Below are 288,358 nucleotides of genomic sequence, written 5' to 3' on the forward strand. Positions count from 1 at the left end.
CTCCCAAATACTGAGATCACAGGCGTGCATCACTGTTCTCACTGAGGCTGTGTTCTTTTACCTCTCTCTGGTAATGCATAGAAATGTGACTTACACCATGAAGAGTTTCACAAGTCCTAAACTCCTGATCAGGGACCCATCAGGGAAATTCTTCTGTCCCAAAACTCCTTTGGTTTCCTCCCTTCATGTATACTAACAACCAGTTGTTTTCTCTTCTTACTAACCAAATAACTCCAGGATGGGCTCACTGGGTAATTCTCTCACTACAATAAGAATTGGATGAAAGCAGTTAAGCCTAGGACAGCAGGTGGTCCTGCAGCAAAGCTTCATACATGTTGATGGTGTCCCAATATCCCTGTTTTGACACAGAACAGTAGAGTAAATCTTGCCATGTGGTTTTCCAAACTTTTTCTCGAGTAGTCAGCCAATCATCTTCAAGTATCTCAGCCCAGACATTTTGTTTTTGTCTTTGTGACACTGAAGTTTGAGCCCAAGGGTATTCTACCACTGAATTATACCTTATCCTGTTTATTTATTTATTGTTTATTTACTTATTTTTTATATATTATTTATTTTTTGGTTCTGGACATTGAATCCTGGTACCCCAGGTATTCAACCTCAAGGCTATATCTCCAGCCCTACTGTGTTTTTGATTTTGAAACAGGGTATACTACATTGCAGAGGATCTCACTAAGTTATTACGACTGGCCTTGAATGTGCAATCCTTTCACCTCAGCCTTCCAAGAATTGGAATTATAGGCCTTTGCCACTGCGCCCAGCTCCTTTATATTTTGCAACGAGGTCTTACTAAGTTACCATGCATTGCAAGCATCAGAGCGGTGACCGTTTTGTCTCAGCCTCTGGAGTTCTGAGATTATAAGTGTGCGCTACTATGTCCATTTCAACTCAGGTTCTTGATACCTACTTTATTCAAGTTTTACAGTCTCTTTCCTGAACTGCTGTCCTTTGCATCACAACAAAACAATTCATCTCTCCTACTGTACTGACATCCTGATGTGACGTGCCTCATACCCCTGTTTGTCATTCCCTTAGATGGTGCATACATCTTCTAATAAGTCATTAATGAGCTCGTATTTGTTTATTTTTATTTTTACAGTACTTAGGATTGAACCCAGGGGCATTCTATCTCCGAGCTACAACCCTAGCCCTATTTTTTATTCTTTATTTTGAAACAGGGTCTCACTAAGTTGTGGAAGGTGTCCAGTAAGTAGCTGAGGCTGTCCACAAACCACAATCCTCCTGTCTCAGCTTCCCAAGTACTATGATTAAAAGAGTGCACCAGCATGCCTAGCATTAATGAGTTTTTAATAGCAAAAAAAAAAAAACAGAAAGAAAATGTATCACCTAGTGAAAGCATCTTGAAAAAAGAGAACACACTATGTTTTGGGCTTGAAAATTTCCAGAAAGTAGACAGTCTTGAACATATGTTTTTATATAACCGGTGTCACAAAAATGTGCAAAAGCACAACAAATCAATGAATTTACTGCCTGGCTACCTGGAAAGAAACATACTAGTCATATTAAATTTGGCAGACAACCTATTAGCAAAGCTGACCTTAAGCTTATGCACCAAAGTAGAGCAAACAATGTCTCTGTTTTTTGACAGTTGATTGTACCACCATTACCTATTTAGTGCAGGGTCCTGGTCAAACAGGACAAGCATGTACAACAAGCAAAAAGTCCTGCCACATTTGATACCACCAGCAAAAAGGGAGACTGGCAATTATACTTAAGGACTATTTTACTGTCTCATTTGACTGTTCAAGGTAGTACTTGGTGTGCAAAGTGTTGTAATCAATATTGTTCAACTTCTGCTGCTCTGAAATTAACATCTCCACCTGTAGGAAGATGGTGGGCAATTCACTGATCTGAAATTCCAGATCCATTGGCTACTGGTGGTGTACATGGGCCAGAGCCAGATATTGCTTGGCCTTCACATATCTAGCTCATGACCCACAGTTTGAGTAGCAACAGAACTAAGCATCAGTTCTTCCAGGTCCTCTTCCTGGAGCTCCAGGCCTGCTAGTTCAGCCTGCTGCACCATCTTCTCCTTCAGCCTCACCATGTACTGAGTCTCACACACATAGCAGTGGCTGATGGTGCCCTTGTAGCAACTAAGGAAGACAAAGAGCTGGGTATTGCATATTCTGTGTTAGGCCTCCCAGTATTTATAGTCTCTGGTCAGCTCATGCTAGATGGTGCTTAGCTGGGGCTGGATGAGCCTGGCATGGCTGGCAAAGGAGACCTTTATGATGTTCAAATTATTCTTCCCTCTGAACACATTCTCTTCGGTGATGCAGCAGAGCACATCTTTCTGCTTTTTGTCTATCAACTCAGATAACCATTCTAGCTCTGTCAGTGCCAGGAACAGTCAGCCACTTCCTTGAAAACCTTCTCTATATGATTGGTCTCACTTTCCTTGAAAGCAGGCTTGTTAAAGACCAAGGTGTCATTCAACTCAAAAGGGTTTCTTTCTTGGCTTACATGGTTCTTCAATTACTCCAGTCTGTCCTTCATTTCAGCTCCAACTGCTGACTATATCTCTAGCGGAGGGACTGAGCGCACACGAATCAGTTTTGCTTAGTGGAGTGTAAGGTCATGGACAGCTCAGTTTTGCGTCAGTGGAAGCTATTAAAAATCTCTCCTTCCTGGGCAAGCAAATATTGACAAAGCCAATAGGTTGCTGTATTGTTGATTCAGTATCAGGTGGAAAAATGCACAGGATGGGCTGGATCATTTGCAGAAATAGGCCAGGCATTAACCTAAATCATCAAGAGGTGAGGAAGAGTGCATTTGAGATCTGAGGTGTAGGGACAAATGGTAACAAAGAGAAGGTCTGGAGTCCAAATTATCTCCTAAAGGCTTTTTGGTTCCAGTAAGATATCCCATTGTGTAATGACACAGGAAAGACAGTGAGATTGAAAACTACTTACTGATGAGTCTGGTTTATCTCATTTGAACACTGGTAAGGAAATCACGTAGCGAGTAGCATAGGCCTATCATGTGGCTACCTTTAGGTCCCTGTGTAAGCTGTAGCTAAAGGAAAATAAAATACTTTTATAAATCAAAATTTCAATGCCTCCCACATCAACAGTCTTTTGTTCTGTTTTTATTTTAAAGAGATCTCACACTTTAGTTGTACATGCTGCATGAGCTCAACTCTCTATCCACCACTTACCAGCCATGTCACATAATCTCTTCATGAATCTCTTTCATGATCAGAAAAAATGAGGAAAATAATTGTATTAACTCCATAGAGCTGTGACAAGAATGAAAGACCTAATATGTATAAAATTTTTAAATAATAAAATAAATATTATAATAAATATTTAAATAAAATAAAATATTATTTAAAAATAAAATTTTTAAATAATATCTGACATATAATAAGCATTATAATTTAATTTCTATTAATATTATTTATGCAGAATATCTGCATAGGCACTGGCCAGAGAGGGATGAGACAAAGCTTTCAGTAAATAATAAAGGTGTTCATAACTAGGGCTTTTTGCCATGCTGGGCCAGATCTTGAGGGAGGGAAGGGAAACCAGTTGTAGTAGCTCCTACCTATAATCCCAGTACTTGGGAAGACAAATATTCAAAAGGGTGAGATCTTAGTTTAACGATAGAATTCTCTTGGATCCATTCCCTACTACAATACATACATATATGCACATAAACAGACTAAGAAAATGCATCATTTATTTACTCTCTCTTCCTCCAATATGCCTTTCCTTTCTGTGAGTCTATCTTCCTCCACTAGCTTACAGCACTATTTTGCTATCATTAGATTTGTGGGAACCTGGGGCACAATGCTCCTCCACTCTATGCATCAGCCTGTTCTGCACTCTTGTCTTCCACAGAGCTACAAATTTCCAGAACTGAAGAATCAATAGTGATGATCAATATCAATGGCATCATTTCACAAATGAGGAAACCGATGCCCAGAAGAATGAAGAAACTTGCTCAAAGTTGCACAGCGATTTAATTATTGAAGTAGGACACAAAAATTCAGATCTCTTGACCAAAAGGGCTTTTAATATCCAAACATACACCTCTTTACTCCCTCTCCTTTGTACAAGGAGTGCAGATGAATTCATGCTGATACTGGCTGTATTGTTCCTCTAGATAATCTATAGCCTTTGTTAAGGCATTCTGGAGACAGAATATCATGACTCCAGAGAGCATTTGCCATACTAGATATTCTAGGAGATTACAAGAAAACAAGAATGAAAAGGTTGACCATTTGGTGATTTTTTTTTTTTTTGGTGGTCGTACTGGGGTTCTTGGAAACCCTTCTAGCTCTGGGCTACACGCCCAGAACCTATTTTCTTTTTTAGTTTTATTTGGAAACAGGGTCTCTTAAGCCAGCGAGGCTGGTTTCAAACCTGCGCCATCCTCTTGTCTCCACCTCCCAAGCGTGGGGATTACAAGCCTGCGCCACCACGCCCAGCCCGGCCATTTGGTGATTCTAAAAACACATCACATAGCCAGCCGAACATAGTGGCACATGCATTAGTTTGGTAGTCTGGTTTCCTTTCTTTTAGGTAGATACCCAGGAGTGGTATTGCTGGATGATATGGTAAATTCATTCCCATTCTTCTGAGGATCCTCCATACTGTTTTCAAAAGTGGCTGCACTAATTTGCAATCCCACCAACAATGTAGTAGAGTTTCCACTTCTCCATATACTCATGAGCATTTGTTGATTTTTGTGTTTTGAATGACTGCCATTCTAGTTGGAGTTAGGAATCTCAGGGTAGGTTTGATTTGCATCACTCTGATTGCTAATAATGTTGAGTATTTTTTTCATGCATTTATTGCCATTTTAATTTCTTCCTTCATGACACTTTTGATTTTGAAATTGAAAAAAATTAAGCTGATGCTACTATTCTACCATAAGAACATTTCTTAGAGAGAAACACATGATTCAGAATAATACATTTAGCTGTAAGACAAGATTTCTCAATATTTTCCTTTTAGGTATCCTTAAAGACAGAATAGAATCCACATAGATCTCTTGAAAGTGAGATGAAGTAATCTAAAAACTATACTAAAATAAAATATCTTACAAATTAAAAATTTTATTTATGTGGATTAAACCCAAAGGCATTGTACCTCTGAACAACATCCACAGCCTTTTAAAATTATATTTATTTATTTATTTATTTATTTATTTATTTATTATTAGTGTGCTATAATTATATATCATAGGGAGATTCAGAGTGACAGAAACATACATGCACACAGAACTCATGTGCTTCCTTCCCTCCAGGTCTCCCCCCATTAGATAGTATTATATTGATACAAATAACTTCATGAAAAAAGATTATTTGCATTGTTTCTATCATAAGATTTCCCCTTTTTTCTCCCCATCTTCCTCCTCAAATTTCCTTCCACTACTTTACTAGTGTCTCCATTGATACTAGATGGGGCCCATTTATCTTAAATCCTTTATGTTTTCTGGTATATCTCTAGCTTCCTCATATGAATAAAAACATACAAACATTCACTTTTTGTGACTGGATAATCTCACTTAGCATAATATTCTTGAGTTACATCCATCTTCCTGCAAATGGCATAATTGTGTACTTCTTATGGCTGAGTAAAATTCTATTGAATGTATATACAACAATTTTGTCACCCATTCATCTATTGACAGATACAGGCTGGTTCCATAATTTGGCTATCATGAGTTGTACTGGTATAAACATGAAACTCTGATTTCAATTCCTTTGGGAAATGTGTCTTCATTTCCACTGGGAATATCCCCAAGTATGGTATGGCTGCATCATATAGTGGCTCCATTCACAGTCATTTAAGAAACCTCCATTTTTTTAGTTTTGAAACAAGGTCCTCCTAAGTTACTGAGGCTGGTTTCAAACCTGCAATCCTCTTGTTTTAGCCTCCTGAGTACTAGGATTATGCATATGCATCACCGTACTTGGCTATAAAAATTTTATATCTCAGGTTTTAATTCTTCAAATTCTTGCAGATTTTACCATTTAGTTCATAAAATATTAATATTTATTTTAAAATTTAAAATGCCTTTTTCTTTCTAAATCTTGTGTATTTTTACAAGAAATAGTGCCATGTTTACCAACTTAAGGAGTTGTATAATCTTCTGAAATTCTAAGTTAGTCATTTGGGCACAAAAAGTTTGGTCATGTGGAGGAGCCAGTGGGAAAATACAGCTACTGGTATAAATTGACCATGAGCAAACCGATCCTCTTCGAATTTCACTCACTTTCTCAGCAGCTCTAGTCCAAGTCTAGAGACCTGTGCCCTGCAGGCAGGAAAATGAATGAAACTAGAGAATATTATGCCAAGTAAGATCAGCCAATCTCAGAAGGTCAAGGTTTGTATATTTTCGCTCATATGTGGAAGCTAGAGAGACAGTAGAAAATATGAGGGACTTCAGATCAATGAAGAGAGACCTGTGAAGAAGTGGAAGGGGATGGGGGAGGGAGTTAGGGAAAGAGGGAGCTTGAGGAAGTTAATGGCCCAAATAATACTATGTCAATATGTAGAGATATTGCAACCAGTTTCATTGACATGTAGGAGAGGGAAAAACAGGATGTGGTGCAGAGAGAAACACATCAGGAGCAATGCATGTTTTCATTTTTAGCACATTGAATCTATGATGAAAAATTACGATACACTAAAATAAATAATAAAAAGAACTATAAGACTTCCGGGAAGATGGCGACCGAGAAAAGCGGGGCTTAAGAGCCCCGCTAACAACTAATCTCCATTACCACAAAATCAGAGCCTGTAATAGCCAGAAAACACCATCACCAGAGAAACAAAAAAATCACCAGGCTCCAGAGATAAAGCTGACTGAGAACAGAGCTCAGAGCCACAGAGGAGATACACCGGCCTCACGCCGGAGACCGCGGCAGCAGCGCCATACTGCCGGCGGCAGCGGTGACTTCACCAGACGCCTACAGCAAGCCAAGGTGAGCCACTGTGGAACAGCCAGGCGGGATTTCTCGCCGCAGGTAAAATATAAAGCTCCCAGTGGCTGAGCTCAGCACACGCTGCAGGGATTCAGAGTGGAAATCAAAACCAAGAAGAAATACGCCAGCCTCACGGTCGAGGGCATGGCAGCAGTGCCATATTGCCACCGGTGGCATCAGCAGCGAATTCACTGAATCCAGTACAGCTACATCTGCGTACTCAAGAACAGTGAGTCAAATTGCGTGCCACAGAGGAGAAATCCCAGTACTGTACTCCCTGGGACTTGACCCAGTGGGGGAGGGGCGGTGGCAAAGATATCACACCATAGGAGAACGTGCAACCTGGCACCCCCCACAGTCTAAAGCAGCCTCTCTGGGTCGGAGACTCTGTGATACAACCCAGTAAAGGAGTAGTGGGGTCTGAGATACTACTGATTCGAGATCCAGAACACCTTAAGAGAAGTCATAGTGACCCAAGGGAAGAACCCAGAGAAGGCACAAACTTCCGAAATCATGGGAAAGAGGAATAATACTAGAGCAATCAATGCCTACAACCCCACAACATCAGAACCCGATAAAACAGAAAATCAGAGATTTCTAGAAGATCAAATCAGGAAAATAACTGTAGAAATAATAGAGGTGCTTCGAAAAGAACTCAGAGAGAGCCAAAAAGAGATAAAGGATGCAATTAATGAAGTAAAGGCCTCAATTCAAAGCACAAACAACCGATTAGACCACATGGAGAACAGAATCTCGCTCTTAGAAGATGAGCAATCCAAAAATGAATGCATAGTTTCTAATCTAGAAAAAAATATCCTACAGCAGGAATCTGATATTGAAGAAATATGGGCCCATTTTAAGAGAGCTAACCTAAGAATAATTGGAATAGAGGAGGGAAAAGAAAGTGAAACCAAAGGGATCAACAATCTCTTCAAGGAAGTAATAGCAGAAAAGTTTCCAAACATAGAGCAAGAGGTTGATACACAGGTCCAGGAAACTTATAGAACTCCCTTTAGACAGGATCGGAGAAGAGGATCCCCACGCCACATAATTGTCAAAAAGACCAATGTGGAAGCCAAGCAGAGAATCTTAAAGGCAACAAAAACAAAGGACCAAGTGACATTCAGAGGCAAACCAATTAGAATCACTCCAGACTTCCCAAACCAAGTCATGAGAGCCAGAAGGGCTTGAGTAACATATTCCAAACTCTGAAAGAAAACAACTTCCAGCCAAAAGTTTCCTACCCAGCAAAACTTTCTATCAAATTAGATGGAGAAATAAGAAGTTTCCATGACCAACAGAAACTGAAGGAATTTATGTCTTCAAAACCAGCACTAGAGAAAATACTCAAAGAGATTAACTACAAAGAAGAAATAGGTAACACACACCAGAACCAGAGAAACAAGAGTTTCCATCCAACAGACAACTAAGATTGGTTATCTGTGGAGATTCATTATTTATGTTAGTCTTTTACCTATCTCTAAATGGTATTGTTTGCCTTTATTGTTGTTAATTTTTAGGATTTCTAGTTGGAATATTAATATACCTTCAGATATAGTATTTGGAAATATTTTATCCCATTCTATTAGTAACTGTTAACTCTGTTTACATTGTCCTTGGATATACAATATTTTTTTAGGGAGTTTGTATACTCTTCTGTTGCCTGTGCCATTGAAATCATAACCAAGAAATCACTGCCAATTTCAATGTTGTGAGGTTTTATGACCCAGATTTTCTCCTAAAAGTTTATAGTCTTAAGATTTATATTTAGGTCTTTTATCTATTTTGAGTTAATATTTTTATATGGGATTAGGTAAGGGTCCAACTTTATTCTTTTCCATGTAATTATTATTTTTCAACAATATTTAGTTAAAAGATTATTATTTCCACCACCAAATGTTCGTGGAAACCTTGTCAAAAATAACTTGACAATATAGGGAAGAATTTAGCTCTAGGCTTTTATTTAACTCCAATGGTTTATAGATCTGCCTTTAGAATAGTACTACACTGTTTCAAATATTGTAGCTTTATATGGTTTGAAATCAGAAAATATATATCTTCTAGCTGTGTTCTTTTTCAAGTTCGTTGTGGGTATCTAGAGTCCATATTCCATATTAGGATATATATTTTTTTCTGAAAAATAAATATATAAATATATGATAGTTTCACCTAAAAAATAGAAAAAAAATATTCTCTGGTAAGAAAGAAATTAAAAAGAAATATTGAAATGTTATCTTTAAGTCATCAAAAGCTTGGTATCAGACAAATGAAACTGTTATGTGAGATTATCATTTTTAAGTTTGGATAAATTGCTATAATACTAGATGTCAACCACTAAGCCAAGCATGGGAGGGAGGGATGGGAAGAGAATGGGGTGGGGTTCGGGTAGGGGCTGACTGGGTGATGTGTGCATGTATGTCTACAAAAGTTTGTATCCCACTATGATGTATGAATACAGTGCACCAATAAAAAAATTAAAAAAAATAAAAAGAACTATAAGCTCCATTCTTATACCCACAATGGTGGAGGGTAAAATCTAAGACAGCCTATAGAAAAATGTGTATGTTAAAGTAGGTTCAAATCAAGTTGGCAAATTAAGACAGACATCTCATCCTCGTTCACTAATATGTCACCTTTCTATCTCATATTTAAGATACTGCTAGCCCCTTGTTTTAATCTATGGTACAAATAAGGCCAGATAAATGGCTTAACACAAAATAGATTTGGAAATTGGGGCAACAGTTTGCAGGCCTCCCCTTGCAAATGGGATCATTGTACCCTGAAGAATATGGAACCAATGTCTATGTCAGTGGCAACCTACTCCTTTGAGCCCTCATCCTAGGTGCTTTTTCTGCAGCAAACAAGAGGAGTGTTACTTCTGAACTGGCACCTTGGCTCTGAATTACAGCCAATCTTTGCTAAGGTGTTAGTTACAGTTTAGGGTGTTCTCTTCCCATACAGGTTTTCCAGATAAAATCCAGGGCACCTGGTTAAATTTGAGCTTTGGATAAACAATGGGGCATATTTATACTAAAAATTTATTCATTGTTGATCTCAAGTTCAAAATTAACTGGGTGTTCTCTATTTTGATTTAATGTATGTACCATTATTTCCCCAGAGAGGGGAGCATGTGTTTGTAATTTAACAAGAGCTTCTGGGACAAAGCAGAACAGGACTAGGAGAGTAAAGTGGAGAGGGGAAATAAAGGAGCATAAGGAAAGAAATGGAAGATAATGTTATTTTCATATATGAAGGGTCTAGTACCATTCTTGCTAAAGGAGAAGGAGGGAACAGGATAGGATGCAAAGGGAAATAGAGGGAAATATAGCAACTGGTACCTGCATATATGAATGTATCATTTTGAGTTTCATTGTGGTATATAACTACAATGGACCAATACAAATATTTTTTAAAAGACCAAATTGAATGAATTGTTTTGTACTGGGGATGGAACCGAGGGGCATTCGACCTCAGAGCTATACTACTTCAGCCCTTTTAATTTTTTTTTCTTTTTTGAAACAGGGTCTCAATTGTGAGACCTGGAACATTGCTGAAACTGGGAGACCTGTAACATTGCTGAAACTGGCCTCAAACTTGTGACACTCATGTCCAAGCCTCCGAAGTACTGAGACTACAGGTGTGTGCTACTGCACTCAGCCCAATTAGGTGAATTTCTCATGTGACATTTCAGAAATGGTAATAGGCAGTGAGAAAAACATTTGAGGCAACCTTAACCTACCCAGTGCCTTCTAATGTCATTAGACCATTACTACTACTTTGCTGAACACATGATTTTTACTAGGCTGGTCACTTTGGTTGCCTTAATATATTTGTTGACCACATTAAATACTTCCTTAATTTTTTCTTTCCCTGTGCTCCTTGTAAAGTAGTGATAATAGCAATTTGTTCTTCTTCCTACTTCAAGTAACTATCCTCCTCGTAGGTTTTCTCTGAATTTTTGCAACTAAATTCACAAATCATAATACATCCTTGATGAGGAACATTTTTTCTATTTATTTTTTAGCCAATATTACACAAACATTATGCATATTTGAATGTAATCAGGCTCTCAGGATTGCTCAGCAGAGGTGCTTTGTTTGCCAGAAACTTAAAAAGATAAATGTTTCCTGAGAGATTGCCATGTCTTCATTTATCTTTTAGTCTGCTAGTGAATCACCATTGGAGTCCCCTGAAACTGGCAAGTCCTCTGAGAAAGTGACTCATGATGTTTAGATATAAAAATAAATCAATGAAAATTCTCAAGGAACTACCTGCTTGGGTTTCTCAGTTAACTCCAGGCAATACTGTGAAATTCAATTATTGGTTTGTTCATAGGAAAGTACATTCACAGCTGTAGGGCTCAGCTGTTGGTTGGCCATATGACGTCAATTGAAGACACAGAAAAAAACTGATGGAATGGAAGATGGGCTAACAGGTCCCATCTGCGATTAAAAAGTGCTTCCCTCCTCATTTAAGCCCAAGCGTCTCATGTCCCAAAGGATTAAAGCCATAGTCATAGATAAAAGGTCCCACTTAGAAAACTAATTTTATTGGGCTTCTAAGGCTGAATTTTATTCCTCACATTGGAAACATCTATTATTGTTGCTTTGCCTGAAGGCAAGTTCTAAATAACTGAAGACAGATCCTGAATAGTTTCACCAGAAAGGTTAGTTGAGTTTCAATAACAATATGTAACTGATAAATTATTCTTCTATAGAAGGTAGAAGAATACATCAAAATACACTTATAGACTTCCTTTTTACTATACTATACAGAGGTTGCAAACAGCAAAAATACGTATTTATATTATATAAATGAGAAAACTCTTAAAGAAATACAGCCCTGGAGGAGTGTTTAGGGTAGTGGACTCTTGATTTCAGATACTTGGTGGGGTAGTCTATTTTAGGAAATTTTCTTTTCTTTTCTCTTTTTTAATTTTAATGTGGATCATATTGAAAATGGCATACACTCAGGCTGTGCTTGCTGCCCTCCTCCCCTGGTTCCCCTTCCCCCCTCCTAACAATGAGTATCTAGGTTTGCGACGCTGTATTCATACTTCTACACATATTCAGATGTAAGCTCCTCCATTAATCAACCTCAGCCTTCTTTCTCTCCTACCCTTCCATTCTAGCTTTGCTGAGGCTTCCCCTCCATTATCTGGAGTCCCTCTGGTATCCCTAATACTCCCTAGTTTGGGCATATTAGAGAAAACATATGTCCCTTCTCTTTCTGTGCTTGGCTGATCTCACTTCTGACCATGCAGACCATGCTGGTCTTTGCTACTTATCAAATAACTTTAGGCAAGGTATTTCAGCTTCTCTGGGCTCAGTCATCTCATATGTATAATGAGGATAATAATACCTACCACACCAGGGTTTCTTCAGAGATTAAGATAGACAAATAGAAATGTGTCTAATAGTGCCTGACAGGTAATTATTACTCAATACATCTTATCTATGATTATTTTGACTATTGTTAAGGACAGTTACCTGGACCTTGAAAAAAAGACCAAAAAATACTATTACATTTTTAGGCCAGACGTGGTGGCGCATGCTTATAATCCCTGCGCTTGGGAGGAGACAGGAGGATCACATGGGTTCGAAGCCAGCCTCAGCTGCTTAGTGAGGCTCTCAGCAACTTAGTGAGACCCTGCTTCTAAATAAAATTTAAAATAGATCTGGGAGTGTAGCCCAGAGGTAGAAGGCCTCTGGATTCCATCTCCAGTACCACAAAAAAGACCAAAAAATAATATTACTTTTTAAAGTAACATAGAGCATTTTTAATTAGTTTTAAATGTAACTATGCAATCTTATTCCAGTATTATTTTCCACTGATAGTAAACAATATTACATACATATATATGTAATTATTATATAATGGATGTGTGTGTTTCTCATATCCTTCAAACAATTTTTGCCATCTTGTTTATTCCCTAATTTAGGAGCTGAACATATCTTTGACATGAGATCATACCACATATTTTTATATGAGTTATATTTTAACTTTATTATTTATTTATTTATTTATTTATTTATTTATTGGTGGTACTAGGGTTCCTGGAAGCCCTTCTACCTCCAGGCTACACTCCAAGACCTATTATATATATATATAATATATATATATATATATATATATATATATATATATATATATATATATTTATTTATATATATATATATATATATATATTTTTTTTTTTTTTTTTTTTTATTGTGAAACGGGGTCTCTTAAACCAGCGCGGCTGGCTTCGAACCTGAGCGATCCTCCTGTCTCCTGCGCGATCCTCCTGTCTCCGCCTCCCAAGCGCGGGGATTACAAGCGTGCGCCACCACGCCTGGCTATTTTAACTTTTTAAAAAGTACTCTTTGACAGTATTCTTTCTCCTTGATACTATCTCTACTTAATAACTTCCACTCTCCTGCCATTGCCTGTAAGATAAAGCTCCGAACTCTTTAAGTCACCATTGGGATTTAATATAACTTCCTAGACTAAACTTCTCATACTGCAGTCACACTGCACTACTTGTGGATTCACAAACACACTATATCTTTTTCCCCTTTCTATTCCATTGCTCATGATAGTTCTACTATCTTGAATGCTCTTCCCTATCTCTACTCCCAATTTATTCTTTAAGATCAGCCTCAAAGTTTACAGTTCTTTTCTTCTGAATAAATACCTTCTTCCTTTAAAATCTCCCATATATACAGCAGTTGTTTGTGCCTTTAATATGATACTGGTGGTGAGTAAGCCTCGTATTAAAATAATTTATGTAATTGTTTCCCCCATACTATACCTAAAGCTTCTTCTTCTGAGATGGTATCTTGGTGTGTGTGTGTGTGTGCGTGCGTGCGTGTGTGTGTGTGTGTGTGTGTGTGTGTATTTGGTACTGGAGATTGAACCCAGGGGAGGTCTACCTCTGAATTACATCCCCAGCCCTCTTTATATTTTTTTTTATTTTGAAACAGGATCTCACTAAGTTACTATATGCTGGCCTCAAACCTGTGACCCTCCTGTCTCAATCTCCCAAGCACTGGAAATAGACATGTGCCACCATGCCCAACTATTGTGGATAGTTTTGATCCCTACATAATACTTAACAAAGCATTCTTTTGTAGAACTGGGGATTGTACCTTTTGTTTTTGGTGGAACTGGCCTTCTACCTCTGAGCTACACCCCTAGCCCTATTTTACTTTTTATTTTGAATCAGGGTCTAAGTTGTTGAGGGCCTCAATAAGTTGCCAAGGCTTGCCTCAAACCTTAAATCATCCTGTCTCATATTCCCAAGTACTGGGATTGCAGGTGTGTGCCACCACATCCAGTCTAACACAGTAATTTATTCATGGAAATAGTCAATTTTTGTTCAATCAAAAATAATATTTCTGGTGATTGCTATCTTAAATAGTTATACCTATTTCCCCAAATGGAAGCATGGCTTCTAAATCCTATATAATTAATTATTTTTCTTAAAAATAAGATTATTATACTAAATTAATTTAGTCCTCATTTAAGAAAGTATATTTAAAAGTTTCAGGCAGGCATGGTAGTACATGCCTGTAATCCCAATACTTGGGAGGCTGATTATAGGCATGGTAGTATATGTCTGTAATCCCAATACTTGGGAGGCTAATCAGAGGTTCTAGACCAACCTCATCAAAATAGCGAGGCCCTTTGCAGCCTAGTGAGACCCTGTTTCAAAAAAAATAAATAAGTGAATGAATAAATAAATAAATGTTGAGGGTTTAGCTCAGCCTCCCAAGTAGTGGAATTACAAGCATGCACCACCACGCCTGTCACCAAGGTTATTTCAATTTAAATTCTTTGTCAAGTATATTCTTAAGGATAAATCCCAGCAACCACAAGAAAGTAAGCATAAATTTCACACAAAACTTTCAGGCACATGTACTATGGTTATATATCTGAGGGAGATGGAACAGAGTAAATAGTTTATGCCCAACATTCTATAGATCAGCAGTGATTAAATATACAAATAAGTGATTTCTGAGTCAGCCATAGATAAAGGAAAGGCAGCAGCTAAATGTTTTTAAAGTTTTCTTGCCTGACTTGTTTTTGTAGAAAATGAAGAATGGCTTTTGAAGAAAAAACATGCATGCTGTCATCTAGTAAATATTCCTTTAATCCCCTGCTCTATCAGTACTTCTATGTTTTTTAATAAATGACAGAGTACTGTTGAGTATCAATCAATTGACTTGGTATTATGATATCGTCCCCTAAGACTCCGACCCGCAGGGGCTTAGAGAACGACACAGACACCTCTTCAGCTGAAATATGAATTCTTCTTTAATGGATCCTTAATATGTCTCAATATGTCTCTTCTAATATGTCTGTCACTGCGTACAGCAAGCACAATATATATCAGCATCATAATCCCTCCCTCTATTCCCTACCAACCCCAAGCTTCCACAGCTAGGGCATGCACATTTCTGACTCTCTCATAGGCAGGCTGGTGGCAGCATGAGGCTTTGCGTCACTGATCATTCTGCAGGCACGTAGCATGGCACACTGCGCATGCTCAAGGAGACATCCATCTTGTGAGTCTCATGACTTGGCTGCAAGCCTAGGCGCCATCTTGAGTCCACGCTGGCAACAAGCCTGGGTGCCATCTCGGTCCAGCCGAGTGGGCCCCGACATTATGATAGAGGAAAAAGAAGAGTAAGAGAAAGAGGATGTGGCATTTTGGGTGACAAGCCACTCATTCTACATTACATAGACTAATAAATTTAAATTACTGATTTCAATTGAACTCAGCTTTGAAAAGGAAGGTGTGAAGGACAAGAACTAACTTCAAAACCTGAACATTTTTACCAGGTGTCATTCCTGGTTTTGTGTACAAAAGTAAGAAAATTATCAGACATTTAAAGAAAATTATTTTTTGCAGGTCTGGGGATGGAACCCAGGGACATTCTACCTCCAAGCTACACCCTCAGCCCTATTTTTTATTCTTTATTTTGAAACAGGGTGTCACTAAGTTGCAGAGGGCCTCACTAAGTAGCTGAGGCTGTCCGTGAACAGCGATCCTCCAGTCTCACCCTCCCAAATGCTGGGATTACAAGAGTGTGCCACCACGCCCGGCAAAGGAAATGATTTTATGCAGACAATTAAAATAAATTTAAATCTCATTAATAAAGAACATTCCAAATAAAAAGTAGGAAAACTGAATTTTATATGGATAGGTAGGAAGGCAAGTGGTGAGAAAGAGTAGATGATGAGTCTTTTCTAAAGGATGAAAGTGGTTAATTTTCTAAATATACAAGGGGAGGGGGAAACACTTGGAGAAACTGCTGAATCAATTTCAGGAGCACAGGGCTCAGACAACGTTTAACCATGTCAATGCTCCTTTTTTTGAAGACAAATGAAAATCATTTGGCACTGAACAGCTCACCATTGATCTTGAATTTCCTAAGTAGGGTGAAGCAGCATCTAATAGTCTCTCAATGATGTATATGGGTATTATTCCTTCAAAACTGTTCAAATCATCTATTGAGAGCAAGTGACAAAGGTCAGTTGTCTTAAGGTCCTAAAGCTAAGGCATTGTAAAAAGAATCAGAAACCTAAAATCCACACCAACTTGAGGTAAGTATCTGGAAGGGAGTCAATTTAATCTCTGCCAAACTAGACAGAGTTTGCATATATTCATCAGTTACCTTCATCATTTGCAACAACTCAAAGAACAGTGATATAATCTTATAAACCCAAAGTGTTGTAGTTTCCTGGCTTCCTGACTAAGAGAGTCCCAAACCAACATGATGAAATTCTCTCAAGAAAAAAGATTTTGAGATGAGAGATTAGAGGGGAGTGGGCCAGAAAGCCAACCTTTTCTAACAGATCACAAGTCTCTCTTATTAACAAAGGTCATACAGAGTTCAAGTTGTTTTTCTTTAAAAAGGAACAAAGAAGCTACCTATGTTTTGATTAAATAATTTTAAGCCTTACAACAGTTAATTAGATAGGTTTATCTTTAACGCAAGCTACCACAACAGGAAACCTAGAACTTGTCTTTCTTATGATAAAAAGCATAGCAGAAAGAGAAAGAGCAGGAGCCACTACCTTCAGCAACTCCTTCTGATGGCTTTCCATTAAAGCAGAAAGCCATAGACTAGTAAGCGAATAATTTCTAGTTTCAAATTTGTTTTCCACATTCTCTCTTTTTTTTGTGTGTATGGTACTGGGGAGAGAAGCCAGGGGCATTCGACCTCCAAGCTACACCCACAGCTCTATTTTTTATTCTTTATTTTGAAACAGGGTCGCACTGAGCTGTAAAGGGCCTCACTAAGTAGCTGAAGCTGCCTGCAAACCTGCAATCCTCCTGTCTCAGCCTCCCAAATGCTGGGATTACAAGCATGTGCCACCATGTCTGGCTCTTTTTTGTTTTTAAGTAAAATGATCTCATGAAGGCAGCAAAGACATTTTTTTCTGCTAATGTTTTCTGATGATATTCCTGAGCTTATTGATTAATGCAAGACATATAAGATAAATAAGTATAGCAAATCCTATCAGTCCCCAAATGTGTACATTGAGAATAGAAAACCAAGCTTAATAGTTGATCCAGTGAAGAGATTCTTGAAAATCCTTTAAGACAGTAGTTTGAGTTTGCTGTTGAATCAGAAGTATTTGATTTTTAAAATTCCTAAGCCTAACTAGTGATATCTTGTTGGAGGTTACCTTGAAACACACTGAAAAATGTTGTATTACCTTAAGCCAATCATGTTGAGAATAATTATAGGACAAATGTGTGATATTGATATGATCATGACCCGAATCACATTGTAAACTTTGTCTTTTAACAAGAGCCTGTCATTGCTCTCCTAGCCATTAAGTGCTTCCAATGCATCTAATCAGGGTGCTATTATAGAATCTATGTCTGTCTAATGGATCGTTTCTTGGGTGACATCGGTCATAACTTAATTAACAAAGTTATGACTGTGCACTATAAATGGATTCATCAAGAGAAACTGGAAAAACTTGTTGTTTCTGTAATAATTATTGCAGACACTAGAAAAGCAATTAGAGTAAGTTTAGTCCTAACTTATCTAATTCAATTTTGAGAATTTATAACCCTGAACTTCCTTGCCAGGGACAAGTAAGATTTACATGAAGCCATCCTTGGGAATATATTTAAGTATCCACAAGATATTAATATTAAGCTCTGTGACTTTGAAGTAAAACAAGAGGATAACTATCCATCAGTAATGTTTAAATTCAGATATCATTAGTATTATTTATGGTGTAGTTGGAGCTTAAGACTAACACATAAGGATGAAGAATATACACCATAACAGAGTCACTAAAATTATGGATAAGGATAATAGTGTAATAAACTGAGTGGGAATAATTTTCTATGTGAAATATTTATAAGGAACCAGGGAAATCTTAGTCTTAAAATCTTATAATATCATGAGCAGGGAAGTTAAAGGGGAACAGACTAAAAAAAAACAAAAAAAAAAAACAAAAAAAAAAACCTCCAAGGTCTCATAAAGATCCACTCCTTATTTTCCTCCAAAATGTTTTCTTTTTTATTTTTCTCTTTCCTCCATCTTTTCTTCTCTCTATTTTTTGTGGTGTTGAGGATTGAGCCTAAGACTCTTATGAACATGGAGTGAAGAGACTGGCACTGACCCATACTCCAAATCCCCAGCCTTGGAAAGCCTCTTTCCGGCAGCCAGTAGTTAAGGCCAGTTCTTCCTTGCTCCTCCATCCCAGTTTGCCTCATTAACAAAGTAGGAAAACCAACAGGCAGAAGAGCAAGTTTGAACCAGAGATGTAGAGCTGCATTCACATCTCTTCTAAGCTAGCCTCAATACAAGAAGAAAGAATACCCAGCAAGGGAGTGCAGAAAGCCACAACAGAAATAAGCTCTTCTCCAACAGGGATATTTTACTAATTCTTAAACCCCCTTTTTCTTCTCCTTTCCTCATCTATGTATGTGTGAGAGACTATGTTTTGTTTTGTTTCTTTGTTTGACTCCCACTGCACCTGTTTTCCTATGCCTTGTAATTTTTTTCTATTTTTGTCACTGTATCTACAAATTCTATACTCTACTAGAATATTTCTTTATTTTCAGCATATTTATTTTTATTATTTTTCCTAACTTTATTTAAACTCTTATTGCATTTGATTCTATTTTATACTTTCCCCATTTTTGCTCTCTTCACTCTATCCCCTTCCTATTTACTCACCCTTCACCACTCACTACATCACAGTTTGACCTTTTATATACCAGCTGACTCTTCTAAACTCTCACTGCTGAGGCTGGACCAGATAGATGAACCAGAAAGAAGGACTTCCAGACACTAAGGACAGGCTAATCCCAGCCAACAGACAAAGCCACACAGCACCATACACATAGAAAGATAGAAACTCATGAGGCACAAATTGCACTGTTCCACACTTCACAGACTCCTCCCTATTAGGGAGACAACAAGCAGGTCCATGGTCTTTAACACCTGGAACCTATCAATGCCACTATGGAAGTGGGAAGAGTTTTGTAGTAGCTGCAACCAATGTTGGCAATCTATAGGTAGAACAACAGAGAGGTAATATGGGACACAGAGGTAGCAATGTAGGGTCAAAAATACTCAACAAAAAGCTGTGAATACCCATATGGCTGATACTATTCAGTTTTAAGACATGCCTTGCAATAAATGTTTACCTCCAGAATAGGATATCACAAAAAGAAAGAGACATAGAAAATCCACATAGTGAGAAAGAGTAGGCAAAAGCAACCAAGATACTGCAAACTTATGAAACCTGAAAGCATGACAAAAAAGAATATCAAGGAAACAATGAGCCCTCTAAAACTCATAACAACAGAAATCACCAACTCAGACTTGCAGCAAATGCCAGGAGGAAATTTCCAAATTTTAATAGTAAAAAATGATTCAAGATTTCAGAAGAGAGTTCAAGAAGAGACTGGAAGAAATGAAATACTATATCAACAAAGAAACTGATGTTCTAAACAAGAATCAAAAAGAAGCTCTGAAGATGTGAAGGAAGCAATAAATGAAATCAAAACATCAATATACACCATAAATGGTAGACTAAATCACATGGAAAATAGAGTCTTTACACATGGAAAACCACTCCAAAAATCAAAGCATAGTAGATAATTTAGAAAAATAAAATTGACAACATGGACTGGACATCCAAAAGATTTGAGATAACTTTAAAAGAGCAAACCTAAGAATAAGTGGCATAGAATACAGTCTAGAAGGTGAAAACAAAGGGATCAAAAATATCTTCAGAGAATTTTGCAAACATAGAATTGATACATAGGGACAGAAAATATACAGAACCCCTATTAGACAAGATCAAAGAAAAGGTTCACCATACCACATAATAATCAAATTTACTAATGTAGAATCCAAGGAGAGAATCTTAAGTTCTTTAAGATTCTTAAATTCTTATGACTGAGTGACATTCGGAGGCAAAACAATAAAAGTCACTTCAGACTTTTTAAATAAAGTCATGAAAGCCAGGATGGCCTGGAGCAATGTATCCCAAACCCTAAAAGAAACCAGCAAAGACTCCTCTATCCAAAAAAGATATCTTTCAAATCTGAGAGGGAAACAAAAATCTATGAAAAAAGATGAAAGAATGTATGTCTTCCAAACCAGCACTAAAGAAATTGTTAAGAAATAAATTTCAAAGAAGAAATAAAAAATAAACTTTAGAACCAGATAAAAAAATATTTCCATAAAATGAACATCTAAGCAAAGAAGAAAAATAGTACCTCAAAAAGAAATTAAAGGTCAAAATATGAATTTAAAACCATTACTAAATAATTATACTGAATATCAATGGACTTTACAATTAAAAGATATAAAGTGGCTGGGTGTGGTGGTGCATGCTTGTAATCTCAGTACTTGGGTGGCTGAGACAGGACAACCACAATTTTTTGACCAGCCTCAGCTACTTAGTGAGGCTCTCAGCATCTTAATGAGACCCTGCTGCAAAATAAAGAATAGAAAATAGGGCTGGGGGTGTAGCTCAGAGGTAAAATGCCCCTGGGTTTAATCTCCAGTATAGCAATAAATAAATAAATAAATAAATAAATAAATAAATAAATAAATAAAGTGGCAAAATGGATTAAATATCATAACCCATCTATATGCCATCTTCAAGAAACATACTTTACAGGTAAAAACATTAACAAACAAAAGGTGAAGGGCAAGAAAAAAGGTATTCTATGCTAAGAAAAACAGGGATAGAAACTCTCAGATCAAACAAAATAGACTTCAAACCTAAACTCATCAAAAGACATGAAGCAGGTTATCTGATAAAAGGAAGAATCCAACAAGAGGATATAACAATAGTCAACATTTATGCTCCAAAAATAGGTGAAACAACTTTTATAAAACAAACTCTTCATGATAGTCTCAGGTAGATTCCAACATTAATACTGGAAGACTTCAACACTGCTCTGACATCACTAGACCAATCTTCCAGACAAAGGATCAGCAAAGATGCCTCAGACTTAAAGAACACCATGGAGCAAATGGACCTAGTAGACATATACAGAATATTACATCCAACTATAGATGAATACTCAATATTTTCAGCTTCTCACAGAACTTTCTCCAATATAGAACATATCCTTGGCCAAAGCAAGTACTAGCAAATTAAAAATTGTGATCTTTCAGACCATAAAGGAATGATAGTAGAAATCAACAATAAGAAGACCCAGAAAATTTCTTAAATACATGGAGACTGAATATCACAGAGCTGAATGAGGAATGGGTAATAGAATAAATAAGGGGAGACATAAAAAATAATTCCTAGAAACAAATAAGTACAACATATCAAGAACTCTGGGACACTAGGATACTTTGAAGTCAGGTTTATAAAGAAAATTCATACACTGAGTGCTCAGATAAGAAAAGAAAAATCTACAAATAAATAACCTAATGATATACCTCAAATCCCTTGAAAAGCAGAAACAGTCTTTTCACAAAGCCAGGAGAAGTCAGGAAATCATTAAAATCAGAGCATCAGTCAATGAAGTAGAGAACAAAACAAAACAAAAATACAAAAATAAAAAAGCAAAATCTGGTTTCTGAGAAATATAAACAAGATAGGTTAACGATTGGCCCACCAAAGCAAAAGAGAGAAACAACCCAAATTATGAAAGTAAGAGATAAAACAGATATTACCACAGACCTCATGGAAATCCAGAGGATCATATGAAATTATTTTGAAGAAGTATACTCCAAAAAAATTGAAAACCTAGAAGAAATTGACAAATTTTTAGACACATAGAACCTTCTTAAATTGAATCAAGATGATATAGAAAATTTAAACTGATCAAAAGCAATCAAAGTGTTTGAAATGGCAATAAAGAGAATACCATCAAAAAAGCCCAGATCCAGATGGCTTCCCAGCCAATGTTTATGAAACTATCATAGAAGATATGATCTTAATACTTCTCAATCTATTCTATGAAATAGCAAGAGACAAGATCCTACCAAAACACATTATTTAAGACAACATCACTATTAATACCAAAACTGAATAAAAACAGCTCAAGAAAAAAACTACATATCAATTTGTTTATGAACTTAGATGCAAAAGTTCTAAACAAAGTACTAGCAACACACATTCAAAGCTACATCAAGAAAATTATACACCACAACCAAGTCAAGTTCATCCCAGGGATGCAAGGCTGGTTCAACATATGAAAAACAATTCATGTAATTCACCGCATAAACAGAACTAAGGACAAAAATCACATGATTATTTTACTAGATGCTGAAAAAGCATTTGACAAAATCCAACACCCATTCATGTTAAAAACTCTGCAGATACTCTAAACAGAAGGAACTTACCTCAGTATCATAAAAGCAGTATACAGCGCTGGGCGTGGTGGTGCACGCTTGTAATCCCTGCGCTCGGGAGGCGGAGACAGGAGGACCGCGCAGGTTTGAAGCCAGCCTCTCTGGCTTAAGAGACCCTGTTTCCAAATAAAAAATATAAAATAGGTCTGGGAGTGTAGCCCAGAGGTAGAAGGGTTCCATCTCCAGTACCAAAAAAAAGAAAAAAAAACAGTATACAATAAACCCACAGCCAACATCATATTAAATGGGGAAAATGCAATCAATAATAAATTCTGGCGAGCATGTGGAGAAGTAGGACCTCTAATACATTTTTGGTGGATTGTAAATTAGTGCAATCACTTCAGAAAACAGTATGGAGGATCCTCAGAAGATTGGGAATTAACCTATCATATGACTCAGATATCCTACTTTTGGGAATCTACCCAAAAGAATTGAAGCCAGACCTATGATAGTAATGCATGCATATCTATGTTTATAGGTGCACAATTCATACTTAACAAACTATGGAACCATATAAGATGTCTATCAACAGATGAATGAATTAAATGATATAGTATATACATATAATGGACTTCCACTCAGCCATAAATACAAATAAAATTATTTCATTTGCAGGGAAATGGATGAAACTGGAGAATATTATGCTAAGTGAGATTAGTCAGTCATAAAAAGTGAAAAGTTGGATGTTCCCCCTCATATGTGGAATCTAGTATGAAATTGTGACATAAGCGTGACTCTAGGCAAAAGAGGAGAAACTTTAGTAGAGTGAAGGAGGGGACCCAACTGAAGGATACAGGAAGCGGGACAAAGACTTAAAGAGGGAAACACTGCGATAGGCATGATGTTCATAAGCAAACAGCAAAGCCAATCACTGTGCTGAGCTCAGGAAAGTGTGGAGGGAGAGCTCAGTAAGTACTGTGTGCATGTATGCCTCTATCACACCAATAAAATAAAACAGCTTGTCATTTAAAACAAAATAATTTGTCACATGAAATAAAAGAGATTTAATCCATTTTTAGTTATTATACTTGTATTTAATTTATGAGCACTCCTTTATGTTTTATACCATGTAGACAATAATGAGACCACACACTTGTGTGTACATACATAAACATAGAAAACAACCATAAGTTATTTTAATCAGGTATCTTATTTCCACTGACAGAATACTAAACATATAATGTCAGATTTAAAGTCTTGGATATCAAAATACAACCTATCACAGATGTTTGTGTATGACACATGAATAATAGATTATAAAACAGAGAAAACAACTATGGCAGCCTATAATGCAGTGGATGTCTGGGGTAGAGTCCACCAGTCATGGCTGACACTAAATCAATTAGTCATGTGGCTACTCATTACCATATGAAAGACTCTATATCAGACATTATCACTTTATTTTCAGGGAGAAAAATCTAAATATTTAGAATTTTATCATTTTTCTTTTTCTTTATTTATTTAGTTTACATTAGGACCAAGCCAGGAAATCTACAAAAATTAGTTTTTTCCTTTTGTTGTTTATATATTTAATATATACCATAGGGATAGCACAATTCAAAATGTTAAAGCCTGAGATATACATTTCTCATTATATTTTAAAAGCCATACACTATAATGAGTCGGGGGGGGGATGAGCAAGGAACAGGCTAGGTCCTTCCAATTAAAAGGGGTTAGTTTATGGCTGAATTATATAGCTTTAAGTATTTATTTAGTAAATGCATTTTGGAAGCCATTTTTTGTTATGTTTTAATTCTTTAAATACCTCAGTGGGCAAAGATTTATGTCTTGGATTTTGCCCTTGACCCCTGATAATAGGAAAAAACTGTATTTTTCCAATAATATTAGAAAACTACAGGCTCTGATCTTTTAGAATTTTTCTTAGGGGAGAGATAGATAGATAGCAAAGCCAGTGGAGGTTGAAAAGAAAACTGTTCCACCATGGGCAAGCAGGATCTTGACTCTAGAGGAGCTGGAAGAGGTATTCTGCCCTCTAGTGGGGCAGAAGGGTCAGGCCTCTTGGAAGAAGTGTGAAAAGGCAACTCTATCTAGTCAGGATAGGCATGTCAAGCCCCTTAGAAGGACTACTGAAAGGCAAATCACCTTCTAGTGGCGCTGAGGGCTTGAGTTCTTGAGAAGAATGAGTATAAAAAGGATATGCAACAGCTCTGACTATCCCTCAAGTTATTAGAGAGAAAAGGGTATCTTCTTCCATTGCCTCTGGTGGCAATTTAAAGTTATTCTAACCTTCTCTCCTACTCCTAAAGCTAAGGTTCCTTTATCTGGGAAATGTGGGCAATACTGGGTTACTGTCCTTAAGAGCTAAATAAGTTATTCCTCTTATAGGTGATATTGAATCTCTTAACAGCTATTGTAATGTTTTAGTAAGGATCTGCTGCTCCCTATTCAGACTATTGCCCATAATAGAAAGGCACTCAATAAAATTTCTGCTCATTGGCGACTATTCCAAGTGGGCATTGCTGATCCTTACCAAACTGTTGTTGCATCTTTTAACAATGTTATTCTTTCCCCTTGAAAGAGGTATTCACTCTGATGAAAATCCTAGATATGTTCCTCAGTTCTGATGTGTCCTCAAAAAGGCTGCATTTTGGTGTAGTTTCCCAGGATTGTAACCAGCAGAGAACTGGGCCAACTCAATGAAATTCTCTCAAATACTTTGAGTTGAGAGGTACAAGGGGAGAGGGCAAGAAAGTCAACCTTTTTGAACAAATCTCAGGTCTCCCTTTTATTAACAAAGGTCACAGAGAGTTCAAGTTGTTTTTCTATAAAGGAACAAAAATGTTCCCCATGTTTGTTTTTTTTAATTGGTGCATTGTAATCATATATCACATTGGAGTACAAGACTTGAGAGGAGTGCGACTTCCGGGAAGATGGCGACCGAGAAAAGCGGGACTTAAGAGCCCCGCTAACAACAAATCTCCATTACCACAAAATCAGCGCCTTTCAAAGCCAGAAAACAACATCACCAGAGAAACAAAAAAAATCACCAGGCTCCAGAGAGAAAGTGGACTGAGAACAGAGCCACAGAGGAGATCCTCACGCCCGAGGACGCGGCAGACGCGGCAGCAGTGCCATACTGCCGGCGGCACCAGCGAATTCACGGGACGGCCACAGCAAGCCGAGGGGAGCCGCTGCGGAACAGCCAGGCGGGATTTCTCGGTGCAGAGGACATCTAAAGCTCCCAGTGGCTGAGCTCAGCACACGCTGCAGGGATTCAGAGTGGAAATCAAAACCAAGAAAAAAAAATGCCAGCCCAACAGCCGAGGGCGTAGCAGCGGCGCCATATTGCCACTGGCGGCAGCAGGACCGAATTCACCGAATTCAGTACAGCTACATCTGCGTACTCAAGAACAGTGAGTCAATTTGCGGGCCACAGCGGAGAAATCCCAGTACTGTACTCACTGGGACTTGACCCAGTGGGAGAGGGGCGGTGGCAGTGATATCACACCATAGGAGAACGTCCAACCTGGCACCCCCCACAGTCTAAAGCAGCCTCTATCGACTCTCTGGGTCGGAGACTCTGTGATACAACCCAGTAAAGGAGTAGTGGGGTCTGAGATACTACTGACTCGAGATCCAGAGCACCTTAAGTGAAGTCATAGTGACCCAAGAGAAGAACCCAGAGAAGGCACAAACTTCCGAAATCATGGGAAAGAGGAATAATACTGGAGCAATGAATGCTCACAACCCCACAACATCAGAACCCGATAAAACTGAAAATCAGAGATTTCTAGAAGATCAAATCAGGAAAATAATTGTAGAAATAATAGAGGTGCTTCGAAAAGAACTCAGAGAGAGCCAAAAAGAGATAAAGGATGCAATTAATGAAGTAAAGGCCTCAATTCAAAGCATGAACAACCTGATTAGATCACATGGAGAACAGAATCTTGCTCTTAGAAGATGATCATTCCAAAAATGAATGCATAGTTTCTAATCTAGGAAAAAATATCCGACAGCAGGAATCTGATATTGAAGAAATATGGGCCCATTTTAAGAGAGCTAACCTAAGAATAATTGGAATAGAGGAGGGAAAAGAAAGTGAAACCAAAGGGATCAACAATCTCTTCAAGGAAGTAATAGCAGAAAATTTTCCAGACATAGAGCAAGAGGTCGATACGCAGGTCCAGGAAACGTATAGAACTCCCTTTAGACAGTATCGGAGAAGAGGATCCCCACGCCACATAATTGTCAAAATGACCAATGTGGAAGCCAAGCAGAGAATCTTAAAGGCAACAAAAGCAAAGGGCCAAGTGACATTCAGAGGCAAACCAATTAGAATCACTCCAGACTTCCCAAACCAAGTTATGAGAGCCATAAGGGCTTGGAGTAACATATTCCCAATTTTGAAAGAAAACAACTTCCAGCCAAAAATTTCCTACCCAGCAAAACTTTCTATCAAATTAGATGGAGAAATAAGAAGCTTCCATGACAAACAGAAACTGAAGGAATTTATGTCTTCAAAACCAGCACTAGAGAAAATACTCAAAGAGATTAACTACAAAGAAGAAATAGGTAACACACATCAGAACTAGAGAAACAAGATTTTCCATCCAACAGACAACTAAGATTGGTTATCTGTGGAGATTCATTATTTATGTTAGTCTTTTACCTATCTCTAAAGGGTATTGTTTGCCTTTATTGTTGTTAATTTTTAGGATTTCTAGTTGGAATATTAATATAACTTCAGATATAGCATTTGGAAATATTTTATCCCATTCTATTAGTAACTGTTAACTCTGTTTACATTGTCTTTGGATATACAATATGTTTTTTTTATTTTTTAGGGAGTTTGTATACTCTTCTGTTGCCTGTGCCATTGAAATCATAACCAAGAAATCACTGCCAATTTCAATGTTGTGAGGTTTTATGACCCAGATTTTCTCCTAAAAGTTTATAGTCTTAAGATTTATATTTAGGTCTTTTATCTATTTTGAGTTAATATTTGTATATGGAATTAGGTAAGTGTCCAATTTTACTCTTTTCCATGTAATTATTATTTTTCAACAATATTTAGTTAAAAGATTAGTATTTCTTCCACCAAATGTTCGTGGAAACCTTGTCAAAAATAACTTGACAATATAGGGAAGAATTTAGCTCTAGGCTTTTATTTAACTCCAATGGTTTATATATCTGCCTTTAGAATAGTACTACACTGTTTCAATTATTGTAGCTTTATATGGTTTGAAATCAGAGAATATATATCTTCTGGCTTTGTTCTTTTTCAAGATCGTTGTGGGTACCTAGAGTCCATATTCCATATTAGGATAGATTTTTTTTTCTGAAAAATAAATATATAAATATATGATAGTTTCACCTAAAAATAGATAAATAGATTCTCTGGTAAGAAAGAAAGCAAAAATAAATATTGAAATGTTATCTTTAAGACATCAAAAGCTTGGTATCAGACAAATGAAACTGTTATGTGAGATTATCATTTTTAATTTTTGATAAATTGCTATAATACTAGATGTCAATCACTAAGCCAAGCATGGGAGGGGGGGATAGGGAGAGAACGGGGTGGGGATCGGGTGGGGGCTGACTGGGCAATGTGTGCATGTATGTCTACAAAAGTATGTATCCCACTATGATGTATGAATACAGTGCACCAATTAAAAAATAAAATAAAAATTAAAAAAAAGACTTGAGAGGATATACAAGCACACATCATCCAATTAGCCCTCATCCAGCCCTCGTCCCATTCCCTCTCCCTCCCTCGATCCCATGCTTGTTTGATGATTAACTTTGATACATTTGTTTATGTACCTCCTGCATTTTAAAGAGGCTCCATCCTCCCCTATTCCATACCCTCTGATTGGTCACCTTAGTTGCTTCACTGTAGGGCCCTTTCTATAGCTTGACCTCTTCCTGTTGCCCCTTTCCTCCTAGTTTTTGCTGATTAGGGGAAGCATCTGATTTTTATTTTCTGCAATATTTCTCTGTGCATGCTGCGTTGCAAGTACCGATCCCACACTTGATGGCCCCAGTAGTGGCCTGGCTACGCAGTGGACTGATCCAGACCTCTCTGGCTCAAGCAGCAGCCTTGCCTCATGGGAGGCCCCGATTTTGGTCTCGCTGGCCCTAACACCAGCCTAACCCCTCAGCTGGCTCTGAACCCCGGCCTCGGAGGCCCCAGTAGTGGCCTTGCCTCACGGCAGGCTCCAATGCCAGCCATTGGCCCCAGCACCAGCCTAAGCCCTCAGTAGGCTTTGATCCTGGCCTCAGAGGCCCCAGCACTGGCCTAACCCCTCGACAGGCTCCGATCCCAGCCTCAGAGGCCCCAGTAGCGGCCTTGCCTCCTGTCAGGCTCCGATCTCGGCCTTGCTGGCCCCGGCACCAGCCTAACCCCTCAGCAGGCTCTGATCCCAGCCTCGGAGGCCCCAGCACCAGCCTTGCCTCATGGCAGGCTCCAATGCTGGCATTGGCCTAACTCCTTGGCAGGCTCCGATCCCAGCCTCGGCGGCCCCAGTAATGGCCTTGCCTCATGGCAGGCTCCAATGCCAGCTGCTGGCCCATGTTTTGATTAAAGTATATCAAGCCTTACAACAGTTAATTGTATACTTTTATCTTTAACTCAAGTCTACCACAATAGGAAGCCTAGAACATTATTTTTGTATAATAGAAAGAGGTACAGCAGAAAGAGCAGGAGACACTGCCATCAGTGGTCCCTCCTGATGGTCTTTCATCAAAGCAAGCAGAAAGCTATAGATTAGTAAGCCAATAATTTCTAGGTTCAAAAATTATTTCCAACACAAAGGATGTACAATAATTGATGCATAATTCTCTATTGAAACACATTTTGTTTCTATAGTCACCACCATTTTGATGAAAGATAATCTCACAGAAAGATTATTCACTACCTGAAATGAATCTCTTCTTTTTAATGCACTATAGGATCGATCTCCCCTTCCACTCCCCTCTCCAGCCTAATAAGGCTTGCATCATTGAATTTGACCTAGTTATTCAAATAGGTGCAAGAATAGTAAATTAATATGTAAGACTTCTTAAATTTGTTTTGTTGGAAATTTTCATAAAGTGTCTCAGATTTGAGATTTTTAAATATTTTCAGTTATGATAAATATACATAAGATGAAGTGTTATATTTAATCAGTTTAAGTTCACAATTAAAAAATGTTAAGTACATTCACAACATTGTTAAACCATCACCACTATCCATTTTCATAATTTTCATCATTGCAAACAGGAATTCCATACCATTTAAACAATAACACTTTGTTCTCTCCTCCCTACAGCTCCTAGTAACATTTGTTCTACTTTCTGTCTCTATGAATTGACTATTCCAGGTACTTCAGAAAAATAGGATCCTATAACAATTTATTCTTTGTGTCTTACTTATTTTATGTTGCATATTATTTTCATGGATCTTTCATATTGTAGCATATATTAGAATTTATTATTTTTCTTTGTTTTGTGGTAAAATATACATTAAATAACAGTCATTGTTTAAACATATCATTCAGCCGGGCGTGGTGGCGCACGCTTGTAATCCCCGTGCTTGGGAGGCTGAGACAGGAGGATCACACGTGTTGGAAGCCAGCCTCAGCTACTTAGTGAGGCTCTCAGCAACTTAGTGAGACCCTGTTTCCAAATAAAATATAAAAAAGGTCTGGGAGTATAGCCCAGAGGTAGAAAGCCTCTGGGTTCCACCCCCAGTACCACCAAAAATAAAAATAAATAAAATAAAAATAAACATATCATTCAATGGCATTAAGTATATTCTCAATGTTGTGAAACCATCATTATTATTTATTTCCAGGTCTTTCTCTACAGAAACTCTGTACAAATTAAACTGCACCTTCTCACTTCACTGCCCTCTAGCTCCTGCCAACTTCTATTTCTATTCTACTTTCTGTTCTAAATAGTTGCTAATTCTAGGTATTTTAGATATGTGGAATTATACAATATGTATCATCTTTTGTTGGATATATTTTAATTAGTATTATGTTTTTAAGACTCATCCCTGTGTTGGCATTATAGAATGTCATTCCTTTTTAAGTCTGAATATTATGTATGTATATATATATATATATATATATATATGTATATGTATATATTTTGTGTATACAATATAAATGTTATATATTTTATTATATTAATATATTATATATGTCATATATTATAGCACATTTTGTTTATTTAATCATCCACCATTAGGAATAGTGGTAGCAAATCTTATCTGAAGGGTGCAGGTACTTGTCATATTATGCCATGGCAAGGTCATCTTTTATGATTAGCTGTTCAGAATACAAAAGGGCAGGGGATTTCTGAACTGTTTATACTTTATGGAAGCACAGGGCTCAGATAACATTTGATATTGCTATAAACATACCGTTTATGATTTTTTCTGAAGAGAGAGTAAAAGGGGAGATCAATCCCACAGTGCATTAAAAAAGAAGAGACTCATTCCAGACATGGTGGCACATGCCTGTAATCTAAGGATTTGGGAGGCTGAGAAAGGGGGATTGCAGATTTAAGACCAGCCTCAGCAATTTAGAGAGGCCCTGTTTCAACATAAAAAATTTAAAAACCTGAATTCAATGCCCAGTACGAAAACCCCACAAAGCTATATGCACATCCATAATAAATCTTACTATAATGTAAAATTATAATGAACCAATAAAAGTATAAAAATTAGGTTCACACTGTACATGCTGATGTGTACCTGTAACTCTAGCTACTCAGAAAGGTGAGGCAGAAGGATAGGAAGTTCAAGGCCAGCCTGTGCAACATAGTAAGACTGTGGCTCAAAAAGAAACCTTCAAAAAGAAACTACTAAGCCAGGAGTGGTGGCACTCACTTTTAATCCCAGCACTTGGGAGGCTGAGACAGGAGGATCGCACAAGTTCAAAGCCAGCCTCAGCTACTTAGTGAGGCTCTTAGCACCTTAGTGAGACCCTGTTTTCAAATAAGAATATTAAATAGGTCTGGGACTATAGCTCGAAGGTAGAAGGCCACTGGGTTTCACCCCCAGTACCACACAAAAAAAGAAACTTCTTAAACACCACAGTTTCAGTGAAAGAGATAATGCTAATTCAATTATTCAAATGTGATAGTAACATTTATTTTCCCAGAAACATCCAGAATTACCAGTAAACTGGAGTGACTATAACTTTAATAAAAATGAAATTCAACAGTTATTTATTCACGTCTGCTTAATTTTCTATGGAATCCACTAGTAACTCAATATCCACAAGTAACTCAAGAAAGCACGTGAACCTCATCACTATATTTCCTACAATTAAACCTATTCAGTTATGTTTCCTTAAACAGCCAATACTTCATACAGTCTTAAAGAACATGAATTGCCCCAAAGAAAGTAAAGCCATTTTCATTTGGTTGTAAATTGTCAACTATATCTCTCAGCTCTGTGCACATATTCATACTGTTTTCCTGCCAAATGTCATGCTAATTCAATCTTTTTATATTGTCCAAATATCTGTAGGGTAATTAAGTTTGTTGAACAGAATATAAAAGCTTAAACATTTCCCCTGGTTGGAAGAATTCCCAGGCCATATGACAGGATAATGTGGACATACAAGAAATTAAACAGATGTAATCATAACTCTGACTTGAAATTTTTTACTTTCTTTTTTAAAGAACACTTTTATTTTAATCTCAGACTTGAAACATCCTGAAAACAGATTCTGAATGAATGGAAAACATTTGTTCATATGGTTGCATGTCTTGAAAGATTTTGTGGTTTTTGGTAAGGACAAAAACATTAGAGGAAAAGAACAGGGTGCTTTCACACACAAAAAAGCACCATTCAATAAACAAAAGCCATATGTAGTCTTAGGCATGTCAAACTCTAAGTTTGTGAAATTTCTACCTTCTGCAGTGAGCAGAACAATACACCTACTGTTATGTTTTTGACCTGATCCTTCCTAAATATGACATTACCTTTTACAAAGGGTGAGCTTTCCTAGAGAAAGTTGCTTCACACAGACTTCAGAAGCAGGGTTGAACCTAGAATCTCGAGTCCAGGAGTTCTAACCCAGCTCTGTCTAAAGTTTCTCTATCCTGAGAAACAGGTGTGTTAGCATACACATATAACCCGACTACTCTGGAGGCTGAGGCAGGACCACTTGAACCCAGAAGTTTGAGGACAGCCTAGGCAACATATTGAGACAGTGTCTTAAAAATATAAAATATTTCCCCATCCTTACAGTTCTATGGTTGGTTACCAACTTGATCCAAGCTAAATCTAGAAACAAAGACCATAGGCATAGAAGATTAATATCTTTCATTTTATTAAAAATGTATCTATTGATAGAATCTGAATTTTTATAAAAAGAGTTATAGTCAGGTATGGTGGTTCAGGCCTATACAACCCCAATTTGGGAGGCTAAGACAGAAGGATCACAAGTGCAAAGCCTTAGCAATTTATCAAGACCCTGTCTCAAAATTTTTTAAAAATAGCCAGGAATACAGCTCAGAAGTAGAATGGCCCTGGGTTCAATTACCAGTACAAAAATAATTGGCTTCATATAACATAAAGTCACAGATCACTATAAAACTGCAAAATGAGATTCACTATGTAAGAAATATAATATTTTTTCTTCAAACCAAAAACAATGGCATCTCTATTTTGTATTAGCTTATATTTCATGACATTCTGTTTGGCCTGTCCCTCCAAATTCTAAAACTCTCAGTCCACAACACTGTAAACTATTAAGGCCAAATAGTTAATAGTGCACTGCTTTAGAGTAACTAGTAATGCAGAATTATGAACCCAAACCCTTAGTAATCAGGGTCACAGGGCAGGATGGCATCAGAGATAAAGCTCAAGTAGACTTCCCACTCTGTTTGATTACCAGACTTTCTGTCAGTTGCACACCCTTTTTGCAAAAGTAACTTTGCCTTGCTGAGCAACTCTTGAGTGTTTGTTTCTATCACCAATTCACATTTCCCACAACTATTACAATAAGAGAATATTTAATGATACTTTGCATGAAAGGTCATGGCATTGTTCAATCAAGGAAAAAGGAAATTCATATCCAGTGTGGATCCTGTTGGAGCTCAAAAAGTGATACCTTAAGTGAAGAACTTGGAAGTAGACTCAAAACAAAACTTCTCTCTGATGATCTGCCATCTTTCTGTCTTCTGTTCCACTGTATCCCCACCAACAAGTCACAAAAATTAGAAATTCTCTTTTTCAAGGCAGGTCATAGAAACTAGAATGCCTTTCCCCAAAATCAACCCATAAAGCCTAAAAAAATTAATCTTCCTACAACTTTCTGTCTTGGAGATTGCCATAAGTAGAAATTCTCTGACTTACTTTTTCTGATATTAGATCCCCCTTTTTTTCTTCTGAGGAAGGATACTGGGGATTAAACCCAGGGGACATTCTACCTCTGAGCTATACCCCAAGCCCTATTTTGTTTTTATTTTGTGTCAAAAGGTTAGTGAGTTACTGAGGTTCTCACTAAGTTGCTGAGCCTGTCCTTGAACTTCTGATACTCTTTTCTCAGTCTTCTAAGTACTGGAATTGCAGGCATGAGTCACCATGTGTGGCTTAAGACCCCTATTTAAGAGGTCCTGATCCATAACTGGGAGGAGAATGTAGCATAGACAGGCTATGAAGGATCTAAACAGACAATCGTGTTTAAAAACTGTGTTTTTCCACCTCTGTCATTTACAGCAATATTTTACCCTTAATCCAATGATATTTCTGCACATCTGCCATCCTTCCTCAAACTTTTGTGTAGAAATGAATAATTTACTTTTGGTCTTTGGACATTTTTGAAGCCTCCTATATCACATAAAACTATGATCAAATAGATTTATTGTGTTCTTTTCCTGTTCTCTCTCTCTCTCTCTCTCTCTCTCTCTCTCTCTCTCTCTCTCTCTCTCTCTCTCTCTCTCTCTCTCTCTGTGTGTGTGTGTCCTGGGTATTGAACTCAGGGGCATTTTACCTCTGAGATACACCTCCAATCCATTTTTTATTCTTTATTTGGAAACAGGGTCTCACTAAGTTGTGGAGGGCCTAATTAAGTAACAGGCTGACCATGAACTTGTGATCCTCCTGACTTAGCCTCCCAAGTACTGAGATTACAAACATGCACCCCCACACCTGGCTCTTCACTTGTCTTTTGTTATCGGGAGTATCTGTCATGATCCTTTGTGATGGATGAGAAAGGAATTACCTCCTTTTCTGGCTCAACAATCTTTATCAGGATGTGATACATCTTGCTCAAAGGCAAATATATAATGACCTTATTTAACTTCCATTCCACTCTCATTCCAATTTAACAGAAGAGACAGAATACAAACACGCGCACACACACATACCATATACAAACACATACATACACATGTAAAACTGAGGATTAAACTCAGGGCATCCTACATCCAATCTACACCCCCAGCCCTATTGTTGTGAGCATACAAAATATATGTCAAAAATGTTGTGAGTATATGAAATATATGTCAGGATATAGGTATAGTGTAGGGACAGATGGACTGGCCAGATATGCAAAGAACATGGGGCAAGAAGAAGGATGTAACTGACATGCCCAAGACAAACTAATGGACACACACCCCGGGCACACATCCATAGGATGGGACAACTGGAAAACAATATAAGGGTGAAATAATAGACACACATCCCGGGCATATGTCCATAGGATGAAACAGCTGGAAAAGCAAGATAACAGTCGAAGCAATGGACCTACGTAATCAGTGACATCAAATATGACCTGGCAAATGGCCAGACCGGCAGCTCTGACCCACTGTCTAAGAGGCTGAAAGTTGGCCCAGCCAGGGGCACTCCCCTGGTAGCTGCCAGATGATTCCTCTAGATGACAGTCAGGCTCATCCCTGTCTGACTCCCCAGACCTCAAGCATCTGCACCTCGACCATTGACAACTGCTGTGACAGCGATCCTGAACCTAGGTTACCCAAAGAGACCCGTTTGCCTCAGGTAACCAAATGCTATCTAACCAGTGGCTTAGAGAAGGTTGGGAGTGTTATGAGCATTGTAAAATAAACCAATTATTCATGAAAGGCATTAAGTGTGACCCATCATTCTTGCCAGTGTGTCAATAAGACTCATAACACCTATTTTATTTTTATTTTGAAACAGGGTCTCACTAGGTTGATGAAAGTCTCACTACTTACAGAGGCTGTCCTTGAACCTGTGATCCTCCTGTTTCAGCCTCTTAAGGACTTGGATCATAAGTGTGTACCACACTGCCTGGTTAAAAGAACACTATTTAAGTGAAAGAGTATCCAGATTGTGTATAGAGCTGCATAGCCAGCAAAGATCAGAGCTATTTTCCTGCTTAACAAGGAAAGGAAGAGGTAGGATTTTGCAGGATATAATGAGGAATGCAAATATATTGTGGAAACCTACTGATTAAAAAGCATGTTTAAAGGGAATTCTGAGAAATTAATATCTCAGAGTAAGCTTCAAATTATGTGACAAATTCTAGCACAAAATTTTGAGCAATATAAAATCCAGGGACATGTAAAAGATTTAGGAGGATTAGGGTGGAAAAGGTTTCAGGCTGGAACAATCAGGCATTGTTCTTTCAATTACTCAGGCTTTGGTTCTCACTAGACCCTCAGGGAGCAACTGAAAGTCCGTTTCAAAACTCCACATGGTATCTTTAGAGTCACTATAATTATGCAGCTTTAGTCTTTACTTAATTTAATTTTATTTTGATACTGAGGGTTTAACCCAGGGGCACGCTACCTCAGTGCTATATCCCTAGTCCTTTTTATTTTGTTATTTTGAAATAGGGACTCTCTGGGTTACTGAGAGTCTTGCTAAGTAGCTGAGGATGGTGTTGAACTTGTATGTGTTTCTACTGCCTAAACCCCCCTCCCCAGGACTGGGATTACTGGCATGTGCCACAATACTCAGCCAGTTTTAATCTTTAGTTAGAAAAAAATGCATCTAAGTCTCACTCAGGAGAGTTTTTAAGGCATCTTCTGATTATTTGTTGTTGTGGTTTACATAAAGTCCCAAATTATGGAACACCTTTAAGAAATAGTATTTAGAGATGTTTGGAAGAGCAGTTTCTACCTGATTATATTAGTGTGAAAACCACGATCCCCAGAAAGAGCAAAAACAAGTAACTAGCCCCTGCTCAACCCAGCCCCAATTGCTTCTTTCAGAAATGTTTTCTTAAAAGGCTGATTCCTTGATAGATGTACTCCAGACCCAGGCTCTCTGCATTATGAACGTCCTGATCATCAAAGTTTCCTTACACATTGCTTCTTCCTCTCCCACCAATGCATAATCTGTTCTTGAAAAGTAGCAGAATTACTTTGATAATAACTGCAGTAAACTTGTAGCAAGTGAAGAGCACTCTCTTTCTAGATATATTCCTCCAAGCAAACGACACATATGATCAGACACATATGTCATTTCGTCTTTCCTCTCTTTCACCTCACTGGTCAATTAACTCTACCTATGGCAATTCCATATGAATCCCTCTTAACTACAGTGTAGTGCTTGTCATGGAGTATAAGTTTAATAACTTTAGCTCCCCTTGTCTCCTCTCTATTATATCTTGCTCAGTTTTTTCTTCTCCTTTCTTTCTTTCTTTCTTTCTTTCTTTCTTTCTCTTTCTTTCTTTCTCTCTCTCTCTTTCTTTCTTTCTTTCTTTCTTTCTTTCTTTCTTTCTTTCTTTCTTTCTTTTGTACTTGTGATTGAACCCAGTGGTATTCTACCCCAAAACTATATCTCCACCCTTTTATTTTTTATTTTAAAACAGGGTCTCACTAAATTTTGAAGTTGGCTTTAAACCTGAAATCCTGTCTCTTCCCCACAAGTACTAGGATTACAGAAATACAACCCCATGCCCAGCTTGCCTAGCTATTTTCTTAAGTAAATCTTTCCTTGTCTCTCCTTTCTGATCTTCCACTCATAGGTTATTTAAAAACCTAAATAAGATATCCTTAGTGTAAGATCATTATGAATAATGAATAATGTTTGGAAATAAAATTAGACACTTTGATCTATTCTAAGACATTTGAATGTAACCCAATGGATCCTTATAGAACCTCAATGATAGTATCTTAGACCTCATTTATTCTTTTTAAATTAAATCTTCTTTCCCTCAAGAAACTGAGTTCAAGATAAATAATTTTTATCCTGTGTGTGGTAGTGGGACAGGATAGTTGTTCTTCTGTTCTAATTCATCTGTGTATTCTGGGAGTTTTTGTTTATATTACTTTATTGCTTTCCATAGAATGATACATTATTTCAGGTACTTAATGTGATAAAGTATCAAAGATTTATGAGAAAAATCTCACCATCATTTAGAAAATTATTTTCATAGGTAAATGCATTTCAAAAAATTTCAAAAGCTATCTAAAAGTAGAAAGTACAGTGGGTTAATAAATTCATTGCTATAGCATTCTAAGATTTATCATTGAGAATACAATAATATTAAGCCAAATTAGTCACATTTGCAGTTGTGAACTTACTAATAATTTTCTCTCAATCACTTTATTTCAACCAGAGGCATGCCCTCACAAAAGAATATATGAGGAATGAGCAGTGATAGGCAGTTGCCTAGGAGATGCTAATGCACCAGCTCTCTCATGATCACTGTTACAAATATTTGCTTCCTGTTACAAATTTGTACTACTCTCACAGAGTATGCATTCATAGCCACTAAAAGCAGTTTCCCAGGGAACAGCTTTATCTATTGTATAACTCAAGGCTGAGTGTACACCCACCACTTGCTTATCACTGCCTACTATTAGTTAGAATTTGGGGTCCACTCTACTCTATTTTTGTGGTTCTAGGGATTGAACACAGGTACATTCTAGCTCTGAGATACTCCTTTAGAACTTCTTATTTTTTATTTTTAATTAGAGTATTGCTAATCCAGGTGTGGTAGCACACACTTGTAATCCCAGCATTTGGGAGGCTGAGACTGGAGGATCGTGGTTCGCGGACAGCCTCAGCTACTTAGTGAGGCCCTTTGCAACTCAGTGAGACCCTGTTTCAAAATGAAGTTTAAAAAATAGGGCTGGGGATGTAGCTTGGAGGTGGAATGCCCCTGGCCTCCATCCCCAGTACCAAAAAAAGAGTATTGCTAAATTACCACATTCTTGCCTCAAACATGTAATCCTTCTGCCTCATCCTCCCGAGTACTAGGATTATAGGCATGTGCCAATGTGTCCAGCTCAAACCTCACTCTAAAGTCTGAATTTGACTTACTCTCCCTCAGCATACTGATAGCCTTTTAAGAAGCAAGCATATATCTGTTTGGGAGTTCCATACCAACCTAGACCAGAAATCATAAGAGTTCATCATTCTGGACAGAAGTGGAAGGAATGGAGCCTGGAATCAGAATTGGAAAATTAAGTTGAAAACCAATCAGTATTTTAACATTAAATAACCTGGAATGGAGCCATCCAAATGACACTTGAGAAAGTAAAAGTTAGTTTTGACTGTAAGAGTACACATTTGCTATTAATCTATTGAAATAACAGACAAAAAGAAAGTGAAGTAAAAGTTAACAGGAAGCCCGGCCTGGTGGCGCACGCTTGTAATCCCCGCGCTTGGTAGGCCGAGACAGGAGGATCGCGCAGGTTCGAAGCCAGACGCGCAGGCTGACTTAAGAGACCCTGTTTCCAAATAAAAGATATAAAATAGGTCTGGGAGTGTAGCCCAGAGGTAGAAGGGCTTCCAGGAACCCCAGTACCACCAAAAAAAAAAAGTTAACAGGAAGCTGGATATGGTGGCAGATATCTATAATCCCAGTATTTGGGAGACTGAGACAGGAGGATCACAAATTCGAAGTCAACATGGGCAATTTCCAAGTCAGTTTCAAAACAAAAATAAGCAAGGATTGGTGTGCCAGTCATTGATATACTTCTGCTGCTGGTTGCTTCTGCTCCATTTGCTTTCCTTTTGGAAGGCTAGCATATATAGCTTGACAACTCCTCTGACTGGTTCTTAGATCTGAGCCCTGATAGTTCCTAAGATCTGGACTCTGACTGGGCCCTTCTTCAGTCACTTAAATATGGGTCCTGATTGGTCCATTTTTAATTCTTCTTTGGAATCTCTGATCAGGCTTGACCTAGAAGTCAGTGAGGGCTGCCTGCCTTTCTCTTTATCTAGACTTGCCCCCCTTTTTTACTACCAGGCTCACTAACATATATGAGGAGGTAGAATGAGAGAGTGAGATGGAATGTGGAGGGAAACATGCTACATAGTGTGTACATGTATATTCGTAACACTTTGTATGTTTCTATGTATATTCCCTTTATTACAATTCACCAATAAAAGTATAAAAACAGCCTTGAATTCTATTCAAGGTGCAGAGGTTTAGATAAGGAGTTTCAGGATGTAATATTCCACATCTTTATTACCTTAAGTTTTTTCTCCCCAGGAAACAGAGTCATCAGTAAATTTTGAAGTCCAGACCCTTTAATCACAGTCTTACTTTGCCTATGAAAATGCTGTTTTATTTGAATTTCACATAAACTTTACCTTTTGTTATAATTAGATATATAATGACCCCTTGAAACGCTCATAAATTGGTGTTTAGAGCTGGTGTAATTGAGTCATGAGGGTTGTAATTCCAGCAGTGGGTGAATCTATTTATCTGGCTGGTGGCCTAGGAGTAGGATGTGGCTGGAGAAGGTACATCCCTGGGGCTGCAGCCTTGGGAATAACATATGGCTCCTCCTCCCCTGATTCTTTCTCTCTTGCTTTCAGCCTCCATGATATGAAAGGGAAACCTTGTTTTCTTCCTCTCTCCCTCTCCACTTCCCACTGCTGCCATTCCCTGAGAGTCACAGTTCCAAGCCTCACATTGACTTAACCTCAATATCTCCAAGGAAAACTATGAGCAAATAGATCTTCCTTCCTCTAAGTTACACAGTCAAGTTTTTTTAAAGTTATACCAGTGAAAATGCTGTCTAATATATCCTTCCCTCAAATCCTATAGTGATTCTATTTGTCCCCTTGGTAAAATATTTTCCTGATTCTTGGAACAAAATATCTAAATATGGTTTCCAAATAAAATAAAAAATTTGATATTTGTTACTTTAACTATGAAGTTTACATCATTTTTTCAAAACAAAATGTCTACAAGTGTTGAGTGGGAAATAGGTATAACCATAGTAACTTATATTTTGAGCAATGAAAAATAATAACTACATGAAAAAGAATAAAATTGGGCCCTTACCTAACACCATATACAGATATTAACTCAAAATAAATAAAAGACCTAAATGTAAATCTTAAGACTGTAAAATTTGAGAAGAAAACCAGGGTCATAAAACTTTACAACATTGAAATTGGCAGTGATTTCTTGGATATGATTCCAGAGGCACAGGCAACAAAAGAATAAACTTCATAAAAAAAATAGAAAAATATTGTACATCCAAAGACAATGTAAACAGAATTAAAAGTTACTGATAGAATGGGATAATATATTTCCAAATGCTATATCTGAAGGTATATTAATATTCCAAATAGAAATCTTAAAAATTAGCAACAATAAAAGCAAACAATACAATTTTAGAAATAGGTAAAAGACTACAATAGATAATGAATCTCCAAAGATTTTTATATGACCAATAAACACATGAATATCACTCATCATTATCATAATAAAACTAATTATTAAAGAAATACAAATAAAAACTATAGTGAAATACTACTTCACATTTGTTAGGATGGCTGCTTACATAAATTACCTTGCTCCAGCCCTTTACCTTGAGTTTGTTCCTAGCTTTACTTACAAGGTGTGTTTCTTGTAAGCAGCAGATGGATGGATTCTGGTTTTAAATCCATTTTGACAATTTATGTCTTCTTATTGGGAAATTGAGGCTATTTACATGCAGTGTGATTATTTTTTCTTCCTGTGGGTCTGGGGATGGAACCCAGGGGCATTCGACCTCTGAGCTACACCCCCTGCACTATTTTTTATTCTTTATTTTGAAACCAGGTCTCACTGAGTTGCAGAGGGGCTCACTAAGTAGCTGAGGCTGTCCACAAACTGCATTCCTCCGGTCTGAGCCTCCTGAATGCTGGGATTACAAACATGCGCCACCACACCCAGCTCAGTGTGATTATTGAGAGATAACTTTTAATTCCTAACATGTTAAGATTTTATTTTTGTTTGAAATACTGTTTATTCTTCTTTGCTTAGTTGTCTGCTGGATGGAAAATCTTGTTTCTCTGGTTCTGGTGTGTATTACCTATTTCTCCTTTGTAGTTAATCTCTTTGAGTATTTTATCTAGCGCTGGTTTTGAAGACATAAATTCCTTCAGTTTCTGTTTGTCATGGAAGCTTCTTATTTCCCCATCTAATTTGATAGATAGTTGTGCTGGGTAGAAAATTTTTGGCTGGAAGTTGTTTTCTTTCAGTTTGGAATATGTTACTCCACACCCTTCTGGCTTTCATGACTTGGTTTGGGAAGTCTGGAGTGATTCTAATTCGTTTGCCTCTGAATGTCACTTGGCCCTTTGTTTTTGTTGCCTTTAAGATTCTCTGCTTGGCTTCCACATTGGTCATTTTGAAAATTATGTGGCGTGGGGATCCTCTTCTCCGATCCTGTCTAAAGGGAGTTCTATAAGTTTCCTGGACCTGTGTATCGACCTCTTACTCTATGTTTGGAAAAATTTCTGCTATTATTTCTTTAAAGAGATTATTAATCCCTTTGGTTTCATCTTCTTTCCCTCCTCTGTTCTGATTATTCTTAGGTTAGCTCTCTTAAAATGGGCCCATATTTCTTCAATGTCAGATTCCTGCTGTCTGATTTTTTTCTAAGTTATAAATTATGCATTCATTTTTGGAGTGATCATCTTCTAGGAGTGAGATTCTATTCTCCATGTGGTCTAATGGATTGTTTATAGTTTGAATTGATGCCTTTACTTCAATGATTGCATCCTTTATTTCTTTTAGACTCTCTCTAAATTCTTATCGAAGATCCTGTATTATTTCTACAGTTATCTTCCTGATTTGATCTTCTGGAGATCTCTGAATTTCTGTGTTATCAGGTTCTGATATTATGGGGTTGTGGGCAGTCATTTCTCTATATTTGTTCCTCTTTCAATGATTTCAGAAGTTTGTGCCTTCTCTGGGTTCTTCCCTGGATCACTACGACTTCACTTAGGGTGCTCTGGATCTCAAATCTGTGGTAATCTCATCCGCCACTACTCCTTTACTGGGTTGTATCGTAAAGTCTCATACCCAGGGAGTTAATCGAGGCTGTGCGAGACCATGGGGGTGCCGGGCTGGGTGTTTTCCCCTGGGGAGCTGAGACTAGGGTGTGGTATCTCTGCCACTGTTACTCCTTCACTGGGTTGTACTGCAAAATCTCAAACCCAGGGAGATTGTCAAAGCTGCACAAGTCCCTGGGGGTGCAGTGCTGGGATTTCTCCTGTAGGGGCCGCAATTTCACTCATGGTTATTGTGTGCACTGATCTGGAGCCATCACAGGCGTGGTGAACTCACCACCACTGCTGGCAATATGGCACTGCTGCCACACCCTCAGCTGTGAGGCTGGCATATTTCTTTTCTGGTTTTGAGCTCCGTTCTGAGTCCCTGGAAGGCGTGAGAAGCTTGGCCACTGGGAGCTTTAGAAGTTCTTTGACTGAAAGAACTGCTGAATTACACCCAAATGATCTGCCACTGCTCACTTCAGCTACTTGTTTACCTTTCCTCTCTGGAGCCTGGTGTGTGAGACATGATGGTGCCAGTGTGACTCTGCAATGCAGGCTGGTTTCTTTTCTGGTCTCTGGTTGTTCTTCTAGTCTTCTTTTTCTCTGTCACTGTGTTTACATTTTTTATTTCTCTGCTGATAATGTTTTCTGGTTATGAAAAGCATTAATTTTGTGGCAATAAAGATTGAGTGTTAGCAAGACTCGTAAACGCTGTTTTTCTTGGTTGCCATCTTCCCAGAAGTCCTCGTGTAATAATTCTTAAAGAGTGCATGACAGCAACCACTTCTGTTGTTTGGGAATAGATTAATCCTTTACTCCATTTGGACTGATACTTTAGCATAAATATTTTAGCTAAGGCTTTCACTAGGAAGTCAGTGCCAGAGAACTTGCACCTTCAAGGTCTTCTCCCTGTTGTTACATAATTGCCTAGTTTCCTGTTCTGCCTCTAATACAGTTAAGCAGGTCATGTGTGAGTAGGCAAATACCAGGCAAGGTATCAACTTATCTTACACAATTTGGAACACAAATTCAATTGTGGAGGCATTTTGGATTAACTGTGTCTCGCTAGTAGACAGATTTGCTTCCATCTCTACTTGTACTAGGGATAACCTAAAGTTAGTGCTATTTCACAACTTTTTCTTTTGATTTGAGTAAAATAAACTCTTAAAATATGACCAAACTTTAATTAGAAGAATAATCTATGAGATCATAAATGTAAATGTCATAACTTTATAAATTATTGAGTTTTGTTCAAGGCAAGCAATGCAAAATCATCTCTACCAAAAGATAACATGATGGTCCCTGATTACTGTCTAGGAGACTTAAGCTATTATGGTAAACATATCTTAGGCAAATAACACAGTTGAATAGTTTTTTTCTCCATGTCCTACCTTTACTAAAGGCCCAATTTATATTTGTCATATCAAGTAGAATTGCTTTTTAGTACATTTTAATCATAGCAGGTATCAATTTGTTGTCTTTGGCAAACATTCCAAGATAGACTTAATAAGATAGGCATTCATTCAAATATGTTGTTAAATGTATTGCTTTCTAGAACAATATATTTCTTCCCTCTTTCTCTCTCTCTCTCTCTCTCTCTCTCTCTCTCTCTCTCTCTCTCTGTGTGTGTGTGTGTGTGTGTGTGTGTGTGTGTGTGTGTATGTGTGTGTGTTACTGGGGATTGGACCCAGGGGCATTATACCTCTTAAACCCTTTTTTTAATTTATTTTTTATGTTTGACAAAAATATTTATTGTAAACATGAAGTTTGTGTTCATTTATCCAGCTATATAACAAACTTGAAAGTTATAAATGTATATTACATAGTAAGACAAAGGCTAGATTGAAATAGGTCAGTTATCCTTATATACTTCTTAGAAACTAGCAAATAGACTTCATTATATATACCTTTAGAGAACTCCTGGATTTTTTCTTTTCCCATTTTCTTTTAAGTTGAAAACTGTCTTAAAAATTAACAGTAATTCTATACATTTTGATGTGTCATATAGCTCCAAATGACAATTATGAAGATTAAAAGTATAGGCATTCTTTTTTTTTCTTAAACCCTTTTTAATTTTGAACCTGGTTCTCTCTAAGTTACTGAAGTTACTACATAATGGCCTCGAAGCTATCATTCTCCTGTCTTATCCTCCCAAACACTGACAGACACTGGTATTGTAGGCCTGAACCATTGCACATGATATCTTCTGTTTCTTATTTAGTGATTGTTCTCAGAGAGTAAAAAGGGAATTAAAGGATCTCTCCTTCCCCCCTCCCAAAAAAGGAACAAATATAAATTCAGCAGCTGAGTAGGAAAAGAAGCTTGAAAATCTCTGATGTTCCAGGCGTGGTGGCGCACACTTGTAATCTCAGCATTCAGAGGCTAAGAACGGAGGATCGTGGTTCGCGGACAGCCTCAGCTACTTAGTGAGGCTGTCTGCAACTTAGTGAGACTCTCTTTCAAAATAAAGAATAAAAATAGGGCAGGTGTTGTAGCTCAGAGGTCGAATGCCCCTGGGTTCCATCCCCAGAGCTGCAAAAAAAAAAATCTGTTGTGATGGAAAAGATCAGTAACATTTTTTGTGGTAATACGTATTGAACCCAGAGGCATTCTTCCTCTAAGCTATACCTTCATCCCTTTTTATTTTATTCTATTTTTGGTACTAGAGATTGAATCTAGGGGCATTCTATCTCTAAGCTCTGCTCCCAATACTTTTTTTTATATTGAAACCACGTCTCACTAAGTTGTTGAAGCTGGCTGAGAACCTGCCATCCTCCTGTCTCAGCCTCTTGAATACTAGGATTACAGGTGTATGCCACCATGCCCAGCATTTTTTTAAAACAGGGTCTCACTAGGTGGCTGAGGGGTTTGCTGAGGCTTACCTCAAATCTCTGATCCTCCTGTTTCAATTTCCCAAGCTGGAACCCAGGGGCCATCTATCTCCAGGCTATACCCCCAACCCGATTTTATTTATTTAGACACTGTCTCGCTAAGTTCAGGAGAGTCTCATTACTTGCTTAGACTGTACTCAAACCTGCCATCTTCCTGTCTCAGCCTCCCAAGTACTAGAATTACAGGAATGCACCACCACGCCTGGCTTCCCAAGTACTTTTTTTTTGTGGGTCTGGGGATGGAACCAAGAGGCATTTGACGTCTGAGCTACACCCCTTGGCCAATTTTTTATTCTTATTTTGAAACAGGGTTTCACTAAGTTGCGGAGGGCCTCACTAAGTAGCTGAGGCTGTCTGCGCCAAGTACATTTTTATGTTATGTTCCCTACAGGCCAGAAACCAAGCCATTATTCATACTACTTCATTTTTCAAAGCTTTCATATTCAATAAGCCACCAAGTTCAACTATTTGTACATCTCTGGGTCTATCTACTTTTCCTAAGCCTCAGTGACACTGTTCTAGTACATCAAGTCACTACCTCTGAGCTTGGAGTATGACAACCTCTTGTTTCCCTACCCACCATCTTAATCTCACCTCAGCCTCCACACGATAGTGTATAATCTTGCTAAAATATTATCATGTCCCTGTTGTGCTTAAACAATTAGTCATTATTTACAAGATAATATTAAAATTCTTTGCCCAAGTTCCTTCAAGATCTGGCCTCTGCCTAACATCCAATCTCATCTGTCAGTCACACTACATTATTCTTTCCTAGGTGCCACAGTACAGCAAGGAATATTGAGTTACTTTCAACTTCCCAAACATGTTCTCCTAAACAGAGGCCTTTGAATTTACTCCTCTCTCTATATAATTCCCTTATATGCGGTTTTTGACTAGTTGGGTAAGGTGCTTCCAGAAATCTCACATTAACCTTTAGCCGTATATAACTTGTTGTACTGTATATATATATATATATATATATATATATATATATATATATATATATATATATATATTCTATCTTCTTCATTAGATGTATGCTCCTTGGGGATGGAGTTTGTCTCATCATAGCACTTAAGCATACTAAGTATTCAATAAATGTTAGAAAACACATGGGACAAAGCTAACCTGCAACCTTAGCTTTACTTGTAATATGTCATTGCAAAATGTACCATGAAAGAGAAAAATAAATGTGCAAGCAGCTCGAAGCCATCTGGTCAACTATTAATTACATTTCTGACTTGACAGCATGCTTATGAAGTATATAGTATTCTCAGTCCACTGCTGCTGTCTATTTACCTATAGAGGCTTCAAAAACTTGCATCTTCAGCCGGGTGTTGTGGCGCAAGCTTGAAATGCCCGTGCTTGGGAGGCTGAGACAGGAGGATCGTGCAGGTTCGAAGCCAGCCTCAGCTGGTTTAAGAGACCCTGTTTCCAAATAAAATATAAAATAGGTCTGGGAGTGTAGCCCAGAGGTAGAAGGCCCCTGGGTTCCACCCCCAGTATCACCAAAAACAAAAACAAAAACAGAAAACCTGCATCTTCCAGTGACAAGAATACTAAAGCTTTAGTGCTATGGTACTTTTCAAGCTTTTATCAATACTGGAAAGTATCAGAGTTCAGCAGCTGCTTAAAGAGTCTTGAATAATTTATTTATTTATTATTTATTTATTCATTTAATGGTACTGTGGATTTACCCCAGGGGCATTCTGCCCTCAAGATACACTCTAACCCTTTTAATTTTTTGTTTTGAAACAGGATCTCACTAGGTTCCCTAGCATCTCACTAAGTTGGCAAGGCTGGTCTCTAACCTTTGATCCTTTTATCTCAGCCTCCTATGTACTGGAATTACAGGCATGTGCAACCATGACTGGCTAGATGTTTCAGGTTTTGTTTTTATTTGTTCCTTCTGGTTATAAAATAGAGAGAGGTTATTAAATTAGTGTTACTTAAATTTTATTTATAAAATCAAGCTATTTAATCTTTAATGTTGAATTTTGGGGTATATGTGTGTGTTGGGGAACTGGACATTAAACCCAGAGACATTCTACCTTTCAGCTACACTCCAGCGCTATATTCTTCTTTTTTTTTTTTTTTCTTTCAAATCTGGGGATGGAACCCAGGAACATTAGTCCTCCAAGCTACACCCCCTGTCCTATTTTTTATTCTTTATTTTGAAACAGGGTATCGCTAAGTTGCAGAGGGCCTCACTAAGTAGCTGAGGCTGTCCGAGAACTGCAGTCCTCCTGTCTCAGCCTCCCAAATGCTAGTATTACTTGTATTTCTATTTTATTATTTATTTATTTATTTATTTATTTATTTATTTATTTAGGGATATTAGGGATTGAACCCAGAGCATTCTACCTCTGAGCTGCAACCCCATCCCTATTTTATATTTTATTTTGAAATAATGTCTCATTCAGTTACTGCACACTGGCCTCAAACTTGATATCTTTCTTTCTCAGCGTTCCAAATACTAGGATTACAGGAGTGCGCCCAGTTTTAATACCATTTTATGTGGTATAGCAAGACTATATATCTTAAGAAGGAAGATATCCAGGAGTGGTGTATGGAGCCTATTATCCCAGTTATTCAGGAGGCTGAGACAGGAGGATTGCATATTTGAGAGCATGAGAAGTAACTTAGCAAGACCCTGTTTCAAAATTGAAAATAAAAAGGGATATGGGTATAACTCACAAATAGAGCACTGCAAGGTTAAGTCCCCAAGGGGACACATGTATACAAAAAAAGTGAGAGAAAAGATTAGCAAGGGCATCTAGACCTCCTGTTTCTGCTTTTCAGTCTATTTCTGCTGCTGCCATCTAGTGCTCTGTCAAAACTGTTTGTGTTTGCTTTTGAGCATTAGCACTAATCCCTATATATCTCTAAATAACACTATAGGGAAGGATCTGGGTATTCTGATTTTCCTGTACAATGTCCTTTCTATTTCACCACATTAAGGATAAAAAAGAATACATTAATATCAACTATAGCTTCCATTTGTGATGATCTTTGCAGTTTGCTAATTACTTTCACACACTTGTCATCCCAGAAGAGTGTTCCTAATAGTAGTATTTGATTATCCATCAACTACAAATTCTCAAAGGTAAAATAATCTTAGAATGTCATAGCTGGAAATACTTTTCAAGCACAGCTAGGCCACTGGTTTTTTAACCATGCTATTTCTTTGTTCTGGATGGTTACAAGGAAGTGACTTGAGACTAAGATTAAGGGTTATGGGAACAACTCTAATGTTCATCAGTGGATGAAGGGATAAACAAAAGGTAGTATATACATACGATGGGATATTATTCAACCTTAAAAAAAAAGAAAATTCCAAAAAATGCTACAACTTTTGAATTCTCCTTCTTGAAGCATTCACTGCAAATCTGAGTTGATGAGTTCTCTGTTGTTGTGGGGTTGTAGGAGCTTTGTTTCCTTGCTATTTTTTCTTATATTTCAGTTTTTTTAAGTTTGTATTTTGGTTGCATGTGCCAACTCTCATTCTCTTTCATTCAGTGAAGTTCCTAGAAATAATTGTTCTCCCTTTATAATTTACTCTGTTCTGGAGGTAAATTTTAACCTCATGGTATGTCTTAAAAGTAAATAGTCTCTATGTACAAGTATTTACAACTTTCTATTAAGTATTTATCATCCTACAATACTGTCTCCGAAGTCTATGTCCTGTACCACCCCCATGTTGTTATGTCAGTAGATCACAGACACTGACTTGAAGCTACTCCAGACTCTGCCCATTAATGCCGGGGTTTAGAGGAGTCAACTAGTATCAAAGGGCAAACAATGATGTAAACAAAAATGAAGGTCGAATGGAGATGAAGGGGAAAGAGTGAGAGAGTGTATAGTAGAAAACAGATTTAAGTAGAATAAGAAGTTTGAAAAAGAAAAGAAAAAGCTGGGCGTGATGGTACACGCTTGTAATCCCAGCACTTGGGAGGCTGAGACAGGAGGATTGCACAGGTTCGAAGCCAGCCTCAGCTACTTAGTGAGGCTCTCAGCAACTCAGTGGGACCCTGTTTCCAAATAAAATAGAAAATAGGGGTGGGAGTATATCCAGGGGGTAGAAAGCCTATGGATTCTACCCCCAATACTACCAAAAAAAGAAAAAAGAAAATAAAAAAGATAATAAAGATACTAAAAATAAAAAAGTCTAGTGAACAATATAGAACATATAAAATAGTGATATGGATATGAAATGGAAAAAATACAAGGCGTGGACAGACAGGTATACTGGAAATCAATCAAACAAAATACACACACAAACACACACACACACACACACACACACACAGAAAGAAAAGGCAAAAAAAGAAGAGGAAGGAGCCGCGGCATGGAGCAGAGCAGCATGCCATCTTCCCTTGCAGCACCAGGCCCCAGAGAGGAGGGGGACTCAGAACGGAGCTCAGAGCCACAGAGGAGATACGCCGGCCTCACGCCCGAGGACACAGCAGCAGCATCTTACTGCTGGCAGCAGCGGCAAATTTACTGAACAGCACCAGACCAACGCACTCAACAGCCCACCAGGCTCCAGAGAGGAGTGGCGGACAGTGAGCCAAAGTGAGCCGCTGCGTAACAGCCAAGCGGAATTCGGCAGATTTTTCGGCATACGGAGCGTCTAAAGCTCCCAGGGGCTGGGCTTAGCACACCCTGCAGGGATTCAGGGCGAAGCTCAAAACCAGAGAAGAAATATGCCAGCCTCACAGCCAAGGGCGTGGCAGCAGCGCCATATTGCCACCGGCGGCAGCAGCAGCGAATTCACCGAGTCCACTACAGCTCCATCAGCATACTCAACAACAGTGAGTCAAATTGTGGCCCTAGAGGAGAAATCCCAGTACTGTACTCCCTGGGACTTGACCCAGTGGGGGAGTGGTGGTGGCAGAGATATCACACCATAGGAGAACGCTCAACCTGGCACCTCCCCATGGTTTAAAGCAGCCTCAATTGACTCCCTGGGTCTGAGACTCTGTGATACAACCCAGTAAAGGAGTAGTGGGGACTGAGATACCACAAACTCGAGATCCAGAGCACCTTAAGTGAGGTCGTAGTGACCCAAGGGAAGAACCCAGAGAAGGCACAAAATTCCGAAATCATGGGAAAGAGGAATAACAATGGAGTAATGAATGCCCACAACCCCACAACATTAGATCCTGATAAAACAGAAAATCAGAGATTTCTAGAAGATTAAATCAGGAAAATTACTGTAGAAATAATAGAGGTGCTTCGAAAAGAACTCAGAGAGAGCCAAAAAGAGATAAAGGATGCAATTAATGAAGTAAAGGCCTCAATTCAAAGTACAAACAACCAATTAGACCACATGGAGAATAGAATCTCGCTCTTAGAAGATGAACAATCCAAAAATGAATGCATAGTTTCTAATGTAGAAAAAATTATTCGACAGCAGGAATCTGACATTGAAGAAATATGGACCCATTTTAAGAGAGCTAACCTAAGAATAATTGAAATAGAGGAGGGAAAAGAAGGTGAAACCAAAGGGATCAACAATCTCTTCAAGGAAGTAATAGGAGAAAATTTTCCAAACATAGAGCAAGAGGTCAATACACAGGTCCAGGAAACTAATAGAACTCCCTTTAGACAGGATCGGAGAATAGGATCCCCACGCCACGTAATTGTCAAAATGACCAATGTGGAAGTCAAGCAGAGAATCTTAAAGGCACCAAAAACAAAGGGCCAAGTGACAGTCAGAGGCAAACCAATTAGAATCACTCCAGACTTCCCAAACCAAGTCATGAGAGCCAGGAGGGCTTGGAGTAACATATTCCAAACTGAAAAAAAGCAACTTCCAGCCAAAGATTTCCTACCCAGCAAAACTTTCTATCAAATTAGATCGGGAAATAAAAAGCTTCCATGACAAACAGAAACTGAAGGAATTTATGTCTTCAAAACCAGTGCTACAGAATATACTCAAAGAGATTAATTACAAAGAAGAAATAGGTAACACACACCAGAATCAGAGAAACAAGATTTTCCATCCAACAGACAAATAAGATTAGTTATCTGTGGAGATTCATTATTTATGTTATTTTACCTATCTCTAAATTGTATTATTTGCTTTTATTATTGCTAATTTTTAGGATTTCTAGTTGGAATATTAATATATAGCATTTGGAAGTATTTTATCCCATTCTATCAGTAACTTTTAACTCTGTTTACATTGTCTTTGGATATACAATATTTTTTATTCTTTAGGGATTTTGTTTACCCTTCTGTTGCCTGTGTGTGCCATTGAAATCATATCCAAGAAATCACTGCCAATTTTAATGTTGTGAGGTTTTATGACTCAGATTTTCTTCTAAAAGTTTATAGTCTTAAGATTTATCTATTTTGAGTTAATATTTGTATATGGTGTTAGGTAAGGATCCAATTTTATTCTTTTTCATGTAATTATTATTTTTCAACAATATGTAGTTAAAAGATTATTATTTCCTTCACCAAATGTTCATGGAAACCTTGTCAAAAATAACTTGACAATATATGGAAGAATTTATCTCTAGGCTTTTATTTAACTCCAATTGTTTATATATCTGCCTTTATAACAGTACCACACTGTTTAATTATTATAGCTTTATGTGGTTTGAAATCAGAAAATATACATCTTCTAGCATTGTTCTTTTTCGAGATCATTTTTGGTATCTAGAGTCCATATTCCATATTAGGACAGATTTTTTTCTGAAAAATATATAAATAAATGTATGATAGTTTCACCTAAAAAAAAGAAAAGAAAAAATATTCTCTGGTAAGAAGGACAGCAAAAAGAAATATTGAAATGTTATCTTTAAGTCATCAAAAGCTTGGTATCAGACAAATGAAACTGTTATGTAAAATTATCATTGTTAATTTTGGATAAACTGCTATAATACTAGATGTCAACCACTAAGCCAAGCATGGGAGGGAGGGATGGGGAGGGAACGGGGTGGGGATTGGGTAGGGGCTAACTGGGCGATGTGTGCATGTATGTCTACAAAAGTATTTTTTATCCCATTATGATGTATGAATACAGTGCACTAATAAAAATTATTTTAAAAAAAGAAGAGGAAGAATAAAAGAAATTTTAAGAATTCTCTGAGAGTGAGCAACATTTTTCTGTTGGAGAGGACCAGAATGCTGTTAACTTTGGATAGTCTCTTGCCAGTTTTTTCTTTTTTCTTGGATTGAGGCCTCCCTAAGACATAAATGCTGCTCCTGATTTCTTTCAAGTCTGTGTTTCTCTAACTGCTTGGTTTCCGTGTGTGTGTGTGTGTGTGTGTGTGTGTGTGTGTGTGTGTGTGTGTTTGTGTGTGTGTGTTACTGAGGATTGAACCCAGGCACATTCTACCTTCAAATTAAACACTCAGCCTAATTTTTTTTTTTTTTTTTTTTTTTTTTTTTGGTGGTACAGGGTGGGGGTGGAACCCAGAGGCTTTCTACCTCCGGGCTATACTCCCAGACCTTTTTTATATTTTATTTGGAAACAGGGTCTCACTAAGTTGCTGAGAGCCTCACTAAGTAGCTGAGGCTGGCTTTGAACCTGTGCGAGCCTCCTATCTCAGCTTCCCAAGGGCGGGGATTACAAGTTTGCACCACCACGCCTGGCTGATTTTTTTTATTTTAAAACAGGGTCTGACTAGGTTGATGAGAGTGTCACAACGTTCTCAGGCTGTTTTCACACATGCAATCTTTCTGTGTAAGGCTCCAAAGTACTGGGGTTACAGTCATGTGCCACTACACCTGGATTCCTACTTTGTTAATGAGGCAAAGTAGGTGGAAGAGTAGGAAGGGGCTTGCTGTTATTGCTTCCTGCTTGAGAAAGGTTCTTCTGGGTTTGATGGTATAGCTCAGTGCAGGGCTCCTGCCCAGCATTCACAAGGCCCTTAGGCTCAATCTATCACCACAAAAAAGAGAGAAGGAAAAAGAGAATACGAAAAAAAAGACACAAAAGAGAAAACTTACATACAAAAAAACCTCTCCTGCTTGGCCTCTGCACCTGCTTGGTTGCTTGCAGATATTTCCAGCTATATAATGTAGGTTTCAGCCATTTAACTTAGTAGAGTAGGTTCCTGAGTACATTTTAAGCATTCTCACCCACTTGGAGCACTAGCGCTGTATTAGTACAGGGTTCTCCTCCTCCTCCTCCTCCTCCTCCTCCTCCTCCTCCTCCTCCTCCTCCTCCTTCTCCTTTTCTTCTTCCTCTTCTTCTTCTTCTTCTTCTTCTTCTTCTTCTTCTTCTTCTTCTTCTTCTTCTTCTTCTTCTTCTTCTTCTTCTTCGGATGATCTCCTCCTCCTCCTCCTCCTCCTCCTCCTCCTCGAGGTTCTTTTCTCTCTCTCTCCCTCTCTGCAGAAATCTCTACAGAAATGGTTGTGTTGGTCTGTGACTTCCAATCCTTATGTTTTCCTCAAAATTTTATATGCAGTGTGCAGCCATGGTCTGTGTGTATTCCTGCCCTCTCTTTTTATGTTCACTTTTTAGTTACCAGTGGTGTGGGTCATGCACTCACCTCTGTCACCCAGGTGCGGTTGGTCTAAGGAGGTCAGGAGGGATTGGGTGGTGGTTTGAGGTGCCATATTCTCTCCAGTGTTGCCATGGAGATATGCAATTCTGTGCCTGGTACCCTCAGTGTCCATGAAGTGAATCTCAGGTAACTGAATGTGAGATTTTCCAGTTTCCAGAGTTCTCACTGATAAGGGTACACACTATTGTTCTCATTTTGTGTCTTTACCTGATCAAGGACTTGCTGCCTCTCTTTTCAACCTTAGTGTTTAAAGTGTTCTTGTAAATATTCTTGAGTGTTTCTGGCTTTAGTTCCCAACTCCCACACAGGTAGTCTGGACTGTCGATTTCAGCTCAACTCTGAGTTCCAGAGGTAAGTTAGAAGAAAACTCACCTGGGGTTCTAACTCATTGCCATATTCTTTCTCCTCCCCATGGTTTCAAAATACAAAAACTAAAAAGGACTTGGGGTGTATCTCAGAAGTAGAAGATACCTGAGTTCAATCCCGAGTCTGTCTGTCTGTCTGTCTGTCTGTCTGTCTGTCTGTCTGTCTCTCTCTCTCTCTCTCTCTCTCTCTCTCTCTCTCTCTCTCTCACACACACACACACACACACACCATGTGTCTTTCTCTTTATTTTTTTCCACTGATGTAGACAAAGGCTTGCCAATTTTGTTCTTTTCATATAGCCATCTTTTAATTTCATTAATACTCTATTAGTTTTGTGGTACATATTTTAGCTATTATTTCCTTGTGCTTGCCTTTAATTTTCTCTTCTTTTTTAATTTTTTTAAGCTGAAAGAGTAGGTTATTGATTTGAGAAGTTTCCTTTTAAAGGCAATATTTGCAATTATAAATTTCCCTTTGAGCACCCACTTTTGCTGAACCTATTTTTGTTTAATTTGGATTAATATGTGTATGTTATTATTTCAATTGTGATTTCTTCTTTGATCTGAATGTGTTTAACTTCTACATATTGTAAATTTCCCAGCTTCCCCTACTGTTGGTTTCTAAGTTCATTCCACTGTGATAGGAGAACGCACTTTCTATACTTTTTGGAGGGGGTACTAGGATTAAACTCAGGGCATTCTACCTCTGAGCTACACCCATAGCCCCTTTTTTTTTTACTTTTTTTCTGTAACAGGATCTTGCACAATTGCCAAGGCTGTCCTTGAACTTGCAATCCACCTGTCTTAGCCTCCCAAATACTGAGACTATAAACTTGTGCCACCACTCCTGACCATATAATTTCAATGCTTTAAACTCAAGGCTTGTTTAAATGCCTAGCACACAGTATATTTTCTGGAATATGAAAACTTCTATGCACTTTGGAAGATATTATTCTGTAGTTTGGGAGTAAAGCATTTTAAATATGCTTGTTAGGTCTATTTTGAGTATAATGTTCAGACCTTTCATTTCCCTGTTTTTCTTCCTGGTTATCTTATCCATCACTGAGAGTGATACACTGAGATTCCAAATATTGTTTTTAAACTGCTTTTCCATTATATTCTGCCACTTTTTGCTGCATGTATTGAAACTCCCTTGTTAGGTTCATATGTATTCATAATTTTATCTCCTTGAAAAATTGACCATTCTATTATTAAAAAATAGAACTCTAACTCTGATAAGTTTTTGTCTTTAAGCCCAATTTTGCTTATTTTATCACACTATTTCTATTTTTCTTATGGTTACAGCTTGCAGTGTATGCCTTGTCACTCTTAGACTTTTCATTTATCTGTAGTGTGTGTGTGTGTGTGTGTGTGTGTGTGTGTGTGTGTGTGTGCGTGTGTACATTCCCATGGAAGTGGGGATTGAATTCAAGAGTTTTCTATCTCTGAACTACCTCACCAGCCCTATTTTCTTTTTCAGTACCAGGATGGAACCCAGGGGCTTTCTACCTCCGAGCTGCACCCCCAGCCCTATTTTTTATTTTGAAACAAGGTCTCACTGAGTTGCAAAGAGCCTCACTAAGTAGTAGCTGAGGCAGTCTGTGAACCATGATCCTTCTGTCTCAGCTTCCCAAATGCTGGGATTACAAGCATGAACCATCACACTTGGATCTTATTTTGTTTTTGAAAAAGGGTGTTGCTAAGGTGCTGATGGTCTCACTAAATTGCTGACGCTGGCTTCAAATCTGTGATCCTCCTGTCTTGACCTCTCACCTACTGGGATTACAGGTATACACAACATCCGGCTTTCACTTATTTGTACTTTTGAATCTAAAATATTGCTCATAACCATACAGTTAGCTTTTGGTTTTGAAGATTCTGTAAAAATCTGCTTTTTGATTGAATTAATCCATTTACATTTGATACTATTATTTATATGACTGCTACTTTTTTATATTCTATACCTCATGATTTTGGGGAGGCAGAAACTGGACTTGTAGGTAATACATTGTAGCAATTCTGGGTACTGACATCCCTTACTTAGGCTTGATATTATTTGGTTATTTATGCATTGTGACTAGCTAGATTACTGAAGTCTATTTTCCCATCTGGTTGTTGAGATTAATGTTGCCCCTTAGGGAGGCTAAGTGTAAATCGGGTCATTTGTTAGCAGTGTGACTTTTGACAAGTTTCTTTGCATTCCTATACCTCATTTTCTGCATATGTAAAGTAGGGTTAACAATAATACCTTCCTAATTTGTTTGAGACCTCAAGAAAGAATTATTACCAATTCAATAATTATGACATCACAATGGCACTATTTCCAGAAACAGTCCTTCTATATACTTCCCATTTTAATCTCCTCCAAGAAAAACAAAAACAAAACCCAGGGGCTTTCTTCAAATTTGTTTCCACTGATGTGGAACCAAAGCTGCTGTATTGTAAGGTATTTACATCCAAATACTGAACACTCAAGATTCTCATTCTGCATTAACCCTCCAAACCCCATTCTCCTCACTTCTATAAAATGGATCTTTCCACAGATTTGGAGTCTCGGCCTCTGCCTGCCTCTGTTGGTGGCATATTCCTCTGAGACCAGCAACAAAAACCATGCAGGAGGAATGACAATACCTGACTTTAAACTATACTACAGCCAGGCGTGGTGGCGCACGCTTGTAATCCCCGCGCTTGGGAGGCGGAGACAGGAGGATCGCATAGGTTCAAAGCCAGCCGTGCACACTGGCTTAGGAGACCCTGTTTCCAAATAAAAATGTAAAAATAGGTCTGGGAGTGTAGCCCGGAGGATTCCAGGAACCCCAGTACCACCAAATAATAATTAATAATAATAATAATAATAATAATAATAAAATATAAAAAACTATACTATAAAACCATAGAAATAAGAACAGCATGGTACTGGCACAAAAACAGATACATATACCAATGGAGTAAAATAGAAGACTCAGAAACAAATCTGCACACTTATACCCAGTTGATTTCTACAAAGGAGCCAAAAACATAACACTGGAGAAAAGATCGCCTGTTCAACAAATGGTGTTGGCAAAATTGTTAACCATATACAGAAAAATAAAAGTAAATCCCACTTTCTCACCCTGCACAAGAGTCAATTCAAGATGGATCAAAGACTTGGAAATCAGACCAGAGACCTTGAGGCTCCTTGAAGAGGGCATAGGTCCCACACCGCAACATATAGGCACAGATAAAAACTTTCTGAACAAGATCCCAAAGGCACAAAAACCTAACGGCGGATCAATATGTGGGATTGCATGAAATTGAAGAACTTTTCTACAGCAAAAGAAAAGATCAAGAACCTCAAACAAATATCGAAGTCAACCACTAAGCCTAGCAAGGGAAGGAGGGATGGGGAGGGAATGGGGTGGGAATTGGGTAGGGGTTAAATCGGTGATGTGTACATGTATGTACACACACATTTTTTACCCCAATATGATGTACGAATATAATGCACCAATAAAAAATTTAAAAAAGAACCTCAACGAAGATACAACAGAATAGATTTTTGCCAACTACTCCTCCAATAGAGGACTAATATCTAGAATATACAGAGAACTAAAGAAACTCAGCACTAAAAAAACAAATACGCTAGGTGTGGTGGCACACGCTTGTAATCCCAGCATTTGAAAGGCTGAGATCAGAGGTTCGCGGTTTGAGGACAGCCGCAGCTACTTAGTGAAGCCCTCCGCAACTCAGTGAGACCGATTCAAAATAAAGAATAAAAAATTGGGCAGGGGGTGTAGCTGGGAGGTCAAATGCCTCTGGGTTCCATCCCCAGACCTGCAAAAAAAAAAAGAAAAAGAAAAAAGAAAACAAATAACCCAATTAAAAAAATGGGCAAGTGAATTAAATAGACACTTCACAAAGGAAGAAATTCAAATGGCCAATAAGTGCATGAAATATGCTCAACATCCTTAGCAGAGAGATGTAAATCAAAACTACCTTGAGATTTCACCTAACTCCAACTAGAATGGCAATCATTCAAAACACAAACAACAACAGATGCTGGCGAGAATGTGGACAAGTGGGAACTCTAAGACATTGTTGGTGGGACTGCAAATTAGTGCAACCTCTTTGGAAAACAGTATGGAGAATCCTCAGAAGAATGGGAACAAATCTAACATTTGATCCAGCAATACCACTTCTGGGTATCTACCCAAAAGATAGGAAGCCAAACTACCAAACTAATGCATGTGTATCTATGTTCATAGCTGCACAATTCACTATAGCCAAACTATGGAACCAGCCAAGATGTCCATCAACAGATGAATGGATTACAAAACTGTGGGATATGTGCACAATGGAATTTTACTCAGCCATTAAAAAAAACTCAATTACATCATTTTCAGGGAACTGTGTGGAACTGGAGAACATTAAGCTAAGTGATATTAGTCACAAAAAATAAGAAATCAGATGCTTTCCCTAATATGTGAAAGCTAAGGAGAAATGGGTCATGGGAGGAACTCTTGATAAGAAGATTGTATAGATGAACAAATAAGGCAACCTAACTGAGGGGATGATAGGGGAAAGAGGGAAACTCTCTAAAGCACATGATATACTTTAACAAACATATCAAAGTCTATCACTAAGCCAAACAGGAGAAGGAGGGATGCAGAGGGAATGGGGCGGAAATTGGGTAAGAGCTAATTGGGTGATGTGTGCATATATTTTTCCACCATCTTTTATCCCATTAAGATGTATGACTACAATGAACCAATAAAAATTTAAGTAAATAAATAAAGTGGATCTTAGCAAGATCTTAAAGGCTTCTTTTAGCTTCCCTTTCTCTTCTTACCCCTCACCAAAACAACAGTATATGACTTCAAGTCAGACTACTTCCATGTACAGATACATTGTCAAGTATATAGACCCCAGGGTATATAACGGTATCTAGCCAAAGCAGTAAGAACTCACCTAGATTTCTAGGTTATATTCCCTAAATAAAAAAATAGTGAAGGTATAACCAGGTAGTCAGATCTCTGTCCTTTATTTTGAGGCTTAATCATTAGTGATGTACTAAAAATTACACGGTGAGCCCTGAAAAAAATCAATATACTGTAGTTTCTATTCCATGTTTAATTTTTACAGAAACAGTTCTTGATCAAGGAACTCAATAATCTTTGGCAAATCAACAATTCTGTTCCTTAGCTGAGGCTCAGAATTAGTCTAAAGTATTTAGCAGAGGAGGAAAGGATGCATTGTGAAACATGAATGAGATCGATGTACATGTAATGAGCCAAATGCAACTTCAGCAGACCTAATGGCTTAGCAAAACTCGCTGTAAATACTTGTTCCTTGACCATATAGATCACAAAATTTAAGGCCTTAATTAACTTACTTGGATGTTCCCCTAATAAACATATATATGACAAGAGTTTTATAAAATTCAAATGATCAAGGCTTCAGATTCACATTGCTCTTATCTATAGGCCTACTCAAACTCTTAACAACCACTACCTTTATCCCAGGCTTAATTAGGGAAAAGAGTTCTTAAAATGATTCCAAAGGATTGGTATATGAAAGTGCTTTCTTTTAAAAGTAATCTTGCCATGCACATTTTGAATCTGGGGAAAACTACTTTTATTTATTTTTGTGTACTGAACCCCAGGACATTCTACCTCAAAGCTGCCCCTACTCCAATCTTTTTTATTTTTCACTTTGAAGCAGGTTCTCTATAAGTTTCTAAGACTAGCCTCAAACCTATAATTCTCCTGTCTCAGTCTCCCAAGTACTGGTCTTCCAAGTACAGGTGTGTGCCACTACATCTGGCTAAGGAGAAATTCTTTTAAAATGACGGTGTCATGGCAATAATGAGTAAAATTCAGACATATTTTAATATATATTTTTAAGCCAGTTTTAGCTGTCCATGTTGACACATGTGCCTTTAATGTCAGTACTTAAGAAGCTAAGATAGGAGAAGTGCAAGCTTGACTTCAACCTCAGAAATTGGCGAAACCATCAGCTACTTAGTGAGACTCTGTTTCAAAACAAAATAAAAAGGTTGGGTATAGATTGGAGGTAAAAGAATACCCCTAGTTTCAGTCCCCAATACCAAAAAAATAAAAAAAAAGGACTCTAAGGCAGGTGCTGTCGTGCATGCCTGTAATAACATCAACCTAGGATTTTGAGACAGGAACTAGCCCAGCTAATGAGAACCTGTTTTCAGAATAATATATATATATGCCAGGTGTGGTGGCACACACTTGTAATTCCAGCGTGTGGGAGGCTGAGACAGGATGATCACACAGGTTCAAAGCCAGACTCAACTACTGAGTGAGGCTCTCAGCAACTTAGTGAGACCCTGTTTCCAAATAAAGCACTAAATAGGTCTAGGAGTATAGCCTGGGGCTAGAAAAGCCCCTGGGTTCCATCCTCAGTACCACAAAAAAATCAAAATAAAAAAGTATATGGGAATATAGCCCAGTGTAAGAGATCATGGTTAGCATGCATGAACTCCTGGGTTCAATTCCCAGTACAAAACAAAACAAAACAAAAGACAACAAAAAAGCAAAACCTAGGGTTAAAGTTGGGAATGTTGCTGCATTCTCTGAGAACCATATATGTCTCAGCCCCATTTGAACTCTGATGGAAAAAAACATCTAGGTTCTGCAGTGGCAAGGGAGCATAAAATACAGAAGAAAGTGATAACTGATCCACCCTGTATCCTACAATGTAAAACACACTCATGTAGACTATAAGTAGAATTAGTCTTTACAACGAGAAAATTCCCTTCTTTTCTTGGGTTTACCCTTGTGCAAATTTGTGTTAAGATACACATGTTAAGAGCTGTGTATTTTTCTACTTCCAAACCAATAATCTTTAAAAATTTGAACCTCTATTACCTCCCAAAAGTAGTAAGAGTTTGAAGACTCGCACCAAAAAAAAAAAATACTCTTATTAAATGATTTAAACCAGAAGCAAATGGAAGTGTGATCTTTAGTCATCAATGTATGACTTAGGAGTCTCCATTTCAGAGGAACTGTGAAGGAGGAAAATGGTACCAAACGTCACCCCACTCATTAGATACAAAAGCTAAGACTAGAACCCTGGGAGGTAATAACTCAGACAAAACAAGACATTTATAGTTACTAGCTATATAGCCTTAAGCAAATTACTTAATTTCACTGAAAATGATTTTCCTCATTTTAAAAGTGAAGTTGAATGGTGATTGAGACTATGAGAAGTGAACTTTGCAAACTGTAAAGCTGTTTACAAAATGACAGTGTTTGGCACATAGAAATATGCAGTACATGTTGAATGAAGAATGAACAAATGGATGAATGTAGAAAAAAGATTCAAGTCCTTCAATGGTCACTTCTTATCACTAATATATAAAAAGAATAAGCTATAAATTTCATCTACTAAATTCGTCATTAAGAAAATCACCATATAAAACTAGAGAAAGGATGTGACTAATTAAATGTCTGCTTCAATAATTTTAAGCAAAGTGACAAAAGATTATTATTCTTAATGTGGAAAACTCATGACATTTACCAGTTTTTTTATTTTCAAAGCAACCGAAGAACCAAAAGTTACCACATATGTATTGTTTTCACCTTAATAACTAATTTTCTTTACCATGAGAACTTCTAACAATATTTGAAATAAAAATTAATGACCAACCTCTAAAGCTGAAAGTTTTTGGTAAGCCAACGACTATGAAAATGACAAGGACATGATATTTTCTGTTCCTCAGGGTCAGGAGAGACATAATTAACACTTAAGTTTTTACACACAAGATTGCCTATAGCTTAAAAATTAAAATTTGACATAAGAAAACAATTTAGAAATACCAGCACCTCATAATTAATAATTTAGATGAGTAATTCCTAAGAGTAACAAAATACACCTCTAAAAATAATCTATTGCAGCATTTGGGATACAACTTTCGTTTTAACATCTTGTAAGCTTATTTATGTTTGCAGTACTAGAGATTGAATCCAGGAGCATTCTACCTCCAAACTACACCAACAGTCCTATTTTTTTATTCTTTATTTCATAACAGGGTCTAAGTTGTGGAGGGCCTCATTAAGTAGCTGAGGCTGGCCACGAACCTACAATCCTCCTGTCTCTGTCTCCCAAGAACTAGGATTACAAGTGTGCACCACCACACCCAGTCATAAGTTTACTGAAAAAGCCAAATGAGGACAGAAACACCTTAAGATAGCTTTACTGCCTCAAATTATTTGACTGTACAAAATTGCTAAGGTAAATTAAAATGGTACTATGAAGATTCTAAATAGAATTACAAGACAAAAAGTAACCATAAGAGCCAGACTTGGTGGTCCACGCTTGTAATCTCAGCATTCAGGAGGCGGAGACCAGAGGATCACGGTTGTTAAACACCCTCAGCTACTTAGCGAGGCCTTTTGCAACTCAGTGAGACCTGGTACCGTTAAAAAAAAATCATGAAAACATTACTAAGAACTTGAATAAGCCTCATCAATGAATATTACTAACCTAAATTAAACAATATGAAATGTTTTACTTCTTAGTATATTTACTACAAAACTTATAAAATTGAAGAGAACTATAAAGATGCTGAGCAGGCAAGTTAGCAATTTAAAAATTACAAATGAATGACACTAACATCAGAAAATGTTATGAGTCTTCGCAACCAATTAAATGTTAGTAACTAAAACTTTTGCTAAAATTACTTACTAGATGTTTGCTATCTGCAGGTAAGAATAGTATTAAAGCAATTGTCACAGTTGGCAAAGGAAAAGACACTAAAGTATCAAAATGAAAGAAACAAAGTTTCCCCAAAACTTTGAGGAAAAAATAAACACCATAAAAATGTAATTTTATTTAATATTTGGTCTATCGGTATTACGTAGCATTAAATATCCCTTAAGAGTTTATATGAAAGACATGAGAAAACATATGTAATTATATGGGAAAATATACCACCAAAAATCCCACTTAAAATCAACTCACAAGCTCAATGTATTAGTTTTGATTTATTTTGTGTACTTTCGAAAAGAAACTATCAAAATAGTGGCATATAATTGAGGATAGAGAGCACTTTTTTCTTGACCTTCTCAACTAGGAAAAATAATTGACCTTCTAAATACTGCCATAGTTTTGTCTTTTTCTACTTAAAAAATCTAGGGGTGGTAAGAAAATGTCAAATTCTGCAAACAAATAATTTTAATGTAACACGTTTACATCTTAAAAGAGCTATCTTTAACCAATCAAGCAACTAAACAGAAATACCAACTTATTTCCTCTGAATATTTTCTCTGAGTACTGTGAAAAATTGGACTATTTTCATCTAATGTTAAAAGATAAAGGCAATGCTTCTCAAAATATCTTATTTCTGGATTCTAAACACATACAGTAGAATATGTACAAAAGATGCAGTCCAGTCTTTCACCAGCTTATCTCGAACCTTTTGGAATTCTGGATATTGTGGGGACAATTCTGAGTAGTCTTAGGATGAATGTTGCTGTTAGCATTCAGATTTTGGCCCAGAGTCTGTTTTCTTCCCCCCTGTATTTACATTAAATTAAAGCACCATAGTTAAGCTTTGTTGGCAACTTGACTACAAGTTTTAAAATGCCAGGGATTCATAGCTCAGCCGTTAAACTTGTAAACCATAAATATATTAGAAATATATTTATTTCAAAAAGCTCTAGAAAGCAAAGTTGATTAGTACTTTGCAGGCTGTTATTTAAGGCACCAAACAGCCCACATTTAAAGTGTTAAATAATATTTATTACCTAAAAGTTGTCCAAAGAATATCTACAATGTCTAGGGAGAAAATATTTTCTTTTATAGGAAGCACCCTAGTTTTTCAGATAAAAAATAATAGTAATAAAATATTCTATGACAAAGAAACAAGAAAGGAAAAACCCAAGAGTTACACATTACAATCTCTAAAGCTGGGTAATAGAAAGGTAATTCCATATTTCTTTCTTTTTGTTCATTTATCTGATACATGAGTTAAGGCATAAAGCAGCAAGAGTGCAATTGATTCCAAACAACTTGGAATTTTATTGTAAACATCCCATATAGAATGGCAACAAATTCATCTTTTTTGTCTTTGAAGGTAATCGCTTAATGACTGACAACTGCCAAACAAAACATCTTTGATCAACCAAGTCACTTTAGTTTACCTTTTTTTTTTTTTACTGAATTTTAGTTTAATGGACATTTTGTCCATATACAACATCACATCAACTAAAATCTGAATGATTTTCCATCTTTAAACTTATGGATACTAAGAACATAAAGTACAGTTTTGTTAATACTGTGTAAGGGATTACAAAAGACAAGGATGATAAGTTACAGGACAAAGAAATAAATTACTGATTGCCATCACCACAGTATTGTTAAAGGATTAACATTTGTAGTACTGCCTAATGTGTATTTGGTGACATGTAAAAACACATTTCCCAACTGGGTTTCTAAATATTTTTGTATGTAATTTTAAGTCAATTAACCAATGGCGATTTCAATATTTATCAATAGTTTTATATTTTAGAACATACCTATCATGCTTTTATAAGTCAAAGTTTCATATAGTAGGCTTAATTAAGATGGTATAAGAATAACAAATGAGTATACATATAAATAAACACATCTTAATTCTAAACTGCAGGGCATTTCTACTGTACTTCTTCCATTAATGAATAAGAAATTTCCAGTCTTGTTGAAGTGTGCTAAGTTAGGTGCAGTCTTCATTGCAGAAAACGAGACGAGGATTAAAAGCAAGTGGAATAAGAAAGATAAAAAAGAAAATAATGAAGGATAAGGGTGATAAAAATAAATATCAAGACACCTGAGTGCTATCCATACTCCATAAAATATAGCACCATGAAAAAAATTAAGTTTATGTGGGGTTTTAATAAAAACATGGTAAACTGGATAATTAAGCTTGGTAAAGAAACTGCTAACAGATAGAAAACGAAAAAAACATGAAAATATTTCCCACTGAATTTTAAAACAAGCCTTAAAAGTGATCTTAGAATATTATATTTTCAATGAAAGATTCACAAAACCTCATGCACCACAAAAATGTTAAGAGATGAGACATTTTAAAATGTACTTTAAATGTCAACTTTCCATCCCATTCCCAGAACTAAGCTATTAATTTTGAAAGTCAAAATCTTATTGTAATTGTTTAAAAGGCCGGACGTCAAAGTACACTGAAAATTACAAATAATCTAAGTCACTTTTCTGTGAATTGAAAATTCCAACTTTGAAATAGCAGTTGGCAAATGTGCATACAATGATTCCCAAGATATATAAATGAGTATAAGGTGTTTATCATTACCACAAACATACAAACTTTGAAAAATGCTCAAAAAAGTTTTATCAAAAAGTTAGTGTCATCCGCATCTTTCTCTTTCAGTCATTCTGGCATTGTCTGATGACAATCTATAGGATTAAAACAAAACTAACCCAAAAAATTACCCAAGTGGACTTCAAAATATTGGAAGGCTGAGTTAAGATATTTGAATGTTGTGCAGAATGTTATTTATGAATTTTACTTGGTTTCTTTGCCTCTGGGTTAAACTAAGTGCTATATGAAAGTATTCTAGGACAAGCCTAATCTCTGGGAAAGAAAAACATAAAACAAATGAAAGGGAAAATTAAATTTAAGAAATAGAGGGAAACAAGTACATGACCAAACCTGGATAGGTTACCTAGAAGACATAAAGAAAGGATGATCAAGCAGTAAATGCACAGTCTAAGAGCCATGCAGAGGCAAAAGAATTGATAGACAGTGTCCTCCATATAAAATATTCTCTTTTTTAATGTCTAAGATAAGGTATGTCATGTTGGGGGGGAAAAACCTGCATACATACAAGCGCGCACACACACACATACAAAAACAAATTTAGTCATCAGACTAGTAGGTTAGTTAATGTTTTGGAGAGTATCCTACTGCTGGATGAGATATACACAGCAAGCCATAGAAGAAACACATGATTCAGTTTTCATAAATATATACACATGCTAAGATCTTAAAGCTGGAAATTTAAACAGTATCGGCATTCATGAAAAATATTATAGCTTACTGACTATTCATATCTAGCATAGGATTAGGCTTATACATGTGTATATTCTCATGGACCTAAAACAGTGGGTTTTTTTTTTTAGTAAAATTCTTAGCTCATTTCCTACTTTTATTACTATAGTTAAACCCAGATCTTATTTAGGTTTAAAGGGCCTCTAGAAAATTAAAATGAAAAAAATATTCAACAAGATACAAACGATGACACATTCACAGAAGGTGGTTTTACAAAAAAAGCAATGTATAAATTGGGGCGGAGGGAAGTCCAGATAAAAAAGTAAAAATACTATCTCCCAAACTTTTGTTTTTACACTTATCAAAATAATTTGCATGCAAACAGAAAATCATCTGTTTGTTTTATAATAAATGATAACTATACTCACCTAACATACCCTGGTGACTAACTCTGTAATTCTAATAACTGAAATCATCATTACAGCAAAATGCTGTTCACTAGTATTCTCACATTATTACACTACATATAAAATATGCTTAAAAATTTTAGCCTTATTATTCTAATTACCTAAACCTAGAAAATCTTGACATTTGGGGAATAAATGTGGCATTTTTATTTTTTCAAAATAAATTATAAATAAAGCTCCAGATAGCTATAATCACACAAATAGTAATTCTTCTACATTTCAAGAGATCAGCTCTTCATAGAAGAATGTCAACCAAAAAATTCACACTAAAATGATGTGACACATATTTGGGTATATCTAAGAATTTAAAGAACTATATTACTTTCATTAGGGTAGGCCAAGGTGTTGATTCCAAGAAAACACAGGCAAAATTTAATCTAAATGCCCAAGAGATGTATAACTGAAATAGTACATTTTAGCAATATTCAAATGTAGAGCTTCAAATAAAAACATGGTTTAACTATGGTTAAAAATGGCGACTGAGTTATAATCAGAAATAGTTTTGGTTTAGTGAAAAAGAGGCTAAAACAAAAATAATCAGCTTGACTTACTCTCTAGTAACAGAAGTTAGTGCCATTAACAATTCACAGCAATACTTTCTTAAAGCCTTGAACATTTCTACTGCAAGTGAAAATTGCTTAAAGATGTTTAGTCCAAGAATAACCCCACCCGAACCCTACCAAAAAAGCAAAGTTATGTGTGAACTCCTTCCTCTGCACTTAAAGATTTTCAGATGCACAAAATGGCTGAAATCATGACACAGACATTAGCTTAAGAAATATCCTAGGATAACTAGGTATACATTAAGAAATCTGTTTTATCACACAAGTTTGATGTAAGTGCAATAAATTTGCTGTTACAAAAACAGATCAATCTTATCCCTCTCCCTTCAAAAATTTAAGTATTTAAGAAATGAGCTAATCTGAAATCTCAAATTTGAGGAGTAAAATTGATCTTGGAACTAAAGCTCACCTTATGGAACCATGTGCACTCTACTGCTGTAAACAATACCGTAAGGGTTTTAAAGATTTTATCTATAAAACCATGATCAAAATATCAGTGTGCAGTGCAATGAGGTTCTTTTCTGTAAGCCTAGAACAGAAGAACCCATTGGAATGATAAGAGCAAATCTATTCGAGTTGATTTAAAAAATTAACTAGTCCAAACATTCCAACTCAAAATGTTTCGTTACATTTTAGATTCAAATGAAAATCAGTAACACACAGCTGTTGAATAGTAAATGATAGCATTGATAGATAAGCAGTAGCCCAAGTCTACTTATACAAATATGATCTAAATAAGCCTAAGATCGAGCTTATAATACTTAGGAAAGTTTGTTAATTACAACTATTAATTTGAGAGCCAATACACTGAATTATTAACAACCTCTCAGCTTATAACTTACGAGTATTCATTTCTACCAAGCTTGTTCTATTTCTTTTTAGTAATAGTAACAGCATCTATTTTCTTTAATGTTTCCAGTAGTTATAGTTGATAGAGGTAGCTGAGCTACTATTCAAAGAAGTTATTCTTTGTGAATGAGGATTTTCAAATGTTTAAGTTATTCTTTAAACTACACAAGTTCCGTTAATGCAATAAAATATAACAGGAAAAAAAATGGATGCAAGAAACTTTTGCATTTGGCACCTTGTCTAGATTGATACCTCAAGTATTCTCTTTTTAATAAAGTTAATGCACACATCAGGACACACCACAAAGATTTGCTACATATTTACAAGGCACCAACCCTTTCTCACCTTTAACGTGAATTAAGCAAATCAATGAAAAGCATATCAAGATTCCCCCACCCCCAAAAAACTGCAGTATAAATATATACTTCAGTTCAGTACAATTAAAGTTTGGCCTGGGAAGAGTAAAATAATCCAGATCGTTCTTACAATATAGAAACTGTAAACATTTAATAGCTGCCTTTAGGATTGGTGTATTGTGCAAAAGTTATTATTACTGGGTATAGGAATCAAAATGGCAAAAAAAATCTATATAAAACTCTGTAAGAAGGTGCTATACTTCTTTGATACAAAAGCAAAACAGGGATACTTCCATTGAGATAAAAATGTCATGCTACTCTTAAGAAGCGGAATGCTCCTTTAATGTAGTAAATCTGTAGTGTGTCTGGTGAGAGAGAAAGAGAGAGAGAATGTGCGTGTGTGTGTGTGTGTGTGTGTGTGTGTGTGTGTGTGTATCTGTGTGTGTGTGTATGCGCGCGTGCATGCGCGTGCGCACGTGCATGGGCAGAATTTTTTTAAAATTTAAGGCCTAATGAGTAAGGCTTGTTTGAACAAATGAAGTGTGGAGATCAAAGACCAAAGTCTTGAAACAAATGTATACTGGCATAATGGAAAAGCACCAATGTGAAAGGAAGCAGAAGTCCCCACACAACTTGCTTTGTAGATTTCCTGGTATATTCCCTGCAGTAGAAGGCCATTGAATTTTTAAATTATTCTAACTTTATTAACTGTTAATAATTCCATCCCATGAGATGGCTAACCCTGGCTTTTTCTGTCATTTTACGCACTCTGCCTGATCTGGATGTACCGAGATTCAGAGGATCCTCAGTGGACACAAAATTGTCATTATCAGAATCATCGTTATATAAAACAGTCCTCCTGCCTTGGTTTCTTGTTTTAATTCGAGGCAGTCTACTGAAACGTCCCGAAAACATGGCATCAAATTCATCATCTGCGATACGTGCTCGTTTGGCCCTAGTGGCCCCTCTAGAGGCTCCTCTTCCTCCTCTCCCTCTCCCTCTCCCCCGAGTACCACCCCCACCTCTTCCTCGACCCCCTCGGCCCCTGCCTCCTCTGCCTCTGCCTCCTCTACTCCATCTACCCCATCTTCCCCATCTGCCTCTTCCTCCGGTGCCTCTCATCTTCCAGTTTCTTTTTCCATTGGCATGTTGTTTTCTTAGTTTTCTCTTAGGTCTAGTTTGTATGAATTTGCTATAGTCGTGGTCTCCATCTACGTAATCTTGGTCTGTTCTAGAAGTGGATTCAGAGTCAGAATCAGAACCACAAGTACTTTCTGAACTTAAACTGGATCCTAGCTCTCCACTCTCGGAAGAGGATAAGTGTGATTTCTCTTTTGTTTCTTTTTTTTCTTTCTCTTCTCCTCCCATGCTTTCATCTTCTTCTGATGCACTGAGTAGTTTCCTCTTGATTCCTGCCCGGGGCTCTCTGCCATCGCCATTTGTAAGCGGTCCATCAAGGGAGTGATCTAAATGAAAATGATTTTTGAAAGTTGAGCTTTGGCATTGATAAGGTAATCATTTAAGTTCACAAAAAATACAGTCAGTAAAAATATTTAGTGGCAAAATCATGGAAAGTGTCGTAGTAAGAAAAAATTGTTTAAAATAGAACATGCTAAAAGTTTTGATTTTTAGCTGTCTGCTTTTTGGGGAAGAGGAAGAATATGGAGGTAGACTGAAGGGTAGTGAGGGAATTTGTCAGAATTTTTTTCATTTTGGTACTAGGGATTGAACCCAGAAGTATCCTACCTCTGCGCTATAGCTCCAGCCCTCCTTTATTTTTTCTTTTGAAAGAGGATCTTGCTAGGTTGCTAAGGGTCTAAATTACTGGAGCTGGTCTTGAACCTGCACCCCTTCTGTCCCAGTCTCCCAAGTAAGGGGATTATATCCATGGACCATCATGCCCAGCAACAGAAATTTGTATGTGTGGGGTTTGGTTGTTTGTTTTTATTTTTTTCCCAGTACTGGGGATGGAACCCAGGGGAATTCTACCTCCAAGCTACACTCCCAGCCCTATTTTATTCTTTATTTTCAAACAGGGTCTCACTGAGTTGCAAAGAGCCTTAAGTGGCTAATGCTCTTTACAAACCACAATCCTCCCGTCTCAGCCTCCCAAATGCTAAGATTACAAGTGTGTGCCACCACGTCTGGCTGCAACAGAAGTTTTAAGGTCTGAACTAGGAAAAATTATGCAGGAATGTGAATTAGAAGTTTCATTCAGAGCTGGACGTGGTGGCGCACGCTTGTAATCCCAGCGTTTGGGAGGCTGAAAAGGATCACACAGGTTCGAAGACAGCCTCTCAGCTACTGAGTGAGGCTCTCAGCAACTTAGTGAGACCCTATTTCTAAATAAATTATAAGATAGGGCTGGGAGTGTAGTCCAGAGGTAGAAGGCCTCTGAGTTCCATCCCCAGGACTGCAAAAAACAAAAAAAGAAGTTCCATTCATTCAAGCTGTGTGTAGTGGCACATGCCTGTAATCCTAGCACTTGGGAAGCGGAAAGAAGAAGATCATAGGTTCAAAGACAATCTCAGCAGCTTAGTGAGACCTTGTTTCAAACTAAAAAATAAAATAGATCTGGAGTATAGCTCAAAAGTAGAACACCCCTGGATTCAATCCCCAGTACAGCAAAAAAAAAAAAAAGGTTTAATTCATTCACTTAACAAATATTTACTGATACCTATGATAGGCCATGCATTCAGGCATTGCTAGGAACTTGAAATATGCCGAAGAATGAGACAAAGTTCCTATTCTTCAATTTATATTTTAGTGGGGTCAGTTTAGATAGATAATGAAGTAAATAAATTAAATAATGTAGTGACACATGCTGCTACAAAGAAAAAAGGAAAGAGGGTACAGAAGTGTGAGAGTTTAGGGGGAGTACTTTTGACAAAGAAGGCTTCTTTGTAGAGACATGACTTCTTTTTTGCTGAGCTAAAACCCCAGGGCCTCAAGCATTCTAGGCAAGTGCTCTGACACAGCTATATCTCAGAAAAACACAGGAAAGCAGAAGTGGATAGTGACTGAAAGAAAGATCATTTTCCAACTCAGGCCCATTTTTTTCTTTTCAGAAAAGCGCTGGGCATGGTGGAGCACACTTGTAATCCCTGCGCTTGGGAGGCTGAGACAGGAGCATCGCACAGGTTCGAAGTCAGCCTCAGCTACTTAGTGAGGCTCTCAGCAACTTAGTGAGACCCTGTTTCCAAATAAAATATTAAATAGGTCTGGGAGTATAGCCCAGAGGTAGAAAGCCTCTGAGTTTCACCCCCAGTACCACCAAAAAAAAAAAAAAAGAAAAAAAAGAAAAGCTCACAGAAATATGCACCCTACTTATATACGACTTTAAGAACTTTTTCCTTTGTTATTAATATGGTTTAATATATGAAAAGTACTAAGTTTGTCAAGTCTGCGTCTTATGTGCTTGAGAAAGAATACCTTATTTAATCATTCTTCCTATTAATTTCATCTTATATATTATTTTAAAATATTCAATATGTTTCAAAATAGTTACTGGACAGCTGGGCGTGGTGGTGCATGCTTGTAATCCCACTTGGGAGGCTGAGACAGGAGGATCGTGCAGGTTCGAAGCCAGCCTCAGCTACTTAGTGAGGCTCTCAGCAACTTAGTGAGACCCTGTTTTCAAATAAAATATAAAATGGGTCTGGGAGTATAGCCCAGAAGTAGAAAGCCTCTGGGTTCCACCCCCCAGTACCACCAAAAAAAAAGAAATAGTTACTGGAAATCTATTAATAGCCTATTCCTAGACATGTTTATGAACTCTTACTGACTCAAATTTGACAATATTAAAATTCTTATTAACTGTAAGGATATTCTGAGTGCAGTGGTACATGCCTGTAATCCCAACTACTTGGGAGGCTAAGGCAGAAGGATCTCTAAGTTTAAGGCCATGATGGAAAACTTAGAAAGTTCCTGTATCAATAAATAAATGGGATGGGATGTAGCTCATTGGTAGAACACTTGCCTAGCAAGACTGAAGCTCTGGGATCAATCTCTACTATTGCGCACGCACGTACGTACACACACACACACACACACACACACACACACACACACACACAAAACCTGTGAAGAAATACTTGATTCAACTATTCCAAAATATCAACATTAAATGACTTATCTTCCATCATAATAAATTAAAGAATAAATGGAATAAATTTATTTCCAACCTTGCTTAACTGGCAAAACTCTGTTCCGAAATGATTTTGTTTTGCCTGGGTCATGGCTATTTCCACTTCGGCTATATCCACTGAAGCTTGGTGAAGCAAATGGTCCATCCAGTTCTTCATCCAAAAGGTATAGTGAAAGTCCTTCAGCAGCATCTGAAACTTGCATTTCAAAAGGTTGTAATATTAACATAAATCCCTGTTTTCAGGAAATCCAAACAGGCTGCTTTAAAACCATATCTCAGTTATTTTACTTTCAAATAAAAACCGAGTTGCTCTAAAAAGCATGGCTACTGAGAACAAATGATTTACCATCACTAAACTGTAAAGCACAAGCGGTCAGAAAGCCTTCTCCAAGGAAACCACCTCCAACACATACGGAATCCTCCCATCTTACATTGACGAACATTCTAAATGAGTACTCCGAGATAATAGGAATATTAAAATACAAAACTGTCGCAGATTTTTCAAACCAAGAGATTTAAAAATTTGTTTTTCTAACAAAGAAACCCAATTACATGGTCTAATTTCTCTTCCAAGGCCACACAGCTAGTACGGAAAATTGGGAATAAGATAAAACTTTTCTAAATCTAAATCTATTGCTCTTTTCATTTCGAAGCCATACTGCTTCTTCCATAGCCTTAATATAAGTATTAAATTGAGATATAGAACACAGAAACAAAAGACGTATTTACCAGGAGATGAGAAAGGAGAACTAGTCCTGGCATAAGACACTGAGGTATTCTGGTCATTTTTAGGCTGCATCTTCATTTGTTTTTGTTTTCCTTTTGGACTATAAATAAAATATATAATAATAAGTGAATATATACAAAATGTTTAGAGAACATAAAATGCTGCACCAGTATAATATACCTAGGAGCTCTGCTACTAGATAAGGAACTGCTGCTACTTCTTAGACGTTTTCTGTACCGTGGCCTTCTCCTCTTCTGACTCTGGATTGCTGACTTATATTCAGATATGATATTTTTAATATGATTTTCAAATAAGGCAGATAATCGCAGTGTCATGCTATAGATCTGGAAAAGGAAAATATAGTCTTCTTTTACCAACGATTTTCATTACACAAAATATAAACAGATAAACATGTCTGGAACAATATCAGCATTATCATTTTAGACAAAATATAAGCATTATTTATTGAAAGTTTTTTCTTGAAGGACAAAAATACCATTTTTGCCAAAAAATAAATATTTTAAAGGTAATATATAATGTAGAGCGTAGGAACAAAAGACTCTCAGAAAAGAGGGAAATTGACTTGATATAACATTCTAGAGGAAAATTTATAACATGTACCAAAAACCTTTTTTCATGCACATCCTTTGGCTAGTAATTATACCTTTGGGAGTTTGTCCTAAAGAAAGGAATTGAAGTCAGGCGTGGTGACACACACTAGTAATCCCAGCATTCTGAAGACTGAGACAGGAGGATCGCAGTTGGAGGACAGCCTCAGCTACTTCGTGAGGCCCTTTGCAACTCACTAAGACCCTGTTTCAAAATAAAGAATAAAAAAGAGGGCTGGAGGCATAGATCGAAGGTAGAATGCCCAGGTTCTATCCTCAGCACTGCAAAAAAAAAAAAAAAAAAAAAAAAAAAAAAAAAGAAAGGAAGGAAGGAAGGAAGGAATTGAACACTCTAAATCTCAAAATCATGTTCAAGGATGTTAAAAATGTTAGCTACGGCCATTATTCACAAAAAGTGAAAAACTGGAAAAAAAAAAAAAAAAGATCTCTAGTCCCAGGACTACAGGACACTGGCTAACAAGCATAAACACACAACAGAATAATATTATCAAAAATCTTTTTGAAGAGTAATAACATATAAGTAACCAAAGGCCCTTAAGTATGAAACCTATTGTTTTAAAGACTGTAGAGTATGTTTGTAAATGAGGAAAATGCTGAAAGTAAATACATTAAATATTAACTGGAAATGAAGAGTTGATGGCCTTTACAGGTTATTTTCCTTTTTTGTTTATTTGGGAATATTTCTCTGTATTTCTGAAGGATTCTACAAAGAATGTATGTCATTCTAAGAATCATGATCAAGGGAGGGAAGCAAATATTAAAAAATTATGCCTACAGAAATTAGTAAAAGTTCATTTTCTGTGAAGTAGAAGTGGGCAAATATATACCTACTGTGCCAATCATTTAAATTTTAATCACACAACCAGTGATTCCAAAAGATAGTTATTATTACTACTATTTGTTCTCAAAATATTTTAAGTTCTGAAAAAAACATAAGAAAAATATTAAATGTATCAATTAAGTTATAATTTCCCCATATCATTGACTATTTGCTAAAGTAAGTGAATATAAATATTCAGAGTTGATCCAAATATTTTATGTGAATTGTACATCAAAGTTAATTGTCTTTATATTTATCAAGTCATTTATTGGAAATACTAAAGGATGGCTTTTCTATGAAAGAGATAAGTATTGTTAAGGAGTAAAGAAAAGGTTGATGGACAAAGGAAAAGGTGCTTAATTTCAGAGGTATTATTCTAAATATATCTTTATGTGTGCCTAATAAGCTATAATTCAGAGAAGACACTGAAAATTAATTTATTTAGCAATTTTAAAACTGTTGAGAAAATTGATATGTTTGTACCTGTGTGTGTGTGTGTGTGTGTGTATGTATGTACATATGTTTTTTTCAAAGGCTTAATCAACCCCTATCTAATATTTTTTTCATACCCTTGACTTTTTATTAGAGGTATAAGCTTTGGAGTTGTTGAATATTTGGCGAACATCCTTATAAAATTCCAGAGGACTACCATAGTTTCCAGCCTCCAAAGTTTCTTTCACAGTGCTGAAGTCCATAGGCATGTCTGTAACATCTTGTAATTCCTATGAAGAATAATACGTTATACTTAAATATCCAAACTGCATAACAGTACTAAACAATACAATAGAACTGGGATTTGCATTACTAATGCAATTCACCGCAAAACAAACACTACTTTTCCATCTGCCAACTCCCTTCCCCAGCCCCAAATCATGTTTTAGTGGTTTGTGTAAACAGCAGGGGTCTGTGGGAAAGCCTGAGCACTTATATTTCAGTCAGTAACCATAAGTAACTCTAAAATGATAGAATAAAAAATTCTTCATAGTCACTTGTTTTATCTCTACAGAGTTCAATATGTGGAATTTCACTTCTTGATTAAAGGCTCATGTAGCTTCTAACACTCTGCCAAACTGCTTAATTACAGCTAAAAATGAGATTATTCAAGCATGTTAAATAATTAGCTACGTATTTCCATGAATCCCAGTTGTGAGAACATTCTATGCAAAATGTCATTAGTTAAGAGTCAACGTCAAATTGTTTATGTATTTATATTTTTTAATTTTTATTTTTGTGGTACTGAGCTTTGAACCCAAGGCCTTAATTTTAGGCAAACCGTCTACCACTCAGCCATATAACCAGACCTTTTTAAAAAAATTAATATAAGTTCTTGCTTTATCTAACATCTTCTGCCTCACAGGTTTAGAATTTAGTTTGATTTTGGTTAGGGGAGAAGTATGATTCCATTTAAACTAAGTACTTCAAGTCAAGATTTCCCTAGGGTTGTCGTAAGGAATAATATTTGAAATTTTTAACTCTATGTGCTATAACCCTCAATATAAGTTTTAGATAGAAAAAATGTTAGATCCCTCAACCTTACAATCCTTAAGAAGTAAAATCACATTTCTCTCAAAGAAGAAAGCCAAAGAACCAGAAGGATCCGAGAAAAGGTATTATGAGAAAGACAAAAAATATTTTCCAAAATATTAGAAACCGTAATTGTTTTCAATCTATCATCTTGTTTTCTGAAATCATAATAAACAGGTTATTCTAACAAAGTATGGTTTATGAAACACTAATATTTTCATAGATGAAAAATGCTGAAACTTGTATAATATTACCCGAGCTCAAAAGATACAGCCTGCCTGCTGAAGCCCCAGTGGGAATAATCAGCTGCAATACAGACATAATCATATCGTGTAACTGATGTTTTCTGTTGTGTGCTACAGCAGCCTTAGATCTATACAAACAAGCAAACATCTACATGTATGCTACAAAGAATAATCTTCAGAGTATGTTGATTTAAAAAACAAACAAAATTAAGTGGCCAAACTATTGAGCAAAGGGTTTCAAAAAGCAAACAGCATTAGAAGGAAGTTTTAGAAAATTATAAGCATAGATATTGTAAAAAGTAAAAGTACAGAAACAACAAATACACGATTTTAAGAGACATACAAGCCTACCTCAGAAAGAGATGGATCTTGTCTTTCTGTAGCAACTGACTCTGAGGATTCCCCCTCTTGCTCTTGAGGGCCCTATTAGGTTAAAAAACATATTTTGTTTCTGAACCCCTACAAACTACAAACATCAGGTCTTGCAGTGCACTGATGATTTAAGACACAAAGATTTACAAATAGAAAAAGTACTTGTATTTGGTGACATTTTAAGATAAAGAGATTTTGCATTCGCCATTATCCTCTGCTATGCAAATCACAGGACTAATTTGTTTTACCTAAATCCCCTACAGAGGAAAAAAAAGCAAGAAGCTTTGTTGAACATAATATTGTTTTTAAAATATTCTTTGCGCCGGGCGTGGTGGTGCACGCGTGTATCTCTGCGCTTGGGAGGCGGAGACAGGAGGATTGCACAGGTTCAAAGCCAGCGCACGCTGGCTTAGGAGACCCTGTTTCCAAACAAAAATGTAAAAATATGCCTGTGAGTGTAACCCAGAGGTAGAAGGGCTTCCAGGAACCCTAGTACCACCAAAAAAATAATAATAAATAAAAAATAAAATAAAATATTCTTTGCATATTAAGATTTGTTTATACAAATAAGAATACTGATGGCTACTAAGTTCAGAAGATATTCTGATGCATTCCTAAAATGTTTCTGCAAGCCGGGTGTGGTGACACAGACTCATAATCCCAGCATTTGGGAGGCTAAGACAGGAGGATCGAGATTTGAGGACAGCCTCAGCTACACAGTGAGGCCCTTTGCAACTCAGTATGACCCTGTTTCAAAATAACGAATAAAAAATAGGGCTAGGTGTGTAGCTTGGAGGTAGAATGCCCCTGGGTTCCATTCCCAGTACCACACAAAAATAATCTGCATGTTTTCTCAGAAAAAGTTAAAACAGATTTGCTATGTGACATATAGATATAGGCCTAGGAAAAACATCCCAAATTTAAGATCTCATACTTTTATCTTTGCCTAAAAGTAATTTTGGTACTTTTAGTTATTCCAAGTGACCATACTGATAACATACTGGGGCAGTGACACTGAGATTGAACCCAGGGAGTTCTACCTCTGAGCCTAACCCTTCGTATTTTTTTTTATTTCAAAACAGGATTTTGTTAGGTTGCTTAGAGTCTCACTACATTGCCGAGGCTATCTTGAACCTGCAATCCTCCTTTGCCTGCCTCCCAAGTATCGAGAGTACAGCTATGCGCCACCATGCCCAGTATAAATTAAAGAGGATTGACATATGTCACCGAATAGCTACACTGTATAGCAGTGTATTCCAATTTGGTAAAATGGATTACATATATATCTAAAATCAGAAAGAAATAAAGACAATCTAATTCAAATGTGGCTTACGATTGTATAATTCACGCAATAAATACATAAAAAAGCATCTTGAAAATTAATGACTAACTCTACTCCTAAGTTTTTCAATTTAAAGATAAGGAAGGAAAAAAGGAGGGAGGGGGAAACTGTTCTTAACTAGATGTTAACATAGACACAGACAATTATCACGATGGTAGGTATTTATTTATTTATTTATTTTATTTTTTATTTTTTTTGGTGGTACTGGGGGTGAAACCCAGAGGCTTTCTACCTCTGGGCTACACTCCCAGACCTGTTTTATATTTTATTTGGAAACAGGGTCTCACTAAGTTGCTGAGAGCCTCACCAAGTAGCTGAGGCTGTCTTCGAACCTGCGCAATCCTCCTGTCTCAGCCTCCCAAGCGCGGGGATTACAAGCGTGCGCCACCACGCCCGGCTTGATGGTAGTTATGTAAATAGCTGTGCACTTACTGCGTAAGAGAGAGGATCAGTAGGCTGTCGAAATGGCTCTGAGTCTTCGCGTTCATAAATGAGGCTCAACAGTTCTTTGCATTGTTTTTTCCAAGCATCAGGATTACACTTTAAAGACGGTCTTCTGCCTCGGCACTTGACCTGGAAATGTTGTAAAAGTTATATATCTAAAAGTTCTTCCCTTAGCTTTCCACTTTCTTCCTCATGTATCCCTAATGTTAACTCAATATTTGTACAAGACATAACAGCTGCTGCTATTTACGTTACTCAGCTTAAATTAGACAGTATTCTCCCTAAGAAAATCATAAACAAACAAAAATTAGATACTACATTCATGGGAAAGGTAAGTAATCATGGATTCTGAATGTTTATTTTAAGAGAATCTGAACATCAAAGTATAGAGAAATGGATGCCTTTCCCCTCCAAAATAAATGGATATAATGACTGAATATTTCCTGGTAGTTAAGTTTACTTGACAAAGGCACCATCATTTTCTCAAAATAACATTCAAACTTTTTTTTAGTAAATCCTTTGCGGCAATGATAAATTCTAGTCTTTATCCGTTGATTTCTTTTGTTATGGTTTCCTTCAGTATTTCAAAAGATATTGTGCCTTCTGTAGAACAATTCTATGGCAAATGACCATACAGAGGGAATGTGTATAAAGAAGCTGAAACAAAAGACTTGAGGCTGCTATCTTAATAGAAACTGGCTTAAAAGTTTGCCCCTTGGCTGGTATTTGGGAACGTGGCACTTGAACTATTTCCTAAGTTATAAACGTAGTTTACTGATACTTTATAATTGTAGTATAAATCCTACACAGGGATTTCTTTAGACTCTGCCTGTGTCTTTTCCCATCCAGCTGTGTATTCTTGCTGTACTGCTCAAATAAATCTGTCATGAATATGACTATACACTTAGTTCTTAGAGTCCTTCTAGCAACTCTCCAAATGTATGGTTGGATTTTGGGAACCCAGATACAGGAAGCCTGTAAATATTTCTTGTCAGAAAATCACTTATTTACTCACCCTTCTTCCAGATGAAGTACCAGGACCATCTGAATCTAAGTCAACCATTTCTGTATCCTAAATTCGGAGAGGAGAAATAGAAGATGTTAAGTTATAATTCAAAGTCTTCCAAATTACATGGACATTTACAAGTAAACGGAAAATAGGATTACACTTAATTTTTCCTCACTGCAGCATGCAGCAGAAGAAAGGCTAAAGAAAAATATATTCAGAGAAGAAAAACTAAACAAGGTTGTTCTTCACATTAAAATAGAAGCCGGGCGTTGTGTTGCACGCTTGTAATCCCCACGCTTGGGAGGTGGAGACAGGAGGATCGCGCAGGTTCGAAGCCAGCCTCAGCTGGCTTAAGAGACCCTGTTTCCAAATAAAATATAAAATAGGTCTGGGAGTGTAGCCCGGAGGTAGAAGGCCCCTGGGTTCCATCCCTAGTGCCACAAAAATAAATAAATTAATTAATTAATTAAAATAGAAAATGAGGGAAGAGATGTAGTGACTGTCACAGTAAGGGTTAGTATTTTTTAAAAAACGTTATTATGCATGGCATACTCATTTAATATGATCATGAAATATTCATAATCAATCCTTTGCTATTTCAAGAAATAGATCTCTTTTCTATAGGGAAATATAAATGTACACTAAACCTAAGATTCATTTAAGTATCTTTCTGAGGGATAGTTTTTAATATAAAATATCACTTTTCATTATTAGTCCAGTTTCTTATTTTGGTTTGTGTTCCTATGATAGCCTCTAGTCAAATATGACTTTATATCAAATTAGGGACATAGATGGTTGGGGGAATCAGATCTGTGCCAGTATGCTGAGTGTTAACTCCATTTCATTCAGAGAATATTAGCACGCTTGGCAAATCACATACAAGTCAAGTAGCAAATCCAAGCCCATATAGCTTTTAAGTATTTTAACTACTATGCACAGAAAATATAATTTTCACTGAAATTATCTCCAACTAAATGTTATTTTAATATACTGAGTGATTTGTTTTATTTTTAAAGGCTAGAAAATAAAGTATTGATTTCTCATCACTGAAACCCACTGAGTCACATACAAGGACTGGCCACCAGTCACGGACTAAGCCCAGTAGCACTAAAGTATGTTGGCATATTCTTTTTTTTAAATGGTACTAGGGATGGAACCCAGTGGCATTTTACCTCTGAGCTACACACCCAGCTCTATTTTTTTTTTCAGTACTGGGGATGGAACCCAGGGACATTCTACCTCCAAGCTATACCCCCAGCCCTATTTTTTATTCTCCCATATGAAACGGTCTCACTGAGTTGCAAAGGGCCTCACAAAGTAGCTGAGGCTGGCCTCAAACCATGATCCTCCTTGCCTCAGCCTCCCGAATGCTGGGATTCAAGCATGCGCCACCACACCCAGCTTTATTTTGGTATATCCTATGAGAACTAGTCAAAGAGTTTAATATCTAAAAAGATGCAGATGTCCAGTTAGCTCCCAACACTCTTTTACTGCTCACAGCCAATTACATTTACATGTAAGACTTGCTATTATTCAAATGACAGAAAATGAATTTATTTCTATTCGTCATGTTATTATTCTTACCTCCTCTGCATCAGTACTGTTTAGTTCTTCTGCTTTAACTTTATTATAAGTATCCAGTATATCAGTACAGCTTTGATCCCTAAGAAAAAAGATAAGTCAAAAATTTTCAGTATTTTTTTTAAAAAATCAGAACTTAGTCTCTAGAAGATAAAATTGCTTCTTACCCAATAAATCGGAGTAAGACATCAGTTACAATTTTGGCTGCTTTAACTATAGGACTGTCTGGCTCATTGAAAGTCCGAGCATTATGCTCAATATAGCGCACCTCCCACATTAATGCCGATATTCTCCTACGAAAGAAAAAATACCCTTAGCTTTGGCTGTCGAGGAATTTAAATGATATCCTAGGAATATGCAAAATAGAAAAACTACGCACTTATTCATGATATGACAAAGGAATTCCAATCTATGGGCGCATCTCAATTACGTGTGTAACTCCTATGTGCTAAAAACAGGGATGACAGTTTCAGGATTTAAAACACGGGAGGGAATTTTGAGCCAATACACTGCCCATTAAAACTTGGAAAAGTACTGACCCAGGACATTGCAGGTAAAGAGTGATTTGACAAAAAAAAAAAAAAAAAAAAAAAACCCAAAAATCCAAAGTGGATTTCTTGTGATGCTGAGGGTTGAACCCAGAGCTGTTGTTCCTTTGAGATATACCCCCAGACCTATTTTATTTTTTATTTAACGGGCTCTCACTAAGTTATCACACACAGGTATCAAACTTGTAATCTTCCTGTCTCAGCCTCCTAAGTACTGAAATTATAGATGTGTGTCATCCTGTCCAATGACCAAAGTGTTTTAAGTCTAAATAATGTTTAGTTTTCAGGGAAAGAGCAAGAAGAAAAACTAAACCAGACTGTAGGAAATGACAGATTTTTTATCTAATTATGAATATAACATATATTATTAAATAACATATTAAATTGTAAAAATACATCCAATTCTCAATTATAAGAGGTAGACTAACCAGTCCATGGAATATTGTAGTTAGGGTGAAGTGGACTTCAGTAAGAGACCAAGGACTAACTTAGCTTGGCTCTTTTCCTAAATATCTATATCTGTCTATAAAATTTCAGGGCAGGCGATTAAATCTAATTAAATGCAGCCTAATTCCCCAAAAAGGATTGATTTGTTTATTTATTTATTTGTTGTACGGGGTATGAAACCCAGAGGCATTCTAACTCTGAGCTAAACCCCCAGGCCTATTTTGTTTTTATTTTAAAGCAGGGCCTTGCTGGTTGATGAGAGCTTCACTCCTTGCTGTAGCTGTCCATAAATTTGCAATCCTCCTGTCTCAGTCTCCCAAGTACTAGGATTAAAAGTGTGTGTCACCATGCTCGGCACCAAAGAGAATTTTAAAAGCTGTCTATCTCTGTACCTTTTTTTGTGGTCAAAAAAAAAAGATCAAACCCAGAGCCTTGTGCATACTAGGCAAGGCATACTACCACCAAGCTACATCCTCAGCCCTTTTTATTTACATTTTAATTTTGAAAAAGTCTCCTTCTGTTGCCCAGGCTGTCCTGAAACTTGCAATCCTTTTGCTTCGGTCTCAAGAATAGATAGAATTACAGGCATATTTCACTGCATCTAGATATCTGTAGCATCTTAACTATGATGAATCCATAAGCCACATATTTTGCCTTTAAGAAATTCATTAACTTTAGTTTTTGCTTTACACCCAATTTGTGTGACCCATGTTTTCCTTCTTCTTCCTACTCCCTATTCATCATGCAAGAGTGAGAAGCTATTGAATAAAAGGACATTAGGTAAATTTTGTATAATGGACCTGAGCATCTGTGAGGGTTTGGTACTATCTATCATTTTAGGTATTTATGGAGGATCTTGAAGAATATCCCATGTGGATAAGGTGGGGGAATTTCTATAATCTATACCATTTACAAATGCCTACTCTATTAGTACAAAATATAAATTTTGGACTGAGTTCTTGGGCAACCATTTTATACTTTGTAAACACAGATACTGAAAAGGCAAGCAAGGGCCTTAAAACTATGAGTAAATAAATGATAAAAAAAATAAACCTGTAAAAGCGATTTTCAAGTCTCTGCCTGATGGTATTGAGGTCAGTTGGATAAGCAACTACAGTACAGTACAAGGGGTAGGCACTGAGATCCACTGGAACGGCAAATGGGCTGGCAAAATCTACAAAATTACAAAAATTAAAAAAGGAGTTATAAAGGATGCTACCACTTCATGTTAATAAATGGTTATCCATAAATAAAGAAGAGCAACAGGCAACATTTCAAGAAAACAACTATTCAAATACACAAATATAATGTTTTTCTTTTTATTTGGACATATTATCTATTAATCATGCATGATACACTGGTTCAAACCTGGTAAAACCAAACAAAATTAAAGGAAGACTGGAGTTAAGTTTGGATTTCTATATCTTTCCTGAATGAATGACAGAAACCTCAGGTGCTATATTTTAGAAAATATAACTATTTATGTGGGTATAATACATTACTTGCTCGCTATGTTTACACAAGGAACCCATGCAAAGGAAATAACTAGAGAGGAAAAAATGACTCAAAAAAAGAAAGAGAAATTGACTTGCCTGCCTTCGCTATTATTTTCCAAGGTGGTGAGAACTTTATCATTTATTACTTTAACCAATGCCATGAAAATGTTAATACAAGAACCAGAGTCACTGTGCCTCTTGAATTAAAAGTATACAGTGAGAGACTGCTTGCATAGAATTTAAAATTCTGCTGCTGTTTTTCTAGCTCTCTTCTATCCTCCTAACAGCTTTTCATATTCACCGTACCCAGGGAAAGAAGGTGGTTAATGCCCTGAATAACTCTTTCACATTCCTCATCTCTGGAATGAGCGCCCCACTCTCCTTCTTGGGGTTTGTACAGCAAAGCAGTCAGTTCCTCCTGGGACACAGGAATACCAGCACCAACTTCATCTGGAAAGGCAGCTGGTATAAGATGAAAAATCAGAAATAATTAGGTTCAAAACAAATAGCAATATTGCTATTTTACTTTTACCATAAATACAATTCATCTTAAAAAGCATACTTACTTCCTTCTGGAATTGGCTCCATATCCCAGGGGCTCATCTTTTCTCTCTCATTATTGTCCCAGCTATTGCAAAACAGCAAGATGTATATCAAATTCATAAGTATGTACTTTCATATATTATAATTTGCATGACTTCTTGGGTGTAAAATTTAGAAAAGCAAAGCAGCACTCATTCAAGTTCAATTCTACTTAAGCACAGATAATAATAAACCACTAACAGAGAAAACATAGTTCACCAATATGAAACTTAGAGGACAGAAAGACTACTCTTTTCAGTCTAAAATTTTCATTCTTCCAAACATGCATATAGTCAATATTAAATCAAGGGAAAAATACAAAGATATATTTGCAAAGTATCTTTCACCTAAAAATGGCTTACTAAATGATTTTTTACAATAATAGGGACTGAATTCAGGAACTTTGCATGCTAAGCAAGTATGAAACTGCTCTTCCATTGAACTACATCTAATATCCTTTTTATTTTATTTTGAGACAGGAATTCTCTATGTTGCCCAGGCTGACCTCAAATCTGACATCATCCTGCCTCAGCCTCCCAACTAGCTGGGATTACAGGGACACACCACTGTGTCCAGTTGGAGCATTTCTTAATCTAGTTTATCCAAACAGCTTTAAGTATTATAGTACTTTGAAATTTTTATTATTCTCTTTTGAACTGCCAATAAGGAGACTTTAAAAGTCAGTCCTCCGAAAAAAAAATATTTTATTAGTCTTGAAAGCATCAGTTCATTCCTTAGGACTCACACAACACCAGGATTTCCAGAATAGTTAAAGTAAATATTGTAAGCAAACAGTATTTCAAAACATAATACAGTCATCTATATACAGAATTGATATCATTAAATAAAAGACTAGGTACTAATATTCATTACTCTGCCCCCAAATTAACAATTGCTTTAAACTTTAAATTAATGTTATTGTTGTCCATGAAAAAAGTAGTTTCAATTCTTATCTAAAGTAGAAAATTTTAAAACATAGACAAGGGAGATAGAAATGTCTTCAGTTCTTGCTTTGTTTTAACACAAAGAATGGTCCAAAGATTTATCATCAATTTCCTTCCAATAGGTACTATGATTACTTCCTTGTAAATATTATAAACTAGTAAGTAAGGTAAAAGTTATTGTTCTTGGTAGGGTTTCCTGGAAGTCCAGATAGCACTAAGTATTATATCAGGCATAAAATACCATAACTGTACTTACTGAACACTGTAACACTGGAAAGAACTATCAGGATACTCTGGCTGAAAAGGCTGCTGACTCTCCACAGTCCCAAACCACCAGGCATCATCTATTATACTGCGGAATCTATCACCTATAATGTTAAAAAAATCTTAATATCAGATCTATTACCACTCTAAATTACTGTTTGTTGATACAGAAGCATCAGTGCATCAGCATTATCAGGTGTTTTAATCTGAATTATCCAGATAAATGAATTTTACATTTTACCCTCTTTTAATATTTTGATTTCCAAGTGGTTAAGAAAAAAAAAAAACTTTCTAGCCAGGCGTGGTGGCTCACGCTTGTAATCCCAGCACTTGGGAGGCTGAGACAGGAGGATCGCATGGGTTCGAAGCCAGCCTCAGCTACTTAGTGAGGCTTTCGGCAACTTAGTGAGACCCTGTTTCCAAATAAAATATAAAAAAAGGTCTGGGAGTATAGCCCAGAGGTAGAAAGCTTCTGGGTTTGAGCCCCAGTACCACAAAAGAAACTTTCTAAAATAAATCACATATAACTATATCTTCTTAAAACATGCTACCAAGCTGGGCATGGTGGCTTATTCTTGTAATCCCCGCATTTGGGAGGCTGAGACAGGAGGATCGCAGTTTATGGCTAAGCTCAGTTACTACTTAATGAGGCCCTTTGCAACTCAGTGGGACCCTGTTTCAAAATAAAGAATAAAACAATAGGACTGGGGGTGTAGCTCCAAGGTAAAATGCCCCTGGGTTCCATCCCCGATATCGCAAAAAGAAAATTAAAATGCTACCAAACATAATTTAATTTTAACTTTTAATTTTATTACTGGAGATCATCATTAGGCATACTATGGTATGCATGCTAAAGTAGTTGTTTCTTCTTCTTTCTTTTTGCCTTTAAACATGGCTTGATACAAGCCGAGTACCCCTTTCCTGACATGTTTGAGATCAGAAGTGTTTCCAATTGCAGACCTTTTCAGGTTGTGGAATGTTTGCATGCGTGTTACTGGATGAACATCTCTAATCTACACACCTGAAATGGGAAGCATTCCATGCCTCTCCGAAAGTTTTGCATTAGAAAGATTTCAGATTTTCAGGTTAGAGGATGCTCAAGCAATACTAGTGTTCTGCTTTAAATAGTATGTATTAGGTATCACTATAAGTGCTTTCGATATATTGCACCTCATTTCTTGCTTACATCAACCTTTTGGGGATGTATTAATGTGATCTTCATTTTTTTTTTTTGTGGTGCTGGGGGCGGAACCCAGGGGCTTTCTATCTCCAGGCTACACTCCCAGACCTTTTTTATATTTTTATTTGGAAACAGGGTCTCACTACGTTGCTGAGAGCCTCACTAACTAAGTAGCTGAGGCTGGCTTCGAACCTGAGTGATCCTCCTGTCTCAGCCTCCCAAGTGCAGGGATTACAAGCGCCTGGCTGTGATCTTCATTTTAAAGATAAAGGAAATCAGAGGACTTAAAAATTTGCCCAAAAACAAACAACAATTAGGTGACAGAGCCAGAACTACAAGTCAGACTGAGAGGCCTTATCTTCTGAAAATTATGTATTTGCTATGATTACAAAAGTACTTTTAAAATCCAGGTGTGTAAAAGTAAATGCACAAAATTAATATTAATAGTCCATATATTTAGTACTAATGAGAACAGAACTATAAGAAAAATTCTTCACTTTTATGCTTTTTTCTTCACATTAGTAATATACTTTTTGTTGGACTGGGGATGGAACCCAGGGGCATTCTACCTCTGAACTACACCCCCAGCCCTATTTTTTATTCTTTACTTTGAAACAGGGTCTCACTAAGTTGTGGAGCGCCTCACTACGTAGCTGAGGCTGGCCACAAACCTGTGATCCTCCAGTCTCAGTCTCCCAAGTACCTGGATTACAAGTGTGCGCCACCATGCCCCACTAGCACTGTACTAATTTCTTTTGTGGTACTGGGGATGGAACTCAGGAGCTTTATACCCCCAGGCTATACTCCCAGACCTATTTTACATTTGGAAAACAGGGTCTCATTAAATTGCTGAGAGCCTACGTAGCTGAGGCTGGCTTCGAACCCGAGCAATCCTCTTGTCTCACCCTCCCAAGCGTGGGGATTACAAGCGTGCACCACCACGCCTGGCTATACTATATTTTTTTGTTTTCTTTTTGTTGTGTTTTGTGGCACTGGGGGTGGAACCCAGGGGCTTTTCTTACTCGAGGCTATCCTCCCAGACCTATTTTATACTTTATTTGGAAACAGGGTCTCACTAAGTTGCTGAGAGCCTACTCAGTAACTGAGGCTGGCTTGGAACCTGTGCGATCCTCCTGTCTCAGCCTCCCAAGTGCTGAGATTACAAGCGTGCGCCACCACACCTGGCTAGACTATTTTTTAATTAGAGGAAAGAATGAAAAAAGAGACAGAGGCAAAGGGGAAGAAAAAAGGGAAAATGGGAAGAAAAAAGGCAGGGAGGCAGCAAGGACAGAAACCACAATCAGCAGTTGTATTAAAGAGCCCAACTATGAAAGTATTCCATAGAGCAACTGGCATTTGAGAATTTTCTTTCAGCTCTGTGCACTAGTAGAGTACTAATACAGTAGGCATTTGCAGATGGTATAGGTTATAGAAGTCCCCCCACCTTATCCACATGAGATATTCTCCAAGACCCTCCATAGATACCTGAAATCACAGATAATAGCAAACCCTCACAGTTCTTCAGCATTGGTAAGGGATTAGTTCCACAACTAGCCCCTCGGATATACAAGTCACAGATGCTCAAGTCATTATACAAAATGCTGCAGTATTTGCCTGTAAGTTACTTATACCCTTCTATATACTTCAAATGGTCTCTAGATTACTTATAATAAACAATAAAATGTAAATGCAATGCTATACTATATTGTTCGAGGAATAAGGGGACGAAAAAAACTGCACATGTTTGGTACAGTTGTGCTTTTTTTTGCCAGTTCAATGGGGATGAAATTAAAAAAAAAAAAAAATATATATATATATATATATATATATATATATATATATACATATTTGATCCATGATGGGTTGAATCCAGACTCAGAAGCTACGGATACCGATGATTGTATTTAATGTTTTTTCTATACATAGCTATGATAGAGTTAAATTTATAAGTTATGCAGAGTAAGAGATCTGCAATAAGAACTAATAACAAAGTAGAATTACCATAATATATTGCATTAAATTATGTGAATGCAGTCTCTCTTTCAAGATACCTTTATGTTGTTGTACTGATCCTTCCTGTAATGATGCGAGATGATACAACATTTACATGATAAGTTAATGAGGAAAATAATGCAGACATAATAATATAGCCTTAAGTCACTACTTAAGGTTCACCTGGAAACAAGCACTGTGATACCCAGCAATTGAGACCACACAACTGACACGCAGTTAGTACATCAGGGATATACTGGACAAAGGGATGATTTGAGTCTGGTTGAGATATTGTAGAATTTTATCACATTATCCAGAAGAGCATGCAATTTAAAACATGAATCATTTATTTCTGGAATTTTCTACTTTATATTTTTGGCCACAGTAACCTAGGTAAACAAAACATCAGAAATGAAACTGCCTTTAAGGGGGAACTGCTTCTTATACCATATAATGTACATAAAATCACTTATCTAGAAAACCTAACTAGAAAAAACATAACTAGAAAAAATTTAACTTAATGTTTCTAGTTTGCCAGACAGCTTTGCCTGTTAAATACTAAACTAGCTTCTTTCTGATATATCGGATTCAAAATATGACTTACTCTACTTCAAGCTTAATAGTTATTAAATGCCATTTCTCTACTTACCAATCTGCCAGTTCCTTTCTTTGGCTTCATTATAAAATTGATGTAGCACAAGGAAATCAATGACATCTGGCATGTCATGATACCTATACAGAAAATTAAACACAGGAGAATCAATATAGAGATAGAGCAGGATTTGTTACTTACTAAAAAACCAAGGATATATGCTTAACTTTCAGCTCACAAAGCAGAATTTTGCACAACTCTTGGTGCCTAGATGTGTCTTCACTTAAATTAAATCCCATCTGGTCTGATTTCTTTGAGAGTACTCTGCCTACTGTTGCACTGATTTAATAAGATAAAGATGACAATAAAGGTTTTTTAAACATAATTCATATTAAAGATTTTTAAAGAAGAGTGTGAAGTGATGTTCTCTCATCTCTTGGGATTTTATTTTATTTTTTATTTTTTAACAATTTTTTATTGAACATAAGTAGTATACATTTATACTATATTTGGTGCCCTCTCCCCCCCGCCCCCTTCCCCCCCCCACCAATGGTTGTCCAGATCTCTTGGGATTTTAAATTAAGCTTCCGAAAATAAGCCATTGTGGCTGGGGATGAAGCTCAGTGCTGGAGCACCTTTCAAAGAATGTGTGAGACCCTGGGATCAACCTCCAGCACTGGGGAGAAATAAGTAAAAAACCATTTACTTTTTATTCCTATTATCATTGTTCAAAGAAATAAAAGAAACTAACATGTTGTCAACGTACAATGAGACATTTCCAAAGGTTGGTCTTTAATTCCTCACAACAATGCTGAGGAAAATATTAGCATATTGGCATTTTCATTTTACTAAACTAGAAGGATAAATAACATGCTCACCATTTAGTCCATTCATAGTATATAGTTATTAAATGGAGAAACAAATCGAGAATTAAACTCTGGTCTGTATAAATCCTGTAGTAGTGCTATAGTGATTCCTCTCTAGTTGTACTGTGCAAAATATATAATGGTTATTAAAATACACACACACACACACATACACACACACACATACACACACACAGAGCTACTTACTTAATGGAAAAAGACTCTCCAGTCATTTTGCCTGAAATGGGGTCTAGAAATGCAAGCTTCAAGCAGCATAGTGTAGGTGGCCCAACCTCATATTTGATTCCTACAATCTTAACAAACTCTTGCTCCTATTTATAAAAATACCAATAAATTATTATTTTCCATATAAATAACTATGTAATATTAACAGTATTTTATTGTTACTTGAATCATTTAAGAATTATCTGAAGATTCATCAAATACTACATACTATAACTGAGTGGTACAGGTAATAAAATCTTCCTCTTTATACTTAATATTGTATAGAAGGTTGTAGTTTAGAAGAGGGGTCTAAACCAAGAAAAAGCAGCAAAATTCCCTGAGGAAACTTCAGAATTCATTTTCTCAAACTCTAACAGAATCTAACTCTGTAGGCCTAGGATACAAGCTCAGTCATATATTCTAAAAACAAGCAAGCAAGCAAAAAAAAAAAAAACTCCCCAGGGGATTATTCAGCTCAATCCAGTTAACAATGATTCCCTCTAGCCAGGCGTGGTGGTGCCAGCTTATAATCCCAGCGCTTGGAAGGCTGAGACTGGAGGATCACACAGGTTCGAAGCCAGCCTCAGCTACAGAATGAGGCTCTCAGCAACTTAGTAAGATCCTGTTTCAAAAGAAAGTATAAAATAGGTCTGGAAGTATAGCCCAGAGGTAAAAAAAAAAAAAAAAACCTGGGTTCCACACCCAGTATCATAAAAACAGAAATTATTCCCCTAGGCTGGGCATAGTGGTATACAACTATAATCCCAGTATTTGGAAGTCTGCGACAGGAGGATTGTGGCTTTGAGGCCAGCCTCAGTAATGTAGTAAACTCTCAGCAACTTAGTAGGACTTTGATTCCAAATAAAAAAATAAGCTGGGCGTGGTGGCACACGCTTGTAATCCCTGAGCTTGGGAGGCAGAGACAGGAGGATCACGCAGGTTCGAAGCCAGCTACGCTGGCTTAAGAGACCCTGTTTCCAAATAAAAATATAAAACAGGTCTGGGAGTGTAGCCCGGAGGTAGAAGGGTTTCCAGGAACCCCAGTACCACCAAAAATAAATAAATAAATAAATAAATAAATAAATAAATAAATAAATAAAATAAAAATTAAAAAATGGTCTGGCTGTATAATTCAGAGTTAGAATGCCCCCGCAGTTCAACCCCTAATACTAAAAATATCCCTCACCTAGAATAAATATAAAATGTAAATATATAGATATGTGTGTAAATATATGCATAGTCAAGAAAATGACATTTTTTAAATCCTACAGTATTATGTTACAATAATATTGCATGTTAATTGACTATGAGTCACATTTATGAGATGGCAAAACTGATCCTCATAGGTTCAGTGACTTGCTTTTAAAGTATACAGCAGAGCTGGGGATAAAATTCAGTCCTAATACCAAAACCCAGGTTCTTATGTCAAACAAATGTTGTCTCTTACTATTTCCTAGAATCACAGAGTTAGGATTAGAAATAAGAAACTGTGTGTTTTATTCATTCCCTTCATTCTGAAAAAGAACTAAATTTTTACCTGTTTTAGGATAGTAGCCCTTCCCATCTCCATGGAAACGATTAAAAAACAACTCACCTGATAAGTTATTTAGCACCTTACAAATTTAATAACATTTTTATAAAAATCTTAACTCAATCTTTACTTCAATATATAGATTTATAACCTTCCTGCTAAGCATCCTCACAAGACAATCTCTTTTTTACATAGAAAACCATGGCAAAATTGCCCTTTACTCTAGGGTTCTCCAAGTCAGAAAAATAAGAGAAAATACTACGCATATACCTAGTTATAAGCTATGCTACATATATACCTATGTGTGCATATATTTATTTATGTATGAATGAATGAAGGGATACATATTATTGACAGAAAATCCTTTAACATGGAATAGACATATCTAGTTTAATCAATGTCATGGAGCTATGTAGATATGAAAACCAAAGGGATATCCCTTAAATCAACACAAGTTTCAAAGCATCTTATGATTTATGAAATTTAATATATCCTAATGCTGCCAGAACCTCAAGAGCTTTTGTAATCCATATACTCTGTCAGATTATGTTGAGTGTCCAACCTTCGAATAGCAAGAATCTTCACAATAGGGAACTCTTGCTTTGTTCTAGTTATGGAATGTTATAGAGGATCTAAAGCTTGAAGGAAACTAGGTCAAATCAAGACAAGAGACAGCATGCAAATTTTGGGAAACAGAATATGTAGCCCGGAAGAGTCACTTCTACAAAAGTATCCTGTATCACTTTATTTTGGAATCACAAATAAGAATGAAATATGCATGAAACTGAGAAAAATGTTATGAGTAAAATAACTAAATCCCTAAATGTCTTCAATTCATAGGTTATGAATTTGACAAACTTACCCTGAGATCCATTTTGTTCCATGGCTGTTTCTGTAAATTAACACTGTATATTTTTGATTTCCTTACAGCCCGCACGTAAGCTTCATGTCCCTGCCTAAAATAAATAAGCTAAAGAACAAAATATGAGGCATTAAGTAGTAGCATCCTATTTAACAACACTATACATCCCAAAATATATTTTACAAACACCCTCTTCTTATTACAGAAAAGTTTTAAAATACTTTGTGCGACAAAGGTACCTTTCCCGCATCAAATTCTGTTCATTCGGTACTCAAGTCTACGTAACCACATCACATAAACAAGGCCCACAGCCTTTCCCCTGAGCATCTTCACCAATCCGTTGAAAAAAACTACTCATGACAGATATAAACAAAACTGTTTACATTTTAAAGTATTAGATTTCAAAATGTACTTAGTACATAAATACATCTTCATAATCTACACATTTTGTTTAAGTAGTAAAAATCATAGCCTACTAAATGAGTGTAATTTCAAAACAAATTGAAAGTATTCTATTGCAAAAGCTCATGTCAGAAAAATGACTTCAAATGCCTAGAAAGAAGATAGCGTTTACTATCATATTCTGCATTCAAGGAAAGTTTCCTCAACAGTTGAAAAGTGATGATTGTTACAAATTAATAGAATAAAGAAACATAAAAATACCACCATTTGAACTTTAAAAATATATATTAACATACTCTACCAATCAACATTGTCTAAATTGAAGTGTTTAATAGCTAAATATTAAAACAAAAATGTTTAAGTGTTAGTAAACAAAATAACTGTAGGGGTTAAAAACGTAAAAGTAAGCATGCTATTAAAATAGTCATAAAGCCAGGCAAGGTGGCGCACACTTGTAATCCCAGCATTTGGGAGGCTTAGAGAGGAGGATCACAGGTTTGCAGCCAGCTTCAGCTACTTAATGAGGCCCTTTGCAGCTTAATGAGACCCCATTTTGAAATAAAAATAATAATAAAATAGGGCTGGGAATGTAGCTCAGAAGTAGAATGTCCCTGGGTTCATTCCCCAATATTACAAAAAAGAAAAAAGAAAATAAAAAGTTTTTTTATCATATATTTACTCCTATATTCAACTAATATTGACAGAACAACTGGGTATCAGGTACTAGATGCTGTCACAAAAAAGAAAATCCTTTCCTTTAAGGATATGGATACATACAGATATGTAACTATACTGCAATATAGAAGATATGATGTATTGAGAGAGAAATAATTTAGGTAGAAGGTCTCTTAATGAAAGAAGGGACTGTCAAATGAAAAATAGGAATAAATACCTCATCTAGAAGAAGTTAATATATGCGTAAAAACTTCAAGAATGAGTATTTGAGAACAATCATCTGTGGGTAGGGGTATTCTATGCAAATTAACAAGGACTTGATATTTAGATGAACTAAAAACACTGTTGCAATTGAAGAAATTGGTTATCTAAAAAGGGCATGTATTCCTTTGTGAATTCTTTAAAAATATTCTAATTGATATATTTCATTCTGATGTCCCCATAAGGCAATAAATGTTAAAAAAAATTATTCTGGATATGCCAAAATTGTTTAAAAGTTCTCTGTTCTGTAATGCAACACTAGTCAGACCATGCTTATTAACATAACCAGGTTAACAAGCATTGCTTGAAATCCCAATACCTGTAAGACATACTAACAAAAAGAAACATTATAGTAATATCTAAATAAAAAATGAAAGCAATGCCTTACTCACAGGCTACTTGCTAGCTTTCTCTGGTACAAGTCTCTATAACAGGCAGTAACAGAAATTTATTTTTTCCAGTGAAATTTTTATTAGTACTAAGATTTTAGAATCTACTGCCTTGTGATGATATTATACTCCTATTATTAGCCTAAGACTGTGCAGAAACATTTGCTATTAGTATAGTAACTAACTGTTAGTCAACATATCCGAAGGTACACGAATCAAAGCTATCATAATTGTCAGTGGTACTAGGAATGGAACCCAGGGGCCTTCTACCTCTGGGCTATATCCCCAGACCTAATTTATTTTTTACCTGGAAACAGGGTCTTGCTAAGTTGCCAAGGCTGGCTTTGACCCTATGATTCTCTTGTCTCAGCCCTTCCAAGTACTAACATTACAAGCATGCAGGACCACACCCAGCTCATAATTTCAATAAGAAAATAAAATTTGTCTTCACGAGAAGAGCTTTATCTAATCTTTGACAAATTATAAATACATAGATATTTATTCAATTATAAGCTCGGTAGGAAGTCCTCGGCATAAAATGGACATTGGAGCTGGACGTGGTGGCGCACACTTGTAATCCCAGCATTCAGGAGGCGGAGACCAAAATATCGTGGATTGCAGACAGCCTCAGCCACTTACTGAGGCACTTTGTAACTCAGTGAGACCCTGCTTCAACAATAAAAAGCCAGCTGGGCGTGGTGGTGCATGCTTGTAATCCCCACGCTTGGGAGGCTGAGACAGGAGGATCGCGCAGGTTCAAAGTCAACCTCAGCTAGCTGGCTTAAGAGACCCTGTTTCCAAATAAAATATAAAATAGGTCTGGGAGTGTAGCCCGGAGGTAGGAGGCCCCTGGGTTCCATTCCCAGTACTCCCCCCAATAAATAAAAAGACTAAAAACCAGGGCTAATGGTGTAGCTCAGATGTCCCTGGGTTCCATCCCCAGTACCACAAAAAAAAGAACACTGGCTTCTTCATTGAATAATTCTATCAAGTTGAATAATTTAATAATATTAGGATTTGAATGAGGACCACAAACACCCTTCAGTTCTAAATGGCAGTAAAGATAAAAATCAAGCCAATTATATTAAAGCTAATCAATTTATCTTAAGGATCCTTAAGTATCTAATTTATTGAAGACAATTTGACAGTCTCTATAAAAGATACAAAACAAAAGTAAGATTTGATCAATGTGTGCAAGAACTAAAAAACTGATCAGAGCAGCTAAGAGAGTAGGTCATTATTATAAGAGGATTGAAATCTATGTCTTAAAACAGATTAAAGTTAGTGCTCTTGAGGCACCAAGGAAAACTGGCTTTAACAAGTAACAATTACTTCATCTTGCTGGGCACGATGGTGCACACCTATATTCCTAGGCACTGGGAGGCTGAAGGAGGATTGCTTGAACCCAAGAGTTCAAGATCAGGCTGGACAATACAGCAAGATCCCTGTAGAAAAAGATTACCTCATCTCCCATCTGTGGGACAAATGGGGAACGCCGTGGTATGGTATCCAAGATCCACTGAGGGGCAAACCACTCTTCATTGGGCTCACCTGCCATCGAAACCAGTCCTCCTTTCTAAAATATAAAGACATTTACAGTGTCTATAAATATACATTATGTCTTACAAATACATAAACAGTTTGAAAGCTATAAAATATCCCATGATAAGAAAACCTAAAACGTGTAAATTTTAAACATTTTCCTTTAGCAATTACACATAACTTTTGTACCAACAAAAATCACATTCCTCAATTTTGGCTAAAATATAACTTGACACTATATAACATTTCAAAACTGCAACTTTTATTCTTCATCTTTCCAGAATACCACATGAATTCAAATCATTTTTCCAGTAAGATAGTGACAAAATAACTTTTCCTAATAAAATAGTGATGATCAAGAATATAATTGTTTTTAATGCAACTGGTTGTCAGACATATAGACAATATTTTTTTAAATTTACATTCAAAGTGAAAAGCATTCCCTTTGAAATTAAGGACAGCTTCCTCAGACTGAGAATAAAGAATTGTTTCAACCTCTGAACTTCTTTTCTGAGAGGTAAAGACTGAAAGGCTGCCCAACACTGGCCTGATAGATAGAAAGGAAGCTGAGACTGACAGGTGTTCTGGCTAACTAAATTGCATATGTGCACTTCCTGATTTTGTCCCACCTTCCCCTTGTCTTATAAAGATTCTTTTGCCCTTGAATTCTCAGAATGCAGTGATTTGGAAGAAAAAATATTTTCTTTCGCTTCTTTCAAAACTGGCATTGAATAAACCTCCTTTTCTTTTCTTTTCGCAGGTCTGGGGATGGAACCCAGGGGCATTCGACCTTCAAGCTACACCCCCAGCCCTATTTTTTAATCTTTATTTTGAAACAGGGTCTCACTGAATTGCTGAGGGCCTCACTAAGTAGCTGAGGATGTCTGTGAACCGTGATCCTCCAGTCTCAGCCTCCCAAAGGGTGGGATTATAAGCGTGCGCCACCATGCCAGGCTAAAACCTACTTTTCTGCCAATTTGATTTTTAGGTATTTGTGGAGAGCTGTAGAGCATAGCTTTTAATTTCATGTGATAACAGACCTCCCCCCAGTAACAAAACAACTACTTTGGTTAAGTATTGGTGCCATCTTGGGTGAAATTACAAAGAGGGAAAAATTTGATTTGCAAAAATTTTCTACAGTTCTGTTCACTCTCTGTTGAGGTTCTTGATAGATTGCTTTAGTATACAGCAGCTCTTTGGTTTCATGCAATCCCACATATTGATTTTATGTTTAATTTCTTGTGCCTTTGGGGTCTTGTTGATAATGTTTTGACCTGTGCCTATGTGTCGCAGTGTTGGACCTATGCTCTCTTCAAAGAGCTGTAATGTCTCTGATCTACTTTCCAAGTCTTTGATCCATCTTGAACCGACTCTTGTGCAGAGTGAGAAAGTGGGCTTTATTTCCATTTTTCTATGTATGGTTAAATAATTTTGCCAGTACCATTTGTTGAATAGGCTATTTTTTTCCAGTGTATGTTTTTGGCCCCTTTGTCAAAAATAAATAGGCTATAAGTGTGTGGATTTGTTTATAAGTCTTCTATTCTGTTCCACGGTCTATGTGTCTGTTTTTGTGCTAATACCAAACTTTTTATTACTATGGCTTTGTAGTGTAGTTTAGTCAGAGGAGTAGTATCTAGAATATATAGAGAACTCACGAAAATCACTGCTAAGAAACAAATAATTCAATTAAAAATAGATAAGAGAACTAAATAGACACTTCATGAAAGAAGAAATTCAAATGGCCAATAAATATATGAAAAAAATGCTCAATACCATTAGCAATCAGAGAGATTCAAATCAAAACTACCCTGAGATTTAATCTAACTCCAACTAGAATGGTGAGCATTCAAAACACAAATGACAACAGATACTAGCAAAGATGTGAAGAAGTGGGAACTCTAAGACATTGTTGGTGGGATTGCAAATTAGTGCCACCACTCTGAAAAACAGTATGGAGAATCCTCAAAAGAATGGGAACAAACTTACCATATCCAGCAATACCACTTCCGGGTATCTACCCGAAAGAATAAAAACCAAACTACCAAACTAATGCATGTGTATCTATGTTCATAGCTGCACAATTCACCATAGCCAAACTATGAAACCAGCCAAGATGTTCATCAAGAGATAAATGGATTACAAAATTATGGGATATGTACAAAATGGAATTTTATTAGCCATAAAAATGAACAAAATTATGTCATTGACAGACAAATGGATGGAACTGACGAACATTATGCTAAGTGAGATTAGTCACAAAAAGTAAAAAATCAGATGCTCTCCCTAATATGCAAAGCTAGGGAGAAAATGAGTCACAGGAGGAACTCTAGACAAAGAAGGAGAAACAATAGAAGAGCAAATAAGGTGACCTAACTGAGGGGGACAGGAGGAGGGAAGAGGGAAATTCCCTAATGTATAGGATATACATTAACAAACATATCAAAGTCAATCACTAGCCAAACATGAGAAGGAGGGAGGAGGAGGGAAAGGGTCAGGAACTGGGTAAGGGCTAATTGAGCTATATATGCATATATGCCTCTACCATCTTGTACTCCATTAAGATGTATGACTACAATGCACCAATAAAAATATTTTAAAAACACAAAGGAATGGAAAAAGAGCCCTATACAATGTATTAAACTCTTCCACTCTTCAAGAAAAAATGTATATAGCCGGGTGTAGTGGCGCACGCTTGTAAACCCTGCGCTTGGGAGGCTGAGACAGGAGGATTGCACGGGTTTGAAGCCAGCCTCAGCTACTTAGTGAGGCTTTCAGCAACTTAGTGAGACCCTGTTTCCAAATAAAATATTAAAAAAAAAAGGTCTGGGAGTATAGCCCTGAGGTAGAACCCCTCTGGGTTCCACCCCAAGTACCACCAAAAAAACCAGAAAAATGTATATAAATTTATGATTCCTATCATGACAAGTATAATACTTTATACTATGGTGGCTTATTATTTTAGAACTTTGCAACATTTTAACAAATAACAGCCAATATATAGTGATGAACTCTTCTAGTTAATGATGAACAAACCTTTGATAACAAAAATTTCAAAACCTCCTTGAGCCAGTCGCAGTGGTGCATGCCTGCAACCCCAGTACCTGGGAGGTTGAGACAGGAAGAGTTCATGGACACCCTTAGCAACCTAGTGAGGCCCGTCACAACGTAAGTGAGATCCTGTTTCAAAATAAAAACTAAAATAGGGCTGAGTATGTAGCTCAGAGACAGAATGCCTCTGAGTTCTATCTCCAGTACTACACGCACACACATACACACACACCTTTCATTTTGATGTCAATATGAATTACTCTTATTTTAGTTGGTTTCTCAGGTAGAATATTTTCAGAGAAAAGTGAAATATAACTATTAAATATTCAAGTATCAAAGGCAAAAACAAAACCAAAACAACCTATTCAGATACAAACCTTTTTTCTAGTCTGTTTAGGTTTCTTTTGCCTTTCTTCTACTGACTTCAAATTCTCCTCCTCAGAGCTGCTGCATATTTTCCGTGTTGCCTGTCTGGTTTGTCTTTTTGGAGGTTGCAAATTTATTCCAGCATCTGCTGTCCAATCAGAATATTCACTTGATGAATCACTGTAAATAAATCAAAATTATGAGTACTTAAGTATACAAAGGAATAATTTTGCCTCATAAATGAAATATGTTATTAAATAGCATTTATTAATGAAGTATGCTTGAAAGAGAAAAATGTCAATAGAATTTTGATCACTATCAATGCTTTCAATGAAATGCTTCTTAAAGTATAATGCTGAAAATCCTATATTTAATATTTATATATTTAAAATTGCTATTGAAACCAGAAAATGTTTAAGATTTACCTTTTTCCTAGAAATGATCAAATGAGGTGGTTTAAAACCAAAATATCTACATCTCTCTCTCTCTCTCTCCATATATATATATATATATATATATATATATATATATTTACCAAGATACAGAATCTATATAGTTCAATATATATGTACTGTTTCCAGGATATAGAATCTTGGAAGTAAAAAGGACTATTTTACCTATGAAGGAACTAAAAAGCTCATAGTGACATCAAAAATATATTGAAAGTGCTAGGATAAAACAGTAGGTCCCTAGACTTCCAATCCAGTAGTCTTTCGACTATAAAATACTATTTTAACTCTAGTTTATTAAAATTCCTATAAATCATAATTTTGTATTAAAACTGCGAAATAATTTTCACTAAATCAAAACCACTAAAACTACCTGGAAGAGCTTTCACTTTGCCATTCAACAACAGGATCCTCTACAGAAGCGTCGCTTGTGCCAACTGTTTCATCTTCCTATAACAAACAACCAGCAATTGAGATACATGGGTATCATTAGCTAGCATAGTATTCGTTAGTAAGCTACTACTTGTTTTATAACTTTTTATTCCCCCCACTTTCTAGTTAAAATGTATATAATTATTTTATATATGTGTCTACAATTCATGAATTTTAGTATTGTGTCGCATATAATGTTATTGACATAAAAGAATCCATGAGCCTAGATACAGTTTAAAATATAATGAATGATCATTCGTTTAAGATCAAGTTATACACTGTGAGAGACTTCTCTGAAAAGAATTAGTTTAAGAAATGAATGGCAGGATAATAATGGAGTACCATACATTGTCAATGTATAATTAAAACCTTTTTATGCACTTAAAAAGTAGAGATGTTAAGTGAACAAAAGGATCAGAGAACAGAGGAACAGGTAGAAAAGAACTGCTATCCTCTTGATTCATTACAAGGAAAATAGGTAGGTATGAGACAAATCAACACTCAATAATCTCCATCACTGGTAAAGTCAACAGTAACAGAAAATATGTATAATATGCTGATTACACAGTCAACTAGTTCTGGGACTATTTGACATATTACAACTGTTTGTATTACACTTCTCCTTTCTAAGATGCCCTCTGTCTTTTCTCACTGTTCGAAGCCCAATTTTTGCTGGCATTTATGATATCCTAACCAAGGTAATATGTTATGTATAAATAAGACATTTATTTATTTTTGATACTGGGGATTGAACCCAGGGCATTCTACCTCCAAGCTATATCCCCAGCTCTATTTTTTTATTTTTATTTTTATGATACTGGGATGGAATCTAGGGGCTTCTACCTCGGGGCTACACTCCCAGATATACTTTATATTTTATTTGGAAACCTCACTAAGTAGCTGAAGCTGCCTTCGAACTGGCACGATCCTCCTATCTTAGCCTCCCAAGTACTGGGATTACAAGCGTGCGCCACAGCGTCCAGCTCCCTAGCCCTATTTTTTATTATTTATTTTGAAACAGGGTTTCACTAAGTCACAGAGAGCATCAATAAGTAGCTGAGGCTGGTCACAAAACTGTGATCCTCCTATCTCAGCCTCCCAAGCACTGGGATTACAAGCATGCACTACCACACCCAGCTAAGAGAAGACACTTTTAAAAAGCTTAATAGGATATCCAAGTTTGTGCCTTATGAATGAAAAATATAAGAGAATTACTAAAATAAATTATTACAGTGACCCTTAAAAGTCAGCCCAAATTGATCGTACAAAAAAAGAAACAAAAAATTGTATTGAAGAAGTTAACAGCAGATATCTAACCTCTGAGGAGCTGTCTGAATCTTCCTGTACACCTGAATTTTGGCTTGATGCTTGTGAATTATGCTCTATGTTGGACCGCGTTTGATAAGTATGTTGACGCTTGCGTTGTGTCCTCCTCAAAGATCGCCCACAGCTAGGCTGATAATCATTCTGTTAATGAGGAGAAAAAGAGATTTTGAAAATAGAGAGCTCCGTGAGCACACCAAAGATGAAAATATATAACGTAAACCAATTAGGTAGAAGAGGGGTAAAGGATGAAGATAAACTGCAAAAAAGAAAACAAATATATAACTATAACAATATATTAGGTATGTTTAATGCACTTTCTTCTTATATTTATTACTATCCTATTGTGATCAAATTAAAGACTGTGCTGCAAGAATTTGCCTTTCTAGAATTTACATATGCCATATTATTTACAATTATTACGGGATGAACAAGATATCTATATTATATTTATATAAACATGTATTTCTTTAGTTCTATTTACAAATCTAAGAAAACTTGTTAAAGTACATAATTGGATTCCATTGTTCAAATGCCTAAAATTTGAGAAATTTAAATTCAGCTTTGCCAATTCCCCAATTCCCCACCCCACAGGAAAACACCAGGGAAGTTATTAGAAATAAAAAATTAAAATACAAACTTTAGGGTACTTACACCGATATAAAAGATTCAGTTTACATATGAAAAGTAATATACAATGTATAATTTTATTTTTGGAGCAAAGTGAAAGTACATGTTATATTTAGTCCCTTTTATCACATTGAAACTCCTGCTATTTGTGGACAATGTAAGAGAAAATAATCGAATCATTATAGATAATTCACTTATGGTTATAGGAAGAGCTGGCTGTGTATCCATTCAATAAACAGGTAAACAAAAAAATTTTTTTGTGGTACTGGGGATGAAAACCAGGGATGTTCTAAGAACCCTCCGAGCTCCAGCCCCAGCTCTATTTTTTATTCTTTATTTTGGAACAGCAATTCAGTAAGTTGTGGAGGGCCTTAAGAAGTAGCAGAGGCTGTCCTTGAAACGTGATCCTCTGGTCTCAGCCTCCTGAATGGTGAGATGGCAAGTGTATGCCACCATGCCCAGCAAGATTTAATTTTTAACAAATAAAATATAAAGCTGGGCGTGGTGGCGCAAGCTTGTAATCCCCGCGCTTGGGAGGCTGAGACAGGAGGATCGCGCAGGTTCGAAGCCAGCCTCAGCTACTTAGTGAGGCTCTCAGCAACCTACTGAGACCCTGTTTCCAAATAAAATATAAAATGGGTCTGGGAGTATAGCCCGGGGGTAGAAAGCCTCTGGGTTCCACCCCCAGTACCACACACACAAAAAAAATAATAATAGCCGGGCGTGGTGGCGCACGCTTGTAATCCCCGCGCTTGGGAGGCAGAGACAGGAGGATCGCGCAGGTTCGAAGCTAGCCCCACGCGCTGGCTTAGGAGACCCTGTTTCCAAATAAAAATGCAAAAATAGGTCTGGGAGTGTAGCCCGGAGGTAGAAGGGCTTCCAGGAACCCCAGTACCACCAAAAATAAATAAATAAATAAATAAATAATAATAATAAAATAAAGTTGAAACTATTTTATTGGAGCATTTACAAGTATAAGTCATTATAACTTATAAAACCACACTGCATGGCTATAACCCTAATATGACATTAGGAGTAAACAAGTTTAAAAATCTTATAAATCAACATCAAGGGCCATTTTCTAATATTATACATAAATGTTTCTCACTTTCAATATACACAAAATGCCTACAGACTTAAGTACCTACTCTTTGTCTCAGACAAATCTGATATTCAACATTATCAGTTTAGTAGTAAATAAAAACAGAAATCAAGCTGAGCATGATGGTGCATGTTTGTAATCCCTGCGCTTGGGAGGCGGAAACAGGAGGATCATGTTGTGCAGGTTCGAAGCCAGCCAAGAGACCTTGTTTCCAAATAAAAAAAAATTAAAAAAAAAAAAAAAAAAAAAAAAAAAAAATATATATATATATATATATATATATATATATATATATATATATCTGGGAGTGTAGTTCAGAGGTTGAATGCCCCTGGGTTTCATCCCCAGACCCGCAAAAAAAAAATAGATTTTAGCCTGGTGGGGTGGCACATGCTTGTAATCCCAGTACTTAGGAGGTTGAGACAGATGGATGGCAGGTTCATGGTCAGTCTAGGGTGTTTAGTGAGGCCCTCCACAACTTAGACCCTGTTTTCAAATACAGAATAAAAAACAGGGCTTGAAAAATAAGTTCCCTGTAAGCAGTCATTTATTAAAATATGTCTCTTTATATACAACTTCTAGATTTCAAAGAAATGGTGTCTGCAAAATATTTGCACATAGTATATCTCAACATACTGTAAAACTAAACTTACCCTTTGAGTAGTATAAGATGGCTTTTTCTTCTTTTCAACTGTATAAAGACTGATTTCTATGTCACCTTTTGTGGTTCGACATTCTTCCTGAACTCTAAAAATAAATCAAAGGCTAAAATATCAGGAAATTATCAAAGAGGAAATGAACAGTTTGAAAGTCAGATAGTAAAAATATATTTAACTCTAAAATTTGCCATTTTAATCATTATTAGAAATACTATTTTCAGTGGCTTAAATTACATTTATTATGCTATACAACCATTACCACTATTTTCAATTTTTATTACTACAAAGATAAACTCTGTAATCATTAAGCAACAATACCCCAGGGGATGGGCATATAGCTCAGTGGTAGTGTGCTTGCCTAGCAGGCAGGAGACCAAGTTCAATCCCAAAAAGAAAAAAAAAAAAATCTTCCTATCTTTCCTTTATACCAGTGTCTGACAGTCGCAAATCTAAGAACTGGTCTAATCTAAATATTTTAAGTGAAATCACAAAATATTTGTCCTTTTGTATCTAGCTTCTTGCACTTAGCATGTTCAAAGTTTATTTTTATAGAATAAAGTTTATTTTAAAACTTTTTTATTGGTGCATTGTAGTCATGCATCTTAATGGGGTGCAAGATGGTGGAGGCATACATGCTCACATCACTCATTTAGCCCTGCCCCAATTCCCACCCCAACCCGTCCCTCTCCCTCCTTCTCATGTTTCCCTCTGTGATTGACTTTGATATGTTTATGAATGTTCATTTCCTTTTTAGGACTGAATAACATCCCACGGCATGGATATGCCAAGGTTCACCTGTTCATATTCAGATGAACACTTGAGTCATTTCTACCATTTGATTACTATGGATAACAATGCAATTAAGAGTGGTGTACAAATACCTATTTGAATTCATGCTTTCAATTCTACTTTTAACGCTTGGAGTAAAGAATTATTTCAAATTGCTCTACTACCAGGAGTTAGCACTCAATCCACAAACTGACTAGGTCTCCCTTTTTTTCTTGTTACTTCTCCCTACGTACAGCAGAAAGCAGATGGAATCTGCTCCAATATCCAGCTGATGGCCTTCTCGGAACCATGGTTGAACGAAAGGTCCACATACCATTCACATAGTTAATCACATATGACCTCTTGGCTTTTTTCTCTATTTTTGTTACTTTTAGTTGGTGCACTTTAATTATACCTCATACTGAGGTATAGAGTGTGTATCCCTGATTAATAATACTAAATCCTTAAATCTTAATCTATACTATAAACTCACAGAAAAGAAATCGTGCTTTGGATTTTCTTTTCTTAATCCTGGGAATTGAACCCGGGACATTTTATTTCTTAGCCTCCCAAGTACTGGGGTGGCATTTTCAATATTCCCTGAAGTGTTTAAGCATAATACTGAGGAAACTGAAGATTAATAATTAAATAATTGTGCCCTGGCATAATATAGAAAAACTACTACATGACTCAACTAGATTCAAATAGCTGAATTACTGGGCTAATTTAGCACAATTTACCTACTAAAAGAAAGCTTTAAATGTTTTTTAATGTTACTTTATAGACTCACCTACTAACCCCATTGTTTAGTTCATTGACCACTACTCTCCTGCTCCAGGCCATGAGATCGCGTTCAGTGGCCATCTGGCTCCGAGGCGCATTGTTATGCATCTGTCGAACACCTTCGATTTGACCACTGCGTCGAAGCCCAATATTTGGGGAAGAAGATATGTCCATATTTGGACTTCTCAGAGCTAAAACAGAAATGAAAACAAAATATAACTTTCTGAACAATGCCTTCAGTCTTCCAGATAAGAACTGTAAATACGCCAGGCTGGTGATGCATGCCTGAGACAGGAGGACTGCAGGTTCCAGGACAGCCTCACTAAGCAGTTAAGACTCTCATCCACCTAGCAAAATCTCTTTTTTATTTTATTTTATTTTTTTTTGTGGGTCTGGAGATGGAACCCAGTGGCATTTGACCTCCAAGATATACCCTCTGCCCAATTTTTTATTCCTTATTTTGAAACAGGGTCTCACTGAGTTGCAGAGGGCCTGACGAAGTAGCTGAGGCTGGTCGCGAACCACGATCCTCCCATCTCAGCCTCCAAATGCTGGGATTACAAGCGTGCGCCACCACGCCCGGCTCAAAATCTTGTTTCAACACAAAAATAAAATAGGGCTGGAGGTGGTCCTTGGAGGTAGAATGCCCCTGGGTTCAATCCCCAGTACTGAAAAAAATAAAATGTCATTTATAATATTAAAACATTAAATATTTTTTACGCTTACATTTGAGAGAAGATATGCATGTGAGATCTGTATGCTAAAAACAAAATATTGCTGAGAGAAATGAAGAATTGAGGAGATGGAAAGCTACTTCTTCACATGCTTGGATAATCTCAAATGACATAATGACCCCAGGTTGAAACTAGAAAATTACAGTAATATGTGCATAATAAAAAAAACTTTAGCTGGGCATGGTGGCTCACGCTTGTAATCCCCACGCTTGGGAGGCGGAGACAGGAGGATCGCGCTGGTTCGGAGCCAGCCTCACTGGCTTAAGAGACCCTGTTTCCAAATAAACAATATAAAATAGGTCTGAGAGTATAGCCCAGAGGTAGAAGGGTTTCCAGGAACCCCAGTACCAAAAAAAAAAAAAAAAAAAAAAACTTTAACATTACAAAACTGACATAATAAGTATAAGAAAAAACACTAACAGAACTTTTACTTTTCTTTGGAATTCTACAGAAAGATTCTTGTTAATTGACTTTTCTCATAATTCTCAAATAAAATGCAAACAGAAACAAACATAAGCTTTCCAAATAAAGACTAGAAAAATCAAAGCAATTGAACACTGAAAAGAGAAGTCAGTGGGGACCCTTTCACTAATGGTGTCTCAAATCTATCCATAGAAACCTAGTAATAACGACATCTACATCAGTATTCTAAGTTTAAAATTTTATGTCTTAGAAACAAAGGGTTTAGCTACATGGTATTATCAATCTATTACTTACTGTATTACAGGTTCAGGAAAGCTTATCTAAGTTAGGTGATTCAAAGTGATACAAATGAAAAATATTTATTGTAATTTTATGGAGTAACAAGGAAATCATGAATGAAGCAAAATATCCCACAACTCACCTCAAATTTAATTCATCTTATTCACTTAAGGGTGAACCCAAATGGCATTCTACTGAAAAAAAAATTCTGCAAGCTGGGGTGCATGCTTGTAATCCCAGTACTTGGGAGGCTGAGACAGGAGGATGGCGGAGGTTCGAAGCCAGCCGCGCTGGCTTAAGAGACCCTGTTCCCAAATAAAAATATAAAAATAGGTCTGGGAGTGTAGCCCTGATGTAGAAGGGTTTCCAGGAACCCCAGTACCACAAAAATAAATAAGTTAATTAATTAATTAGACAAGCTGGGCGTGGTGGCGCACACTTGTAATCCCACCATTCGGGAGGCTGAGACCTAGAGGATCGCGGTTCGCGGACAGCCTCAGATACTTAGTGAGGCCCTCTGAAACTCAGTGAGATCCGGTTTCAAAATAAAGAATAAAAAATAGGGCAGGGAGTGTAGCTCAGAGGTCAAATACCCCTGGGTTCAATCCCCAGACCCGCAAAAAAAAATTGCCTACATACCCAAGTATGCATTTTAAAATAAAACTAATTAAAAAGTAAAGTTGGTACAAGAATTATGTACAACTTAGATACATAGGCATATTTCATGTATAGGGAAGGGAAAGACATGATAGGTAAGAATATCCATTTATGATAAAATATACAGTAACTTTTACTGATTAAGATCTAACTATTGGCCGGGCGTGGTGGTGCACACTTATAATCCCCGCGCTTGGGAGGCTGAGACAGGAGGATCACACAGGTTGGAAGCCAGCCTCAGCTACTTAGTGAGGCTCTCAGCAACTTAGTGAGACCCTGTTTCCAAATAAAACATAAAAAAAGGTCTGGGAGTATAGCCCGGAGGTAGAAAGCCTCTGGGTTCCACCCCTAGTACCACAAAAAAAAAAAAAAAGATCTAACTATTGTGAAATCAATTTGTATCTGTATTCTCTAAGAAAAGAGCTTTTTGCCCGTCTAGCACATTTCTGTAAACTGAAAGGGGAGCGTGGTATGCTGTTTCCTTTCAACAAAGGGTCAAATTAGGGGGTAGTGGTCTCTAAACTTACAGTGGTTTGTAAGTTTGAAAACATTTATAGGCTCGTTCACCTACAAAAGCCTGGACTTACTGCAGTGCTTCAATTCTAGAAACAAAAGCAAACACTGCAAATAAACTGAGTTAGGAAATAGTATATTAAAATATAACATTTCCATTTTTCAGGACATGCTAAGTCATTTTAGTCACAAATGAAAATGAGATTATGGCTCCTTGGAATATCTGGTATTACAACGGTAAATTAACAAAAATATTTTGGACTATAAAAATAATATATTTTCATGGGTAATTTTTTGGTATACTAGTTAAAGTATAATATATTCCTTTCATAAATATATAATTACTTACCACCATTAACAGAGTATGATCTATTAACTGGAAAATGTGGAACATCCCCTTCATTAATTAGCCTCAGATCTTGTTCTCTCTGTAACTCCCTGATTATACCATCAAGGATGCTTTCATCTTGGTCATTAGTTTGCTGGCCAATTACTTGTTCTACTACCTCACCATCACCTTAATGAGAACAAAATTATAAAACCAAAAAATTGCTTAAGTTTTAGTAAACATTAAATATATAAGAACATATATAGAGAGACATATATTATATACACATATGTATGTAGGTAGATAGATTAAAATAATTAAAAATAGGACCAACTAAAACCAATGTTTATATCAACAAAATATTTTAGATGTTACTATGAGGACCTAGTAATTATGAAATTAATTCGTCTAAAAATGAATCACTTCCATGGTATGTTCTGAGGTCAAAGTCGGGAATTAAGGGATTTGAGTATGGTTTTAACAAGTTCATTCTGTTACCTAAAATCGTTTATATCTTTCTTTGGTGAAAATCTTCTCCTGAAAAGTCAAAATTGTGCTCTTTCAAATAACATTCTGTCTTTTGATAATACCACAGTGTTTTGATAAGTAGAAAAATTATTTTTATGATACACTGAGATTCAATGTTTTCTTTGAGTGAAACTAAATTTTGTTTCTCTTAAGGACAATATATCCCTACTTTTCATTTTCTTCTAGAGTCAGACTGGGTGGCATCTGATAGAGCAACCATATGATTAAATCTCACAAGAAAGAAAATGTAATAAATTACATTTTGTTCTGATATTTTCAGTTTTATGTCCCACTTAACATGTATATAGTTCCCCATTGATTAATTAATAAAACATCATCAAAGCGACTACTAACACAGATGTAATGCCAGTTCATTGCTCTACAAGTATTTATGAGAATATAATATAATGTGCAGCATTTTCCTCTATGAAGGTCAATCCAAGTCTTAATTCCCTAGTTAAAAAAATTTCATTTTCAAATCAATTAACTCGCTACCCCATACCTAAAGAAAACATACAAGTACCAAACTGAGACATAAATGTATTCTATATGTGAATCAAACAACATAGAAAGTGGAAACATGCCTATATACCTAACATTACCTAAGTTCCTTAGGTAAAAATTATTTTAGTATTTTATTCTGCTATCCTCATATCCTCTTCTACGCCCATTAACTAGGGACTCTAAAACTAAAATATCCATATTATGAACAACGAATTTAACTAATTATATAAGCTTCATACATCAAAGTTAGGACATTTAATCATTACTAGAAATCAATATTATATGAAACAGGGCCATATATATTTTTCTATGAAAGTCAGTCAACGCAGTCAATGCTTGTCCTAAACACAACATATTCAATGTGTTTGTCCTAACCCATTTACCTACGTTCAGTTTAGGTAAACAATGAAAAATTACTCTGGTAAGATAAAAAGTACTATATAACTGAAAATTAATAGAAACAGCAGAAAAACGTAGCTTAGTTCACAGCTTAGTGAGGGCAATACATCATAGAACAGCAAAAAGAGTAACATCTTGCAATATGTTTTGAATTCATCTCTGGAGATAACATACCATTAGCCACATATCCCAGTTGTGGTATAAGTTGTTCATCTTTACAATTTTCCCGACCTGGTACTAGACGTTGAAATTTTGTGGGATGAGGATTTCCATCAACATCCACCAAGAATGGTGGAGGCATGAGGTGAGGCGCTTGCTGGGTTTGTTCGTCTAATACATAGTTATTGGCATCACGGATAAGGGGTCGATAATCCGTATGGAAGAACATTTGATCTGGAATCTTTAATTACAGATTTTTTTAGCATTTAACGTACACAGGGAATTTATAGATTAGAAACATCTTCTTTATTCCTAGACTAGATCACATATTTTTTCTTTTTTGAGTCACACAACACTTGCTTAGGTCTGGGGATGGCACCCAGGGGCGTTCTACCTCCAAGCTACACCCCCTGCCCTACTTTTTATTCTTTATTTTGAAACCGGGTTTCACTGAGTTGCAGAGGGCCTCACTGAGTAGCTGAGGCTGTCTGCGAACCGTGATCCTCTGGCCTCAGCCTCCCGAATGCTGGGATTACAAGCGTGCGCCACCACGTTAGGCAAACACTGGAATTCTCATGTAGTCCTGCACTGACATATTTCCCAAAGTAAAGGTAAAGTATCTAGATGGTAAGTCTTTTCCCTACAAAATCCTATAATCTGTATCCCTTTTTGGCCCGATTTCTCTAACTATGATAGAAAGAAGTAAAGCAACAATCTAGTAGGTAAGTATTTTATTTAGATTATGGAAATAATACAAACCTATAGCTATTTTTACTCAAATGAGGATATATGAAGTATAATATATATGGTGAGCCAGGTAAATATCAATCACATCAATGAAACTCAAATCAGATACAAGTGCTGAGCTGACCTCACTGCTTTTGAGTTCTCTTCCAGCACTTAAAAGGATCTAATCTAGGGAGGCTGAGACTGGAGGATCGCGGTTCTCGGACAGTCTCAGCTACTTAGTGAGGCCCTCTGCAACTTACTGAGACCCTGTTTCAAAATAAAGAATAAAAAATGGGGCGGGAAGTATAGCTGAGGTTGAATGCCCCTGGGTTCCATCTCCAGATCCACAAAAAAAAGAGCAATCTATCCTAAATTCATAGCCAATCAAATATAAAGAATCAAGTTAGCTGGGGTACATCCTCAGCCCCTTTTTTAAAACAGTCTTCCCTAAGTTGCTGAGGGTCTTGCTAAATTGCAGAAGCTAGCCTCAACCCTGCAATCCTCCTATCTCAGCTTCCGAAGAACTGGGATTACAGGCAAGTGGCACCATGCCCAGCTCCCAGAGGATTTTAATAGGATTAATAATTTGTAAAGTAGCCACCCAGAAAAATAAATATGTTCAGTTGCCAACTGTTTGTAATTCATACCCAATTTGTGATAAGCAGAGGATACCCTTGTCTGGTTGGGTTATACCTATTAAACCTGGGTTTAATAGGTATTGTGGTGCATGCTTGTAATCCCCACGCTTGGGAAGCTGAGACAGGAGGATCACGCAGGTTCAAGGCAGCTGAGGCTCTCAGCAACTTGGAGACCCTGTTTCCAAATAAAATATAAAATGGGGCTGGGAGTAGTATTGCCCAAAGGTAGAAGGCCTCTGGGTTCTACCCCCAGTACCACAAAAAAATAGAGATTATATTCTGAGCAAAAGAATTTCCTATTTTATTTATATATTTATTTATTTAATTTATTCATTTTTGTGTGTGGTACTGGGGGGACAAACCCAGTGGCATTATACCTCCAAGCTACACCACCAGGCCTATTATTTTACTCTTTATTTGAAATGGGGTCTCACTAAGTTGCAGAGAACCTCAATAAATAGCTGAGGCTGGCTGCGAACCTGCGATCCTCTTGTCTCAGCCTCCCAAATATTGAGATTATGAATGTGGGACACTACACCCGGCATGCATTTTTATATCTATGTCATCCAGTACCTCAATATAACTCACACTGCCAAGCCTGACTGTGATGTTTAGTCTGGATTTTCAACTTGACTGGATCATGAAGCACCTATGATTATGTGACTTTAGGTATAATGGTGAGATAAATGGCTTATATACTGGAAGACTGAAAGGGAAGTCCTGCCCTGAATGTAGGCAGCATGGTGTTGATAGGTGCAGGACCTGGATGAAAGAATGAGCAAGCCACGTGAATGGAAGTGTGGTTCTTTCTGAAGAATGTGCATCTGCTCTTGCCTAAGATAATGGCTTTCGGCCTCTTCAGATTGGATCCTCACCACTGTTTCTCCAGAAAAGTTTTTGGCCTTTCCATCTTGGACTTGGCCTGAATCAGTGGTCACTCTGATTCTGAGACTCCGGCTCTAGACTGCTAAACCAGCTGCTGGTTCCTCCAGCTCTCCATGTGCAGCTGAAACTTTGTGACTATACTACTTTGGACTATAAGCTGATTTGATAAATTCCCTTTTACCATATATGTATTCTATGACTTCTGTTATTCCAGTGAACCGTGACCAATACCCTGATGTTGTGGCATTAAATCTTTCCCCAAAAAACAACTTTCTTATTTTTCTATCTTGTAACACACAACAACCCATATTAACTGGATGACTCCAAACAAAATTCGTAAATGATACAATGCCAAATTACTGTTGACAAATGCACTAACCTTTTCATAGTATTTACTGCAACCAAAACCAAAAAGCAGCAAATGCCCATGAGAATCTGTACAGGCAAAATGGTTTCCATCTGGTGAAAATTTACAATCAAACACTGCGCCATGGCCTTGGCCTTCAATCTGAAATTCAGAGAAGATTCTTTTAAAGTCATCTTAATAATTCTCAAACAATAGGTATATGATAACTTCTTGCTAAGCCCCTGGATTCTGTGATGCATCAACATTTCAATATAATTTCTGGTTTCAGTAGGCATAGCCCTACTGACATAGTAAAGCGCTGAAAAAAATTAGAATAAATTTGCAATAGATGAAGTTAATCATTACTAACAATGGCATTCCTCATGAAATACTGAGAGGATTTTTTTTTTGGTACTAAGGGTTGAACCCATACGCATTGTATCAAGCTACAACCCAGCCTAATTTTTAATTTATTATTTGGAAATAGAATCTCAGTAGGTTCCTGATAGCCTTGCTAAGTTGCCAAAGGTGGATTTGAACCTGTGATCCTCCTGTCTCAGCCTCCCAAGTACTGGAGTTACAAGCATGGACTACCACACCAGGCGCGGAGGTGATTTTTTAAAACACCTAAATATACCGGGCACAATGGCACATGTTTATAAACCCAGTACTTGGGAGGCTGAGACAGGAGGATCACAAGTTTGTGGTCAGCCTCAGTAACTTAGTGAGGCCATTTGCAACTTACTGAAACCCTGTTTCAAAAAAAAAACAATAAAATATGGCTGAAGCCGGGCGTGGTGGCGCACGCTTGTAATCCCCACGCTTAGGAGGCTGAGACAGGAGGATCAAAGCCAGCCTCAGCTACTTAGTGAGGCTCTCAGCAACGTATTGAGACCCTGCTTCCAAATAAAATATAAAATAGGGCTGGGAGTATAACCCAGAGGTAGAAAGCCTCTGGGTTCAATCCCAAGTACCACCACACACAAAAAAATATATGGCTGAAGGTGTAGCTCAGAGGTAGAATGCCCTGGGTTCCATCCCCAGTACCAGAGTCAGATTCGAGTATCATTGCTACTTCTGTGACTCACATATTAGGGGTACAGATTCAATATTAATCTTTTGGTTATTTTGATTATGTACTAACTCTAAATCTATTATATTTGAGTTTAGATTTGGGGACCAGAATGTAAAAAAAAATACTAACACCAAGACAAAAGAGTGATTCTGAAAGACCTAATTCTCAACTGACCTATTCCCTGGCCTTGAATTATTGTTTGACATCTTTTACCAACTTTAACATAGATGACTACAGGTTCCTTTGCACAAGAGATACTCTATTTGCCAAGTTATCATATAAGAGCGGTCAGTTTTAATCTGACTAAACACAAATTTCTCTTACCATGTTAAAGTAATTCCGAATTTTGGTCCCCCGGTCAAGGTCCCAAATAAATATATTTCCATCATGACCTGCTGAAAGTATGATCCTTTGGTCAAATGGATGTGCTTCCAAAACAAATACTTCATCATCGTGTCCCTGTGAAAAAAATCAGTATTAAAAATGAAAAGCAATACCAAGTATCTTATTTATTTGTGCAAAATGTTTTAGATGTGTTATCAATTTGGTTCACATGAATTAATACATAACAATGTAGTAACATTTACACATGGGCACTGTGTGAACAGTATAGTTCAGAGAGAGTTCCTGAAATGAATAACTGCTCATTTTCATAAAGTTTACAATAGAGAAAAGACCCAGAAAGGTATTTAAGGATATAATTAACATGGCCCTCGAGGTAGAATTTGGATATCTAGGACTTTGGAGAAAAAAATGCCATTGTTCTTTATCCAGCATTCTCTATTACTGGTATTCAAATTGTACTTTAGGAAACCCCATGACACACTTGAAGGACAAAGCATTGTGGTTCTTTCTCTATATCTACTTTATATAAACATTTCATATCAAGACTTGTTAACTGTTGCCTGAGGGCCAAATATGGCTCCAAGACATGTTGCTACACACAGCCTCTAAGCCAATAATTAAAACGACACAAAACAAAAATAAAAATAAAAATAAAAACATGCAAGATGACACTAAATTTGTGAAGTCTACAATATTTACTATCTATCCTCTTAAAAAAGTTTTATCAACAAGCCAGGGGTGGTGGAACACACTTGTAATCCCATTACTTGGGAGGCTGAGACAGGAGCATTATGCTTCTCAGACAACTTCAGCGACTCAGTGAGGTCCTCTACAACTTAGTGAGACCTTGTTTCAAAAAATAAAGAATAAAAAATGAGCCTGAGGTGTATCTCGGAGGTAGAATGTCCCTGGGTTCCATCCCCAGTACCGCATGCACACACGCACACACACACACACACACACACACACACACACACACACACACACAGGTTAGCAACACAAGATTTTGATCATTGTTGATTTTCCTTAGATTTGATTACTGGCTAGAAAGTATATTATTAAGATGAAATGCCCCCCCTCAATTCTTAGAAAAGCATAAAAAAAATCCTAAGGTTTCACTTGACTTGGGAGTATGCCAACAGATTGTATATAAAAAACTTCTTTAAATTATCATATACTGTGAGCCTCAAATGTACATTTTATGCCAAGGGATCTTCCAGCCTCAGCCTCCAAAGTGCTGTGATTATAGGTGTGTACCACTTCACTAAGCTTAAAGAATTTTCCTTTTTGTGGTGCCAGAAATCAAAACTAGGGCCTCACACATACAAGACAAATGCTCTCCTACTGAGCTACACCCTTAGCCTCTGACCACTTTAAGGACTAAAAAAAAAAAATACTTACAGATAAAGTATGAAGAAGCTGTCCCGTGACAGAATTCCAAACTTTCAAAAGGAAATTGTTCACTGCAGTAATAACTGTGGTATCATAACGATCCCAAGCCACCATTGTCACCTTCAGTTTGGTGACTTTATCTTCTCCAGATGGCAAATTATTCCTTCAAAAACAATTAGCACTATTTATACCTTGTAAAGTTTTTCACAAAGGTGCATGCAAAATAGAAAATTAGGACAAAATTTCTCCAGCATACAAATGATTCGATTTTAAAAATCCTCAACAATATCTTTAAGTACTCATGAAATAATAAAACATTTACCTGCATAGGGGTAATATCTATGAGCTTATTCCAGAGAGAAAAATAGAACCAAATGACAAAAATGTAGAGTTTTTTGACAATACGAAAAAGCGAAACTACAAAGAAATATACAAATATCTCAAAAAATAAAACACAAGGTTACGTTGGCTACTGAACAAGATGAAAATGTATAATTGTCATTATTTCCTGTAATATTATTTTTTAAAATAGGCCTCATAAAAAAGCAGTAGGATAGCCGGGCAGTGGTGGCACACGCTTGTAATCCCAGTGCTTGGGAGGCTGAGGCAGGAGGATCGTGCAGGTTCGAAGCCAGCCTCAGCTACTTAGTGAGGCTCTCGGCAACTTAGTGAGACCCTGTTTCCAAATAAAGTGTAAAATAGGTCTGGGAGTGTAGCCCGGAAGTAGAAAGCCTCTGGGGTCCACCCCCAGTAGCACAAAAAAAAAAGTAAGAAAGTAGGAAATTCAGTAATATTTGATTTAATTGTATATGATATTAACAATAGCTGGCTATAATTACAAAGTTTTATATTACAATTTATAAACAGATAATTAATAACAAGGTCATATTCTTCAGAAATGTTGTAATCAACAGTGAAGATGATGAAACAGGATGCCAAATAATAATACATATAATGCTAAGTTAAAATATTCATATGAATTATTATAGAGGTATGCTCAGGAAATTAGAGAAAGTTAAATACGATGGGATTTAATAGTGATAACTCTCCAAGTAGAAGTAGTCAAAGTAGATATAAAAATGACTTATAGAAAACTAAGGCAGAAAATGAGCCCATGGGTATCAGTAGAACACGGAGATCTTAGGATCACAATACACCAGAATTTTGGATAAGTCCGCAAATGTTTCAGTCTGTCAATCAACAGCAAAAGACAATTTGCTTTCAGTTGAATACAAATGCAGACTTCAATCCGTCAATCAGCTTCCGAGTATTTACTAATTTAAAAAGATACTTTATCTTCATTTTCAAATATCATTCAGTGTATAAAATAATACACCATGAGAACCACTGACATCCATTCTTACCCACTCATTTTAGTGGCCATATCTAGCACAATACTCTTCCACTCTTGTTGCTGATATTGCCAAATTCTTGCTGTCCCATCTCTGCTTCCACTAACAAATCGTAAACTAGAAATAAAAGGTTAAAACAGGAATATTACTTTTCTCCAAAAAGGGAATTACTTTTTTTCTGATTATAATAGTATGTTCACATTATACACTATTAGGGGGCATGTAAAATGGTGTGGTCACTTTGCAAAAGAGTTTGGCAGTTTCTCAAATGCTAAATATAAACTTTTTAACCATATAACCCTGTAATCCTACTCAGAGTTATATAGCCAAAAGAAATAAAGATGTTAAGAATGTTAAGCCCACACAAAATTGTAGACAGGAATATTTAGAGAATTTTTTATAATAAATCAAAAAGTAGAAACAATGCAAATATCCATCCATGCAAAAATCCTCAAATAGAATGTGGGATATGCATACAACGTAACGTTATCCAGTAACTAAAAAGAAATCATTATACACATTTCAACAGGGATGAATCATGAATTGACAAAAATTGAAAAATAGATTAATGGTTGCCTAGGGCTGGAGAAAGAGGGATAGGAGGACTGGGGTAGACACCTAAATGGTATGAGCTTTCTTAACTAGTGATAAAAATATTCTAAAATTAACTATAGTCATGATTGTACAACCCTATAAATATACTAGAAACAAATGGATTCTAAGTGTGAATTATACCTCAATAAAGATATGTGAACATCTCAATAAAGATATTAATCAAATATTAATACTGGTTTTTCTTAACTTGATGAAAATGTTCTAAAATTAACTATAGTTATGGCTGCCCAATCCTATGCATGAGTATACTAAAAACAACTGGATTCTATATTTGAATTATAGCTCAATAAAGATATGTAAATTACATCTCAATAACGCTATTAATCAAATATTAAAATTTTGATTTTTCTTAGCTGATGATGAAAATCTTCAAAATTTAGCTATAATTGCACAACCCTATGAATATACTAAAAACAACTGATTCTATATGTGAATTATATGTCAATAAAGATATTAATTAAATATTAATATCTTTATTTTTCATATATATGTATAGCTATAATACCTATTTTACATGTTCCATATGCTATTTAAATTTTTACATATATTATTCTTATATATGTACTGTGCTTATATTTGCGTATTTAAAATAATGCTTTTTTTTTTCAGTACTGGGGTGGAACCCAGGATCATTCTACCACCAAGCCACCACGCCTGGCTAAAATAAGGCTTTGTAAAGTCATCTTTACAGGTAGATACAACCACTTATTTCAGGGAATGCTTTCAGTGGAAGTGAAATGCATCCTGAGATCTGAGTATTTAGGGTTATTTTATTCTTTATAGGTATTGTTATTCGGACTCTACTTTCTCATTTGCACAACGTTTGCCTGGCTTTGATACTGAAATTTTGTTAGTTTTTTTTTGGTGTGTGTCTGTGTGTGGTGCTGAGGACTTAATCCAAGGGCATTCTATTTCTGAGCTACACCCCCAGATCTTTAGCTCCATTTTTTAAATTTGTATACAAGGTCTTGCTAAGTTGCTGAGGGCCTCGCTGAGTTGCTCGGGCTGGCTTTGAACCTGTCTTAGCCTCTCAAATACTGGTATTACAGGTGTGTAGCACCACATCTGATTTTAGACTAGCTTTGTAAAAGCATGTAAAAAATACATATCTAAACCAGGCAAGGTGGCACATGCTTCGAATCCCAGTACTTGGGAGGCTGCAGCAGGAGAATCACGGGTTCAAGGACAGTCTCAGCAAGTCGTGAGACTCTCATCAACCTAATGAGCTCCTGTGTGTCCAAATGCAAATAAACTAGGGCTGGGGGTGTTGCTCAGAGGAAGGATGTCTCTAGATTTAATCCTCAGTGCAACATAAAAACACACATCTCTACACATTTTCTTTCACAGTTATTTTTATTTAGTTTAACTGTACAACATTTGATGTTTATTGGCTATACAAATGATTAAGAGATAATAATGTGTTTTTCTTTCAAGGAAAAAGTAAAGAAAAAGAAATTTAGATTCTCATCTTGAAAAGAAGAGTGACTGTATAAATCCTAAAGTCTAACGCAGCTGAAGATCTTACCATTCTTACCATAGGTATCACTGCATATTCATCCTCATACACTCTTGCATTTAACAAACTTGAACAACTTTGTTTCTGTAATACTCACTGTCCAAAATATATTTAAGAATAACCTACGGTTACCTACATGAAATCCATAGGTATGTACATATCTATATTTTTCATGCTAAGTGCCTAAAATTTTAAATTCACTTGAAGTCAAATTTTAGACCAACGAAGACTATGAACTTTCGAGGATCCGATATTTTAGAGGGTTCACAAATATCTATATACAATTTTTTAAGTTTTTAGACAGAAAAAAATATGTATCACGAGCTGTGGAGACCACAATTAATGAAGATGTTCGGAGATAGCCACAAAGTTTAAAAAGCTAGACAACTCGGGGAAAGCCTTCAGATAAAGCATTAACGTTCAAATGAAGATAAGACTTGACAAGAGAAGAGAAAAGGAAGGAAAAGGGGCGGGGGAAGGAGGAGGGAAAACATGGAGGAAAAGGAAATGAGATAAGCAGAAGATAATATAAGACCCTCCAGTCCCCTTTCCCATCATAGCTGATCACTGGTCTCGGCAGTCTGCTATACAGCATGTGGGCCAGTTTCAAACAGGGTTGAATTGTCTGTATAATGAGGGATGATCTGAGTATTGAAGGGAGGGTGGATAAATGAAGTTCTGGGAAGTTTCCTAAATTGCTGACAAACACTATTGGAAGGCGCTTTGTTTCTTCATAAAAGTTTTTTTTTTTTTCTTTAAGATCTGTGTGACCAGTTTAGCTGTCCTCATCTGTGATTATTGGTTTGCAGAGTTCAGGAAGACCAGGGGAAGGAAGAGGCAGGGAAGACAATTAGCTCTGTAAACAAAGCTTTTGCCTTAAGGATTATGGCCGTAACAGTATGTGGATAATAAATTTTGGAAGTGTTAAGAAAGAAGGTTATAAATGGCATTTCTGGGTAGACATGATGTGAAAAAAAAGTATAAGCAAAGGAATGGATGAGGTAACACACAGCGGTTATGACAGGACAACTTATGTATCAATTAAGCTGAATCTATGGATTCAAATGGGGAACCGGAGATAAGAAAAAATTCCAAGTCTTAAAACAAGTTGTAGAGGGTGTATTCATTTCGAGTCACCTCCCCATGCCAATGGCATGGGGCTATATTTCTATTTTCTGTATTTCTATCTTTTAATAAACTTCTTTAAACCTTAAAAAAAACAAGTTGTAGAAAGCTCTGAATGCCAGGTTAAGTTGCCTGAATTTGATTCCCCAGGCAGGGAAAAAGAGACACTGATGATTTCTGAACAGAAAAACATTGATCTGGCAGAGATGAGAGGTCAAAGAATAGAATTTTTAAACTATGATTGGTAGTAAAAGAAACGAGTAAAGCAAATTTAAAAAAACATTACAAAACAAGTGATCCTGGTTAGCACTGGGATGAGACACCGGAAGGGACGAGCAAGAATGTTATTAAAATCAGACAAGGAGTTTTATATGTGAGTGGACAGAAATACGTTATCTAGACTACGGTAACTGGTCAAACTTCTGTTTACACAAACATGGACTACATAATTACCTGTCTCCATTGTTACAGAATTGAACAGCAACAACTTTATCCTAAGATATAAAAGAATAGGTGTTTGGTTAAAATTAACCTATTCAGGAAATTAATTAAATGCTCCCTCTTCCCCTCAAATTAACATGCAAAACATTATGAAGTCGGATTTTTTTAAAGCCTGAAACAATGTATTAACTAAGAAGAGAGTAATTTGAAACAGACCAGACATAAATAATACTGTTTATAAACCATATCTGATGACTCATACAGTTTATTTTGTTCATTTATTTTATTTTTTGTGGTGCCGAGGACTAAGCACAGGAGCACCTCCGAGCCACACTCCCAGACTAATTTTGTATATTTTGAAATACAGTCTCAATAAGCTGGTGAGGCTGACCTCAAATCTGTTATCCTCCTATCTCAGCTTCCTAAGTCCTGTGTTTATAAGTATGTGCCAACATGCCCAGCTGAGAATAAACCATCCTAAGTAAAAAAGCACCATAATCCTTATAAAAACCACCTTAAAAATAACTAATTTTGTAATAATTGAATGAAACCCACCTCTTCATTGTTTTTAATTCAAAAAGATAATTTCTTATTTCCCCCACAGTTCACTTATTTTACAGTGGATTCACCTAACAAACACTCAGTAGGTCCCATAGCTTTGATACTAATTGAATTTTTATGTACAATAATGATGACAAGGTTAAAGTGTAAGCCAAATCTTACTATTTCCTTTACTTTATTCTTTCATTTAAAAATGTTAAGCCAGGTACAGGGGTGCATGCCTGTAATCCCCGTACTTGGGAGTCAAGATAGGAGGATGGCAGGTTCAAAGCCAAACTCAGCAACTTGGTGAGGCTCTCAGCAACTTGGGACTCTGCTTCCAAATAAAAAGTAAAACAGGGATGGGGGTATAATTCATAGGTAGAATGTCCTTAGGTTCAATCTCCAGCATAACAGAAAATAAAAGCACCTTAAAATATATACATTTTTACAAACCATTCAGTTATTGATCACATTTGGACTTAACTTTTAATAAAAGGCCAATATCAATGTTTTTATTTAATTTTTTTTTATCTTTTAAAATTACTGTTTTCAGCCGGGCGTGGTGGCGCACGCTTGTGATCCCAGCATTTGGGAGGCTAAGATCGGAGGATCGCGGTTCACGGACAGCCTCAGCTACTTAGTGAGGCCCTCCGCAACTCAGTGAGACCCTGTTTCAAAGTAAAGAATAAAAAATAGAGCAGGGGTTATAGCTCGGAGGTCAAATGCCTCTGGGTTCCATCTCCAGACCCACAAAATAAAAATAAAAATAAATAAATAAAATTAAATAAAATTACTGTTTTCAGCCAGGCATGGTAGTGCATGCTTGTAATCCCAGTACCTGGGAGGCTGAGACAGGAGGATTGTAGGTTCAGGGACAACCTCAGCAGGTAGTGAGATTCTCATCAACTTAGGGATACCGTGTTTTCATGTAAGAAATAAAATCAGACTGAGGGTATAGCTCGATGGTAGAATGCCTCTGGCTTCAATCTCTAGTACCACAAAAATAAATGAAGAAAAATTAAAGTCTTCATATTTTTGGAGGTATCCTTAATTTATGCTGTTCTTTAAATTTCACTGTGGTATTTAGCTGATAGATTGTAAACTTTCATTACCAGTAAGAATAATTGGTTTTAGATATTCTGAAAGAACATATATATATATATATATATATATATTTTTTTTTTTTTTTGTTTGTTTGTTTGTTTGTTTGTTTGTTTGGTGGTACTGGGGTTCCTGGAAACCCTTCTACCTCTGGGCTACACTCCCAGACACCTATTTTTTATACTTTTTATTTGGAAACAGGGTCTCCTAAGCCAGCGCGTCTGGCTTTGACCATGCGCGATCCTCCTGTCTCCGCCTCCCAAGCGCGGGGATTACAAGCGTGCGCCCGGCAAGGAAAGAATATATTATTATTAATAAAAGAACCACTGATTCCAACAGGAATTGTTTATTTTTTTTTTAATTTGTATCTGGTCCTCTGAAAATTCCCAAGTCAATTTTTCTTCATTTTATCCCTCAATTCTCTCATATTCATTTATTCTCTCTTCTCCTACCTATCAATAAACCGGATTACACTTGAATATACATTCTCATTGGACAATGACCGCAAGGATATCTTTTGGGCATGCTCGAAAAGCAATGGATTTCTTCCACTTAATGGTCTCAGATGAAAACTTTAAATATTTCCTAAGTTTTCAGTTTCCACAATTTAAAATACATGAAATTAGAAATTAGTGACAGCAAGTTGAGAGTTCATCCAGGTTCAGTACATATCCATAAGGGAGCTGTTCAATTCTGTTTGTACAATAAGAAAAAAAAGCCCCCCAAAATGCCGTTTACAAAGCAAATATGTTTTCTAACTGGGGTCTATTATACTATAAATTTTAGGAACACAATTGATTCTACAAGTCACACACACACACGTGTGTGTGTGTGTGTGTGTGTGTGTGTGTGTGTGTTACTGGGAATTGAAACCAGGGGCATTCTACCTCCCAGATACACCCCCAGTCAAATTTTATTTATGTTGAAACAGGGTTTCACTAATTTGCCAAGGCTAGTCTTGAACCTGTAATCCCAAACCTTCTATCTTGAGCCTGTCTCAGCCTCCCGGGTAGAGATTAAAAGTGTACGCCACCATGCTCATCTACATAAGATCTTTTGGGTACACTACAAATTGAACTCAGACACATTCTACCTCCAAAGCTACACAGCATAGCCTTTGAAACAAGATCTCCTTGTGGTGTTGAAGGTCTTGCTAAGTTACTGAGGCTGGCCTCAAACCTGCAATCCTCCTGTTTCAGCCTGCCAAGTATGGGGTTACAGGCATGTGCCACTGTGCCTGGCGTCACCAAACATTTTTAACCCACCATTCAGAGAAACTATTTATATGTCAGTGTTATACATTAATACTGTCCCAACTGAGGTGTCAACAGTAATAAAAACAACAAATTTAAGACTTGAAAAAGTAAGTCCTTATTTTTCTTGGTAGTACTTCAGATTGAACCAAGAGGCACTCTTCCAGAGCTACACCTTCAACTCTGATTTTATATTTTGAAAAAAGGATCTCACTAAGTTAATGCACTGGCCTTGAACCTGTTATCCTCCTGCCTCGAGTCAAGTTCTGGGGTTTTAGACATGTAACACTACGCTAGGCACAGTTGAATATTACTGCTTACCAAACAGCTTGTATAGTGAGGCCCGGGAGATGTACAGTGAGCTGAAACAGAAATAATTGAAGAAAAATAGAGAAAGAAGAACTGCACGAAAGGTGCAAAGGGATTTAACGAAAAAACAGTAGTTCAAAGTTTCCTACACCTGGCACACATCTGTGATCCCAGTACTTGGGAGGCCGAGACAGGGGGAAATCACAGATTTGAGCATAGCCTCAGCAGGGTAGTGAGACTTGTTTCAAAATAAAATGGGCTGACGGTGGAGCTCAGAGGTAGAATGTCCCTGCATTCAATCTCCAGTACCACAAAAAAAAAGAAAAGAAATGAAAAGTCACAAGGGAGTGGAGATACACAAAGAGATTTAACTGTCAGCCACCAAAGACTTTCATTCAAAGCATATACTTAATTCTCTCTATAAGACTATTACTACTAAGGAGAAAGAGTCCACCCATCTTTGAGGACATTCTAAGAACAACCATACTAAGATCAAGAAGCTAAGTTAAGTAGAAATATTTACCACAATTATTTTATTATTAAAGTATGTAGATCTTAATAAGCAGTTCATATAAATAGTAAGATGGCAAGCTAAAAGGATTTTCATAATTTCTCAATGTAGTGTGTGTGTGTAAAACACTAATATATTAGTCGGGTGTGGTGGCGCACACTTGTAATCCCAGCGCTTGGGAGGCTGAGACAGGAGGATCGCACGGGTTCGAAGCCAGCCTCAGCTACTTAGTGAGGCTCTCGGCAACTTAGTGAGACCCTGTTTCCAAATAAAGTATAAAATAGGTCTGGGAGTATAGTCAGGAGGTAGAAAGCCCCTGGGTTCCAACCCCAATACCACCTAAAAAAAAACACCCACTCATATATTATTTCTTTTTCCGTACACATTCAAATAGAGCTCATCCTAAGTATTAAAATTATAGTACATCCAGAAATTAACACTTCATAACTAAAGCGATATCTTGCCATAAAGGTTTTAGTATCAATCTATATTAAAATAGGGTACAGATCAGAAAAGAAATAATAAAGCCAATTTTCTAGGGGTGTTACAAAACAAAGCAACATATTTAAGATTCTCATTTTTCTCTTACCGTGTGTGCTTCTAATTCAGCAATTTTTTCAGGGATTTCAGAACCCAAATAATATATTCTAATCACATGGTCAGTACTCCCTGTTGTAATGAACATGCCACCTGAAAGAACAAAAAAAAAAAAAATATATATATATATATATATATATATATATATATATATATATATTACCAAGGAGATAGATTTGTTTTGTTTTTGTTTTGTATGGGTATTGGGGATGGAACCCAGAGGCATTGTACCCCCAAGTTATACCCCAACCTGACTTTTATTTCTTACTTTGAAACAGGGCCTCATTAAGTTGCCGAGGCTGACTTCAAAACTGTGAACCTACTGTCTTAGCAAGTACTGGGATTCCAAGCGAGCACCGCCATGCCCAGCTGTACCAAGGAGATTTAGAAACCTCTGATTTAGTCCTTAGTTTTACGCTACTTGTATTTATAAAAAAGCTTTAAGAAACACAGTTGTCTTCTAAACACTAAGAACATACTATTGCCTCAAAGAAAAAGAGAAAAACAAGAAAAAGAGAAAGGCAGGTGTGGTGGCGCACGCTTGTAATCCCAGTATTTGGGAGGCTGAGACAGGAGGATCTGGGTTCGAGGGCAGCCTCAGCTACTTAAGTGAGGCCCTTTGCAACTCAGTGAGACCCTGCTTCAAAATACAGAATAACAAAAAGAGGCTGGGGGTGTCGCTCGGAGGTAAAATGCCCCTGAGTTCCATCCCCAGTACTACAAAATAAATAAATAAATAAATAAAACAAGAGAAATATTTTAGACAGCTATACCATTTACTTAGCAAAACTCATCAATTATTCATTAAATATATGACCACTTAAAGGTCACAGCCTTGAAGAATTAATTTCTTGATATTTTACATAAAAATGCTCCAAGCTATTTATAAGAAGATTTGTATTTATAATTCTCTTTATAGTGGCTATTGTGAGATTAAAACTTAACTACTTCTGGGATGTTGAACTTCTACATATGAATGAAGGACTGGATAGAGGACAATATAAATATTCTTAATCAATATACTTAATGTCAGAGAACTGTACACTTAAAAATGGTTGAAAGTGAAGCCGGGCTAGGTGGCGCACGCTTGTAATCCCCGTGCTTGGGAGGCTGAGACAGGAGGATCGCGCGGGTTCGAAGCCAGCCTCAGCTACTTAGTGAGGCTCTCAGCAATTTAGTGAGACCCTGTTTCCAAATAAGTATAAAATAGGTCTGGGAGTACAGCCCAGAGGTAGAAAAGCCTCTGGGTTCCACCCGCAGTACCACAAAAAAAAAAATGGTTGAAAGTGAATTTTATGCTACATGTATTTTACCACAATAAAAGAAAAAAGTTAACTAGTAAATGATTCTTAGCAATAAAAAAAAAGCCCCGTGCCATAATTATAGTGTATTTATAAAGTCAGGGCAGGATATCTTTGTGTTAAATATGGGAGGGTACTGCCTATTTTTATTATGGATATTTAGGGTGTGGTTGGTTTCCATCAAAAATATGCATTATATAAAAATATATTAAATTCCTTGTTTCTCTTTTCTTTTTTTTTTTTTAATAGGGATGGAACCCAGAGACATTCTACCTCTAAGTTATAACACCAACCTGATTTTTTTTTTTTTTTGGTGGTACTTGGGTTCCTGGAAGCCCTTCTTCCTCTGGGCTACACTCCCAGACCTATTTTTATTTTTGGAAACAGGGTCTCTTACACCAGCACGGCTGGCTTCGAACCTGCGCGATCCCCCTGTCTCCGCCTCCCAAGCGCGGGGATTACAAGCGTGCGCCACCACGCCCGGCCTGATTTCTTATTTTGAAACAGAGTCTCACTAAGTTGAAGAGGGCCTCACTAAGTTGCCAATGCTGGCTTTGAACCTGGATTCTCTTGCCCCACCCTCCCAAGTACCGGGATTACAAACAGGAGCCAACACACCCGGCTCAAAATGTATTAAATTGTTAATAGGGGAAAAATCATTATTACATGTTAATTAAGAGTTCAAAAGGTTCCACCTAGCATAACATGTAGTTTACATTTTTTGAATCTTTCTCTTATCATTCAAACATAAATATCTTTTACAAATGGACCATGTAATATTTCGAATACTCAAAACATTCCATACATACCGGAACTGAAAGAAGAACAAGATATCTGAACTCCAGGTCTGGATCTCTCAGTAAATTTCACTGGACGATCTCTAAAGAGAAAAGTAAGATTTAAAAAAGTTTTATAATGGAAAAGAATATTTTTTGTTGGTGATCAGGTCTCACTATGTCACCCAGGCTTGTATCAAAATCCTAGACCCAAGCAATTCTCCCACCTCATTTTCCATAGTAGCTGGGACTGCAGGTGCTTGCTACTATGTCCAGTTTAATGAGTCAGAATCACAATCCATTTCTGTATAGTGATCAATTTACTATCAATATTATAGAAAAGTAAAGCAAAGTAGCTAATAAGCACTATTCCCCTCATTTAGGTTAAGATTCCATTAAATCTTGCAAATATAATTTATTATATCAGCATTATTATTATAGCTTTACAAAGATATTACAATATAACTTATTAATACCATTATGAAAAGTTCAAAGTCTTCATACCAAGTAAGAAACGAGAGGAATGACACTTCTTACCAAAGTTTTACATATGAATTAGTTTTTCAAAATTGATTTCTTAAATGTCTTATTCTAAAATCTCTAAACATTAATTACAGTAGGTACACATATGTATATACACATGTGCAAACATATGTGAATATATATATATATATATATATATATATATATATATACTTTTAAATACTTGAACTATTAAAGACCGAGGTAATAAATTAAAAAATAAATGCTTGATTTTTCAGAAAATCTCTAAAATTTTCTCAAACTTACCTAAACTTCATTGTTTTTACGTGCCATTGCCAGAAACAGATTGTTCCATCAGCACCAGTAGAAGTGAGGTATCTGGTTGTGCCTTTAGTTGATGGACAAAACTTAAAAAAAGAATCTGATTCAAATACAAAGTTTTCTTGTTCATATTCACTTCTAATACATGTTTTCAAGTGATCAAAACTTTAATAATACAAATTACATAAACTCACTTAAGAATTTCAGTTTCAAGGAATTATTTAAATTTCAATTACTGAATAGTTTAAAATTTTAAAAATCAAAACTGCAAAAGTCAGTAATTTAAAATTATAATTATGGTAACATAAAGTTATGATAAGCCAAACATGAGAAGGAGGGAGAGGAAAGAAAAGGAACAGGAACTGGGTAAGGGCTAATTGGGTGATGTGTGCATGTATGCTTACACCATCTTGTACTCCATTAAGAAGTATGACTACAGTGCTCCAATAAAAAGTTTAAAAAATAAAATAAAATTATGATAAGAAACTTCTGTCTTAATATCTACTTTAAGACCATTTAACATAATACTCTAAAAATAATATTTGTAATAACATTTAATGAAGATAAATTAAACTCATTACTAGTTAGCCATTACAAGTGTGCTAAATACATGTTGCTATAGCAACAACTATGGACTTGTTAGGTTTCTTATAAACAGAGCACCAGAAGTCATCTAAAAACAATGGTTAGGAAATTAATATTTAAGTATTTGGGCTTTAATATTTTACTTTAAAGCCAACTTCAATAAGGTATGATATTAATTTTTTTCCTTTTAAAATGAAAACAATGTTCATGTATACAGAAAAATAGGTCAAATCTATGTTAATATCACTGTGTAAATATACACTAAGAAAAATATACTTAAGTTGTCAGCTCAAAGTACTACTGACTGATAGACCATGTAGGCTTCTCAGGTTTGGACTCTCAATATTTTACATATTCTCAGAACATGTGAATCATAGAGAAGGGAAGAGCCTCAGGGTTCCTGATGCCTAGGAAACAAGAAAAAGCTGAAAAGCAGGCCAGAATCTCTAGGATGCTTATGAGACTTAACATTCTAAATGGAGATAAACAAAAAATTTCTATGGAGATGATTACAGATTAAAATAATCGGATTATAACACATTTTGAACTCACATCAAGAGATAATGATCACTATATATATTAGAAGTCATTTGGTTAGTTCTTTTAATAGCACAGAACCTCTATTTGAATTCATACAAAAACTATGCCTTAATATTATCAACTACTAAGTGATATACACTAAAGAAGTCAAGGCTCGGATCTCATGCCTATACATATTTTCACTCCTTAGGATATCTTCCATTAGAAATCTTAATCCAAAGCCAGTTGTGGTGGCGCATGCTCGTAATCCCAGAATTCAGAGGCTGAGACCAGAGGATCGCGGTTCGCGGACAGCCTCAGCTACTTAGTGAGGCCCTCTGCAACTCAGTGAGACCCAGTTACAAAATAAAGAGGTCGAATGCCCCTGGGTTCCAGCCCCAGCCCTGCAAAAAAAAAAAAAAAAAAAAAAAAAGGAAATCTCAATCCATAGCCAGGCTTGGTGCTGAATGCCTATAATCTCAGTACTTGGGAGACTGCAACAGAAGGATCAGAGGTTCGAGGACAGCAGTAGTGATACCCTCATCAACCTAGTGAGACCCTGTTTCAAATTAAAATAAAAAATAGGACTGGGGTTGTAGCTCGGAGGTAAAATGCCCCTAGGTTCATCCCCAGTACAAAAAAAGAAAATTTAATCCATAATCTCTAGCTGGAGTCCACCAATTATGGCCCACACATCAAATCCATATTATTGTCTGTTTCTATAAGTAAGATTTTTAATGGAATACAGCCACCTTATATTCGCTATAGTTTTGCCCTCTAAGAGCAGAATTGAGTGATTATGACTGAAACTACATGGCCTGAAAAGTCATACCATATTTAGCACTTGGCCTTTAAATCTTTTGATATATAGCAACGAGAAAATTAACTATAAAAGAGTATATAGGTGGGCATGGTGGCTTACACCTATAATCTCAGCACTTGGGAGGCTGAGACAGAAAGACCTCACATTCAAAGACAGGCTCAGCAAATAATGAGACTCATCAACCTAGCGAGACCCTGTTTCAAAATAAAAAAGAAACAAAATAGGGCGGGAGGTATAGCTCAAAGGTAGAATGTCTCTGAGTTCAATCCCTAGTACCACACAAAAAAATAAACAGTATAGAAATCTATTACATTTGAAGAAACATTGAGATCTTTATTATTCTCATTATATTAAACCTGCTTCATCAATCATGAAGGGCGATTTGATCCATTAATATAACCTAATTGGGTTGTTTAATAAGAAATGATAGGAATTATTTTAAAAATCTATTTGATATACAAATACATACATTACAGAAAACTTAGAAAACCAGTATAAAAGTGACTCATAATTTCACTACTCCAAAAGTAACTGTTATTAACATACCACTCTATTCCCATTTTTAAAAAAGAAAAAAAAAAGTTGAGCGTGATAGTGCACACCTATAATCCCAGTATTTAGAAGACGGAAACAGGAAGACTGCAGGTTCAAGGACAGCCTGAGCAAGTAGTGAGACTCAGCAACCTAGCAAGAACCTGTTTCAAAAATATAAAATAGGACTGGGCGTGGTAGCACACGCTTGTAATCCCAGCTTTTGGGAGGCTGAGACAGGAGGATCGCAGTTCGTAGACAGCCTCAGCTACATAGTGAGGCCCCTTACAACTCAGTGAGACCCTGTTTCAAAATATAAAGAATTAAGCTGGGCATGGTGGCGCGTGCTTGTAATCCCAGCACTTGGGAAGCTGAGACAGGAGGATCGCACAGGTTCAAAGCCAGCCTTAGCTACATAGTGAGGCTCTCAGAAACTTAGTGAGACCCTGTTTCCGAATAAAGTATAAAATAGGTCTGAGAGTATAGCCCAGAGGTAGAAAAGCCCCTGGGTTCCACCCCCAGTACCACAAAAAATAAATAAAGAAAGAATAAAAAATAGGGCTGGGGGTGTAGCTCAGACGTAGAATGCCTCTGGGTTCTATCTCCAGTACGACAAAAGAAACAAATAAATAAATAAAATAGGGCTAGAGGTGTAGCTCAGAGGTAGAATGTCCCCCAGTTCAATCCACAGTACCACAAAAATTTTAAAAGAAAACAGAGAAACTGGAAAAATAATACACCATGAGTAGAGATGGTTAATAAATACTAAGGAAAGTACATAGAATGCTAGATGGTAATATTACTATGGCTAAAAGTGAAACAGAAAAGGGAAGATACAGTGTGCTGGGGGTTACCAATCTGAATAGAGGGGTAACACGATTAGAAACAGTCTCATTGAGAATGTGACATTTGAACAAAGCATCTAAAAAGTAAGGAAAGAAACATGTGACCACACAGGGAAGACTATTGCAGAGACAGAAACAGCAAGAAGAAAGATAGAAACAGACCCAGAGTGTTTGGAAAAAAAAGCAGAAGCAACAGCGAAAGTGGAGAAAGGGACACAACTGGTAGGGGATGCCATGAAAGAGCATGGGGGGCTCAAGACACTAGCCCTTGTGGGTCACTGTAGACTGGCTTTAACTCTGAAACTGGAAGCTACCGAAGGGTCTGAGCACACGTGGCATGTATTTTGAAATCAACTGACTGACACGCAGAGGCTAGACTCGGGCAGACAAGAGAAAGGGGATAAAAAGAACGACCAGTTCGAAGTCTACACGTGATAGTAGTTTAACATTGGAGAGTACTGATAGAAGGCGTGAGAAATTGTCATTCTGGATCTCTTGTAAAGGAAGAGCCAAAATGTAACTGGCCAACAGGTTAGACACAGAAAAATGGTAAAGGTTAGGGATGAATATCCTGACCAATTAGAAACATGAAGTTGTCGTTTATTTAGATGGTGCTACGGTTTCAATGTTGAGTCTCCCCTCAAAGTCCGTATGTTACAAATCGGATCCTCAGGGAGGTGCTCGCAGAGGTGACACCTAGTGCGAAGTTCTTGGGGAATCACTGGAGGTGTACCTTCAAGGGACTGTGGGACCCAGGTCTTTCTCTCTGATTTCCAGTTAGGTGACGTAAGCTCTTACACACACATACCTCTGCCAGGATGTGACTGCTTCCTCTAACATGCTCCTTGACATTGCTACTTACACCATGAAGTGATGCAGCCCACAGCAGCCACTGAGCCTATACTACATCCGTTGGACTTTACTACCACATGCAAACTATGGGCTAAATAAACTTCCTTAGGCCGGGCGTGGTGGCGCACGCTTGTAATCCCCGCGCTTGGGAGGCTGAGACAGGAGGATCGCACAGGTTCGAAGCCAGCCTCAGCTACTTAGTGAGGCTCTCAGCAACTTAGTGAGACCCTGTTTCCAAGTAAAGTATAAAATAGGTCTGGGAGTATAGCCCAGAGGTAGAAAGCCTCCGGGTTCCACCCACCCCCAGGACCACCAAAAAAAAAAAAAAAAGAATAAAAAAATAGTGCAGGGGGTGTAGCTCGAAGGTTGAATGACCCTGGGTTCCATCCCTAGACCTGCAGCAAAAAAAAAAAAAAAATTCCTTTCTTTCCCAAGTATTTTGTCTTAGGTTTTTTATTACAGTGATGAAAAGCTAAGACTTATGGGGAATGTTTTGTGAGAAACAGATCTGAGGAAGGAAGATAAGTTCAATTTTGAATATGTTGAATTTCAGAGGCTTAGTCGACATTCTTGTGATAATACCAAGTATATAGCTGAGTAATGATATATGAGATGTAAAAGCTAGGTCCAAGAGGAAGATAAGCTCAACAGTTATGAGTCTAACTTCAAAGCCAGGAAATGAATTGAGATCATTTAGTGAAAGAGGATGATAGGGAAGAGGCTCGGGGATCTGCAGGGCGGCATAATATGTAAATAAAATGAGGGGAAAAACAAGTGAAGCTAAGGAATAATTTAAGAGTATCCTAAGTATGTTTCAGTATACTCAAATAGTCATTTTTATGTTACATGTGAGTAAATATCTAATTATCAGTCAGATATGATGGTGAAAACAAATAGCTAATAATCTCCCAAGACAAAACCCATGAAATAACTTGAACTGATTTGATATAAATTTTTCAAGTTCAATTCACAGTGACCCCAGTTATTCTAGAAGTTATAGCTTCCCATAAACTGGGGATATATTATTAAAACAAGACAAAAAATGAGAGTCATGATCTCTAAAACTGGTATCCTTGCTGGGCATGGTGGCGCACGCTTGTAATCCCAGCACTTGGGAGGCTGAGACAGGAGGATCGCACAGGTTTGAAGCCAGCCTCAGCTACTTAGTGAGGCTCTCAGCAACTTAGTGAGACTCTGTTCCAAATAAAAAATATAAAATAGGTCTGGGAGTATAGTCCGGAGGTAGAAACCCCCTGGGTTCCACCCCCAGCACCACACAAAAAAAAGTGGTATCCTTGACTAAGGTGCAAAGGTTTAGAAGGTTTAATTTGTCTTCCTCTTAAAACAATCAAAGGAACCAAACTTCGGATTAGTTTTATTAAAGAAAAGGTCTTTGGGGACATCTGGGACGTTCACAAGCAACACCTAATAAAAGCACTATATATGTAGAAGTATTTAAGAGATGCCAGTATTTAAGAGATGCCAACATACTTTATTGGCAAATATCAAATTGAAACAAGAAGTCACCGAAATTTTCCTAATATTAAACTATAAATACACACATCAAGTCTGTCCAATATCTTGCATCAAGTATTAGCACAAAGTATTCCAGTATTCCAATCTGAAACTATTTATATCTTAACAGGTCTAATGCACTAGTAAAGCATTTACATATTTTCCCCTTGATTCACAAATACAAGTGAGATGAATAAAATGTCCCATTGTATTTGAAGGACTATTCCAATCATCTCTTGACTTGCTTATATGAAAAAGGAATGTAGAAGAATACTTGTCGGCAGGATAAGAGCAAATGACCAAAAGAGAGCATTTTTCTGTGGCCATTCTTTTTGCTATTATCTATACAATTGAACAAAAAACAAGAGAGAATTCTCGCCCTCGCTACCTAAGTCAGAGATGTATCATTTTTCTTACCTGTATGGAAGTAATAGAAGCTGAATGTCCCTGAAGGACAGCAACTGGTGCACAAGTTCGAAGACACCATACTCTTACAACTTTATCACAGCTGCCTGCAGCAATAAGAGTATTTTCATAGTTAACAGCCATGTCAGAAATTTCAGCAGAGTGCCCTCGAAGTGTAGCAAGGAGGCGTCCATCATCTGTGGCCCAAATTTTCACCAAACAGTCATCTGAACCCTACAGAAACACAAAAGAACAAAAAATATATAATAAAGCAGAAATGTATCACCCACCCCCCAAAAGAGGCATAAAGAGAAAGGAAAGATTTTGTTACCCTATTCCTAAATCCTCTTTTTGTCTCCACTCTCTCTATATATAACATGGATCTCCTAGCAAATAGAAACTATGCCCATAGGATAAGACTGACCAGGAGTTGCCTAAACTGCTCTAGACATTAGGAAAAACATTCCCCAAAAACTACTACTAATCCTGAAAACTCAAAATATTTGAAATCTACAGCTAAGGGATTTGCCATTTTATATCTGCCATTATTTTTCCCCTTGGGGCTGACATTTTAAATTAGCTGAATATTTTTCTACAAATTAAAATTTATTTATTTTATTTATTTATTTTTAGTGGTACTGAGGGTAGAACCCAGAGGCTTTCTACCTCTGGGCTATACTCCCAGACCTATCTTATACTTTATTTGGAAACAGGGTTTCACTAAGTTGCTGAAAGCCTCACTAAGTAGCTGAGGCTGGCTTCGAACCTGTGCGATCCTCCTGTCTCAGCCTCCCAAATCGCGTGCGCCACCACGCCCGGCTACAAATTAAAATTTAAATTCAAGTCTATATTCTTTTCTTGCATCTCCAGTGAAATGGCCATGCTGAACTTCCTACTAAGAATATTAAAAAGAGTTGGGCGTGGTGTCACAGCTTGTAATCCTCACGCTTGGGAGGCTGAGACAGGAGGATCGTACAGGTTCGAAGCCAGCCTTAGCTGGCTTAAGAGACACTGTTTCCAAATAAAATATAAAATAGGTCTGGGAGTGTAGCCCAGAGGTAGAAGGCCCCTGGGTTCCATCCCCAGGACCACAAAAAAAAAGAATATCAAAAAGCTTTAAAAATAGCACAGATCTACAGAGCAATAGTAGTAATACAGCATGGTACTGGTACAGCAACAGGCATACAGACCAATGGAACAGAATAGACAATACAGAAAAAAACGCACACACTTGTAGTCAACTGATCTTTGACAAAGGGGCCAAAATCATAGGCTGGAGAAAAGACAGCCTTTTCAATAAATGGTGCAGGGAGAACTGGCTATCCATTTGTAGAAAGATGGAACTAAATCCTTACCTCACTGTGTACCAGTATCAACTCAAGATGTATCAAAAACTTGAAAATTAGATCAGAGACTGTGAAGCTTTTAGAGGAGGGCATAGGCTCAACACTCTAACATATAGGCAGCACAGCCAGTAACTTTCTCAGCAAGACCTCCAAAGTGTAGGAAATTAAAGCAAGAATTAACAAGTGGGATGGTATCAAACTAAAAAGTTTCTGCCCATTAAAGGAAACCACCAAGAACCTAAACAGAAAGCCTACAGAATGAGAGAAGATCTTTAACAGCCACCACTCCGATAGGGGGCTAATATCCAGAATATACAAAGAGCTCAAAAGACTCTACACCAGCAAAACAAACAACCCAATCAAGTAATGGGCCACTGAACTGAATACACTTCACAAAAGAAGTGATACAAATGGCCAATAGATACATGAAAAGATGTTCCACATCATTAGCCATCAGGGAGATGCAAATCAAAACTACGGTTAGATTCCATCTAACCCCAACCTGAGAAGCAAGCATAAAGAACTCAAATCAACAAATGCTGGAGAGAATGTGGGTGGAGAAAGAGGAACTCTTTTACACTGTTGGTGGGAGTGCAAACTACTTATGCCACTATGGAGATCAGTGTGGAGATTCCTTAGAAAACTGGGAATAGATCCACCATATGATCCGGCTATACCACTCCTGGGTATCTTTCCAAAGGGGTTGAAATCAGAGAACTACAATAAAATATGCATACCCATGTTCATAACAGCACAGTTTGTAATAGCCAAAATTTGGAATCAACCTAGGCCCCCATCAACAGATGAATGGTTTGCAAAGTTATGGGAAGTACACACAGTGGAATTCTACACAGCAATAAAGAACAAAATTACGTTGTTTGCAAGAAGATGGAAAGACCTGGAGAACATTATGTTAAGTGAGATCAGCCAAGCACAGTAAGAGAGGGGACTTATGTTTTCTCTAATATGCCCAAACTAGGGAGTATTAGGGATACCTGAGGGACTCCAGGTAATGGAGGGGAAACCTCAGCAAAGGTAGAATGTAAGGAGAGGAGAGGAAGAAGGCTGAGGCTGATTAACTGTAGGAGCTACATTTGAATATGTATATAAGTGTGAATATAGCATGGTCAACCTGGACACTCACTGTTGGAAAGGCGTGAGGGGGGATGGGGGAGGAATCAAGCACTGTATGAATGTATGCCATTTTCAAAATGATCCACATAAAATAAAGGATGACATTAACCTCCATAAAACATGAAGTCATCAATAGAAGAGCATGTAATAAAACCTAAGGAGTCATAACTTCTCAAAATTCAAACTATTTCTTTTGTTGTAGCATATAAATAGAAAAAAATAATGTTATTATCCATACCTCTGTTAACCTAGTAATGAAGCAATTAAATTAATATTTCATAAAAATATTACTGTTACACAATTTTCTATTCAAAAGCAAACAGTGTGCTTTAAAAATGCAATTTTATAAATGACCAGTACTAAGCTGGGAGTGGTGGCCCATGCTTGTAATCCCAGCATTTGGGATGCTAAGACAGGAGGATCTGGGTTTGCCAACAGCCTCAGCTACCGAGTGAGGCCCCCTGCAACTCAGTGAGATCCTGTTTCAAAATATAGAATAAGAAATAGGCAGGGGGTGTAGCTTGGAAGTAGAATGTCCCAGGGTTTCATCCCTAGTAGTGCAAAAATAAATAAATAAATAAAATAAAAATAAGTAAAATGACCAGTACTAAAATCAACAAACTATACATAAAATAGCATAATCTTCATTACTATGTAGCTCAGCTATGCCATTTTAAGAGTGATAGAATCAAATAACCCAAAGTGACAGCAATTATGTTGACACATGGAAAATGAATATTTTGGGGGGCAGTACAAGGGACGGAACCCAGTGGCATTGTGCCTCCAAGCTATACCCCCAGCCCTGTTTTTTAGTCTTTATTTTGAAACAGGGTCTCACTGAGTTGCGAAGGGCCTCACTAAGTAGCTGAGGCTGTCTGCAAACTGCAATCCTCCCGTCTCTGCCTTCCGAATGCTGGGATTAACAAGCATGTGCCATACGCCTGGCCTATGGAAAATTAATTTTAATAAATATTTGCTCAACTGGGCATGGTGGTTCTTGCTTGTAACTCCAATACTTGGGAGGCTTAAGACAGGAGGATCTCAGGTTTGAAGACAGCCTCAGCAATTAGTGAGGCTCTCAGCAACTTGGCAAGATCCTGTTTCCAAATAAAAAAATAAAATAGGGCTGGGGGTACAGCTTGGAGGTAGAAGTTTCCTAGGTTCCACTCCCAGTACCACAGAAAATAAAATATTTGCTAAAATAGAATGAAATAAATTTGAATACTTTTGTTTCACAAAATTTAAACTAAATGTCCCAAAAGATAATGAACATTATAGTCTACCCTTTTTCTGTGAAAGCAGATTTTCAATTTCCATTCATCTTTTCTTATATTCATATGTTCAAAAAGGATGGACTGCTTATCAAGCATATTGAAATGCAATGAAGTCTACCTTCAATTGTTGCCAATCTGTAACAACGTTACTATATCATAACATTTAAACTTACTGTAAAAATTCTTCTTCCACTTCGGTCAAATGCTACACAGTAGACAGAAGACAAGTGCCCCAGAATTCTTTTATGCATCTTTATGTGCTGGTAAGCAGATGAAGGAAAAATATGGCTGAAGCGACTACAACCAGTTAGTTGCCTGGCAGAGGTGATATTCACTGGAAGAAATAAAATAAGAGATTAATTTCTTAATTTCTCAAAGTAAAATCTACTTCCTACAATTAAGTTATGGACTGTAAGACAAACCAGGGCACACACAACACAGCAATTCTACCCCATGAGAAGTCTAAATTCCTGACAAGTTTAATGATTTTAGGATCTCAACAAAGCACTAAGAATATTTTGTTAAATCTCAGGGCTGAAATTCTACTTGGCTTATTGTGTTTTCTTAAGCACATTCCCAGCTTTCCTTCTTGGTACACTATAGTCAGAGACACTGTCATTTTAAATATATGCATAACTATAGTGCATAAGGAAATTTCAGAATAAAAACTATACTTGGTATAACATATTAAAAATTATAGAGATTTTTATGAATTAATATCCTACCTATATACCCTCACTATACAGTTGTCCCTAAATTTTAAAAGTAATATGATTGCCGGGCGTGGTGGCGCACGCTTATAATCCCTGCACTTAGGAGGCTGAAACAGGAGGATCGTGCAGGTTCGAAGCCAGCCTCAGCTACTTAGTGAGGCTCTCAGCAACTTAGTGAGACCCTGTTTCCAAACAAAATATAAAAATGGGTCTGCGAGTATAGCCCGGAGGTAGGAAGCCTCTGGGTTCCACCCCCAGTCTCAACCAAAAAAATAAATAAATAAAAGTAATATGAAACTCATACAGTGAAAAGCAAAGAGAAAGCTATAACACTACATACTTGGGGGGGGGGTGAGGATGGATCACAGGGGAATTCTGCCTCTGAGATATACCCCTAGACCTATTTTATTCTTTTATTTGTAAACACGGTCTCACAAAGTTGCAGATGACCTGATTTACTGAGGCTGGCCAGAAACCTGCAATCTTCCTGTCTCAGCCTCCCAAGTACTGGGATCACAAGCATGTGCCACCTGCCTATTACAAATACATTTAAGCAGAAAACAATTCTTTCTAGGTTTGTCTATGGCTTTTCCACTTTTTGGTTTCTGAGTTTTTGTGTGTGTGTGGTACTGGGGTTCCTGGAAACCCTTCTACCTCTGGGCTACACTCCCAGACCTATTTTATACTTTTTTAAATTTGGAAACAGGGTTTCCTAAGCCAGTGCAGCTGGCTTCGAACCTGCAAGATCCTCCTGTCTCCGCCTCCAAAGCTTGGGGATTACAAGCGTGCGCCACCAAGCCCAGCTTGGTTTCTGAATCTGAATGTCCTTCCTCTAGTTACCAATGAACTTTTGAGGCTTCATCTCCTTTAAGATCATTTTATATCATGTCTCAATTTTATGTTTTCATAATTTCTTTAAAAAATAGCCAGAAGGTAAAAGTCTACATAATTCTCCCTAAAGTAAAATATAGATTATGTTCACTTTTTTGTGTGTGGGTCTGGGGCTGGAACCCAGAGGCATTTGACCTGTGAGCTACACCCCCAGCCCTATTTTTTATTCTTTATTTTGAAACCGGGTCTCACTGAATTGCAAAGGGCCTCACTAAGTAGTAGCTGAGGCTGTCTGAACCGCGATCCTCCAGTCTCAGCCTCCCAAATGCTAGGATTACAAGCATGAGCCTCCACGCCCGGCTTATGTTCACTTTTAATATGAGATTCCCAAGTAAGGATTTACAAACACCCACTCAACCTATGAAATTATTCCAGTCTTCCCTTATATACTGAAAATACTTCACACCCCACACATCATATTTTAAAGAAAACAGTATTCCTACAAGTTCAAAGTCACCCAGAGACAAGGTGATACTTTACCACACTGGTGCTTATAAATAACAGTATAAAACACACTGCTTATAAATAACAGTATAAAATTGCCAATAGCTTTATTTTAAGCGAGGCAAATTAAGGCAATAACTGTGTTCTAGCTAAATTAGTATAAGTAGAACCATGCCACAAGCAAAAGTATGCAACCTTTCAATGTCTCACAATCTTAAGAGCAATGAAGTCTGTTTTTCAGGCATAGAGAGATCCACTGGCCATCTTACACTGACAAAATGACAAGAAATGAATGATCAACAGCAAAACCAGTGAAAGGCTGAATGCAAATCATAAGAACACATTAGATATCTGAGTACATAATATCACAAGGTGTTGCGTAATGGTAGAAAATGCATAAGAGAGCCGGGCGTGGTGGCGCACGCTTGTAATCCCCGCGCTTGGGAGGCTGAGACAGGAGGATTGCATGGGTTCGAAGCCAGCCTCAGCTACTTAGTGAGGCTCTCAGCAACTTACTGAGACCCTGTTTCCAAACAAAATATAAAAAAAGATCTGGGAGTATAGCCCGGAGGTAGAAAGCCTCTGGGTTCCACCCCCAGTACCACCAAAAAAAAAAAAATGCATAAGAATGAGTACGAGGTAAGAGGATAATTTTTGGCTGCTGCTACCCATTCCAACAAAAAGAAATTTCTACAACTCTATGATAGGAAAAGCAGGTAATTTAACTATGGGACTTTTATAATTTTCCTTCTCCGGTCACACATTTCTTACTAATCTGAGTTCCTTGAAACAATCAACCATTATTTCTGCTCCCCTTTTCCTTTCCAACCTTTCAACTGGAAAAAGTTAAGGCCTGATTAAAACTTTAAAGCTTGGTTTTCTCTAAGGAGCTCCGACACTTTGGGCTAGATGGTTCTTCATTGTAGGAGGCGCCTGTCCGCTGCGAGGTATTTAGAAGCACCTTTAGCCTCTACCTACTACGTGCTAGTAGCACGCCAGCAGTAAGCTTTAGCGAGCACAAATATTTCCACATATTGACAAATATTCCCTAGAGAAAGAACACTTGACAAGTTGAAAATCACTACTTGCAGAATATAATGAAAAACCAACAGCAGGAAGTAGAAAAAAACAGCAAAGCAACTTTAAGGAGGGGAGCAGGAGATACAGAACGAGCAAACCCGTGAAAATGAAGTATCTTTCCATGTATTTGTGTCTTCTTCAAGTTCTGCCGTTAAACTTTTATAGCTTTCAGTGTATAAATCTTTAACATCCTTGATTAAATAACTCCTATTTATTTATGTATTTATTTATTTACTTTTGTGGTACTGGGGGTGGAACCCAGGGGCTTTCTACCTCCAGGTTATACTTTCAGACCTATTTTATATTTTATTTGGAAACAGGATTTCACTAAGTTGCTGAGAGCCTAAGTAGCTGAGACTGGCTTTGAACCTGTGCGATCCTCCTGTCTCAGCCTCCCAAGTGCGGGGATTACAGCGTGCGCCACCACACCCGGATCTTTTCTTCTTTATTTTGAAACAGGGTGTCACTGAGGTGCAAATGGCCTAAGTAGCTGAAGCAGGATCCTCCTGTCTCAGCCTCCCAAATGCTGGGATTACAAGGGTGCACCACCACACACTGCTGGGTATTATTTTTACTTTTTTATACGCTGGGGATTCAACCCAGGTGAGCTCCTTACACACAAACAAACACACACACACACACACACACACACACACACGTTTGCCAGCACTTGTGTGTATGTGTGTGTGTGTGTGTGTGTGTGTGTGTGTGTGTGTGTGTGTGACGGGATTTTGAACTCAGGGATTGCTTATAGTTACACCCTCAACCCTTATTTATTTTTTGTCTGAAACAAAGTCTCAACAGGTTGCTGGACCTCTAAATTATGATCCTGTCTCACCCTCCAAACACTGGGATTGCTGTTGTGCAGCACCATCACACTTGGCGTTAGTTTTTATTTTGAAGCAGGGTCTTACTAAATTTCTGAGGTTGGCCTCAATCCTCCTATTTCAGTCTCCAAGTACTGTAATTACAAGTGTGTTCAACTACATCGTAGGACGTGGTCACTTTATTCTTAATTCTTTTTCTTTTTTTTTTTTTGGCATGGGGATTAAACCCAGAAGAATTTTTTCTCTGAGTGAAACTCAATTTTATTTCTTATTTGGAAAGAGGGTCTCACTAAGTTGTAGAAGGCCTTGCTAAATTGTCCAGGCTGGCTTCGAACCTGCAATCCTCCTGCCTCAACCTCCCAAATTCTGGGATTACAAATGTGTACCACCACACGCCTAGCTTATTCTTTTTCTAGTCCTGATCTTTCTTCTTTTTTCAAGTAGACATTTACTGCTATACATTACTCTCTGAATAGTGGTTTTGTAGCATTTAGTATGTTCTGCTTTCATTTTAATTTGTCTCAAAAGATTGTGTGTGTGTGTGTGTGTGTGTGTGTGTGTGTGTGTGTGTGTGTTACTGGGGATTGAACCCAAGGGTTTGAAACAAGGTCTCACTAAATTGCGGAGGGCCTCACTAAGTAGCTGAGGCTGCCCATGAACCGATGATCCTCCTGTCTCAGCCTCCCAAGTACTGGGATTACAAGCGTGTACCATCACATCCAGCCTCAAGAAACGTTTTCTCTTTAAATTTCTTCTTTGACCATAGGTTGCTCCCTGTTTAATTCCCACATATCTCTGATTTTTTTCAAGGTCCTTCCAGTTACATATTAAATATCACTTCTCAAAAAACCTTGGAAATATAAGTGTTTAAGATTTCAGATATTTTTGGATTTTAGAATATTTTAAAATGCATATAAGTTATATAAGTGATGGGACACAAACCTAAACACAAAATCATTTTTATATACATGTTTACACAGAACCTAAAAATAATTAACATATTAATAACTCCATATAATATATTTTTGGGGTGCTGTGGATTGAACCCAGAGGCATTTAGTCTCTGAGATACACCCCAGTCCTTTTACTATTTTGAAACAGGGTCACACTAGGTTTCTGAGAGTCTTGCTAAGTTGCTGAGACTGGTCTTAACTTGTGATCCTCCTGTCTCAGCCTCTCAAGTTCTGGGATTAGACGCATGCACCACCACGTATGGCTTCAAGTTTCTTACTATTGTATTGCAACTGATTCCTTCCTTCATATGTATTAAGTGCTTGCCCTTTCTATTTAGGTATTCCAATGTTGGGTACATATATATGTATTATTTATTCTTTTTATTTTACAACTTTCTTCAGTGTCCTACCTATTAACAATTCATCTCATTATTTTATTCTTTATTTTTTTTTTGAAACAGGATCTCACTAAGTTGTGGAGGGCCTAAGTAGCTGAGGCAGTCCGCGAACCAGGATCCTCTGGTCTCGGCCTCCCCAATGCTGGGATTATACGCATGCATCACCATGCCCGGCTGATGTCATTATTTTATAAAACAAATTATCAATAACCTATGAAAACTCTAATGTTAGAAAAAGTGTGTGTATGTATGTGTGTATATATATATATATATATATATATATATATATAATTTTTGTGTGTGTGTGGGTCTGGTGATGGAACCCAGGAGCATTCTACCTCCGAGCTACACCCCCTGCCCTATTTTTTATTCTTTATTTTTAAACCAGGTCTCACTGAGTTGCAGAGGGCCTCATTAAGTAGCTGAGGCAGTCTGCGAACTGCAATCCTCCAGGTCTCAGTCTCCCGAATGCTGGGATTACAAGCGTGCGCCACCACGCCCGGCTGCAAAAGTATATCTATTTTAGAACATTTTTTCAGTGCATTAATTTATTATCTGGACTTAAAAGCTTAGTACCATACCTTCCAGTATGAACTGGCAATAAAACTTAAAATAAACTCAGTAAAACAAGGACACTTAATAACAATAAATTCAAATCAAAGACTTATTATAGGGCTGTTATACTAAAAATTCCTTACTAGTACATGAGCTGATTCCTAAGGCACTTCAAGACCACAATCTGTTCTCTTAAAATCAGTCAATTTTATCAAAACAACCAGATCAGTAAGCATGAAGAAATAGAAGGATCATTGAAAATGAATAATTTCTATAAAAAAAATCTCAAAGCACATTCCTTTCTACTATCTTCAAACATGAAAGAGAAGACATTTTTAGAAAAAAAAAAGCTCAGAAAGCCTACAATGAAACATACTAAAGTATATAAAAAGAAGTACAAATTTCTAAGTACTAAAACTAAATATGTACTGTTTATATTTGAATAACTATTTAAATATTATGGCAAATTGTGTTAAGTAGTACTCATAAAAGGTAGGTATAAGGTATTTTTCACATTTACATTAAATTTAAGGTTTTATATTTTATATTATAACATAGAAAATTTTGAATTAGATTACATAAGTATCTACAGAGTTCTCCTAGTCTATTTGTTAATCTGCCCAAAAGTAGTTCCATACTAGTTTTTTTTTTTTTGGTGGTACTGGGGTTCCTGGAAGCCCTTCTGCCTCTGGCTACACTCCCAGACCTATTTTATACTTTTTTTTATTTTTGGAAACAGGGTCTCTTAAGCCAGCTGAGGCTAGCTTCGAACCTGCGTGATCCTCCTGTCTCAGCCTCCCAAGTGCGGGGATTACAAGCATGGGCCACCATGCCTGGCTATACTGGATTTAAAATAAAGATTTCTTATCAAATTTCATATTCCACATAATATCCTATTGGGACACAGCTTTCAAGAGCAGAATTCAAATTTGAAGCAAATTAAAATGGTCTTTTTTTTGGTACTGAGGATGGAATCCAGTGACATTCTAACTCCAGGCTATACCTCTAGATCTTTTTATTTTGAGACAGGGTCTCAGTAAGTTGCTGAGGATTTTACTAAGTTGTTGCATCTGGTTTCAAATCTGCAGTCCTCTAAACTGGGCGTGGTGGCACACACTTGTAATCCCAGCGCTTGGGAGGCTGAGAAAGGAGGATTGCATGGGTTCAAAACCAGCTTCAGCTACTTAGTGAGGCTCTCGGCAACTGAGTAAGACCCTGTTTCAAAATAAAAATATAAAATAGGTCTGGGAGTATAACCCAGAGGTAGAAAGCTTCTGGGTTCCATCTCTAGTACCAAAAAAATAAATAAAGACAAAAATCTTGTTAAAAAAAGATTAAGAAAACGCTTCTAAAGCTGGGCGTGGTGGCACATGCTTGCAATCCCAGCATTCCAGAGGGTGAGACTGGAGGATCACAGTTCGCAGACAGCCTCAGCTACTTGTTAAGTCACTCCACAACTCAGTGAGACCCTGTTTCAAAAATAAAGAATAAGCCGGGTGTGGTGGCGCACGCTTGTAATCCCAGCATTCGGGAGGCTGAGACTGGAGGATCGCAGTTCGTGGACAGCCTCAGCTACTTAGTGAGGCCCTCTGCAACTCAGTGAGACCCGGTTTCAAAATAAAGAATAAAATAGGGCAGGGGTGTAGGTCAGAGTTAGAATGCCCCTGGGTTCCATCCCCAAGCCCACAAAAATAAAAATAAAAATAAAAAATAAAGAATAAAAAATTGAGCAGGAGCCGGGCATGGTAGCACATACTTGTAATCCCCATGCTTGGGAGGCAGAGACAGGAGGATCGTGCAGGTTTGAAGCCAGCAGTGCTGACTTAAGAGACCCTGTTTCAAAATGAAAAAAAATAGTATAAAATAGATCTGGGAGTGTAGCCCAAAGGTAGAAGGGCTTCCAGGAACCCCAGTACCCAAAAAAAAAAAAAAAAATAGAGCAGGGAGTGTAGCTTGGAGGTCGAACGTCTCTGGGTTCCATCCCCAGACCCGCCAAAAAAATAAATAAATAAATAAAGAGAGCGAGCTTCTAGACCTACCTCTGCTTCAGACAGACCAGAAGATTGTGAGCTGGTAGAAAAGACTCAAGTTTCAGACTGTATTATTGCAAGCCTTGGAGTTGGCCTGAGGAACATACAACTTTACCCAAGATCATGCAGGTCCCTGTGGCTGTGAGACTCATGTGCAACTCAGCTGAAGGTCAACCTTGGTGGCCAGGAGACTATTCTAAAACCTAACTCCCAAGCTCAGGCAACACAGCTAGCCTCAGTTCAGTGCTCACATTGGAGTCGTAGAACTTTGTCAGGATCAGGCATAAACCTGTGTCCTAGCTGGATAGATTCACATTTTGATCTACATCACAGCCAACCGATAGCATGGACTTCGGTGTGCCCTTGAAGACAGTGCAGCGCTTAAAAGCTATGAGAGATCCAGCTGCAACCCAGCCTAGCATCAGCGTAGGAAGCCAAGGTACTACCTTCACCAACAATGACCCCAACCTCAAGCAGAGGAAGGTGGAGCAAAACAAAATTTACTAGGTAGAGAGCAGAGAAAGTGAAGGATTTTGAGCAAAGGACTTTGATCTGGAATTCAGGGCACGGCTGGTGAAATCTTTGGAAGATCCTAATTGTACCCATCCCCAAGCCGGCTTGCAGGCAGAGTTTCTGGAACAGCTTTGGTTCCAGGGAAGAAAATGACCCCAATCTATTGGGGTTCTATTCCAACCAGCATTATCTCTGGTGCTGATGCTGGGGCAGTCTCTTAAACCACCAACCTACCTCAACAATAGACAGCCCACACGGCATGGGTATTGGCCCTTCCTCGGTGCTGGGCTGATCTTGACAAGCTGTGTTGTATCACATGGAAACCAAACACGTAGCCAGGCGTGGTGGCGCACGCTTGTAATCCCTGCGCTTGGGAGGCTGAGACAGGAATATCGCACAGGTTCGAAGCCAGCCTCAGCTACTGAGTGAGGCTCTCAGCAACCTAGTTAAAACCTGTTTCCAAATAAAGTATAAAATAGGTCTGGGAGTGTTGTCCGGAGGTAAAAAGCCTCCGGGTTCCACCCCAGTATCACCAATTAAAAAAAAAAAAGAAAGAAAACCAAACACATAAATTGTGTCCCAATTTAACCAAAAGGTAACTTTCAGCAGAAACCTTTACAAGTCAGGAGAGATGGCCTAAGATTTTTATAAATACTAACAAAGAATGACAACCAAGAATGCTGTACTCAACAAAGTTATGCTTTAGAAATAAAAAAAAATTAAGGCCAGGCATGGTGGTGCACACTTATAATCCCAATATTTGGGAGAGTGATACAGGAGGATCACGGGTTCGTGGCCAGCCTCAGCAACTTAGAGAGGCCCTCTGCAACTTAGTGAGAGCCTGTTTCAAAATATAAGAATAAAATTGGGCTAAAAGTGTAACTTGGGACGGGGGGGGGGAAGAGTGCCACCTGGGTTCCATCCCCAGTAACACACACACACACACACACACACACACACACACACACCCCACACACGGGTGGGGGGAGAGAGAAATGAAAGAATTGAAGACATTTCCAGACAAAGAAAAGGTAAAAGGATATATTTCCACCGGATTTATCATAAGAAATTCTAAAGGGGGTGCATTCATTTCGAGTCACCCCTCCATGCCAGTCTGGTATGGAGCTGGATTTCTATTTTCTGTATTTCTATCTTTCTAATAAACTTCTTTAAATCTTAAAAAAAAGAAATTCTAAAGGGAGATTTTCAAACGAAAAGAAAGAATATAAAGAAGTTAAAAAATGTATTTAAGTAGTTCTAAAACTCACCAGTAAGAGTAATTGTACAAACAAATTCAGTAAATTCGAATTTTGCTAGCAGGCTGAGCAAAACAGACATATCTTCAGGTTGAAGGCTAAGAAATACATGAAAGGATTTGTGATATCAAAAGTTCAAAATATAGCGAGAAATGAAGTGCAAATATAGAGTGTACTTACTGAGAATTTTTTTATTTCTGTTCTTATCTTTAAGATGTTAATTTGCTATTATTTCAAAATAGCTTGTTATATAAACACAAGTGGCGGCACGTGCCTATAATCCCAATACTTGGGAGGCTGAGACAGAAGTAATTCTTTAACAGGTTTTTTTTTTTTTGGGTGGTGGTACTAGGGGTGGAACCCAGAGGCTTTCTACCTCCGGGCTATACTCCCAGACCCATTTTATATTTTATTTGGAAACAGGGTCTCACTAAATAGCTGAGAGCCTCACTAAGTAGCTGAGGCTGGCTTCGATCCTGTGATCCTGTCTCAGCCTCCTGAGTGCGGGGATTACAAGCGTGCGCCACCATGCCCCGCCAGAAGAAGTAATTCTATTGAAAATGTTCAAGGATAGCCTCAGCAGTGTAGCAAGACGCTCAGCAACCTAGTAAGACCCTGTTTCATAACAAAAAAATAATAAGGGCTCGGAGTATAGCTCAGAGACAAAATCCCCCTGGGTTCAATCCCCAGTACCACACACACAAAAAAAGCCTGTTAAATTCAAAAGAAAGCCGGGCATGGTGGCACACGCTTGTAATTCCCCGCGCTTGGGAGGCTGAGACAGGAGGATCGCACAGGTTCGAAGCCAGCCTCAGCTACTTAGTGAGGCTCTCAGCAACCTAGTGAGACCCTGTTTCCAAATAAAATATAAAAAAGGTCTGGGAGTATAGCCCGGAGATAGAAAGTCCCTGGGTACCACACCCAGTACCAAAAAAAATTCAAAAGAAGTATTTTCTAAGCCATATAGAGAGACCACAAAACAAAACTAAAAATAAACATGCCAAAAATTATAAGAAAATAATGTAAATCACACTACTAGAGTACATCATTAAACACAAAAGTAAACTACTAGAGTGAAGAAAAATAAAATAACTAGAATAAAAGTGGAAAAGAGGTGACCAGATAGATGAGTAACTAAGGAGTAGTGGAGCATTCCTAGAATACCAGCACGTGGCAGGCTGAGTGTGAGGAGAGCCTCAGCAACCTAGCTTCAAAAAATAAAAAAAAAGTAATGGGAGTATAGCTCAGAGGTAGAATGTCCCTATGTGTATTCTTCAGTAACACACACACACACACACACACGAGTTAGTAACACCTTGTTTATCAATAATTACCAAACATTAAACAGAGTAAATTCTACAAACAAAATCCACAGTAACTGATAGATTTATTTATTTTTTATTTTTTGGTGGTACTGGGGTGGAACCCAGAGGCTTTCTACCTCCGGGCTATACTGCCAGACCTATTTTATATTTTATTTGGAGACAGGGTCTCAGTTTCTAAAAGCCTCACTCAGTAGCTGAGGCTGGCTTCGAACCTGCGCGATCCTCCTGTGTCAGCCTCCCAAGCACGGGGATTACAATCGTGCGCCACCATGCCCGGCTCTGATAGATGAAAAAAAAAAAAAAAAAAAGAAGAAGAAGAAGATTCAAAGCTGGGCGTGGTGGCGCAAGCATTAGGGAGGCTAAGACTGGAGGATGGAGGATCATAGTTCGTGGACAGCCTCAGCTTTTTAGTGAGGCCCTCCGCAACTTGGTGAGACCTTGTCTCAAAATAAAGAATAAAAATAGGGCAGGGAGTGTAGCATGGAGGTTGAATGCCCCTGGGTTCCATCCCCAGACCCGCAACTAAAAAAAAAATCCAACCCAGGCATCTATCCCAGTCCCACCTATTGAGGGGAATGAGGTGAAGGATCACTTGGGCTTACTAGTTAAATACAGCCTAGAAAACACATCAAAAACTTTTCTAAAATTAAAAAAGTTTCCAGCCATGCATGGTGGCACACGCTCATAATCCCAGTTCTTGGGAGGCTGAGGCAGGAAGATCACAGGTTTGAGGATAACCTGAGCAAGTAGTTAAGACTCTCATCAACCTAGTGAGACCTTGCTTCCATATAAAAACAAAAATAGGGCTGGGAGTGTAGCTCAGAGGCAAAAATGTCCCTGGGTTCAATCTCCGGTGTCATAAAAAATCCAAATATATGTTTCTTAGTAAAAATACACTTCACTTAGTAAAAATATGGTAAAGACACACAAAGTGAAGATAAAAATAGAATAAGTTATTCCAGGCAATAAGAATCCAAACCAGGCATGCTGGAACAGGCCTATAATCCCAGTACTTGGGAGGCTGAGACAGCAGGATCAAAGGTACAAGGACAGTCTCAGCAAATAGCTAGACTCTCAGCAACCTAATGAGATTCTCTTTCAAAAGATAAAAAAGAAGCTGGGTTTGGTGGCTCATGCTTGTAATCCCCACTTGTAATCCCTGCCCTTGGGAGGCTGAGAAAGGACGATCACACAGGTTCGAAGCCAGCCTCAGCTTCTTAGTGAGGCTCTCAGCAACTTAGTGAGACTCTGTTTCCAAATAAAATATAGGTCTGAAAGTATAGCCAGTAGGTAGGAAGCTGCTGGGTTCCACCCCCAGTATCACAAAAAGAAAGAAAGAAAGAAAAGAGAGAAAGAGAGAAAGAGAGAAAGAGAGAAAGAGAGAAAGAAAGAGAGAAAGAAAGAGAGAAAGAAAGAAAGAGAGAAAGAAAGAAAGAAAGAAAGAAAGAAAGAAAGAAAGAAAGAAAGAAAGAAAGAAAGGAAGGAAGAAAAGCTGGGTGTGGTGGCACACACTTGTAATCCCAGCATTTGGGAGGCTGAGACAGGAGGATCAGGTTCAAGGGCAGCCTCAACTACTTAGTGAGGCCCTCTGCAACTCAGTGAGACCTGGTTTCAAACTAAAGAATAAAAAATAGGGCTGGGGAGTAGCTTGGAGGTCAAATGCCCCTGGGTTCCACCCCAAGAACAGAAAAAAAAAAAAAAACTTGGGAGGAGTGTAGCTCAGAGACAGAATGCCCCTGAGTTCAATCCCTAGTTCTAAAAGAAAACAAATGTAGCTATACATATATCAAATATACTTTAAATCAAAAGCTGTAAAAAAGAAAGAAGAAATTGCATAATCACAAAAGAAGTCAATTGAGCAGAAGAAAATAATTCTAAATACATATGAACAATTGTTGGAGCATCCAAATATATAAAGCAAATACTAGAAAGTGTGGCATGGTGACAGACAACTATAACATTAGAAATCGGGAGGCTGAATACTTAGTGGAAAGATCACAGGTTCGAGGCTAGTATCAGCAACTTACCAATACCCTTTTCCAAACTAAAATTTTTAAATATCTGGGAGTGTATCTTGAAGTTAGAATATCCTTGTATTCAATATCCAGTACCAAAAAAACAAAAAAGAAAATATTAACAGACCTAAAGGGAGTGATACAGTAACTGCTAAATGAACATAAAATGCTAAACTTACTATGTGAAACAGTTTAGCAGTTTCTTAAAATACCCCAAATTCAATTACCATATGATCCTCAATTACAGTCTTGGATTTGTGATTACCAAGCATCAGAATCAGCCTAGATGTCTTTCAACTGGTGAATATTCAAATTTTCAGCAACAAACATAAAATAAAATAAAATAAAATAAAATAAAATAAAAGTAAGCCAGGCGTGGTGGAGCACGCTTGTAATCCCCATGCTTGGGAGGCAGAGACAGGAGGATCGTGCAGGTTCAAAGCCAGCCTCTGCTGGCTTAAGAAACCCTAGTTTCCAAATAAAATATAAAATAGGTCTGAGAGTGTAGTCTGGAGGTAGAAGGCCCCTGGGTTCCATCCCGAATACCACCAAAACGAACAAACAAACAAAATAAAATAAAAGTAAAGTAAAATAAAACGTGTGATATTGCTTACAGGTAGAATGTCCCTGGCTTGAATCCCCAATACAAAAAAAGTGAATAAATAAAAGGCAGGCAAGGTGCTGGACATGGTGGCACATACTTATAATCAAACTGCTTGGGAGGCTGAGACAGAAGGATCACAGATTCAAGGCCAACCTTCAGAAACATAGGGAGACCCTCAACAATACAGTAAGATATTATTTGAAAGTACATAAAAAGTGCTGGGAATACAGCTAAGAGGTAGAATGTCCCTGTGCTCAATCTCCAGCACCAAAAACAAATTAAAAAATTAAAAAGTAGAGCTATGCATTGCACGTGATTGCCTGTAATCCCAGCTATCTGGGAGGAGGATTGGAAGGTGGAGGCCAGCCTGAGCAACTTATCTAGACCCTGTCTCAAAATAAATTTTCAGAAAGGGTCTAGAGGTGAAGCATAGTGAAGAACACTTGTCTAGCGTGTGCTAAACCTTGAATTTAATCCCCAGCCCACATGCAAAACCAATTGAATTTAAAAGGGTTGTTTCAGTTTCCATGTGGCAGTAATTATAACACTTCCTTCCATCTAATTTAGTGAGCACACATGCTTTAGCACATACAAAAGAGTCTAACTTTATATTCCAGTTTTAATTACTTACAGGCATGATAACCATCCCGTGTTCTTCTCCAACATATATATAAGTAATGACTTTAGAAGCAACTTGCTTCCTACACAATTATGTGAGTACAGAAAGGTGTACAGCAGCACGTGGAAGAATTCAAAACATGAATAAGCAAGACCTGACCAAAGCGTGACCCATGCACAAGAGATAAGAACTACAAGACACTGGAGAAAGATGAAACATAGTCCTTGCAGAAACCTAATCACCTCATCTAGATTTTTTAAAAGTACTGGAAAGGAGACTACTTAATTTCTGTTTATATTTTTTATATTAACAAGAGACAAGAGTTGCTACCTCCAAATGAATTCTGACATTAAGTGTGACATAAAACCATACAAAGGCCAATAAGTCAAAAGTCCATGTTCAATGGAAGCTTACTGACAACGTGTAAATATTAATTTGGTCGGGTATGGTGGCACGTGCCTATAATCCCGGTACTTGGAAGGCTGAGACAGAAGGATCGTAGGTTTGAGGACAGCGTGCACAAGTAGTGAGACTCTCATCAACCTAGTAAGACCCTGTTTCCAAATAAAATTAAAATCGGGCTGGTGGCAGAGCTTGGAGGTAGACTGTCCCTTGGGTTCAATCCCTAGTACCACATAAAAAATATTAACTTAGCATCAGAATTAATGCAAACCTAAAGTATACAGAGTGTTAGATGGACTATTTTATAAATTACAGGACCTTTCTGTAAGCTAACTGAACTAAAGATAAAAAGTTTTGCCGGGTGTGGTGGCTCACGCTTGTAATCCCCGCGCTTGGGAGGCTGAGACAGGAGGATGGGCAGGTTTGAAGCCAGCCTCAGCTACTTAGTGAGACCCTGTTTCCAAATAAAATAGAAAATAGGTCTGGGAGTATAGCCCGGAGGTAGAAAGCCTCTGGGTTCCACCCCCAGTACCACCAAAAAAGAAAAAAAAAAGATAAAATGTTTTAAAAATATTGAGCCTGGCGTGGTAGTGCACGCTTGTAATCCCCGCAATTGGGAGGGTGAGACAGGAGGATTGCACAGGTTCAAAGCCAGCCTCAGCTACTTAGTGAGGCTCTCAGCAACTTAGTGAGACCCTGTTTCCAAATAAAATGTAAAAAAAAGGTCTGGGAGTATAACCTGGAGGTAGAAAGCCCCTGGGTTCCACCCCCAGTACCACCCAAAAAAAATGTTTAAAAAATGAAATATGAACAAGTGCAATAATTTATTCCTTGGGTATGTCATTCTTAACTAAATGCATAAGCCATCCTGCTGCCATTTTTATGGAAATATCATGAAAACTATTTAGGTATGATAATCATAAAATTGTATAAAGCTTTTAACATGATGAAATAGCAACCATAATGCTTAAAATGGGCACAAAACTTTTTTTTTTTGTGGGTCTGGGGATGGAACCCAGGGGCATTTGACCTCCAAGCTACACCCCCTGCCCTGTTTTTTTATTCCTTGAAAACAGGTCTCACTAAGTTGCAAAGTGCCTCACTAAGTAGCTGAGGCTGTCATTGAATTGCAATCCTCTGGTCTCAGCCTCCCGAATGCTGGGATTACAAGCGTGCGCCACCACGCCCGGCTACAAAACACTTTTAAAATTACTTCTATCCTAACAAACTAATTTCACAGCAAAGTTATATTTGCATGAATTTTTTATTTCAAATTCTAATGTAGCTGTGCATGATGGTACACACCTGTACTTTCAGTACTTGGGAAGCTAAGATAGAAGGATCATGGTTTGAGGCCAGCCTCAGCAACATAGCAAGACCCAGTTTCAAAAACACAAAAGAAACAAAAAGCTAGGGTAACTTTAGCTCAAAGGTGGAGTGCTTCTGGGTTCAATCCTCATTTACACACACACACACACACACACACACACACACACACACATACCCCATAAAATATAATCTAAAAACCACAACATTTCCAAAATAAATTCTAATCATTAAAAAATGAAATATCAACACATAGTGGTTATAGTGCAAGATCTCAAAAAAATACCACAGATATTACATATGCCCTAGAGCTCCTTTGAGTAGCATTGGTTATTAATACTGTTTTTTAATTTTGTTCAATTTCGTTCCTCTTATTTAATTTTGGCACATTGTGAAACAAATTTGATTAGTCAAGCGTACAACGAACACAACAGAATGATGAAGCTTAAATTTGTAGTAATATAATCACAGGCATCTTTGCTTTTGTCCTAGAGGAATTAAGAAACTCACCCTTAGTAAAAGTAAGTACACAGAAATATAAAGCGTTAGATCAGCTAATATGGAGAATGGGATCTGGGAATTCACTTTCAAATTCCTTCCCTGTGCTCCCTCACCTCCATTTCATTAAATTACTAAATAACAATGGGATGGGATCGTTTTAATAAATAATCCAACATAGTGGAGAGTCAAGATAAGGACAGAATTTTATTGGTTTGAGTAAGATCTTAAAAGTGAGTTACTAGCTGTAACATGGTGGCGCATGCCTCTAACCTCAGTACTTGGCGGGGAGTGGGGGCTGAGACAAGAGGATTGAGGGTTTGAGGACAGTCTCAGCAAGCAGTGAAACTCTCATCAACCTAGCAAGATCTTGTTTCCAAATAAAGAAATAAAATCTAGCTTGGTGTGTAGAACAAAGGTAGAAAGGCTCTGGATTCAATCCTTAGTACCACTAAATGAATGGATGAATGAATGAATGAACAAATGAATGAAGTTACTAAAATCAAAATATAAAATTGAACAGGCTTACAAGTCCACTATTTGGGAGGATGAGAAAAGAGGATTGCACGTTCCAGGCTACTCTCAGCAACTTAATGAGACCTTCAGCAAGTTAGTGAGAAGCTGTTTCAAAACAAAAAAATAAGCCAGACATGGTGGCACACACTTGTAGTCCCAGCATTTGGGAGGCTGAGACAGAAGGATCGCGATCCCTGGGCAGCCTCTGCTACTACTTAGTGAGGCCCTCTGCAACTCAGTGAGACCTGGTTTCAAACTAAAGAATAAATAATAGGGTTGAGGTTGTGGCTCAGACGTAGAATGCCCCTGGGTTCCATCCCAAGTACCACAAACAAACAAAAAAATTAAATTAAAAAAAGAAAATAAATAAAAGGAATGGAGATGTAGCTCAGTGGCATAATGTCCCAGGGTTCAATCCTTTAGTATAAAAAATGTTTAAGGGAAAGCCAGGTGTGTTGGCGCACACTTGTAATCCCCGCGCTTGGGAGGCGGAGACAGGAGGATCGCGCTGGTTCGAAGTCAGCCACTCTAGCTTAAGAGACCCTGTTTCCACATAAAAAGTAAAAAAAAAATAGGTCTGCGGTGCTGGGGCCAGCGAGGCCGTCATTGGAGCCTGCCGTGAGGCAAGGCCGGTGCTGGGACCTCCGAGGCCGGGATCGGAGCCTGCCAAGGGGTTAGGCCGGTTCCGGGGCCAATGATTGGCATCGGAGCCTGCAGTGAGGCAAGGCCACTACTGGGGCCTCCGAGGCCGGGATCGGAGCCAGCTGAGGGGTTAGGCTGGTGTCAGGGCCAGCGAGACCAGAATCGGGGCCTCCCATGAGGCAAGGCCGCTATTTGAGCCAGCGAAGTCTGGATCAGTCCACCAGGTAGCCAGGCCACTACTGGGGCAGTCAAGAGTGGGATCTGTACTTGCAACGCAGCATGCACAGAGAAATATCGCAGAAAATTAAAACCAGATGCTTCCCCTAATCAGCAAAAACTAGGAGGAAAGGGGCAACAGGAAGAGGTCGAGCTATAGAAAGGACCCTATAGTGAAGCAACTAAGGTGACCAATCAGAGGGTATGGAATAGGGGAGGGTGGAGCCTCTTTAAAATGCAGGAGGTACATGAACAAATATATCAAAGTTAATCACCAAACAAGCATGGGATCGAGGGAGGGGGAGGGAATGGGATGGGGGCTGGAAGAGGGAATGGGATGGGGGCTGGAGGAGGGCTAATTGGATGATGTGTGCTTGTATATCCTCTCAAGTCTTGTACTCCTATGTGATTGATATATGACTACAATGCACCAATTAAAAAGTAAAATTAAAAATAAATAAATAAAATAAAATACTAAAGTGTACTTGGATTGATCTGGTATGGTTATATAAGAAATTAATTTTTTTTTTTAGTATTAAAAAAAAGGTCTTGGAGTGTATCCCGTGGGAGTGTATCCCGGAGGTAGAAGGGCTTCCAGGAACCCCAGTACCACCAAAAAAAAATGTTTAAGGGAAATATTACCAGGCATTGTGGTACATGCCTATAATCTCAGTACTTGGAAGCTAAGACAGGAGGATAGCAGGTTTGAGGCCAGCCTCAGCAATTTAGTGACTTTCTACACCTACAGAGAGAATGTTTCTTCTTGTGTGTATGTTTGTATATGTGTGATAATGGACATTGAACCCGGGATGATTCTACTTTTGAGCTACACCCAAAACCCTACTTTATTTTTTACCTTGAAACAGGGTCTTGCCAAGTTGCAGGGCCTTACTAAATTGCTAAGACTGGTTGCAAACCTGCAATCCTTCTGTCTCAGCTTCCCAAATTCTGGTATTACAAGCTACAAGCATATGCCTCCATGACTGATTGGTGGCACATGGCTTAAAGAAATTTTTATTTTTTTTTATTTTTTATTTTTTTTATTTTATTTTATTTTATTTTTTGCGGGTCCGGGGATGGAACTCAGGGGCATTTGACCTCCGAGCTATGTCCCCTGCCCTATTTTTTATTCTTTATTTTGAAACCGGGTTTCACTGAGTTGCAGAGGGCCGCACTAAGTAGCTGAGGCTGTCCGTGAACCGCGATCCTTCAGGTCTCAGCCTCCTGAATGCTGGGATTCCAAGCGAATGCTGGGATTACAAGCGAATGCTGGGATTACAAGCGAATGCTGGGATTACAAGTGAATGCTGGGATTACAAGCGTGCGCCACCACGCCCGGCTGGCTTAAAGAAATTTTAAAGGGAATGGTGATGTAGCTCAAAGGTAGAATGCCCCTGATTTCAATTCCCAGGATCAAAATTAAATGAATAAACGAGAGAAATGTTCATTTTTTACTTAAAAATTCTATGCAAAGAAGGAATAGGAAAGAACATCCTCAAATTAATAAATGTACCTAAGATCATACTTAAGGACGAAATTTTCTGCTTTTACCTTAAGACAAGTAACAATTCCCCATTGTACTAGCGTTAATGCCAGTCCAATAATTTAAAAAAGGAAATATAACACATACAAGATTAGAAATGAAAAAGAAAACCTGCTTGTATTTACAAACAATATAATCATCTCTATGACGAACTTGAAGAATCTCCAAAAAATCCATTAAATTTAGTAAATAAATTCAACAAGTTATATATATATATATATATATATATATATATATATATATAATATTTGCTAGCAACAAAAACATTAAATTAAAACATTTGAGCCGGGCGTGGTGGCGCACGCTTGTAATCCCAGCATTCGGGAGGCTGAGACCTGGAGGATCGTGGTTCGCGGACAGCCTCAGCTACTTAGTGAGGCCCTCTGCAACTCAGTGAGACCCGGTTTCAAAATAAAGAATAAAAAATAGGGCAGGGGGTGTAGCCCGGAGGTCAAATGCCCCTGGGTTCCATCCCCAGACCTGCAAAATAAATAAATAAATAAATAAAATAAAACAAAACATTTAACACTACCATTTAAAATAGCATCAAACCGAGACCCCTGGAGAAACCAGGCCCAGTAAGATGCTGGGTTCTGGGCGGGGGTCGCGGGCGGGGCACGCCAGATGGGGCCCGGGTCGCGGGACTCTGGGCCCAGGCCGAACTGTGCATAGCACGCCAGACCCCTGGAGAAACCGGACCCAGTAAGACGCTGGGTTCTGGGCGGGGGTCGCGGGCTGGGCACAACAGATGGGGCCCGGGTCGCGGGACTCTGGACCCCAGGCCGAACTGCGAGTAGCACGCCAGACCCCTGGAGAAACCAGGCCCAGTAAGACGCTGAGTTCTGGGCGGGGGTCGAGCACAGGGCACGCCAGCTGGGGCCCGGGTCGCGGGACTCTGGGCCCCGGGCCGAACTGCGAGTAGCACGCCAGACCCCTGGAGAAACCGGGCCCAGAACAGAAAAAGATAAAGAAAAATATCGGAGAGGAGGTAAGAAAGCCGTTATGGATGCCAGGACACTGGAGATGCAGACAAAACGTATCTAAATGCACTGGAACTTATGGAAAAATTCGCCGTGAAAGAGGACTGCTATTTCTCTATATTGTTAAGAATCTCAGACATCACATATAAGGAGAGAGTTTAGCGGAGACCAAGGAGAAATGCGGTGTTGAAAGAGTTCTCCGCGATGGTGGTGGAGACTTGTATTCAGGAGAAGCAGAAACCGGATCTTACCAACTTTATTTTTTTGGAGAAATTACACCAAATGTCGAATGCTACCATCACGCATGCTTAGGAACACTGGACAACATTCAGAGTGGAAAAAGAGCCTGGGAAGGATTTGAAATGGTGGAGGCAGTGGCAATGCCAGTGGCCAATATTCGGGGGAGGCAGAGATCTGATACATTACAACTGGAACCTTTGAAATAATAACCACAGAGACAGTGATCGGAACCTGCTGAGGGGTTAGGCGGGCGCCGGGGCCAGTGGCCGACATCGGAGCCTACCGTGAGGCAAGGCCAGTGTTGGGGCCCCCGAGGACGGGACCGGAGCCTGCTGAGGGGTTAGGCCGGTGCTGGGGCCAGCGAGGCTGGCATCAGAGCCTGCCATGAGGCAAGGCCGGTACTTGGGCCTCCGATGCCAGGATAAGAGCCTGCCGAGGGGTTAGGCTGGTGCTGGGGCCGGTGAGGCCGGCATCGGAGCCTGCCTTGAGGCATGACCAGTGCTGGGGTCTCCGAGGCCGGGATCGGAGCCTGCCGAGGGCTTAGGTTGGTGCTGGGGCCAGTGACGCCGGCATCGGAGCCTGCCTTGAGGCAAGGCCGGTACTGGGGCCTCCGAGGCCAGGATAAGAGCCTGTCGAGGGGTTAGGCCGGTGTTGGGGCCAGCGAGGCCGGCATCGGAGCCTGCCGTGAGGCATGACCAGTGCTAGGGCCTCCGAGGCCGGGATCGGAGCCTGCCGAGGGATTAGGCCAGTGAGGCCGGCATCGGAGCCTGCCTTGAGGCAAGGCCGGTACTGGGGCCTCCAAGGCCAGGATAAGAGCCTGTCGAGGGGTTAGGCCGGTGCTGGGGCCAGCGAGGCCGGCATCGGAGCCTGTCATGAGGCATGACCAGTGCTGGGGCCTCTGAGGCCGGGATCGGAGCCTGCCGAGGGGTTAGGCTGGTGCTGGGGCCAGTGAGGCCGGCATCGGAGCCTGCCTTGAGGCAAGGCCAGTACTGGGGCCTCGAGGCCAGGATAAGAGCCTGCTGAGGGGTTAGGCCGGTGCTGGGGCCAGCGAGGCCGGCATCGGAGCCTGCCGTGAGGCAAGGCCGGTACTGGGGCCTCCGAGGCCAGGATAAGAGCCTGCCGAGGGGTTAGGCTGGTGCTGGGGCCGGTGAGGCCGGCATCGGAGCCTGCCTTGAGGCATGACCAGTGCTGGGGTCTCCGAGGCCGGGATCGGAGCCTGCCGAGGGCTTAGGTTGGTGCTGGGGCCAGTGACGCCGGCATCGGAGCCTGCCTTGAGGCAAGGCCGGTACTGGGGCCTCCGAGGCCAGGATAAGAGCCTGTCGAGGGGTTAGGCCGGTGTTGGGGCCAGCGAGGCCGGCATCGGAGCCTGCCGTGAGGCATGACCAGTGCTAGGGCCTCCGAGGCCGGGATCGGAGCCTGCCGAGGGATTAGGCCAGTGAGGCCGGCATCGGAGCCTGCCTTGAGGCAAGGCCGGTACTGGGGCCTCCAAGGCCAGGATAAGAGCCTGTCGAGGGGTTAGGCCGGTGCTGGGGCCAGCGAGGCCGGCATCGGAGCCTGTCATGAGGCATGACCAGTGCTGGGGCCTCTGAGGCCGGGATCGGAGCCTGCCGAGGGGTTAGGCTGGTGCTGGGGCCAGTGAGGCCGGCATCGGAGCCTGCCTTGAGGCAAGGCCAGTACTGGGGCCTCGAGGCCAGGATAAGAGCCTGCTGAGGGGTTAGGCCGGTGCTGGGGCCAGCGAGGCCGGCATCGGAGCCTGCCGTGAGGCAAGGCCGGTACTGGGGCCTCCGAGGCCAGGATAAGAGCCTGCCGAGGGGTTAGGCCGGTGCTGGGGCCAGCGAGGCCGGCATCGGAGCCTGCCTTGAGGCATGACCAGTGCTGGGGTCTCCGAGGCCGAGATCGGAGCCTGCCGAGGGGTTAGGCCGGTGCTGGGGCCAGCGAGGCCGGCATCGGAGCCTGCCTTGAGGCAAGGCCGGTACTGGGGCCTCTGAGGCCAGGATAAGAGCCTGCCGAGGGGTTAGGCCAGTGCTGGGGCCAGCGAGGCTGGCATCGGAGCCTGCCGTGAGGCATGACCAGTGCTGGGGCCTCCGAGGCCGGGATCGGAGCCTGCCGAGGGATTAGGCCAGTGAGGCCGGCATCGGAGCCTGCCTTGAGGCAAGGCCGGTACTGGGGCCTCCAAGGCCAGGATAAGAGCCTGTCGAGGGGTTAGGCCGGTGCTGGGGCCAGCGAGGCCGGCATCGGAGCCTGTCATGAGGCATGACCAGTGCTGGGGCCTCTGAGGCCGGGATCGGAGCCTGCCGAGGGGTTAGGCTGGTGCTGGGGCCAGTGAGGCCGGCATCGGAGCCTGCCTTGAGGCAAGGCCAGTACTGGGGCCTCGAGGCCAGGATAAGAGCCTGCTGAGGGGTTAGGCCGGTGCTGGGGCCAGCGAGGCCGGCATCGGAGCCTGCCGTGAGGCAAGGCCGGTACTGGGGCCTCCGAGGCCAGGATAAGAGCCTGCCGAGGGGTTAGGCCGGTGCTGGGGCCAGCGAGGCCGGCATCGGAGCCTGCCTTGAGGCATGACCAGTGCTGGGGCCTCCGAGGCCGGGATCGGAGCCTGCCGAGGGGTTAGGCCGCTGCTGGGGCCAGTGAGGCCAGCATCGGAGCCTGCCGTGAGGCAAGGCCGGTACTGGGGCCTCCGAGGCCAGGATAAGAGCCTGCCGAGGGGTTAGGCCGGTGCTGGGGCCAAAGAGGCCGGCAGCGGAGCCTGCCGTGAGGCATGACCAGTGCTGGGGCCTCCGAGGCTGGGATCGGAGCCTGCCGAGGGGTTGGGCCGGTGCTGGGGCCAGGGAGGCCGGCATCGGAGCCTGCCGTGAGGCAAGGCCGGTACTGGGGCCTCCGAGGCCAGGATAAGAGCCTGCCGAGGGGTTAGGCCGGTGCTGGGGCCAGCGAGGCCGGCATCGGAGCCTGCCTTGAGGCATGACCAGTGCTGGGGCCTCCGAGGCCGGGATCGGAGCCTGCCGAGAGGTTAGGCCGCTTCTGGGGCCTGTGAGGCCGGCATCGGAGCCTGCCGTGAGGCATTACCAGTGTTGGGGCCTCCGAGGCTGGGATCGGAGCCTGCCGAGGGGTTAGGCTGGTGCTGGGGCCAGTGAGGCTGGCATCGGAGCCTGCCTTGAGGCAAGGCCGGTACTGGAGCCTCCAAATCCGTGATCGGAGCCTGCCGAGGGGTTAGGCCGGTGCTGGGGCCAGCGAGGCCGGCATCGGAGCCTGCCTTGAGGCAAGGCCGGTACTGGGGCCTCTGAGGCCAGGATAAGAGCCTGCCGAGGGATTAGGCCGGTGCTGGGGCCAGCGAGGCCAGCATCGGAGCCTGCCTTGAGGCATGACCAGTGCTGGGGCCTCCGAGGCCGGGATCGGAGCCTGCCGAGGGGTTAGGCCGCTGCTGGGGCCAGCGAGGCCGGCATCGGAGCCTGCCTTGAGGCAAGGCCGGTACTGGGGCCTCTGAGGCCGGGATCGGAGCCTGCCGAGGGGTTAGGCCGCTGCTGGGGCCAGTGAGGCCGGCATCGGAGCCTGCCGTGAGGCAAGGCCGGTACTGGGGCCTCCGAGGCCAGGATAAGAGCCTGCCAAGGGGTTAGACCGGTTCAGGGGCCAGCGAGACCAGAACTGGGGCCTCCCATGAGGCCAGGCTGCTGCTTGAGCCAGCGAGGTCTGGATCCATCCACTGAGTAGCCAGGCCACTACTGGGACCATCAAGAGTGGGATTGGTACTTGCAACGCAGCATGCACAGAGAAATATCGCAGAAAATATAAATCAGACGCTTCTCTTAATCAGCAATAACTAGGAGGAAAAGGGCAACAGGAAGAGGTTGAGCTATAGAAAGAGCCCTATAGTGAAGCAACTAATGTGACCAATCAGAGGGTATGTAATACTGGAGGACGGAGCCTCTTTAAAACGCAGGAGGTACATAAACAAATGTATCAAAGTAAATCACCAAAGAAGTGTGGGATAGAGGGAGGGGGAGGGAATGGGATGGGGGCTGGAGGAGGGCTAATTGGATGATGTGTGCTTGTATATCCTCTCAAGTCTTGTACTCCAATGTGATTGATATATGACTACAATGCACCAATTTAAAAAATAAATTAATTTAAAAAAATAGCATCAAAGCCCATGAAATTAGCCAGTTGTGGTGCTGCACATCTGTAATCCTACTACTCGGGAGGCTAAGACAGGAGAATCAAAGTTTCAAGCCCAGCCTCAGCAACTTCTGAGGCTTTCCGAAATTTAGTGAGACCCCGTTACAAAATAACAAAAAGTAAAGCCCACTGTAGTGGTGCACATTTGTAATCCCCAATAATTGGGAGGCTGAGACAAGAAGATTACAAGTTTTATAAAACTCAGCAACACAGTGAGCTCGACAACTTAGAGAAACTACTTCCAAATAAAAAAAAAATAGGGTATAGGGGTGGAGCCGAGAGGTAGAAGGCCCCTGGGTTCAATTCCTCGTACTTAAAAAAAAAAAGAGCCAGGCTTAGTGGTACATGCCTGTAATCCCAGTCCTTGGGAGGCTGAAACAGGAGGATGACAGCTTTAAGGCCAGCCTCAGAAACCTAGCAAGACCCTATTTCAAGATAAAAAATAAAATAGGGCTGGGGGTGTAGCTTTGGGGTACAATGCCCCTGGGTTCAACCTCCAGTACCACAAAAATAGTATTCCTTTTTTACAAAGTATTTTTTTCCCAGTGCTGGTGATTGAACTCAGAAGTATTCTACCTCCAAGTTACACCCCAGCCCTATTTTTTATTTTTTTGTGGTACTTGGGGTGGAATCCAGGGGCTTTTCTACTGCCGGGATATACACCCAGCCCTATTTTATACTTTATTTGGAAACAGGGTCTCACTAAGTTGCTGAGAGCCTCACTAAGCAGCTGAGGCTGGCTTCGAACCTGTGCGATCCTCCTGTCCAGCCTCCCAAGCGCGGGGATTACAAGCGTGCGCCACCACACCCGGCTACCTGTGTTGTATTTTAAAAAAAGAAATGAGCTGAGTGCGGTGGAAGATATCTGTAATCCTAGTACTTAGGAAGCCGAGACAACAAGATTGCAGGTTTGAGGCCAGTCTCAGCAATTTAGCAAAATTTATTTTCAAGATAAAATAGAAAGCCAGGCATGGTGGCGTACGCTTGTAATCCCAACATTTGGGAGGCTGAGCACAGAGGATCGCGGTTCGCGGACAGCCTCAGCTACTTAGTGAGGCCCTCTGCAACTAAGGGAGACCCTGTTTCAAAATAAAGAATAAAAAATAGGGCAGGGGGTGTAGATCGGAGGTCGAATGCCCCTGGGTTCCATCCCTGGACCCACAAAAAACAATAAATAAATAAAAAATAAAAAGGCATGGGGGTGTAGTTCAGAAATAGAATGGCGCTGGGTCCTATCTCTAGCATCAAACAAACAAAAAAGAATGTAAGTAGTTTGTGTGTTTTTAATTTCAGTATCTATATTTTTGGCTTTCTAATGAGTTTAGGAAAGAATGAATCCAAGAGATGCTCATATCCTACAGGGGATGTTACAGAGATATCACTCACCCATATTTGGAGGCTTCACATAATTTACAGGTAGTTCTGGAGGTCTGCCTCTATGTAGAGCTGCAAATGCAGACCCGTTCCATAGTGTGTTCTTACAGTCTGTAAAAAAGACTGGAAGTTAATCAAGGAATACAGCCATCTTTTTTTCTTTAACTGTGCTTCAGTTTTTATGTTCATAAAATATGTTTTAGATTTTTTGCCACAATCATAGCCTTGCCTATAGTTTTGTGTGCATGCATGCATAAGCCCAAAGTACAAGAAGGATCAATATAAACTTAAAATATCATTATTAATTTTTTTTGCAGTCATGGGGATGGAACCCAGGGGCATTTGACCTCCGAGCTACACCCCCTGCCCTATTTTTTATTCTTTTTTTTTTTTTTTTTTTTTGCGGGTCTGGGAATGGAACCCAGGGGCATTTGACCTCCGAGCTACACTCCCTGCCCTACTTTTTATTCTTTATTTTGAGAAAGGGTCTCACTGAGTTGCAGAGGGCCTCACTAAGGAGCTGAGGCTGGGCGTGAACCTGCAATTCTCCTGTCTCAGCCTCCTGAATGCTGGGATTACAAGTGTGCGCCACCGCGCCTGGCTAATGTCATTCATCTTTAACATTGCTACATAAAATCAAAGCATGTGCATAACAAAATCAATGTGTTTAGCCTGACACACAACTGTAATCTCAGACAGGAGCATCACAGGTTTAAAACCAGCCGCAAGGCGGGCGTGGTGGCGCACGCTTGTCATCCCCGCGCTTGGGAGACAGGAGGATCACACGGGTTCGAAGCCAGCCTCAGCTACTTAGTGAGGCTCTCAGCAACTTAGTGAGACCCTGTTTCCAAATAAAATAGAAAATAGGTCTGGAAGTATAGCCCGGAGGAAGAAAGCCTCTGGGTTCCACCCCCAGTACCACCAAAACAAAAACAAAAATTAAAAAAAAAACAGCCATAACATTTTAAACCGTGAGACTCTCAGCAACATAGCAAGATCATGTTTGAAAATAAAAAATAAAAGGGCTGGGGCGTAACTCAGTAATAGAATGCTTAATACTCACAATGAAGTTCAAGCAAATATTAAATATTCCTAATTATTAGGTTTGCAACAATTCTATTTGACTAATTTCCTAAAAGCTTCCAAATTAACTCAATTGAAGAATTTCCTTAAATTAGAAAATGTGGTATTTAAAACTTGGCACTGGCCAGGTGTGGTGGCGCACGCTTGTAATCCCAGTACTTGGGAGGCTGAGACAGGAGGATCACACAGGTTCGAAGCCAGCCGCAGCTACTGAGTGAGGCTCTCAGCAACTTAGTGAGACCCTGTTTCCAAATAAATATAAAAATAGGGCTGGGAGTATAGCCCAGAGGTAGAAAGCCTCTGGGTTCCACCCCCAGTACCACAGAAATAAAAAACTTGTCACTGGAAGCCAGGTGTGGTGGCTCATACTTATCATCCCAGTATTTGGGAAGCTAAGACAGGAAGATCACAGGTTCGAGGACAGCCTCAGCTACTTAGTGAGACTCTCATCAACCCAGAGAGACTCTGTTTCCAAGAGCTGGGAGTATAGCTCAGAGGTAGAATGCCCCTGGGTTCAATCCCCAGTATCACACACACAAAAAACCTTCACACCATTTATGAAACTATCTTGCTAAATTCAATTTTTAATAACAATAAAAGGAGCCAGGCACGGTGGTGCACGCCTGTAATCCCTGTGCTTGGCAGAGACAGGAGGATCACACAGGTTCGAAGCCAGCCTTGCTGGCTTAAGAGACCCTGTTTCCAAATTTTAAAATATATGTATAAAATAGGTCTGGGAATATAGTTCAGAGGTAGAAGGGTTCCATCCCCAGTACCACCAAAATAATAATAATAATAATAATAATAATAATAATAATAATAGGAAATATAAAAATAAATTGGCTACTAGATCTGAAATATTTGTTCTTTGAAGAGGCATCCTTAATACCTACTTTCACATTTTTACATTCAGAAAACACCACTTTATGTTTTCTGTTTGAGTTCCATGTAGGGAAAATAATCTATTAAAAAAAAAACAGAAGAGTAGAAAAAACGTGTTTGTGTATGTGTGAGTGTGCATGTGTTGGGGAGAAGACCAGAGGTTTAGCTCTCCCAGTTACACACTCAGCTCCCCTTTTTATGGTTCTGAACCCAGGAGCACTCTACCTCTAATCTATATTCTCAGTAGTAATTTTTTTTAATATTTTAGCTTGAAACAGGGTCTCAATAAGTTGCTAAGGCTGTCCTTGAACCTGAGATCCTACTATCTCACCTTCCCAAGAACTGGGATTACAATCATGTGTCATAATATCCAGCTTTTTTTTTTTCTGGTGGTACTTGGGGTGGAACCCAGAGGCTTTCTACCTCCGGGCTATACTCCCAGACCTATTGTATATTTTATTTGGAAACAGGGTCTCACTAAGTTGCTGAGAGCCTCACTAAGTAGCTGAGGCTGGCTTCGAACCCGTGCGATCCTCCTGTCTCAGCCTCCCAAGCGCGGGGATTACAAGCCCGGGATTACAAATAGGTGACTAAGCATCTCACTTAGTTGCTGAGGCTAGTCTTGAACCTGGAATCCTCCTGTCTCAGCCTCCCCAGTACTAAAATTAAAGGTGTGTACCACACACCTGGCTGAGAAACTTAGTGAATACTTACTAATGGTTAATATTTTCTTTAAAATTTCTCAATTTTAACAAATTTACACTCATCTAATATTAGATATATACCAGAATTAGGATCTTATCAATACTAATGAATAAGAACACTCTAACATAAGGAAAGAAATTTTTTTATCATTTATACTATAGTAATCAGAGCAACAACCTTTTGAGATTTCAATTCCACAGTGACAAAGGGGGTTTTAGTTCTCATCTATATAATATTCACTATTTGAAAGACTCATTTTTATGCTTCTAAATATTTATTTGTACATTAAGAATACTAAAATAGCATTGACAAAAGTTATAAAAAATGAGTTATTTACCGGAAACATGGAAACACGTACTCAACATAAAAATGCGCTCCTCTCCACTCCTTCTGATAACACAGCTCTAAAATTGGAAAATCTTACCTTTGGCATCCCGTAATAGAGACTGCCGACCAACACCTAGTAACGTCTGTACCCCAGGAACACTCTGAGGGATCTCCTTATCTAGTAAGGGACCAATCCGCTCACAAATTTTAAGGAGGTAGTCTGGAGGAATGTGTGCATTGGCTGCCACCTAAGAAGTATAAAAATATAAGAGAAAGAAAAGCCATTTGGTACAAAAACATCAATCTAGTCCCTATCAAACTGTTCCATTATGAAGAAACGTACAGTTTTATTTTATTTTATTTTATTTGTGTGGTACTGGGGATGGAACCCTTCTACCTCCAGGCTACACTCCCAGACCTATTTTTATATTTTTTTATTTGGAAACAGGGTCTCTTATGCCAGCAAGGCTGGCTTCGAACCTGCGCCATCCTCCTGTCTCCGCCTCCCAAGAGCAGCACTTGTCACTGGAGCCAGGTGTGGTGGCTCATGCTTGTCATCCCAGTATTTGGGAAGCTAAGACAGGAAGATCACAGGTTCGAGGACAGCCTCAGCTACTTAGTGAGACTCTCATCAACTCAGAGAGACTCTGTTTCCAAGAGCTGGATCGTGGTTCGCCGACAGCCTCAGCTACTTAGTGAGGTCCTTTACAACTCAGTGAGACCCGGTTTCAAACTAAATAATAAAAATAGGCCAGAAGGTGTAATCCTCAAATCATTAGAGACAAATAGCAAAAGAGATTTTGAAAATATAGCAAGGTTTAAATATATCAATGGAAGTGTATTATAGATATAATCAAGGTTCTTTCAAGTCTAAGAGGCTGGATTATTAATGAATTAAAATACACTACCAACTGGGCGTGGTGACACTCGCTTGTAATCCCAGCATTTGGGAGGCTGAGACAGGAGGATCTCTGTTTACAGACAGCTTCAGCTACTAAGTGAGGCCCTTTGCAACTCAGTGAGACCCTGTTTCCAAATAAAGAATAAAAAATAGGGCTAGGGGTATAGCTCGGAGGCAGAATGCCCCTGGGTTCCATCCCCAGTACCGAAAAAAAAAAAAAAAAAACATACACTAGCTGTTACTACTTTAACAGTATAATATACTAAAAAGGACTTGAATTTGAATCTTTTCGGCATTCCCAGTTTCTTATGTGACCTTCGACAGAGTTCCTTAGCCTCTGTGAGCCTGAGCTAATGATAACTCCTTCCGGATTTGGTTAGAACAAATACCAAATCATCCACTTGCATGCATTCATTCAGAGGAAGAAACCATGGGGGTCTACTGGAAGAAGATCCAAAGGTTGCCCTAAGGTAACTAAGAGTTCACTGAAAGAAACAAATTAGCAAATACAAATAAATCTACATGTGCCTAGAGGTTAGTACAGAGAACTAAAGAAACAAAGTACAGTATCTAATTTGGGCTAGAGGTTAGAGTTCATGCCCAATTTCACCTTTGAAGGGTAAATGAAAATTCATGAGGCAAAAAGAATACTCCAGGCTAAGACAAAGACAACCCCACCCAGTAAAAGCCTTTGCACAGGACCTCTTCGATGTATAAAAGGAGTCTGCTAATGTAAAAAATATTCTATCATCCAGCGCATCATCAGAATAAGAATGAAAAAATAAAATGTTTGTACAAAAAAAACAAGAATGCCATAAGACATAAAGATGAAAGCACTTTTGTTACTTTATACCTGCAGTAAATGCTTATATAAAAAAACTAAAAAGCCAGGCATGGTGGCACACGCTTGTAATCCAGTTCTGTGGAAGACTGAGACAGGAGGATCAGGATTCACAACCAGCCTCAGCTACTTAGTAAGGTCCTCCGGAACTTAGTGAGACCCTGTTTCCAAATAAAAAGAAAGCTGGGCGTGGTGGCACGTGTTTGTAATCCCAGCATTTGGGAAGCTGAGACCAGAGGATGGCAGTCCGTGGACAGCCTCAGCCACTTAGTGAGACCCTCTGCAACTTAGTGAGACCCTATTTCAAATTAAAGAATAAAAAATAGGGCAGGGGGTGTAGCTCAGAGGTCAAATGTCCCTGGGTTCCATTCCAGAACCACAAAAAATATATACATAAAATAAAAAAAAATAAGGAGAATAAAAAAGAGGGCAGGGAGTGTAGCTTGGAGGTCAAATGCCCCTCCCTGGGTTCCATCCCCAGACCTGCAAAAAATTAAAATTAGAAATTAAAACATTAAATAGGCCACGTGTGTGGATGGTACATGCCTGTAATCCCAGAACATAGAAGGCTAAAACAAGAAGATCACAGGTTTGAGGCCAGCCTCAGCAACTGTTTCAAAATTAAAAAAAAGGTTGGAGCCAGGAGTGGTGGCACACGCTTGTAATTCCAGCATTTGGGAGGCTAAGACCAGAGGATCGCAGTTCGCCGACAGCCTCAGCTACTTAGGCCCTTTGCAATTCAGTGAGACCCTGTTTCAAAATAAAGAATAAAAAATTGGGCAGGGGGTCGCCGGGCATGGTGGTGCACGCTTGTAATCCCCGCGCTTGGGAGGCGGAGACAGGAGGATTGCGCAGGTTCGAAGCCAGCCGCGCTGGCTTAAGAGACCCTGTTTCCAAATAAAAATATAAAATAGGTCTGGGAGTGTAGCCCGGAAGTAAAAGGGCTTCCAGGAACCCCAGTACCACCAAAAAAAAAATGGGCAGGGGGTGTAGGTCAAATGCCTCTGGGTTCCATTCCCAGACCCACAAAAATAAAAAATAAATAAATAAATAAAATAAAGTTGAGCACGGTAGCGTGTACTTATAAACCAAGCATCAGGAGGCTTAGACAGGCGCATCATGGTTCACGGATAGCCTCAGCTACTTAGTGAGGCCTTGCAAATCAGTGAGACCCTGTTTCAAAATAAAGAATAAAAAGATAGTTCGGAGGTAGAATTCCCCTGGGTTCCATCCCCAGTACCACTAAAGAAAGAAAGAAAGAAAGAAAGAAAGAAAGAAAGAAAGAAAGAAAGAAAGCAAGCAAGCAAGCAAGCAAGCAAGCATCTGAGGGTAGAGCTCAGAGACAGAATGCTCCTGAGTTTAATCTCTAGTACCAAAAAATGTCTCCACAACCAGACTTGGTGGTGCAAACCTTTAGTTGCAGCTACTCAAGAGGCTGAGATGGAAGGATCATTTGAGGCCATGAATTCAAGTCCAGCATGTACAATAAAGATAAAGCAAGACCCAGTCTCATTTGCTAAATTTGAAGGAGAAGGCAAAATCTGAGCAGAAACAAAGAAAGGGCAAGGCAGGTCTCTAGGATCATATCACTGGTTAGCAGGGTGAGCTGCAAAGTAGTATGACTTCCGATTACTTCTTTTTTTTTTTAAATGTTATTTATACCATTTCTTTTTCTTTTTATTAGTTTGAAGGTTTTCTCAGAAAGGATGGCCAGAGCAACCCTCCTAGGTTCAAGTATTCTCAGGTTGACACTACCTAAAGTGCAGAAAATACTGTACAACCAAGGAAAGATAAAATCAGGATTCGGACGTAGGAGCCATCCGCATTCTAGAAGTTGCTCAGTAGAGAAAGGTCAAATGAGCCGGGTGTGGTGGCGCACGCTTGTAATCCCCGCGCTTGGGAGGCTGAGACAGGAGGATTGCACGGGTTCGAAGCCAGCCTCAGCTACTTAGTGATGCTCTCAGCAACTTAGTGAGACCCTGTTTCCAAATAAAATATAAAAAAGGTCTGGGAGTATAGTCTGGAGGTAGAAAGCCTCTGGGTTCCACCCCCAGTACCACCAAAGGAAAAAAAAAAAGGTCAAATGAAAGAACTCGGCATTGGCTAACAGATTAAATAAGCTTAATGTACTGTATATATATTATTTTTATATATAACATGAATATATATTATATTTGATAATATATTTATATATATACACAAACACACACACACATACAAAAATAAAGCCCGATATGGTGACACCCACCTCTACTCCCAGTTACTCAGGAGAATGAGACAGGATTACAGCAAGTTTGAAGCCAACTTGGTCAAAGACCAAGACCCTGTCTCAAAATTAAATTTACATTAAATTAAATAAAGCCAGGTACTATGGCACACACCTATAATCCTAGAACGTGGGTGGCTGAGACAGAAGTATCATAGGTTTGAGGACAGCATCAGCAAGTAGTTAGACTCTCATCAATCTACCAAGATTCTGTTTCCAAATAAAATAAAATCGGGCTGGGAGTGTAGCTCAAAGGTAGAATGCTTCTGGGTTCAATTCCCATAGTACCACAAAATATTAATTTAAATAATAAAATAAAAGGAGCTGGGGATATAGTTCATTGGTTGAGTGTCCCTGGCTTCAATCCCCAGAACCAGAAAAAAGGTAGTAACTGATTCATTTACATAGCACTTTACAATTAATAAGATGCATTCTTTGACAATTTCACTAATTACATCCACACAAAAAACTAGTAAAACAGGTAGAAATGTTCATTTTACAAATGAGAAAACTGAATCTGACAAGTAGCCCAGTTGCTCAGGGTCATTATTCAAGTAAAGGCTATCTTCCAAACTAAATAGTAAAGTCTTTTAGAGTGTCTACAAAATACCATGTAAAAAAGTTCAACAAGGACACATCGAAAATATGATACAATGATGCGTGTTGACACATGCGCAGAAACTGGCAGTACTTGGGAGGCTGAGGCAGAAGGTTCCAAGACCAGCCTCAGCAACTTAACAAGAGGCTCAGCCCTCTAGGGAGTAACTGTTTCAACTGCTGTGTGTATGTATGTCACTGTCATTGTGAGCTACATTATGATGTGATACTATAATACACCAATAAAAGTACAAATAAACATATAAAAGAAGTTATTACAAATGGAACTAAATGTGAATTATCTTTAGGAGGTATCTTGAAAAGTTTAGAATTGTGAGTATCCTGGGGTTTTGTCTCAACTGTATGACTTTTCTTTACTCAGTCCATAAATATGATGATATTTTACTCTTTTATTAGCTGGTCAGTGTTTTTTTTTAAATTGGGTTCAGTTAAAATATATTATTAGCTTAAAAACTGGGTGTGGTGGTACACACCTGTAATCCCAGTACTTGGGAGGCTGAGACAGGAGGATCAAAGGATAGAGACCAGCCTCAGCAACTTAAAGTCTTGACAAAGACTTTCAGCAACCTAGCATGACCCTGTTGCAAAACAAAACATAAAAAGGGGGCTGGAGTGGCACAAGGGGGCTGAGACAAGAGGACCAGAGGTTTTAAGAAAGCCTCAACAATTTGGCAATATCCTCAGCAACTTAGTGAGAACCTGCTTCAAAATAAAAATAAATAAAATAGGGCTGGAAGTCTAGCTCAGAGAGAATGTCCATGGGATCAATCCGCAGTGTCTGTTTGCTTCCCTGTCAAACATACACACAGAGAAACACAACTAGTTATACCAGACTAAGAGTAAAAAGGGGCTTTTAAAATGAACTAGGAGCTGCTCTCACCTATTAAAGCCACCAAAATACAACAGAAACTCACACTAAGTCACTCGATTTTGATATTATAAAACAGCACAGTGTTCTGGAGAGCAATTTATTTTTTATTCTGAGGATTGAGCTCAGGAGCATGCTATCTCTAAGCTATATCTCCAGCCCTTTACATTTTTTTTAAATTCTGAAATAGGGTCTAAGTTGCTGAGGCTGGTCTTGAACCTGTGATCCTCCTGTCTCAGCCTCCCAAGTACTGGGATTACAGGTCTGAGCTTCCATACCAAGCTGTAAACTGGCTTTTTTATTCTGTGCTGAGAAGACTATTTTAATTCAATATTCCACCAGGTTACTTGAAAAACAATCTTTCCTTTTAAGTGTCCTCTGCCACTTGTTTAAAAATGGTCTGCCTGCATACACGTACGCATGTATTTGTCCTCAACATTCCCAATATATTTCAGTATTCAAACTTTCTTTGGTACCTGACCACGTGTTAAACATTGAAATTGGCACTGCTGAGTTTGCTTTAGGGGTTGGAAGGCAAGACTTACTCCAACAGAAAGTGTGACTACAAATGAAATTACGTAGTAATATCTACTGTTTCTCAAAAATAATCTTGGACATCTGAGAAATTACTACCACTCACTGTATGGTCTAGTTTGTCCTTACCACAATTCTTATGCCCTCTTCTGTGATTTATAAAATATAAAACATCTTAAAGTCAAATTTGATAATAATTAACTATTAACATGACTTCACTCCTGTAATATATTACAAAGAGAAATATAAAAATGAGCAGAAATGTAATTAAAAGTCGAATTGCAAGCACATTTCAAATCACTTTGTTTACATTTAGTCTACTGTGCCCCTCTAATTTTCTTTAACTTTGTCCAATTTTCCTCAATTGGATCTCATTTGAAGGGAAGCTAGCTGAATTTGATTCTCAGTAACATCACCCCTTTCTCCTTTACTATACAATTCACTATGCCTTTGGCTCACACAAGAAAACCTCCTCTCCAAAATAGGGAGGGCCACCTTTTTTGTGTCAATGAACAGAACGTGCATTTATCCTATGAATTATATTTGCAGAAGAAACATAGTCTAACCAGTCAGTACCTTTGATCCTTTACTGGAGTACCTTCTATTTTGAAAATATGCCCACTGTTGTCTCCTTGTAATCACCAAATCGTGTTTCATCAGTTCTCAAAAAGGTCATAATCCAGTTTTTATTTAGTGAAAACGCATCGGTACAAATGCAACTAATTGATGATTTAATGAGCTATTTTCTAAGACCTTAGATATACAAAGATATGCTTTTATTCATTAGTCATAACATTATCTAAAACTGGCAAATTCTGGAATTCGCTCGCAGCTCCTTATTATTTTTAATTGTGTCGTTTCTCTCAGTCTTGGGTCCGTCAACTCCCCTTCAGAGCCCCTTCTCTCCTCCCCACCGCCTCCCCCCAGAAAAAAAAAAAAAAAACCAAGCCTGGCCTCAGTTCCCGTATTTCAAGCCAGAACCAACCAGAAACCAGTTTTCTTCCACTAATCCGGAACTCCGGACTGTTACCAACGCTGTCATTGGCCAGCGTCAGTCCGTGGTACGTGCCCCAAGATAACCCCCTGGTTTCTCTCCCTTTTCCCCCTTACAATGGGCCTTCCCCGATGTTTGTAATATATTCCTAATCCACAACAGTGCGCCTCTGATAATCAAGTCACACTCTTCAAAGTTTTCGGGTGGGAACGCGCGAGGCCGAGGGGAGAGCCAGGCACCCTTTCACCGACTCGCGGGAGGGGGAAGGAGCGGGCGTTCTTCGACTCCGCGTTGGCGGCGGGGTCGGGGCGGGTTGGGGTACAAGGTGGGGAGGGAGCCGTGAAAGAGTTGGGGTAAGTTCAAATGAAAACTTTACTCACCAGATCCTCGAAGCTTCTTCGGTGCTCTTTCCCCTCCCAGTCTAAGCGGCGCGGGATCAGCTGGGGGCCGGAGGAAAAGAAAGGGGGAGGGGGGGCGGACGATGAAGGCGAATCCTCCGCTCCCCATCACCGGTCCCCTGCCTAGGTCCAGGTCCCCGACCCTTAGGCGCCTTTATTTCTCTCGCCCCGGTAGCTACAACCTCCGAGCCGGACGGGTCTCCGGGAGGAGGGAGGCCGAGGGGAAGTATAGCTTGGCAAAAATGCCTCCCAAAGACAAAAAGAGGGGGCGAGTTAAGACCCCAGCGTCGTCCGTCCCTCCGGAGGGGAAAAACCGGTTCGCCACGGTGACAACAGCTCTGGGCGCCCGGATCGAAGCCTCCCTCCCGGCCCCTGCCCTCCGCCCCGACCTGCTCTCCCCTCCCTCCGGTCTCACCCCAACCCTCCCACCCCTTCCCGAAGGGGCTCCGTACCTGATGCTCTTCGAGCTCCTGCACTAGCACCTGAGCAAAGGGGAAACGCGGAGATGAGTAGCAGCTCGGGCCAGCAGCCCACTCCTCCCTTTCCACTCCGAACCCAGCCGCGGACGGCAGGACTAGTCAAGGCCGGCCTCTCCCTCCCCCTCGGCGGAACTGCTCACCGCGCTGCCTCGATTTCCCCCCTGGAGCCCTTCCCCACGACTCCCCAATCTCCTTCTCCCTCTCACCTGGGCGGATTTGTTGCAGGGTCCGGACTGTAAGAACCTAGCGATCAGGTAATACAGCTCTGGGGAAGAGGGGGGGAGAGGTTGAGAGGGAGGCAAAGAGGAGAAATAGAAGCTTTTTCAAAAGAAACTGACAGCCGTGGCATTAAGCCCCCATCCCCTTGGCCCCGGGACACAGCTCCTCACCGGCTTCGATCTGGGTAGGTGCCGCCGCCATCCTTTTCCCGAGGGGGTTTGGGGTCTTCGCTCCGGAGGGGCTGGCGGGGGCGGGTGGGGGCGCCGCCTCTATTGTGGTGAAGCCCCCATGCCTGGGAGTCCCGCCGCTTCCGCCGCACTCCTCGTCCCAGTTTCGGTCTCTCTCGGATTCATCGCATCACGTTTCGACCCATAGACATTCTAGCCCTAGAGCTGAGGAGGCGGAGGAGGAAGGAGAGGGAGAGAGAGAAGGGGAGGGAGGAGCCGAAGCCGCCGAGGGGTGGGCGGGGGCAAAGGAGGTGGAGAGAGAGGAGGGTTAAAAAACCAGGAGACCTGACTGCAGCGCTGGCGGTTTACCGCCGGGGGCGCTCGCGGAACCGCTGGGCTTCTGCGCTCCCACGGGGCCATCGGTTGCCTAGCTACCGCTCGGGAAGAAGGAGGAGGCGCTGAGGTCCGACGCTCTGGCCGCCGCCGTGGAACTCTGTGGTAGCGTTGGCGTCAGCCAGCGTCCGAGCCGCCAGCTCTTCCTGTGCGGGCTGTCCGAGACTTTCCAACCCAGGACCCTTGCCCTGGGGCAAGGAGGAACTCGTGAGGGGCCAGCTGGACTCAACTGGCTCCAAGGAGCACCAAAGTGGTTTTGGTTTTTTCTCGCCCTATCGAGAAGGAAGTTAGCTGCGGAGACCTTTTATGCCTGAAGAAGGAAAAAAGTGAATTTTGTAACCGAGTGAAAATGCCATACGTATCAGTCCAGAATGCGGTGCTAAGATGGTTACAAAAGGCTAAAGTGTCCCCTTATTCTGGTAAAGATTGCATGAGAAATTTGCAGGCAGCTGTGAAGAATCTTACCCCGTACTGAAAATTTAACACAAGCGATTTCTATTGGATAACCTAATACTGTATTTCCAAATATTGCCAAAATACACTAACCAAGCGTTTTTATATATTATTGCATATCTGCAGAAGTTTGGATGTACATAGTCATTTTCTAAAGGTTTGGGACTACATTAATTAATATATGACCCCAACCTAGTACAGCACGGACTTTTTGGCTACTCCTTAAATCTTCAGTGATCAAAGGGTTTGCATAATAACACAAATAGAATAAACTAGGTTTCTTTCCTTCCTTCCTTTCCCTTAACATCCTGTTCCCATACCTTGACCGAAATAATTAGTAGAAGCTGAACTTAATGAGACTAGAAATGCTGTTGAGTTGTATATATTATTTACATTGAAATATTCAAATTTGAAGGTTGGGGGTGTGGCGGTGCATGCCTATAATCGCAGGACTTGGGAAGCTGAAGACAAAAGAGGATGGCAGGTTCAAGGTCAGCTTTAGCAAGTAGTAAAATGTTTCATCAACCTAGCAAAACACTTTTTCAAAAAAGACAATTTTCGAGCCGGGCGTGGTGGCGCACGCTTGTAATCACAGTGCTTGGGAGGCTGAGACAGGAGGATCGCAGGGGTTCGAAGCCAGCCTCAGCTACTTAGTGAGGCTCTCAGCAACTTAATGAGACCCTGCTTCCAAATAAAGAATAAAAAAGGTCTGGGAGTATGGCTCGGAGGTAGAAAGCCTCTGGGTTACACCCCCAGTACCACAAAAACAAACAAACAAACAAAAAAAAAAAGACAAGGTTGGCCTGCGTGGTGGCCCACACTTGTAATCCCAGTACTTGGGAGGCTGACACAGGAGAATTTCATAGGTTTAAAGCCAACCTCAGCTACTTAGTGAGGCTCTCAGCAACTTAGTGAGACCCTGTATCAAAATAAAATATAAAATAGGTCGGGGTGTACCTGGAGGTAGAGGCCCCTGGGTCCCATCCCCAGTACCACAAAGAAAAAAAAAATGAAAAACAAACATGAGATTGATGTGGAGGCGCACGCTTAAAATATAAAATAGGTCGGGATGTAGCTGGAGGTAGAGGCCCCTGGGTCCCATCCCCAGGACCACAAAGAAAAAAAAACGAAAAACAAACATGAGGTTGATGTGGAGGCGCACACTTGTAATCCCAGTATTCAGGAGCCTGAGACCAGAGATTGCGGTTCGTGGACAGCCTCAGCTACTTAGTGAGGCCCTCCGTAATTTAGTGAGACCCTGTTTCAAAATAAAAAGAATAGCCAGGCGTGGTGGCGCAGGCTTGTAATCCCAGTTTGTAATCCCAGCATTCGGGAGGCTGATACCTGGAGGATCGCGGTTCGCGGACAGCCTCAGCTATTGAGACCCGGTTTCAAAATAAAGAATAAAAAATAGGGCAGGGGGTGTAGCTCAGAGGTCAAATACCCCTGGGTTCCATCCCCAGACCCGCAAAAAAAAATAAGTAAATAAATAAATAAATAAAAAGAATAAAAAAATAGGGCAGGGGGTATAGCTGGGAGGTCGAATGCCCCTGGGTTCCATCACCAGTACCGGAAAAAAATTAGAGAATAACCATACACGGTAATTGTAAAAGGATAGGTTTATCTTTGGTATGCTACAGCACTTGACAAAACAGATACCATTAACTGAAAAAAATAGATAATGAAAATATATGTAGGTCCAGAAGAAATCATCACAAGTGTTTAAGCAAAATACAAAACTGATTAATTTGTAGAGTTCAAGTATAATTAACATTTTATCAGGCCACTATGTACAAAACATTTTATGTGCTTTACATCATTTAATCCTTACAATGAACCTAGGACGTAGATTTTGTTAGCGCCTCTCTGCAGATAGTAAAAGTGACTATATGACTGAATCATTCACATTCTGTGAACCTTATTCTTCACCTGTAAAGTATGAGTAATATATAGTGCTTTCCAGGCTTATACTACAGGAACAGGAATTTCTGTAAAAGTCATGTGAGAACAGATTTGTGTCTGATTTCAAAATGTATATGACACTTATCAGGGTACATGAGCTCACTCCAGTAATCCATACACTTGGGAATCTGAGACAGGATCACAGATTTGAAAGCAGCAGCTTTGGGTAACTTAGAAAATCCTGTTTCAAAATGAAAATTAGGAAAAGGCTGGGGTGTAGCTCAGAGGTTGAACACCCCTGGATTAAATAGCCAATGCCGCAAAAAAAGAAAAAAATTATGAATCACCATTACTCCAGTAATCATTTGTGTATCCATCTAGGTGGAAACAAGATAGAGAAAAAGCTCAGAATAATTTTTACAAGTTTAAGGAGAAGAATTAGTAATGACCAGTAATGAGGGATGGGTAAGAATTAGTAAAGAGAACTCTGGAGAATATAGAATAAAGAATTTAATAAACAGAGAGCTAAATGTGGAGGCGCATGCCTGTAATCCCAGTATTTGGGAGGTTGAAACAAGAAGACGGTGTATTCAATGCCAGCCTCAGCTGTTCAGACCCTCCGCAATTTAGCAAGACCCTGCTTTAAAATAAATAGGGCTGAGGGAATAGCTCAGAGATAGAATGACCCTGTGTTCAGTCCTCAGAACCAGAAATAATAAGAGTACATAAAAGAGATATGACAGGTAGTGGTTCCTAGAACTGAGATAGAGCACACTATGCCTACACTGGCAAGATTGTGTTGGAGAAGACACCACTAGCAGAGGCTTATTCAATGGCAGGAAAGATGCTGCAGTGTCTTGCAGGCAGAACTAAGTAAAACTCCACCCTCTGGGAACTACTGGAATTCGGTACCCTGGAAATTCCTAGAAACCTACCCTCTGGAATCAAACCTCTAGAGTGCCTGAGAAAAATGTTCACAGGAAAGCCTCACCAGAGACAAATTACTATAAAATCACCAGCAGAAGGATGCAAGGGGAAGGTGCCCCACACTAATAAAACTATGAATCACAGAAGCCAGGCCCTCGAGATCTACCCAAATTCAGGAGCAGTCTATCCAGTGAGCACTTCAGAAGCCTGAAGCAAAATTACTACACAGTCTTTCCACAACCCTCTACTGAAAAAGCTTTGATGACAGCTAGCAAAAGGAAAAACATAAAAATGGCCCATATCAGCCGGGCGTGGTGGCATACACTTATAATTCCAGCATTTGGGAGGCTCAGACAGGAGGATTGCATAGGTTCAAAGCCAGCCTCAGCTACTTAGTGAGGCTCTAAGCAACTTAGTGAGACCCCATTTCCAAATAAAATATAAAATAGGTCTGGGAGTGTAGCCCAGAAGTAGAAAAGCCCCTGGGTTCCACCCCCATTACCACACAAAAAAAATGGCCCATATCCACTATTTCAGAGCAGTCAGAATGAATTTGGAGCTGGACATGGTGGTGCATACCTGTGATCCCATTACTTGGGAGTTATTGAAATATTCTAATTAATCATAATTAATACTTTTAGAATATTTTGTACCATTTATAACACTAGTCAGCCAGGCTTAGTGCACACATCTAAAAACCCAATACTTGGGAGGCTGAGACAAGAGGATCGCAGGTATGAGACCAGCCTGAGCAACATAGTGAGACTGTCAGCAACTTAGCAAAATCCTATTATCAAACAAAAAATAAATACAAATGGGCTAGGGGTATAATTCAGAGGTAGAATGCCCCTGGGTTGAATCTCCGGTACCATAATAAAGTAACAGAGCGAGGTGAGATGGTGCATGCTTGTCATCCCAATACTTGGAAAGCTGAGACAGGAGGATGCTGGGTTTGAAGGCAGCCTCAGCTATTTAGTGAGGCCTTCTTCAATATAGTCAGACCATTTCAAAATAAAGAATAAGTCAGGCCTGCTGGCGCACACTTGTAATCCCAACATTTGGGAGGCTGAGACCAGAGGATCACAGTTCACAGACAGACTCAGCTACTTAGTGAAGCCCTGTTTCAAAATAAGGAATAAAAAAATAGGTCAGGGGGTGTAGCTTGGAGGTAGATTGCCCCTGGGCTCCATCCCCAAACCCACAAAAATTAAAAATAAAATAAAGAATTTAAAAAATAGGGCTGGGGGGGGTAGCTTGGAGGTAGAATGTCCCTGGATTCAATTCCTAGTAACAAAACAAAACAACAAAAAAAAAAAATCAAAAGGGGTAGGTATGTAGCTCTGAGATAGAATACCTTAGGTTCAACCCTCAGTACCTCACCAGTCTTAACCAATTTCTAAATGGGAGAAGAGGAAAATTTTTACAAACTACAGCAAAAATGCATTTCCCTAGGGCTGAACACAAGACTGTAATCCCAGGGACTGGGAAGAGTGAAATGGGAGGATTACAAATTCAAGACTAGCCTGAGAAATTTAGCTCAACCCTATCTCAAAATAAAAATAGAAATAAAAGCTGGGTGTGGTGACACACACCTGTTATCCCAGTAGTTGGGAGACTGAGACAGAAGGATCACTGGTTCAAGACCATACTCAGCAACTCAGTGAGACCCTGTTTCAAAAACAAAAATAAAAATGGCCGAGGGTGGAGCTTGGAGGGAGAATGCCCCAGGTTCGATCCTGAGTACCACCAAGAACAAAAAAAAAGACAAAAACAAAAAAATCAGCCGGGCGTGGTGGCACATGCTTGTAATCCCTGCTTGGGAGGCTGAGACAGGAGGATCGCGCAGGTTCATTAGAAGCCAGCCTCAGCTGGCTTAAGACGCCCTGTTTCCAAATAAAATATAAAATAGGTCTGGGAGTATAGCCCGGAGGTAGAAGGCCCCCGAGTTTCATCCCCAGCACCACCAAATATATAAAAAAGAAGCCAGGCGTGGTGGCGCACGCTTGTAATCCCAGCATTTGGGAGATTGAGACCTGAGGATGGCGGTTCCCCAACAGCCTCAGCTACTTAGTGAGGCCCTCTGCAACTCAGTGAGACCCGGTTTCAAAATAAAGAATAAAACATAGGGCAGGGGGTGTGGCTCGGAGATTGAATGCCCCTGGGTTCCATCCCCAGACTCGTAAAAAAAAAAAAAAAATCAAAGAAAAGAAACAAGAGCTAGGTTTCTTAGTGTCATAGTGCCTCTGTATTCAATCCACAGCATCACCAAAAAAATCTGCGGTATTTACTTGGTAGGTGTATTGTTTTCTAGGGTAGGGCTGCCATAACAGATTATCATGAACTGGATGTCTCAAAATTTATTCTCTTACCATTGTGCAGGCCAGACATCAAAATCCAAGTATGGCCAGGACCACTCTCCCTCTGAAAGCACTGGGGGAGAATCCTACTTTTTCTCCTTCAGCTCCTGGTGGTTCCTAGCCTAGCATTCTTTATATTTTGCCACCTAACTCCAATCTCCTCCTTCTTCCTGTGGCTTTCTTCCTTGTGTGTCCCTGTGTCAAAATGTTTCTTTCCTATCCAGGTGTGGTGGTGCACACTTGTAATCCCAGCATTTGGGAGGCTGAGACAGGAAGATCCTGCAGGTTTGAGGCCAGCCTCAGCTACTTAGTGAGGCTTTTGCAACTCAGTGAGACCCCGTTTAAAAATAAAGAATAAGCTGGTATGGTGGTGCACGCTTATAATCCCCGCGCTTGGGAGGCTGAGACAGGAGGATTGCATGGGTTCTAAGCCAGCCTCAGCTACTTAGTGAGGCAACTTAGTGACACCCTGTTTCCAAATAAAATATAAATAGGTCTGGTAGTATAGCCCGGAGGTAAAAAGCCCATGGTTTCCACCCCCAGTACCACAAAAGGAAGGAAGGAAGGAAGGAAGGAAGGAAGGAAGGAAGGAAAGAAAGAAAACTAGGGCTGGGGGTGTAGCTCGGAGGTAGAAGGCCCCTGGGTTCCATCCCCAGTACCACACACACAAAAAAAATTCTTTCCTGCCTATTATAGTCCCAAGGACTTGAACCCAACGTTTACACCTATTACAAAATCACCCTAGCACTAAATTGCATCCCAGCTCACTCTCTTTCTCTCTCTTTCTGTACTGATATTGAACTCAGTAATATTTTGCCTCTGAGCTGCACCCTCAGCACTATTTTTTTTATTCTGAAACAAGGTCTCACTAGGTTGATTAAGTGTCTCATTCACTTCTTGCTGAGGCTGCCCTCAAACCTGCAATCCTCCTGTCTCAGCTTCCCAAGTACTGGGATTACAAGCATGCACCAGCATGCCTGGCTTTTTTTTTTTTTTTTTTTTTTGCAGTACTAGAGATTGAACCCAGGAACATTTTACTACACGCCCAGCCCTTTTTATTTTTTGTTTTGAAACAGGGTCTAGAGAGGATGCTGAGAATCTCACCACACTGCTGAGGCTGTCCTAGAACCTGTATCTTTCTGTCTCAGCCTCGCAAATACTGAGATTTAGGTGTCTGCCAACTCGCCCAGCTTCTCTTTTTTCTTATAAGGACACTGGTCATTGAATTTCAGGAGCACTGTAAAGCTACGAGGGTCTCATTTTCCAGAATCTTACCTTAGTTACATCTGCAAAGACCCTATCCAAGTAAGATTATATTCACAGGTACTGTGGTTACAACATTCAGGGCCAGTTTCCTCTTGGTTATACCCCTAGCCCTTTTCTTTTTTTTTTTTTTTTTTTTTTTTTGCTGGTCTGGGGATAGAACCCAGAGGCATTTGACCTCTGAGCTACACCCCCTGCCCTATTTTTTATTCTTTATTTTGAAACAGGCTCTCACTAAGTTGTGGAGGGCCTCACTAAATAGCTGAGGCTGTCCGTGAACGGCGATCCTCTGGTCTCAGCCTCCCAAATGCTGGGATTACAGGCGTGCACCACCATGCCTGGCTTTTTCTCTTTTGTGTGTTTTTGGTTTTTTTTTTTTTTTTTTTTTGGTGGTGGTTCTGGGGTTCCTGGAAGCCCTTCTACCTCTGGGCTACACTCCCAGACCTATTTTTACATTTTTATTTGGAAACAGGGTCTCCTAAGCCAGCGCACGCGGCTGGCTTCGAACCTGCGCGATCCTCCTGTCTCTGCCTCCCAAGCGCGGGGATTACAAGCGTGCACCACCACGCCCGGCTTCTGTTGTGTTTTGAAACAGAATCTCACTAGGTTGTTGAGAGTCTCACTATGTGGCTAAGGCTGTCCTTGAACCTGGAATCCTCCTATCTCAGACTCCCAAATCCTGGGTTTATAGCTATGTTCCACCCACCACGCCCAGCCTGTACTTATCTTTTGAATAGACACATTTCAATTCACTAAATTATTCTTCTATTTATTTTGTTTATTTCTGGGGTGGGGGTACTGGAGTTTGAACCAAGGGGAATTCTAACTCTCAGCAACACCTGGAGACCTACTTTTTTAAATTTATTTTTTGTATGTGGTATTGGGGATTTAATCCAGACGCATCCCACCTCCCAGCTACATTCCCAAACTAATTTTATTTCTTATTTGGAAAAAAAGGTCTCACTTCGTTGCTGAGAGCCTCACTAAATTGCTGAGGCTGTCCTTGAACCTCCAGTCTCCTTGTCCACTAGTCTCTGCCTCCCAAGTACTAGGATTACAAGAGTATGCTGCCAAGCTTGGCTCTATTTTTTTTTTAATTTTAAAAAATTATGAGGAGCATACATGGCATACATTCAGACTGTGCTTGGTGCCCTCTCCACTCCCGCTTACCTCTCCTCCCCCCCCAACAGTGAGTGTCCAGGTTAACCATGCCATATTCATACTTTTACACATATTCAGATGTAGCTCCTCTATTAATCAACCTCAGCCTTCTTTCTCTCTTACCCTTCCATTCTAGGTTTGCTGAGGTTTCCCCTCCATTACCTGGAGTCCCTCAGGTATCCCTAATACTCCCTAGTTTGGGCATATTAGAGAAAACACAAGTCCCTTCTCTTTCTGTGCCTGGCTGATCTCACTTAACATAGTGTTCTCCAGGTCTTTCCATATTCTTGTGAATGCCATGATTTTTAGCAGCATTCCTAATGCTTCTCCCTATTACTGGGAATAAATTCTGGTCCCAAGTAGCTAGTAGGTGGTGGGTCCCTTCTACTCAGACCCTACATGTGAGAAAAATGAGATCTTCGACATCGTGCCACTGAGTATAATGAAAATTCAATTGCCTATGCCCTCAGGAGCAGTAGATTCATACTGAAAGAGAGGCAGGCCAAAGAGACCTAGAATTACTGTTTCCCCCTTCATCAATAATGTGCTCATCTTGAGCCGGGCGTGGTGGCACACGCTTGTAATCCCAGCACTTGGGAAGCTGAGACAGGAAGATCACGGTTCGAGGAAAACCTCAGCTACTACTTAGTGAGGCCCTTTGCAACGCAGTGAGAACCTGCTTCAAAATAAAGAATAAAAAATAGGGCTGGGGTGTAGCTTGGAGGTAGAATACCCTGTGTTCCATCCTCACTACCCCAGCATTTGAACTCCAAGCTACACCTCCTGCCCTATTTTTTTACCACAAACTAAAGCAGGAATATTTTATATTAGGACACTTTTACTATACATTGTATCAAGACTCAAAACAATACATTCCCTCTGTACCTTTCAATCCCCCCTTGCCCCTTTCCCTCACCATACATTCTAGAGAGATAGGTAGTGATGTGTTCACATAGGAATGTAACATTATTTGGTACATTGTCTTCCTAGAGCCTCCTTTCCCCCTCCCTTCCTCGGTTTCCCAGCCCAATTCCACTAGTCTCTTGTTCTCTCTGCTGGTTTCCATGAAGTCCTTTTTGGTTCCTATTCTCACTAGCTATGTTAGCCTTAAGTTTCTTTTTTTATGGTATTGGGGACTGAACCCAGGTACTTGCAATCTTTAAGCTACTCCACCAGCCCTTTTTTTTATTAGTTTATTTTTTATTTTTGGTGGTACTGGGGGTGGAACCCAGAGGCTTTATACTTCCGGGCTATACTCCCAGACCTATTTTCTATTTTATTTGGAAACAGGGTCTCACTAAGTTGCTGAGAGCCTCACTAAGTAGCTGAGGCTGGCTTTGAACCCGTGCGATCCTCCTATCTCAGCCTCCCAAGCGTGGGGATTACAAACATGCGCCACCACGCCCGGATTATTTTATTAGTTTAAAACAAAGACTTAACAGGTGTACTCATTCAAGTCATCCCTCCATGACAGTCTAGTATGGAGCTGTACCTATTCTCTGTATTTCTATCTTTTAATAAACTTCTTTAAATCTTCAAAAAAAAAAAAAAAACAAAGACTTACTAAGTTGCTGGAGGTCTTGTTAAATTGCAAGGCTGGCTTCAAACAATGCAATCCCCCAGGCTCAGCCTCCCAAATACTGAATTACAGGCATGCACCACCAGGGTCCACCCCTGACTTTTTTTTTTTTTTTTTTTTTTTTGCGGGTCTAGGGATGGAACCCAGGGGCATTCGACTTCTGAGCTACACCCCCCCCTGCCCAATGTTTTATTCTTTGTTTTGAAACCAGGTCTCACTGAGTTGCAGAGGGCTTCACTAAGTAGCTGAGGCTGTCCGCGAACCGCGATCCTCCAGTCTCAGCCTCCCAAATGCTGGGATTACTAGCGCGAGTGCGCCACCACACCCAGTTTCCCCCTGACTTTCTGAGTTGGCTGATCTCATTTAGCATAATGTTCTCTAGTTCCATCCTTTTTCCTGCAAACAACATTATTTTGTTCTTCGTTATGGCTGTGTAAGAATCCTTTGTATCTGGCCGTGGTGGCACATGCTTATAATCCCAGTATTTGGGATGCAAACACAGGAAGATGGCAGGTTCAAGGCTAGCATCAGCTACTTAATGAGGTCCTCCGCAACTTAGTGAGACCCTGTTTCAAAGCAAAGAATAAAAGTAGGGATAGGGATGTAGCTCAGAGGTAGTATGTCCCTGGATTCAATCCCTGGTAACACACACACACACACACACACACACACACACACACACACAGGACATTTTCTTTTATTTCTTTTTGGGGTACTGGAGGTTGAACCCAGAGGAATTCTACCTCTGAGCTATACTTCAGTCCCCCTTTTTGTGGTACTGGGGATGGAACTCAGGGGCATTCTACCTCCAATCTATATTCCCATGCCTATTTTATTCTTTATTTTGAAACAAAGTCGTATTAAGTTGCAGAGAGCCTCCTGAGTTGCTGAGGTTGGCTGCAAACCTGCAATCCTCCTGTCTCAGCCTCCCAAATACTGAGATTACAAGTGTCTACCACAATGACCTTCTACCTCTAGCCCTTTTTTCTTCTGTTTTGTTTTGTTTTGTTTTGTTTTCGGTGGTACTGGGGGTAGAACCCAGGGGCTTTTCTACCTTCAGGCTATACTCCCAGACCTATTGTATACTTTATTTGGAAACAGGGTCTCACTAAATTGCTGAGATCCTCACTAAGTAGCCAAGGCTGGCTTTGAACCTGTGCAATCCTCCTGTCTCAGCCTCCGAAGCGCTGGGATTACAAGCGGGCATCACCACGCCTGGCCTTCCAGGCCTTTTTAATTTTTATTTTGAAACAGGGTCTTACTAGGTTGCTGAGAGTTTCACTGATTTGCTGAGATTGCCCATGTACCCGTAACCCTCCTGTTTACCTCACAAGTACTGAGATTACAAGTGTGCACCACCATATTGTGCTCTAAATATCACATTGCCGCATTTTGTGTGTGTGTGTGTGTGTGTGTGTGTGTGTGTGTGTGTGTTACTGGGAATTGAACTCAGACATTCTACCTCTGAGCTACACTCCCACTTGGATTTTACTTCTTATTTGTAAACAGGGTCTTACTAGATTGCAAAGAGTCTCACTAAATTGCTGAGGCTATCCTTGAAACTGATCATCCTGTCTCAGCCTCCCAACTACAAGGACTACAAATGTGTGTCACCACGCCCTGTTACCAATGCGGGAGAAATTCAAGCCTAAGAATACTATCAAGCTGGGCGTGGTGGTGTACTCATGTAATCCCCGCATTTGAGAACCTGAGACTGGAGGCTCATGGTTCATGGACAGCCTCAGCTACTACTTAGTGAGGCCCTTGCAACTCAGTGAGACCTTGTTTCAAAATAAAGGATGAAAATAGGTCTGGTGAAGCTCAGAGGTAGAAAGCCCCTGGATTCAATCCCCAGTACTGCAAAAAAAAAAAAAAAAAAAATATATATATATATATATATATATATATTATCAAAAATTATGCATGAACAGGGCGTGGTGGCACATGCTTGTAATCCCTGTGCTTGGGAGGCTGAGACAGGAGGATTGCACAGGTTCGAAGCCAGCCTCAGCTACTTAGTGAGGCTCTCAGCAACTTAGTGAGACCCTGTTTCCAAATAAAATATAAAATAGGTCTGGGAATATAGCCCGGAGGTAGAAAGCCTCTGGGTTCCACCTCCAATACCACCAAAAAAAAAAAACTATGCATGTTAGCCAGGTGTGGTGGCACACACTTTTAATCCCAGCATTTGGGAGGCTGAGACCGGAGGATCATGGTCTGTGGACAGCCTCAGCTACTTAGTGAGGCCCTCTGCAACTCAGTGAGACCCAGTTTCAAAATAAAGAGTAAAAAACATAGGGCAGGGAGTATAGCTCAGAGGTAAAATCCTCCTGGGTTCCATTTTTTTGCAGGAGACCTGCAAAAAAAAAAAAAAAAAAAAAAAAAAACTATGCGTGTTATAGCTGGGCGTGGTGTCACACACTTGTAATCCCAGTATTCAGAAGACTGAGATCAAAGGATTGTGCGATCAAAGGGTTGTGCTTCACAGACAGCCTCAGCTACTTAGTGAGGCCTTTTACAACTCAGTGAGACCCTGTTTCAAAATAAAGAATAAAAAGTAGGGCTAGGGATGTGGCTCAGAGGTAGAATGCCCCTGGGTTCCATCCCCACTACAGAAAAAAAAAAAAAAAAGTAAGGCTGGGCGTGGTGGCACTCGTGTATAATCCCAGTGCTTGGGGAGGCTGAAACAGGAGGATAGCACAGGTTCAAAGCCAGCCTCAGCTACTTAGTGAGAATCTCAGCAACTTAGTGAGACCCTGTTTCCAAATAAAATATAAAATAGGTCTGGGAGTATAGTCTGGAGGTAGAAAAGCCCTTGTGTTCCACCCCCAGTACCACCAAAAAATAATGCAAGCTGTGACAAAAGTCATGTAAAAGGAAATTGATGGATTCATTAGAATCCTAGGCTAAGCTGTGGAGCAACTAGTTTGATAAACAGAAATAGGGTGAAGAAACAGCTAGGAAGAACCCTTCAGGAGTAAGACCAAATCTTAAACATTGACCTCGGGGCAATAACCTTTATTTCTTTTTAAATTTTTTATTGGTGCATTGTAGTCATTCATCTTAATGGGATACAAGCTGGTGGAGACATACATGCACACATCACTTCCCCCTCCCTCCTCATGTATGTTAAAGTATGTCATGTGCATTAGAGAATTTCCCTTTTCCCTCTCCCATCCCCTCAGTTAGGGTGCCTTATTTAGCCGGGCATGGTGACTCATGCTTGTAATCCCAGCATTCAGGAGGCTGAGACCAGAGGATCGCGGTTCGTGGACAGCCTCAGCTTCTTAATGAGGCCCTCTGCAACTCAGTGAGACCCTGTTTCAAAAATAAATAGCCAGGCGTGGTGGCGCATGCTTGTAATCCCCGCGCTTGGGAGGCGGAGACTGGAAGATCGCGCAGTTTTGAAGCCAGCATAAGAGACCCTGTTTCCAAATTTTAAAAAAAGTATAAAATACCCGGGCGTGGTGGCGCACGCTTGTGGGAGGCTGAGACAGGAGGATCGCGCAGGTTCGAAGCCAGCCGCGCGCGCTGGCCTAGGAGACCCTGTTTCCAAATAAAAATGTAAAAATAGGTCTGGGAGTGTAGCCCGGAGGTAGAAGGGCTTCCAGGAACCCCAGTACCACCAAAAAAAAAAAAATAATAATAATAATAATAATTTTAAAAAAGTATAAAATAGGTCTGGGAGTGTAGCCCGGAGGTAGAAGGGCTTCCCAGGAACCCCAGTAGCACACACACACACACACACACACACACACACACACAAAAAAAAAAAAAAAAAAAAAAGAATAAAAAGAATAAAAAAGTGGGCAGGGGATGTAGCTCAGAGGTTGAATACCTCTAGTTTCTATCCCCAGACCCAAAGAAAATTTAAAAAATGAAATAGGGTGCCTTATTTGCTCATCTATATAATCTCCTTATTTATTTAGAGTTCCTCCTATGACCCATTTTCTTTCTAGCTTTTGCATGTTAGAGAGAGCATCTAATTTGGAAAATAACCTTTAAAATGAGCCAAATTTGATTCTTTCTTACAACAACCAGTGTCACACCAGGGTGATTGTATGCATACGATAGATTGCACCCCCCTCAGGAACAACAGAAGGAAGGCTTCTCACAGTGAAATAAACAGACTCACAACAATAACCAGACTTGGAATGGGGGAGAACAATACCCATGGTTGCTACAATATCCCCATTTCCAATTACAAAAATTAAGACATGCAAAGACCTAGGGAAGTATGAACCATATGCTAAAAACAAGTAGCAGAAACTTGGTGAAAATAAACACATACCAAAGCCGGGCATGGTGACGCACGCTTGTAATCCCAGCATTTGGGAGGCTGATAGCAGAGGATGGAGGTTCTCGGACAGCCTCAGCTACTTAGTGAGGCCCTCCCTCCGCAACTCAGTGAGACCCGGCTTCAAAATAAAGAATAAGCCGCACATGGTGGCACACGTTTGTAATCCCTGGGCTTGGGAGGCTGAGACAGGAGGATCACACAGGCTCGAAGCCAGCCTCAGCTACTGAGGCTCTCAGCAACTTAGTGAGACCCTGTTTCCAAATAAAGTATAAAATAGGTCTGGGAGTATAGCCCAGAGGTAGAAAGCCTCTGGGTTCCACCCCAGTACCACACACACACACAAAGAGAATAAAAAATAGGTCTGGGGGTGTAGCTTGGAGGTCAAATGCCTCTGGGTTTCATCCCCAGACCCGCAAAAATAAATAAATAAACACCAGATTTAATAAGGGTTTCAACATAGCTATTATAAACATGTTTGAAAAACTAGAGGAAACCACGATTAAAGGAAGTTATGATGTCAATGTCAAATCAAATACTGAAGATAAGTAAAGACAAATAAATTAGAAAAAAGAACTAAATGGAAATTCTGGAGTTCAAAAAATCTTGAAAACCTCATCAGTTGAAACAAGAGTAGAACCAAGGGGCTCACCATTAATCCTAGTATTCGAGAGGCGGAGACTGGAGGACCTCAGGTTTGAGGTCAGCATCAGCATCAGTCTTAGCAACTCAGTAAGCCCCTATTCCCAAATTAAAAAAAAAAATAATAAGGCTGGAGGTGTAGCTCTGAGGTACAATGCCCCTGGGTTCAATCTTTAACACCACAAAAAAGTGCTGGGAGTATAGCTCAGTGGAAGAACTCCCCTTGGTTCAATCCTCAATACCACAAAAATAGTAAATAAATAAACAAATAAAGTAGGTTTGAACTGGAATAATAAAAGAACAAACTTAGCCGGGTGTGGTGGTGCACACTTGTAATCCCAGCATTTTGGAGGCTGAGACAGCAGTATCTGGGTTTGCAGCCAGCCTCACCTACTTAGCAAGTGAGACGCTGTTTCAAAATAAAGAATAAAAAGGCCCCTGGGCCGCCGACCCTGGGCGGGTGGGCAGGCGCTGGCGGGGCACCCCTAGCCGAACCCCTCTCCACCCAGAAGGACCCTGTAAGAAAGGAAAAGAAAAAGAAAAAAGGAAAATATCGGAGAGGGGTCAAGGAGGTGGCAGATGCCAGGATACTGGAGATGCAGACAAAACTTATCAAATGAACTGGAATCATTGGAAAAATTCCCCGCTAAGGAGGACTGCTTCTTCTCTACATTAAGAATCTTGGACATCACCTGTAAGGAGAGACACTTTAGCGGAGACCAAGGAGAAAGGCAGTGCTGAAAGCGGTCTCCGTGTTGGCGGTGGAGAATTGTATTCAGGAGAAGCAGAAATAGGAGCCTACCAACCTTATTTATTTATTTTGTTTTTGGAGAAATTACACCAAAGGTTGAATGCTACCGTCGTGCATGCTTAGGAAGACTGGACAACATTCAGAGTGGAAAAAGAGCTTGGGAAAGATTTGAAATGGTGGAGGCAGTGGCAATGGCAGTGGCCAGTACTCAGGGGAGGCAGAGACCTGATACATTACACCTGGAACCTTTGAAGTAATGACCCCAGAGGCAGAATGCTACCACCATCACGCACCCTCGAGAACGTGCAACAAATAGTTGGGCAAAGGGGGTGCTCGGATTAGAGCCTGCCGAGGGGTGAGGCCGGCGACGGACACAGCAAAGCTGGGATCGGAGCCTGCCGTGAGGCAAGGCCGGTGCTGGGGCCTCCGAGGCCAGGATTGGAGCCTGCTGAGGGGTTAGGCCGGTACTGGGGCCAACGGCCGGCATCAGAGCCTTCTGTGAGGCAAGGCCATTATTGAGGCCTCTGAGGCCGGGATCAGAGCCTGCTGAGGGGTTAGGCCGGTGCTGGGGCCAGCGAGGCTGGGATCGAAGCCTTCCGCAAGGCAAGGCTGGTGCTGGGGCCTCCGAGGCTGGGATCAGAGCCTGCTGAGGGGTTAGGCCGGTGCTGGGGCCACTGGCCAGCATCAGAGCCTTCTGTGAGGCAAGACCACTATTGAGGCCTCCGAGGCCGGGATCGGAGCCTGCCGAGGGGTTAGGCCAGTGCTGGGGCCAGCGAGGCCGGGATTGGAGCCTGCCGTGAGCAAGGCCGGTGCTGGGGCCTCCGAGGCCGGGATCAGAGCCTGCCGAGGGGTTAGGCCGATGCTGGGGCCAACGGCCGGCATTGGAGCCTTCCGTGAGGCAAGGCCGTTATTGAGGCCTCCAAGGCCGGGATCGGAGCCTGCTGAGGGGTTAGGCCGGTGCCGGGGCCAACGAGGCCGGGATTGGAGCCTGCCATGAGGCAAGGCTGGTGCTGGGGCCTCCGAGGCCAGGATCAGAACCTGCTGAGGGGTTAGGCTGGTGCTGGGGCCAACGGCTGGCATCAGAACCTTCCGTGAGGCAAGGCCGTTATTGAGGCCTCTGAGGCCGGGATCAGAGCCAGCTGAGGGGTTAGGCCAGTGTTGGGGCCAGCGAGGCCAGAACCTGGGCCTTCCGTGAGGCAAGGCCACTGCTTGAGCCAGCGAGGTCTGGATCAGTCCACTGGGTAGCCAGGCCACAACTGGGGCTGTCAAGAGTGGGATCGGTATTTGCAACGCGGCATGGACAGAGAAATATCGCAGAAAATTAAAACCAGATGCTTCCCCTAATCAGCAATAACTAGGAGGAAATAGGCAACAGGAAGTGGTCGAGCTATACAAAGGGCCCTATAGTGAAGCAACTAAGGTGACCAATCAGAGGGTATGGAATAGGGGAGGATGGAGCCTCTTTAAAAAGCAGGAGGTACATAAACACATGTATCAAAGTTAATCACCAAACAAGCATGGGATGGAGGGAGGGGGAGGGAATGGGATGGGGGCTGGATGAGGGCTAATTGGATGATGTGTGCTTGTATATCCTCTCAAGTCTTATATTCCAATGTGATGTATGATTACAATGCACCAATAAAAATAAATTAAAAAAATAAAAATAAAAAAATAAAGAATAAAAAAAGGGCTGGAGGTATAATTCAGAGGTAGACTACCCCTAGGTTACATCCCCAGTTCTGTAAATAAACAAATAAACCTATCAATAGATTGATAGATTATGAACTCTATATCATTTATTTTTGTGTGTGTGGTACTGGGGGTAGAATTCAGGGGCTTTCTACCCCCGGGCTATACACTCAGACCTATTTTTTATATTTTATTTGGAAACAGCGTCTCACTAAGCTGCTGAGAGCCTCACTAAGTAGCTGAGGCTGGCTTCGAACCTGTGTGATCCTCCTGTCTCAGCCACCTAAGCACTGGGATTACAAGCATGCACCACCATGCCTGGCTTTTGCCTCTTTTTAAATATTTATTTATTTATTTATTTATTTATTTATTTATTTATTTATATTGGTGGTACTGGGATGGAAACCCAGGCATTCTTCCTCCAAGCTACAGCCCCAGCTTTATTTTTTATTCTTTATTTTTGAAAGAGCCTCACTGAGTTGCAGAGGGTCTCACTAAGTAGCTGAGGCTGTCCTCGAACTGCAATTGTCCTGTACCAGCTTCCCAAATGCTAGGATTACGAGCATGCACCACTGCCGGGTGTGATAGCGCACGCTTGTAATCCCCGCGCTTGGGAGGCTGAGATAGGAGGATTGTGCAGGTTCAAAGCCAGCCTCAGCTACTTAGTGAGGCTTTTAGCAACTTAGTGAGACCCTGTTTCAAAATAAAATATAAAATAGGGCTGGGAGTATAGCCCAGAGGAAGAAAGCCTCTGGGTTCCACCCCCAGTACCACCAAAAAAACCCAAAAAAACCAAGCATGCACCACCACACCCAGCTTTATTTATTTATTCATTTACTTTTATGGCACTGGGGATTAAACCCAGGGGGCATTCTACCTCCGAGCTATAACGCAGTCCTATTTTATTTTTATTTTTAAACAGGGTCTCGCTAGGTAATGAGAATCTAACTACTTGCTGAGGCTGGCCTCGAACCTGCAATCTTCCTGTCTCAGCTTCACAAGTACTGGGATTACAAGCATGTGCCACCACGATGGACTCTGTGCCTGCCTCTTTAGTGAGGAATATTTTGGGTACATTAGGGCCAGTGGTCAGCTACTATGCAGCACTTTGGCCACGGGTGGTGTCTGGTCTAGAAGTTACTTATTCCATCTCCAAGTCCTATTGAAATCACCTAAAGTGACCAGAGTGAATTCAGGTTTCAACATGGCACATCAAGTTATACAAGATAGACGGTGTTATTAAGGCACTTGTTTCACCAAGTCTACGCACAGAGCTCTGATCCCATCATCTCCTCCCGTCCCTCTTCAGAAATGCTTCTCCTTAGCCGGGCATGGTGGCGCACACTTGTAATCCCCGCGCTTGGGAGGCTGAGACAGGAGGATCGCACAGGTTCAAAACAAGCCTCAGCTATTTAGTGAGGCTTTCAGCAACCTAGTGAGACCATGTTTCAAAATAAAATATAAAAAAAAGGTCTGGGAGTATAGCCCGGATATAGAAAGCCTCTGGGTTCCACCCCCAGTACCACCAAAAAAAAAAAAAAAAAAAAAAAAAAAGAGCTGCTTCTCCTTATTCAGTTTCTAGCATCCCGAAGCCTCACAAGTTGAGGAAAATCCAATGAAAGAACAATCATAGTAACTTCAAAGCCAAGGAAACAGGGTGTATTGGCTGGGAAGGCTGGGATCATTCTTGTACAAGGATGTGATCCAGGATCAGCTTTCTCAGAACATCTCTGAAACCATTAGGATATTTTCCAGCAGGTGTAGTCTAGAAGCTGGACTTGAGCACATCTGGGAGGATCGCCACGTCCCAGTTGAAGATCTTTGCAATGCCTCCAGCCACCAGGATCTGAGGTACACTGAGCTTACTGACACTCTTTCCCTCTGGAGCAAAATGTTATTCAGCCACTTACACATCATGAAATACATCCCATTGGCTGGAACATCTTGCCTGAGGGTAAGCACAGTCCCTTTGTAGAGGCCTCGAATCCCAGACTTTGTTAAACCTTCTTTGCCCAGTCCGAGGTACCAGCATATTTGGTTTCCTCTGAAAAAGCCTGAAGTTTAACAAGAGGCCATGATTCCCGTGGTGAATACATGAGATAACATGCCAGCTACAAAGAGTTGAGGTTCAGCTGAGCACATCATTTGGGGTTTTCTGTTGTAGTTTTTTCCTCCCAAACTGAACCCAAAGAAACACACAGCAAATATGGGGGTGACCCTGATGATATGATGATCAATGATGTGGTAGTATAATCCTGGGATGCCCTAACAAGAATCTTCCAGAAATAGCCAATGGTCCCAGAGTATATGAGAAGCTATCCAAGCAAAGCAGTGTCTGTGTCTGCAGTTGGACCGTGACTGTTTCCAGAGGGTACCCCATGGACACTGGACACACACCATCAAAGCCACCAGCCAGCAAGTTCTTGAGTGCGCTGATAGGCTAGCCTTGTCTAGCATGGTCAGTTCATCCATCTGTCAGTCTGTCAGTTCCTGGAGTATCATCACTGCCCACACTGCTGGCTTTTTACCTACTTCCAGATGAGAGGGGGGTTTGAACTCTAAAAAGAAAAATAGAGCCGGGCGCGGTGGTGCACATCTGTAATCCCAGCATTCGGGAGGCTGAGACGGTACGATCATGGTTCATGGCCAGCCTCAGCTACTATGGAGGCCCTCCACAACTTAGTGAGACCATGTTTCAAAATAAAGAATAAAAAATAAAGCTGGGGTGTTGGTTGGAGGTAGAATGCCCCTGGGTTCCATCCCCAGAACCGCAAAAGTAAAGAAAAGTAAAAAAGAAAAAATAATGAAATATTAACAGGATAAAGGAAGAGGGCCACAGAGGAATGTGAGAAAATACTACATGCACTATCTTAATTATAATGGGGATTTTAAAAGGGTAAGAAGCAGAAATAATATTTGAAAAACAATGAAGACTTCTCAAATTTATTTACATATGATTGATGATGATGATGATGATGATGATTATGATTTTGGTACTAGGGATGGAACCCAGGGGCCTTCTACCTCCAGGCTACACCTCCAGCCCTATTTTTTATTTTATTTATTTATTTATTTATTTATTTATTTATTTATTTATTTATTTTGCGGGTCTGGGGATAGAACCCAGAGGCATTTGACCTCCGAGCTACACCCCCTGTCCTATTTTTTCTTCTTTATTTTGAAACTGGGTCTCACTGAGTTGCAGAGGTCTCACTAAGTAGCTGAGGCTGTCCGCGAACCGCGATCCTCCTGTCTCAGCCTCCCAAATGCTGGGATTACAAGCATGCGCCACCATGCCCAGCCCTGCTTTTTTATTTTGAGACAGGGTCTCACTGAGTTGCCAAGGGCCTCACTTAGTGGTAGCTGAAGCTGTCCACAAACCTGTGGTCCTCCTGTCGCAGCCTGCCAAATGCTGGGATTAAAAGTGTGCGCCAAAGTCGGGCGTGGTGGCGCACGCTTGTAATCCCTGCGCTTGGGAGGCTCAGACAGGAGGATCGCACCGGTTTGAAGCCAGCCCCAGCTACTTAGTGAGGCTCTCAGCAACTTAGCGAGACCCTGTTTCCAAATAAAATATAAAAATGGTCTGGGAGTATAGCCTGGAGGTAGAAAGCCTCTGGGTTCCACCTCCAGTACTACAAAAAACAAAACAAAACAAAAAAAAAAACGCGTGCACCACCACGCCCAGCTACTTCCCCCTTTTCCATACATGATATTGAAATTGACATTTGTATTTCCATGTATGTGCATAATGTCCATGGAACTGTTTCCTTCATTAATTCTCCCTCTTTCCACCCTCCACTAGTTGTTTTCTTTGAGGATTTGGGAGCATTTTATACCAGTTCCTCCTGGCTTTCACGATTTGGGTTCAGAAGTCCAGAATGATTCTTACTGTTTTGTCCCAAATGTCAACCATCCTTTTGTTCTCGATGCATTTAAAGTACTTTTGTCTCTATGTTAGTCATTTTGATTAATATGTAACATGGAGATGCTCTTCTTTGATCTCATTTTGGTGTTCTGCATTTCTCCTTTATGTGGATGTCCAAGTCTTTTTCTATGTTTGTGTAATGCTTTGATATCATTTCTCTAGAGATTTCTATTTTTTTTTTGGTACTGAGGGTAGAACCTAGGGGCTTTCTTCCTCCGGGCTATACTCCCAGACCTATTTTCTATTTTATTTGGAAACAGGGTGTCACTAAGTTGCTGAGAGCCTCACTCAGTAGCTGAGGCTGGCTTCAAACCTGTGCGATCCTCCTGTCTCAGCTCCCAAGTGCTGCGATTACAAGCGTGCAACACCACGCCTGACTCTCTAAAGAAATTTCTAATGTTGTTTCTTTTTGTTTTATTTTTTGTGGTACTGGGGGTGAAACCCATGGACATTCTATCTACGAGCTACACCCTCAACCTGATTTTATTCTTTCCTTTTGAAACAGGGTTTCACTAAGTTGCAGAGGACCTCACTACGTTGCTGAAGCTGGCTGCAAACCCCCAATCCTCCTGTCTCAACCACCTAAGTATTGGGATTATAAGCATGCAGCACCACACCTGGCTTCTAATGTCCTTGGTTTGTACTTCTAGAACTTCTTCAATGCCTATTATCCACAAGTTAGGCCACTTGGTATTATCCCACATTTTTTTCGATGTTCTGGCCATGTTGTTGTATTGTTTTCTCTAAATTGGTGACTGTGTGGTCAGTTTTAAATGTGCTGTCTTCTAAGAGTGAGACTATTTTTCATGTGGTCTAGTATGCCAGAGGTGGTTTCTACTGGGGTCTTTATTTCACTCAGAGCCTCTTTTTAGTTCTTACTTATGCCTTCAATTTCTCTATTGATATAGTCTTTCATTTCCTGTATGGTTTTATTTCTGAGGTTTTTGATCATATTGAAAATCAAAATTCTGAGTTTTTCTTCTGGTATTTTCCACAGCTTAATATTGATAATGTCTATTGTTGCTAAACTGTGGGAGTTTATTGCTTCCTTGTTCTTTATGCTCAGGTACTCAGGGTTCTGAGGTTTGTATCCTCTGTTCTCTTGGTATCCTCTTCCTCTTTGTATGGTAGTCTTGTGTCTGTTTGCCATCCCTTTATAATAAGGCCTATGCTATGGGTACATCTTTGCCCCAGTGAATCTGTCTCATATAATCAGACTTTTGAGTTAGTCCCCCATAATCTCTGTAATAGAATGTTTTTAGTCAGTGCAGGCAAACAGCAGTCTCTGATTGGCTGCAGGCCTTCATGCTCTCTGGGCCCAAACTAAGCAGGGACAGAGACTATAATGTTCTGTTCAGAGCTTGCGGCTGGCTGGCTGACATTTAACGCTCCAAGGATACCACCTCTGCCCCTCTGATTGTGAATACATGAAACTCTTCAGACTGCTGGCCTCTAGCCTTTGTGGTGACTGGGCATGAGCTCAAGCGGTCCAGATTATGATGTTCTGAGCTTATCGCCAGGTTGACTGAGCTTTAATGGCCCCGGTGACATCACTGGTGATCTGCTGGTTGGGATCATGTGAAATGGGGTCAGCCACTGGCATCTGTGGTCACCAGGCATTAGTTCTGCTGAATGAGAGGGTGTTTCACTTCCAACCTGTTTTGTAGCTGTCTTAGTCAAATTGCCTCGGAGACAATTATGCTTTTCTTTCTATTTTTTTTTTGTGTGTGCCACTGGGAGTGGAACCCAGGGGCATTCTACCTACTAGCTATATCCCCCAGCCCTATGTTTTATTCTTTATTTTGAAACAGAGTCTCACTGAGTTGCAAAGGGCCTCACTAAGTAGCTGAGGCTGGCCTTGAACTACGATCCTATTGTCTCACCCTCCTGTCTTTTCTGCCACATATGATTATGTGAAACTCTGCTGGCCCCTGGCCTCCCTGCTTTTAGGGCCCAAACTTTGTCAGGGAGAGACTGTATGGTTCTGAGCCTGGGGGTTGTATGGCTGAGTTATTTAGACCCAGAGATACTGTTGCTGCTCTGCAAAACTGCAATCACATGAGATCTTACTCTGGATACCAGTCTTGGTGTTTGTAGTACCCCAAAACTGCCAGGCAAGAGTTTCAAGTGTGAAGTATGGTTGGCTGAATTATTTCACCCCACAAATACTACTGCTGGCAAATGATCTCTAGAGACCACACATAATGGGGTGAACTGCCAACTCTAGATTCTGTTGTCTCTAGGGACTGTCTGCTAACTCATGTTTCTTCCATGACCAACCATAGCCCTATCCCCCACCTCTGTAAGGACAGTTTACAAACTCACAGACCCCATGGGTTTATTCATTGCCATCCTAGTCCCTATAACTATGCAGGCAGCATCTGCTAGGACAGTATGTAAACTCCCCATCTTGATGAGGTCCACTGTAGCTGCTCAGGTCCTTACAGGAAGGGCCTGTCATTTCTCATTCCCACCTAGTTCAGCTGCAGCCACAGCGATTTACTAAGTGGCTTGACTGGGTGGTCTGGGTCTTGCATCTTGAGGTATTCAGGTGTGGGGAGAAGAATGTGACTGATTTTCTGCAATCACTTGTTCAAGATTTAACTTCTTTGCTGGAGTTGGTCTCTGATAGCTGCCAGGTCCTGGCAGTTCCCAACTCCAACTCAAGCTTGCTAAGATGGCACCACCTCCGCTCTCTGCCCATGAGATGAGATAGATGCATGGGGCTGTTTTCATCCTCTGCCTTTTGTGCTGCATCCAATTCACCATGTTTCAATCATCTTTCTTTTGTTGGGTTCTGTGCTTTTATTCTCTTATCAAGAAGCAGTCTTCTTACTGGTCAAGTTCCAAGTCTGTTTTTTTTTGTTTTTTGTTTTTTGTTTTTTGGTGGTACTAGGGGTGGAACCCAGAGGCCTTCTACCTCTGGGCTATACTCCCAGACCTATTTTATACTTTATTTGGAAACAGGGTCTCACTAAGTTGCTGAGAGCCTTGCTAAGTAGCTGAGGCTGGCTTCGAACCCGTGCGATCCTCCTGTCTCAGCCTCCCAAGCGCGGGGATTACAAGCCTGTGCCACCATACCCAGCTAAATTTCAAGTCTTGAAGCAAACAAAACATGCTCCCTTTCTCTATTCCGCTTTTTAAAATATTTCTTCTTTCTTAATATTTTTGGGGATATTTCAAAGCCTTTATTATTGGATGGGCATGTAATTTTTTTTTTTTTTTTTTTGTGTGTGTGTGTGTGTGTGTGTGTGTGTGGTACTGGGGATGGAACCCAGGGTTATTCCACCGCTGAACTATAACCCCAGCCATATTTTTTGAGGTACTGGAGATGGAACCCAAGGGCATTCTACCTTTGAGCTACATCCCTAGCCCTATTTTTTATTCTTTATTTTAAAACAGGGTCTCACTGAGTTGCAAAGGGACTCACTAAGTAGTAGCAGAGGCTGTCTGTGAATTGTGATCCTCCTGTCTCAGCCTTCCAAATGCTGGGATTACATCCAGCCTTTTTTTTCTGGTACTGGGGATGAAACCCAGGGGCCTTCTACCTCCAGGCTACACTCCCATACCTATTTTATATTTTATTTGGAAACAGGGTCTCACTAAGCTGCTGAGAGCCTCACTAAGTAGCTGAGGCTGGCCTTGAACCTCTGCAATCCTTCTGTCTCAGCCTCCCAAGTATAGGGATTACAAGCCTGTGCCACCACACCCAGCTCTCAGCCATATTTTTATTTTTTATGGTGTGTGTTTGTGTGTGTGTGTGTGTGCGTGTGTGTTAGAGGAATTCTATCACTAAGCTACAGTCCCAGAACGATTTTACTTCTTACTTCGAAACAGCATTTGCTAGGTTTATGAGAGTCTCACTACTTGCTGAGGCTGTCCTCAAACCTGTGATCATCCTGTCTCAGCCTCCCAAGTACTACAATTATAAGCATGCACCACTATGCCTGGAATTTTAATCTTCATTTTGAAACAGGTCTCACTAAGTTGTGCAGGGCTTCACAAGTTGCTGAGCCTGGCTGTGAACTTGTGATCCTCCTGTCTCATCCAACAACTACTGGGATTACAAGCGTGTACCACCACACCTGGCTGGGCATGTGATTTTATTTTATTTATTTATTTATTTATTTATTTATTTATTTATTTATTTATTTATTTATTTTTGCAGTATAGGGGATGGAACCCAGGGGCATTTTACCTCTGAGCTATACCCCCAGCTCTATTTTTTATTTTTTTATTTTGAAACAAAGTCTCACTGAGTTGCAAAGGGCCTCACTAAGTACCTGAGACTATAAGTGAAGCAGCAATCCTCCGGTCTCAGCCTCCCAAATGCTAGGATTACAAGCATGCACCACCATGCCCGGCTAGGCATGTGATTTTAACAAATACTTTTTTGTGTAGTACTAGGGATTGAAACCTGAGGAATTCTACCTCTGAGCTACAACTAATGCCTATTTTATTTTTTTATTTTGAAACAGGCTCTCGTTACGTTGTAGAGAGCCTCATAAGGTTGCTGAGGCTGGCTGTGAACCTGCAATACTCCTGTCTCAGCCTCCCAAGTACTGGGATTATAGGTGTGCCCCACTGCACCATGCTAATAGTGTGTGTGTGTGTGTGTGTGTGTGTGTGTGTGTGCGTGTGTGTGTGTGTGTGTGTGTGTCGCACACTTGTAATCCCAGCATTTGGGAGGCTGAGACCTGGAGGATCACGGTTCGCGGACAGCCTCAGCTACTTAGTGAGGCCCTCTGCAACTCAGTGAGACCCGGTTTCAAAATAAAGAATAAAAAATAGGGCAGGGAGTGTAGCCTGGAGGTCAAATGCCCCTGGGTTCCATCCCCAGACCCGCAAAAAAAAAAAAAAGAAGAAAACAGGGTCTTAACAGATTGCTGAAAGCCTCACTACTTTGATGAAGCTGTTCTTTTTGTGTGTGGGGGGTGGTTGGGGATGGAACCTTGGGGCATTCGACTTACCAGTCACACCCTCAGCCCTATTTTTTTAATTCTTTGTTTTGAAACCAGGTCTCACTGAGTTGCAAATGGCCTCACAAAATAGCTGAGGCTGTCCGCTGCCATGATCCTCCGAACCTCCAGTCTCAGCCTCCCAAATGCTGGGATTACAAGCATGTGTTCACCATGCTCAGCTCGAGGCTGTTCTTTTTTTATGGTACTGGGGTTCCTGGAAACCTTTCTACCTCCAGGCTACAGTCCCAGACCTATTTTATACTTTTTTTTTTTTGAAATAGGTCTCTTAAGCCAGCTCGTCTGGCTTCGAACTTGCGTGATCCTCCTGTCTCCGCCTCCCAAGCGCGGGCATTACAAGCCTGCGCCACCACGCCCAGCTCGAGGCCGTTCTTGAGTCTAAGACCTTCCCAAGTACAGAGACTACAGGAGTACACACACACCCAGTAACAAACACTTTTAAAAAGCTATATTACCAATATTACTGAACTACAATCAGCAATATAAGATAAAGTGCCCAATTAATAAAATCATAGTACTCTGGATGAAATCCTTCCAAAACAATGCATTTACCTTTTACAAGACTCAATAGAACCTTAAATGAGTTTTAAATGGCATAAAATACCATGTATATAATTTATTATTTGCCCCAAAACATTGAGAAATGTTACATAGTTCCAAAAACAGCAAAAAGAAGATGGATGTTATGAGAACACAAGTCTTTTGTCTCAAAAGATTAGTTTTAACTTAAAGTAACTCCATTCTGTAAGACCACCTTTTTTGTGGTACTAGGGATTGAACCCAGGGGAATTCTACCTCTTGGCTACACCCTTAGCCCTATTTTATTTTTAAATTTGGGAACAGGTTCTTGCTAAATTGCTTAGAGCCTCACTAAGTTGCTGAGGCTGGCTGCATACCTGTGATCCTCTTTTCTCAGCCTCCCAAATACTGGGATCGCAAACATGAACCACCATGCCCTGCTTCACATCTGGAATTTTATTCAACCATAAAGAAGAACAAAATTATGTCATTTGGTGGAAAATGGATGAAATGAGAAAATATTATGCTGCAATCAGCCAGTCGCTGAAAGCCAATGGTCATATGTTTTCTTTCATATGCGGAAGCTAAAGAGAAAATTGAAAACCAAAGGGACTTTGGATAAATGAGGAGAGGGACCATCAGAATAGCAGGAAGGGATTGGGGGATGGGTTTAGGGAGAGGAAAAATAAAACTCATAAAGAAAACAGTTCATAGAATGCTATATTCATACATGAAGACATCAGTATCAATCTCACTAATATGTTTGGGTATAGATAGCAGAGTGAGATCCGGAGGGAAACATACCAAATGCTGTATGCATGTATGTTTGTATTACTTTGAACACTACTATTATGTATAGTTATAATGAACCAATAAAATATAAAAAGCTGGGAATGGTGACACATGCCTTTAATCTCAGTACTTTGCAGGCTGGGAGAGGAGGATTGCAGGTTGCAGGCCAACCTAAGCAACGGTTCGCTGCCAGCCTCAGCTACTTAGTGAGGCCCTCTGCAACTCAGTGAGACCTGGTTTCAAAATAAAGAATAAAAAATAGGGCAGCAGCTGTAGCTCGGAGGTCGAATGCCCCAGGGTTCCATCCCTAAACCTGAAAAAAAAAAAAAAAAAAATATATATATATATATATATATATATATATATATATATATATATATATATATACTCAAACCATGTAGGCACAAACCAAGGAATATTTGGAGCTGAAGAAGCTGGAAGAGGATGGAAAGGCATCTTCCTGATCTTGAGAGCCTCTGGAAGAATAGCATGTGATCTAACACCTTGATTTAGAATGGGAATTCAGAAATTTGAGAAAGTAAATTTCTATAGTTGTAAGCTATAGACTTTTGGAGTTTGTTATGGCATCTCTAGGAAATGAATATATCTCTTTTTACATTTTTATTCTTATTAGAGTCTTCTGGTAGCTGAAAGCCTCTAAAGTTCAAAGGTGATATACTTTCTGGTGGTAGAAATCCATACATACTACAGGTCAGGGGAGCATTTTCCATGTAGTTCTGACTGTGGCCCACAGATATGGAAGTAATGTTTTTACCTGCTTGTAAAACCTTCTTAGTTGATTTATGCAAATAGTCTCTAGGGCCAAAATTATGATACAAAGTATATTGTAATTTAGGGATCTTCTCTTATGTATAATAATTGTCCTTAAATCTCATAATAAATTTATGAGATGATTGCTATTATTTAAAAATTAACAACAGCCAGGTGTGGTGGCGCACGCTTGTAATCCCCACGCTTGGGAGGCGGAGACAGGAGGATTGCACAGGTTTAAAGCCAGCCGCGCTGGCTTAAGAGACCCTGTTTCCAAATAAAAAAGTATAAAATAGGTCTGGGAGTGTAGCCCGGAGGTAGAAGGGCTTCCAGGAACCCCAGTACCACCAAAATAAAAAGTACTTGGAGTATTCACACTCCCCATGTTTGAGGACCACTGAACGCTATTCTCAAGAAGACTGGTACTGACATGCAGAATGACATATAAATCAATGGAATAGAAATGAGTATCCAGAAATAAGCCCCTTATATCTGTAATCAATTGATTTTTAGTGTGCCAAGACAATTAAATGTGGGAAAGAATAGTCCTTTTAACAAATAGTGCTGGAACAGCAAGATATCCACATGCAAAGAACAAAGTTGGACCAACCCATTGCATCACAGACAAATTAATTCAAAATGGATCAAATACTTAAAGGTAAGCTCTTACCTTTAAGATATATATATCTATATATTAGAAGAGAATCCAAATGTAAATGTTTGTTACTTTACATTAGGTAATTGTTTCTTAGGCATGACACTGAAATTACAAGCAAAGAAAACAAATAGATGAACTAGACTTCATTAAAATGAATAATATTCGTGCATCAAAGAACTCTTTTAAGAAAGTGAAAATAAAGCCAGGCATGGTGGCGCACGCTTATAATCACAGCATTTGGGAGGCTGAGACAGGAGGATCGTGGTTCGCAGACATCCTCAGCTACTTAGTGAGGCCCTTTGCAGCTCATTGAGACCCTGTTTCAAAATAAAGAATAAAAAGTAGGGCAGGGGATGTGAGTCAGAGTTCGAATGCCCCTGGCTTCCATCCCTAGACCCGCCAAAAAAAAAGTGAAATATAAACAACAGAACTGATTAAACCCACAAACATTTTACTTCCAAGCTATACCCTAGCCCAATTTTATGTATGTATGTATGTATGTATGTATGTATGTATGTATGTATTTACCATACTGGGGATGGAACTTAAGGGCATTCTACCTCTTAGGTACACCTCCAGCCCTATTTTTTTTTGTAGTACTGGGGATGGAACACAGTGTCATTCTACCTCTGAGCTACAACCTCAGCCCTATTCTTTATTCTTTATTTTGAAACAGGTTCTCACTGAGTTGCAAAGGGCCTCTCTAAGTAGCTGAGGCTGGCTTCAAACCTGTGTGATCCTCCTGTCTCAGCCTCCTAAGTGCGGGGATTACAAGCGTGTGCCACCATGCCTGGCTTTATTCTTTATTTTGAAACAGGTTTTCACTGAGTTGCAAAGGGCTTCACTAATTAGCTGAGCCTGTCTGCGAACCGCGATCCTCCTGTCTTAGCCTACCAAATGTTGGGATTACAAGTATGTGCCACCAAGCCTGGCTTCTGTTATTTTCTTTCCTTCCTTCCTTCCTTCCTTCCTTCCTTCCTTCCTTCCTTCCTTCCTTCCCTCCCTCCCTCCCTCCCTCCTTCCTTCCTTCCTTCCTTCCTTCCTTCCTTTCGGTGTGGAGATGGAACCCAGGGGCATTCGACCTCCGAGCTATACTCCCTGCCCTATTTTTTATTCTTTCTTTTGAAACAGGGTCTCACTGAGTTGCAGAGGGCCTCACTAAGTAGCCAAGGCTGTCTGCGAACCACGATCCCATAGTTTCAGCCTCTCAAATGTTGTGTTATTTTCTTAACTTTCTTTTTCTTTTTTCTCCTTTTGGTGGTACTGAGGATTGAACTCTGGGGCATTCTACCTCTGAGCCACATCCCTAGCCCTATTTTTTATTCTTTATTTTGAAACAGGGTCTCACTGAGTTGCAAAGGGCCTCACTAAGTAGCTGAGGCTGTCAGCGAACCACGATCCTCCTGTCTCAGCCTCCCAAATGCTGGGATTACAAGCATGAGCCACCACGCCCAGCTTTCTTATTGACTTTTTATAGCATATATTCTGTGAATGTTCTAAAGTGCCTATGTCCAACTTATTAATTTGTATGAACTATTTAAAATTAAGTCTTAGCCATGTGTGGTGGCTGAATGCTTGTAATTCTAGTACATAGAAGGTTGAGACAGGAGGATCTGAGGTTCGAGGACATCTTGATCAAGAAGTGAGACTCTCATCAACTTAGAGAGACCCTGTTTCCAAATAAAGAATAAAAAATAAGGTTGGTGGTAAAGCTCAGAAATAGAATGCCCCTGGGTTCAATTCCAGTACCACTAAATAAATAAATAAATAAATAAATAATAGGATGACATGATTTTGCAAGTTTTCCTAATTGTATTCTTGTTTGTAAATTTTGATTTACGTTGTTTTAATTTTGCCCAGTTTAAAAGTCATTCTTATCCACTTTTATAATTTAATTCCCCTTGTTCCTAACTTAGAAAATAATCATTCATCCTGGGATTTACTGCATTAACAACCTTTAGTTTCCACTAGCTTTTTAAAAATAATTTTATTTCTTGCATATAACTAATTTTTCTTCCAAGTAGAATTTATGTTTCGTGTAAGAGGGTTATTAGCAAATGAGCTTATCAGTTGTTTCAGCATTATTTATTGAATCTCTTTATTCCCCAATTGTTTCCGTATTCTGTTATTGTCATCTATTAAAGTGTTATACTAAGATATATTTCTTTTTTATTTGTTCTATTCTATTTATCTGGTACCAGTGTCATGTTGATTTACTTGTTCGAGGTCAGATACTAAATTTGATGAGACCACACTGCACACACCCCATTGTTTGCCTTTCATTTTTAAGCATATCACTTTTTATTTTTTCAGAGAAACTTTAGAAACATTTTGTCTCATCTTCCTTTTTTTTTTTTTTTGGTGATTGGTACTGGGGATGGAACCCAGGAGCCCTCTACCTCCGGGCTACACTCCCAGACCTATTTTATATTTTATTTGCAAACAGGGTCTCTTAAGCCAGCTGAGGCTGGCTTCGAACCTGCGCGATCCTCCTGTCTCCGCCTCCCAAGCACAGGGATTACGAGTGTGTGTCACCACGCCCGGCTCATCTTCCTTCTTTACACTTACATTTACATAGGGTTTATTGACTACATTTTTTTGTACTCTGTATGTCATGTTTCTTGATTCACTCAATTGTATATTTTAAACTTAATAAAATTTTCTTTGGCCAGGTGTGGTGCTGCATGTTTTATTTATTTTTTTATTTTTTAGGATTTAAAGAAGTTTATTAAAAAGATAGAAATACAGAAAATAGAAATACAGAAAATAGTTACAGCCCCATGCCAAAATGGCATGAGGGGGAGGGTGGCCCGAGCCAACTCACCACTCCCCTGCATGTTTTAATCTAAGTACTTGGAAGACTGAGACAGAGGGATCCAAGGTTCGTGGCCAGCTTCAGCTACTTAGTGAGGCCCTCTACAACTTAGTGTGACCCTGTTTCAAAATCAAGAATAAAAAAAAGGACTGGAGATGTGGCTTGAAGATAGAATGCCCCTCGTTTCAATCCTTGATATGATAAAATTTTTAAAAATAAAATTTTAATAAAGATTTTACATATTCCTTGTTAGAATTATTATTCTTTCCTTATTTTTTATTTTTATTTTTTGGTGGTACTGGGGGTGGAATCCAGAGGCTTTTTACCTCTGGGCTATACTCCCAGACCTTCTATATTTTATTTTGAAACAGGGTCTCACTAAGTTGCTGAGGTTAGCTTCGAACCTGTGTGATCCTCCTGTCTCAGCCTCCCAAGCACGGGAATTACAAGCGTGCGCCACAACATCCGGCAGGAACCCAGAGGCTTTCAACCTCCGGGCTATACTCCCAGACCTTTTTTATACTTTATTTGGAAACAGGGTCTCACTAAGTTGCTGAGAGCCTCACTAAGTAGCTGAGGCTGGCTTCGAACCCGTGAGATCCTCCTCTCTCAGCCTCCCAAGCGCAGGGATTACAAGTGTGCGCCACCATGCCCGGCTATTCTTTCCTTATTTTTTACTGGGGACTGAATCCAGGGCCATTCTACCTTCAAGCTACACACCCAACCCTTTTTCTTTTGAAATAGAGTATTGCTAAGTTGCTAGAACCTCATTAAAATTGCTGAGGCTAGGTTCAAATCTGCCACCTTCCTATCTCAGCCTCCCAAGGACTGAAAGTACAGTTGTGCACTACCATATCCACTCCCCCTATTCTTAATTCCCCTCGGAGTCCAGATAGTATCTATTATATGCTAAGGATTGGGCTAGATGTTTACAAGTGTTATCTGCAGTTTTTACAGAAACCCAGCAGAGGAGATATTATCCCAATTTTAGAGATAAAAAATGAAGACTTCGAGAGATAAAATGGCTTACCTAAGGCCACAAACCTCCTAAGTATTAAAGTCCTTGATGTATGATATCTCATGTTCTTTCGTTTTTTTTTTTTTTTTTTTTTTTGCTGGTCTGGGGATGGAACCCAGGGGCATTCTACCTCCGAGCTACACCCCCTGCCCTATTTTTTTTATTCTTTATTTTGAAACCGGGTCTCACCGAGTTGCAAAGGGCCTCACTAAGTAGCTGAGGCTGTCCGTAAACCGCAATCCTCTGGTCTCAGCCTCCCCAATGCTGGGATTACAAACCTGTGCCACCACGCCCGGCTGATATTTTATTTTCTTATTATAAAAGAGGTCTTCCTCTCCTGCCACATTGTTGTTTTAATTGATTATTGCTGGACACGAGGAAATCGATTTAAATTTTATCTTTCATCCAGTCAGCTGTCTGTATTATTTTTAGCAGCAAAAAGGAAGCTTAATTGTTTTCATTTGATCTGTGGACTGGAAGAGAGTTCCAGAGTAGTTAAAAAAGACTCTTATGTTGGAGATCAAAAACAGGAGGATCGCAGGCTCAACGTCAACATGCAGTAACTTACAGAGACCCAGTTTAAAAGTAAAAACTAGAAAGGGCTGGGGGTGTAGCTTAGAGGTACATTCCTGATTTTTTAAATCTTAGAATATTAGGAATAAGTTGTTTTTTTTTTTTTTTTTTTTTTTTTTTAGTGGTACTGGGGTTCCTGGAAGCCCTTCTACCTCCGGGCTACACTCCCAGACCTATTTTTACATTTTTATTTGGAAACAGGGTATTCTGAGCCAGCGCGCGTGGCTGGCTTCGAACCTGCGTGATCCTCCTGTCTCTGCCTCCCAAGCGTGGGGATTACAAGCCTGCGCCACCACGCCCGGTATAAGTGTGGTTTTTATCATAACAAAGAACAATCTTTCGTGTGCATTGTAATCATACATCATGATGAATTTCGGGGAGATACAGGTATACACGCACACAGCAGTTGGTGAAACCTTTCTTCCAGTTCCCAACGCACTCCCTCTTCCTCTTACATTCCCAAGCTGCACACAGTGATCGTCACTGATAAATTCATGTGTGCATGTACATCATGTCTATTGTGTTTTCCTTTTTGAGTCTCCTTCCCCTTCCCATCCCCCTCGGTTTGGTCCCCTCTCTCACTTCACTGAGGTTTTTTTTCCTCTTTTGTCTAGAGTCTCTCCTGTGTCCCAATTTCTCCCTAGTTTCTTCACATGAGAAAGAACATCCAGCCTTTCACTTTTTGTGACTGACTGATCTCACTTAGCATAATGTTTTCCAGTCCCATCCATTTCCCTGCAAATGAGATAATTTTGTTCTTCTTCATGGCTGAGTAAAATTCCACTGTGTATATATCACATAATTTTGTAATCTCTTCTTCTGTTGATAGATACCTCAGCTGGTTCCATAGTTTAATTACGAATCGTGCTGCTATAAACATAGATATGCATGCATTACTGTGGTTATCTGGTTTGGATTTTTTTTGGGGGGGTAGATACCCAGCAGTGGTATAGTTAGAACATATGGTTGGTTCATTCTCATTCTTCTGAGGACCCTCCACATTGATTTCCAAAGTGGTTGCACTAATTTGCAATCCTACCAACAATGTATCAGAATTCCTACTTCTCCACATCTCTGTCAGCATTTGTTCCTCCTTTGAATAATTGTCCTTCTCTCTGGGGCTAGGTGAAATCTCAGGGTTGTTTTGATTTGCATCTTTCTGACTGCTAATGATGTTGAACATTTATTATGTGTTTATTGGCCATTTATATTTCTTTTTTATGAAGCATATTTATTTCACTTGCCCATTTTTGGATTGGGTTCTTTGTTTTCTTAGGCTGAGTTTTTTTTTTTTTTTTTTTGGTGGTACTGGGGGTGGAACCCAGAGGCTTTCTACCTCCGGGCTATATGCCCAGACCTTTTTTATATTTTATTTGGAAACAGGGTCTCACTAAGTTGCTGAGAGCCTCGCTAAGTAGCTGAGGCTGGCATCAAACCCGTGTGATCCTCCTGTGTCAGCCTCCCAAGCGTGGGGATTACAAGCGTGCGCCACCACGCCCGACTCAGGCTGTGAGTTTTTTGAGTTCTTTGTATATTCAAGATATTAGTCCTCTATTGGAGGAGAAACTGACAAAATATTTTCTTTCATTCTTTTGGCTCTATTTTGAGGTTCTTTTTTTGTGTGTGTGTGGTACTGGGGTTCCTGGACATGCTTCTACCTCCGGGCTACACTCCCAGACCCATTTTTATATTTTAATTTGGAAACAGTGTCTCTTAAGCCAGAGAGGCTGGCTTCGAACCTGGCGATCCTCCTGTCTCTGCCTCCCAAGTGTGGGGATTACAAGTGTGTGCCACCATGCCCGGCATTCTTTTGAGGTTCTTGATAGTTTTCTTTGCAGCACAGAAGATCTTTAATTTAATGTGATTCCATGCATTAATCCTTGTTTTGATTTCTTATATCGTTGGGGTTTTGTTGAAGAAGTTTTTACCCATGCCTATATGTTGGTCAGTTAACTACAAAGCCTCTGGTCTAATTTCTCGGTCTTAGTTCATCTTTATTAAACTTTTGTGCAAGATAAGAAAGTGGGATTTATTTCTATTTATCTGCATATGGATAACTAGTTTTGCCAACACAATTTGTTGAAGAGGCCATCTTTTTTCCAGTGTATGTTTTTGGCCTCTTTACTAAAAATTGACTGTAAGTGTTTGGATTTGTTTCTGAATTTTCTATTCTGCTCCATTGATCTATGTGTCTGCTTTTATGTCACTATCATACTGTTGTTATTGAAATGGCTCTACAGTATAGTTTGAAGTTAGGTATTGTGATATCTTCTGCATGTATTTTTGTGTGTGTGTGGTACTGGGGATGGAACCAGGGGGGATTCTACCTCTGAGCTATACTCCCAGGCCTATATTTTCTTTTTTATTTTGAAACAGAATCTCACTGAGTTGCAAAGGGCCTCACTAAGTAACTGAGGCTGGCTGCGAATTGCAATCCTCCTGTCTCAGCCTCCTGAATATGGGGATTATACACGTGCACCAGCACTCCTGGCCTGCAGGGTTTTCCCTCCCTCCCTCCTTCCCTCCCTCCCTCCCTCCCTCCCTCCCTCCCTCCCTCCCTCCCTCCCTTCTTTCTTTCTTTCTTTCTTTCTTTCTTTCTTTCTTTCTTTCTTTCTTTCTTTCTTTCCTCTGTGGTACTCAGGATTGAACCCAAGAAATTCTACCTCTGACAGAGCTATACCCCAGCCTTATTTTATTTTTTGTTTGGAAATAGGGTTTCACTAAGTTGCAGCGGGCCTCACCTCACTGAGTTGCTGAGGCTGAGTGCAAACCTGTGATTCTCCTATCTAAGCCTTCTAAGAACTGGGGTTGTAAGCATGTACCACCATGCATGGCTTGCGTGATTCTTTTTGCTAAGAACCTGGCTTGCATGGTTCTTATTGTGACTTATTGTCACAAAGAGTTTATTTTATGAAAGTAGCTACAGCTATGTTTGGGACATAAATGTCCAAAATTATTTCCTCTCACTGTATTATTTCTTTTACCAGTAAAAATGACCTGCTTTGTCTCTTCTGATAAGCTTAGGATTGAAATCTAATTTTCTTGATATCATAGTTGCTACTCCTACTTGTCTTTGAGATCCATTGGCATGGATTACCTTGCTCCAGCCCTTCACCTTTAGTTTGTGACTATATTTGTAAGATGTCTTTCTTTCAGTCAGCTATAAATAGATTCTGGTGTTGCTGGGCGTGGTGGCACATGCTTGTGATCCCTGCGCTTGGGAGGCTGAGACAGGAGGATTGCACGGGTTCGAAGCCAGCCTCAGCTACTTAGTGAGGCTCTCAGCAACTTAGTGAGACCCTGTTTCCAAATAAAATATAAAAAAGGTCTGGGAGTATAGCCCGGAGGTAGAAAGCCTCTGGGTTCCACCCCCAGTACCACCAAAAAAAAAAAAAAAAGATTCTGGTGTTAATCCATTTTGCCAATTTATGGCTTATGATTGGGGGGTTGAGGCCATTTATATTCAGCTTGATTATTGAGAGATGATTTTTTTTTTTTTTGGTGGTACTGAGGATGGAACCCACGGGCCTTCTACCTCTGGGCTACACTCCGAGAACTATTTTATATTTTATTTGGAAACAGGGTCTCTTAAGCCAGCTGAGGCTGGCTTTGAACCTCTGTGATCCTCCTGTCTCAGCCTCCCATGTGTGGGGATTACAAGCGTGCACCACCACACCCGGCTGAGAGATGGTTTTTAATCCCCAACATTTTGAGGGTTTTTTTTTTTGTGGTACTGGGGTTCCTGGAAACCCTTCTAATTCCGGGCTACACTCCCAGACCTATTTTTTATATTTTTATTTGGAAACAGGGTCTCTTAAGCCAGCAAGGCTGACTTCGAACCTGCACGTTTCTCCTGTCTCTGCCTCCTAAGCATGGGTATTACAGGCATGCACCACCACACCCAGCACATTTTGAGTTTTAACTTCTGTTTGAGAGAGTGTTTTTCTTTGCTTAATTGTTTGTTTGATGAAAATTATTGTTTCTCTGGTTTTGGTGTTTACAAATTACTTCTTCTTTATAATTAATCTCCTTGAGGATTTTCTCTAGTGCTTGTTTGGAAGACATAAATTCTTTCAGTTTCTGTTTGTCATGAAATACTTTTATTTCCCTGTTGAATTTGAGAGATACTTTTGCTGGGTAGGAAATTTTTGGCTGCAAGCTGTTTTCTTTCAGAGTTTGTAATATATTGCTCCTTGCCCTCCTGGCTTTCGAGACTTGGTTTGAAAATACTGGAGTGATTCTAATTGGCATGCCTCTGAATGTCACTTGGTCTTTTGCTTTTGTCGCCTTTAAGATTTTCTTCTTGGTCTCCACATTAGTCAGTTTGACTATTATGTGGCGTGGGGAACCTTTTTTTCTGATCTTGTCTCAAGGGGATTCTATATGTTTCCTGTACCTGTATATCGACTTTTTTCTATGTTTATAAACTTTTCTGATATTACTTTTTTGAAAATATTGTTGATCCCTTTGGTTTCACCTTTTATTTCCCCTTATATGCCTTATTCTTAGATTAGCTTCTTTAGAATTGGCCCATATTTCTTCAATGTCCAATTTATCCTGTCAAATTGGGTTTTCTAAATTATGTACTATACATTCATTTTGGAGTGGTCATCTTCTAAGAGTGAGATTCTATTTTTATGTGGTCTAGTCTACTGTTTATAGTTTGTATTGATGTCTTCACTTCAATGATTGTATTCTTCACTTTCTTTAGATTTTTTTTCTGATTCCTTTTCAGGTTGTCAGATTCTTTATTTGTTTCTTTATTTTTTTCAGACTCTAAATTCTCTTCATAAATTTTGTATCATTTTTACTATTAAATTTCTGATATGTTCTGGTGATCTCTGCAATTCTGTGCTGTTGGGTTCTGTTATTGTGGGGTTGTGAAAGCTTATTGCTTCCTTGCTATTCCTCTTCATGATTTCAGGTTTCTTAAGTTTGTATCTTTGTTGCTTTTGATAACTTTCTCTTACTTTTTAGGTGTCAGCTAGTATATACAAGGGCATGTTGTATTGTATTCAGTGGTGAAGTTTGAATGACAAGAAAATTGCTGAAATAGTACATGCAAGAACAGGGTAAAGTAGCATATAGGATTGAGTATAATGAAAATTTGAGTGTATTAAAGTAATATATAGTAGATATTACAGAGTGAACATATGGGAAAATTCTAGTAACTAGTGTATTTAGGTATAGTGATATTAAGTGAATTTAATACAAGACTAAGAATACAAAAGAAAAAAAGGAACGTTGAGAAGAGAATAGATATAAAAGAGGGAAGAAGCTTATAAAAAGACTGGGGAAGAGAGCAAATACCCATCCTATCTATCTATTTATTTGTTTATTTATTTATTTATTTATTTATTATTTCTTTTTTTTGCGGGTCTGGTGATGGAACCCAAGGACATTTCAGGGGCATTTGACCTCCAAGCCACACCCCCTCACCCCCTGCCCTATTTTTATTCTTTATTTTGAAACCGGGTCTCACTAAGTTGCAGAGGGCCTCACTAAGTAGCTGAGACTGTCCTCAAACTACGATCCTCCGGTTTCAGCCTCCCGAATGCTGGATTACAAGCGTACGCCACTATGCCCGGCTTTTATTATTTCTTTCATAACACTGGATATCAAATTGATTGCCAAGACTGCCTTTGAACCTAAGATCCTCTTGTCTTGGCCACCCAAGTACTGGGATTAGGGGTATGTACCACCACACTCAGTTTATAAGGCAGCTTTTTTTCTTTCTTTCTTTCTTTCTTTCTTTCTTTCTTTCTTTCTTTCTTTCTTTCTTTCTTTCTCCTACCTTTCTCTCTTCTCTCTCTCTCTCTCTCTCTCTCTCTCTCTCTCTCTCTCTTCTCTCTCACTCTCCTCTCTTTTTGTGGTACTGGGGACTGAATTCAGGGGCATTTTGCCTCTGAGCTACATAGGGGACAATTTTCTGTTAAGCCCTGGAGGACAAATATCTAACAAGTTGTCACCAGTACGATACCAAGGCAGCTTCTCTTCCTCACCAATTAACTGGGGCTGGTTTTGAACCTATGATTCTTCTGTCTCAGCCTCCCTAGTACTGAGGTTGCAGGCATATGCTACCATGTTCAGCTTACTATGCATATAAATTAAGCATATATTTGTCCTTCATCTTTGTTTCTGATAATAACTTCCATACATCAATCCAGAGTTTTTCAACTTCATCATATTGCTTTTTTTTTGTACTGAGAATTAAACTTCAGGGCATTCTAGCTCTGAGCTACACCTCCAGTCCTGTTTTAGTTTTTTATTTATTTTTTCAATACTGGTGATGGAACCCAGGGACATTCTACCTCTGAGCAACGCTTCCAGCCCTATTTTTTAAATTATTTATTTATTTATTTATTTATTTATTTATTTATTTATTTATTTATTGTGGGTCTGGGGATGGAACCCAGGGACATTCAACCTCCGAACTACACCCTCTGCCCAATTTTTTATTCTTTATTTTGAAACCAGGCCTCACTGAGTCGCAGAGGGCCTCACTAAGTAGCTGAGGCTGTCCACAAACCGTGATTCTCCGGTCTCAGCCTCCCAAATGCTGGGATTACAAGCGTGTGCCACCACGCCTGGTTTATTTTGATCTTGAAACAGTGTCTCACTAAGTTGCGGAGGGCCTCACCAAATTCCTGTGGCTGGCCTCAAATCTGCAATCCTCCCATCTCACTCTCCAAGTACAGGGATTATAGGCATGCACCACCACTCTCAGGACTATTGACATTTTTATACTCAGAATCAGAATCCCCCTGGGTCAAATCCCCAGCATCACAAAGTAAATAAATATTATAGGTCATTAGTGTTATCTTTAATGTACAATTGTGTACCATAAATCTCAGAATAGAGTTGCAGTAGCCATCAACCAGTGTTATTTTGCTCCTAAGTGAGTATCTGTCAATGTCTATACATATTTTTGGTTCTAATTTGGGTACAGATGATGTTTGAGACACCTAGTGATAAGAGGACATTGATAATGTGAAATAGCCTACAATGCACATGATAGCCCCTACCCAACATACGTATGCATACAAAATTTATGTGACCATAAATAGCATGGTTTTGCTAAGTTACTGTGCAATGACCTGGAACATGTCATCATATTTCAGTCTCCCAAGTACTGAGATTGTAGACTTATACCAATACGACCACTTACCACCCCAGTATTTAAACAAAGCCAGGCACAGTGGCACAGGCCCGTAATCCCGGTACTTGGGAGGATGCAATAGGACAATCACAGGTTTGAGGCCAGCCTCATCAACTTAGCAAGATCCTATTTCAAAATAAAAAATAAATTAAAAGTTTGATGGTGCAGCTTGGAGTTAGAATGCCCCTGGGGTTCATCTCCAGTACCAAAAATAAATAAATAAATAAATAAATAAATAAATAAATAAATAAATAAAATAAAATAAAAGAAGATCCCTACATTTGCATTTCAACACAGGTCTATCTAAGGATCCACCACAGGTCACAGTTACTTTTTCTGCAAGGGACATTAGCAACTTAGCAAAACTTAGCTACACCCCTATCCCTAGTTTTTATTCTTTATTTGGAAACAGGGTCTCACTAAGTTGCGAGGGCCTCACTAAATAGCTGAGGCTGGCCTTGAACCCCTATCTTCCTGTTTTGACCTCCTAAGTACTGAGATTACAAGCATGTGCCAGCATGCCTGTTTTTTTTTTTTTTTTGGTACTGGGGATTAAACCCACAGGCATTCAACCTCTGAGCTACATGTGCACACCTATTTTATTTTGAAGCAGGGCCTCATCACATTGCATAGGATCTCACTAAATTTCTGAGGCTTGCATTGAATTGACAATCTTTTTTTAACCTCCCAAATAATTGGGATTACAGGCATACACCACCACACCCAGCAAGACTTTATTTTTTAAATTAAAAGTAATTGGTGTTTTGGTGGTGATAGAACTTCAAAATCACATATAATCCTAAAGTTGAAGTTTCATTAGGGTTTGGTTGTTTCTAATTTGATTTTTATATAATTCCATTCTTTTTTTGTGGTAGAGGGGATTAAACCCAGGAGCATTCTTCTTCTGAGCTACACCCTCAGCCTGTTTTAATTTTATTTAGAAACAGACTCGCTAGGTTGTTGGGTGTCTCAACTACTTGCTGAAGCTGTCCTGGAACCTACAGTCCTCCTGTCTCAGCCTCCCAAATACTGGGAATATAGGGGTGTGCCACCACACCCAGCTCATTCATTCTTGCTGAAGGATGATTTCCTCACATTTCCTCTAGATGGTGCTCCATAACAAAAAATCAGTTTTTAGTTTAGCGAGTATCAAAAAATATCCTTAGTCAAGACACTCCCCTTTGTTTCCAATTCTGCATTATACTTTATATAACAATTTATAGGATACTGGCACTATGAAATATAAATATATTTCTCCAAATTTTACAAATCTATTTAATGTAGCACAAAGCACCATCTGTATGGAATAATACCATCTGTTACACCATGTACAGATAACATTTCTCATGTCTGTGTTATGGCAGCCAGCCATTAATTGGTGTTACATGTTCTGTATCCTGTTGATCTGCTAGACAATGTGTATGTTGTTTATAAAATGAAGGTTTTATTATTTATTTATTTGGTTTTGTGGTACTGGGGATTGAACCCAGGGACATATTACCTCCAAGCTATACCTCAGGCCTTTCCTGATAGTTTTCATTTTTTGTTGTTTTGAAACAGGGTCTTGCTAGGTTGCTGAGAGTTTCACTACTTGCTGAGGCTGCCCTAATTTTCCTGTGTCAGCCTCCCATACTGGGATTATAGGCATGTACCACCGCATCTCGCTCAAGGACCTTTCTTTTTTTTGGTGGTACTGGGGGTGGAACCCAGGGGCTTTCTACCTCCGGGCTATAATATCAGACCTATTTTATATTTTATTTGGAAATAGGGTCTCACTAAGTTGCTGAGAGCCTCACTCAGTAGCTGAGGCTGACTTCGAACCCATGCGATCCTCCTGTCTCAGCCTCCCAAGTGCTGGATTACAAGCGTGTGCCACCACGCCCAGCTTTCAGGAATATTTTAAAGACATAATTTCTTATATATTTTATTTTATTATAATACATTTTACTTTATTTATTTATTTATTTATTTATTTATTTATTTATTTTTGCGGGTCTGGGGATGGAATTCAGAGGCATTTGACCTCCGAGCTACACTCCCCGCCCAATTTTTTTTTTATTCTTTATTTTGAAACAGGGTCTCACTGAGTTGCAGAGGGCCTCACTAAGTAGCTGAGGCTGTCCGTGAACCGCGATCCTCTGGTCTCAGCCTCCCAAATGCTGGGATTACAAGCGTGCACCACCATGCCCAGCTTTACTTTAAATAAGTAGTAAAACCAATTCATAAATACAATATATCCTAAAGGTCAATGTTTTTCCCTTTTACTTGTATTAAAAAGGTGATAAACTTCAAAATTTTTTGTGTGGTACTGGGGATTAGACCCAGGGGCATTCTACCTTTGAGCTACACTGCAGCCCTATTTTTTTTTTTTTACCCTGAAACAGGGTCTCACTAAGTTGCAGAGGGCCTCTCTAAGTTGCTGATACTGGCTGCAAATCTGCTATCCTCCTGTCTCAACTTCCTAAGTACTGGAATTACAAGAGGGTACCACCACACCCAGCTTAAATTTCAATATTATTTTTGTGATACAAGGTATTGAACCCAGAAGCATTGTATCTCTGAGCTACACTGTCAGCCACATTTTACTTTTATTTAAAAAAGGATCTCAATAAATTACTGTACACTGTCCTTGAACCTGCCATCCTCCTGTCTCAGCTTCCTAAGTGATGAGATTACAGTCTTGGGCCACTGAACTATCTGATATATTTCAAAATTTCAAACTTTAATAATGTGTTTAATTTATTAGTTATTGTTTGGATCTTATGTGTGCCCCAAATGCTCACATGTTGAATTGTGGTTTCTCATCTGATAGCATTGTTAGGTGGTGGTGGAATCTTTTGAAGGTGATACATATTGGAAGGGAGTTGAATAATTGAGGGCATGCCCTAGAAGGGGAGAGTGAGTCTTTGGCCCCTTCCTCCCTCTTTCATTGTTGGCATGAGGTGAGAAAGTTGGCTCTACCACATGCCATATATTCCATCTTTGCCATGTATACAAAGTATGCCAAGAAATCTTGCCTTGCCACAAGGACAAAGTGATGGGACCAAGTGACCATGCCCTGTAAACTTTCAATCATCCAAATAAACCTTTTCTCCTTTCAGTTTAGTTCTTTCTGGCATTTTGTCACAGTGGTGAAAAGCTGACTAACACATTTTTATTCTTACATATCCTACTATTCTCTAACTTTTTAAGCAGTTGCTTAGCTCTACAAGCCTAATCTCCCACGGTTACTATACTTTTCATACTTTTATTGGTCCATTGTAGTCTCATATAATGTAAATCAGTGATAATGACATGCATATACACCACACTTGGTGGACTTTCCCTTGGCTCCCTCCTCCACCTTCCCCTTTCCCATATATAATATTGACATTGACATTGGTATTCTCACATATGTACATACTGTCCATGGAAGTGTTTCTTTCATTAATTTCCCCCCCCACCCTTCCCCTAGACCCCTGGCTCCACTTGGGTTTCCGTTTCATTATCTGAAGTCACTATTTTATCTCGATTACCCCTTAGCTTTCACATATGAGAGAAAACACATGAGCCTTCACTTTCTGTGACTGGCTAATTTCACTTAACATCATGTTTTTCAGGTCCATCTATTTTCCTGCAGATGAAATTATTTTGTTATTTTTTTTTGCTGAGTAAAATTCCATTCTGTAGATGTCACATAATGTTATAATCCACTTACATGTTGATGGATACTTAGGTTGGTTCCATAATTTGCCTATTGTACATTGTGCTGTTATAAACATGAATATGCAACTATTACTAAAATGTTATAATTTCAACCCCTTTGTGAAGATGCCCAGGAGTGGGATAGCTGGATTGTGTGGTGGATTTATTCCCAGTTTGCTGAGGAATCTCCACACCAATCTTCATAGGCAATGATAATCTCACATAAAAGATTCATTTGTCTGATATCACACTTTTGATCACTTAGAGATAACATTTCAATATTTCTTTTTGCTTTCTTTCTTACCAGTGGATTTTTTTTCTTTTTTTTAAGGTGAAACTATCATACATTTATTTTTTTTTCAGAAAAAAATCTATCCTAACATGAAATATTAACTCTAAATACCCAAAACAATCTAAAAAAAGAACAAAGCTAGAAGATGCACATTTTTGGATTTCAAAACTTATAAAGCTACAATCATTGAAACAGTGTAGTACTGCTATAAAGGCAGATATATAAACCAGTGGAGTAACATAAAAAGCCTAGAAATAAATTCTTCCATATATGGTCAAGTTATTTTTGACAAGGTTTCCAAGAACATTTGGTGAAGGAAATAATATTTTCACTAAATATGTTGAAAAATAATAATTACTTAAAAAAGAATAAAATTGGACCCTTATCTAACACCATATACAAATATTAACTCAAAATAGATAAAAGATCTAAATGTAAATCTTAAGACTATAAACTTTTAGAAGAAAACCTGGGTCATAACACTTCACAACATTGAAATTGGCAGTGATTTCTTGGATATGATTTAAAAGGCACAAGCAACAAAAGAATAAACAAACTCCCTAAAAAAATATTGTATATCCAAAGACAATATAAACAGAGTTAAAAGTTACTGATAGAATGGGATAAAATATTTCCAAATACTATATCTGAAGGTATATTAATATTCCAAATAGAAAACCTAAAATTAGTAACAATAAAAGCAAACAATACAATTTAGAAATAGGTAAAAGACTAACATAAATAATGAATCTCCAAAGATTTTAAACAATAACACATGAATATATTCTTCTTTGCTTAGTTGTCGGCTGGATGGAAAATCTTGTTTCTCTGGTTCTCGTGTGTATTACCTATTTCTTCTTTGTAGTTAATCTCTTTGAGTATTTTCTCTAGCACTGGTTTTGAAGACATAAATTCCTTCAGTTTCTGTTTGTCATGGAAGCTTCTTATTTCCCCATCTAATTTGATAGATAGTTGTGATGGGTAGGAAATTTTTGGCTGGAAGTTGTTTTCTTTCAGAGTTTGGAATATGTTACTCCAAGCCCTTCTGGCTCTCATGACTTGGTTTGGGAAGTCTGGAGTGATTCTAATTGGTTTGCCTCTGAATGTCACTTGGCCCTTTGTTTTTGTTGCCTTTAAGATTCTCTGCTTGGCTTCTACATTGGTCATTTTGACAATTATGTGGCGTGGGGAACTTTTTCTCTGATCCTTTTAAAGGGAGTTCTATAAGTTTCTTGGACCTGTATATCGACCTCTTGCTCTATGTTTGGAAAATTTTTTGCTATTATTTCTTTGAAGATATTATTGATCCGTTTGGTGTCACCTTCTTTTCCCTCCTCTATTCCAGTCATTCTTAGGTTAGCTATCTTAAAGTGGGCCCATATTTCTTCAATGTCAGATTCCTGCTGTCGGATTTTTTTTTCTAAGTTATAAATTATGCGTTCGTTTTTGGAGTGATCATCTTCTAGAAGCGAGATTCTATTCTCCATGTGGTCTAATCGATTAGTTTTAATTGATGCCTTTACTTCAATGATTGCTTCCTTTATTTCTTTTAGAGTCTCTCTAAATTCTTTTCAAAAGTCCTGTATTATTTCTACAGTTATATTCCTGATTTGATCTTCTGGAGATCTCTGAATTTCTGTGTTATCAGTTTCTGATATTATGGGGTTGTGGCCATTCATTACTCTATTGTTGTTTCCCTTTCCCATGATTTCAGAAGTTTGTGCCTTCTCTGGGTTCTTCCTCGGGTCATTAAGACTTTACTTAGGGTGCTCTGGATCTTGAGTTTGTGGTAATCTCAGCCGCCACTACTCCTTTATTGGGTTGTATCCTAAAGTCTCAGACTCAGGGAGTTAATCGAGGCTTTGCGAAACCGTGGGGGTGCCGGACTGGGCGTTTTCACAGGGAGCTGTGACTCGGATGTGGTATCTCTGCCACCACTACTCCTTCACTGGGTTGGACTGCAAAATCTCAGACCCAGGGAAATTGTGCATGCTGTCATGGGCATGGTGGACTCGCCACAGCTGCTGGCAACATGGCGCCACTGCCTTGCCCTAGGCTGTGAGGCTGGCTTATTTCTTTTCTGGATTCAAGCTCCGTTCTGAATCCCTGGAAGGCGTGATGAGCTTGGCCACTGGGAGTTTTAGATGTTCTTTGCGCTGAAAGAACTGCTGAATTAGACCCGAATGATCCACAGCTGCTCACTTCAGCTCCTTGTTTACCTTTACTCTCTGCAGCCTGGTGCTGTGATGCATGATGGCGCCGGTGCGGCTCTGCAATCCAGGCTGGTTTCTTTTCTGTTCTCTGGTTATATATCTTCTAGTTTTCTTTTTCTCTGTCCCTTGTGTTTATATTTTTTATTTCTCTGCTGATAGTGTTTTCTGGCTATGAAAAGCGCTGATTTTGTGGGATTAGAGAACGAGTGTTAGCAGAACTTGTAAACGCTGCTTTTCTCAGTCTCCATCTTCCCAGAAGCTCTTGAGTTGACTCTTACGCAGAGTAAGAGGTAAGAATTTAATTACATTTTTCTATAAATAATTAGTTTTCTCAACACAATTTATTGAAAAAGTTGTCTTTTCTCCCACTTATGTTTTTGGCACCTTTGTTAAGTATCAGTTGGCTATAAGGATATGGTTGTATTTTTTCTCTAATTTATATTCTTTATCATTGGCTTAGCTGTCTGTTTTGTGCTAATACCATGCTATTTTTATTATTGTGGCTCTGTATTATAATTTGAAATCAGGTATGTGATGCCTCCTGCATGGTTTTTATTGTTGAGAATTGCTTTGCCTACTCTGGGTCTTTTATTTTTCCATATGATACTTAGTACTGATTTTTCTATCTCTATGAAGAATGACATTGATATTTTGATAGGGATTGCATTGACTTTGTAGATAGCTTTTGATAGAATGCCAATTTTAATGATATTTATTTTGCCTATCCAAGAGCATGGGAGATATCTCCATCTTCTAAGATCTTTAGTTCCCTTCCTTTCTTTAGTGCTTTATAATTTTCATGGTGTAAGTCTTTTATCTCTGTGGTGGATTTATTCTTAGGTATTTTATGTTTTTCAGGTTATTGTGAATTGATTTTTTTTCTGTATTTCTTTTTCAGTGGATTCATGATTGGCATATATAGAAGCTACTAAGGTTTTAAAATTCATTTTGTATCTCTTTACTTTGTTAAATATATTATTAGTTTTTAAAGTCTTTTGATTGAGCTTTTTTGATTTTCAAAGTATAGGATCATATCATCTGTAAATAGAGATAATTTCAGTTCTTCTTTTTCTTTTTGTATTCCTTTCATTTCCTTCTCTTGCCTTATGACTCTGGCTAGAGTCTCACGAACTATATTAAAAAGGAGTGGTGATAATGAACATCTTTATTTTGTTTCTAATTTTTTGGTGTGTGTATGTGGTACTGGGAGTTGTACCCAGGAACATGCTATCTTCAAACCACCCCCTCCCCTCAGTCTGGTTGTATTTCTTATATAGAAACAGGGTCTCAGTAAGTTGTGGAGGGCCTAAGTTGCTGAGGCTGGCTTTGAATCTGTAATCATTCTGTCTCAAGTTCCTACGTACTAGGATTACAGGTGTGCAACATCATGCCCAGCTTGTTGCTGAGTTTAAAGGGAATTCTCACAGTTTTTACCCACTCAATATGTTTGCTTTGGGTTTATTGTATTTTACCTTTAAGATGTTGAGGTAAGTTTCTTCTATTCCTATTTTCTGCAGGTTTTTTGGGTTTTTTTGCAGTACATGAGGATGGAACCCATTCTACTCCTGAGCTACACCCCCCAGCCCTATTTTTTATTCTTTATTTTAAAACAGTGTCTCACTGAGTTGCAAAAAGCCTCCCGAGAATTGTAATCCTCCTGTCTCAGCCTCCCCATTGCTGGGATTGCAAGTGTGTGCCACCATGCCCGGCTTCTGCAGTGTTTATAACATGAATTTTTGGCTTTTGTCAAATGCTTTTTCAACACCTATTAAGATGATCGTGTGATTTTTGTTCTTATTTCTATTTATGTGGTTAATGAATGTACTGATTTGCATGTATTACATCAGCCTTGCATCCCTGGAATGAAGCCAACTTGGTCATAGTCTATAATTTTCTTGGTATGGTTTTGAATACGTGTCACTAGGAATTTTTTTTTTTTTTAGAATTTTGCATCTATGTTCTTCAAGAATATTGGTCTGTAATTTTCTTTTCTTGAGTCTTTATTCAGTTTTGATATTAAGGTGATACTGGTCACATGGAAGGCATTTGAAAGTATTCTCTTTTTATTTCAGGTAATAATTTGTGAAAGATTGTTTTTTTCTGTAAAGGTTTTATAGAATTCAGCTGAGAATCTGACTGGAACCTGAACTTTTCTTCATTGGAAGGCTTTTTATTGCTGTTTCTTTTTGCTTGCTAGTCAGTTCAGGTTCTCTATATCCTCTTGGTTAAATTTAAGTAGTTTATGTATAGAAATCTGTCAATTTCTTCGATATTGTACAATTTATTAGAGTAAAAACTTTCAAAGTAGTTTGTCAATTTTCAAAAATCTGTCAGTTTCTTCTATGTTTTACAATTTATTAGAGTATAAATTTTCAAAATAGTTTCTGATGATCCTCTGGATTTCCCCATTTTCTGTGGTGATGTCTGCTTTTTATTTCTAATTTTAATAATTTGTATTGATTTTTTGTTTAGTTTGGTTAAGTGTTTATCAATCTTGTTTATCTTTTCAAAAAACCTGCTTGTTGTTTTGTCAATGTTTGTGTTGTTTCTTGATCTCATTGATTTCTCCTCTGATTTTTTTTTTTTTTGGTGGTATTGGGGATGGAACCTAGGGGCCTTCTACTTCTGAGCTACACTCCCAGACCTATTTCATATTTTTATTTGGAAACAGGGTCTCGCTAAGTTGCTGAAGCCTCACTCAGTAACTGAGGCTGGCTTTAAACTTGCACGATCCTCCTGTCTCAGCCTCCCAAGCGCGGGGATTACAAGCGTGTGCCACCATGCCCGGCTTTCTCCTCTGATTTTAATTATGTCCTGCCTTCGACTGGCTTTGGGATTAGTCTGTTCCTATTTTTCAAGGGCCTTGAGGTGTGTCATTACATTGTCAATTTGTGACTTCCTGTTTTTCTTATGTGGGCACTCAGTGCTATAAATTTTCCTCTTAAAAATACCTTCAAAGTTTCCCATAGATTTTGTAATGTTGTGTCTTTATTTTTGTTTAATCCTACAAACGTTTCCCCCTTATTTCTTCCATGATTCAGTCCTTTTTCAAAAATGTATCATCCGATCTCTATATATTTATATAAATCTTTTAGTTCTTCCTGTTGTTGATTTCTATGTTTATTCCATTATGATCTGAAAAGATGAACAAATTATATTACTTTTTAAAAATTAGCTAGCACTTGTTTTATGGCCTAGAATGTGGTTTATGTTGGAAAAGGTTCCATGAGCAGCTGAGAAGAATGATTTTCAGTTGTTGTTGGTTGAAATATTTTGTACATGTCTATTAGATTCATTTGTTTTATGGTATTCTTTAGGTCTGAAGAGTTTTTACTCATCTTTTGCTTGGAAGAGCAATCTAGTGACATGAGCGATGTGTTGAAGTTTCCCAGTATTATTGTATTGGGGTCTACCTGAGCCTTAATGTCCTAAAGAGTTAGCTTTATAAAAGCAGGTGTACCCTTACTTGAGGTATAAATGTTTAGTATCATTATATCTTATTGTTGGATTATTCCTTTTATTAGTCAGAGATGACTCACTTTGTCTCTTATAAATTTTGGCTTAAAGTTTACTTTGTTGGATCTCAAGGTTGCTACCCTTGCTTGTTTTTGGTCTTCTTTTGCATGGATATCTTTTTTCATCCTTTCACTTTTAGCCATGAATATGTTTGTAAAGTGAGTTTCTTGGAAGCAACGTATAGCTGGATTACATTATTTAATCCACATTGCTGGTCTGTGCCTTTTAATTGGAGAGTTTATACCTTTGGCCTTCAATATTATAATTGAGAGATAATTTTTGGTTCCTTTCATTTTGAGATATATTTTCTTTCTTTTTTTGCAACTAAAGATTTAACCCAGAGGCATTCTACATTCGAGCTATACCTACAGTCTTATTTTATTTCTTATTTGGAAACAGGATCTCATTAGGTTAATGAGACTTTCACTACTTGCTGAGGCTGTCCTCAAACCTGTGATACTTCTGTCTCAGCCTCCCAAGTACTGAGATTGCAAGTGTGCATCATCAGGCCTGTATTGAGTTATATTTTCTATTTGATGTAGTCTTATTTTTCCTTTGTTGGCTTTATATTCTTGCCAGGTGTTGGCTAGAAATATTATATTTTTGCTACATAGGTCTCTCCTTAATCTTTCTTACAATATAATGATTGGATTTCTTCAGAGAAAGTAAGACTGAAGAGAGGGTCCACAAAACAGAAGCCACGATTTATTTCTCTTTTTTCTTCAATTTTTTCTTTTTTCTTTCTTTTTCTGGGAGGAGATCTGCAATTCTATTTTATTTCCAATACAAATTTTTATCTTATAAAATTTTATCCACTTTCTTCTTCTTTACCTTTGCCATTCAAATTTATATATTTATTGTGCTCAAGTAAATGAACCAACTATTTAATATGAGGCCTAAATATTTCACATTATTATATTAGTAGGATTTAATTGAATTACATGTTCTTTTTATTATTTCTCAGGATCTCATCTTTCCTACGTGTTATTTTCCCTTGACTTTTATGTCTTTTGGGGGAAGGGTACTTGAGAATGTACCCAATGGAATTCTACCTCTGAGCTATAACCCAGCCCTTTTAGTTTTTTGTTTTGAAACAGGATCTTGCTAGGTTGCTGAGACTCTCACTACTTGCCTTTTATCTTCCTGTCATAGCCTCTCAAGTACTGGGATTACAGGCCTGTGCCACCATGCCTGGCTTACTTTTATGTATTTGCATAATCATGTAATGGTTGTCTCTTCTCTCACATTCAGCTATATGTGTGTACATAAGTGTAATTTTTAGCATCAGAAACAGTATTATCTAATATTCATGTCATATCACATTTTGAGATGGTTTCTTCATGATAACTTCAGATATTTTACTCACACACTTTCCAACATCAGTGGTAAAAATTTAGATGTTAAACGCATAATGAAAAATCCAGGATAAACAATATTTTTCCAGCTTACAATCATGCTATTGTGCAAGGTCCTTGGTCAGCTACTGCTTCAATTTCAACATTGTCAATTTGGGGCAAAGCAGCAACCTGCTAAGCATCTCTGGAAGGAAAATTATGCTTGAAAAACTGTTTGCAGATTTAATTGACAGTATTGAAGTTATTTATGTCATCCAGCAAAACAGTTGTTTTGTCCACATTAGTCAATTCACAGCTTGCAGCTTTCACAATTTCATCCCTGTTTGTAAGAGCTTGTTGAGCTTCTTCTGCTACCGCTCCTGATGTAAGCTATCCACTTAAAGTGTCCATGCCTATTTTTCATGAGATGTAAACAGTCTTGTTGACAAACAATGTTTGACTGAAGGGAGCAGTGGCCCCTGGGGCTTTTGTGGTACTGGTCAGCTTTCTGATCATGAACCACATGAAGCTCCTTCATCAGTCCCAAATGACTGACCAGTGTGGCTCTTTTTAAAATTATTTTTTATTGATGAATTGTAATTATACATATGGTGAGATTTATAGTGACACATGCACACATCAATTGGTCTGCTTTCCTCTCCATTTCCCACCCCTCCTTTGCTTCTTCTTCAAAGTACATGATGTTGAAATTCACAGTGATACATTCATATGCACATAAAATTATTTGGTCCAGATGTCAGTTTCTTTGTAACCTAATTTTGGAAGTGACATTCCATCATTATTATAAGTATTATTTGGTATCTGGCATTGAACCTAGGAGCATTTTACCACTGAGCTATATTCCCACCTTTTTTTGTGGTACTAGGGATTGAATTCAGGGGTAGTTTACTTGAAGACACACCTCCAACCATTTGTGTGTGTGTGTGTGTCTATGAAGGAGAGTGTTGGGTATTCTTCCTATGGGTATTCTAGTTCCAAGTCACAACCTTAACCCTTTTTAATTTTTGCTTTGACACAGGGTCTGACTATGTTGCTGAGAATCTTGCTACTTTGCGGAGGTTCTCCTCTAACATGTGATCTTCCCGTCTTATCCTCCCAAGTACTGTGATTCTAGGCATGCACTGCCCCACCTGGCCTCCAGTCCATTTTATTTTGAGTCACAAACTCACCGAGTTTGTAAGTCTGGCTTCAAACTTGCTATTCGTCTGCTTCAACCTCCCAAATCACTGACATGCTCCACTAAACCAAGCATTATGCAATTATCATTATGTATCTTTTTTGTTAGAAGCAAGTCATTAAGTCCAGCCTGCACTCCAGGGAAGGATATTACACAAGGACATAAATATATTAGGAGTTGGGGATCACTGACAGCCTTTTTTTAAAAAAATGTGCTTTTATGGATGCATTATAGTCTCAAATTATAGTGTAAATCACATTAACGGTGACATACATGCACACAGAATTTAGTGGCCCTCCTCCATCCCCATATTTCCCCTTTTCAATAAGGGTATTGAGATTGGCATTAGTATTTTTTGCAGTACTGGGGATGGAACCCGGGGACATTCTACCTCTGAACTACACCCCCAGCCCTATTTTTTTTTATTTTGAAACAAGGTCTCACTAAGTTGCAGAGGGCCTCGGTAGCTGAGGCTGGCCACGAACCTTTGATCTTCTTGTCTCAGCCTCCCAAGTACTGGGATTACAAGAGTGCGCAACCATGCTCAGCTGATAGTAACAATTCTATTAATAAACCTCAATCTTAACCCCACTCCTTCCCTTAGACCATGTCCTTGGCTCCAGTGAGGTTTCTCCTCCATTTCTGGAGTCCCTCTGGTATTCCAATTACTCCCTAGCTTGAACATATTAGAGAAAACATATGACCCTTCACCTTCTGTGACTACCTAATGTCACTTAACAATATTCTCCAGCTCCTTCCATTTTCTTGAAAATGGCATAATTTTGTTCTTCTTTATTGCTGAGGAGAATTCCATTGTGTGTTTATTCCATACTTTTGCAATCTATTCATCTATTGATGGACAACTAGGTTGGTTCATAATTTGGCTATTGTAAATTGTGTTGCTATGAATATGGGTATTCATATATTATTATAGTTCTCTGATGTCAGCCCCTTTGGAAAGATACACAGGAGTGGTATAGCCAGATTATATGGTGGATCCATTCCAAGTTTTCTGGAGAACCTCTATACTTATTTCTGTAGCGGCTGAACTAGTTTGCAATCACATCAACAGTGTAGAAGAGTTTCTATTTCCCCACATCCTGGCCAACATTTATTGCTATTTCACTTCTTGATGATTACCATTATGATTGGGGTTAGATGGAATCTCAGAATACTTTTGATTTGCATCTACCTTATTGCTAATGATGTTGAATATTTTTTCATATATTTATTAGCAGTTTGTATCTCTTCTTTTGTCAAGTGTCTATTCAATTTAATTGCCCATTTCTTTACTGGGATATTTGTTTTTAAGTGCAAAGTCTTTAAAGTTCTTTCTATATTCTATATATTAATCCTCTATGAGAGGGATACACCGGTAGGCTTTCTCTTTAGACTCATAATAGTTTCCTTTGATGAGCAGAAATATTTAGTTTAATGCATTGAGGGCTTTCTTAGAGGCTGCATGTCATAGTAACTTTTTAATGTTTATCCTTTTGAAGGAAGAAAGGCAATTGGAAAATATTTGAGTATCACTAATTCAGCATAGTGCATTTTAGTGTATCCAGTATGGTTGGAAGTAAGCATATTTTATTTTATTTGTCTTATTTTTTTGTGTGGATCTGGAAATGGAACCCAGAGGCATTCGACCTCCGAGCTACATACCCTGCCCTATTTTTTATTCTTTAATTTGAAATAGGGTCTCACTGAGTTGCAGAGGGCCTCACTCAGTAGCTGAGGCTTTCCGTGAACTGCGATCCTCCTGTTTCAGCCTCCCCAATGCTGGGATTACAAGTGTGCACCACCACACCCGGCTGCATATTTCAATTAACTAAAGAATTTTCTTTTTACATTTCTATATAGTTCATGTATATTGTTAAAATTAAATTTTGAGACTTTTAATTCTAACCAAAATGGAGTAGCTCCCTGGAAATGATGAAACAAACAAACATGAAAAGTAAAAGGAGACAGACTGGTTATGGAACATGAAACTTTGAGAATGACTAATAGTAATTTCATGGGGTTTAGTGCTTTAAGATAAAAACATAAACATCATACCTTCTTGTAGGATACTGAAATTTGGAATGTGTCAATCTATAAGCTTAAATGATATTTCTTGGAAAATAATTTTAAAATGTAACTCTGATATAACATTTTTGATGATAGTCTGTCTCTCTCTCTCTCTCTCTCTCTCTCTCTCTCTTTCTCTTTCTTTTTCTTGCATAGAAATGAGGGAGAGAGCGAGAGCACTTTATGTTTAGTTTTTCCTGCTAATTACTTGATTTGAATAAACAAGAGCATATTATATCAATATAATGTCACTGTTATTTTGTCTATGTAATAAGTATTTAATGATATTCAAAAGTCAAGATATCATAGCCTGCAATTTGAAGTTCTTTTGAAATGTTATTATCCAAAACACTGAGAGACTATCTTCAAAAATATTTTTCTGTACATACACACAATGAAATATTATTTGGCTATAATAAAAAAGTATGTAATTTTGTAATTTACAGTAACACTGATGGAACTGGCGATCATTATGGCAAGTGAAATAAGTGTATGTGTATGTATGTGTGTGTGTGTGTGTGTGTGTGTGTGTGTGTTTGTTACTGGGGGTTGAATTCAGAAATGTTCTACCTCTGAGCTACACTCCAGTCCTTATTTATTTATTTATTTATTTATTTATTTATTTATTTATTCATTGCGGGTCTGGGGATGGAACGCAGAGGCATTTCACCTCTGAGCTACACCCCCTGCCCAATTTTTTATTCTTTATTTTGAAACAGGGTCTCACTGAGTTGCAGAGGGCCTCACTAAATAGCTGAGGCTGTCCACGAACCGTGATTCTCCGTCTCAGCCTCCCAAATGCTGGGATTACAAGCATGCGCCACCATACCCAGCTTTATTTTAAAATAATTTTTTGAGCTAGGCGTGGTAGCGCACGCTTGTAATCCCCGCGCTTGGGAGGCTGAGACAGGAGGATCGCACAGGTTCGAAGCCAGCCTCAGCTACTAAGTGAGGCTTTCAGCAACTTAGTGAGACCCTGTTTCCAAATAAAATATTAAAAAATGAGTCTGGGAGTATAGCCCGGAGGTAGAAAGCCTCTGGGTTCCACCCCCACCCAGTCTGACCAAAAATAAATAAATAAAATAAAATAGCTTTTTTGGTGGTACTTGGGGTAGACTCAGGGGCTTTTCTACCTCTGGGCTATACTCCCAGACCTATTTTTTATACTTTATTTGGAAACAGGGTCTCACTAAGTTGCTGAGAGCCTCACTAAGTAGCGAAGACTAGCTTCAAAGCTGTGCGATCCTCCTGTCTCAGCCTCCCAAGAGTGGGAATTATAAGTGTGCTCCATCAAGCCTGGCTATTTTTTAAATTTTGAAACAGGGTGTCACTAAGTTGCTGAGGGTCTCAATAAGTGGCTGAAGCTAGCCATGAACCTGTTATCTTCCTGTCTCAGTCTCCCAAGTACTGGAACATCACCATGCCTAGTGATGTTTTTTGATTAAAGATCTAGTTGTGATGCATCCTTGTAATCCCAGTACTTGGGAGACTGACAAAAGAGAATTGCAGGTTTGTGGCTAGCCTCAGCTACTTAGTAAGCCCCTTCACAACTTAAACCCTGTTTCAATATAAAGAATAAAAAATAAAGCCCAGAATGTAACTCAGAGGTTGAATGGCCTTGGTTTCAATTTTCAGTATGACACACATACACAAAAACCTCTCTGCTCAATTATACGTTTGTGGCCAGCCTCAGCAAGTTAGTGAGACACTGTTTCAAAATTAAAAATAAAAAGGGGTGGATGTGTAGCACAGAGGTAAAATGCCCCTGGGTTCAATCCCCAGCAACACACACACACACCTTCTCTTAATCATTATTTAATACCCATTTCCCCATTAATGTAAATGGTTTTCTACATTGTGCAGCATCCTTTGATGTGGGTTGTTTCTATAATTAATGTTTACCAAGCCGTTCAGACTTTGGTTATGATACAGCTAGAATTTTATTTGGTTGTTTGTTTCTTGAATAATTTGTGACTGGTTATACCTTGTATACCTTTCCTACTATTCATGTTTTATCCCCAGAAGAATTTTTTTCTTAGTGTAGAATCAAATGTCTAGAGTCAGGCATGGTGGCACACTTCCATAATCCCAGTACTTGGGAGGCTGAGACAAGAGAGTCCCAAGTTTGAAGTGGCTTTAGCAATTTAGCAACACCTGTTTCAAAGTAAAAATCAATAAAGCTGTAAGTATAGCTCAGAGGTACAATATCTCTGGGTTCAATCTTTAGTAACAACAACAACAACAACAACAACAACAACAACAAACAACAACAACAAAAATGCCGGGTGTGGCGGCACATGCTTGTAATCCCAGCATTTATGAGGCTGAGACAAGAGGATTGCGGTTCGAGGCCAACCTCAGCTACTACTTAGGCCCTTTTGCAACTCGGTGAGATCCTGTTTCAAAATAAAGAATAAAAAATAGGGCTCAGGTGTAGCTAGGAGGTAGAATGCCCCTGGGTTCCATCACCAGTACTGAAAAAAGAAGAAAAAGAAAAAGAAAAAAGGAGAGAAAAGAAAAACAAGAATTAAATGCCTAGAATGTGTATAAAATATCTTCAATTATATTTATTTATTCTGTATTCATTGAAAGACGAGGATTACATATGACATACAAAATTTTTTTGTGTGTATGTGTGGGTCTGGGGATGGAACCCAGGGCATTCCACCTCTGAACTATACTACCTGCCCTACTTTTATTCTCTATTTTGAAACAGGATCTCACTGAGTTGCGGAGGGCCTCACTAAGTAGCTGAGGCTGGCTGCAAACTGTGATCCTCCGGTCTCAGCCTCTTGAATGCTGGGATTACAAGTGTGTGCCATCACTCCCGGGTTTGATATCCAAAATGGAAATGAAACCTGAAAAAATAACTTTAAGCTCTGTATATTTCTAAATATCCAGAAATTTAATGTTGTTTGGCAAAACATCTGGAAGTTGGAGTGAGTTTTTCAGCTTCCAACCAGATGTCTGACAATATGCAGACATAGCCTGAAGCTGATCAGTTTAGAACATTTTAGTTAGGCTCATTTTGGCATCCTCTGCTCTTCTCCAATTTCAGGTAGAAAAGTCCAAATTGGAATAATTCAGGAGTTCATTCTTTCTATATGAATTACTTGCCAGAGTTTTTCCTTTTTTATAAATGAAAATAAAAATGATTATTATTAGTCTCATTCTGTTTCTTCTATGAAAACATCCTGTGAACATAACAACATGCCTATTCTATGAAGTAATTTATTTCAGCAGCTTGGATACAGTTTGGCAAGAAACTCTTCTTCACAAATTAGTATTAATTTGATAATAGCTAAAGTAAAATACAAACATTGTAATGATTATCCTCTACTTATTCTGTACCTACTCCAAATGTTTTTGGCACTGGGGATTGTACCGAGGGACATTCTACCTCCAAGATACACTCCAGTCCTATATTATTTTTATTTTGAAAGGTCTCACTAGGTCGATGAGAGTCTTACTACTTGCTGAGGCTGTCTTCAAACCCCGGGATCCTCCTGTCTCAGTTTCCCAAGTATTGAGATTAGAAGTGAGTGCCACCACACCATGGCCCCTGAATGAAAAGTTCTTAAGGACTCTTTTAGCCTGGCATGGGGACGCATGCCTGTAATCCCAGTACTTGGGAGACTGAGACAGGAGGAAACGCAGGCTTAAGACCAGCCGCAATCACTTAGCAAGGCTCTCAAGAACCACAAAACAAAGAAACACATGCAAAAGAGCTAAGGGTGTAGCTCAGAAGTAGAATGCCTCTGGGTTCAATCCCCTGTATGAAAAAAGAGGAACTCATTTCATGTGACTCCTCAGAAGTTGCATGGGAACTAGCATTCAGTTCCAGTAATGTATAAGAAACCCTTTTATTCGTTCTTTTCCCCAGTTTCTTTCCCTCCCATCCCCCATTTCCACCCCCTGGGAACTCCTTCTCCAATAAACTAACCAAATAAAATTTACTTTTTAAGATTCTGTTTGAGGGTAAGCCAGGTCAAGGCACATGCTTTTTCAATTACTGTATGTCTCCTCAGGATGATTTTCTGTCTTCTCACTTCTCTGGCAAGCCCCCAGCCCGGCTGCAGAACTTACACAAAGTTCATCTCTTCTCTCATCCTTCTCACAATCCCTTAAAATTTAGTGACTCTTGCCTCCATGTTTCCAGAGTTTTGTTAAACTGCTATAAGACTTCACATTGTGAGGTAATACTTCATTTATCTCTTTGCTCCTCTAACTCATGATGTCCTTGAAGATAGAGATTGCCTCTTTCATCTCTGATCATTTATTCTTTTACTGCTGTTTCCTTGTTTTTTTTATAACTTTATTGGTTCACTGTAATTATACAATATAGTGAGATGCAAAGGGATGCATTCATATTTGCACACATCACTTGATGTGTTTCCCTCTGAATTCCATTCTGCTCCCCTCCCCTCCCTCTCTATACATTAGTGAGATTGGTTGTGATACCTTCATAAATAAATGTAACATTATTTGATCAGTTTTCTTTCCTGAGCCTCCTTTTCTGCCTCCTACTCTCCTTGCCCCATTCCTGTCCACTATTCTACTGGTCTCTTTTCTCTTTTACCTGAAGAGCTGTTCATTTCTTATTTCTTTTTTCTTTTCTTTTTTTTTTTTTTTTTTTTGCAGGTTCAGGGATGGAACCCAGGGACATTCGACCTCCAAGCTACACCCGCTGCCCTATTTTTTATTCCTTATTTTGAAACAGGGTCTCACTGAGTTCCAGAGGGCCTCACTATGTAGCTGAGGCTGTCTGTGAACCGTGATCCTCCGGTCTCAGGCTCATGAATGCTGGGATTACAAGTGTGCGTCACCACGCCTGGCTCCATTTCTTATTTTCTATCTAGCTTCCACACTGTTTCTCCAATTTTTAAGGGGTATATATATATATATATATATATATATTTTTTTTTTTTTTTACTGGGCCTGTCGTGCGCAGTGACGACTCTTACACGATCTTCCTCAAGCAGTTTTATTACCCCAGGTTCTTATACAGTTACCATTCCTCTTTAATGCTCTCTCAACGCCCTCTCAGGTAAAAACAACATCAGTCTTCTATCCTCTCCCTCATCACTCCACCAACCCTCCTCCGTGGCACTCTACGTCTCTGCTGCAGCACACACCGGTCACAGTGGTGGCTTTGTGAACATGTCCGTCCCAGCTCGGAGCCCAGAGCAGTCCGCCAAGAAACTGCTCTTCCTGTCCACCAACCCTCTTAGCTCCTTCTCCCTCCTCCCGCTAGGGCATGCGCGCTTTTTAACCTTCTCCTGGGCGGGCAGGTGGTAGCACGAGGCGTTGCATCACTAATTATCCGTAAGGCGCCTGATAGGGCTCACTGCGCAGGCTCAGGGCACCGCCAGCCTCGTGAGCCTCGTGACTTGGCTGCAAGCCCAGGCGCCATCTTGAGTCCACGCTGGCAACAAGCCTGGGTGCCACCTCGGTCCTGCCGAGTGGGCCCCGACATCTCTCCCTTTTTGTTTTATTAAAATAAGGCTCGGGATCGTGCCTGTCTTAGGTTGCCGACCCTCAAGGACCATTCTTACCCGTCATTGGGAGAACAATAGCATGATTGTTTCCCTGTCTTAGGTTGAAAGGTCCCGGGGACGATCTTACCCGTCACTGACTACCGATCCAGCATACTGAGCCATACATGGGGAGATAAGCCAGCTTCTAGGGCTGCCAGAGCTTGCACCAATATGCGCTGTTGTTGCAGTGTGCGTTGTCGAGTTCGCCTGATATATCCAACCATGAAACATCATGCTACCACCAGCAAGAATGCCCAGAACGCCATGCCACCCCAGTCTTTTAAAAAACCCAATGTTCCGTGTATTAAGTCCATTCATTGTTGTACTGCGGCGACTTCTACGCGGGTAGGATTAATTGCAGCGATGGACGCTCGTAGCTCAATCATGATGTGTTCAAATTCACGGCTCCAAGTTCCCAGAAGCGTCTTGCTTAATTGACGAAACAAATTGCCTGCATGGGAGAAATTCTGATACTGCACATACGTTATACATATAGTCCAGATAATTGAGCTTGCTGAGCCATGCCAGCAGCCACATGTGAGGATAGAGCATTCATAGTGGCTGCAATAACTGCCACGGCCACAGAGGCCACAATTACAGCAATAAGAGCAGAAATTCCAAAGTCTCCAAGGGTGCATAGAAGCATAGCAGAAAGTCAGAAAACAGGTATCAATAAAACAACCTAAACTATCATTAACCAAGGTAAAGGAAGAGGGAAAGTAGAAATAATTCCCCAAAGATCTTAAAGAAAACAACTCATCTCTACGGTACCGAGCAGCAGTTTACAACTCTTACGTTAGGAACTAATCTTCTGACCTATCCTTTACACATTAGGCGCCTTTTCCAACTAACCTCAGGTGTCTTCCATCTATGGTGGCGGATTAGGAGAGGGAGTCGAATCAGGACCAGCCCGATTCTCTAACTTGCTTACACTAAAAAATATCCTCCTTAATGGAGCCCCCTTTGATCGGGGAAAATACAGCGCTGTCCCTCGCTTTTCCGCGAGCCTCGCTTATCCGCGAGCCTTATTTACTCCTATCTTGTCGAATCAGGACCAGCCCGATTCTCTAACCTACCTACACTAAAAAATATCCTCCTTAATGGAGCCCCCTTTGATCGGGGAAAATACAGCGCTGTCCCTCGCTTTTCCGCGAGCCTCGCTTATCCGCGAGCCTTATTTACCTCCTTAATGGAGCCCCCTTTGATCGGGGAAAATATCCTCCTTAATGGAGCCCCCTTTGATCGGGGAAATAACCCTCCGTAAACAGAGCCTCCTCCTCCCTTTTCGGAGTCAAGGAGTACTTACCAGCCAGCTGCCCTCCTTAATGGAGCCCCCTTTGATCGGGGAAAATAACCCTACTTACCAGCCAGCTGCCCTGGACTGCCGAGGTTCTGATCAAAGCGAAGGTTCCCGTACGGGCCACCACTTGTCGGGCGCAGTGACGACTCTTACACGATCTTCCTCAAGCAGTTTTATTACCCCAGGTTCTTATACAGTTACCATTCCTCTTTAATGCTCTCTCAACGCCCTCTCAGGTAAAAACAACATCAGTCTTCTATCCTCTCCCTCATCACTCCACCAACCCTCCTCCGTGGCACTCTACGTCTCTGCTGCAGCACACACCGGTCACAGTGGTGGCTTTGTGAACATGTCCGTCCCAGCTCGGAGCCCAGAGCAGTCCGCCAAGAAACTGCTCTTCCTGTCCACCAACCCTCTTAGCTCCTTCTCCCTCCTCCCGCTAGGGCATGCGCGCTTTTTAACCTTCTCCTGGGCGGGCAGGTGGTAGCACGAGGCGTTGCATCACTAATTATCCGTAAGGCGCCTGATAGGGCTCACTGCGCAGGCTCAGGGCACCGCCAGCCTCGTGAGCCTCGTGACTTGGCTGCAAGCCCAGGCGCCATCTTGAGTCCACGCTGGCAACAAGCCTGGGTGCCACCTCGGTCCTGCCGAGTGGGCCCCGACAGGGCCAAGCACTGGTGGTGTAATTATAAAGACAACACAGTTTCTTGCTTTATCTCACACAACCTGTATCATAACAGGCACTTAATTAACATTTGATGAATTCTGAGTCATCCTTTTAGTCCTGATATCCCCATTCCATACCCAAAATAAATGCACAATAATAATCACATATAAATATACCTGACCGAAATTGGGCATTGTGGTATACTTGTAATCTCAGTACTTGGGAGACTGAGACAGGAGGACGACAGGTTTGTGACCAGCCCTTTGCAAATTAGTGAGACTCTGTTTCAAAATAAAAAAATAAATAAAAAGGGCTGGGGGTGTAGCTCAGGGGTAGAATGATCCTGGATTCAATCCTAATACCATCACCCCCAAATATATGTTGAGATAAAGCAAGAGACTGTGTTGTCATATATATGTACATATACACAAATGAAATAATTAGAAAAACACTACCAACTTTGTGAAAGGTCTAACTTATTAATTTAAAAATAATTTTGGCTAAATACACATAATTTATTATGTTTATAGTTTATCTTATAGGTGTACTTATACATCATAGTGAGTTTCAGAGTGACAAGTAAATACATGCACATAGCATGTGGTGTGTTTTGCCCTCTGGTTCCCAACCCTGTTCTCCCCCTCCAAAAATAATCTTTACACCAATACAGATAACTTCATGTATGAACAAAGGATTATTTGAATAGTTTCCATAATCAGATCTCTGCTTTATCCTCCCCAACTCCCACCCTACAGTCCCTGTCCAATTCCACTAGTGTCTCCCCTCATTTGTCTGATGTTTTGTTTCCCATTTTCGCTCTAACTTCCACATAATGAGCAAAAGCATATGGTCCTTCTATTTCTGACTAGTTAAATCTCACTTAGTATAATAATATCAAATTTCATCGATTTTTCTGTAAATGATATGATTGTGTTCTTTTTTATAGCTGAGTAGAATTCTGTTGTTTGGATATTCATAATTTCATAATCCATTTACCTGCTCACAGACACCTAGGCTGGTTCTATAGTTTGGCTATTGTGAATTTAGTTGCTATAAACACGAATATGCATGTATTCTTATAGTAATCTGACTTCAGTTTATTTGAGAAGACCTCCAAGAGTGGTATAGTTGTACCATACAGTGGCTCCCTTCCAAGGCTTTTAAGAAAACTCTATACTGATCTCCATAGTGGCTGTACTAATTTGCAATTCTACCAACAGTGTTTAAGAGTCCCTATTTTCTTACATATTTACCAGCATTTATTGTTGTTTGTATTCTTGATGATTGCTTCTAATTGAGGTTTGATGGAATCTCAGTGTATTTTTTATTTGCAACTCTCTGATTGCTAATGATGTTGAATGCTTTTTAATGTATTTATTGACCGTTTGTATCTCTTCTTCTGAGAAGTGTCTATTTAGATCCATTGCCCATTTTTTGGTTGGATTCTTTATTCTTTCAAGCTACATTTTTCTTCTTGCAGGGCTGGGACTAGAACCTAGGATCACTAGGATGATAGGAAAGCACTCTACCACTGAGTGTCCTTTCTCTTTTTAGTATTGAGTTAAAACTTTTAAGTTCTTTCTATATTCTAGATATCAATCCTTTATCAGAAGAATAGCTGGTGAAATTTTTCTTCCATTCTTCAGATTCTCTTTTTAGGTTCTTTATAGTTACCATTGCAGCACAGAAGCTTTTTAATCTGATACTATCCCATTTATTGATTGTTGTTTTTATTTCTTGAGCCATAGAGGTCTTATTGAGGATGTCATTTTTGGTGTGTATGTGTTGGAGAGCTGGCCTTATGCCTTTTTCTACTAGTTAGTTGTAAGGTCTTTGGTTTAATTTTTATTTATTTATTTTTATTTTTATTTTTTTGCAGGTCTGGGGATGGAACCCAGAGGCATTCAACCTCCAAGCTACACCCCCTGTCCTTTTTTATTCTTTATTTTGAAACCGGGTCTCACTGAGTTGCAAAGGGCCTCACTAAGTAGCTGAGGCTGTCCGCGAACCGTGATCCTCCGGTCTCAGCCTACCAAATGCTGGGACTACAAGCATGCGCCACCACACCCAGCACTGGTTTAATTTTTAGATCTTTAATCTATCTTGAGTTGACTCTTATGCAGGGCAAGGGTTGGGATTTAGTTCCAGTTTTTCTACATATGGCTAATCAGTTTTCCCAGAAACATTTGTTGAAGTATTAATTTGTTTAAATCTTAAATAACGTGTTCATTAGTATCAAATACAGTCATGCTGCTGTGCCAACATTACCACCATCCAATTCCAGAATTCTTTTCATCTTAAAAAAAACCTTAAACTTTGTACTCATTAAACCATAACGTCCTATTCTCTTCTTCTACAGGCCCTGGCAATCACCATTTTACTATCTCTACAAATTTGACTAATCTAGGTGCCTCCCATATAAATAGAATCATAGAGTATTTGTCTTTTTGTGACAGATTTATTTTACATAATATAATAGCCTCAAGTTTCATCCATATTATATCAAGTGTCAGAATTTTATGTCTTTTTAAAATATGAATAACATTACACTGCATGCATATCTATATTTGTTTATTCACCTGTGCCTAGACAATTGTGTTGCTTCAACTTTTTGTCTATTGTGAATAATTCCAGGTTATCACCTTAAAGCATAATATGATTGTTGAATCTGTCAGATGTTATCTTCATTTAACTCAGTTATTCCTATTTATTAAAAATTTACCTATTAAAAGCCGGGCGTGGTGGCGCATACTTGTAATCCCAGTACTTGGGAGGCTGAGACAGGAGGATGGCTCAGATTTGAAGCCAGCCTCAATTACTTAGTGAGGCTCTCAGCCACTAGTGAGACCTTGTTTCCAAATAAAATATAAAATAGGTCTGGGTGTAGTCCAGAGGTAGAAAGCCCCTGGGTTCTATCCCCAGTATCGCAAAAATAAATGAATAAATAAATAAATAAGTAAATTTGCCTATTAAATGATTGAAGAAATGCATTTCTTAATGGTGTATTATTTCCATTATTATCTTTTCTTTAGGGATTGAACCCAGGGGTGCTCTACCACTGATATATACCCCTAGCCCTGTTTTTTGTTTTGTGTGTGTGTGGTATTGGGGGTGGAACCCAGGGGCCTTCTACTTCCAGGCTACACTCCCAGACCTATTTTATATTTTATTTGGAAACAGGATCTCACTAAGTAGCTGAGGCTGGCTTTGAACCTGCGCGATCCTCCTGTCTCAGTCTCCCAGGTGCTAGGATTACAAGCGTGCGTTACCATGCCCAGCTACCCCTAGCCCGGTTTTATTTTTATCTTTTATTTTGGAATGATACTCCTGACTAAGCCCCCAAGTACTGGGATTATGGGAATGTGCCAATGTGCCCAGCCATTGTTATCCAATATAGATTTTAGAGACTTTAAATGAAGTTGAATATTATAATTTGTGATTTTTATTACCCAAATGTTTCCTTATAATTTCTTATGAATAGCCATGGTAGAAAACACCAGTAATCTTAATACTTGGGAGGCTGAGACAGTTGGCTCACAGGTTCAAAACCAGCCTCATCAGTCTTGCAATACGCTCAGCAACCTAGTGAGACCCTATTTCAAAACAAAAAATTAAAAATATGGGGTTTAGCTCAAAGGTAGAATGCTCCTGGGTTCTATCCTCAGTACACACACACACACACACACACACACACACACACACACACACGCACATACAGACACATACACATACAGGATGCTTATTGATAATAAATGAATAAAAGGATCACCTAAAAGATATCACCCATTAAGATACCAGTGCATGCTGTATGCCTATAATGAAGTATCACATTGAACCCCATTAATATGTGTAACTAATACATGTTAAACAAAATAAAAGGAAATATTAAATGAGTATAAAATTAAATTTTAAAAAATCTATATGCATTCTGGAGTGCTAAAAATCAGAGTACTATAGTTATTATAGTCATAACTCTAATAATATTATTAATGTAAATAACCTAACAACTATGCCATGAAAAGACTTTTGAGTGCAGATGCTTATTGATCTTAATTTCACAACCAAAAACGATAGAAATGTTATTTTATTGTTAGTTATGTCTTTTTGAAACTTGCAAATCTGTTTTTAACAAAAGATGTCTATCTGGTTTTAAATGTAGTCTAACAAAAGACACTTTAGATAGTCTTTAATTTCAAGATATTTTCACATATTTAAGGCACTTATAGTATAGAGAAAATGACTTGGAATACTGACCATTTATGTAAGAACCAATATAACATTTCAGGATGGAAGCATGTTACTATAGTAACAAAATAATTTGCTATTAAGTGAGCCATGTATGTCAAAGCCAGAAAAAATTCTCTATGCTTCTACTATTAGGGTAAATACAAGTTATCAAGTAGTCTTGGCTTATTTATTAAAATCAGTCTAAAAAATCTTCTATCAGAAATCTGTGAAACTGAATTTAAGAGAAAGTTTTATTATTCATTAAACATGAACAATGCAGGAATTTCAATTTTATTTTTGTAATTATAAAGCTAGACAACATAAAAGAATACTTTAATAAAATAATAGATAGCTGGATATGGTGGTGGTACAAACATGTAATCCCAGTACTCGGGAGGCTGAAATATGAGAAGTGCAGATTTGAGACCAGCCTCAGTAATTTTTTCTTCGGCCTCAGCAATATAGCAAGACTCCTAGCAATTTAGAAAGAACCTGTTTCAAAACAAAACATAAAATGAGGTTGAGGGTGTAGCTCAGATGTAATCTATAAACTCAGATTATAAACTTAGATGTTATCTATAAAGTCTTCATTCTTCAGTTCATTCTACACAATGCCACCAGGGATTCCCAAAACATAATTGATGACATGACTCTCATTTGTTCAAAAGAAAAGAAAATAAGTTCCATAAAGCCCAATGGCTCTTCACAATCAGGCTTTTTCTGGAGTCATCTCTTTCCAGCTATGTACTCCATCATCATTATTCTCTTTTCTTCCAAATTTCCTGCACATTTAGAGAATTTTTCTAGTTTTCTATATCTGTTTACCTGGTTCTTCTCAGTCTGAGAAAAACACCTTTCAAAATGTAGCTCAAATTTTATCCTCCCTCTCAAGACTTCCCTCTCACAGTGATAAGAACTTGCTACCCGGATTATATTGCAGAAGTTAAATAACAACAAATAACTATCAAAGTAAGTTAGTTTGACGTGCAGTTGGGTTTTAGTTTTGTTAAAGGCTTATTTTCATTTTCAGTAAAATTAGTCAGAATATTTTCTTGAATTTTAGATACTTGATGCTGTTTAAAGATTTAATCAGGCCAGGCGTGCTGGAACATGCTTGTAAGCTGCGCGCTTGGGAGGCTGAGACAGGAGGATCACACAGGTTCAAAGCTAGCCTCAGCTAATTAGTGAGGCTCTCAGCAACTTAGTGAGACCCTGTTTCCAAATAAAGTATAAAATAGGCCTGGGAGTATAGCCTGGAGGTAGAAAGCCTCTGGGTTCCACCCCCAGTACCACCAAAAATAAATACACAAAAATTTAATCATTGCCGACAAATTACTAATTTGTTTTCTAGAAGAGTATAAGTCTGGACTTGAAGATTGTCGATTTCTTCTTTGTGTTGCACAGCACAGAAATTTTGAGTTGGGCATGCTGGCGCAATCTTGTAATCCCAGTACTTGGGAGGCTAAGACAGGAGAATCACAGGTTCGAAGCCAGCCTCAGCTACTTATTGAGGTCCTCTGCAACTTCATGAGATACTGTTTTAAAATAAAGAATAAAAAATAGGGCTGGGGTGTAGGTCAGAGGTAGAATGCTTCTGGTTTCAATCCACAGTACTGGAAAAAAAAAAAAAGAAAATTTTATGTCGAGACTCTGACCTCCCCTTCTGACCAGGACTGCTCATGGTGATTCCAGCGTAGGACAAGGACAGGGGTGGAGTTTGCAGATATTAGGTGTTCAGGGGCACACCTTGTCCCCGGGGGAGGCAGATGCTTTGGAAATCCTGCCCATGAACCCTAAAATGCACTTCAAGGTCTGGTTGCAGACAAGCTTCCCTTTGTATTCTGTTTTGGTTCAAGGAAAAGCTTCTGAAATTAAGTTTCTAGTCCCTGAGAGAGCTCAGAGGTTTGAAAAAGGTCAACTACGGCCAGTATCTGAAGGCTATACCTAATTGGGTTATTTTAGGAAGTTAAGTAGCCTCTTTCTCTCCAGAAAGCAGCATGCATGGGTTTGAAGCACCAAGAAGGCATACTTGGAATCCATAAAAATTATTGTCTGCTTATCTTTACTCAATTCAAGGACCTGGACAAAAGCTGTTATTCATGCTAGTTGTGCAGAGGTTCCTGGTGGGAAGGTTTTAGCTTTAATAATTTTTTAAGGTACATACCACTGTGCAGACAACCTTTCTGACTCCCTTATCCACAAAAAATTGGCATGGGTAAACCAGACAAAATCAGGGTTGTCTAAGGGCTGATCTCTGAGGTCCTTTCTGCTGGCATGACAGAGGGTTAAGACTTCTTCATGGGAGTGTTGAGGAAGTGTAGAATCCCCCCTGGAAGGGGAAACAGGCTGGCTGGAATTAAAGAGGTGTACCTGTAAGATTATATCTAGATTTTCTAGCAACAGAGTTTGGTATCTTAGCAATCTCATAGTTGTCAGCCTGTAAGTTCCTTTTATGTTCCAGAAGAGAAGCCAGGAGGAGAATATACCTAGAGGGGACTTCCTAGTGTTATGTTAAAGGCCTGTTTCACTAGGAGTGAGGTTGCAGCTATGGCTTGTGGACAACTAGAACATCCCTGAGCCACAGAATCTAGCCCTTTAGGTCAGTACCCTACAGTTTGTTTGGTTGGTCCAACACATTGAGTCAACACTCCTAGGGCAATTCCTTTTTGCTTTTCCATATATATTTGGAAGGGCTTATCCATTTGAGGCAGGCCAAGGGCCGAGGCTTGAAGGAATGAATTTTTGAGTTTGTTAAAGTCTTGTTCTTGGTTCCCACCCCACATCAACCGTCCTATTTTCTCTCCTCCCTTATACAAAGGTTTGGCTATTTTTCCATATCCTGATAGTCATAGCCTACAATAGCCTCTAAGCCCTAAATAGCCCACAGCTGTCAGCATGTGGTTGGAAGGGATAGCTGGTAGATGGGCTGTATTCTATTTGGAGATAAGTTCTTCACAGATAAGTGACATTTTATGAGTTGGCCCTTGGATTTTGAGGCTCTATTTCCCCGATTTTCCAATAAGTTTAAGGATTATATGACATAGTTTTCTAAGTCTTGTCCAAACAAATGGGGGCTGTCCACAAATCCCTGGGGTAAGACTGTCCAAGTCAATTGTGTTTTTTTCTACACTTTCTGTCTACACTAAAGCAATCAAATATTGTGATTTTTTAGGACAGGGGAATGCAAAAAGTTATCTTTGAGATGCACTGAAAACCACTGAGTCTTATGGGGAATTTTCCCAAGAAAGCACATAAAGATTTGGCACTACTGGGTATATGAAGACTACTGTTTCATTTATTGCCCTCAGATTCCCATTTCCTTTTTTTTAACTGCCAAATTCGGAATGTTGCAGGAGTGGTTGCAGGGCAGTAGGAGGCCATGTTCTGGGAACTTTGAGATCAGTGGCTGAAGAATACTGTTTGCAGTGGGGGAAGTGTGTGGAGTTTTTGAGGTCGACTTCCTCAGGATGAGCACGTTTTAACATCCAGGGATCCACACATCTCAGACTTAAGAATCCATGGGGAGTTTCTCTCTAACTTCTGAAGTTGTGTCCAACCATTAAGGCTGGGGCAAGTGAGTAGGTTTATTGGGAAATATAGAGAGTCAGATGTGTCCTCATATTTACAAGCAAATACCTTCCCAGTAAAGGGAAGACAGGATATTCAGGAATAAATGGTTGAATCAATATCCTTCCCAAAGGCAGGAAAGGGGAGGTGTAAAGCACTTGGTCATGGGGATTTAATGGAATCTCATTAGTTGGTTGTGAAGTAAGAGAATGGAGAGTGGAGGGTAGATAACTGGCTAGGGGAAGGGATCTCCAAGGAAAGAAGACTGCTATAGGTATCACATGTTAGACCTGGTAAGAAATGATAAAAAGTAGTGGGCAAGTCGGGCGTGGTGGCGCACGCTTGTAATCCCAGCATTTGGGAGGCTGAGACCAGAGGATTGCGGTTCGCGGACAACCTCAGCTACTTAGTGAGGCCCTCTGCAACTCAGTGAGACCCTGTTTCAAAATAAAGAATAAAAAATTAGGGCAGGTGGTGTATCTTGGAGGTTGAATTCCCCTGGGTTCCATCCCTAGACCTGCCCCCCCCCAAAAAAAAGTAATGGGCAAGAGGCCTCCTGGTCAACAATTCAGCAATATTCAAGAATTCTGAGAACTGATTTTTCTTAAGGGAGTCATTAGTGGAATTTTATAGCTGAAGGGAGAGAGTCACCCACTTGTAGCAATGTGCCCTTATAGCCCCTGAGAAGAGTGGGTGGCAAAAGAGAATCACCCACTGGAGTTGCACACAGGAGTGAATGGGGTGGGGAGGAGCCAGGCACATGGTGGCCTGGCCTGCTGGATCTATGCAAGAATGGGTAAAACTAGGGGGAAGAACCAGGGGTCATGGCAGTCTGGCCAGTAGAGTATAAAAAGAATTAGGGAGAACTAGGGAAGAGAGGGCCAGATGCTGGCTACCTGACTCAAAAGATTTAAAAAGTGGTAAGGAGTCAGGAGGAAGAGCCATGGATAAGAGACAGGAGCATGGCCATCTGGCCTTAAGGGAACCAGCATCTTATATTGTATAAATCCTAGTTATGCCACCACTTATTTCAGAAGGTGACAGGTTTCCCTCAGTTCTTCTTAAACCTAAAGAAGATTTATGTGAGGGACAAAGATAGGGTAAGCATAAAGGGTTTTATTGGGTGAGTTAACCAGGAAGATCACAAAGCTAGTTGGTCCAGGAGTAGAAACAAAGGGAGAAAGTATCTGCCATATGTTGAGTTTTTATATTGTCCAGAAATCCCACCCATCCTCATGCATAGTAATTTAGGGCCATCACTTCTGGGTTTTGTGCCACATCTTAGTGAGACTGTGCAAAATTCCCCATGTTGAATTATTTCCACTGGTACCTAAAGCTGCAATGTAAAGTTTGCAAAGTCTATAACCACAGCCAAATGGAACAATCTTTCTATCTCTTCCCAGGAAGGCTGTCTGGATCCTCCTTGTCCTCTCTTTTCCCCTGTCCTGCTCATCGATAATATATCTAACAGGTGCAATAATATTTCCCTGTAATCCTGGTACTTGGGAGGCTGAGACAAGAAGTTTTCAGGTTTAAGACCAGCCTCAGCCACTTAATAAAAAGGGCTGGGGATATAGTTTGCAGGTACAATGCCTGAGTTCAAACTCTAACACCAAAAAGAAAAAAAGAGGTAATTTAGAGTATTGTTTTGAAGATTTAATAAAATAACCACTGAGAATTATGTCTACTCAATTATATTTCCTTCAAAGTATTGGTTCCTCCTACTATCTATATTTTATTTGAATATAAAGTTAGCCCTTGATATTCTTCTAATACTTTGTTTATATTTCAATTATAGCATATATCATCCTTTATTACTTTTTTATTTTTTGGTACTAGAGTTTGAACCAAGTAACATTTTACCATTGAGCCACACTCTGGTCTTATTCTAAATTTTTATTTTTGGAGCAAGGTTTTGCTAAGTTGCTGAGGCTAGCTTTGAGCCTAAGATCGACCTATCTTAGCCTTTGTCTCCCCATATTTTTTTGGGGGAAGATCCTGGGATTTAACCCAGGGGTGCTATACCTCTGAGCTACACTGCCAGCCCTATTTTATTTTTTATTTTGAAATTAGGTCCTTATAATTTGCTGAGGGCCTCATTAAGTTGCTGAGGCTGCTCTCAAACCTGTAATTCTCCTGTTTCAGTTTTTAAAATATTGAGATTACAGGCATGCACCACCATATCTGGCTAATAACATGTTGTTTTTATATGAAAATGTGAAGATCCTAACTGGTTATGAGGGCTTTAAATCATCTATTACATTCTATCTAGTATCCTTCTCTTGACTTGAATAAGTTTACAATAGAGCTTTTCACTTTGAATACTCAATCTGTGACCATCAAAATAATTAAGTCTATTCAGTAGTAAACTTTGAAAATTTGCTTCATTAGTTCTGTGTTCTTAACCAAATGAATGAACTATTATCAACAGTTCCACCAGGCTCAATTTTTCTAGAATAAGGTCAAAGTGAGGAGAAAAAGAAAGGGAGAGCGAAACATGATTAGATTTTACTCAGTGTCTTTAATTGCATTTCACAGACCCACCCAGAAGAGATTTCACTATTACTGTGAAGCTTTAAAGTTTCAAAACATTCAAGATGCTTTACTTCATGACTATTTTATCATAAGCTATGTGAAATACCAAAGCAGTCTTTTTGAACGCTTCATAGCACTGACCTGCTTGGAGAAAAGAGGGAAATTGCTTTTGAGGGTATATTGTCAGAGGCAAAATTACACATCTAAAAACACACAGGAATTGGTGTTTGTTTTTAAATAGAGGATTGAAGCTTGCTGATTATTATGGAATATTCTGGTGTCTCATTCAGTATTTAATTTCAGTGGGAAAGGTTTCTTGGAAGAAGTAAAATTTGAACTGAACCATTGGGAACTGGAGGAATCTAAATTGGAATAAAGAATGATGGGAGATGTCCTGAGTGAATATTCAGAGCTTAATGGAGCATGATATATATTGGTGTGAAAATTAACCCTATCCAAACTACATGTTTACTTAAGGAAATTCTTTTGAAGCTGGAGACAGGGAATATTATGTATAAAGCCTGTAAATGAATGAAGGTTGTTTATAGGCAGGAAATTGTCTAAGAGAGGAAAATATATGATCATATCAAGATTTGTGGGGAGAAGAAATGAGTGAAAAAATATGAGAAAACCTTTTTGGATGTAATTAAGGATGAAAACTGGGTGTTCAAGGAATTGGAAAGCTGAAAAATTTAGAAGAGATTTTGAATGAGAAATGGGTCAGCAGAGACATCTCTAAGATTAGAAGTGAGCAAAAGTCCAAAAGACTCAGAGGACTTAAGCCTAGAGTAGCATTCTATCTGAACTGTGATAGCTAACTAGAAAACATAAAATAAATTCACTTACTTTCTCAGTGTTTATGGGGTATTAGAGAGCTGAAGTTCACAACAAAAGAAGGGGGACTAATATACGAATTGGAAGAAGATGAATTGTGTGGTTGCATTAAGAGCCAAAATTGATTAAAATTCTGAAATCCAAGCATGGAGGATTTAGACTATTGTGGGATATGATGGGGGCATTACCAGGGGCTTAACAGAGGAGAAAAATGTGGTCCAAATGGTTTCAAATGTTGGCCACAACATTTACAAATGTTCAAATATAGATGACTTAAGCCAGTGAACAGAAGGTTGCAATAGTCTAGTCAGGAGATTATTAGATTCTAGACAAGGCATTTGGCTATGGAAATAAAAAGAAGAAAAGAAAGAATGCAGTATAGAAAAAATCATTTGCATTATATCATCTGATAGATGTCAAACAATCTGGGCTGAAGAAAATGTAGATCTGAGATTTCATACCTGAAGAGCTGCCCATGGTAAATCCCATAGGTATGTTCCAGCCAGACAGAGATAAAAATTTAAGAGGTTCCTAGGATTCTGATTAAGAACTGTATTTGCTACATTGAATTTGAAATTGCTATTTTTATAGAAGGAAATAAAAACTTTTAGGCACCTGAGAATGAGTATCAGGTCAAAGCCAGAAAAAATAGTAACAAGATGAGTGCCTTCTTTTAAATGAAACACTGAAGTAAATATTCACTGCTTGATGTATTTTTTATTATAATATATTAATATTTATTTATTTATTTGCTTATTTATTTATTTTTGTGGTTCTGGAGACTGAAACCAGGGACATTCTACCTCCATGCTACATTCCCAGCTTTAATTTTTATTCTTTATTTTGAAACAGAGTTTTCACTAAGTTGCAGAGGGCCTCATTTAGTACCTGAGGGTGGCAGCAAAACTGTGATCCTCCTGTCTCAGCCTAAGTACTGGTATTACAAATATATGCCACCACACTGGGCCCTATTACATTCCTTTAACCAGATAGTTTGAGCATTTTATTGTAAAACCTTGTTAACCTGACATACTCTTAATACTTAAATCTAAAATAAAATGACAGAAATTTAAACTTTGAATTGTTATACCAAGTTATGTGTGCATGTATATATGTATCATTTTGAATCTCACTGTGATGTATAATTGCTGGGTGTGGTGGCACACATCTGTAATCCTAGTACTTGGAAGGTTCAGACAGGAGGATCACAGGTTCAAGGCCAACCTCAGCAACTTAGCCCTTCAGCAAATGAGACCCTGTTTCAAAATAAAAAAGTAAACAGAGCTGGGGGTATAGCTCAGAGGTAGAATACCCCTGGGGGTATAGCTCAGAGGTAGAATACCCCTGAAATCAATTCCCAGTACCATAAATAACAAAAACCCCCTAAAACTATGATGTAGATCACATTGCACCAATAAAGTATAAAAAAGAAATAAAAATAATTCTTATAGTTATTTTCTGTGGTCCAGATGTAATTATTTCTTTTGCTGTTAATATACTAGTATCAATCTATCTTATAGTGACATTTCATTAATTATGATTTTGTGACACTGGCCTGGTTTTTTGTTTGTTTCATTGATCTTTCTACTCTGATACAAGCCATATATGTATGCCAGGTAGAAAATGAGGTTCATTTCTTTCAAATCAATAAATGTAATTCATCACATTAATAGAGTTAAGAACAAAAATCATATGATTATATCAATAGATGCTGAAAAAGCATTTGACAAAATTCAGCATTCTTTTATGATAAAAACTGCTGAGGAAATTGGGTACATAAGAAATTTACCTTGACATCATAAAGGCTATATGCAATAAACTCAATGCCAGAGTAATTATGACTGAGGAAAAGTGATAGATTTTCCCTTTAGAACAGAAACAAGACAATGATGCCCACTGTCAGCACTCCTATTTAGCATAGTACTTGAAACTCTATCCTCAGCAATAAGACAGGAGAAAGGAACCAAAGAAATACAATAGTAGAAAAGAACTGAAACTGTCTTTGTTTGCTGATGACATGACCTTATACTGAGAAGATTCAAGAAACTCAACCAGAAGATTTCTACAGGTGATAGTTTCATCGAAGTAGTATGATACAAAATCAACCTATGAAAATATTTGCATTCTTACACCAATTATAAATATACTGAAAAAGAAATATAGAACACCGCTCCATTCACAATAACCTCAAAAACATCAAAATAGGAATAAATTTAATCCAGGGGTAAAAGATTGCTATTAATGAAAATTATAAATTACTAAAGAAAGAAATCAAAGAAGACTTTAGATGATGGAAAGACCTCTTATACTCTTTGCTAGGCAGAATAAATATAAAAATGGCCACCCTAATAAAAGCTGCTAGGCAGAATAAATATAAAAATGGCCACCCTAATAAAAGCTATCTACACATTCAAAGCAACCTCTATCAAAGTATCATTGTCATTTTTTATACCTACAGAAATCAATTAGAAAATTTACATGGACAAAGAAAATACCCAGAATAGCCAAAGCTATTCTCAGGCTGGAGACATCACTGACTACAAATTGTAGTACAAAGTGATAGTAATAAAAATAGAATGGTATTGGCAGAAAAACAGACACATAGATCAATGGAACAGAATAGAAGATTCAGAAACAAAGCCCCATACCTATAACCATTTGATCTGTGATTATGGTGGCAGAGACATACACTAGAGAAAGAACAGCTTTTTGAAAAAATGCTCTTGGGGAAACTGGCTATTTATACGTAGAAAAATGAATCTAAACTCTAACTTCCCACCCTGCACAAAAGTTAACTCAAGATTATTCAACCCGGGTATAGTGGCACACACTTGTAATCCCAGAATTTGTGAGGGTGAGACAGGAGGATTGTGTTTTACGGAAAGCCTCTGCTACTTCGTGAGGCCCTTTGCAACTCGGTGAGACCCTGCTTCAAAATACAGAATAAAAAATAGGCTGGGGGTGTAGCTCAGAGGTAGAATGCCTCTGTATTCCATTCCCAGTACCACAAAAAAAAAGATTGTTCAAAAAACTTGAAATTAGACCGGAACCTTTGAACTGCAAGAAGAGGGTATAGAACCAACACTCCAACATATATGTACAAGTAGAAACTTCCTCAATAAGACTCCAAAGCTCCGGAAATTATAATGAATAGATTAGCATTAAATTAGAAAGCCTCTTTGCAGCAATGGAAACTATCAAGATTTTACAGAGAGAGGCTACAGAATGGGAGAAGATCTTCACCACCTACCCATCTGACAAAGGTCTAGTATCTACAATATATATATATATATATATATATATATATATATATATATATATATATATACCTTAAAAGTTTAACACTAAAAAATTGGGAAACTGAACTGAATAGACACTTTTCAAAAAGAAGAAAAACAAATGGCCAACACATATATGAAAAATATTCATCATCTTTATCAATCAGGAAAATGTAAATTAAAACCCTACTAAGATTCCATTTCACTCCACATCAAGAACACAAATATTAATAAATGCTGGTAAGGATGTGGAGAAATAGGAACCCTATTACACAGAGGGATTGCATACTAGTACAGCCACTTTGGAAATCAGTGGGGAGGTTTCTCAGAAGTTTGAGAATGGAATTCTCATATATCTCAGCGATAGTGCTTCTGGGCATCTTCCTAAAGGAAATAAAATCAGAATATTAAATCATACTTGCATATCTATGTTCACAGCAGCACAACTTATAATAGCCAAAATATGGAACCAGCCTAGATGTCACAAATGGATGAATGGATTACAAAACGTTGGCATATACACAGATTAAAATTTTACTCAGCCATAAAGAAGAACAAAATTACATCATTTGCAAGAAAATGCATGGAATGCAAGGATATTATACTGAGTACATCCAGTCCCAAAGAACTAGTAGATATATGATCTCTCTTGGATGTGGAAGCTAGAGAGATATTTGGAATTAAGGGAAACACCAGATAAATGAGCAGAGGCTTCAGGGAATGTCTGAGGATGATTAGGAAAAGGGAGGGGGACAAATTCATAAAAGATGCAATAGCAAAAATAATGCTATGAACATATATAAAATTGCCAATTCCAATATCAAACACTTCTAGGTTGAGGGTGAGAGTGAGGGGGTAACCCAAAGGGAAAGGCAACAAGAATTGTGTTCATGTATCTTTCTAACACTCTGTACCATATTATGATCAATGTATCCAATAAAAAAGGAAAAGAAATTGGGGTTCACTCTAGATAAGCTCATTATAGAATGTGATAAATATTTATTTGGTGTTCCATTTGAACCTTTATATTCTGATTTATGTCAGTATTCAAAGTATAATTTGAAGTGAATATGAAAACAGAAAACCCTGACATAAATTTTAGGATTCTCTTCTAAGAAAGAATGGTGGCCTGTAATGGACAGTGACAATTGTGTGTGTGTGTGCACGCGTGTGCATATGTGTTTGTGTGTGTGTTAGTTACTAGGGATTGAACTCAAGGGCCTTCTACCTGTGGTCTCTACACTCATTGTAAAACAGGGTCTCACTAAGTTGCTGAAGCTTGCCTTGAACCTGTGATTCTCTTGTCTCAACCTCTCAAGTACTAAGATTACAGTCATGTCCCACCACACCCATCTCAACAATGACCAATGTGTTTTCTGGTAACCAGGTGAACTCAGGGGCATTCTACCTCTGAGTTATATCCCCAGTCTTTTATTTAATTATTAATTAATTAATTAATTATTTGTTTATTTCTGTGACACTGGGGTTTGAACCCAGGGAACCTGTGGGCTGTACCCCCAGCCATATTTTATTTTTTGTTTTGAAACAGAGTCTCACTAAGATGCTGAGGGCATAACCAAGTTGCTGCGGTTGGCCAAGAACCTGCAATTCTCCTGTCCCAGCCTCTGGAATACTGGGATTATAACACCCAGCTTTATTTTTTATTTTGAAACAGGGTTTCATTAAATTGTGTAGGGTTCTGCTAAATTCCTGAAGCTGGCCATGAACCTTCTGTGATCCTCCTGTCTCAGCCTCCCAAGTACTGGGATAACAGGAGGGCACTACCATACCTGGCAGCAATGACCAGTTTGGAAAAAGAAAAATCATCACAGAGATCTAACAATAGGGAAAAAAATTTAAATTGGGCCTTACAAAAAAGTTTTGACATATTACATACTATACACCAAATATTTTGTCATATTTTGTTAGGGGCTAAACCATACAGTGTTTTGCTGTGGGTTTTTGTTTATTGGTTTTGGTAGTGGGGATTGAACCTAGAGAGATTCTACCCTCAAGCTATAAGTCAGACATTTTTACTTTTTACTTTGAAACAAGGTCTTTCTAAGTTACTGAGATAATCTTGCTATCTAAGCCTCCTAATTACTAAAATTACAGGTATGCACTACCATGCCTGGCTTACCATATGTTTTGTGTGTGTGTCTCTGTGTGTGTGTGGTACTGGGGATGTTAGGGATATTGTGTTAATATTAAAATAATTTTGAGAAGAAGCGTTGCTGCATCTTTTCAAGTTTCTTCAAAGAATAAAAAGCATTAACCAAAGCCGGGTGTGGTGGTACATGCTTTGTAATCCCAGCATTTGGGAGGCTGAGACAGGAGGATCACTGTTCACAGACCACTACAGCTATTTAATGAGGCTCTTTGCAACTCAGTGAGACCCTGTTCCAAAGTAAAGAATAAAAAACAGGGCTGCGCGCGTACCTTGGAGGTAGAATGCCCCTAGGTTCTGTCCCCAGTACCGCCAAAAAAAAAAAAAGCATAATTACATAACCACTTCACAAATTTTGTGGTCGTTGTCAGTATTTTTTAGAACGGTTATCCCATTAATGAGCAATTTTGGTATAAGAAATTAAAAGTGATAAAAGGACTCAAAACTTGTGACTAAATATTAAAAGTTGAATTCAAGAAAGCTAAAGGATTATACAGATACAGAAAATATGGCAATCCAAGTCCAATGGAAGAGGAAAATAGAAATGAAATTGAATTTATGTGCTTGGAGATGATGCTATGAGCATGGAATCCTTGGGCACGTTTTCCTTTGTTGTCAATCAATCAATGTAGAAATTACTTCAAGGATTTGGTTAACATGATTGTATCAAATTGTGTAAATGGCGCCTTGGAGTAGGGATTTCCACACATTTTGGTTGCATTTTGAGGTCAGGGGAAAGGCCTTCTGCCCCAAAGAATATTTGTTCACTCAAGACCATTCACTCATCCTCTAGATTCAATCTTCTGCTTAAATGTGATTCATTTAATTAAAACCTTGGAACTTTTTTTTTTTTTTTGGTGGTACTGGGGTTCCTGGAAGCCCTTCTACCTCCGGGCTACACTCCCAGACCTATTTTTACATTTTTTTTATTTGGAAACAGTCTCCTAAACCAGTGCGCGCGGCTGGCTTCGAACCTGCACGATCCTCCTGTCTCTGCCTCCCAAGCGCGGGGATTAAAAGCGTGCGCCACCATGCCCAGCAAAACCTTGGAACTTTTAAAAAATCATAAGCATCTTTAGAGATGTTAAGCCAGAACTGGTCTTTTTTTTGGCAGTACTGGGGTTCCTGGAAACCCTTCTACCTCCAGGCTACACTCCCAGACCTATTTTATACTTTTATTTGGAAACAGGGTCTCTTAAACCAGCGAGGCTGGCTTCGAACCTGCGTGATCCTCCTGTCTCCGCCTCCCAAGCACAGGGATTACAAGCGTGCGCCACCACGCCTGGCTAGAACTGGCCATTTCATCTTCACTCTGAAATCTTAAACCACCATATGCATTTATACTCCAGTGAATAAATGAATTTAGATAAAGGTACCAAAAGAGGATATATATTGAGTTCTGGTGTTCTTGAATATTAAGGAGAAAGAAGGGTCTATAGTGAGAAAAGGTGGGAAAATGAGGAAATTAGATTCTATTGAAAATAAAAACTGAAAAGAGCTGTGAGTGTAGCTTGGAGGTAAAATGCCCCTGGGTTCAATTCCCAATACCAAGAAAAATTGCAGATATTGTCAGATTGGATTAAAAGTAAGATCCAATTATATGCCACCTAAAAGAAGCACAATATAAGTATGAAGACACAAACAAGTTAAAAGTTAAAGCATAGAACATAATATACCATGCAAACCATACGTTCACTGCTGGGGCATGGTGGTGCATGCCTGTAATCCCAGTACTTGGAAATACAGGACAGGATGATTGTGGCTTTCAGGTCAACATCAGCAACATCAGTGAGATCGTCAGCAACTTAGTGAGACCCTGCTTCAAAATTAAAAAATAAAAAGGCTCAATATGTAGTTCAGAGGCCGAATACCCCTGGGTTCAATTTCTAGTACTGGGAAAAAAGGACACTTGAGTGAATATATTAATATCAAACAATGTATACTTCATAACAAAGGAAATTACCTGGAAGAATTAGGTCACTTCACAATTTTACATCAGAAATTAATTAAAAGACCAACAATACTAAATAATTATACAGCTAATAATAGAGCTTTGAAATAAATGAAGCAAAGCCTGACAGAACTGCAAGAATTAGGCAAATCCATAATCATAGACATAGCAACCAGAAAAATTAGAGAGGACACCAAATGTCAGGGATGAGAGAAACAACACAACTTAGCAGTATCAAACCTAATTTTTTTAAGACAATACATTCATCTATTTCAGCAGAATGGACAGATTTCTCGAAAAATACCAATAATCAAAGCGCACTCATAAAGAAATAGCTTGTGTAGCCCTAAGCTGGCAAAAGCACGTGCAAAGTCACAGTATAATAATAATCTGGAGTACTTACAGTAATGAATATAGCTCCAAATAGAATAGGTTGTGCAATGGAGGGAGGAGTGGTAAGATGATTCTGGAGCAATAAGAGATCATGAAATGTCTTTCACACTATTTTAATTACGTTTAGATTTTTTATCTTGAGGGTAGTGCGAAGCTATAAAATTTTTACATGAAACTGGAATGATCATTTTTCTATTTCAGATCGATTACTTACAGTAACAAAGGGGATTATTGAAATTGATCATGTGACAGTGAATCAAGGCAGTAGCAGTTGGCACTAGGAAAGAGATGCCCCAGAGCCTTGCTAAGTTGGTGAGAATGGCCTGGAACCTGCAATCATCCTGTTTGAGTTTCCCAAGTACTGAAATTACAGGTGTGTTCTACAACATCTGGCTACTATCTGCTATTTAATTCGGATGTTTGAACCCCTGACCTTAATGTTATCATGGATATGGTTTGGTTTAAATCTACGTTGCTGGCATTTTTTTTAATTTGTGCCATTTTTTTCTTTTTTTCCTTTACTTTTTCTTTCTTTTGGACTGAGTAACTTTATGATTACATTTACTCTCTTGGTCCATAAGCTTCTCTTTGTTTTCTATGTGAGTGGTTACTTTAAAGTCTGTAGCATAGTAGCATAGCATAGTGGTTACTTTAAAGTCTTAGCCCAGAGATAGAAGGGCTTCCAGGAACCTCAGTACCACTAAAAAGTAAGTAAGTAAATAAATAAATAAACAAATAAACAAACAAACACATAAATAAATACATAATAAAATAAATAAATAAAAATAAAGTCTGTGGCAAGTCAGTGTAGATGCACTGCCTACTACAGTGTATCTTCAAGTGCTTTATTACTTTGGTGCTGAGTACACACATATGTTCATTTATTATTTTTCTGTAAACTATTCCTATATGTCTTGAATATTCTGCTTTTTGTATGATATGCTTCATATTAAAATAATTTAATTGCAGTTCCAGCTGTCCTTTATTATTGTGCTAATTGAGTTTTTTTAGATGGAAGTAACCAGCACAGTTAACCAAAATTAACTTAAGCAATATGAAGTTTAATTATCTACATAACCAGAAGTCTGGGGGTATGAGGCTCCAGAATTATTAGAGATCCTCATCTTCAAGGCACCAGATTCTCTAGTGTGCTGATTTTTTTTTTCCTTCCTGATCACAAGACTACTTTATCTCTCAAATAGCATGTTCTACATGATAAAACTCAAGGAAGAAAAAAAGTCAGGACAAAAGAGGCTTTCCTAATTAAGAAAACAATTCTAGTTGGGAGCACTTGTGCACGCCTGCAATCCCAGTATTTGGGGGGGGTGACACAGGAGGATCATAGGTTCAAGGCTAGCCTCAAACAACTTGGAAAAAGCCCATTTTAAAACAAAAGGGACTGGAGGTACAAGTTGAAGGTAAAAACGCACCGGGGTTCAATCCCTAGTACAAAAGAGATTCTTTTTACAATAGCATAAAAAGAATAAATAATTAGGAGTAGAATACTATATCAAAGATGTGATTTAATTATGCCTTTCCACAGTCCATTGTGATTGAAAGCTTTGTCTGCAAAAGGTGATGCTGAGGCAAGGTGGGGCCAAGTAGAAGGTATTCAGGTCATTGGAAATGTAAGGTAGGTCAAGTGCAACCACTTTAGTTTCCCTGGGAGAAATGCTATGAAAGGAACAAGCCTGAAAGCTCCGACTGCACCTGTTCATTCTCTCTCTCTCTCTTTCTCTCTCTCTCTCTCTCCCTCCCTCTCTCTCTCTCTTGTTATAGTGGGAATTGAACCCAGGGTCATTCTATCTCTGAGCTATACCCTCAGCCCTTTTGATGTTTGTTTTGAAACAGGATCTGAGCATCATTCTCATGCCTCAGGTTGCCATATACTGGGATTACATGCATATACCACCATGCCTGTCTCTATATGTTCTTGTACTCTCTACTCCTGTTTGAGATGTGACTCCTCATTCTAGAATGTACCCCTCCTATTGCTCATCTGCCATTTGCTAAGAAGTCTTCACCAACACAGTTGATGACAGTGCCTTGCCCTTGGACCTCCAAAACTATGAGCTAAATAAACCTTTTGCAAAGTTAACTGCCTTAGGTATTTTGGTACAGTAGTACAAAACTAATATATATATATGAAACAGATGTAGCCTTGATCATTTTAAATGAGTTAAATGAATATCTGGTTAAACATTTGAAATTCAAAGGGACATGAAGTATTTTTTTTTCATTTTGTAGGACTAATTTGCCAGATAAGATTATATACTTTTGTTGCAAAATGAATACAAGCACAGGCAGCTTCCTTTTTTCACAGAAAAGTTTGTTCCCATCTGAATATAATTTTTGCATATAAAATCTCTTTTATTTGAACCAGTGCTCAGATTTTATGTAACCCTTTGGTTATATGAGTACCTAATCATATATTCAACAGAAGTTAATATAAGAATTTTCAGATTATAGAATATTAAAGTGCAGAAAGGTTAATTAATTTGCTTTAAGACACTAGCCATGCATGATAGGAATCTAGACTTTCTGTTTGGGAGGCTATTGCCATCATATCATTACTGTGCTATTGGAGTTAGCACATGAAAGCTGCATGTGTGTACACATGCATACACTCATATGAAACAATGTCTGTCTCAAAAACTTAGTATTTCTAAGCCTGGCATGGTGGCACCCATCTCTAGTCTCATCCACGCAGGAGGCTGACATGGGAGGATTGCTTGAATCCATAAGTTGGAGACAAACCTAAGCAACCTGGTGAGACTTTGTCTCAAAACAAAATTATCCTATTTAAATTGAGTTTTTAAGTGTATGTGTGTGTGTGTGTGTGTGTGTGTGTGTGTGTGTGTTAACTTGGAAGGGCATTTTCCCTCTGTCTCAGTAATTCTTACTGCTATAATCCAAAATGATTAACCACACAATTTAGAGAAAGGATGATTTATTTGCTCAAAGTTTTTGGAGATTTAGAGGTTCAGTCCAATTCAGGCCAGATTTGAGGAGCTCAGGGCATGGTGGTAGGAAGCAGACGAAGCCTGGAAAAAGAACACCAGCAAGCCAGGACCCTCATTCTTAGTAGCCAAGCCCTGCTTCCAACATTGCTACCTTCTTTCCATGTGGGTTAGGGGTCATTCTAAATCCAAATCATTACAATCTTCACATTACTCCCCTAGCACCTTTCATTATTTTATTTTGAAACAGTGTCTGGCTGGGTTGCTAAGAGTCTTGGTAAGTTGTTGAGGCTGGTCTCAAACCTGCAGTCATCCTGTCTCAGCCTCCCAAGTACTGGTATTACAGGTGTCCACCACCACACACAACTTTCAAGATATTCTTAATTCAAGATTTTTTATTCATTATATTTTCTCATTTTGCTATAATAATAGTCATACTGTAATAGAAGAGATCTAAAATTTTGCTATATTATAGGTTGTGATTGCACTGGTAAAATAATAGAGGTGGAAGAAACTCAAGTGCTGAGACCCTTATAATAGCACCTTGATCAGCAACACAATGAGATCTGGAAATTTGTAGGCTGGAAAAATTACCCAGTTTGCTGAGTTGGTTCTGAAAAAGGAGTTGGATCAGTTTATCTTATGGTAGTCAAAAGGAATAAGAAGGTTTGCAGATGTTACTTGAATCATTCTCAGAACCTTAAGGCCCATTATTCTGTGCGGAGTAGCATACTAAGCAATTCATCATACTAATCTTATTTAGAAATCAGTTGCCTATTGAGAGTACAGTTGACATCCAAAGATCACTGTATACACAGTAGGGTTTATGGAGCAGATATGGGAGTATATAGAAGAAACAATATTATGGAATCAATATGCAGTTGGGGGCTAGACAGGATACCAAAAATAACACTGTGCTGCTCCCAGACTTTTCTCAAGTCAAGCCACACTAGGCAGGCAAAGCAGACCAAAAATGCAGAAGGAGATGTCAGGTAAATCCCAGACCACTGGCATGCTTAGACAAAAAAGTGCAGAGTACTTCAGCTCATGTTTAAGCCTTGCCATAACTTGTTCAAACTTTTAATTCACAGATTTCACCTTTATCTTTATGTAGACTTTTGAGTTTGAAGACAGTTCCCAGAAATAAATGGTCTCTGACTTGTCCTCTCCACTCCCCTCTCTCTTACTGGAGATTGAAACCCAGGGACATTCTAACTCTGAGCTACACCTTCAACCCTTTCTATTTTTTATTTTGTAAAAGGGTTTCATTAAGTAGCTATGGGTCTTTCTAAATAGTTAAGTTTGGCCCTGAGCCTGCAAACCTCTTGTTTCAGTCTCCCAAGTACTGGGATTATAGGCATGCACCACCATGCCTGGCTTTCCATCTTTCTTGAGACAAATATTTATATTTATTTTGTTTTGCTTTTCATGGTATTAGGGATTGAACCCAGGGACATTCTACCTCTAAGCTACACTCCCAGCCCTTTAACTTTAAAAAAAAATTTTTTGAAACAAGGTCTTGCTAAATTGCTGAAGCTGGTCTTGAACCTACAACTCTCCTGTCCGCAGCCTCTGAAGTACTAAAATTACAGGAATGTACCACCATGCCCAGCTTTAGAGTATAGTTTTTTAAATTTTGCTCGTGAATATGTTGACTTTACAAACACTTATCCCAATTGGTGTAAATAGGCAATTCACAGAAAAGGAATTAAAACATCACCAATTAATATGCCTAGATTCCATAGGGCCTGTTTGCTTACGCCTAAAATTCCAACTGGAAAAACATACCCTCTCATGAAACTATCTGGGATTGAAATTAATACAGTATTATTTCTTTGGAAGTAACCTGACCTATCTATAGTAACTTAACAAATTTTACACCCAATAATTAAGTTATTGGTATTATGAAGGAGCTATACTTGCAGCTCTATTTTACATTTTATTTGAAACAAGATCTCACAAAATTGTTAAAGGCTTCACTAAATTACTGGGGCTAGCGGCAAACATTTGCGTGTCCTCTCTCAGCTTCCCACGTATTGGGATTATGGGTGTTGTGCCACCACTTTTGGTTTATGCCCATTAATTTAGCAATTTTGTTTTTCAGATTATACACTATAGAAATACAGGCTCCAGTGTATAAGAACATATTTATTAGGATGTTTATATGAGTGCTGTTTATAGAATGTGCATGTCAGGAAGAAATAAAAAACATTGCAATGTCAATTAACAAGGGAAATCAATAAAATACAGCAATTTATGTGGATTACTATGGAATATTATAATATACCATGAATTCTAATGTGTTGGTTAAAAAGAATAAATTGAAGGCATAGATGTGTTGTGTTTGAGTGATTTGAGTGGTGTCTGTAATATATTATTAAGAGGGAAGAATACATTTAAAAATTGTATTAGACAAGCCCATGTTTTGTGAAATTGAAGAAAAACATTCAATGCATATGTAAAAGAAATTCTCAATTTCATCATACATTATTGTATTACATCTGGGGATCAAAATATATTGTAATGTTGAATAGAAATATTATTAGAGTCACTGCTTTGTTTCTGTGTAGCAGTGTAGATGATGAAGAGTTGATTATGTCATCTTTCTGAAATTAAGGCTGCTATTCTTTATTAAATATTTATTTTTGAACTCATAGATAGATTTTTTCAAACCATTCTAAAATGTAATTCTACATTGAACAAGGTGTTAAGGGCCACAGAATCCATTTTCGTAGATTAGTGTACATATCTCTTGTGGAAGAACCTTCTACCTCAGAATTAATGGCATAATGCAGAAAATTACTAGACAATTCACTCCGTTTTTCTCCTAATCATGAAAATGATGGTAAAACATGCTGTAAATCTTTATTACACAGTTTAGTGAGAAAATGATTTCACCTCAGATTTTGTATGTATCTAACAACAGTGAGGAAAAAGCTGCTGTCTGTATTTCAAACTGTGTATGAGTCGGTATGATGGATATTTTGCTTTTTTATTATCTGCCCTCTCTCAATCATCCAGAGCAATACCCCAAAACTGGAGAAATAAATTTTTGGCAAAGATCTATAAGGCTTTCCGGGAAATTAATAATGTCTCAGTAAAATTTTATCAATTAATCACTTAATCACTTTTCAATATAAAATCGAGTTTAGGGGTGAGGCTTTGGTCCTCTCACAAGTTTAAAATGCAAGGATATAAATGAATGTATTTGTGGGCACATAAATTGTTTATTTTTATGGGATGCTATATATACATACATATATAAATACATATATATATATATTTACACATATATAATATATATTTATATATATAAATTTTTATATATATATATACATATATATATATATATATTCAATATGACAAACTATTAGGTTGCCATGTAGATAGGAGAGCAACAGAGATCACCGAATGCAACTCCTTGTTATTTGTGTGTATGTATGTGTGCTACTGGGGATTGAATTTAGGGGCATTTTAACTCTGAGTAACCCTCCAGCCCTATTTTATTTTTATTTTGAAACAGGGTATCGCTAGGTTGATGATAGCATCACTGCTTGCTAAGGCTATTGTCAAATATGCGATCCTCCTGTCTCAACATCCCAAGTACTGGGATTACAAGCATGCACTACCACACTCAGCTCAACTTCTTGTTTTGTAGCTAAGAAAATTCAGACTAAAAGGGATTAAATGGCCAGGTGCAGTGGCACAGACCTATAATTCCAAGATGCCCTGGAGGCTGAGACAGGAAGACTATATATGTTAAGTCAGCCTGGTCAAGACCCCGAACTTGTTTCCCACTGTTGAAAAAAAATGAATTAAGTGACTGGGTTGTGCTTATAAACTGGTTGTAACCAGAGCTAGCAATCTAGTTTTATCCCATTATATCTTCTAAATTTTCAATGGTAAGAATTTTAATTGCTTTAAAGCTTTAATTATTTTCATTTAAAAAGTTTGCTTGATATTTTGGGAGATGAAAACATTCATTTATGATTTTAAGTCTTGACCAAGTTACTGTATAAGTGCATTTGCTTATTCTCATATTTATGTGAACACATTTTGCCCTCTAGAATGAACAGACTAACAATCATGATGACAATAGTTTGTGCTTATTTCTTTTAAAAATAACTTTATCAAAATATGATTGATGTTGCCAGGCATGGTGGAGTACGCTTGTAATCCCCGCGCTTGGGAGGCGGAGACAGGAGGATCACTCTGGTTCGAAGCCAGCCTCACTGGCTTAAGAGACCCTGTTTCCAAATAAAATATAAAATAGGTCTGGGAGTGTAGCCCGGAGGTAGAAGGGTTCCATCCTAAGTACCACCAATATATATATATATATATATATATATATATATATATATATATATATATATAATGTATATACATGTATATATTATATGTATGTATATATAGTGTATGTATGTATATATATGTATATGTATGTATGTATGTATATGTATAATGATTGATGTTGGATGTGGTAACACATGCTTGTAATACCAGTACTTGGGAGGCTGAGACAGGATGGTGGGTTTGTGGCCAGCTAGCCTCAGCTACTTAGTGAGGCCCTTTGCAACTTAGTGAGACCCTATTTCTAAATAAAGTTAGGGGTGTAGCTCAGAGGTAAAATGCCCCAGTTATGCCAAAATAATTGACAAGATAAGCATGGTAGAGCACATCTGTAATCCAAGTATTTAGGAGGCTGAGACAGGAGGAGCACAGGTTTGAAGTCAGCCTCAGCAACTTAATTAGGCCTTCAGCATCTAAGTGAGACTCTTTCAAAATTTAAAAATAAATAAAATTAGAGCTGGGGATGTTGCTCAGAGTCAGAATGCCTCTAGGTTCTATTACCAATACCACCCCCCAAAAATTATGATTGACATGTAAAATGTGTATATATTTAATGTGTATGACTGAGTGGAGTTGGATAAAAATATACACCCATGAAATTATCATTGCAATATATGCCATAAATGTATTCATCATCTCCACAAATTTATTCACTATTAGTATTACTACTATTTTTAGATTTTGTGATTAAAAACACTGTAGCTGGATGTGGTGGTGCATGCCTGTAATCCCTGTACTTGGGAGGCTGAGACAGGAGGATCACGGTTTTGATGCCAGCATCAGAAATTTAGCTAGACACTCAGGAACTTACAGAGACCTTGTTTGAAAATAAAATAAAAAAGAGTGGGGATGTAACTTGGAAATAGCCCTTGGATTCAATACCTAATGCCAGGGGAAAATCACACAGTGTAATATTTACCTTCTTAGCAAATCTTTAAGTATACAATGCATATTTTTAATTAGAAACACTATACTGTAGCTCACTAGGGCTTACTCATCTTGTATAACTAAAATTTATACCCTTGGACTAAACATTCCTTGTGGCACTCATTTCTTATGAAGGATGAAAGTCACATCAGAATCACAAATATCTAAAGAGCAATTTTTAAATATGCTCCTATTTTCAAATTCTCAAACTTTAATAAAGTTGATACATATTTTAACCTACTTGTAAACCATAAACATTATTTCAGGTACCTTGCTTTAATCCCCTTTGCATTTATAATTTAGTGGGTTTAAATTTCCCAAATGCAATGTTACTGTAGTGCAAGTTATCATTTTTGCTTACATTTAACTGAGGAAACAAAATATTAATCTAATGCAATTTACTAAGATTCTACAGTGCAGCAATTGAGACAAATCAGGATTAACAATTTATAAATGCATGATTACTAGTGGGTAAGAAAGACATGCATTCTACAACTTTCAGCTTTTATCCTCATCTGTACTATCCATTTTTTCTTCAATATCTTTTTGAATGAGATCTGTTTTAGACCAAAGTAACATCAGAGAACTGGTACCATGATAATGGTGGAGAGATAGAGAGGAGTCTGAGCCATAAATATTTATAATTAATTAAGTCTTAGAACGTAAGAATTGTAATGTCTTCACTTCATAACTGGGAAGAAGATGGTCTGAATAATATATTGGGTGCTATTTTATTATATAGTAATTTATCCCCCCCCAAATAATGTGAGAGTAAATTAAATCTGATTTTTGCTAGATTGGTTTTATGTTGGATTGATTTACTAGTCAGAAGGATTCAAATGATTATTTTTCTCCTTATTAAGCTGAGTCCATTTTCTTCATCATTCAAAGGTAAAAATATATTTCATTTTAGAAACTACATGAGTACACTAACTATGTGAGTGGTGGTGCACGCTTGTAATCCCAGCATTCAGGAGGCTGAGACTGGAGGATTGTGGTTCATGGACAGCCTCAGCTACTTAATGAGGCCCTCTACAACTTAGTGAGACCCTGTTTCAAAATGAAGAATAAAAATAGGGCAGGGGGTGTAGATCAAAGGTACAGTGCCCCTGAGTTCCATCCCCAGACTTGCAAACAAACAAACAAAAAACCAGAAACTACATGATGTGAAATTTTGCATGCAAACAGAAATGGGAGCAAATAGACTCCAATGTTGGTCTTGGTTATTCCTGACCTTTTTCATTCTGGTATCCTCTAATTTTCTTCTTTGTATTTTGATGAATTAAAAGAAATTGAATAGTGAACAAATACAAAATCAATACTTTCTTTCACATACACAATGAAATAGCATGCCTGTTTTCCTAAAATAAATTTCTGAGGCTGGTCTCAAACCTGTGATTTTCCTATCTCATCCTCCCAAGTACTGGAATTATAGGCATGTACCACCCAGCCAGACTTCCTGGTCATTTCTTAGAGACTATCTCTAATGCTGACAAACTAACTGCAGAGTTTTTGTCATTGCTTAGCTGTTTAACTCTAGGCAAAATAGGTTTTCACAGGCAAAAATTGAAAAATTATTTCAAAGAGAGGGGCACTTCAATGCACATGATGTACATATGCAAAATTATCAATACCTAACCTCAATGTCGTGCACAAGGAGTGTGAGGGAGCCGGGTGGTAGTTGGGGAGAGGCTGACCAATTGCAGTGTGCATGCATATCTCTATCACTCTGAACTTCGTCATGATGTAAACATAAATAAATAAATAAAATATATTTCCTACTATAGCTGCATTGTGTAAAGTTTGAAAGCTACTGTCTTGTGAAGGATTCACAAAATAACCTTAGGGGATTGAAGGTTATGGCAAATATTATGCCATTTTTTCATAAGGGTGAATTTTTCAGAACAGGGAGTATCCAACTTTCATCATATTCTCAAAAATCTGATATTCCCATGCGCATCATGATGCATTCCTGTAATTCCAGTCCTTGAGAGGCTGAGATAGAAGGATGGTAGGTTCGAGAATAGGCTCAGCAACTTAGCAAGACCCTGTTTGAAAATAAAAAATAAAGAAGGGCTCGGGTGTAGCTCAGAGGTCCAATGCTCCTAACTCTGATTGTCAGTCTTATGCACACAAAAAAGGATTGACATTCCCAAACAGTTAAGATATGAGAAAAACTATATTCACTTGCATAAAAATAATTTTAAGACAGACATAATAAAGAAAAAGTAATAATGAGAGATGAAGTTTGTTGAGCATTTATTACATGCTAAGATGTCTACATATATAATTTAATGGACACACAAACTCTTTGAGGTAAGTACTATAATGATCATAATTCTTCCCAATTTAAGATAATTAAGCAGATGCTCAAAAACCTTAATAGCGTGACAAATTACATAGCTAGTAAGTAGTGAATCTAAAATAGGAAACTATCATACTTGATGTTTTGAAATTGTCATATTGAAGTTCAAGTTCTCTTCTCTTTTTTTGTGGTACTGGGAATTGAACCCAGGGACATCCTACTCCCAAGCTATACCCCAGCTATATTTCATTTTATTTTTATTTTGAAACAGGGTCTTACTAGGTTAAAAAGAGTCTCACTATTTCCTAAGGCTGTCCTCGAACCTGTGATCCTCGTGTCTCAGACTCCCAAGTACTAGGATTACAAGCATACACCACTATGTCCAGTTCATATTCAAGTTTTCTGACTTCAGGAGTTGTGTAGCAGTTTCCCAAATCCTAGAGTTTTGTTTTTTTGTTCTAAATCTCTGGTAATTCTTCAAGGTACTTTCTTTCTTTTTAAAATACTTTTATGATACTAAACTTTGGGAAATATACACAATGGAATTCTATTCAGCCATAAAGAAGAAAAAAATTATATCATTTGCAAGAATATGGAAAGCCCTGGAAACATTAAGTGAGATCAGCCAAACACAGAAGGAGAAGGTACATATGTTTCCTCTAATATGCTCAAACTAGGAAACACAGAGGATACCAGTGGGACTCCAGATAATGGAGGGGAAATATCAGCAAAGTTTGAATGGAAAGATAGGAGAGGAGGAAGGCTGATCTTGATTAATGAGGGTCTACATCTGAATATGCATAAAATTATGAATATGACATGGTTACCCTGGTCAACCATTGGTGGGAGGGGGGGAGGGAAAACAGGGACGGGGGGGGGAAAGGGCACCAAATATAGTTTAAATGTATACCATTTATGTTCGAAAAAATTTGTTTTTAATAAATAAATAAATAAATCTTAATAGTTACAAACTTTGATCAAATAATTCACCTCCTTTTCTCCAAATGCAAAAAGAAAACTAGATGCCATTTTTTCATGACTACATTTCATTTTGTATACATTCTAAGGTTGTAAAAAGTAATATAATTATAATAACACTTAAAGGTTTTTGTATAAAGTGGGATAATCTTCCAGTAAATAAATACAAATTAAAATTAAGTTCAGCGACCTAAAAAAATAAAATACTTTTATTGGTAAAATGTAATTATACATCATAGTGAGATTCAATGTAATACAAACATTCATGCGCACAGTGCTTGGTGTGTTTCACTCTCTATATCTCCCCATTCTCCCTCCTCTTCTCTCTCATACAAGTGACTGAGATTGATAGTGAAGCCTTCTTGTATAGACATAACCTTTTCAAGCTGTTCCTCAGTCCTCGTTTCCCCCCTCCTCTCACCCCTCCCCCAATCCCCTTCCACTATTCTACTAGTCTCTTTCCTCATTTATCTAAAGTCCCATTTGCTTTCCTATTTTCACTCTACCTTCCACACATAAGAGAAAACATACCACCCTTGATTTTCTAATATTGTCTGATTTCACTTAGCATAGTATTTTCTACTTCCATCAATTTTCTTGCAAATGACATGATTTTGTTCTTTATAAAGAGTAAAATTTCATCGTATATATAGACCACATTTTTATTATCCAGCTGTCTGCTGAAGGGCCTCTACATTGGTCCCATAATTTCAATATAGTAGATTGTGCTGCTATAAATATGGGTATGCATCACTATACTATTCCAATTTTAATTCTTTTGAAAAGACACTAAGGAGTGGTATGGCTGAGTCATATGGTGTTTCCATTCTTAGCCTTTTGAGGAACTGGCATACTGATTTCCATAATAATTGTACTAATTTACAATTCCACCAACAGTGTATAAGTGTTCCTTTTTGTTCATATCCTCACCAGCATTTAATATTGTTTGTATTCATAATGATTGCCAAGCTAACTAGGGTTAGATGAAATCTCAGTGTAATTTTGATGTGCTTTTCCTTGATTGCTACTGATGTTAAATATTTTTCATATATTTGCTAGTGATTTGTATTTCTTTTTTTAGAAGTTTCAATTCAATTGCCCATTTTTATTGAATTATTTGAATTTTTGGTATTGATTTTTATCTTTTATTATGAAACAGGGTCTTGTTATATTGCTGAGGCTGGTGGAGCCTGCAATTCTTCTGTGTAAATCTCCTGAGTACTGGGATTACAGGCACTTGCTACCATACCTGGTTTAGATCTTTGACTTATTTTAAATTCCCAGTTTAATTTCTTAATTTTATTTTATTTTTTATTTAATTTTTGGTGGTACTGGGGTTCCTGGAAGCCCTTCTACAACCGGACTACACTCCCAGACCTATTTTTACATTTTTATTTGGAAACAGGGTCTCCTAAGCCAGCACGCGTGGCTGGCTTCGAACCTGCACGATCCTCCTGTCTCCGCCTCCCAAGCGCAGGGATTACAAGCGTGCACCACCACGCTCGGCAATTTTCTTTATTTTATTGGTGCATTGTTATCATATATCTTAATGGGGTACAAGATGTAGAGGCCTACATGTACACATCACTCATTTAGCCCTTTCCCAGTTTCCACCCCATTCTTTCCCCCCACCCTCCTTTGCATGTTTGGCTTAGTGATTGACTTTGGTATGTTTGTGGATGTACATCATGCACATTAGGGAATTTCCGTCTTCTCCCTTTCTGGCCCCCTTAGTTAGGTTGCCTTATTTGCTCATCTATGGTTACTCCTTCTTCATCTAGCGCTCCTCCTATGACCAATTTTCTTTTTAACTGCTGCACATTAGGGGGAACATCCAATTTTTTACATTTTGTGACTGACTAATCTCACAGCATAATGTTCTCCAGTTCCATTCATTTCTCCTCAGATGACATACTTTTGTTCTTTATGGCTAAATAAAATTCCGTTGTGTACATATCCCATAGTTTTGTAATACACTAATTTGTTGATGGGCATCTTGGCTGGTTCCATAGTTTGGCAATTGTGAATTATGCAGCTATAAACATGGATACACATGTATTAGTTTGGTAGTTAGGGTTCTATTCTTTTGGGTAGATACCCAGAAGTGGTATTGCTAGATCAAATGGTAGATTCATTCCCATTCTTCTGAGGATCCTCCATACTGTTTTCCAAAATGGTTGCACTACTTTGCAGTCCCACCAACAATGTCTTAGCGTTCCCACTTCTCTACATCCTTGCCAGCATTTGTTGTTGTTTGTGTTTTTAATGACTGCCATTTTTTTTAATTTTATTTTATTGGTGCACTGTATTCATACATCATAGTGGGATACAAACTTTTGTAGACATACATGCACACATCGCCCAGTCAGCCCCCACCCGATCCCCTCCCCATCCCTCCTTCCCATGCTTGGCTTAGTGGTTGACATCTAGTATTATAGCAATTTATCCAAAATTAAAAATGATAATCTCACATAACAGTTTCATTTGTCTGATACCAAGCGTTTGATGATTTAAAGATAACATTTCAGTATTTCTTTTTGCTTTCTTTCTTACCAGAGCATATTTTTTTCTGTTTTTTTTAGGTGAAACTATCATATATTTATATATTTATTTTTCAGAAAAAAAATCTATCCTAATATGGAATATGAATTCTAGATACCCAAAATGATCTTGAAAAAGAACAAAGCTAGCAGATATATATTTTCTGATTTCAAACCATATAAAACTACGATAATTGAAACAGTGTAGTACAGTTCTAAAGGCAGATATATAGACCATTGGAGTTAAATACAAGCCTAGAGCTAACTTCTTCCCTATATTGTCAAGTTATTTTTGACAAGGTTCCCACAAACATTTGGTGGTGGAAATAATAATCTTTTAACTAAATATTGTTGAAAAATAATAATTACATGGAAAAGAATAAAATTGGACCCTTACCTAATCCCACATACAAGTATTATCTCAAACTAGATAAAAGAGCTAAATATAAATCTTAAGACTATAAACATTTAGGAGAAAATCTGGGTCATAAAACCTCACAACATTGAAATTGGCAGTGATTTCTTGGATATGATTTCAATGGCACAGGCAACAGAAGAATATACAAACTCCCTAAAAAATAAAAGAAAATATTGTATATCCAAAGACAATGTAAACAGAGTTAAAAGTTACTAATAGAATTGGATAAAATATTTCCAAATGCTATATCTGAAGGTATATTAATATTCCAACTAGAAATCCTAAAAATTAACAACAATAAAGGCAAACAATACAATTTAGAGATAGGTAAAAGACTAACATAAATAATGAATCTCCACAGATAACCAATCTTAGTTGTCTGTTGGATGGAAACTCTTGTTTCTCTGGTTCTGGTGAGTGTTACCTATTTCTTCTTTGTAGTTAATCTCTTTGAGTTTTTTCTCTAGCGCTGGTTTTGAAGACATAAATTCCTTCAGTTTCTGTTTGTCATGGAAGCTTCTTATTTCTCCATCTAATTTGATAGAAAGTTTTGCTGGGTAGGAAATTTTTGGCTGGAAGTTGTTTTCTTTCAGAGTTTGGAATATGTTACTCCAAGCCGTTCTGGCTCTCATAACTTGGTTTGGGAAGTCTGGAGTGATTCTAATTGGTTTGCCTCTGAATGTCAGTTGGCCCTTTGTTTTTGTTGTCTTTAATATTCTCTGCTTGGCTTCCACATTGGTCATTTTGACAATTATATGGCGTGAGGATCCTCTTCTCTGATCCTGTCTAAAGGGAGTTCTATAAGTTTCCTGGATCTGTGTATCAACCTCTTGCTCTATATTTGGAAAATTTTCTGCTATTACTTCCTTGAAGAGATTGTTGATCCCTTTGGTTTCACTTTCTTTTCCCTCCTCTATTCCAATTATTCTTAGGTTAGCTCTCTTAAGATGGGCCCATATTTCTTCAATATCAGATTCCTGCTGTCGGATATCTTTTTTTTAGATTAGAAACTATGCATTCATTTTTGGATTGCTCATCTTCTAAGAGCGAGATTCTGTTCTCCATGTGGTCTAATCGGTTGTTTGTGCTTTGAATTGAGGCCTTTACTTCATTAATTGCATCCTTTATCTCTTTTTGGCTCTCTCTGAGTTCTTTTCGAAGCACCTCTATTATTTCTACAGTTATTTTCCTGATTTGATCTTCTAGAAATCTCTGATTTTCTGTTTTATCAGGTTCTGATGTTGTGGGGTTGTGCACATTCATTACTCCAGTGTTATTCCTCTTTCCCATGATTTCGGAGGTTTGTGCCTTCTCTGGGTTCTTCCCTTGGGTCACTATGGCTTCACTTAAGGTGCTCTGGATCTCGAGTCTGTATTATCTCAGACCCCACTACTCCTTTACTGGGTTGTATCACAGAGTCTCCGACCCAGGGAGTCGATAGAGGCTGCTTTAAACTATGGGGGGTGCCAGGTTGCATGCTCTCCTATGGTGTGATATCTCTGCCACCACCACTCCCTCACTGGGTCAAGTCCCAGGAGGCCCAATACTGGGATTTCTCCTCTGTGGCCCGCAATTTGACTCACTGTTCTTGAGTACGCAGATGTAGCTGTACTGGACTCGGTGAATTCACTGCTGCTGCCGCTGCCGGTGGCAATATGGCGCCTCTGCCACGCTCTCGGCCATGAGGCTGGCGTATTTTTTCTTCTCTGGTTTTGATTTCCACTCTGAATCCCTGCAGCGTGTGCTGAGCTCAGCCACTGGGAGCTTTAAATGCTGTCTGCGCCGAAAGATCCCGCCTGGCTGTTCCGCATCTGCTCACCTCGGCTTGCTGTAGCCGTCCGTTGAGTTCGCCGCTGCCGCCAGCACTATGGCGCTGCTGCCGCGTCCTCGGGTGCGTGTGTTTCCTCTGTGGCCCTGAGCTCTGTTCTCAGTCCGCTTTCTCTCTGGAGCCTGGTGGTTTTTTTGTTTTTCTGGTGATGGTGTTTTCTGGCTATGAAAGGCGCTCTTTTTGTGGTAATGGAGATTGGTTGTTAGCGGGACTCTTAAGCCCCGCTTTTCTCGGTCGCCATCTTCCCGGAAGTGTAATGACTGCCATTTTAATTGGAACTTCCCAGCCTCCAAAACCACAATAAACATGTCTGTTGTTTAAGCCAGTCAGCCTATGGTATTTCATTATAGTTATAACTACTTTAGCAGAGAGATGCACATTTTGTACATGAAGTATATCTATTTTATTATAGCATCAAGAGCAGACTCACACAGATAAGAAGAATGGAAATCATAATAATTTCAATCACTCATATGGAGTGCTGTATAAAATACCTAAACATGTGGAAGTGATTTTAGAACTGGGTAATGGATAGAGGATGCAAAAGTTTTGAGGCACATGTAAGAAATATATATGTTGGGGTAAATTTTATTTAGTTCTTTTATGGAAATGAAGAACATTTTATTAGATACTGGTGGAAATGCCATCCTTGTTTTAAGAAGCAAATAACTTAGGTGAACATGGTTCTAGTGTTTTGTAAGAGAATTTATGAGTGGTAAAATTGTATATTTCTAAGGATTGTGTTGATGAGCAGTTTGGTTCAGGTGAGAGATTAAATTGAAAGAATTATTAAGCAAAAGGAAGCAGAACTTAATGATTTAGAGTATTTTCCACCTATCTATATTGAAACAAATGAGAAAGCTTGCTTTGAAGAGAACATACAGGAAGTAGTTGAACAGACATTTGAAAAAGAAATCATTTATGCACTCGGGGACTTAACCAGCCAGTTCTACAGAAATGAAAAAAAAATAGAGAAGAGAATATACCAGTTTGAACTAAGGGGGAAAAAGAAGAAATGAAGCAAGTCTGTTGGACTATTTGGACTTATAAGATCCTTCAGAATAAATCATACCATAGAATGATTTGTTTCAAAATAAGTGCTATTATTCATAAAAATGGAAGAAGACCCCCAAGGTGATTTATAATGATTACCACTGAACAAAACTTGGTTATAGAACCACCTTGGGGGAACAACCTTTACACAGAAGAACCTAAGAGGCAGGACTGCATCACTAGTGGGTAGCAGAGCATTAAATCAGGGAGGATTGCCAGGAGTGGTGGCGCACGCTTGTAAGCCCCGCGCTTGGGAGGCGGAGACAGGAGGATCGCGCAGGCTTGAAGCCAGCCTCACTGGCTTAAGAGACCCTGTTTCCAAATAAAAATAAATCAGGGAAGATTATTCTCAAGCCATAAGATCTAGTAAAATTTCCTTTTATATGTTATGGACTTGCTTGGGGTCCATAATGCTTCCTTCTTTCCTGTTTCTCCCTTTGAATAGAAAATTTTAACGTGTGCTTGTATTACCATTGTATTTTGGAAGCACATAATTTGTATGGTTTCACAAGTTCACAAATTCTGAAAGGAACTCAAAATGGATTGTACCATGAGTTTCACCTATGTATACTTTAGATAATATTTGGATGAGACTTTGGAATTTAGACCTTAATGTTGATATTGGGGCATATTAATACTTCTGAGGCTGTTGAAATTGAATGAATGTATGTCTCATGTGAGAAGAGCATAAATTTGCAGAGGGACCAGAGACAGAATGCTATGTACAGAATTCGGGTCTACCAAAATTCATATATTGAAGTTCAAACATCTAATTTGATAATATTTAGAGATGAGTCCCTTAGGGAAGTAACTATGATAAAATGAGGTTATTGTAGGTCCTTATTGATGGGTATAATGGCTGTATAAAAACATGAGAGATATATCTATTTTTCTACCACGTGAAAACACAGCAAGAAGGTGGTCATCTGAAATCAAGGAAAAGGGCCTTCATTAGGAACCAAATCATTCAGCACCTTGAGTTTGGACTCCTTGGCCTTCAAAATTTAGAGAAATAAGTGACAATTGTTTACATGAAGTATATGGTATTTTGTTATAGCATCAAAAGCAGACTAATACAGATAAGAATGGAAATCATAATAATTTCAATCACTTGTAAAATATTCGTTTAGAAAAGTATTAGTTTAGTACAATTTCAACAAAATACTAAAATAATTTTTCATGAAGTCAGACAAAATAATTACAAAGTTTATATGGAAGACCAATCAAGCACAGCTAGCAAAACTCCAAGACAAAAGAGTAAGGAAGATCTTTTGGTGTCAGATTTTAGTAAGAACTATAGAGCCTTTGTACTTAAATAACATGGCATTAAAGCATGAAAAAAAGGATTAATGGAACAGAGTAGAAGATCCAGTTACAATATATGTGTTAGAATATGATTAAGGAATTATCCTAGTTTGTGTCCCCCCCCAAAAGGAGATTCTGAGACAAGGAAAAGGTATAGTTGGTTTATACAGTGATTCTAGAAAATTCCAGTATGGTAGTGGAAAAGTGAAACTGTGAAAGAAAGGCAGCCAATAAAGGGTCTCTATCAAGCCAATTGCCTCTGAATGTATCCAAAGCTTACTTCACAGTGTATATCAAGGAAGACACGTGCCTCAGGGTTACTCTTATCATCAACATTCTCAGTGCTGTGATTCAAAATACCTGATGACCACAACTTAAAGGAAGGAAGATTTATTTTCTCACATTCTGGATAGTTCAGAGGCTGCAGTCATATCTGTTGCGCTCAGGGCATGGCAGAAGAAATCAGAAAGAGAGCAAGAGTAGAGGGACTCTGTTCTTACATAATGGTGATTGGAAGGTGAATGCAGGGGCTCTACTGTCACATCATGGAGGCTGGGATAAAGAGAAGGAGGGTCTGAGGACATATGTATATAGTACCAAAGGCCACACCCTCCAATGACCTACCCCTTTAGAAACCAAGTCCCACCTCCAATATGGCTGCCTTGTTTAAGAAATGAGGTCTGAAGCCAGGCGTGGGGGCACACACTTGTAATCCCCCGCCCTTGGGAGGCTGAGACAGGAGGACTGCACAGGTTCGAAGCCAGCCTCAGCTACTTAGTGAGGCTCTCAGCAACTTAGTGAAACTCTGTTTCCAAATAAAATATAAAAAAGGTCTGGGAGTATAGTCCGGAGGTAGAAGGCCTCTGGGTTCCACGCCCAGTACAACCAAAAAAAAAAAAAAAAAAAAGAAATGAGGTCTGGAACACATTGTAAATGCAAACAAGTTGGGCATGGTGAGTTCATGCCTATAGTCTCAGTACTTGGGAGGCTGAGAAAGGAGGCTGGTTTGAAGCCAGCCTCGGGATGTTAGTGAGAGCCTCCACAATGTAGTGAGATCCTGTTTAAAAAAAATAGAAATGACTGGTGAGGTATCTCAGAGGTAGAATTTCCATGGGTTTAATCTCCAATATCCAACACAGACAAAAATGAATCAAATAAATCTGAACCATTATACTCAACCTTCTTAAAATTTATTTTGTCAGCAAATTTTATTAGTCATTATTGGTTCCTTGCGTGGGGTGTTAATTTCCAAGTGTTTCTAACCTGTCACATGTGGGCTAGCTAAATTTTGATAGCTAGAGACTCCTCAGAAAAAGAAATGAAACTCCTGGTTAGAAAAAATTCATGTAAGCATACAACAAAGTGGCAAGAGCAAGGGGATATAGGCAGTGATCCTACGGTTGTAAGTGGAGGCTCAAGTCAGTAAGTAAAATATGGGCTTCTTAATAATTGGCATAAGGATAACTGGAAAGATAAAAAGGGGAAAGAATAAAATGGCTCCATTACTTAAACCATATAATAGGGCCGACTCCATGTGAATCAGAGATTTAAGTGTATAAAATTTACTAGAAGTACTAGATATTTACTAGAAGTAATATAGATATTTACTAGAAGTTTACTAGAAGTAATATAGATAAATTAAATTATAATTTCTATGACTTGAAATCCAAAAGCATAAAGGAAAAGACAGATAAATTATATTATATAATTAAAGTTTTTCATGACAAAAGACTATAAGCAAGAAAAAACAAATGGTAACATTAGACATAATCTCATTTTAACACTTAGAAAGGGTTAATATTTCTAATATATAACTGCTTTTAACAATACATAAGAAAGAGATCAAGCATATATTTTTGTGTGTGAAACTAGGAATTGAATCCTTAGACATTTTATTTCTAAGCTACATCCACAGCCTCTTTTTAAATTTAATTTTAAAACAGGGCCTTAGAGTCTTGCTAATTTGCTAAGGGGCTGGTCTCAAACCTATGATCTCCTGTCTCAGCCTCCCAAGTTCTCAGATTACAGGCATGCACCGCCACATCCAGTTTCAATCATATTTTAAGTAGGTTAGAGAAATGATTAGTCAGTTCACAGAAAAAGAAATGCCAATAGCTCTTGAATCTGTCATTCCTGGTGACTTAGAACTGGGATTCTCAACATTGGAGAAAACAGATACAGATGTAAGATCAAAGAGATTAATTTAAAACTTGTAGCCTGAAGTTTGAATTTCAATTATTACTATGAACTCATGAAGTGTTTTATCTTTAAAATAAATTCTTCACTCTGTCCACTGAAAATACCTACAAATAATGATCAACCCAAGAACAAGGAGGACTGCTAGTACCCAGATTATGGTCTTTCAAAAGCCATTCCCTCTAAAATGAAGCAATATTACTTGGAGAAATTCAAAATTTGGGGCAAGTTATGTACACAATGAGTCTGGAACATCTTGTCATACCAGAAATAAGGAAGCTATTATTAGGCTACTGGGAACTATGTCAAAAAGACTCAGTAGCCAAACTGAGCAGACTTCAGTAGGTCAGAGTGGGTCAATTTGAACATCAATAAGGATAATAAATGCTATGGATGGAAACACATCAATCAACTGGATTATAGTGAAAATTTAGAGAAACAAGTGGTCTCTTTTGGAAGCAGCTAATAGAAAAGCACATTTAAATTAATTATAACTTTTAACCAAAACAAACTTTATTTCATAAAACGGAAGGATGGGTAATTGAGAATTGCCTGCCACTTATCTGCATTTAGTAGACTAGGATAACTGAAGAACACACACACACACACACACACACACACACACACACACACACCACTTTTGACAGTCACACGCTTCCCACATACAATTCTTAATGGGTCAGAGATGAACATATTACTATGATCTAAAGATAAAAGTTCACATATAAAAATATGAGGCAAAAATATAAAATGTAAACTTTATACCTAATACTTTTGTTAGATTTCAGGCTACTAATTAACTCAATCCAACATCAGTTCAAGATTTTAAATAGCCTAAAGATCTTTAAAATTTTATTCATGCTGACATATTCCAAAGCATGGTATTAAAACAACGTTCATCTAAAAATGATTTGATTTGGTTAAATTAAAATTTACATGTTTTTTAATCTTAAACATAAAATAGAAGCAATGCTAGCTTAGCTGGGCATGGTGAATATGCCTGTAATCTCAGGGCTTGGGAAGCTGAGATAGAAGGATCACATATTCAAGGCCAGCCTGAGCAACCAAAGGAGACTCTGTTTCAAAAACAAAACAAAACAAAACAAATTAAAAACAAAGAACTGGGCTTCTAGCTCAGAAGTAGGATGCCTCTGGGTTCAATTCTCAGTAACACACACACACACACACACACACACACACACACACACACACAATGCTAGCTTAATTGATCAATAAGCCTGTATTAGTGTAGAGAATACATACTCATGTAGAAAAGTGAATGTGTTTGTATGATAGTGAACATCAATATATCAAAGAAGAAGACACAGTTATTTTTGTAAAGCCAAAATTACTCAACTGATCTCATTTCTCAAAGTTTTAGCTAAATTATCTAAACGTGGATTTGTAAATGTTAAAGAAAATATGATATATTCACACAATGGAAAGTTACTCAGCAATAAAGATTAACGTTATGTCATTTGCAGAAAAGTAGACAAAACTAGGGAATATTATGCTGATATCAGCCAGTCTCAGGAAGTCTCTCATATGTTGAAGCTAGAGAAAAATAAGAAATAAAAGGGACTTCAGATAAATGAGAGAGACCAGTAGAGGTGTGGAGGGGGATCATGAGGAATGTGAGGAATGCAAAAAGGAGCTTGATGAAGGAAACTGTTCAAATAATGCTATTTCCATATATGAAGTTATCACTACCAATCTCACTAACATGTATAGGGAGTGGAGGAGTGGGGTGATAGCCAGAGGGAATCACACCAAAAGCTGTGTTATAGCGTACGTAACCTCACTGTGATCTATCATTGAAATGTACCAATAAAAGTTCATTAAGTAAAGTCTTTCTAAGTTTTTTTTTCAAAAATTATTTCCTAGGCTGGGCGTGGTGGCGCACGCTTGTAATCCCCGCGCTCGGGAGGCGGAGACAGGAGGATCGCGCAGGTTCGAAGCCAGCCGCGCTGGCGTAAGAGACCCTGTTTCGAAAATATAAAATAGGTCTGGGAGTGTAGCCCGGAGGAAGAAGGGCTTCCAGGAACCCCAGTACCACCAAAAAAAATATATGTATTTCCTTTTTTTTTTCTTTTTGGTGGTACTTGGGTGATCCTGAGGCTTTCTACTGGGCTATACTCCCAGACCTATTTTATATTTTATTTGGAAACAGGGTCTCACTGAGTTGCGGAGGGCCTCACTAAGTAGCTGAGGCTGGCTTTGAACCTGCGTGATCCTCCTCTCTTAGCCCCCCAAGCATTGGAATTACAAGCATGTGCCACCATGTCTGGCTTCAAAAATGATTTTCTAATCAGGCATGATGGCATATGTCTGTAAGCCCAGTATTTGGAAGGCTGAGAGGGGAAGATAGCTGGCTGGAGACCAGCCCTAGCAACTTAACGAGACTCTTCATAACCTAGTGAGAACCTGTTTCAAAATAAAACAAATTTTAAAGGAACAGGAGGCCCTAATTTGCATGATGTGCATTCACAAACATATAAAAATCAATCAGTAAGCCAAACCTGAGAAGAAGGGAGGGAGGAGATGGGGTGGGAATTGGGGAAAGGCTAAATGAGTGATGTGTGCATGTATGCCTCTACCATCTTGTACCCCATTAAGATGGATGACTACAATGCACCAATAAATAAATAAATAAATAAATAAATAAATAAATAAATAGACAGGGATTGTACCTTAAAGTTAGAATGCCCCTGGGTTCAATCTCTAATAACACACACACACACACACACACACACACACACGCACCTGCATACACAGAAACACACATGTTCTATCAAATGAAAAATCTTACATATTTAATTTCCTCGATTTTTTTGGAATCTTAGAAATATTCAGCTTATTTAGGCATCTATTTGTTTGTATAACACACAGAAAAAGGAGGTGATTTAATTTAATGGACATCATGCTACAATTTATTTTTGAGGAAAATGTAGGTGTTTTTATTTATTGTGTTAAAGTGATATGATTTATTAACACCATCTGGAGGTAGAAAATCAGCACACACATGATATGAGGCTAGGGACTTTATTAATTATAAGCACGTAAATATGCAAGCCAAAAAAGGTTTTATAGCTTCACTTCTAAAATTTGAGTCATCTATCAAAAATAAGCAGAAACACAAAAAGTCACCAGTCCTGATACTAACAGCTAGGCTTTCTGGTGGCATTGAACTTTCTAGTTATTTGAGCTCAAAACACACATGTCACCAAATAAACAAACAAAACCCCACAAAACTAACAACAAGGATTCTCTGTTGTTCTCACCCAGTAGAAAATAGATGTCTATAATTTATCCTTTCACCTAAATTTTAACCTAAGACCCATTAGCAATATTTTCCTTTCTGTTACTTTTTACATCTTCAAGTGATAATTTAACATGAAAAATATTTCTCAAATTTATGTTCTCTTCATTCCTATATGTGTCAGTTTAGGAGTTTCCTATTGCTTCTTGCCTTTTCCCTTTCCAATCTAAAGCGTCTTTTCCTCCTGTGTTACTGTGGATTGGACCCAGAGGCATTCTAACTACGGGCTACATCCTCAGCCCTATTTTGTATTCTTTCAGACAGGATCTCACTGAGTAGTGGAGGGCCTCACTTAGTACCCGAGGCTGACTGTGAACCTGTGATACTCCTGTCTCAGCCTCCCAAGTACTGGCATTACAAGCATGCATTACCACGCCCAGCTTTCCAATGTAAATCTGAACATGTTGTACTACCTCAGTGCTTTATGACAAAATAGATTAAACTTCGTGACAAAATAAAGAGTTATAACAGAGTAACTGAAGCCGGGCGTGATGGCGCACGCTTGTAATCCCCGCGCTTGGGAGGCTGAGACAGGAGGATCGCGTGGGTTCGAAGCCAGCCTCAGCTACTTAGTGAGGCTCTCAGCAACTAAGTGAGACCCTGTTTCCAAATAAAATAGAAAAAAAGGTCTGGGAGTATAGCCCGGAGGTAGAAAGCCTCTGGGTTCCACCCCCAGTACCACCAAAAAAAAAAAAATAACAGAGTAACTGTTTTTTTTTACAACTTCTACTTATCAAAATTGCCTTATTAATGATCCCATTAACTCTATAAAATATTAAAATGATGTCTATAGCACACTGAAGGCATATAGCTCCTGCTTATTTTCTAGGACAGAGAAGTACAATAGATCTTTCTGTGATGATGGAAATGTTCCATATCTACTCTGTCAAATATAGAACCTATTAGCTACATATGGACACTAGAAATGTAGCTAATTTGACTGAATAACTAAATTTTAATTTAATTTTATTTAAACTTACATTACTATTTTTGTTAATGGCCAATATATTGTACAACACAGCTCTAGAATGTTGGACAACCTATGTTCTCAGCTGGGTTTGGTGGAACACAACTGTAATCCCAGCACTTTGGAGGCTGAGACAGAAGGATCATAGGTTCAAAGTGCAGCCTCAGCAACTTAGCAAGACTCTGTCTTAAAATAAAAATTAGCCTGAGATAGGAGGATCCCAGGTTCAAGAACACCATCTGCAACTTAGTAAGACTTCCCACAACTTGGAAAGACCCTATTTCAAAATGAAAAATAAGCTGGGCGTGGTGGTGCAAGTTTGTAATCCCAGTGCTAGGGAGGCTGAGACAGGAGGATCGCACAGGTTCGAAGTCAGCCTCAGCTACTGACTGAGGCTCTCAGCAACTTAGTGAGACCCTGTTTCCAAATAAAATAGAAAAAAGGTCTGGGAGTATAGCCCGGAGGTAGAAAGCCTCTGGGTTCCACCCCCAGTACCACCAAAAATAAAAAAATAAAAATTAACAGCTACTATATTTATTTATTTATTTAATTTATTTTATGATACTGGGGATTGAACTCAGGGCCATTCTACCTCAGACCTATACCCCCAGTCCTATTTTTTAATTCTTTTTTTGGAACAGGGTCTCACTAAGTTGTGGAGGGCCTCATTAAGTAGCTGAGGCTGTTCATGAACCCCGATCCTTCAGTCTCAGCCTCCTGAATGGTGGGATTACAAGCGTGTACCACTACCTCCAGTTAACAACTACTTTAGATAATTGAGGAGAGTGACCAGTAGAATAGTGAAAGGGGAAAGAGAGAAAGAGAGAAGGGAAGGTATGAGAAAATTGATGTAGAGATCAAGGAAAAGGTGTGTTCTTGAACAAAAGATTAGTTATTCTATGTTCATTTATATGCTTTAAGTTGAAATAAATGTTTAAGGCATTTTGTTTTTATTATTTTACCTCAGATTTTCAGTGAATTCATCACCCTCTATTGATGCCTTCTCAGAATGCACTGTTTATGTTTCTTCTATAAACAGAAAATAATATTAAGAATTTAGAATCTTTGGGGCAAAACAAAATAAGCAAGCTGAATGGACATGAATTCCTTCTGGGGTTGTCAGTTACATAACCAATATAATTTTAACAAAATAACACCAGATATCACATTCATGATGTTATGAAAATGTTATTTTTTATTCTTTTGTTCATAAATTTGGTTTGGTTAAGTAGGCTATACCTGACATATTGAATAAGCATAAATGATTGTCTAATGAAAATACAACTTTATTGTAATTATTATATTGTTTCTCATTTTCCCTTTAATAATTACTTGAGAGGTTATCTTACTTCTACTATGAGTTTCCTCTATAAACAGAAACAAGACAATAATGTCCATTATCACTACTTCTTTCCAATATAATATTTGAGACTCTAGCCAGAGCAATAAGGCAAGAGCAGGAAATCAAAGGATTACAAATAGGAAAAGAAAAACTGAAACTATCTTTATTAGCAGATGACATGATACTATACTTAGAAGACCCAACAAACTCAACCAAAAGGCTTATGTAACTGATCAACAAATTCAGCAAAGTATCTGGATATAAAATCAATCTTAAAAATTAGAAGCTCTCCTGTGTGCCAACCATAAATTCACTAAAAATAAATCCAGAAAACAGTTGCACTCACAATATCTCACAAAATATATACATTTAGGAATAAACCTAACTAAGGAGGTAAAAGATGTCTACAAGGAAAATTATAAAACATTGAAAAAGGAAATAAAAGAAGATCTTAGGAGATGAAGACCTTAGAAAGATCTTCTATGTTCATGGATTGGCTGAATAAATATCAAAATGGCCATTCTTCCAAAAGTAATCTACAGACTCAGCATAATACCCATTAAGTTAACAAGGTCATTCCTCATAGACATAAAAAAATCGGTCCTTAAATTCATTTGGAACAACAAAAAACCCAGAATAGTCAAAATAGTTCTCAGCAACAAGAACCATGGAGGGAGCATCACAATACCTGACTTTGATCAAACTATACTACAAAGCCTTAGTAATAAAAACAGCATGATATTGGCACAAAAACAGACACGTGACCAATGGACATGAATAGGACACTCAGAAACAAATCTGAACACTTCCAGCCAATTGATTTTTGACAAAGGTCCCAAAATATACATTTAAAAAAAGATAGTCTCTTTAGCAAATTGTGTTGGCAAAACTGGTTAACCATATGCCGATAAATGGAAATAAACCCCACTTTCTCACCCTGCTAATAGTCAGTTCAGGATGGATCAACGACTTGGAACTCAGGCCAGAGACCTTGCAGCTCCTTGAAGAGGGCATGGGAGCCAGGCATGGTGGTGCATGCTTGTAATCCCAGTATTTGGGAGGCTAAGACCAGGGGATCATGGTTCATGGACAGTCTCAGCTACTTAGTGAGGCCCTTTGCAACTCAGTGAGACCCTGTTTCAAAATAAATAATAAAAAAATATGGCTGAGGGTGTAGCTTAGAGGTAGAATGCCCCTGAATTCCATTACTAGTACTGGGGGAATAAAAGGGCATAGGTCCAACACTGCAACAAATAGGCACAGGTAAAATGTTTCTCAAGAAGACCCCAAAGGCACAGGAAATGGAAAAAAAGATAAATATGTGGGATTTCAAGAAACAAAAGAGCTTTGGTATAGACAAGGAAATCATCAAGAATCTCAACAGACAGCTGACAGAATGGGAGAAAACTTTTGACAACTATTCTTTTGATAGAGGACTAATATCTAAAATATACAGAAAACTCAAGAAACTCACCACTAAGAAAACAAATAATCTAATAAAAATGGACAAGTGAACTAAATAGACACTTCACAAAAGAAGAAATTCAAATGGTCAATAAATGTATGAAAAAAATTCTCAACATCATTAGCAACCAGAGAGATGCAATTCAAACCTACCCTGAGATTTCACCTAACTCCAACTAGAATGGCAATCATTCAGAACACAAACAACAACAAATGCTGGTGAGGATGTGGAGAAGTGGGAACTCTAATACATTGTTGATGGGATTAAAAATTAGTGAAACCACTTTGGAAAACATTATGGAGGATCCTCAGAAGGATGAGAATGAACATACCATATGATCCAGCAATACCACTTCTGGGTATCTACCCAACAGAAAGGAAACCAACCAAGGTGCTAGGCAGCATCACGATCTTGGACATGAATCTAGAAACTCCCAAGTACTTGGATTATAGGCGTGTACCACCATGCCCAAGTTGTGTCTTATAACGAATTATAAATGTTATCAGATCAACTGAGCAAGAGCAAGATCTGGGATTAGATCTATCTATTAAAGGGTGGTAGGTATTTGGGTCAGGTTTAGCTGCAGGTATTGGAGAAGGGTCTTTTCTGTTAGTCAGGCACCATATCTTACTGGTATGGCCAACCTATGGTCATTTGCACAAATAGTTCCCATAGGAGAAGAAACAGCATGCTCCTAAAAGTTGGTCAGGGTACAGTTTCATTGAATCAGACAGCAGTTGTCATTCAGAAAATAGTCAAACAGGTGGTTAGCATCAGAAAATGGGTTACCAGATAATAAGACAGACCTTGAAATTTTGGAAGATTACAAAGTTTATTTAAACAGAAGCATAGGGGGCAAACAAGATTGGCATACAGTTACAAATCTGGGACAAAGTAGAAATGGGTCTATGGAATAATGCAGAAGTCCAAAGGAAACTTATGATATAGAGAACACACACTCAAATATGTATCATGGCCAGACAAATAACACAAATAATATTTAACAAAAGACAAATAGTATTCAGTAAAATGGAGGACGATATCATGTTCTTCTGCTTTTCTGAATAATAAAGGTCCATGAAGCTAGAACAAAGAAGTGTGTGATTAGAATATGAATGTCTCATCTAAAGATATTCAAATTGAAAAATTTAAAAATATTTGTTAAATCAACATGATATGTCTGTTGTCAAATTCAGCTTATAGGTCACTTGATTTGGGATCCTTAGAAAATGACTAATAGAGAAGTATTTTTTGGTAGTAGAATCTGGGCTTGAATTGAAGGCCATTCTCCTTCTCACTATCCTCTGGCTGATTTCATTTTTTGAAATAGGGTCCTGCTAAGTTGCTGAGTGTCTCTCTAAGTTCTTGAGGCTGATCTCAAACCTGTTATCCTCCTGTCTCAATGTCCCAAGTACTGGGATTACAAATGTGCAACGCCACTCCTTGCTCCTTTAGAAAAGCTTTGATAGGAGTGCAATGAGAACAAAAGAATGAGTACTAAGTAGTGAAAAGATCAGAGAAAGAAGTTGGAACAACTAAGTACAAATTTTGCCAGCTTTATAATTTTGCCTCAGGCCAACTTTAGTCTCAAGGAGCTTACTGTAAGTAAGGAAGCAAAACATGAAGAGGAAATGACTAAATAATTTACAAAGCAGCAAATCAGCAAGTGCAAATTAATATGTGCTAAGGGGTTGTTTACTATATTTGTGATCAGAATCAGAATAGATTAGTCCAGAAGATTATGTGTAGGTAGTAAATATTTAGAAATAATGAGCAGACTAAAAGAAATCTTGAAAGAGCCTCGGTTTTAGAAAGAATAACTTATTCAAGACACAGAAATAGAAACATCATTTGGTATAAAAAGCCTTGAATTGACAGTTAAAGAGACTGGGCTCTAGTGTTCAATTTTCTACTAGCTACTTGTATGGAAGTGAGTAAGTTAGTTTGTTTCTCTAAGTTTCAGTTTTCTCTATGGAATTCATCCAAACCTTGAATCATAAATGCAAATTCCTACAATGGTGAAGTAGCTAAACTACTGAAAGGCAGGTGTGGACCTGTCTGACTAAAGCATGTATGACCTGTTGAAAGAGATGGACATACCTGAGCATCAGCTACTTGTGGCTAAGTATCAATGTAGATTCAATAATTGGATATTTCTAGAGAATCTATTTTTCAACTTTTAACTGTTGAAGAGGAATGAATACTAAACAAAATATTGGTGAGTCCATGGGCTACTAGCTTGAAATTTCTGGATTAGATTTCAAAGGTACCTTTTAGGTAGTAGACAATATTCAGTAAAATGGAGGACGATATCATAAGTTCTTCTGCTCTTCTGAAAAATAAAATGGCTGAAGTATGGAAGTTGGAGTCAAACTGTGTTTAATTCTGGCTTTGGTCAAGGAGTGTTTGTATCTTGAATAATTACACAACCTCTGCATACCTCAGTTTCATCTCCTGTAAAATACAGATAATAACAGTGATTGCATTGTACTATTGTGAGGATTAATTTAGGTGACATGCGAATGACTTAAAACAGGGCTTGCAGCTGGGTGTGGTGGCTTAACCTGTAATCCAGTACTTGTGAGGGTGACAGGAGGATCCCAGGTTCAAAGCCAGCCTTAGCAACTATATAGACTTTCAGTAACCTGAAAAAATTCTGTTTCAAAACCAAAAATAAAAGAGCTAAGATTGTAGCTCAGAGGTGGAATTGCTCTGCTTCAATCCCCAGTACCACAAAAGAAGCAAAATACACTGTCTGGTCTATAGTAAACATTCAATAGTAAATAACATTAGCATGAAAATAGTATTTGAGATAGACTCTTTTGCCAACTGAACATGAAATGAATTGAACACAGGGAAATGACCTGGAAGTGTATAATGATATAGGTTCAAGTGAGTTGCTACAGAATTTGAAAAATTCCAGATTTAAGAGATTTTATAATAAAAGAGATTTTATAAGAAAAAGTTGTTGGAATGTGATGTTGTATTGAATGTAGAGGTGTTTCTTGATCCTGCCTATAGTTTGAAATATTAAATAGTTTCATTCTTTCATTGTTGATTATCTTCCTTGTTATTTGATGTAATTTAATTATCTTGAAACTGTTGTCATCATGTCTGACATGTATTTTTCTAATGAATAGCTTCTTCTAAAATTTGATGTCTTCTTATAAAGGCTATTTTTATTTCCTTTAGTGTGCAGAAGCTTATATTGGTGCATTACAGTTTTACATCATAATGTATTTCATATTTATAATGACATACATGCATATAACACTTGGTTAGCTTTCCCCTGGCTCCCTCTCTATACCCCCCTCCTTCTTTATACAGGTTATTGAGATTGACATTGGCATTCTCACATATGTACATAATGTCAATG

The 288,358-nt window shown here is 38.8% G+C and overlaps 1 protein-coding gene and 1 pseudogene across 2 annotated transcripts; both read right to left on the reverse strand.

The window, feature by feature from the left end:
• Nucleotides 1-69,746: 69,746 nt before the first annotated feature.
• BRWD3 (bromodomain and WD repeat domain containing 3) lies at nucleotides 69,747-175,680 on the reverse strand (the record flags this gene model as incomplete). The annotated part of the gene is made up of 41 exons (XM_080719644.1): nucleotides 69,747-70,501; nucleotides 73,220-73,378; nucleotides 73,912-74,009; nucleotides 74,090-74,253; nucleotides 75,928-76,080; nucleotides 77,479-77,550; nucleotides 79,274-79,414; nucleotides 80,301-80,357; nucleotides 81,879-81,957; nucleotides 82,043-82,168; nucleotides 83,924-84,044; nucleotides 84,673-84,828; nucleotides 84,933-84,994; nucleotides 86,149-86,260; nucleotides 89,978-90,060; nucleotides 90,994-91,118; nucleotides 93,405-93,512; nucleotides 96,594-96,707; nucleotides 100,099-100,267; nucleotides 100,910-100,986; nucleotides 102,286-102,435; nucleotides 104,677-104,770; nucleotides 106,241-106,424; nucleotides 109,189-109,356; nucleotides 110,773-110,998; nucleotides 113,389-113,517; nucleotides 114,755-114,889; nucleotides 116,177-116,330; nucleotides 117,532-117,636; nucleotides 121,229-121,269; nucleotides 125,523-125,623; nucleotides 127,641-127,711; nucleotides 128,397-128,497; nucleotides 134,499-134,720; nucleotides 138,414-138,574; nucleotides 164,377-164,475; nucleotides 167,459-167,609; nucleotides 174,764-174,823; nucleotides 175,234-175,263; nucleotides 175,467-175,525; nucleotides 175,650-175,680. The coding sequence occupies 41 exons, from the start codon at nucleotides 175,678-175,680 to the stop codon at nucleotides 69,747-69,749; spliced, it is 5,403 nt and encodes a 1,800-aa protein (XP_080575770.1).
• Nucleotides 175,681-176,077: 397 nt separating this feature from the next.
• LOC308279051 (mitochondrial carnitine/acylcarnitine carrier protein-like) lies at nucleotides 176,078-197,710 on the reverse strand (annotated as a pseudogene). Its single transcript has 3 exons — nucleotides 197,603-197,710; nucleotides 194,754-195,500; nucleotides 176,078-176,311 (listed from the first exon to the last, which is right to left on the reverse strand). The product of its transcript is annotated as a mitochondrial carnitine/acylcarnitine carrier protein-like (transcript).
• Between the last annotated feature and the right edge of the window lie 90,648 nt (nucleotides 197,711-288,358).

Source organism: Muscardinus avellanarius, assembly GCF_963383645.1.
Source record: "Muscardinus avellanarius genome assembly, chromosome: X".
Lineage (NCBI taxonomy): Eukaryota > Metazoa > Chordata > Mammalia > Rodentia > Gliridae > Muscardinus > Muscardinus avellanarius.